General features: G+C 43.9%; 1 protein-coding gene across 3 annotated transcripts; it reads right to left on the bottom strand.

The window, feature by feature from the left end:
- Window positions 1-60,697: 60,697 nt before the first annotated feature.
- Window positions 60,698-242,261, bottom strand: NRG1 (neuregulin 1; the record flags this gene model as incomplete). Of its 3 annotated transcripts, XM_082335557.1 has the most annotated exons (12): window positions 60,698-61,349; window positions 65,458-65,661; window positions 66,746-66,876; window positions 68,597-68,723; window positions 72,096-72,198; window positions 83,836-83,903; window positions 90,061-90,190; window positions 192,680-192,730; window positions 195,672-195,722; window positions 203,558-203,682; window positions 209,701-209,878; window positions 242,153-242,261. In XM_082335557.1, the coding sequence occupies 12 exons, from the start codon at window positions 242,259-242,261 to the stop codon at window positions 60,698-60,700; spliced, it is 1,929 nt and encodes a 642-aa protein (XP_082191683.1). The 3 variants fall into 3 exon arrangements, with proteins under 3 accessions (XP_082191683.1, XP_082191681.1, XP_082191682.1); XM_082335555.1 differs by lacking the exons at window positions 192,680-192,730; window positions 195,672-195,722; window positions 203,558-203,682; window positions 209,701-209,878; window positions 242,153-242,261 and adding exons at window positions 76,808-76,831; window positions 163,682-164,309; XM_082335556.1 differs by lacking the exons at window positions 83,836-83,903; window positions 192,680-192,730; window positions 195,672-195,722; ... (1 more) ...; window positions 209,701-209,878; window positions 242,153-242,261 and adding exons at window positions 76,808-76,831; window positions 83,123-83,181; window positions 163,682-164,309.
- Window positions 242,262-288,358: the final 46,097 nt, after the last annotated feature.

Raw genomic sequence — 288,358 nt, 5'->3', positions numbered from 1 at the left:
TGCCGACAAAGAACAAATGTTTGTCTGCAATGGAACATTAATTTGGTTAATGTTATGGGGTTAACATAAAGCAAAAGAGTGATTTGTGGTTCACTCCCTATGCATGAGCCATTCTCATGCTGGCCTAAGTATACTAATTTAATCTAATCTGCTCTGGAGCAAGCATTGTCATGGAGTGGACGATCAGGAGTAGCTGTTCCAGAACAAATCCTGGTGTAGAAAAGTGCTGAGTGCTGCAGAAAAATCCGTTCCAAACCGCCACTCCAAATTTAATTTCTTAATGTGTTGAATGGCAGTCCTTTGTTACCTTTGCAACTCAATAGCACAGAAAATTGATACCTGCTTCTTCTGGCCACTTTAACACCATTACCTCTTTTTTTTTTTTTTTTTTTTTTTTTTTTTTAAAAAAAAGTGCTCAGACTTGAAAAAGATAAGAAAAAAAAGTAAGGCAGTGATTTAAATTCCAAAGCAGTGTTAGGAATGCATTTCAGGCTAACTGTGATATATGTAATTGAAAATCTATAAATACATCAGGCTGATGCTGGCTAAATCAAAGCCAGGTTTACTTCTATTCCTGGTAATCTTTGGAGTGGTCTTGTTCTTTCTCTCCACTTCCACCCCCAATCCCTTGTGACAGAAAATTGCACATTCCTTTTAATGCAATTATAGCTGCAAATACCACTACGTGTATAATTTTAGTAACACTAATTCTTTAAATTAAATCCAGAGTAGTACACTAAACAAACTGAATGAGAAATTGCACAACTAGACATAACCATGAAGCTGAAGAGAGAGAGATGGACCCATTCTGCTTTCTTAAGAGCAGAGAGATGTTTTCAGACTGGTATCCTCAGAAAATGGAGCTTATGCAGTAATTCTGTGTGTGTCCCAGCAGCCTCAACATGTTTTGAGTCTGTTGGCCAGTTCCAACCCAGTTTGACAGAGGAGGAGAGATCTCAGTGATACTTGCATTCCCCCGTTGTACGAGGGGGATGGAGAAGTCTCTGCTCACTCTTCTGCTAAGGAGAGGGCTTGTGTTAGTCGTAACTGAATGCACACAGGAGACACACTGGAAAATGCACTTTGTTATTTCCATTGCTCAAGGAACGGCTTGGTTTTCCAGAAGCAGACAACCAGACATCCCCAGATTTGTCCAGGTTGTGGGAGAACACAGAAGTATTGCCTGTCAGTGATGGTTTCCAGTCAGTCTCCGCTTCTCCTCCACCAGGAAAGACATCAGCTCTTTTCCTGGCACAGCTCACTGCTTCTTCCACCCTGGCGGAAGAGGGGTTGGCCAGGGACAAGGAACCAAGGCACCAGGCAGCTGCAGAAAACCTGCATTTTACTGTCCTCAGGGGAGAAAATTATCCCCTGCCCTGGGAGTCTCAAAATGTAGTGCTGTGGTGGCAACAGGTTGGGATGGGACAGCAGGGTGGGAGCTCTGTGGCAGTGTGCTGAGGGGAATGGATGCTGTGGAGAGCTGGTAGGGGTTTGGAAGGCACATCAACATTTAGCAACCAATATCCCATGGCAAGGAGGTCTGCAGCTTGCCCACTCTCAACTAAGTCAATCTCTTAGCTGCAGACACCAACCTGCCCTTCTGGCCCCCTGTGTATCCCCAGAGCAAGCTGCTGAGCATACTGCGTGCTCTGCAAGCTCAGTGCAAAGCACGAGTTGCCTCCAGAAACTGAAGGGTATGAGCAACACCAATTTGCATAGAAGTGCTGTTTCATTCTGGAGCTTTTCTGCCCCTTTTTGGCTTTTGTGCAGCTGATGAATTATTTAGTAAACAACTGACTGTCTTAAGAAAACTGCTTTGACTGCATGTGTCCACTAAGATGCTCTGGTGACATTCAAGAACAAAAGCAATTTAGAGAGGGAGAAATACCAGAATAGGCTCTTAGTAAGTCTAGGAATATTCGCAGTGCAGGCCTTGCATTGAGAACAGAACATTGCACAATGAATAAATTGTGGCTGACATTTGATCAATGACTCATTGCCCAAGTATTTGGAAAGGAAGTATTGATCCCAGTGTGCTGGAAAGCCCCAAAAGCTTTGATAAAAAAATGCCTATTTTAATGTAGCCTTTGGGGGAAAAAAATAAAGAAAAACAAAACACTTAGGATCTTTTTGTTATGGCTGCTGGGAGTTTCTTGACATTCATTCTGGACTCTCATTCCAAGCTTGCAAATATTTTCCCCTTTTTCTTGTTTTCTCATTCTTTTCCCTATAGAAAAGCAAACTGTCAGACTACAGAGATATTCCTTTTTTTTGGCTGACAGTGGCACTGTTGCTTGAAATTTACTTATATGTAAACAGATTTGGAGCAGATGACTGAGACTGCCCTTGAAGTTAAATACCATTTAAGTACGTAAGAATAATAACGGGGTGTGAAATCACAGAGATTATAATAAAGCAGCTTATTATAAAAAAGGTATTATATTATTGTCTTTCAGAGAAATTGATGCCTGCCAGAAAGGCAAGGTATCTTTGAAATTAAAAAGCAGCTTTGGACCCTGTCAGATGCCCTTACTTACACTGTCCTCATGCAGATTGGTGCCGTTCTGGATGCACTGTAGTGCTGATAAATCAAGCACGGGATTATACTGTGAGTGATAAGCCATGTTCCTACTCATGGGTAAGGTCAGGTTTCCTTCTCTGCCTCCCCCACTATGAGAGTCAAAAGCAACCTGGTCCCTCAGGGCGATGTGGAACGTAATGATCCCTACTTCAGATTTTTGGGGAGTCTTTTTTTTCTCCTCTGAGCACCCTGTCACTATTGTTCTGGAGGAGAAAGCCCACCTCCCTGCTGTCTGCACTACAAGGGAACTCAGATGAGATTCCCCTGTTTTCTGCCTCCCTTTGGAAAGGTGAGGCAGGAGAAGGAATTTGGGCTGGATGTTGGTGGCGTCGATGTCCAGGTACTTACCACACATGCTGCATTTCTTGGAGCCATGGTCTGGCTGATCAGGTATTCAGTCTCCACTGGCACATAGTCCTGGTCTGTGGGCTTCTTCCACTGTCCAATCTGTCATGTTCACCTTTCAGTGGAAAGTCCTCATGTTCTTTGTAGGGGACCGTGAGAGGTCCAAGCTGGGTTTTGTAGAGCAACCGTTGCTTTTTTGTCTGCATCAGACGTACCCCTTCATGTTCATCTCATGCCACAGAGAAGGCTTTTGAACGGATAGCCCTTCGTACCTGGCTTCTGATGCTATCCTACTGTATTTCTGTGATTACAGAGGAAAATCTTGAAGTCAGGAAGGTCATCAGGAAACTTTGTAGCTTTGGGAAGCAATGAAGCAATGACATTTAATAATATGCAGACAAAGCTAGTACTGAGTTAATGGAGGTGAGGGTAAGACAAGTGACATGCTTTTTCTTCCTTCAGCCAGGTATGTCAAAACTTTGCACACCACAGCAAACCTTTGTCACTCCTTGACTTTGACATGACTGCTGTCTGTACTATGCCACTGGATGAGGCTGCTTGATGGCTGATGATGCATGATTGAGGGATGCTGCACTAATGTGGAGCCCTACAGGATGGACCTTCAGCGTGCACTATCCAGAACACCATCGCCCTTCTCTTATCCAAGTAGCGTTACAAAAAGCTCTATGTTTTGTGCAGGTCTTAAAGCTGAAACAATGCATTGATTTTATTGTTTCATAGATTAACATTAGAAGTCACCAGGTGAATCACTCAAAACAGGCCCTAAACCAACAAGGAGTCTTCGGGGGAATATGGTTCTGCACTGGTCACAGGTGGTTTTTCTGACCAATAAGTTTTTTTCTACTTGCCATTTTAGTACTTGCAATTACTTTAAAACCACCTCTCAGCTGGCAGATCCTTTTCCTCATTTGGCAAGGAAGGGAAATCTTGGCATTTCAGAAGGAGAGCTGAGGAATGTGAATAGATTGGAATTACACAACAGTGCTGTCTGCCAGAGTGCCACGGCATTTAATCAGCCAAGAAGTGCTGTGTGCTTTATTGGAGAAATTAATATAAGAAATTAAATGTCTCTCTCCTCTTCTAAAAGAGAGAAAGAAGAATGTTTAATTTAAAGAGTGAGGCTTCAGTGCCTACATCTTGTCCAGAAATGCCTACATCTTGTCACCAGCTTGGAGGTGAATAAAATACATGTTGAGATCAAAGGTCTGTGATGAGGCAGCAGGTTGCTCCTGTTCAGAGTATTATGTCGCATTTCCTTTGATGCACGTTGTAGCAAGTCAGGCTGCCAGGGCCAGGCAGGGAACAGCCAGACTCACTGGGTCTGAGTCCCCAGTAGTCAGGCAACTCTGCACACACAGGCAGCTTTTCACTGCTGTGGTGAATGACTGCACCATGCCCTCCAAATCCAGATGGGAGCTGGTGGCTGTGGAGAATTCAGCAGGAAGGTGGTGGGGAGGTTTGAGTGTTTGGCACCAGCTCTGCTTAGGTGTCTGGTAGATTTTTAGTCTTTTTGGCTCAAGCATTGCCTGCTTTATGCCATTCTCTTTTAGTGTAACACTTCAGCTAGACTGCTTTGTTCTGCCTTGGTTTCTGCTCCCAAAGTGAGTCAAGGTATGCCAGGGGCTAACGGCCCCAGCTAGTTGTCACTGTATGCACAGGTGGCTGCATCGCTGGGACACCACAGCAATGGGGGATGGTAGAGCAATAGCTCAGAATATGAGATCCAGCCTTGCTCTTTCTCCCCTCTCCCAAGCTGGGCAGTTGAGGAGAGGTGGGATAACAGCCATTGTGCCAACTATTTTGCCAGCTGCAGGGAGTTTTCTGTAGGCTAGACTGTGCCAAGGCGAGGGCAGAGCACAAAGGCGCCTCAGTGTGCCGGAGGCATGGGCTGCTTGGGTGCAGGATCCCAAGTCCCCAACTCCAGGACGTGTAGGAAGAACATGCATGGATGTCTTGCCGTGTAGGGAGGTCTGGCTCTTTGCCTAGCAATCGTCTCTTCTTTCAGGAAGATGGTCACACACCAGGGCAGAAATGCTGAGGCATGGACTCATATAGCCCCATGGAAAGGAAGTGCTTTTGCGGGTGGGCAGTGAATTTTCACAGCCGACATCATTAGGATAAAGGCTTTGTGTGAGAGTGCATTACCCAGCCCCCTTCCAGCAGGACAAAGGCTGGCATTTTAATGCACAACCATTTCTCCTTGGCTCCTTTTCAATGCTTTTCAGACTGGGGAACATCATTCAGCAAGTTTAGAGTATTGCTGGGACAGTAAAAAAAAATCTCCATGACGCTGAAAGTGAGAAACAGGGAGGAAACAAGGAGTTAATCTAAAGTAAGTCCAGCCCAAAACATCCAGCGCGAGAACAAACAAAAAGGATGACCTGTCCAAAAAAGTCCTCTCTCCAGTCCATAACTCTGAAAAAGAAACCATTCACTTGGCCAGGACACCACTACAATAATTTCATGGAAAATACACTCTTCCCATTCTCTTGCACACTTTCTTGATATTTTGTTTCTCTCTCCTTTTATTATAACTCAGTCAAAGGTTGTGATATCCAGAAAAACATATTCCATGCTAATTGACCAGTCTTCAGATCCATCTCTGAATTAGCCACAGCTTTGGCAAGAATGTAGCCTATACACTATTTTTCTCCCAAAAAGCTAGAATTACGCTTTTTCTCCTATTTTATTTTGCCAAATCTGACTTTATTTTGCTTGGTTGACATTCCCACTGGAGAGAGCCAGAGTGACCTTTCTGACCCAAAGGATGGATAAACACAAGTAGTTTAATGTGAAGCAGTGTGCGATTTGATGAGGATGATACTCACTTGAGAGTAAAGATGCCTTGCTTTTCTCCTCCCTTTGCCACTTACCTTCTGTAGGAGCTCAGGGAGCCACTTTGCCTCTTTGTGCTTTTCTGTCTTGCCCAATTAGGCCATTTGGAAAGATTCAGATCTGTCTGTCTGCAGGGTGTGTGCCACATTGGGACCCCAATTCCAGCAGCAAACCCATGGCATTACTGTCATGCAACGCATAGACAGGTTCTACAGGACCTACCACCGAGGCAGGCAGCTCTCTTCACATTAACAACCAAAATATAAATCAACCAGTTTGAGTGCTGTCTCCAAATAGCCTGCACTGTTGAGGAGAGAGAAGGACCTCCAATACAGTCCACTCATCTTAGTCACCTGTCTTTGATGAACTGCAGACTGGAAGTGCCCTACCAAGTAGACAGGAGTCAGATGTCTCGGCTGGACTAGACATAAGGCTACAGGTGGTTGAAGTGAGAAACAGGGACTCCTGCCCCATAAAACAACCTAGTTCTGGGTTCAGAGAAGGAGAGGGAACTAGTAGACATGTAGAGATGAAACTGACAAAATGCAGCTCTAACGAGAAAGAAACACTAATTCAGTAAATGAAATTCTTGTTGCCAGTGTTGTGTTATTTCCTGCTGATGGTGCATATTTATGGAGTAACAGAACTTCTTCCTTATTGTTAATGAAATATAAGCAAATCCTTTAAGCCCTTTTAAAGTCCTAGCCTTGCTTAGGTGAGGAAATACTGGGCATCAGAATGTACTCCTCTGTGCCTGGGCTGCTTTCCTGGGAAACCTAATGTGATAAATGAGCTTGCTGGGTAAAGGTTAATTGCTACCCGCGGAGCACTAAGATATTATACTGATGAAATTGTACACGAGCAAATCTGGAGTGAGCACAGTACACCAGAGCTGAACATTTTACAATATTATTATGTTCTGACTTTCTTGTTCTCTTTCAATTTAAGGTGGAGACATTTTAGACATGTGAAAGATACAAGAGAATTCTCTGCTAGTTCACCAATCAATGACACAGCGTTTGCCTACACAAAAACAAGTCTATCACAATGGGAAAACTTTGCAGAAATATCTTGATGTACCTGTATCACTGCAAACAGGCCACACTAGCCCACCAGCTTCATGGTTTCACCATGAGTTAATATTTCCACACGTGGTTCAATGTTAGCATCTTCTTAGTCTTCCACATCACTCCTGCAAAATGGTCATTGTGGAGATGTTTCTGTGAATGGAGTTTGCTCCTGAAATTCCATTTAATTTCCACCGTGGGTGTGTCATGCTCACCAGGTCTCATCCTGATTTGCTACTGCAAGTGTTTTAAAAGCAGTAATGGCAATTGCAGCTGATCATTCTGTATTTGCTGTTTGCTCAGGCTGTGGAGTGGTGAAAGATAGCTTGCTGCAAATGCAGAAATCACATCCTATCTCACTGAGGGAGCACTATGAGACACATGGCTCTGCCAGTCTATGTGATTTGATAAACTTTGATACAAAAATTATTTGATAGCATTCCAAAAGAGATGTTTCTGAGAAAGTTTTCCAGTTTCTCACAATTAAAAATAACATGACTTTTTTTTTTTTTTTTTTTGAAGACTGCCAGCACAGTGCTGTTCAGTAAGCACATAGCTATCAAGAGGCTGTGAAATCTCCTTCTGAATCTGGCTCATGCAAGACGTAGATGATGGTGGAAAAGCCCAAATGTGGAGAATACCCAGGAAAGAGGTGCAGCTGGTGCATTATGGTCCCAGCACTTGCTCTGAGTAACAGCAGTACACAGGACTGCTCTGAGATGTGCTCAGAGAGCATAAAAAGGATCAAGACTGTTGACAGCACCTGCCTGTGAGTGTTTCCTATCCTCAATGCCATCCAGTGAACCTCCAGTGTCCTCCCTGAAACGTGGCTCAGTGTTAGAAAGACATATAAAAATCCTGCTAGCACAGATGATGACATTTCTGCAGTTTCCCTGTCCTTCCATGCATCAGAGGATATATTCTTTCCCTTCAGGGCAGTGATGCCCAATGCTGTGCCAGGGTTTCCATGCCCCATCCTCCTTTGGGATGCTGCTGCACAGCTCCCAGATGTGAGTGGGGTCCTCAAGCCCTTTGCATTGGACCACAGTGGGAGCCAGCTGGGGGCTGACGTGGGCCCAGCCGTATGAGAAGCAGATGGGCACAGACTGGGAGAAAGCTCTCTCAAGCAGCATCCAAGCATAGGCATACCAAGGCAACAGTACCTCATCCTTGCATCAGCAAAAGAACTAGCACTTGCAGGACTTGATTCATCTGGACTTCTCTGTGGTTCAGTTCTGTGCAACAAGGCAAGAGAAGCACAGGAGTACCACTGCCCAGTACTTTTCTCTCTGTGTTAGGCATATCACAGAGCCAACACAGAAATTATTAACTTTGCTGCATATGAGAAAAGCACCCACGTGAATTACCAGCTATCCACTGTGCACTTTGTTGGTTTCATTTCAGGTTCTCTGCAGCTTTCCAGTTTTTCCCAGTGCTGCTGTCAGATACATACAGAGCAGCATTTAACTATTGCTGTGTTCTCCCCACCATTATGTTAGAAAGAAAAACTGTTTTCCATCCTTGGCTTTAAAATGTGTAAATGTATTTTAGATGAATTAAGGCCTCCTACAACTGTAGCTAAGAATCACTTGGAATTCCCAAGGTGATTTGCTGACGCTGAATTTAGCACAAGCTCAGGTCTAAGCAGTTTGCTTTACCTAGCATTTTGGAATGTGTCAATTAGCTTGAACAAGTTAAAATCACATGTCTAAATCCTAGACTAGATGTGGCCTTTGCCTTATGTTGCTCAGAAAGGGCTTGATCCCAGCTGGTGGACGTGGGCAGAACAATAATAGTATCCAGCTTTATGGCAGCTGAGAATAATATACAGCCCTTTTGTTCTGGACACACCACCAAGCAGCAGGCCTGGCCCATAGGCAGTTTAACTGCAGCAATACTGACAGCAAGATACTGAAAGACAGAGCTAATAATATCTAAAAATTTATTAAGAGAAGTCTTGCAATATGTTCAGAAAAATGTCCACTTATGCCACATGCCTTGGTCATTTTTCTGCACACAGAGTCCTACTCTGACTCTGCAAACTGATTCAAAATGGGACTAAGGATAATTGAATTGTTACATACTTACAGGATCAGGATCCTTTGATCCTGCTTGTACAAGAAAAAAAGAAGTAAAAGATAATAGAGCGTTAGGATGGCTAAGTCCAGGGTTGTTCCTAGTCTCCTGTTGTCATTTTCATGTTGCTGGTTTATATGACTGTGTATGAGGAAGTTGTGCAAGTCTTCTGGCCAGTAGTGCAGTGATGTTCAAAACCCTGGCCCCACCAGTGAAAGACTTTTTCCCAGTATAAACTGATGTTCCAAGAGCATGATTTAAATAAAAGAAGAAAGACTAAACTAGTATCAAATGCAGTAATATATTGTTTGGGATCCTCTGGAAGTTTCTGTCTCCTTCCTGCACATCTCTAGTCTTACTACTTTTCACAATTTTGTCTCTCCTCCCTGTCTCTTTGAGATCAGCATGTGTTAAGTTATTCCTGCTGAAAATCTGAATCTTGGCTTTGAAGACTGCTGACTGCAAGACAGAGGAAACATTTTTTCCCACTTCTTCTTGAAATCACAGATTTCTAATTTGAAGTACAACCATTGCAGACCCAAAAGCAGGAGGTAGTGCTGAGAAAACCTTGGTGATTTTGTATGTCCCATTTCCTGTCTCTCACACGTAAAGAGACTCCTCTCCCCATACTTTATGCCTTGGATCTTACTGCAGAGGGAGGAATAAAAGGCTGCTCCCCTCAGGTCTAGTTTTGATAGATAGATATATTTTTTTTTCTCAGAGGGGCTAAAGAGAACTGAAGAAGGGAATTGCCTTGTGACTGACGTGATTGCTGTGTGCAACGGGAGAGGAACCTGGCTGGGAGGCAGGAAGAAAATTTTGTGGCATCCTCCAAAATGGTAAAAGCCTTGTTTAGCTAGGAAAAGATTGGCCTGAACCTGGTCTTCTTGAGCAGACTTTGCATGTGCTTGAGCAATGGGCAGGCCATGGCACATGAAAACCAGCTATAGAGATGGCAGTAGTGCACCTTACCTGTCTGAGTGTGTTGGCAGTTATTTCCATATCTGCCCAGCCTAGACAGGTCCTTAATTACCTTAATTATTTTGTCACTTCATGCTTGAGTCAGAGAAATTCAATATTAGGTGGTTTGTACCCAACAAATTCTGCTGAAGAAGTTCTTTGTTATTACATTACAGATCCAGTCCTGCAACACAGTCCCCTCAATACAGTGTCAACAAATAGATATCCCATCTAGCTTCACCTGGGATTTATATACCTGGCCATGCACTGGAATGGCAATATGACTTGAAAAGGATATATACACATATATGTGTGTATCATGTATACATGCATGATGACTGCAGTCCCAGACAAACTCCAGGTAGGAGATCACTCTAAGTAAAGGCTTTTGCACAGTAATCTTCTTTTTTTCCATCCTTTCCAGTGTACTCAAGCTGTTAGGAAGTGCTTCCTATGGCACATCTGACAATCTCCAGCTTTTAGCAATAGCTATGCTTAGTGATCACCAAAAGGAATGTGTTGTAGAATGATAAAGTGCAATACAAAGTAGAAGTGAAAGACCAGCTCCTCAGAAGGTCTCTTTTCTAGTTAAGTGTTGCCTCTGAAAAGGGTAAGAGCTCAGGCATTTGGAAAATCTCTTTACATCATTAGAAGATCCTATGGGGACCAAATCTCTGTCCTCCTTCCTCACTCAACTTCCCCAAGCAACTCCTGTATTTTTACTAAGTCCCAAAATAAAGTGCAAGGCAATGGAATTTATTAATGTGAGAGACAGGTATCCTGGTTTACATGAGTCAATGTGCAGCAGACTTTCCAAGAGGTAGAAGTACAAAACCATTATTGACCAGTTTTGAAAATCTGACAGTACAGCTTATGATCCCAGTCCATAAGGCACTGCTTTGCTGGTGCAGATCATACTGGGGAAAAAAAAAAAAAGCTTGGCTGACAGCTGAGGTGAAGCACCACACAAGAGAGCTTACCTAGCCACACCGTTGCACAGTACATTTTCAGGAGGTAGAGCTGTGATGCCGGCCTCCATCATGTGGTTATAATTATGATACCAGCATACCTTTTGTACAGGAGGAACTTGTCATTAGGACAGTCTAAGGTGTTTTAAAAAGAGTTATTATTTTCTGATTTTTTACAGGTGAGGAAACTGAGACAAAGTGAATCAAATTGCCCAAGATCAAGCAGAAGTTTAGTGACAGAGCCTAAATCAGACATTGGGCTGACTGGTGGTTCAGCACCAGGTTAATCAGGTATTTATAAAGCCGTATTATTTCCTAATCTAAATGTGTCCACGCTAGAGGGTGCTGCACTGCTTTTCTAATGTAATTCCCTTTATTTCATTTATTTAAGCAAGTGCTGAACTCAAGTAAGGTTTCTTTATGCTTGACAGTGAGTCTAAAGAGCAGGAGCTGTTCTTGAGTAACTGCATGTGGCCATGCACTTTTTTTTTTTTTTGAGAATTAAGCTCATAAGGAGGAAAAGAAACTTGTTTAGATGAATGCATTTGCAAGTGCATTTTCCAAGGAAGCACTGTACACATACATAACTATACATATAGATAAGATCTTTTTTTCATTAAGCCAATGACAAAAATTACAAAGAAAAATACAGAATTATAACAGAGCTGGTGGAACAGAGTTTTTAGGTGTTTTTTAAAAACAGTTTCAATCAAAATGTTAACAGTCAAAATTTTATGGACAAATATATAGACATTATAGATTGTTTTACCAAACTCAAATTTACCAGAAACAGTCCAACTGACTTTTAAATATCTTTCAAAAGCATACATGCAGATTTTTCAAAAACTCCCTCATTTTCCAGTAAATTTAAGAAAATTAAGTTTAATTAAATTAACAAAAGCCTCTTAATCTGAAAATTGGGATGACTTTGTGTAGCTCAGGGACTGTGAGCACAGACTAGCTATGACATCAGGAGGAATGACATTTCTGATCAGTCAAGGGATTGGGTGAGATTCTGCTCCCTCTTACAAGGCAATAAATCCAGAGAAACATTGTTGAGGTTCACGATGGCATTAATTTGAGATTATAGCATCAGCATCATGCTACCAGAGGTGTGAGCTCCTGTCCTTAACAAGCAACATGTATACACATGCATGCACAGATGTGCATGTGTATACATACAGACAGCGTGAACATCAGCACGTCTCAGATACATTCTTGGAATGATTTTTTTGGCCTGAGAGTGGGAAATCAATTTTGCTGCTGGGAATGCAAGAGCTCAGAATAGCTATTATTGAAGCAGTTAAAGGATAGTTTTCTCAATGGGCAACTCAACAGGTCCTAAATCAAACACCAGTTAGCGAATCCATACCATGTGGAATTGAAATGGACATAAATTACATTGCTTTTTTTCCTAAGCTCTCTTCTGTACTACAATTACCTTATGTTAGCTTTAGCCAAATTAGGGCATCTATTATATTTGTAGATATCAGACTGCAGGTACTTGTGAGAATTAAGACATTACCTGCATGCAGATCCGAGAAATGCACAATTCTGAGCTGCTCTCATCAACCTGTGTCTTCTTTCTGATCTTAGGTCCATAATGTGTGCAGGCATATTCTCTGAAAGTCTGTGTTCAGGAATGTGATTTGCATAACATCTTTCATGAAGATTGTGGGAATACTGGATTACTCTGGTGAAAAATTTATGACTGAGATGAAAAGGAAGGTTGTCAATAATTCAATTAAGCTGCTACTAGTCACTTTTCAATATATTCCCCTGTAGTCACTGTTATATGTCCTTTTAAAATGACTGCATGGCAGTGGAACTTGTTATGTGTGAAATTGAAAAGGCAATATGGCTAGAAAAGTATGGTATGCATTGATTAATGCTGAAAGAAATAACTCCCAGCTTCCCTCAGAAAGGCAACTGCTAGAATTGGAAGGAAAAGACTTGCAAACTAAAAAGCTCTCCCCACAGCAGCCAGCCAGCGCTGCACTTGGCTATACCCATTTCGGAGCTTTCCACTGACTGTCCCCAGCTTCTGTGTTGAATTCCCACCTCTCCACAACTTCAAACCTGTGTGGCACTGCTGGTTTCCTTGTTCCCTGACATTGGGAGGAGTCCCACTCCACCTGCTTTGTGGCACGATTTGATACAGCAAAAACTCTACCCTCATACATCTGCTCCTTGTGGTGTTTTATAGCTGCCATAAAAACAATTGGTTTCATGTTTGGATGGAAGCAGCAAGCAAACTTATTAAAGCCAGAGGTGATAGCTTTATCAGAAACCCTGGTAAATTCTTCTGAAATTCAGAGCAGGCTGTTTGGATAGGGGAGATAATTCCAGGTGCATGAACAAGGTGTCATCTGCTTTTGTCCTCCAACTTTGCCTGTCTGATGTGTTACTCCAGGTGGCTGCTCAGTGGACCATAACAACCCCGTACCATGCTGAATTCCTGTTCAGCAGCAGTCACTTCAGAAAACACGTTCTGAATGCTTTTTCCACTGGTGTACTCTGCACATGCCATGGCTCAGAGGGCAAGGCCAATAAGGGCTGCAGCAGAACAGAGATATCTAGCCTGGGGAAGGTGGGGAAGGTGCTCTCTCTGCAAAGAGGAGCTGGGCAAGGCAGATCACAGTGGCCTGTTCCTGAGCCCTGCTCTCTGGGCACCATCACATTTGGGAAGCAGAGCATGTCTGGTCAGGGGTCTGAGGTGCCCCTGCCATTTCAGCATCTTTGCATGGTGGAGATAGTTCGTCCTACAGAATACAGGCGAATCCAGCCAGGGACAAAACATGGTGTATCCTTCCATTTCAACAGCATAAAATGCACTGGATATTCATTTATCACTGTTCCCTCTGCACCTTCCCCTCCAGCTCATTGCGTGTACATTTCATTGATGTCAGAGAACATTGCAGAACCACGTTTGAAATCCAGGCACGCAAACTGTCAGTCATGATTTACATTCAAAGGATCGTCGTTGACTGAAGAAGGTAATGCTGGCATTTCATTGCATTTGCTTACAGCCAGCCAACTCTGCATATCGTGAGCCCTGTGAGAGTGAGATGCTCAGGTCCTGGGAGAACTGCTCCACACCAGGGAAGTCAGAGGGTCAATGCTCTTGTTGCTGCCTTCCTCTCCACTGGCACTTGCAAGGTGGTGCCTGAAGGCTAGGCTAGCCTGAGATCCAGCCTGCTAGCAGTCCAGTTGACTGGTATCTGGCACTGAAGCAGTGAGAAGATGGCTGTATATTTCCACTTTCCTGAAGCAGGGTGCAGAAGTCTGAGCCACAGCCTTGTTGCCCCCTCTACCCTTATTGAAAAAGTATTGTTGGACACGGGAAAGGCAGGCAGAGAGTGCAAAGCCCCAAGGAAACACTTTCTGTTTCATTCTGAGGAACCTTTAATCATCATTAAACGGCTTCAATTTCTTTGAAGGTCTCCAGTAACATTTGTCTGAAGGTCAGTAGGAAATTCACCGTGAGGTTGAGGAAATATTCATGTTCTTCTCTGGCTCTTCTACTCACCTGATTTTCATGCTACTCTGAGTGTGCTCTGTGTTTTTCTGCAGGACACAAAGAGGAGGGTTTTTTCTCTTTTTTGACCCTTCTGCCTTCAGACAAGGTGCTTTAACTGGTACCCATGCCATCCCACATTTACTCTCCCTGTGAGAGGTGCTCTTCCTGTGTTCCTTACCACATTAGTTATAGGCAGTGAAGAATCATCCTCCTAACTAGAAGACAAGAGTCTGCTCACATCTTTTACCACAGAGGAGGAACAGACTCATTTGTGGGGCGGGGGGAGCATGACGCAGGGCGAGATCTCACTCGTGCTTTCTCAGGCTCATTTTCAAGCCAGATCTCCTAAAACTGCGCATTTAAGTGGGCATAAAACACACACTTCCTCTCCCACATTGTTTGAATTACCATTCAGTGTGGTGCCTCTCTTCTCCAAGGCTTGTCCGCAGAGCACAGAGCAGCTAGCTGGTGACATTAGACCTTTAACCCGGGGAACAGCAATGTCTGGTGATGCTTGTATTTCAAAACCTGGTGGACCACGTGGGTGGGCTGTTTTATTTGCACGTGGCACTATTTATATTTTCTTGTGTTAAAAACCTAGGAAACTGCATAGAAATATATATATAAATTGCACCACTTGTTGCCAAGAGAACATTAGAGCTAAAAGTTGAGTACTTGGGAGTTAGGTAATGCCAAAAACACTTGAACTCCCTCCTGTGTGCACATTATGAGACAGTCTCGAGTTACAGGATCACGTTACTCCTGTTTCCACAGGACAGACAATACTAGGGGCTGTAAGCTGGAGGAAAGCTTGATTCCACGTCTCTCCTGCTACCGTGACAAAAATTAGGGGCTAAAATGCAAAACAGCAAATTGTGAGGAAAAGGGTAGGGTCTGGAAACAGGTGTAAGCAGGAAAACCAGCCGGTTAAGATGCAACGTCTTCAAAGTGTGCAGTGGTGTTTGGCATAAACATCCTGATAGTAGGTTGCATCTGCCTTCATACTATTCCTGTGTGCTCCAGGCTGCCCTGGGGACTTTATGCTGAAAATTGTAATTATGACAGGCAATAAGATTCACCAGCACGGGAGAAAGAGAAGGGAAGGGGAAAGAGTTGTAGAGACAAAACATGTTTTACTTTCTGCTTGATACTGGTGTTCCAGAGGTGTGGGAAAGGGAAGGGGTTTCATAATACTAAATTGCAGAGTTACGTGACAGGTCAGCAGTTCTGCTAGGTTTTTCCTCCACATTGGTGTGGAGTATCAAACTCCGTGCATTCAGGCACTTTGCAAGTTTTTTATTTTTTATTCCAGGGAGCACAGTAAACCTACTGTCCCCAGGCATGTGTAGCAGTCTGCTACATAGTAACACTTTGTTGTTATAGTAAAGAAAAAATCTTTATCCAAAAAAAGAAAAAAATGAAGAAAATGAAAGGGGAAAAAAAGGCTATTGTAAACATAGCCTGGAAGTATCTTCGCTTTGCCAAAGCTTCATTCATAACAGTAAGAATGTGTTTATTAATATTAAATTAACTTCAAACAAACACCGAGGACTGAGGTAAAATGGGTGTCAACTAGAAAAATGGCATAGGAACAGAATAGATGAAAAGTGTCCTCAAGGTCAGCTTTAGGACATCTGTTGTTCATAACATGTGTCTATATATAAATATAAAATTACTTGGATGAGGGTGTTGAAAATCTAGGCAATCTCCAGCTCTGGTTTCCGTTTGTTCACTCTGGAGTAATTCCACAGACTTTAGTGGAGAAGGTCCAGATTTACCCTGGTTAAAAAATGGAGAGCAGAATCTGACTGGAGAGCTCCAAGTTTACAGATGATGCAGAAACTGGAGGATGAGCAAATAACAAGAAACAGTGTAACCAGATTCCAAGGGATTTGGATTATATTGAGATTTGGAGCCAGCAGATGGCAAATGCAGTTCACTGTCAAAATGATAAAATAATGAGGCTGAATTCAAGGAGACAATCTAGGGAATAACTGCTACATACAGCAAACGTCTCATCATAACTCGAAAAGAGATTATGGAAAAATGATTGAAGCCTCCAGCCTGTTACACAGCTACAGTAAATAAAAAGACCTGTGAGGTACTGTGGTTAAGTGCTGTAGTAGAGGGAAAGAATATTAAAGAAGATGCACAATAGCCATACTAAGGCACTTGCTAGGCAATTGTCTCTGGTTCTTATTATCAGTGTACAGGAAAGCTATCCGATCATTTTCCTCACCTCTGAGAAGGTGATCTGGGCAATGGAAGTTGGGAGAAAGGACACCTTGCTGTGGCCTTGTCTCCATCCTCTCTTGCAGTACAGCTGCTGGATGCCAGTTGATCAGATGGAGATGGAGAACATCTCAGTGACACACAACCATTGTACACCCCTGCAGGAGAGACCGCAAACCCCAAGGTTCCCCCATAGAAGAGTGCTTTAGGCAGCATGTCAGAAAATCGTATCTGTCTAGGACCTTCTGTGGTGATACTATTGATTTTGACTAAACGAGCAAGAGAGAGAGGCTGAAGTTTTGATTTTACTTTTAGCTTTGTTCTCCCAAAATCAACCTCCCTGGTGAAAAACACCTGCATGTTTCAGTGTACTTGACTTTTCTAATTTGATCGTGATTTGTTCTGTCTCCTTTGAAATTTCCTGTGTGAGGGCAATTCTGTGTTGTACAGGACACTGCTGGTTATAGCTTCTCCAGCCCTTTCCTAGCCAGCAGTTGCCTCATTCTCACTTTGGCAAGCAGGAGAGCAGGGCTGAACACTGCACCACCTGCACAACCCTCTGGCAAGGGCAAGGAGTGGCTTTGATCCCAGCAAAAGAGTAGGTGGGGAAAAGTGCGTGAGATAGATAGCAGTGCACACAGCGACACTTGCTGTGGATCAGCTGGTGTGTGCCAGCCACGTGTCTAAGCCCTTGTATAGAGAGGTCTCTTTGCTCTCACTGCACTGACACCCTCTCTGGCAAAAAATTTCCTGCCAACGTTTTGCAAAAATCACAGCAGACATCCAACATCCAGAAACTGCAAAAGGATCTGAAAGTTACTTCTGAAGAAAAAAAAACACACCAAAAGGAGTTTTTAACCCTAAAAAAGGAGCAGGGGAGTGGAGGAGAAGATCAGAGACATTCTATGAACTTATTTAAGGATGCCCCTATTGCATTTACTTCTGTGTGAAAATGCATGGATTCTGTGTTGTGGACCAGTCTAAAACCAAATGGGAGAGATTTCTATCAGAGAAGCCCATGATCAAGCTGTTTAACAGTCAGCATTTCATAGATTTAAAGGTCAGCAGGGACCATTAGCTCATTTAGGCCGACATCCGGTAAAGCACACAGGCTGTAGGACTTCATCCAATTACCTCTGCATCAAGTCTATAGCTTTTATATGCCTGTAGCACATCTTACTCTGAAGAAGTGGGTTCCCCTGGTCAGTCAGTTTCACCACTGAAAGCATGTGCTTTCCTAGCTGTTTGGATGCATAAATGCTGGAAATGCAGCAGTTCACAGCCAGTGACACCACGTCTGAGACTGTAGCACAAAAGAGGGACGTGCAAATCACACAACTCCGGGATGCACACAGTAGTGAGGGCTGAGGGAAGAGGGAACAGTGACAAGTGGGAGGTGACTCTGTTTTTCATGGCTGACACTGGGATGAGGCTCACCTGGGCACACAGCTGTGTCTCCAGGAAGACGACAACACCTGAGTTATGAATTACAAGTGGTAATTTTGCCTTTTTAGTGGTATTTTCAGATCTTTGACAAGTTGCATGTCTTTGTGTCAGACAAAAAATGCCTATCAGAGAGCTAACAGGTTTCTAAATGAAGGATGTGCTAGTCCGTCAATTATTTCTTTTATCTAGCAAGGTTTCTTCCAATATTTCCATGTTTAAGAAAAGGTACGGTTGTGCTTTCCAATTTAAAGGGTTATTGTCAATCTGGAAACTCAACTAAGAAATAAATATATGTTTAAAAAATCTTTTGAAACAGAGATGGGCAGAATTTCTTGCAAATTTTGTCCTTTCTCTGCTTGCAAGGTGGTCAAGAACAAAATTTTATTTTCCAAGAACATTACTCGTTAATGATAAATTGTTATTAGTGGTTAATTCTTTCTAAGCGCGGTGGTACTTTAATTTCCTGTATATATTGTTGCATTTTTTTAAAAAAAGAAGAATGAATAGAAGAATTTATGAGTACTTTTATATATGCAAAAAAAGTCTGCTTCATTTATATTGAAATACAAGTCTTTCTTTGTACATAGAGGTGATGATTCCTCAGGTAATGTTAACAATGAAAAATCCTCTGCATAAACCAAGCAATTAGCAGAAATCAGGAATATGACGAATGTCCCATCTGGCTGCAGGAGTAGGACTGAGTATATTACACAGGCATTCATACCCAGCTCTAGAAAAAACGTGCTTGGTCCAGGGATCACACTAAGGAAGAATCATGCAAAGTACATACACAGATTACGGGTTTGAATGCATGTCTCCTTCCCTACCTACAAATTCCCTGTGAACATACCTGAGCATAGCTACTCATCTCTAGAGGTACCTACGTAAAACCTGCCTAAGCCTTATCTTGTCTTCAACATACCACTCTGCTGCCAAGGACTTTCTGTTTCAGGAATTCAGCCCCTCCTGGTCTGTCAGAGTTCTCCGAGGTGTTTTGTGGCTAAGAAATCACCGGTTGCTGCATGCTAACGCTCCTCAGGAAAGGTGCCAGGCTCTGGGCCAGCTCTACTGGCAGGATCAGAAAAAAATGTGGAAAAGGTGGTGAAATGGACAAGTACACAGTAAGGAGTTTAGAGGGAGGCTGTGACCCAGGGATGAAGTTTAGGCTGCAGAAAGGAGTGGAGAAATGAGTGGTGGAGGAAAGAGGTGACAAACAGCATTAAACAGCTGGACATGCAGCTGTGCCCAAACTGAAAACCCCAACCCCCCTCTGCCCCATGCACCTAGAGAACAATGGTCCTGAGCGCTCAGCGCTCATTGGGGCTGTGCCTTCAGAAGGATAGAAGGTGAGGCAGATGTAGCCTGGTCTCCCACCCCAGGGTGTGGCCAGTGCTGCAAGGAAAACCTTGCAAACACTATCCCATGAGCAACAAAAGGGGCTTCTACTTGCTGAAGCATCTGCATTGCCCAGTGATCACAGTTTGGTACCTCACTCCAGCAACGTGTGCTGGAGCAGCCCTTTTCCGACGCATTCATGTTTTCGCTCAATCATTCTCCAGAGGCTGGTGGTCTTCTGTGGCTCTGCTTATGGGAGCTGTGAGTTGGATGAGCTCACACCATTCATGCCTGCTAAGCTTCAGCAGTAAGTAAGTGTAGCTCCTGCAGTCATTCAACACGTACATCCTCTCTGCACTTTCCTCTTGGAAGGCGAGTCCGGCCTTGTTAAGCTCCGCTCTCCCACGCCAGCCTCCTTGTTTACATCAGAGTAGCAAATCTACTGAGGAGGCCAATTAATTGAATTGCGTCTGTGGCCAGTTTGATGCATTGAGCTAAATTCTTAATAAAGAATAATAGGAGATGGTGCTGGCCACAGAGATTATTTGGTTTCCAGGAAACAGCCTGCGACTGGGAAACCAATATGTTCAGCACTGGGTGCCAAATTGCCAACACAATCCTCCTGTTTCGTCCTGCAGGCAGCTAGCGATTGGCCTCTGGTGAGCTCGGCCGGCCTGAAAAGTGATGGGAGGAGCTGCCGTGAGCTCCCCTACCTTGTCAGATTTCCAGTAATATGTCAGAGCAGTTGACCCCTGGATGACTCAGCCACATCTCAGAAGGAGAATGCCTGGCAAGAAGATCATGCTGGAGGAAAGGTTTTAACAGCTGGGAGAAGCAGCACTGTCATTGCGGCAGAAGAGGAAAGGAAGAAGGGGAAGAATGAGTAAGACAGCATGATCTGGCCTACTTGGAGACCGGCATGTGAAGCTCAGGAGACAATGGATGTCCCTGTTAATGGTGGATGGGGGTTTTCACAAATCAAGGCCATCACAAGAGCCAGAGGGATCAAGTTCTGGACAAGCTACTCTATAAGATGAAAAGTGTTGTATCCTTACTCACATGTTTTCTTACAAAACTCAGTTAGACTGTGATTTCAGAAATCATTGGCCAGGTTCACCAATAAGCTCTGTCTGTTTTGCTGCTGCTCCAGGGGCTGAAACAAGACATCAAACAGTGCCTTGTCTGATGAGAGCATGTGTGTGCTGCTTTATGCAGCCAGAGTAGCAAGAAAGAAGATGAAACATGCCAGGGACTCCGACCCCCGAATATCTTCTCCTAGGTGGGACATGTGCTCTATCAGAGATAAACAGCCAGCACTGTGAGGAGAATTACTGCCATTACACACAGGCTGTTCATGGACCACTGTGGCTATGGAGCCTATGTTCCCATGGCTTCGTGTCCCATAGCTAAAGCATACCCCCCCGCCCCCGTGCTGAAGTCTTCTGCACCACTCATTTGACACAGTATCCCCAACACTTTCCTATCTCTTACACAGATATCCTCTACCTTCAGGTGTCTCTGTGGCCCTTTTATGTACTTGAATATTTGGCTTGCAAAACCAACTTGAGAGCTGAGCAGAGACCAGAACAATGACTATCCCAGTTGTGAGCAGTGACACACTCAGCAAACACATGAGCTTTGCATTACATGTACGTATCCCTTTCCAAAGATCTCAGTCCTCTGGGCCATCTCCAGTGCCCTTTGGGCACAGCTTGACTTGCTGAAGTTTTCACAGAGTAAATAAAGATACTAGCCAAAGACATCACTAGGTGCGGACCACCTGAGAAAAACCAAAAGTCCCAAAGTCTCTGAAAGGACAAGTACCATGTCAATGGCAGTGGCAGTCTTTTCAAAGAATAAGCCATGGTGGTTTAAACATCTCTGATATTTATTGCTTACATATGCTCTCTCTTTTATGTCTCTCTTAAAACTCCTCAGGTGGGAGGAAATTCTCCTATCCTGAAATGTAAGTCACTTAGATAGGGATACTGACACCAGGATCCTACAAAGGCAACAAGCATAACAAAACTTCTCTCTTTATATTTGGATTTCAGTAACCCAGAAAAATATCCTATGATCTGTCTGGAGCTGGTTGGAGGTTTTCTAATGTCTCTGAGTACAAAACCAGGAGCCTTTAACCATGGTGCAGGTGTGCTCCAAGCCAAGGTCTTCCACCCTCCCAGCTGGCACTGAGTGAGCATTCAAGGTCTGTCCATTTCTCTGGGCAGCTGCATGATTTGGTAGCCATCAGATAGTCTATATCTGACTTTTAGGGTGGAGCTTTGGTCTGATCGGGACTTGATCTAAAGAAAAGAAATCAAGAATACAGAAATGAAAAAGCCATTTCATTAATCCTGGCCATTTACTTCTTCAGGAATTAACGATAAAGAGTTCCAAAAAGACTTATACCTGCGTTTAATATTATGATCAGGAATAATTGCACTGAGATTAATGGGACTATTCACAAGATTCTGCTTACAAATGCATATAACTGGAGAATCAGTACCATGAACTGCATAATCACCAGAGGTGCAATACACATATGCTGTAAATCTGTGCATCTGCCTTCCTCATCCCAGATATACAAACCTAAGTGTCATTGTTTGCTCAGGCAAGGAAATCTTGCATTTCCTTGTGCAGAAGTAAGTTCAGGCAATATAAAAGGCTACCTTAATCCTCTTGATCTTCTCTAGAATTTCCCCTGTGACTGACTCCATCCTTCTGAAAAGTTTGCAGTTCAGTCCCAAATGTTATTTCTGTCACTCTTCTGGGATGAAACATTTCCTTTTACCTTTCACTTCAGTCATGGCTTATAGAGTGGGTGGCCCATAAAGGCTGTTTCTCTCTTCACAGTGTTTGAAGCTTTTATTTTCTATTTGAAATTGATATTTTCTCCCCCAGTTGAAAGAGAGAAGCCATTGTCACTTTGCAAGCACTTGAGCCTCCACTGCCACACGAGAAAGGTACATTGCTCAGCACAAGCAGCACTAAACTGGTACCCAGGAGCCTCATGTTTCCCAAAGGTTCATCCACGCATCTCATGTTTGTTGCTCATGAGAGAACAGAGTGGCTGTGGTTCTCACTTGCTCAGTTTCCTTGACTCTGAGCAGATTTCCACCAGCAGAGCACACAGCCCTGTGCATGCCTATTCTGCTCTGTAATGAAGTTTTTCCCTTGTATTTTAATATTTTTTTGTAATATCGTAAGCTTAGTTATATTTCCTTGTATTTCTTCCCAACAACAGACTGGGTAACAGAAAGCTGCATTAATACTGCAGTGCTTCATAATGCTCTGACTTTGCTCTTTGCAGAGCATAATCACCTGCCTTATCACACCAAGGTAATGTAATGCAGGGGCATCAGAAATGCTCCAGAGATACAAACTGATGGTCAGTCTAGTCCAGGGACTGCATACAGTAGTGGCTGGCAACCAAATATTTTGGAGGAAGCAATAAAATGTGCATAATATTCCTTTCGTTGCAAGACCCCTCAGCACAGGGAACTCCTGTCCCAAATGCAGCTGCAGATCAGTTTATTCCCCAAACAACAAGGCTAAGTACCCCACAGAAATGTTATCCCAAGCAGTGTAATTACAAATGCATATTGTCTCAATTTAAGGCACCTAATCCCTTTTTGGAAGTCTTACTGACAAGTCTGCTTCTCTGCATGGCAGCCCAAATTTAATTAGGCTTTGTGCAAGGGGAATTCCCCATCAGCCCATGCTTGCCTGCCTTTTAATTCCATCACCTGCCCTCCTCTCCCAGGGTGCACAGATAAATACCCAGGGATGCATGACTTGCTTTTTCCCTTGCAAGATGAGCCTCAAGGGTTTCATCCTGGGGCTGCACACTCAGTGCCTGCTCCCCACAGGACCTGTGTCCCAGCATGCTCTGCAGCATGTTCAAACTCTCCACCATGCCTTTCAATAGTTCCGGCAGAAAAGGGACTGTTCAGCGTTTGCCTGCCTTCTCCTCTCCCCAGAGTCAACTCTTCCTGGGCATCTGTTTGTCATTGAGGTCTTTCCCTGAATTCCCCTTTGCGAAAAGCAGACCTGGGATGGGCCCTTAGCAGGAACTGAGAAGACATCTGTAACACAACGAGTCTCAAGGAGAGGTTTCTTGCTGGAAGGAAGGGAGGTTGCCCAGTGGGACGGATGGGGAGCATGGCTGAACTGGGCTGCCGGTGTGGGAAGGGTGCGTGGCAGGCTGTGTTTGAAGAGCAAGCTGCCCAGAATCTGGAGCTTTTTAAAGACAGGCAGCTTGAAAGCATAAAGTGTTTTTTGATGAGCCTTGCTTTTGACATTTCCTTGCAAAGCTGTCCCCTGCACCCTTCCTCCCTTTAAAACTAATTTTGAAAATATAATAAAAATAATTTTATCAAAATGCAACATCTCAGTAAAGGCTGCAATTCTTCACTTAAGCGTTGCCATTTTGCCCATCATAATGCCATGCAAGTGTGCCAAATTCATCATACCAAAAGCTCCAGCTTGGCAGAAATAAAACACTTTGATAATTCTCATCGAAATTGGCATGTTCTTGTGGAATGTTTCGATCTAATCAAAAGGGCATTTTCTGTCAGACAGCTGTTCAGTCAGAACACTTTCAATGAGCTCTAATCAGACATTTAGCTAGTAGTTTCCAAATGCACCCAAGAGACTTAGGCATTCAAGGCCCAGTGCAAGGTTGACGAGTTTCTTGTTCCTAAAACACTTGGTGCTGGTTTGTGTTGTCACACTTCTTCCACTTAACATTCAGTAAGACCAAGCGGTGACAACAGAGAAGCAGAAAGTAATCCAGAAATTGAGGCAAAAGGTCTGAAATATCATCAAGGACCAAAGCTGTGGTGGAACTCCATCTGAAGCATTGCTGGCTGCTGTAACAAATAGATTTGGCCACATGCCCACAAGGGCACAAGGGAAGAAAATGAGACTCAGGAGAGAACAGAGCATCAAAGAGGGATCATGGGTATTAGTAGTTATACTGCCTGGGAAAGTCCCACCAAACTGAGCTCTTTTACTGGCCAGAAAACTTTCCTAAAAGGTGTTGGAATGAGAAAACCACACCCAGCTGTCAAGACCTTGCCAAAGGCCTGTAACTTTGAGCAATCTCCTTCTAAACTGACATCCTCGGTGCAACGGACCCAGAAGCCACCGAGCTGAATGAGCAAGGGAACGACGACTCGTGCCTGAGACCATGCGTCTGGTGCAGTTTATGGCATTTCTTCTCATCTTGTTCTATTCCTGTACCCTTGCTATCTTATTTCTTTTTCCTTTTCCCCATCTTGAAGATTGTGCCTTACAGAACTGAGAACTAAATGCATTCAAAAACATGTAGGTAATTGCCTGTAAGACCTTTGACAGCTTTAATCAACATATGGAATTTAAATATATACTGCTCTTCCCGTATGGATTAGTAACACTTTTAAATCCGCCTTGAAATCAATATTTTGCATCAGTGACTAAAGAAAATTAGCAGTGGGCTGGGACTGAAATTGAAACCTGCAGCTATCCTCATCACATTCGCACAGCTCCGTCCCTCTAGGAGGCTGTGCCATCTGGTACATTGTGACCAGGACACTTGTCAGGCAACAAAATCGAGTCAAGGAGCTTTGGGGGCTAGGAGCTCTCCAGTTCAGACTCTTACTGAGATTAGGAACAGACCTCTCACTTTAATAATCACTGTGAGCTATAAGTACTAAACCTCTCATGCATTCCCTTTCCCACATCAGAGGTGCTCAGAGACCCCATTCCTGAATCCACCTCTCCAAAATGAAGTTTTCCCACTGGTGGCTGCTAAAGTCAACTGAAAGTAGCACCTGAAATAAATTTCCCCAATGTGACCTTTCTGCAGGCCACAGGCCACAGAGCTGAGGCCCCTGAAGCATCTTAATTCTCAGTCACCAAGATGCTATATATATCCCTGGCATGTCTACATCCTCATTTGATCTGCTGTGAGCCATGTGTGGCTCAGGAAGCCAAACCTTTCCTCTTCAGGAAGGTGCGCAGCTTTCAATGAAAAAAGAATCCACCACTTAGATTCCAGCAATTACTCTATCTGCTAAATATTTCCATCCTCTTTTGTCTTTGCAGCTCCTGAATTTAGAAGATTGTTTTTTAAATTTTCTCTCTCTGTATCTTACCTTCCTATGTTTTGTTATTTGCAAACCACTCTTTATAAGACCTTAAAATTTACATATTCCTTAGCATTTTCCCATGCAAAAGCTGATTCCCGTCCAGCAAATTTTAAACTTCCAATTGTGCTTAGTTCTCTTGTATGGTCCCTTGTCAGTGCGTCAGTAACAACAGGATGAAAACCACTGCTTTTAGAGTGAGCAACCTCTCATCCTTCTCTCTCTAAATAAATCAAGGTTCTTGAAGCCTGTTACTTCAAGGCAGCATTTTCAGACCTTGCATCACTTTTATATATCTGTTTTCTGAGCCACTTTCCCATTTTATGCTACCTCCCTTTGCCTCTTCTGGCATCCTCTCCATACCACTGGCACCAAGCTGGACACAGCAGGCTAGGAATGGTGTCACCACAGCTAGAGCCAGCAGTCTGTGACTCCTGGTCCCTGCTGCTTGTTCACAGCCTCTGTACAGGAAGACTGTGTTAACCCTTTCAGCTGCAGCCTCTCACTCAAAAAGAACATTAAGTTACCCTGCCAGAGGCACTGCTTTCCAGAACTGTCTCCCTCATCATCACAGACTGCTTCTTACTAATTTTCACTATTAGCCAAATACAAAGCCATACACACTGGGCACTACACAGCTTAGCAATCTGGATTTCCCTGAGGAACTCTTCCTTAACCATTCATTATTGTATGCACTCCTGTTTCATCTGCAAATTTTATCAGCAATGATTTTCATGTTTCCTTCCAGATTATTGATTAAAATATTGAACAGCCCTTGGACTGAAATCCATCCTCAGGGATACAACTAAAATCATCTGCATTCACAGACTGGTCCACTTGAACAATTACCTTTTGAGATCTATTTTTTGGTCCATTTTTAATCCATTTAACAGGCCTTATTGATTCCTAGATCATGCTTATTTTAAGGAAGGGGTACTTTAGAACACAATGGAAAGCTTATTCATTTGGGAAAGTGCATTCATTCTGCTCCTGGCAGCCTAGGGAATTGATGTCGACTTCGGTCCTCACAACATAGCATTTATTTGTGTTTTTCTACTATTTCCTACCACAGTTGGTTGCTGTCCAAGCAATAAGAAGTACAAAACCTACTACCGTTATTTCAGAGATCCTGTGCTTTATGCTCTTCCTCACCACCCTTTTTTACAAAAGGGCTTGCCTTCTTAGTGGTAGTAGTTGTTAATTACCACTAGGGGCCAGCGTTTTATACCTGGTGTCCAGAGTTACTGCTTGAAAGTTTCAGGACCATTCCCAAACACTTTGTTTTAAAAAGATGGAAGGAAGAAAATGTCTTACTCTCCAATTTAATGCTTTCAAGATCATCTAGGCTTCCTTTACTGGGAGAATCATTATGAATGCCAAGTATGAAAGAAAAAATCACATGCTGCCCTCCCCCGCCCTGCCACTTTGACATTATGAAAATGGCAGGCTGGTGGAGCCCTTAAAAACAAATTATGTCTTTAGCTGCACCTAACTCTGTGTATGCTGTTCATGCAGGCCGAATTTGCTTTATTGTGCTGTGGAAAGGTCCTTTTCAGATATATGGCTTTTGAAACTGATCCTTTAAAGTGTGCTGAGGATCCAGGGAAGGCTTTCAGTCATTAATTTGACTAAACAGTTCTGAAAAAACATTATCTGAAGCAGTACTGCTTTTAAGACTCCAGGCATATAGAGCTGATGTGTGTAGGTTTTTGTAGTGTGCGTAAGCAAGACAAACCCCAACATCGAGCCAGCAGTATAACAGAGAGTCTGTCCTGACTCCCACAGAGAAACCAATGCCACATGGAAGCCAAGTAGCCTGTCTAAACTGAGGAATAAATTAATGCAATCAATCACCCCAAACAATAGTAGCAAGGGAATTTCATTCTCCCCTCCAGGAAAGCCTACAAGGCACAGGAGCACAGGAGACGTTCCCGTTCACGGCACATGTGTCATTGCTTGCCAGGCAGGTGGATCAAAGACCAGCTCCCATGCACAGACCACTCACCCCAGAGACTGGTCTGGAAAAACTCAGTGAGAAAGAGGAGTTTATCATGACATTTCTTGGACATTGCAGGGCAGTCCAACTCAGCTTTAGCAGTGCAGTGCAGCTGAGAAAAGAATAAATCTAATAGCCAGCTAACCAAAAAAGTGAGAAATGAGCCGCACAGTGGGCACATATATTGCCTTGCATGAAGGATAATAGGTATCCCAACAGAGAGGAAGATGCAGGCTATTACAGTGCCTGTATATAAATATCATGTGTATAAGTATCTGCTTAGGATATTGGAGAAGATTGCATGGAGACTTGCTTGGCAGATGGTGTAAAGGCAGTAAATCCCTCCATGTGTCTAGACAGGCTCTTAGGGAGTGCTGGAAAGGAGGTGATAGTGATGGACAATCAGTTATGGTTGAAAAAGGGATGGGTAAGAAGGAAGATTCTGTATAAAAAATTTATGGCTTTAGACAATATCATCTTTGGAAGTCCTTCCAGGAGCATGTTCAGAGCCAGTCAGAGATGTGGAAAAGCAAAGCCTTTATGTATAGCTAAGTAAATGACATAGGGAAGGTGTGAGGGGGAAATCTTCAGTTTCATCAAGAACTCCCAAGGGACTGATTTCTAGAGTGGAAGGGTTTCAGCTAAGCCAGCATGGAAGAAAGCTGCAGCTAAAACAATTAAATAGCAAATCAGAAAATAAAAAAGAAGGAAAAGCAATGAAGTACAGCGAAACACATTGTTTGAAATAATGCATTTGTAGGGGTGAAATGAGAGAAACTGCACCCTAAAAAAAAGGGTAGAGTAGAAGCTCATGGAAAAGAAAAGGAAAAGAGCAGTTTGAAGATATAAAAATTCTCATTTAAGCAGAACACATACAATAGGAAATCAAATCATAATATATACATACATACCTACATATACATACATACCCACATATACATACTTCTTGGCAAATATTGGATGTCTTAGAAATAATGTGTGGGAACAGATGACATAGTTTTAAATGAAACTATTAATAAACTGGTTGTAGCAGAAACTTAGTGGAAGAGTGATAATTAATAGAGCACTGAAATGTCACACCAGGTGAATACTTTGCCCTGAGCAATGTGCAAAGCCTGGTTCAAAAGAGAAAGGCTGACATGATTAAACAGCAGGGTAAAAGATGCTACTAGGAGGAGGAAAAAAAATTCCAAGTGAGACCAGATGAGGACAATAGGAATCTTTCTAGTTAAGTCACAGTTATGACCAGGCAGGTCAAAAACCTTGGAGGAGCAACTTGCCAAGGGCATGTCTTTCTTCCCTACTCACCAGGAGAAGGATGCCCTTCACAGGCTGTGGAAAAGGTGTGGGTGGTCGCAGAGGTCAAGGTGAAAAGATAAGGCCATAGCAGAAACCTAACACATTCTTCACATCTGTGTTCACTTGAAAAGAGCTCTCCGAGGTTCACAGTTCACTTTCTCTTGGGATATGCTGGAGGATCCATGTCTGAATAAACCTATAGAACAACTTCATAAAACAAAGAGCGAAAAAGTCACCATGAACAATGACATTCATCCAAAACTTCAAAAGGAGCCCAAGTATGAAATTCCCACATCAGTTACTGAGGTGTGAGAGCTGTCACTTAAAACAACCCCAGTGCAGGAACAGTGGGTGGCCAATAATATATCAGTTTTAAAAGAGCTGTGGAGAGGGGTGTTGAGGGCAGTACAGGTTACTAATTCTGATATCCATGCTAAGAAATACCAGATAAAATTTACAGATACAACAAAAACAATCAAGAAGAGTCCTCAGGTTTTGTAGTGGGAAGTCATGTTTCACCAATCTATAAGGGTCATTTTGAGGAACGCCTGGACATGTTTGTGAGGAAGATCCAGTTGTTTAGGTATTATGTGGATTTCTAAAAAAGCTTTTGACAGGATGATCCCTACAGGTTTTTGGAGAAGCTAAGCTCCAGTGGGCTAAAAGAGGAAGGTATTGCACAGGTAAAGAACAAATTAAAATAAGGAAGTAATGAGTGACTAAGAAGTCAGATATTTACAATGAAGACAGGTTTCTAATGAAGTGGATCTATACATAAGTGCATGTTGCACATCCTGTTTACAAATGATTGGTAGAAAGGGCACTTGCCGAATGAGGCAACCAACTTTGGCAAGCACACAAAGTTGGAGTAGTAAAACAACAGGTGCTGAGAAGGGTTGCAGAAAACCCTCAAGATGTAAAATAACACAAGAAAAGGTTGTAGATGAAACTCCGTGCTATTTAATACAAAGCAGTGCCCATATGGAAACAGCAGTGTCAACAGGGCATACAAAGTGATGAATTGTGAATTTCACAGTTTCACTAAAACCCAGATTTTTATATTACTGTGGGTTGGTCTGCAAAAACATTAGTTCAATGAACAGTAAAAATACAAAAAGCAACTAATGTTAAAAATTAGTAGATGGGACGAGAACAGAACAGACTATACTACTATGTTAATCCATACATGCCTAGGATATCCACATCTTGAATACCAGCTGCAATTCATTCGTCACAGAAGAATTTTGTGCAGCCCGAGGAGCACCATGGGGATGACTGGTGTGTGGAGAGGCTCCAGCATGAAAAGTGATTAAATATAAGTAGGACACTTCTTCCTGAGAAGAGGTGGCTGAGAAGAAATATGCTAGAGTTCATGCTAACAATGACGTGTCATGTCCAAACCCCAGGGAACCTGGGTTTGTAGTGCTGCAGCAGTGGGAATGGATCCCATGAGAAGGAAATGCATTTGGGATTTCTGAGCTGTCAGAACTCACTTTGAATTTGAACTTTGTGTGTTCTTGTTGCTGCAGAAGTTTAAGTTATTTGGCTCTATATGCATCCAATGCTCTCTATATGGAGAGCAGGGATGAGGGCAAAGAAAGGTGAGTGAAAGAAGTTTCTAAGAAGGGACTTGTCTGCAGCTGCTGCGGACACACTGTTCCCTGAAGACCAACATGAAGTGTTGTAGGGACACGCTCATTTCTCAGGAGACACACTTCTGAGACCGACACGTTCTTCAGCAGAGTTTTCTTATAAATTTTTCTTTACTTCTAAACAAGCACCAGGAGTGGCATACAAAGGCCTTGAACAGGGTGTGCTGAGCTGGCAGATCTCACACTTACTATTGTCTGTGCAGCAGCATCTAGAAATGGCCCCTCACTGTGCCAGATGCTGTACAAATATGGAAGAGAAATGCACTGTTCCATTGCTCTACAGAAACTTTTCCTTTTTGTGGGTATTAAGCAGGCCAACAGGGGCCAAGGTGCTAAGCATGAGGCTGACATTAAGGAAAGGAACAGCGGACAGTGAAGGAGGCCATTTACTATGTGAAAATCGCAAGCCCTCAGGTTTTTAAGTTTAGGAAATACTTGACAATAAAAGATGCTAACACAGCCCACAAAATTTTTTTAGACTCCCCCCGCCGTGATTTTATTCTTTTTGAGTGATCCACGACAACTGAATGATCTTTCCTCTTTGCAGCATGGTGGTCCTCATCCACATCATCCTAACTCTTCCACATCACCTGTCTTCCACACCATCCATCTCTGTTCCATGATGCTATGTCTATGCTGCCAAGTCCCCTGGATTGCCAGGTATCCTAGCTGAAAGCCATTCTATTCAGTGGTGCCTGCAATTCATGACTTCACTATATTACCTCTGGATCTTCCATCTTAGCACTCCTCAGTTTCACCTTTCTTTAACCACATCTCTTGACGTCTGCACTCCTTTCCCATCACAAAAGCACCACACTGATTATATGAATCAATTTGGCTTTTGAAAGTAGAACCAGAATTTCTATAGGTGACTTACCGTGTATGTGAAAAATCCATAACATGAAATAGGAAGGCCCTTCTTTATCGTGGTGTGAGGAAAAAGCAGAAGAGCAAAGGTCAGGACAAAAAGTTGTAGAGTAGGAAATTATTAAAAATTTTGAAAATCTAGAATAAAGCCCCTAAAAATGAAACCCACCAACTTGCTCAAAACAGCTTTGTGCTAGCACAGGTTGGGGCTAGTGATGTTTGTGGGGCTGGTTTCATTGCTGGACATAGGAAAGGCTGTTAGGAGGGCCTTCCTGAGACTCATATAAACTTGCAGGACTGTCACTGCTGGCTGGAGCTGGTCTGAATATACAAATGATGACAATTTTCAGTAGATGGACCATCATCACTTCAGTAGCACCTTGGTCTGCCTTTAAATAGCCAAGCCTTGTATTTTGTTCACTCTGCAAAACAGAGGGAGGCAGTACACAAACTGCGGCAGGGAAGGTTTAACCTTCAAGACAATCTCAGCAAACTGGAGATGCTGTTCAGCGGGGACAAGCCCAAGGTACTATATGAGGAAGCAATACTCAGCTGCACAAAGAGAGGATGGGCAAATCCTGCCTCAAGACCAGCTCTGCAGAAGGGATCTGTAGTTAAACGCAGGCTGTGTTGCAAAGACTGACACCTTAATAAACACTAACTCACTTTAAAAACGAGTCTCCAAGACTGGAGGTCTTAAAGAGCTGCTTAGATTGGCACCTGTCAGGGTATAACAGGGCTACAGCCGCCTTTGCTCTGGGATATCTGGTGACCTTGCTGGGTGGGCCTACTGCGTGTCCATGGTCTCTGAGGGGCCAGACTTACTGATAACACAAATTCTTAGAGCATGATCATAACCACTAAGGCTCAGGACAAAATGGCCGGAAAAATCCTCATTTGGAGCCTTGGGCTTGTGTTTTCTAAGTATTTACATACAGAAAGTGGGATAGTGACTAAGGACTAAGTTGGAATTAATACTGTTTCCCGAACGCCTTCTCTCCATCCATAAACAGACTGAAATAAAGAAGGTATCAGAGGAAACCTGGAGAGATAAGAGCTATTTTCCCTGGACTCTGGTTGTTTTCATCAGACTATGTAAAACTAGCCATGCAGTGTGGGTGTTTTTCTCTTAGCTTTGGTCCTTTTATGGGCTGTGACCCCTGCAAATACAGGACCTCACCTTCCGTCCCTTGGAAGCCAAAATTGTAACTAACTCCTCTCTTGGGACCACAACTTCCAACATCTTCAGTCTCTCCATAGCCCTATTTTTATGGACAGCACCCCATCCAGCCTGTGATCTCCCTTGCCACAGGTGGGGAAGAGGCTAGGAGACAGTGGTCTCCAAGGAAGAAGAGGTAAAGCAAAAGTATGGGGTCAAAGAAGAAGAGGTAAAGCAAAGTATGTGATGCTCTGGAGAGGAGAAAAGAAAGGGAAGGCATGAGACAAAGGCAGTTTTCTTGCTGTGCCTTTCTTAGCCATTGGATGTGGGGGATTGGCCAGGTCCCTTGTAAACAAGATACACAAAGTCAGAGTTCAAGCTGCTGTGAAACCTCTGTTCTCATAAATGATTTTCAGGTATTTTATTTAGCAGGTGCCACTAAATTCAGGAAGTCTGAATTGGCACCTTTCCAGAGAGACTGATAGGATGGGAAAGGCATAGGGAAAAGGTACTGAATCTCTGAGAAAAACATGGCAAAACAAATTCATGAAGCAAGAAAAGGAAGACTGACATGTATAACCAGTAATACTCCAGTGACCTGGCCATGTTGTCCATATCACCAGAATGAAGAGGTTTAATTCCTCCACAGATAATCTGGAAATGCAAGTATAGCACAAAAATCCATGGGTTGAAGCCTCTATAGTTTCTCTGTGCAAAACTTCTCATTTCATTTAGAGCTATGACCACACACTGTAAATTAGCTGAATGAGAGGCAGTTCACACACCAGTCTCAGAATGGGGTTTGGAGAGGAAAAATGAGATAAGAAATCCACTGCATTTGAATTAAGTGGAGTAAACTGTCATCTAGCAACAAATACACCAGATAAATATGAATGTTACCATCTCCTGTGATAGCCTAGATTTTACATACACCTCTAGCTCCAGGAGTGATAGGCATGGTAGAATATAATCTCCTTAAAAATGCAACAACAACAAAAAAAGACATCTGCTGGCCATCATGTCTACAACTTAGCAACTTGAGTATAACAAATGTAATTGAGAGGTCCAACCAGGAGACGAAGGAAAAATCCAATATCCAGTCATGGCAGTGGTTGCTTTGGAGGGTGCCCAATGTGCAGGCCAAAGTTCTCTGCCCTGACTATTGAAGACAATTAGCGCTGCAGCAACCCTTTTTCCAGTCTAATCTGAAGTGAACTGTGTCACTGCTGAATATACCCTAGGAAAGGAGTAGGGCAGCCTTTGCCTCTTCATATCAGCTAGGAGAGACTTTAAGGCTACCTAAACTTTCCCTCACCCTTCCATCCAGTAGGTCCTTAAGGTGTTGGCACAACCGGCCTTATAGCAGAGAGCTAGCCCAGATATGCCTTGTCCCCTTTTGGCCCATGAAACACTGCCTGCAGAAACTGATATTTGCTGCAGAGTTGTTATGTATGGGCTAAGGTCATGCGATCTCTCATGGACCTTGAGGCAGGCTGCCTGATGAAACAAATAGCCAGCAGGCACTTTTAAATCAAATCTGGATAGTGGATTGGCATTCTAGGACTTTAGCATCCTCAGCAAGCCCTTTGACACACTTAGAAGCAAACCTGAAAACAAATTCATGTTACCTGTCCACATGGCACAGAGCCTGCTGAGAGTTACAGGTTGATTCATGTCACTAGACTGTTAAGTAAACTGTATCAAGGCCATATGATTTTGTGTAAGACCAAAACTGTGGGCCAGTGGATGTTCTTCCAGCTCTGTGGCATGTGTGAATGCTGCAGCCAGGCAAATCTTTGTTATGGTACCTGTATAAGATTTCACGTGACCAAAGGCAGGATGCACAACATGGCTAATCCCATGGAAATCCACTAGGCCAAGCCTAGCCTTTCCAAAAGAAGGCTTGGTTATTTGCACATGAAGACTTGATACACATAGGACCTCTCCTGTGCCTCACTGGACCATATCCCCCTGAGACTGCCAGGAAACTTTTTCTCTTACTCCAGCTGCTAGGAGCTGCTGCCATTAAAAGGAATCCTTAAGTAGCAGACAGGGCACTGGAGATTTTGGTTTTAAATAGCATTTTCCACCAGCTCTTGGCATTCAGGGCCAAGAATAAACTTCTTTTTTTTCTGTATGGCCCAGCACAGTGGATCTCACCTCTGCAGAAAGACCAGTGCCATTGGCCAAGATATACATATGCCAATGCAGGTGGCCACCTGGAGTGAAAGTCCAAGTGACTCTTTGAAAGTCCAGTTGTGCCAAGCCATAAAGGCACTTCAGATAGCAAACCTGAAAGCAAAACTTTGGGCAGGGCCTGTTCCTGGGGTAATGTCATTGTGCAGAGCCCTGAACAGCATGGTAACTCCCAGCCTATTAGCAGCAGGGTCTGCTGAGGAAAGGGGCTGTCTGCAGCTCAGTTGATGCTGCTTACAACCCAACTCACCTGTACATTGAGGGAACCAGGGTGGTTACTCCTGCTGTGGCAGCAGCAAAGACCAGGATCAAGGAAGGTCTTACAAATCCTTAAATTGCTGTAGCTGACTCACCGTAATTCACCTGTCAGAGCCCTAAAAGTATGTTTAAAAGCTCCCTCAGAGAAGATGGCTTATCCTGGGTTAACTTTCATGGATACATTTAGATGTGCAACCACAGCAGTTAGTTAAATCACTGAAAGTGTTTTTACAGCAGGGCTTGCAAAAAGGGCCCATTTATTTAAATTAGCCCAATGGCTGCATGGAGAAAAGGTCAAAGAACCAAACGAGAAGCGTCAGAACTTATACATAAACCAAGGTATTTCTTTCATTCTGTTAACACACACAAGTAATTGCACTTGCAAGGTACTGTGGAGTCCAGAAAGAATCTAATTGCATCCATGCAAGGACAGCTGTATTCCATGAAAGCTATAACGAGCAGTTACAATAGCCTCCTAATATTTTTAACTGGGGATGCAGGTATCAATGAAAGACCTTTTAAAATGAGTCTCTCAGCATTCTGATGGAAGTTGTAGCATGGCATGATCCCTCTTTGTTTTCCTAACAACCCACAGCTCTGCTATCGCAGATCACAACCTGGCTTGGGGAACCTCCTGAGAAGTGGTGGAGCTTCAGACCACCACTGGCTATGGACAAAGTCCATCGGAGAGTGATGAGAAGGCATCTCAGCTTGATAGTCAAGGCAGCAACGTGTCATACACAACTGGATCAACCTGGGTCTGATTTCAGCTTTAGTGGAGAGCAAGACTCAGATTTCACATAATTTGATCCTTTTAGGGATCTAGATGACTTAGCTGCTCTTCCATCACACTCTGCTAGTGGTCAGAGCAAAAAAGGTAGTGTGCCTTGAAGATTTGTGTCTTTAGCATGTTATTCCTCAAGTTCTCAAGAGGAAAATGAAGCACAGGCTGTGATATTGGTAGGACCTCATAATTCCTTTCTCAGCTGAAATATGTTTTTCGGCTCTTGTCCCCAGTGCCTGTTTCAAGGTGACACCTTTACTGCCCGCCAAGAGAGCTGCAGATGCCTCCTTGGTCTTGGGACCACAAAGGCAATGGAAACAGTTGGATTTCTGCATTTGTTCACTCAGAGCAGTAACAAGTTAGAGGAAAAGGCAATTTGTCGACTTGTTTTCTCATTTTGGAGCAGTGAATAGGGAGGTGGGTATTTAATTCCTCTCAGAAAGTTTATCAAACTAGCAGAAGCACTAACAAAGACAGTTTTCTCATAATTCCAGCTCATTCTCCAAAGAAGATTTTACAAGATTTCACTCTAAGCAGCACTGCTGTTGTTCCCCACTTTGTCCTATCCACTGTTTCACCCCTCCAACTGGTCCTTAACTGCTGGCTGGACATGAGCCATAAGTTAACGAGGCAGCCCACAGGCCAAAGAAAACACCTGGTGAACTCCAGTCACAGTCCCTTTTACAGTGGATCTCCTACCTAAGTTTCAGCTTCCACAAAACTTGTGGAAATTTAATTCTCTGAGATATTGGTGAATGCCTTCAACAACTATTACAGGATAGAGTTACTGATGGCAAGCAGACAGCATATTTATACAACCTGATTCCTGATGAAAATCAGACCAGGGTTTTTTATTGAGAAAGAAGTTCTTCCTTGAAGTATGCATTTCCTGATATTTAGGGATTTTGACAAGTGAAAATATTTAAGACAAGGAAGGAAACAAGCAAAAGTAAATTTCGGTGCCCTCAAAGGGCTCATGTTCACATTCTAACAAATGCCGTAAGTATGGATAGTGAATGTAGAAATTTCTGACTAAGGGTTTCTATTTTTATTCTCACCCACACTACTTTATGGTTGGAACAAATCAATTTTCTGACCCACTCTGCAAATAACCTCTCCTGCCTGCTGTCATCTTCTTTTGCCCTCCAAACTACAGAACTAGCTAGAAGTCTGCAGAGTTGCCAGCAGCAAGAATGCATTACTTCTTAGTACTTGATTATTGCAAAGGTGAGCTCTTTCTATAAAGAGCTCTGCTCCAGGTGACATTTGTCATTTGTCACTGTCAGCTTATTACAGGTGGAGAGCACTGGAAAGAGGACAGTTGCCTGGTCCCTGATGAGAAAAGGCTCCTGGATGCTGTTGGAGGCCAGTCAAGATGTTATTCTTCATGGGTGATGGCTCCCTTATCACCTCTTCACTTGTACTTGAGGAAAGCTGATACTGGATGGACAGACTGGTATACTAGAAAACCACTGGCAATTATAGACAACAGAGTTCCTTTCCAGAGGAAATGGTTTTCTCCACCACCACCTGAGCACCTTAGATGATTCCAAGGCATTAACAACCTGCAAGTCCTGTAGCACACCTTCATTTACTTTGCAAATGGATCTATACCACACACTCTTGCAATACTTATGGTCTTAGAGCAGGGCAGGGAAGTCTGCCTGCCCAAGGCACTGAGTTATTGCTCTCCTCTTTTCTCCCTGAGAAAGTCCTAGGCCTGTGCCTATCCAGGTATACTGCTATTAATAATATCACACCTGGGGTCTGAAATCTACTCCTGAAAAGAGCATGTAAACTGCCATTTCTGATAGCAAATGTCAAACCACTCAGTGTTTCTTTTGTAGTATCCTCTAGGGTGGAAGTGTTTTTTTAGCAGAGATGGCAAATGCATTGCACACCTTAATTTCAGGACTGTCATTCAGAGATACAAGCAACAGACAGGAACTGAGAACAAAGCTCCCCTTTCATATCCCCAGTGGGCACACTGTTCTGCACAGCATGCTTTTCTGGCCACTAAAGGAGCGCTGCCAGCTGGTTTATGCTGCAGGCTTGACTTGGTACTGTGGAACAGCTCAGGTGTTTCAGGTATCTTTGCTCACACCTTCGCTTTGGTGTAAGGAAATCAATCATCCCATGGTGCAACACAGGCAAACTTCACAAGTTCAGACTGGAGGGCCAAGAGAGGAGGATGGGGCATGAGGGAGGCAATAGCAGGGCTTGTGCCCTTTAAGAGAGGCAGCTGCACAGTGTATCTCTCCCATTACATGATCCCCACCTAATGCTTTAATAAGTTTTTCTGGGACCTTGACAAGTCAGAGGAGTACCAATCTCCATTCACTTTGGCATCTGACTGGTATGCCTGAGCAGTAACTAATGGAGACAATTGCCTGCCACACAAACTCTTCATATACCAAGGTTTTAAAACATATTAAAACCCCTCTCAGTTCCCTCCTGTCCTCATTGCAACCTGATGGATCAACAAAGGAGGTGTCAGTGGCCTCTGGCATAGGATGCAAAGAAGACATGATAGTAAAACTTATCAAGACAGCAGCATGTGTAGAAGATAGAAGTACTATGGAAAGGTGGAAGCCTTTTCTGGTTTTCCATGAGTTTCTACCAGCATGTTCAGTCTCCAGTTTGGAAGAGCACTGTGGTGTACCAGAGAAAGGTTCCCTATGACTGCCCTGGCAGAGCATGAAAGACAGGAGGCCATCAGGACCAACACCTCTGTGGATGCTGGTTTTGTTCCAAAGACATCTGAAGTACGCATAACACTCATTGCCACTTTCCTGGCCAGGGCCAGATCTCTGTCGCACTTGGCTGTCCAGAGGGCTCTTAGGGCACCAGATATGAAGCATGGTTTCCTCTGGCTGCTGAAACGGCAACACAACTCCTCTGCAGCTCCTGGTGCCAGTCCTCTAAAGCATGTCCGGCAACAAGTGAGCTCATATGACTTGAAAATCAGGATGAAATACCTCATCAATTTGAAATCCATTCTTCTGGGGTGCTTGTCTGGATTTTTTTTTTAAACTTTGTTTTTTTAAATCATTGACCTCAGACAAACCAGTGGATAAATTATATTTTTTCCTATGTCAACTGTTTGTTATCAGAGGAAATGTCCTCAGAGTCAGGACTTGCTGTTTTTTGTGTTTTATCTGTGCAGCAAATTCCATTAAGTGAAATTTAATGCCAAAGCTCTAAGATCTGCATTCCTGGGGAATGACTGTTTGGGGGGCATTGTCTTTGAATTGGGAGCAAACACAAGCTGATAAAACACTTGTTGGATTATTTAGTCATGCCATCTTTTGCTGGATAGCTAACACACACATACAAATCGCTATAGGCAAAAATATTTCCTAAGTGGAACATTGATGATTCCTGAAAGAAACAGCAATGGTTTTAGGCAAGTAAGCAACCCTACTGGCGATTAAGCTGTTTCTGACATACATAACAGCCTGAACAAGATCTCCCTCTGCCCCCTCAGAGTGACAAATCTTGTTTGTATCTGGCGATGTTGTGGAGCAACGCACACAGGGAAAGAAAACATCACCCTATTTCATCTTCTCAAAAACATAACTGTGGCTGATTCTTCATTGCTTTGCACCATGTAATTTAGTAGCAGCTAGAAGAAGCCTAAGAGTCATCTTCTCATCCCCATCTGTAGAAAGAGGGGCAGAGCAAGCTGGGGCAGAACAGCTGCTTGCTCTGCTCAGGGGCCGAGGGTCTGACAGCATTGCCAAGCCTCCGAGAGACTGCCATTTCATTAGGGAGGCACCGCACTGCTTCTCCCCCTCAGCCACCATAGCTTGCCATACTTCTCCAACTGGAAACTCGCCTATGGCACATCAGTGACCAGAAATGGAGGACTTGTCTCTTTCTCCTCACGGCCCCCTCCTGTACCCGGTTATTTTCAGGACAGAAGAGAATACATAGATGTATCAAAGAAGTATCATAGAAGTATCAAAACTACTACTCACCTGGTAGCAAGACTCTGTCAAGACCCTCCTACAGCACTGCTGCTCATAACAGGCATGAAGGTTTTGTTGAAGCACCTTTAACTTAAGGTTGATGTGCTTATGAAAATCAGCCTTGATCTCAGACCTAATGGTGTTTAGGTTACTTGATTGGTACCTATATGATCTAGATCCAATTTGGAGACCATGAGCAAGCTGTTAGTTAAATTGAGCAAGCCACTAATCAGTTAACCAAACCTTGTGCACAGAGGCAGCAGAAAGACTTTTTCGAGAATGGGGATAAACCACTTTATGCTTCTCAATTCCAGCTCAGGCCAAGCCCAGTCTTCTTCAGCAGTCTCCCTTACTGAGATACCTGAGGTCACAATCAGCCACAGCAAACTGCTCTTTGCTTTCTTTCACAAAGAAACCGTACATTCACAGACTACCTTCTCAGAGCTGCCAGTGCTAAACCTGATTTGTATAGGGGGAGACAGAAAACCACAGGTTGCAACAGCATTTTAGTCTACAACATCCATTAATTGACTACTCTTTCCTGAAGGTCCCAATTTTCACTGAACAATGGCTCAAGTGTTATCACCTGGCTAAGGACATCTCTGTGCAGTGGAGTGATTGCCCAGCTCTGCAGAAACAGCTGAGGAATATGCCTCTGACTGTCCTCTGTCTTCAGACTAGATGCAGAGACTTTTCAAAGCAACGCTTAGGGAGATTTTAGTGCCTGAGGAAAGAGGATGAGCCTACACCTGTCTAGATCTGACACAAGTGAGCTGCAGAGGACGAGAGCAGAGCAGGAAGAGGTAACCTCTCCCAGGATCCCTGGCATAAACACTTCTCCAGCTCCTAAACTGAGTGCTCCTGCCTCTGCACATGAGAACACAGCCCTGCACAGAGCAGCCATAGCCACATGGTAGCGATTGCCTGATGGAGATGAGGGAGAGAGCAGCTCAGATCCTTGCACTGATGGGTCCATAGTAGGTATGGGGCAGGAACTTTAGCCTTCCTTTCTCAAAGTGAAAAACACGCATTAGCTTACTGACTACCCTAATGTAGGGTTCCTGCACGCTTCCCTGCTGGAGCTGCTTGTTGCAAGGTGCTGTAGGTGCCTTAGCTTTTGTAATGCCAAAGGCTTTTGCAAATAGGTTTGCTGGAAGTAGAAACTTGCAACTTGCAGCCTGCCTTCTACTTGCAGCTCAGCACTTTTTCACCTGAGATGCTGTGGCTGTGTTTTCCAGACCATCTGCTGGAGTGTTCTCCCTTCGTTGTTTTGCTACTGTTCTCATGGTCTTGCACCTGTGACCCTGCCAGTGTTGCTGTGATGGGCTCCCATGGGAAGCGACTGACACTGACATGAGAACTCTGCCTGATTTCCCCCTTCTCCCTGCCTTTGGTTGTTTTGGTTTATATTTGGGAGCCCCATTACATGTATGCACAAAGCTTAACAATGAGTCAGCATGCAGCACTTACACCTAAGCAAAGGGTGCATTAGTGTGTACAGCATCTCATAAGCAGGGAGAACCCGGAGGGAGTCTGTGTGCCTAATGAAAAACTTTATGATTGCTATAGGGAAGTATTATGGGGGCATCATCTGCTGCACTGGGAATGAAATCAGGAAGACTACACTTGTCTGGGAACCTCCATTGCTTCTCTCCCCACCTGCTGCCAGACAGTTTTTTTTCCTTTCCCTTTTTTTCTTTTTCTCATTTAATTTTTATTTTCCCCCAAAAGTAACTTCCACCATTACAGTCAATGCATGCCATCAGCTACAGACCCTGCTAATAAACAGTTGTGCATTTGTCTCAACATGCTTTTTGCAGCATGTTCCATGCTGTATAAATGACAAAGCCACAGAAATAATAGTCCTTGGGTAAGGACTTATCCAGGAGCCCCTGCACCCATTGTTAAGGATGGGTATGAGTTCAGTTTCAGCTCCTGGATTCCTCTATGCTGCCTCCAGGGGAGCAAGCGTAGTCTGGAGGGCAGTTGGGGACCCTGCTGGAGCTCCCACTTCGTGACCAGTCACTGCTGGAAACCTCAGTGCCTTAGATCAGCTAGATTTGGGTGCCTGAATGTCCTTAGGAAATTGTATGTGTGTAGCAACCCAGCTGAGTGTGCTGGGTCCCTGGCCTGGCTGAAGGAGTACCAAGCTGATGGCCAGAAGTGCTGCCCATGTAGCAGTAGCTGGTGTGGGTTGCTACTGCAGCTGCAGTAACACAGATGAGTTGTGATTGCTTTTCAACTATGGCCAGCTAAATTTGCTAGAAAATCATTGATCAACCTGACAAAGTTCATTAACTACAACAGGTCCACAAAATGCTGCTGTTCCCTCTGCTGTGTAGGGGCACCAGTTTCCCCCCTGTAAGGAAGGCTTGCCTTCAATGGGACATGTTTGGGAATATGAGTTTCCAGCTGGAAAGAGTGAGAGCTGCTGGGCAATAGCTACTTCGCCTGATTGAAAGAATACAACTGTTTTGCTGAGCTCTGTTCCCAGTGTTACTATGATTATGAATTCAGTTGTTCATATTTTGTCATAGGCATTTTTCATGGATTAGGCATTCGGTTTCCACACTGTCATTAAAACCATGCTCTGGCTCCAGGGCACTCCGTCCCTCTGCTGACCCGTTGGCTTGCTGAGCCTACGGGGGTAAGGTACTCAAAGGGAAGTGATTTTGGAAAAAATAGGCAGCTCATTCCACAGCAGGTAGGAACCATCTGACACTTCATAGGTGTCAGATAAACATAGCAGACAGATGATGTCAGCTCTGTGGTAATGAGACAAAAAGGACTTACCTCTGCTAAGAAATTCTCAGGGCCAGCTTCCGACACCCTCTGACCCTTCTGACTGCCTTACCTCTGTATGCGTGGACCTAGAGAAGACACTGGCAGTATCTGCATCAGGAGGAACTCCTGTGAGGAGGGAGTGAAGTGATCTGGCCCAACTGCTACTGAAGTGCTAATGCTCCGGAAGTCCCAGGAGCCAGCATTGTCTAAAGGATTAGTACAGTGATTAAAAGGCTCTCTAAACACCTCTGAGTTTCCAGAAGTTTAGCTTTAATGACCTCACCTCGGAGGTCGAGGTTTCCTGGCTAGACTACAGCCAGTAAAGGTTATTTGAACTTTATGCAGTTCAGCTAGGGAGTATAATGATTTCAAAAATAGGAGTTTTCCCCATCAGAGCATTACAGCACAGGGTAAGTCTCTGCGTGTTCCAGTGTGTATCTGCACTTTGTTACTGAGGCCAGGCTGGATTTCCAAGGATCTAGAAAAGCACCAGGTTAACTTCAGGAGTCCAGTTATGCAGGCACTGCCACTGGGACATGCAGTTGGACTTCAGGAAGTCTCAGGGTTCAATGCAACTTGTGCAACTGTGGCTTTTCCTGACCACCCAAGTCTTGCCTCTTTGCTCCACACCACACCTCTCCCTGGCATCATGGCAGGTCCATGACCCATTGCGGGGGAGTCTTTTATCCCTCTCCCTGCAAATTGCCCAAGCAGCAGTGTGGCGATGAGGCCACCTCAGGGTTAATGCTGGGTGACCACAGCTCTCCTTGATAGGGTGGTGGATGCCAGCTGAATCATGGCCCTGAAACTTGCCACTGAGCAACCCTTGCCAGCTCCCTATGGCAGGCAGCAGGTGGGCTGTCATCACCCTGTGCTCCCCTGGCTGTCATGAGGGGATGTTGGACCTGCTGCAGCACTGCCAGCCACCCCCTCTCAGGCAGAAAACCATGTAATCATAGGTCAGGCACCACTTCGTTTTGGGTCTTATAGTAGAGATGTTGCCCCTGTGCTGAGCAGGACAGGTAGCATTGCTAATGCTCCTGCAGGGCTTGGGGTTGCCCCTGCTTGCTGCCTGAGGGAGTCCTGCAGCCCTCCCCAGGAGCAGTCAGTCCCGATCCCCCTCTAACCCCTTTACCCGTTCATTGGTGGCTGTCCAGACCATATTGGCCAGGCATGTCCTGCACTCTGTTTCACCCTTCCTGGCCTTTTTTCTGCCCCTTCCCAAACTGGCTGGGCTGCAGCAAGCAACATGCACAGCAGCACTCAGAGCTGGGGTGGCAAGCAGATCTGAGCCCAGCCCAGCCCAGCTTTCTGGTTGTTGACAGAGAGTGCATGGGCAGAAGGTCTGCACTGCACTGCCGAGTGGTTTCCACACTGCCCTGTCCTGTCCAGCTCCAGGTGCCATCTCTGCTCCAATCCATCCACAGGTGATGGTGTCCAGGAAGATCGCAACTGGTCTGGGGGTAAAGCAGCCTCACCCTGACTCCACAGCCTTCTCCTCTCTGCCTTTTTCTCTCTCTGCTCTCCTGCTTTCTCCCAGATCATCTCTCCAGGATGCCCTGCCCCTGCTTTCCCCACCTAAGTGGCCCTGGGGCAGGCTGGAGGAGCCCACAGGGAGAGGCAAGGAGCCTGCCAGCTCCTCCAGGTGCTGCCCTTCTGTCCCACTGTTGGGGGCTGCCAGGAGGACAGCTGGTACCCTCAGCCGTACAAAGCAGCCCGAGATACTTAGCTCAGAGTCTGTCATCTTGTGCCTGAGGGTGAATGTGAGGAGAGCGAAGGGGAGGGAATACCTCTCCCCACTGTGCACCGCTTAGAAAGAAACACGGTTTGTTATGATGCCAGAGCATCAAGCATGTTATTGCTTAATTTGCCTTGCAGGCCTTTTGCATGGCTTACATCATAGCATTTCAGCTCAGACCCATATGTTATCAGCTGCTAAAAGGACTAATCTGAAAAATATCTGACACTGTATGCAACTCTCCTAGCTGCTGAAATAGTTTAAACAGATACGCTGTGCTTCTGTTAACACTCTCTTAGACACCCATAAAAACGCTAGTCACACAAGCAGATAGATGCTTTTGTACCCCTGAAACCAAAGATGATGCCCAGTTTTGGGAGAGGTCTCATCCTGAAAGAAGGAATTAAAGATAGGTTTGTTGAAGAATAAGAACAGCTAAAAATTTCCATTGCAACTCATTCGAATTTGTCTCCCTCGCCTACGTGATCATGTATTCCATCTGATACTCTGGGCTGCAGAAAGTGGCCAATGTTTGATTAATGCCTTGCATGCAAGCACAAGTCCAACCCTTCAGTGTGCGAGGTATTCACAGCTAATCCAAAGGCAGGGTAAAACTAGCTGGATTTTGTGACCCAGTCAGACTCCACTCCTACCAATCCTGCTGTTGTGGTGGACAAGATGTCTGCATCTTTCCTCTTTCTTTGCCCTTCTGGTTTGTCAGCATGACAAAAGACTTTTTGATCTTTATTTATGGGTTTGTGTCTTCCGTCTGGCCAGTACACTTATCTTTTCACTTCTTCACTGTACACTCTCCATCCCAGAGCCCATTTGGGTGGTGTCACCAGGCTTGCCCGTTGTATTTGTCTCCCACACATCAGCTCAGGACATTAGTGTGATTGATCCAAAGGGTGAGCTTGAATTTAGCTCTCTGAGGTTAAAAGGAACCCCTCTGCTAGCAGTCCCTCATAAAACACGGCAGCTTGGGAGCCAGCTGACATAGCGTTGTCATCTATAAACTGGTGGCCCAGTCCTGGAAGAGAAGTGTAGCTGGCCATAGTCAGTCTGCCTTGAATAGACCTGGGAAGCACCAGGAAGCCAGGAAGTACCACTTGAAGTGCCTCATCCTGAAGTCCCTCAGAGAGAGGGCAAGTATTGGCAGATGCGAAACAGCACAGTGCAATGCAGCTGGATAAAGCAGATCCATCCCTCCTTATATTTGTTTGAAGAAGACAACTGAATTCAACCCTTCGAGCTAGATCATAGAGGAGATGCCTTGGCCAAAGGTGAGTCAGTGTCCTTAAACCAATTTTTCTTGCCTGCTGTAGAACAGCCTGAGAAAGCTAATGTGACTAAATGGACTAGCAGCTACTTTCACAGTCTCTCTGCCTCCTTTTAGCACGTCCTTTTTTTATGAGACCTTGCAGCAGGCAAACCTTTGATAACAGCCTAAGCATAACCGGGTTGAGTACTGAATCAATTGCGCAGCCTATGTCTCCATATGTGTGCTGCCTGCATTTATGCAGTCAGGACAATGCCACTTGAAGAATACACGCACGAAAACATTTATTATAGCTGGTAACTAGGTAAAACACTGGAGATATCACAGATTTTTTTCCCAGATCCCTTTAATTTCAAAATTAATCATGTGACACTGGTCAAAGACTGGGTACCTCCCTGCATAAGACAGAATCCAGGGGCTATAGGGACTTCGTTGCCCTAGGGAAACTAAGACTATACCCCGGTTTCCCTTTTATTTTGTACATAACTCCTGGAAACCCTTTCCTATTGCATTCATTTAGCCTTCAGTGCTCTTAATCTGAAACTGACTTTGCCTGCACCCTACCAGGGCTTTTTTAATGCACAAATAGCATTGGATAGGATAGATCAGCATTAAAGTGAGACCAGAAATCTGCTCAAATTTCTGGCTTACTCTTGTTGCCTACAGCAACACAATCTACACATCCAGAAAATTATTTTCTGAGGGGCTGCACTTCAATGCACAAGTTGACTCAAAAAAATATTAATTAACCTTCTTGACTTTTACCTTGCTTAGGCTATTTCCCACTTCCACAAGTGTCTTTTATTTCTCTTCCAATTGCATAGAAACCAGAATATAATTCAGCACCATCAACTAAAAAAGAAGCCAGACAATGCATTTCAACATTATTAAGCCCTTTATATTTTCTTTCTCTAAGTGCAGTTTCAAGTGACAAACTCTTAGAATTGCAAGTATGTCTTTAAGAGATCTTTTTAATCAAAAAGTTATAACAGGGAACAAGGGACTTTTGGCTCCATTTGGTGCAGAGTAAGGTAGGGAAGCAATAGAATGCCAATGCTGTAGGGTACCCTCCCCCAGCTTGTGACCTTACGTGGGTCAGATTGTTAATGGAGATACAGTTTTTAGTAATTATAGCTATTACAACTAGTATCAGACATAAATGCTGCTGGGCACCTTCTTGTGAGAAGGGACTTGTTCACTACCTGGTGGGACACAGGAAATGTAGCCTATTAACTGTGAAAACAAGAGACAGCCAAGAGGGAAGGTGGGCCACTGAAGAACATGTCTACCTTGGTCCATCCTCTCCTTTCACAGTGCCTGTCCCTGAAACACACAGGTCCTGCTCAGGTGGAGCACTCCTTTCCTTGTGGCTAGCATAAGAGGTCTTCTCTGTCAGTATACACCAATTTGTTTTCCACTTAGGAATAGCTGTAGTGAAATGACGGTCCATGAGAGCCTAGCTGACCCTCTGGGCTCAGGCATGACAGATCCTACAGACTGTGGCAACTGAAGAAGTGACAAAACTGGCAATGCCAAAGTGCAACCTGGTAATTAGTGGCAATCTTTGCAAGAAGTCCACAGCACACCTCAGAGAAACCCAGCTTACCAACCCCCATGGTCCTGTGGGGTGGTGGCAAGAAAATGTTACCCGATCTGCTGCTAACCCCTCTGCAGAAACAAAATTCTCAGTCCTCTGCAAGTGAAAAGCTGCGTCAGCTGGATGAAGCGTGGCAAGACTGGAACAATGTCGTTATGGGAAGGTGCCCTGGCTGCAACCACCCAGGAGTTAAGCTGTGATCTTGGAGAAGAAGAATTAGATGGGCAAAAGACCAAAAGGCAAAACTTTGTCCCCATTTGGGTGTAAGAAACAAGAGTTTTGTTTTCTAGCAGTTTGTGTTTTCGTTCTCTGAGGCCAGGGTAGAATTAGACACACAGTAACCAGGACAAACATCAGACTGAGGAGTAGGCTCAGCACTTATGTCCTGTTTTGGAAGACGGGTGTGTTTCTACTCAGAAGTGTGGAAAAGTCAGAGCAGCAAGGACACAAGAATGCTCTAATGAGCATAATTCAGACATCACACAGGCCTGCTAATTGGCACAGTGCCTGGGATTTGTTAGTGGACGACCATACAAACATGCCCCAGCCAATCAGTTAAGCCACTCTTCCTCCATCCTTAGAGTAAATGAGGAAAGGCTTCAGTTTCTGGAAGCGTACTGCTGGTAATTGCAGAAATCCATTGTCATTTTGTTTCTGCCAGGGAGGGCCTCAGCTTGCCAGGAGGCAAGCAGACCTCTCCCCGCCATGTGGCAGACTCCCTTGCTGACTGAACAGCACTATTTGCTTCACATTTTTTTTCCTCTAGTCCTGCTTGCATAGGGGTAACTTCTAGTGGGCTGTTGCTAGCAACTTGTGCGCAGTTGTTTGCAACAGAGAAGCAAGTACTGTCTGCTTCTCAAAAACAGCCTGTGACCTTATGGAGCCAGATAATTCTGTAGTCCCATTGGTTTCCTTCCTCCTCTTAGTAGTTGCTCTTGATGACGAGGCAGGTGTTTCTGTTAACTTCGGAGACACAAGAAAGATGACTGCTGTGCACAGACTCTCTAGAATAAGCTTTCTGTGAACTAATCAAAGTGCTTGTCCTGTCTCTGGCCATTGCACTCTGGCCGGAGCATGTAGGTGTTAGGGGACCTCACATGGGCTCAAAGCAGAGCTGCAACTGCCAGCTATTCAGCCCAAAGGCCTGTGTTGCTGCCCCTAACAGGGGTGTGGCGTTCCTAAGTGGTATAGCTATGCTGCATTCTTACTCACTCTCATTAGGAATAAATTTATGCCACTCCTTTCCAGTTATGCCCTCTGGACTGTTCCTGCTCTCCTTCCCCAAAGGTCCTAAATACTCACTGCTGGTCAACTTCTTGCCTCACTCCACATGGAGATGTCCAAGCAGACTTAGTAAGCAGTCCATAGGAAATGGGAGTAGCAGAGAGATGCTCCTTTCTTCCTGTCTTTGAAGCTGGTCATGGCTTATTTCACATGCACCCTAAAAATCATTTTCTGAGCACCAGCCATTATGGAACAAGACCAAACGATATTACTGAGCACTCCAAACAGCTTTGTTGTGTTTCAGCTGCCAGCAGGGGCCTTGATGCACCAGGCTCAGATACATTTTTTTTTCGGGGTCCTTCCAAGAACAGGGGCATTGCATGGGATTGGCATTTCATACTCCAAACATATGCCATTTGCAGCTGAAACTTCCTCAAAATTAGCTGAGAACCCAGAAGTATGTTAGTGGTAACAAACTTCAGCTATAACAAGGTTACGTACTATACAGCACTGTGACATTATCACTGTCACTTACATTAATAGCCTTAGCAATCCTATTTTTAATCCCAGTCATTGCATTAGTGATTGCTATTAGCAAAGCAGTTATTCATGCCTTTGCCAAACCTTTGCAGCTTTGTGAATGAAGGCAGGAACATTCGTTATCTTTTGAGAAGCTGCAGAGTGCACAACCAAACTATGGGATACTGAGGCTGATCAGCACATGCAAATGAGGACTACAATCACTGCAGAAGGTTTTCTCCTCCAGGGCAAGTCATTACTCACAAAGACCAAGAAAAGCACCAACGTTTCTCCTGGGAAGGGTAGGGGTGAAGGATCTTGCATTTAACCCAGTTATCTTCATTTCTATGTTAAAAATGAGCAACGTCTTCTGTGGGGAGGCACGAAAGCATTAATGATTCATAAGCAGTATTTTCTTTGCCCAACTACTTTAGAGCTTTGGCACTTCCCCAAGCCCCTCCTAGAGAATCTGACCTCAGGCGTTGCTCATGTTTAATGCAATAGTGGAAAAGGCTGTTCCAGGGAGGTGGGATCAGCACACACGACATGGGTCATTTTGTACTTGAACTGCATTACTCATATATCTTGGGGAGAGGGATGGTGGGTAATTTAGTACTCTGAGTACAAGAGCAGGAGTTAGGACCAGCATGTTTAGCCATAGGGATAGCTCAGCAATTCCTGGAAATGTCAACTGTTGAACACACAGCCAAGCTGGTAGGTCAATGTTAACTACCACAGCAGAGAGCCTGATCTGCACTTCAAAATCTTTACAGAAGCCTAGCTAAGTAGCCATGTGGCCTAGTGCTGTCGCTGCTACTTTGCTATCACCAGCAAAGGGGATATTCTTTCCCGCCAGAGGGATTCCAGCTTGCAAAGTCTTGGGGACTCTCACAGAGAGAGGAGACCTTTTAGAGTTACTAAGTGAGTCCTCTGCGAGAGTTTACATTTGGATGAGTGCAGTTACATGCTTTAAGCAAAATAAACACCTTGCATGGGCAGTGGCTAACATCCAGCAAATTCTTGCCATGTAGGTACAATGTTTATCTGCAGGTGGATGGGACAGCTGGTTACAGAACTACAGTCACTGGATAATCATGTCACTGCTTGGATGTACAAGGATGGTTGTGACCTTGTTGTCTCAACCCTACCCAGCAAGCAACAACACAGCTTAAACCAGACACCCTCCTCTTCTGAAGAGCCTGCAGTGCATTCCACCAGGAGCAAGCGGAGGTTGCATGTTGGTAGTGGGTGAGAGCATCTACTGTCAAATTGCTGTCTGTGCCTGCAGGCTCTGGAGGACTCTAACCCAGCCTGCAGGCTGAAAGTTTATGTTGCACTTGATCATCTCAGCTCCCACCCACCACCCCTCCAAGAAATCAGGGAAAACATTTGTTCTTTGGTGCAAGAGATTGTTCAGCTTCTAAGTCATCGGATGCCTGTGTTCTGAAGTAATTCTCCCTACCATAGCTGTCATAGCAGAGTATTAACACGGTGTCTGGTTTCAGGCCAACATACAGAAAGTCAAGCTGTGCATTTGTTTCCTCCTTCTCTGGGCTGGAAGGAGCACTGCTGAGATCCTGGGTCTCCTCACTGGTCTCCTCTTTCACAAGAAGAAAGCCCTGGATAGGTGTCTTCAAGAAGAAAGCCCTGGATAGTTGTCTTCAAGCCAAAGAGCTTCCCTGCCAGTCTGGGAGCACTTAACAGCCCTGAAAGCAAGCTCAGCCAAGAATTGCTGACCTTTGAAACCTCCACACATGCCTAGGGCATGACACACTGCAATGCACTCAGATGGCCACCTTATTAGAGCAGTGCTCTGAATACTTTTGGAGCTCCCAGGTCAGCCAGGTCTCTGGGTGCCAATCCTTAACTGCAAGGGGTTTTGAGCCTCTGCTCTCAAGTTCAGCATCACCGTATTCCTCAGGCAGTATGGCATATTTCCCATCACCTCAGTTTGTGATGAATAATACCTTGCTCGGTGAGTGTAACAAAGCTAAATATGGGCTCGATGGCAAAGCTGTTTATCTTTTACTCCTGAGACAGAAACTCATCACATCCCCTTTGTTCTGCTCCTCCCTGAAAGCTCTTTCAGTTTCCTTAAATCTGAAAGATGTGGTGTGTGCATGTGGGAAGGTGGTGGGAAACAGACAAACTCAGCCCTTTTAGATCTTCAACCAAAAATATTTCCAAAGATCATCCTGGAACTATGTGCTGACATTGATGATGTGATCCTGGTGAAATATCAAAGAAGGAGTAGCAAGCATGCTGTTCTCCTGCAGCTGAGAACCTATTGCAATCACCGAGGGACCAAGCTGAGAGCTGTTCTGCTGCTGAGCCAGTAGAGCGCTTGTCAGTCAAATGAAGTTGTAAGGCAGCAAGTGAAGTTTACTAAAAATACCATGATTGCCACATCTGAAGTCCTAGAATGGCAATTTTAACTAATTATAGGAGGCAAAGAAATATTCAGATAGGCTCTGGACTCTATTGGGCAGCCAAATAAAGGAAAGAGCTGAGGGTAGAATTACCATGAAGACAATCCTGTTACCTGGACTTCAGGTTACCTGGACTTCTAGTCTGTTACCTAGACTTCAGTAATCACAGTTTCCTCTTTGGATTTGATAAAGCTGTTTGTAACAGGCCATGTAAGTCCTATTTGAAGGAAGCTGGTACTTGGAAATGAAAGTAATAGGGACTAAAGTATGAGAGTTCCTTTCTGTTGTTTTATTGATATGACCCAGAATGCATGATTTAGTACCATGACAACTGAGCTACTGATTATAAAACAGACACAAGATAGCTGTGGTCTGCCAGTTCTTATTTGGAGTTTTATTACTTTGAGCTTTATTTCATAATCATTAGCCATCAGATAAATATTGCATGTTTTAGTTGAATATGGTAAGATGGTGTGTGCAAATGCTAAGATGTCAGAATTACAGGGCTTTTTTTAAATTATTAAAATGGTTCATGTATCACTAGGATGGTATTATTTTGTTTTCTAGAGCTTTTACTAGGGGATGATTTTAAAACTGGATGCTGAATTGCAGATTCCTGAATTTATACTGTGGCATTCATGTAAGTGGCCTTTATTTCATATAGTTTTGGATTACTGCTTTCACAGTCCTGGTAGTTCCCATTGCTTTTTCCAGGAACGATGCTGCAGGTATCTCAGTCTCCTCATACACAATCAGCAGATTATTGTCTGTTTCTGTCGAGGATCTGACTCACATCACCCTCAGCGTTGGGGCCTTTAAGGTGCGAAGGTGGAGCACAAGATCAGAACCTCGCAAGAGCCAGAACTCGCGACGAGAACTGCTCTTTGCAGATTCTCTCTCTTTGCCACATACAGAGGGCCCAGGACCCATCACTTGGGCATCTTCAGTGACTCTCTTTCTGTTTGGGATGAATCCTTTGTGTCTAGGGGTGTTTCAATGAAATGAGAGACACACTGCCACCCTTGACCCTAGTCTAAGTCTCCTCAGTCCTCCACCGCACAGTCCCTTCTCAGTTGTGGCCCTGTGAAGGCTCCTCTGCAAGCTGTGATCCAGCCTGTCCAACTGGGGAAGCAAGGGGCATTCCCTTTCCATCTTTTCACAGCCCTACAAGTCAAAAACCGCCCTCATTTTTTCCTCTCTGCTGTGCAAAAGGTGTTTCCTCTTGGATGCAGGCAATTTTGCAGCTGCTGAATGGCCTTGTTGAGGCCTTTTTCCTTTCCTGTCACTGAGCATGCTTTGAACATCAGGAAATCATTACAGCAAATTGGGAGACTGTATGTGTGTGTACACACATAGTGAACATATCACCCAATTGTCTGCAGTAATGTGCAGGGTAAGTTAAAATACCTCCCACACAATATTTGGCTTCTGAAGCTTGGTTACAAATTGGCCATTACCAGAGTAATGATTTAATCAGTTATTAACTATCACTGTACTCCCTACCAACTGATGAGCCTGTAACCTTGCAATGACTCCCTCACCACGTCCTCTGTTGCTGTCATCAGAAGAGCTGGCCTTACTTCGGGTGGTTTCTATGCACTGCTGATGGGGTTCCTCTCTTCTGAGTTCCCAGGGGATCGCATCCAGTGCAGGGAAATCTCTTGCTATCCCCAAGGGGAAGAAACAAAACAGAAACCTCAGCAGCTGTCATATATGTTAAAAGTCCAGCTTCCAACTCAAGTTGGTGCTAGGTTGCCTCCACCTTATTGCTCTCTACAACTGCCTAAAAGGAGGTTGTAGCGAGGTGGAGGTTGGTCTCTTCTCCCAAGTAACAAGTGATAGGACGAGAGGAAACGGCTTCAAGCTGCGCCAGGGGAAGTTTAGGTTGGATATTAGGAAAAACTTCTTCACCGAATCCCTGAGGGTATTTAAAAGATGGGTAGATGTGGTGCTTGAGGACATGGCTTAGTGGTGGACTTGGCAGTGCTAGGTTAATGGTTGGACTTGATGACCTTAAGGGTCTCTTCCAACCTTAACGATTCTATGATTCTATGATTCTATAAAGGCCTAGAGAGTGAGGTCTAGCTGTCAAGGGGAATCCATTCTGTTCATACTGATGGCTTTGTCTTAGGCTCAGACAATCTGTGCAATGCTTAGGAAGTGCAGAGCTCTAAATACTCCCTGATGGAGAGAGCCATACTGTCCTCAACTCCATTGACAGGGCAGCCTTCCTACATGTCCATGGCCCTGATCATGTTCCACCTTTTCCTTGCTAGAAGATGTGGAATTTTCCTGAAGCCCTTGTCTTGATGGGTGGAAATGGGGACATCAAGAACATACCAGTGGTTTGTGATGTTTGTCCTGCCACACTTAGTCTGGAGACATGGGAAATAATTTTGCTATCAGTAGAACTTTTCTAACAAGGGTTACTTTGTAATGACTCCAGCAAAAGGTTATAGCATCAGGTAGAAGGAACCCTTTGGGATCAGAAATCCCCAAGGCTCTGTGTCTTTCTTCTGAATGGTAAAATGTGATTTAGCCCTGAAGGGTTTCCAGTGCCATTGTTAAGGGTCTGTTGTCACTAAAGAGTAGTTTTGAGGCTCATAACCTCAGCACAGTCCATGTTGCTTTGCTTGGGCTACATCAGCGACTAGCTGCAACATTTCAAGGCATTTGAAATAGTTTTCTTCCCATCAACTGTAGCTGAGACAGAGAGAACTATCTTGGGGAATGCGTCATCCAGATCATGGGCTCATAACTGGGTGGAGTTGGCATGCTAAGACCATACCCAGCTGTGGGCTGCAGAAATGAGGAGAAGGGTTTGCTTTCTTTTCCTGTAGTGTTCCCTGAAGCCATCGGCTTCCAGACCTTAAGGAGAAGTGCAGAGGCAAGAGCTTGGCAAAGAGAGACAATAGGAGAAAGACAGCATGGAGTGACAAACAATGTTTTTGCAAGGACAGCCATTTGGGACACACAAGGATGTGTTCCCTAAAGCATTCTGGTCTGTGTAAAATGTGATGCGAGGTCCTCAGTCCTGTTGACTCTGAGTGGTTCTTATGGTACTTAATTGCTTCAGAAATCCTCTACGTTCCTCTCCCACCCAAGAAAGGCCAGTGGGGGTGCCTGAAGAGGAGAGTGGCTTCTTAGAGCTACCTATTCCCGTTTCAACAGCCTGCCGTGGAAGATAAGAGGGTCATCTTCCTTTCCTCAATAGTAATACTGTGCAATGGGATGCTGGCTTGGGCTTGCTCTGAGGTGACAAGGCTCTACCCAACTAAGATATTCAGGTGAGGTGAATAGCCTGAACACCCAGACTCCCAGCTACAGGATCCCTCTAGATGCAATGGCAAGAGAGGAAAGTTGTCAGAAGGGAACTGAACCTGTCCTGAGGTCTGACTGGCCCGTCAAGTCTTCACTCTCTGTGTTGAGAATGGGGAAGGGAGGGTGACAGAAAACCCATGCCCATCCTTCCCTCCCTTCCTTCCTCCCTTCCTCCTCGCCTCTCTCTGTCCCTCCATTCCGCCATCCCTCCATTCTTCTATCCTTCCATTTCTCCATCTCTCCATTCCTCCATCCCTCCTCAGTTTGGCATCTCATTCAGTACCTATAGGTAGGTGGAAGGAACCTGACCTATGTGTTTCTACCAGGTCTGGGAATAAATGGATGTGAAACACATCCAAGATGTTTTTGCTGCATTCCTCGCTCCTTTGCTCACTCCCAGCTTTCCTCCTCTTATTTAACGCTTGTCAATAGCACACGACTTTACATACTAATATCGTGTAAGGACACCCAGATCAGATATCTGCCCTGCCCTCTCTCCAAGAGTGGCAGATAGGTGAGGCAGGGTTAGAGCAGGGCAAATATTTCTACCTTATACAACCTCCACATGTTTTCAGTTCAGATATTTCCCACATCTGATGTGGTTTCCATGGATTTAGTAATTCTATTGGATTACTGTCTAAGATCTGGCCCCCCTTTGAACCCATGGAAACTTTGATGATCCACAACCTCTTGCAGCTAGAACTCTTCCAAGTTCCCCACACCTCATATGAAAAGCCACATCTTTCTGAATATCGTGCCCAGCAGTTTTGATTGACAACTCAGTTTCTTGTATTGGAAGAGGTACTGGCCAGTCAGTCCTTTCCTACACTCTACAAGATAATTATGTTTCCATAGACCTTTGTGGTATCTCCCCTCAGCTGTCTTTTCTTCCAGACAAATGAGTCCCAGTCTACTCAGTGCTCCCTGGACCTCACTGGCTTCAGGTATTTTTTCACCCATGTTGCCCTCCAGACCCTTCCCCATTTCTATTTCTGTTCTGAGACAAGACCAGGACTGCTCATTGTATTTAAGGTCTGCACAAATCATGAATTTATACAGTGGCATGGTGATGTCATCTAATAATTCCTAGTATCTGATTTGCTTTATTGACTGTTACTGAGCAGTGAGGTGACATTTTTATAGAGCAGGCTTGCAGAGCCCCAAGACTGTGTTGCTTCTGCCCCCTCCCCCACCCCCAACCCCCCATCCACCTTGAGTAGTACTGGTCATGGTAAAGTTAATAATTCTAATTTAAGAAACTAAAAATGTTGTACCTAGGAACAAGGGTGTCTGCCAGAGACCTCCATAGGGACGAGCCAGAAAACTCAGGGAACAGTGGCCCACAAAGACAGAAAAAGACCTTTACAACAACGTTTGGACCCAGAAAGATGGTGGCTAGTGACCTGACACAGTCTGCTGAGCAGCTGGGCCAGTAGAACACATAAACAATTTAATCCAGCACCTCTTTTACTGAAAATGAATAACAAAACCTTAATAAATCAACAATTACTTATTGCTGTATTTGGGATAATAAATTCTTTAGTTTATCAGTAGCTTGTGGCTTCCATAGCATGTTCTTTGAACAGTTTGCCTTTCAGTTACATCCCCTTTCTCTCCTGAACAATAAATTAGCATTCATTTTTCTTTTAAAGGAAAAGAGGGGAAAAAGAGGATATATTACAATTTTTTCAAAGCAAAAAGAAAAATGCAACGTATTTTTGACATATATCTTAAAATAATATGAGGATAACTTTCTCCGCATGTTAGATGCCTATGCATAAATAATAAAGGACGTTATGTTATTTACAGTGTTACACAATAAACGAAGAGAGTCTCATTTAACACATAATCCATAAAGACAGTAAATGATGAAAACATCCAAGTATGTACAAGATGTATTTACAATAGAATAGAGAATTACAAATGATGATAATTGGCCATGTTCTTTGTCTGCCCTTCTCTGCAGCATTTCATAGGTGCTTTTTTGTTTCTTACTAGAAGTAAGTCCCAGCTGATCGTAAGTAGCCACACTGCAGGGCCAAGAAGTGTTCAACAGGCTGAGAAGTGTGTCCTTTGAGGGGACACAAGTTTGCTATCCTGGATGCTCAGGAGACTGCTTGCAATGTGTGTGAGAGAAGCAGGGAGATGCATTGTTGTTGTTTTGGAGGACTGGAAAGAGAAGGAGCTTTCCTGTTTCCCTGATAAAGGCAGTGATTGATCTCTTAAACCTGGGGCTGTTGGGGTGGCTCAAGTGAGGAATGGAATAGCTGGGCCAAGAGGAGGGAGTAGGTTTTTCTCTGTTACATGAGAACCTCTGTGGAGCTGTAATGATTTACACCAGCTGAACAGGCAGGCTGTACCAGGTTGTGCACAACATATTCCAGGTATACATCCCTGAAGGAAGCCTTTTATCCTGGAATAATTCCTGCATATAAACACATACACAGGGAAAACTCACAGCTCAAGTTAAATGACATGGAAAGAAACCAGGACAATCTGAGCAACTCTGCCACTACTGGAATATTTCCCCCCTCTTCAAAGTATGTTTCTGCTTGCCATGACTTTCAGCCAGAAGTTGGCAAGGGTTACACAGTGATGGCCCAAGGGTGTTGGGACTGCCTAGCTCAGAGGTCCGGGTAATGAAGCGAATATCCCCAACAGGGGAGCTAGCCTTTCCCGTAGGCACTTGCTGGCTCTGCTCCATGCTGCTGCAGTCTCCAGCCCCTTGGCCAGCAGGAGCTGGCTGCAGCCTGCCAGCAGAACCTGTGGCCCTATAGACTTGCTAACTTCGGGGTGTGGACTTGACTGGCACGGAGGACCCTCACAGTGTGCTAAAAGCAAGTCCAGAGGTGAGGGGCCGCGTCCTACTCCCACTTCTGTGAGTGCCAAGCCAGGGCAACTCCCATAACTCACTGTTGCATGAATTGTGCTGTAAGGCTGGGTTCTCCCCAAAGACCTAAGGGCTTAGGCAGCCATATCCCCAATTGTATTTTCTTGTTCTTAGGTCCATGTGAAGTCCCCAGCCTAATTTCATGCTTACCCTATAACACACCACTATATGTACGAGGGGGAGGAGGAGCAGGGACTACACACCACTTTGACTTTGAGGCACTGCAACAGAAGAGATGTGACATTTTCCCCTAAACCCACACTGAATAAATCTCACATGTATAGCTCCCAAGCATGCAATTGCTCCTTTGTTTTATACTGGCCCTCTATAATAACAACGTTAGAAGTCAAATAATTTACTCCACTTCAAGGCAAGTTCCCTTTCCATCCTGATTAATCTGTCTGGGCTATCACAGACACTTCAATGAGAGCTGGCCTTGTGTGTGATCTATACTGGTGGAGATTACAGAAGACCTGTGTTATAATCTCTATTCTGCCACTAAGATGGGTGATTTTGGGGCAAATCTCTTGTTCCTCTGTCATCCTTTTCCTGTCTTGTCTGTCCTGTAAGATCTTTGCAGTATCAGAGACCTTACTGAAAGGACAGATTTTCAAGTGCCTCTGGAAACTCAACAGTGCAAATCCTTTGGAAACTGGTGGTCTGCATCAGGAAAGCCCACCTGGCCCTCTGTACTACTGAGTTGCAGAGTTACTGGGGAGGTGGATGTTCTGCTGCATGGGATTGCAGATAAATAGGCATGACTAAAGGGATGAAAATGAGTGTATGGTATCTAGAATTTGTAGAGAGCTTTTGTTTTGGTCTGCAAAGGCAAAGTGTGTTCAAGTACATGCCAGCTAGGGAAAAAAACGGCAAAGGGGACGTAAGTCCAGACAGTATGTATTTGCCAAACTTTGCCATCTCCCATAGACTTCTCAAATAAGCAGTGCTATTTCAGCCACCACGTAGCCCAAAGCTGTGCTAGTTTCCTAGCCTTTTGCTTCTACCACCAACATCCTAGTGTACAACTTTGTCATCATCTTCTTCCTATACTAAGGGTTTTTTGTTCTTTTCTGCTGAATCTGGTGGTCAGGTAGACTCATCCACGTTCTTACTAATGTGATGTGGTTATTTATACAGTGAGCAACTCACTGATTTTCATCATCCTGATAATCAATCAACTTCATTTACTAGACTTTGCCTTCAGGTCTCAAATCCATAGGATACCTTATTCAGCAAAACTCTTAAGCGCATGCTTAACTTTATGCATGCGCTGGATGCATCAATGGGAGTTTAGCACATGCTGAAGATAACTTTTGCTGGGATTAGCATAAGCATATGCTTGAACAATTTACTGAGTCGGGACTTTAGTTCCTTGGGTTTACATCTCACAAAATTTCCTTGACTTATTTCTCTTCATTTAATGGGACCAGGATGTGGCCCAAAGGATGAATGTAGTTTGGCTGAAATTCTTTTTCTCTTGACATGGCTCTTATTTAGAGTCCAGTAATACCTGTAGAACATATGTTCTCATTTTCAGAATCCCCGGAGTCTAGGAAAAACATTTGTTTTCCACATCAATCCTGAGTCTATGCTGTGCCAACTGAACACACAACAAAAATCAAAAGAAGAGGCAGAGTGACCCTGACTAAACTGATAGGAATTCAGTGCAAAAGAGGCCATTTGCTTCTGTCTGAACGGATGCAACTGCTCCAGCACTGACAGCATCCTTGTTCATTAGTAGTCAAAGACTTCAAGGCCATCCCTGGCTATATAAACACTGATATCAAATAGCCACGCACACTATGGCTGTAACCCAGATGGTGTGCTTGCCTTCATAAATGGGCTTTGCATCAGCCTTGCCTCTCTCACCCCAAATAATGGAGTCAATAAAGGCGAGTAGAAATGAACTCCATACTTCTGCTATGTCCTTCCTACTTGCCTATACTTCTTAACCATTCAGCGAATCAGTTCTTCCCTGAAAGTCATTTCTGTGTCCAAGAGTAACCCTTACTCCAACAGCAACTCTAACAAGGTATTGCTAGAAGCTTGTCAGTGTTCTTTCTGAGGAGAAGAAAGGGGAGAACGTTGAGGGGAAAGAAAAGGATAAATCATCTATTAGAAATCAACATTAAAAAATAGAGGTGAAAACTGATTGCACTTTTATTAGTGGCATTTGTTTTCCAGCTAGATCTCTTCCTTGCTTGGTTACAGATATCTGCTATTATATTTGCCCCATTAACTTAAACTAATATAAATCTTTTTTTTTTTTCTTTTTTCTTTTTTTTCTTTTTTTTTTCCTTTTTTTAATAGAGTATTGGGTTCAAAGCCTCAGCTAACCTAAACCCATTTTCTAAGGGATAACTAGAACAATTAATATCTGGAAAATAATGAAATGGCAGCTCCTAGTGATTACAAGCTGACCTCTGATTAATAATATATTTGGTTTAAAATCACAGTATTACTTTCTTTCTATAAGTAACATTACTTAATGCAGGTTGGCTTTTTTTGTTTGTTTTTTTTTTTTTTTTGTTTGTTTCTTTTTTTTTTTTTGTTATCCTGTTGTAATTAATAGTAGCATGCTGTTAGATCTACTATTATCCCAGTGCTCAAAGAAGCAAACCTTTTGGCTGGCAGAGAGCAGACAAAACTCATTTCATATACAGAAAGCAAATAAAACTTCTTATAGAAGAAATTTTTTTTGTTGTTTTTTTCAGCTTTTTTTTTTTTTCTCTTTTTTTTCTCTGTGTGTGTGTGTGTTTGTGTTTCTGGTGGGGTGGGTAGCATGGGAGTGCCATTACAGGGCTTTTTGATCTGGGGATTCTACAACAAGCGACCAGAGGGAGTTCTGCAATTCTTGCAAATCATACATCCAGTCATTATAATGCAGTGCACAAAAAAGCCAGAACAACTGAGGGCTAGTAGGTTTTGCAAAATACTATGGGACAGCAATCATTGTAACTGTACAAAACTTGCTCTCAACGTAACATAACATAAAGGCACCATTGATATCTTTCCCCATTTTTGAAATACTGTAAAAAATTGCTACATATGGCACATAACACATTTGTACATACGTATATTTAATTTATAAAAGTTTTTTTTTTCCTCTCCTGTTTTCTATCAGCGGAATTGCTAAAATAAAATAAATTGTTTAATTTAAAGGTGGAATACTTCATTATATAAAATAAAGTTTTACATGTGAATCTATGTGTTTTATGTTTTATACAGCAATAGGGTCTTGGTTAGCTATCACACTGGACAACCTTGCTTGCAACTCTTCCGGTGTGGAGAAGCGATTTGCCGGGTTAGTCCTGCTGTCAGCCAGCCGGTAGGCAGCGGCTGGCTCCAGACTGGTTGCCACGGGGTTTGGTATGCTCAGGAACGGTGTATCCTCACCTATTCTTTCGTCTTCGGTTTCGGTCTCAGAGCTGCTGCTCTCAGAGCTTGTGTCAGAGTCCACTTCCACCCTGCTGGAAATGTGGCCATTGGGCTTTGTTCTTTTGACCCTCCGGCTGTTGGTGAGTTTCTTTGGAGGCTCCTGTGCTGGTTCATACTCCTGCGTGGTCTCGTACTCCTCATCCTCCACTATCCGCAGAGGACTTGGTGGCAGGCTGTTGCTCTCGTGGGCAGGATTGTGGTGGAAAGAGTTGAACTGCTGAAGGTGGTTGTCGTACTTCTCACGTAGCCGTGGAGGCGTCACCAGAAGCAGTGGTCGCTCCTCTTCTATGAAGGGACTCACCGCCACTGAAGGGACGGAGACGGTCAAGCTGGAAGCCGGGGGTGACATTTTGGAGGGGGGGGACTTGGGAGAAGTCGGAGTGTGGAAATCGACAGGTGACATGCGAGCTGGTGTGGTCATAGCTGAGACATACCTGAAGAAAAGAGATGGGGAAAGGTTGCGAGCACAGGAGTGATAGTGACGTGAACACAGCTGCTCACGTGGGCTGGGAGGGAAAAGGCAGGGATCCCTTAAGATCCCCAGCATCCTCACACAGGGCTACCAGGGAAACTTTCCTGTTGCTATTAATCCTATAAAACCACTGACTTCTGGGACTCTGGGCAAAAACATTTGAGAGCAGGAGGAGCACAGCAAAGCCCTCAGGTCTGTTTGGCTCAGAAGAGCCATGGAGATGCTGTAAATTATTTGCCAGAATAACTTCCTGGAATGCATCCAGGAATGGGATTCAGTGACTGGGGGACTGCCAGAAACAAAATGCATTTGCAAGTATTTTCTCAAAAGGAAGACGGCTGCTGCACTTCTGGCAGGATTTGACCAGAACCTGGGGTGCATGCAAACAGACAGGAGGAGAGAGAGGACAGTAACCGAGGGACAGTCCTCTTGGGGCTTCACCCTCTTCTGGAAACCAGACTGTCTCAGGCTAAGGAGGAAAGCAAAGTTTGGACAAAGTCTAGAGCCAGATTCTGCTAATTTTAGTCACTGGGGGTAGTCAGAGGAGGATTTGCAGCACCGTCCCAGCAGCTTTGTGCTGCTCTATTCCTCAGGTGCTAGTTACCCTGGCTGGTAAGTCTATCTGCAAAGAAACATGGAGCATTTTTTGTCCTCATGTGGGAAGAAATGCTGACAGAGAGGACCTAGTGTTCTGGCCTAGTGTTCATGATTGCTCTGCAAAATTTGCCCCTATTCCTTCATAAGTTTCTGTGGGAAGGGTAGTTGGTCAAAGGTGATTTCTGAAAATGAAGCTCAGGTGCCAGTACAGAGCCTGTCCCAAAGGAATAAGACAGAAAATGTGAGACTCTCAGCTGGTTTGAATCAGCGGAGCTCCATGAGATGCTATGAGGTCATGCAGATTCATGCCAGGTGAGAATCTGCCTGAAACCTCTTGATCAAACGCACAGTGCCCAGCATGACATTTTGCATAGTTTGGCTTTGCTTTTGTTCTTATCCTAAGTTCACCTGCCTGAACTTCATCTGTGTCCAAATTTAAAATCTTTCTGAGTTCCATCTCTTATGCAGGCCCATTGAGTCAAGTTATATGGCTATGACTGATGAAGTTATTTAGTTTTTCATTAGTGATTTATTTATCTGAGTCTGAAATTACTAAAATAAATTTGAATCCAACTTTCTTATCCAATCTATGACTCAGTTGCACATATTAGACTTGATTAAAACAGAGTTATTGGATAAAACAGAAACTGGGACAGATCCTGAACTGATGTGTATTAGAGTAAATTGGTTTCAGTAGAGGCACATTGATTTACATCAACTGAAGAACAGGAGAAAGAAAAACAAAACTGGAGTTATGCATGAGAATTAATCAAGTTGGCTGCTAGTGAGAGCAGAGGGCAATTAATAGGCCTGTGCATTGGATGAATGAAGTCATTCTTTATTTTTCCTTCCATGAGTGAGCTTTTCATCCCCTTCACATTTTTACATAGGCATTGTCTGAAAAACTGAAGCCTTTCTACTTCCCCAGCTGGTACAGTGTTGGACATATATCTTCTTGACACACTGGATTTTAGCTAAACTGGTTCAGTTAACGCATTAAGTTAGTTAAATGTGTTCAGCGTACTGTGCACGCTTCCATCAGTGTCAGGTTACTCGTACTGGGGTGCTGTGCATTCACACATTTCTGGTGTATTCCCCCACACCATAATGGGGCAGTGCTAACAAGCTGCGGTCCACGAGCTGAGGCACAGGAGCCGAACATATGCAGCTCTAGCCCATCCCAAAAATAAGGTTAAAGGGCAATAGATTTATCCAGCTTCACAGCCAACAAGAGGTAAACCATGCTGGCTCAGTGAAAGGGGATCAGAGTGTATCCACAGCCAGCCAACAAGCATTAACTAGTTACATGCTGCCTACTTCATCATATAGTCCAGCCTTTCGTGCAGAGGTGGTGTTTTTTGATCTTCTCTCCTGTAAGATGTCTAAGGACTTTCTAAAATATAGGTGCTTGGGTCCTCTGCTCTTGTAAATGGGTGTCAGGGCATTGGGTCCAACAAAGGGATGGGGTAATGCAAAAGAACTCCACGTAATGTCCGTTCTATTTCATTTCAAAATTGTGAATGAGCTGGGGGACTGGAGGGTGGAGGGAGCACAGCCTTGATCTACCAATTCACAGCACAGCAACATTTGATGGCTTCAGGAAGTAATTTGTCAGCTCGTACATTCCTTTATGTTTCAGAGTAATTTTTAGTTGCAAATAACTCTCATTTTCCCCCTTATATACACACACATACACGCAATCCATCACAGAAATAATCTGCCATGTATTTCCTGCTTGCTAAAAACAGATGAGGCCTAATTTAATGCCCAGGGAACTATCTTCTGCATTCCAAATTCACGGTCGTTGCAGGCACAGGCTAGGCCATCAATGCCTCATGAATGATCACAGAAATATTGCTGCTTTTCACCTTTTTCATCTTCAAGAAACACAATAATTGACAAAATGCATTCTTTCTTCTCATCGAAACAGAAAGGCACATGCTCCTTTCCCCCCCCCTAAAATCTGAACAGCTCATATCAGAATCATGTTCCAGGTGTCCCAGGCAATGCGGGAAGACAGCACAAATGATCTTTGCTTCTCACACGCAGATGCCCAAATATACTAAGCTGTAGTACTCGCTGTTGGCGGGCATGTGGCCGTGCGTCCTGTATGGTTCCCAGGCAGGAGACAACGCAGTATTTACTGCTATAGGTCCTGATCCAGCAAAGCACTTAAGCACAAACTGAGCTCTACCCGCATGAGTAATCCTGCTGATTTCAACGGGGCTACTTGCATGATTAAAAGTTAATCTTGTTGAAGTGCTCTGCTGGATTGGGGCCATGGCTGTTTATGTCATGTGAGCCACATATCCTGAAATTAAATTCCATGGTAAATAACAGAAAACTTTGTTATCAGGAGCAAGCCAGTTCACTATCCTTAGTGGTCCTACAGGCCTTATTCAGAGAGCCCGCAGCCGTGGTGCCTTATCCTGCTGCTAAGCAGTTGCTCTTTGTGTAGTAGAGGGAGTACCACAGAAACAGCTTTTGCTGTACTTGCACATTCATTTTTCTGGAAACCACAATTTGTCTCCTACACAACTTGGTCTCCTTGGGGATTGCCTGGCTGCATTTCTGACATCATGGACAGCCCACGAGATCAAATCCCTTGTGATTTCACAATGCTCAGAGAATTGGTCCAGTAACCCTTTGTTTTCCTTTTCTTCTGCCTCTGATTGTTGGGAGCAAAGCTCTCTTTAAAGGTCTTGTTTCTTCTCAGTCTTTCTTTTGCTACTCTGGGGCCATCCCATGCTCTTGAGATAAAATCCTAGCTTAAAGCTGAGAAGACTTTTTCAGTAAAAATTTTCTTGCAACTGATGCACTTCAAGGCAGACCTTAGATATTGATGAACCAGCCTTTTCAGAGAAAAAAATTACTTTGTTGGAAATATCCTCGCCAGCTTTATTTCTAACTACTCGTGATTTAATAATGACCTGGGTTCTTCTGGCTTGCACTTTGTGTTCCTTGCTTTTATTTAATAAAATGTCAAGGGGAATTTTCAAAGGAGATAACAGGTTTAGGAGCTGGAATCCCCCAGAAAGTAGGTAGTGGCAGAATTCCTATACTGCTTAGGAGTCCTTAGTGCCCTTCTCCTACGGATCAATACATCGCTTTCTCCAAACCTTTTGCGTCTCACAAAATCCCTCAGTTTTCTCACTAGCTTCTTCGAAGAAACTGATAATTAGGCAAAGATCCATTTTTACTTTACCATGGAAATTTCTGAGAAAGTACTTCAGTGAAGCTTATCCAAATGTGAACTGCTGGCTATTAGGATTAAATCCAGCAGAGGCAAGAACGGAAGAAATGCTTTTGGTAGACTTTATACTACTACCTAGCTCTCCACCTTTATGAATGAGGAGATGTATGTCCCACATGAACAGCTGCACTGTTGCATTTCCTCCTGTGCTCCCAAGCTTTGAAACCAGCTGGGAACACCAGGCCTTGCCAGCTGAAAGCAATGAGGTGGTGTGCCCTACCTTTCACTGTGAGGAGAGTCTCGGTAGGAGTCAGGGGTCTCTCTTGCATGCCGGAGGAAGCTGTTGCCTTCCCGTGGCCCACCAATGCCATTGAGGCGGCCCCGCGGCCCCGCTGGGCTTGTGTGCCTGCTGTTCTCCATGGAAGAGCTGACGAGCACGGAGTGGCTTTCAGAGAGGATGCTTTCGGTGTGGCCATTACTCCAGCTGGAGAGCAGCAACCAGGAAAGGAGAAGAAGGGAGGGAAACGTGAGAGGGTGCTTTGGCAGCAAATGCAGATGAGCAGAAGTTTAGGCAGGGTTAAAGAAAGGGCTCGGTTGCTGCTTGGGATGTGCAGTGTAACCTTGGGGTTGGTAACTGGGGCTTCAGAGTTTGTGAATTGTATGAATCATAGAATCATAGAATGCTTTGGGATGGAAGGGACCTTTAAAGGTCATCTAGTCCAACCCCCCTGCAATGGACAGGGACATCTTCAACTAGATCAGGTTGCTCAGAGCCCCATCCAGCCTGTCCTTGAATGTTTCCAAGGATGGGGCATCTACCACCTCTCTGGGCAACCTGTTCCTGTGTTTCACCACCCTCATCATGAAAATTTTTTTCCTTGTGTTTAGTCTAAATCTATTGAAAGGCTGCAATAAGGTCTCCCTGCAGCCTTCTCTCCTCCAGGCTGAACAACCCCAGCTCTTTCAGCCTTTCCCCATAGCAGAGGTGTTCCAGCCCTCTGATCATTTTTGTGGCCCTCCTCTGGACCCTCTCCAACAGGTCCATGTCCTTCCTGTGCTGAGGACCCCAGAGCTGGATGCAGCACTCCAGGTGGGGTCTTACCAGAGCAGAGCAGAGGGGCAGAATCCCCTCCCTCGACCTGCTGGCCATGCTTCTTTTGATGCAGCCCAGGATATGGCTGGCTTTCTGGGCTGCGAGAGCACATTGCCATATGCATTACATCCACATGCATCAATCCACATGCATCAAGATGATTTTGCATGTGTGGATAAAAGGAGAGGGAAAGAGGGCTTTCCAGTCACCAGGACTGTCACTGATTTAGCAATTTGCATATACTAAAATTCACTGTAACAGTATTGGAATGCCATTCAGTCAATAAATCTCTTTGTAAATTCCTGGAAAGATAATTAGTTAGGTGACATGACATCAAATATTGTTAGTCTTAAAATGAAAACACTGTGAAGGCAGCATAGATTTTTCTGGGTTTGTTTTTTTTACACATCTTTTCGGTTTTGCAAAAGCAACAGATCAGCTATTACAGGTGCTGTTTGCCTTCCCCCTCCAGTACCTGTGGCTGGGTGTCTGGGTGACTGTCACGGAGTGATGTGTTGTTGAGGTGTAGTGGCTCGTAGAAAATGAGGTCTCTGTTTCTCGCTCAATGACATGCTCGCTGGAGATTACGTTTTTTGAAACGTACTGCTGAAAAAAGCCAGACAAACCTCAGGTTTACAAACTGTAATTCACAGCACATTTGCAGACATAATTTCCAATCCCTCCACCCTCCCCCCCCCCCAAGTCACGGTTTTTTACATGTGCCAAAGCACAAACTTTGTCACTTAAATAGAGGCAGAAACCACACTGACACACTTGAGCATATGCATGTACACCTCTGCATACATACCCCATCTAAACTCAAAGTAGGGGGAAACAAATGAGGAAATCAGAAAAGGTCTGCATCCCAATCAGGCTATAACCCACAGACAGGAGGAAAAGATTCTTCACTGAGAGGGTGGTCAGTCACTGGAACAGGCTTCCCCCAGGACCAAGCCTGTCAGAGTTCAAGGAGCATCTAGGGGATACTCTTAGTCATATGGCTTAGTTTTAGGTAGTTCTGCGAGGAGCAGAGAGTCGGACTTGATGATCCTTATGGGTTCCTTCCAACTTGAGATATTCTATGATTCTATACGTATTTAATAAGGGAATGAGAAGCCCTCATGGATACAGACCTGGAAAGGTAACCCACCCTTTACTACCAGATGATACATCAAAAATACTATTCTCTGATGGAGAAGACAAGAGTAGTTAGCAGTAGCAATTGTTCACTTCAGGATAAGAATCTGGGCAGGCAATGGCTATTTTCAGTGCCCATGGATGCAGCACCAGGGCAGACCTATTCATCAGGGGATGATCTGCAGAACGGGCCAAAGCATCCTGAGATGGGGCTGGAGGTGTGCAGTGCCCAACCTCCCGCACAGCTTTCATCTGGAGCCCTCCCCCGCCCAGTGCTGTTGCTGATAGGACTCTCTGTTCTCCTCAGTGGGGCCTTCTGGTTTCCCCTCTCTTAATAATCTGACCATGGATTTAAGTCTTTTGAGGGGAAATATTGGAAGCTGAGCTCTTCTGACAAGGTGTCTTGGCCTTAACCAAGGTCATTGGGAGTGCTGCCATTGACTTAGCAGAGCCAGGGCTCATCCCTGCACATGAGCTGTCATGAATATGTACAGTGATGGTGGAGCAGGAGAGCAGGGATGGCTCGAAGTGGCAGGAAGCCAACGATCCCTCTGGGCACCAGGCTTCCTGGGAAAGGGAGGAGAGGAGGAAGCACCTACAGGCAACACAAGCCCTGGCCTCTAAGGCCAAGGGCCTTGGCCAAGGAGTTAGTTGAAGAGCAACTCTCTGCTGCACTCTGACAAATGGCTGGGGGATGCCGGTGGAGTATCTGCCCCAGCCCTGTCTCCCCAGCCACTGCTACTGTCCAGGTGAGATCTTCATTCAGATTTTTACCCCTTAGCTCATAAATGTCACATTCCGGATCCAAGAGGGCTGTCCCTACTCACCAATCATTAGGCCAGGGACAGTAGGAAGAGCAAGACATGTGTGTTTGAAGAAATTAATCCCTACAGCACCTAGCCCTGCTGTAGAGCTGTTAGTATTTTTTTCTGAGGTGTTTTTCTTGCTTTTGGTGTCCTAGATCCACAGGCACAGCTGCAGCACTGCGGCATGCCCCAGTAAACTGGCTGCCTGCAGAAACATATCTCATTTTACTGCATATTTTTTGCAAAGTCCCTAATTTTTTCTGGGTGGAGAAAGTCAAGAGAATTCAGTCACCAGCCTGCAGCAGGTAGAAGTTTAAAAGCTGCAGGGCGAGCTTTGCTGTGGCACTGGCAGCTTAGGCTGAAACACGGGCAGTAAAACCTACATTCACCAGCTGGACGTTATCCGGTGGCGGGTTGGGGTGGTGTGGCCCGTTGGCCATGTTCATCACATTGTTCCTTTCCGAGCGCAGGCTCTGCCGAAGGCGGTCGTGCAACTTTTTCCTCTGCTTCCTGTGCACGAAACACGGAAATGATTTTAATAGACAAAGGGAAAGCAGCTGTAGCTTTCAGCATGTTGATGATGATGATAATAATAAAACATCACTTTTTTTGCCAGCACTTTCCCCACCACTGCACCATCTCAGATTAACTCTGAAGACCACAGGTCTAATTGCAGCTGGAGCTGTGGGGACCTGCAGAGGGGGAAGGATGCGTGGGAACCCTTCCAGGAGTCAGCAGGCCACAGAGGGATGGGAAAAAGTGCGAGGAAAAGGGAAGCCATTTCTAAGCCATGCTCCGTCTCAGGAGGAGCTCTTTTCTGCGCTCAGAAAGGAGGGGGGAGGGATCCACCTTGACACCCTCACCACAGCCACAGCCAGGTTTCTGACAGCCCACTGGGTTATGCTTCTCCATTCACCACACGGAGCGGAGGGGGCCTCACCTCAGGGCTTGCTTTGAGGCCATTGGAAAACAAGGTGTGTGCCACAATCTTTGTGATGTGGCAGCTACACAGTTTTTTGTGGGATTCATCCCCTACCTCGACAGTGCACTCCAAATACATAAATGTGTTAAAGAAGTGACAGGTGCAGGGGAAGCTCCAGAAATCCAAAGTGAGTGAGTGTGTGAGGTATGCCTGAGCTTGCAGCCATCCTGGCAGCTCTGGAAGGTTTTGTTACAGCAACATCAGATTAACTCTGGAACCTAATGATTACCAGGAGGATGCCAGGGCTGCTAATGCATTCAGTAGAACCATCCATCAACCACATGTACTAATGATATGGTGTCTGGCTGACTTGGATGCTTCTACTGTGCCCTGTCCTTAGCTGCTCCTTCCCCAGTTGCTAATTCTTCCAGCTCTCCTCAAAAGAACTTTTCAGGAGATCATTACAAGCTGTCAGTAACAAAACTTGCATCATAGTAAAACGTGGTGCTGTGAAGGCCATGCAGAACGCACTAAATAGAACGTGAAAATAAATAACCGGGGAAAGAGCTATTCTATTTCAGACTTAATTTATTCATATTCCCCAGTTTTGTCTGATTATACTGGAGAACCTCCACCATCCTGCCACAGAATCCAGGGAAATGAAGGGAGGATGCAGGCTCCAATGCACTGCAGAGCGCATATGACCTTGGCTGTGGCAAGAGCTAAAATACACACAATTCCCTAAGCCATACGCAGAAGTGCAGACAGTTTTGGCAGGGCAGGACAGTGTAAGATATAACCATTTTCAATCCTGTTTTGAACTCAAGGGGATTATTCCAAGCTTTCCAAAAAGGAGCAAGGAGGGAAAATAATAAATATGTTGAAGCTTGATAGCCAGGGAAGCTTAAAGACAAAGAAAACATGACTTGACACACTGCATTTTACATGTTTTCTCTGTGTGTATGTGGCTGGATAGTGGAAGATGTTTAATTTATGTCACTCCACATGAATGGTATAAGCAGACACGGCTGCCTTGGAAATGCTCCTGTTTCAGCAGGACACAGTCCCCGATCCATGGGGGCTTTGTGTTTGGAGGATAATCAGGCATCATCTTTGGACACACAGGTGATTAAGGTGGATGGAGAGTATAGTGCCAGCGGGTATCTGGGCAGCTACCCTACCTGCCTGGGCTGAGAAGCAGCACAGACAAGGGTCTAACTTGATTTCACAGCACCCCTTCATGAGACCTTGGAGACCTTGGGAGCTGAAGACAACGTGAGTCCCCTGACATGGTAGAGAAAGTGGGTTCTAGAGGGAGTTTGAGTTCATCATCTATGGGTCTGATATCCTGGCACATATTGCCTGGGAATCTGGCCCTATGAAACCGCATTACTTTCCACCGTCAGTAATCAATGTATTTGTATTGTGCATGCTTCCATTTCTGCCATTTGTCCTCTAGTAAAAGGACATTAACTAAAAAAAGAAATTACTCCAGGAAACTGAGAAGAAAGAATAATGGGAAAGCTAATGTGTACTCCACTTATTCTGAGAAGCCTTTCCCTTAATGTAAATGGCTTGCAAATAAAGCACCTCTGAATTAAGACTCAGTGTCAGAAGATACGGCCTTAGCATTTGACCAGCAGTATCTCTTGCAAGGAGACCAACAAAATCTAAGCCATTACATTTTATTTAGGGTGTTCTCCTAACACCATTCCAGGATTTTCCCCAGTTTCTGGTTTTTCCCCTATTAGCAGGAAAGAGCATGCGGGTAACATTTCACAGATAGCAGTTTGGCATCACTGCTGCATTTGGAGGGCCATGAACTGGCAGCTCACTTTCACTCTCATCAGCTGTGTTTGAAAACATTTCACATTTGGCTGGCAGTAATCACTGACATCTGGGACAAACTGTGACACAGCATCCAGACCCCTGATGGATTCTGGGGCTCTTTATATAGAAAACGGTACTTCAGGATCCTGACTAAATGTTTGTTGAAATTCATGGGGATGTCTTGGCTGATTTCAATGAACTTTGGACCAGGAAAGATATCATTTAGCTGCCCTAGCTTGCCAGTTGTAATTTCTAAAAGCAGTAATTGATCTGATTCTTTATTACTGTTCCAGTCATTCCCCACTAACCACTGGCACAAGGTTGTGGGTGGGAGCAGCGTGTGTGTGTGGCTGGATTCTCACTGAGGGGGGCAAATGATTCCCCTCCTCCCCCCCTTTTAACCCATCCATTATTGGTGGGGCTTACAGGGAAAACCAACAACCCAACTGCCAATCAAGCCTTGCAACAGTAAATCAGGTTTATACAAATGTGGAAGATTTATGATAAGGGTTTTCTGTGTTTTGGTGGGGAGATTTATAAGAGCAGCCAGAAGTTCTGGCAGCCCAAATCCTGCTGATGTTCAGTGTAATTTATGGTCCAGAGCATCTCATGCGTGTTTGAGAGTCACTCCCAGTAATTTACAGACTCACAGAATGCATTTAAGTAAGTGTCTACTTTTGCATTGGGAGCACTTTTGCGTTCAGTTCTTTGGCCTTTGGTGTTTAGTAACTTTTAGGACTGTTAATCTTGCCTCAAGTACAAACAAACTAGACTGATATGTAAAATTTACTGCTGGAGAGCAACGTGATTCCAGTGTTGGGGTTTGTTCCTTTCCAGCTGGGGAAACCAGCTGGAATGGGTGACAGACGAAGAATTGCAAATCAGTGAAATTCGCTCAAGTTACATTTGAAGGGTGAGAAACCTTCCAGATACCCATCTTATTTTTGCACTGCTGAGGGACATGGAGACCTGCGCCCCTCTCACTTGGACCAGAGCACCCTGGCCACAGGTTTGTCTCTTCAGCTCAGCTCTGGAGAAACCCAGATACAGTCTTATGCTCAGAGGAGTAGAAGCTATGGGGAAGGCCCTGACCAACAACCACAGATAAAAAAAAGAAGAGAAAAGTTTACTTGGTTTTGCAGTAGGCCACCACACACATGATGCCAACTACTAGAAGAGCAATGCAAATGCCAGTTATGGTCAGCATCCGTTTCTGATACAGTTCCTCAGCTTCTAGAAAGGGACAAAAATAGAGAAGGTCACAAAATGGAGGATCGCTAGGCAAGGAGCACACAGTCAACAGCTGGCATGCTACAAACCACTGCACAGATTCACACAGCCACACCGAAACACACTTCAGGCAGACTCATTACTGACTGCAAGGAGAACAGGACTACACCATAAGCTCTTAACACAGTACTAGGGACGAGCGGTCATCCGTACATTTACAGTCAAAAGTAATATTTTTTTGTTCAACAAGAATAATATCTAAGAAACAACTTCACAATTGACAAACACTCAGCATTCGCTGGAAATAAAAATGCAATGCACTAAGGTAATAACATGAATTTGCAAATGCTTTGGAAGTTTTACTCTGCAAAGACAGCTGGAATGAAGGCAAATTTTATGGGCCTTAAGAGAAATTTATTTTCTTATTATCTTTTTTGGATTGTTTTCATATCCAATGTCCCTCTGCCCGTATGTCAATTTATATCTCAGTTGTCTTTACAGGAGAGATTTCAAAATATCCTTCTACATTTGAGACATGAGCTTAGCTTGTAATTATATCACCAATGAAAATTAAGGCAGGTTTTGAGCTCTGGTCATAAAATTCAGACCCTTTCTCCAGTGCTCGTCCAAAAACACAGCACTATCAACAACCAGCAGTGCCTTGTATCAGAGAAATGCTGGATTTCTATTTGTGTGTCTTTTGTCGAACAAAGGAACTGCTTTATCTAGAGTGGCAGCTTTCTCAGTGATGACAACTTGTTACTGATCTCGTTCACCAGAGATATTTCACTATTATAAAGACATTAGTAGCACTGGTAATGTTTGGGTTGGAGCTACCCATGCATTCCAGCCTTGCTCATGCTTGGCAGAGAGCATTGCTGCGTGCTGTGCTGGGGAAACATTATGTAAGGAGCGCTGAAACAGAGGCGCATTCTGTGTTGATGCTTTACGGATGCGGATTTGCATTCCTGCTTTTAGGACAAAAATGGGTGTCTAGCTTTTCTCAAGTCTTATTTTTGATTAAGCAGACAGTCCAGAAGACTTGCTCTGGAGGATCCAGACCGGAGGGTGGCCTTAGGTCAGACTGCAATATTGACCACAGTCAGAATACCAGCAGGTGATTAAAAATAAATGAACAAAAATGAAAATATTTAAAAATAAAAGCTGCATTGCTCTGCATTACCTTTGGGATAAATGTCAGCTTTATTCCTGCTGCAAGGGACTTACATGAACGTAAAAGGTCTGTGGGGCAATTCACCAGGAGGCACAGGGATGCACGACATTCCCTCACATGGGCCATGAGTCTTTGTCCAAGCTCAGGCACGTAAATGATGTGCTGTCATAAATGCCACACCAGTTCAGGAGAAAATGCTCCTTACTGAAGAGGGAGCAGTCATTCCTCCAATCTGTTTCCCAGGCTTATCTAGTTCAGTTTTGAAGTTGCTGTGGGCAAATGGCAAATATGCCACGCAACAAACCACAAAGCAAAAAGAAATCTTAATTTCTCTGATACAATGCACCTTACCATGGAATGAATTTGTCCTACAAGCCAAACCCACTGTAAACCAAAACACCAGCAAACAGGTCATGAGCACTGTCAGACAAAATTAATAGCACCGATTATTAACAAGGGGAGAGGAGGAGGGGAAGAAGTGAGTTTGGTAAAACTAGGATGCTGCAAAAATGTATTAAAGAAAACAAAAATATAACTCCAAGAACAGAAAGTCAAAAAAGGGAAGGAAGAAAGGGCTGAAACTCCAAACCAAACCAAAACAGGACAAAGAGAAAAAGACGAAGGTGAAATATAGGGAAAGACAAGGTTACAGGGTTGAGAAGTCAACTGCAGGCCTGGCACAGCATGCTTGATACTGGAAAAAACAGAGTGAAGAAATGCTTGGGGACAAAAAAAAAGGCTGAAGCAGAGTGTGAAGGGATTTCTCATACAGCATAACTCCTCACCTAGGCTAGTTAGTGGCACTTGATCCCCTTCCCATTTTTGCCCCTTCTGAAAGCGCTTATTAGTTAGCCATGGAAATGGTGTATTATGAGGATGTCACAGGAAACAGAATTGCGCTAAGCAATTTAGGGGCAAATTTGAAATGCTTTGATTTTTTTTTTTTTTTTTTTTTTTTGGGCATGCTGTCAGCTGTTAGCTTGTGAAAGCAAAATGAATAAGGACATATCAACCCATTTTTCTTGGAAGGGAAAGGAGAGGAGGAAGAAGATTAATTAACACTGGAAACTCTGCTTGGTTGTTTATACCCAGGGAAAAATTGCACTAACTCCAGGAGGTTTACCCAGGCTGAGGCTGTTGCAAATGAGCTGGGCGGCTGGCCGGTGATGGCCTTGCTAAGGCTGCCACTGGGCTGACGCTTGTCACTTGTGTGTTGCACGCTCCTGGGCTCTCACCCAGTGCAGGGGAGGGGGGTGCAGTGAGGGAGCAGGGCTGTGGGTGCAGCCCTGAGCAACACTCCTTGCACTGGCACGTCTGCTGGAACTGTAGGTCTCGAGGGGCACGGAGAGGTAAACCCCTGGGTCGGCTTTCATTGCCTTAATTCCCTCCCCCGCACTGTGAAACAAGGCCCTTAGGACAATCCAGCTTGACACGTGTGCATGAATAGCGGTGTGGCCATGCCCCCCCCAAACCATGTCGGGGAATGGCTGCCTGGGAAGGCACATGTGGCCAGGCGTGTCTTGCCGTGCAAACCAGCAAGCTCCCATGTAAACCTGACCGTGCTCCTGGCTGACAGGGTCTCCCTGCCTGGGAGAGCAGGGCCTAACTGGGGGGATGCCTGGGTGTCCTGTGGGGGCCCCTGCGGGCGGCAGGGGATGCTGGTGGCCAGGCTGGGCTGGGGATCCTGGCCACGGCTCTGCAGGCGGCATGGTGCCTCGTGGTGCCACCTTGGGCTCTCTGTTAAAAAGCAGAAGAGTTTTGCGAAGCAGGGACCAAACTCCTGCAGGGCACGTGCGGTTATACAGGGTCTTGCCCCAAAACTGCCCTCTCTCTCTGACAGGTGTTAACATTTACAGGGCCAGTTAATGACATCCAGCCAAATAACACGTGCTGTGTTTGCAGTGCTCATCAAACTAGCTTGAAAAAAATTAATAGCAGCCTTGGGGAAAAGTCCGTAGAGAAATGTATGTGCAGTGAGAATTTAGAAAAGGTTTTATCCTGTTAAGTATTAAAAATCACCTGAATACATTTTTTCCCCCCCGCAGAATGCTAGGAAAATCAAATCAACATGAGACTTAAGTCAAGATATTAAATCCCTCTATGTACAGACTTTTGAACATGCACATTATGCAATTAATTTCACATCACCCTAATTTATACATAATTGATGATATATATGGTCTTAAATTTGCTCTGTTCTAAAGTTTTTCTTCTTACAGGTCTCTGGGGATTTTTAAAAGAATTTCATTCCAAGAGGTGGTTCCGCTGATGTAATTTCATATATAAAACAAAATTTGCAAGTCAGTTTTTTAAAGGATTTTAATTTAATTCCTCATATGTTAATGTAGCCATATATCTTCTACTATAATCTAGTACTTATGAGTGAGAATTAACGTTATCTTGTGATAATAATAATAACAACAATAAGCTGGGTTGTGAGAGATTTTTAAAGTTTGTACTCGTAATGGGTTTTCCACAGTTCACAGCTTAAGCTAATGACATTTTGTGGGGGCATTTTTAATAAGAACATGAACTAAAACTGTGTGAAAAGCATTACTGGCTGGTTCTTCTCATTTGCTGACAATTTTAGGAGATTCCAAACTAAAACTGACCTGAATTCCAAGTTAGCCTATTCAAAAGATGCATTATTTGTACCCCTGATTACTAAATGTTAGTCAGATAAGTACAGTCTATTCATGAAGAGGACTTATAAGATTTATTTATATTACATTTAAGCTGAAGTGTAAAAATAGTACCCACTGCCAATGTTCTTGGTTGGGTGCAACATGAGTTTGGTATTAGAAATTTTGAATATATTTGTTGACTTGAGGATCTGGAGTCTAGCTGTAAACCTCTACTTAAGTTCCTAAATAACTTTCAGTTCACTTCTAATTTACAGACCTAGAAATGAATTGTATATATGCATATCATTTACACATATGTATATGCATCTGATTTACATACCTAGCTGTGGGTTTAGACATAAAACTTTACTTGGAAACCAGAGCTCAAAACTGTAAATTTGCAGAATTTTAAGTGGCTATAACAGCTTATCTTTTTTTATAGACTAGTTAGTCATTTTGCTTAATGCTTACAGTGTTTCCAAAATCCAGCAACCCCAGAAGAACTTAGCAAAAGCAAATGTCAAAACTAGTCAAAATTACACAGCAGAAAAATGAATGTACACTCTGATATCATTACTTCAGTAATTCCTAGAACTCCCTTAGGCCTGGAATATCCTATCACTATTACCATTTTAGTGACGTGATCTCCACTAACATTTTGATAAAGGTTGTTGTTATAGCTGTATGATCCCTTCTAAAGCATAAAGAAATTGGTTAGGAATTGAAAAGGGGAGGTGGAGAAAAAAAAAAAAAAGGGGGGGTTTATCTCTCAGGCTCTAAAATCTGCAGGCTAAAAGGAATGATTGGTCCATACCCATAAATTCAATCCCAAGATGCTCTGCCAATGCAGAAAGTTGACAAAAAAAAGAAAGAAAAAGGAAAAAGTTTCAGAAAAGAGCAATACACTGTACTCAAAAATAAATCACATATGAGAATTACAGCTATTCTGTGTCTGCACATGAAACAGGACAAAGGTGTGTATGCTTATGTGGGCAGTGCTCAAGTGTGCCTCTGTAAGCTACATGACCGGACCTTCTGCAAGGGTTACACACCAGAATACGTATGGGGATCTGAACAGCCACAGTGCAGGGAATGCAGCAGGAACCATTAACCCTTAAAGATCTTACTAAGATGAAGGGGGCTACGGCCTGAGGACACCATGTGAAATGGCTGATGGGACCATGAGAGCACAGGGATGCTTTACAAGGGGCAGCATCCCCCTGCAAATGGGTCGTGGATTGCCCCCCCTTCTGGCCCTGCTTGTGTCCCTGGTATGCGGCTCCTTGCTCTTGTGGGTTGCGACCTGGAAGTGGCCAGCACTGTCTGCTCGGCAGTCGGATCCCTTCTCAGCTTTGCAAACTCACTGCAGCAGCGCTCTCGTTTCTGGAAAATGAGGAGCCAATCTCTTTTCCCCTGCCTTTGGGCTGTGCTGCCTCGGCAGAACCACCCGCTGTCTGGCTGGATGCACCCTGGGGTGCAGGGGCTGATGCCATTTACATGGACCACATGCCTAAATTAGCACTCCCAGGCCCCAGCAGCAGGGGATGAGGAGGAACACAGGTTTCCCCCCCGGCAGGTACCCTAGGAGACCCTTCTCATGGGGCCAACACCATAACCGTGCTGGCTCTCCCTTTCGTTGTCCTTGTGTGCTGTGAAATTTAAATCCAGTCCTCATTTTCTGATCAAATGCATTTTTTATGTAGTTTGTACATACGGGGAATGCCAATTCTTTCCTGCCAATCAGTAACATTTTAAGGGTTAAGTAAGTTGGAATCCATCCAGGTCTCTTCCTAAAGAGCCAGAATTACATGCCTACATGAACACTGCTAACGATATACATTAGTTGCATAGAAAGCTTGGTTAAGTCTTCAACAAAATGAATTACATGCCCATGCATATATATTGCTGTGTTTATGCTTGCTTATAGGTAAGACACCTAGCCTGGATGTAATTTAATTTTAGGGGAAGTCATTCATATCATGCAGTTTCTATTTCAAATAATTCAATAGGAAGTTGGTACTTAAAATGGGAATATATTCTGGCTGAAAGTCCTAACAAGAAAACATGCTGAAGAACCATGCATTGCTTATTCAAAACTAAATGTCATGTAGCTCTTATTTATCTTTGGTATTCCTAGCTACATTCCCTAGACCTGACTAAAAGAAAGCAGAATATCCCAACACTTCTCATTTTATAAACAGGTCGTTATTTTTGATCTTTTCCTATCTAACTACTATCAAGCTAGTATCATTGCATACTTTTTACATGCAATGTGGTTTCTATTGAATATTTGTCCAGGTGCTCTAAGAAGAAATACAATTAATTATTTTTTAACAACTCAGTTTTCATTCTGGATGTGATTTTTGTGGGGGCAGTATTGAAAGCAAAAATGCTTAGGATGCAGATTTTTTTCCAAAAAAAGTGACTTACATCTACAACTCATGGGATATATTGCAGCATGCTGGGGTCCAGGGTCTACAGAGTAAGAGCTGATGAGTTGATGATGCCTGGAAATGCTAGAACAAGTCCTCCAGGACTGCATACTCTGTTCGTGAGTGGTGTGGCACAGCTGCTGGGCACCCAAGATTTTGGTGTGGCTACTCTGTAGAGTTAGGTGGGTGGGTAGCCTGGGGACACAGTGCTGCCCAGTGAGGGGTGAGAACAGTTGCAGGTTTGTGTGGAGACCTTGCACCTGACAAGGCTGACCCACTTGAATCAACTGCATGCAGCAGCAGAGAGGTCCAGGGAGACCAAATTCACCTCAGAAGCATCCAGGTGCCATGTTTCTTAAGTCATTGTTTAGTTTTCTTATTAAATGTGTTCTGTGGGTAATAAGAAATTCTAAAAAAGTTTCTTTTTCATGTAACTTGAATTGAAAACAAACTAAAATCCCCCAAACCATCACAAGCCAGAACCCCTACATGTCAGTCAATTCTGCTTGAGGCACTGGCACGCTGTGTCTCTTTGTGAGGTTTAGGATCCACTTTGGATCCTAAATCTTTGTTCATTTGAGTGGTACTCGGGCTGCAAAATCAATGTTGAACTTGGGTTGTTAAGTCCTATGGCTCCTGTAAAAGTGTTATCCTACAACTGATTCAAGTCTCACAAGTATAGAAATGTCTTATCTTAATTAGAGTATTCTATCATAGCAATTTTAGCATTTAATGAGCAGTAACTGAGCAGTTTATAGTGAAAAACTGTCTTCTTTAACCTTGAGCAGAAGACGGACAATGGCATTTTTCAAATCTGTTTGTATCATTCAGGAGTCTTGGTCTCAGCACATAAAGAGTACAATTTCGGGTGCTGAAAGGTTTTAGAAAATGAAAATTTCAGGTAAGATTGTCTAGTACCCTCATACAGATGTGACCACTTGAGAAATGTATAGAAATTGAGAAATACTGAGCTAGTAGAATTGCTGAAAAATGGACTTTTGAAGATTTGTAGTTTATGTGGAAAGACTGAAAAATCAAGGCCATTACAGAGCAACAGCAGTTTTGGTCATCCCTCTAGAATATCATAACTTTACTCAACTCTTGCCCCCTTTTGTTTCTCAGCCAGGCTCATCTTGACAATATGAGGCAGGGTCTGTCATCTAAACAGAAATTTCCCTCTGCCTCCCTTGATACTGTCCGTCTTGCTCACTAAAGGTGGTAGAGCTGAAATGGACACAGTTTAAACTGGTGCCCCATGCCTTCAGGAAGGCAGAGACCACGTTCACTTCATGCCTGAGACAGCTCACAGCATCCCCCACAAGTTGTTCTATATTCACAATACGTATATAACTGTTAGCTAGTGAAGTAAGCAAGTCAATTGGCCCTTGGGGTGGGGTTGTTGGCCCATCTGGGGCGTTTGGGAGGACAAAGAGTTTACCTGTGATTACGCTCTAGAGAAGTTTCCTCAGCCTTCTATTAATCCGAGGCTCCACCAGTGTTTCTTATCCCAAGGATCATTCTGCACAGTGTTGCTATAAGAGTTCTCATGCATAGCTACATAAAAATTAGTCAAAATTTTTAATGTTAATTCATTACTTTCGTTTTCCTCCATTTGCCTTGCTTCCTTGACTTCAAGGGAGTGAGATGTGTGAACATTCAAATACAGCAAATATATCTGCATGGAACAGATGTATTTTTGCAACACTTTTGTGGACCACCTTCTGGTGTCTTACGGACCAATGGTGGACCATGAGCCTCAAAGTCAAAACTGCCACAGCAAAAAGCCAGGGTATTGGGGAAAACACCTGGTAGCAGCTGTGACTGCTGTGCTCAAGGAAAGGACATTACAGGGTCTGCCAGCCAGACTCCAGAGACAAGCAAAACTAGCACAGTTTGTTCTTTAGTTTCCCTTGGTCTGCAGTGGCGGTAAGCACCAGTTGAAGGGGGAAAACTGCGTAGCTGCAGTGCTGGAGGTAACTGGCAGTGGGGAATCTAACAAGCCATCACCTCTCAGCCACAACAGGTTGCCCTATGGTTTGGTGTGTTTGCAAAGCTGGAAGCCAAGGGACAGTCAGCTTAAACATGTGCTTTACAGTAGTATCCCTCACATCTGTTCCCAGTTATGCTCACGTTTCCACTGACAGAAAGGAAAGACATTTCTATGGAAGAACTTTTTTTAAAATGGAGATCCACGTAATTTCCTGTGTCCCTTTTCAACCTGTTTCTAGTGCACCATGATAACTGAATCCTCCAGTGCTAACCAAACCACTGCCAAGATAAGCCAGTTAGTTAGCCTTGCACTCTGTTGGTACAGAGGATTTCCAGAATGCTCAGCATTCACCTTGTTTTAATCTTGCAAAAGGCCCTAAGTAAAGCTCGTAACTTCAGGACTTACAAATACCAACTCTAGGGTAGATTTCTGAAGCTAACTTTTTCTCAACAGCCAAATACAGAGCCTTAAGATAGTAACAGCTCATCAGTAGGCACACTTGGCGTGGAACCCCACTGACCCTTTCTTTCCAAATAAAGACAGACCATTCTGAAAGCAAGTAAAATTAGATAGCACTGTGTAGTGCACATGTACACTTTTGTTTCCTACTGGCAGTTATGTTGTTTCACATCCAGATTTGCTCTGTACTTTGCAAAAGCTGCATCTACAGGGCTAAGTTAATCACCTGCAACACTTGGTACAAAATATGAGCTTGGCTTTAAGCCCCAAAAGCAACATTTGCCTGAAGATAACTCTCATTCTAAGTCTCCTTTTTAATTGTATGTTCTGGTCGGTGTTGAGTGTAATAATAAAAAGTCATATAAATGCTTCTTCATTGATTTTTTTAGTTAAATATAAATGTACCCTCACTGGACCCTTTCCAAAAGTGTCATTTTAAGATTTGTAGCAGTTAAAGAAACCTGATGTTATACTGCAGATGCAGGGTAGGTAGAAGTGCCAGCATCTCACAGCCATTGCCTGGGGCTCTTAGAGTAGCCTGAGGTAGGTAGTGGTGTGCTTTCCTGCCAGTGCATTTCAAGGAGAGAAGGGCCGGACTAGCTGAAGTACTTAGAGCTGAGCATAACTCTTGCAGCAAGGCAAGGGCATCTATGCCTTTTCCACAGAGGCAACTTCAGAAAACCTCAGCCTGGTGTCTGCTGCCCAAAGATTCCTTTAAAAATCCCAACCAGAGTTAGGAAAATGAAAAACTAATGAAGGAAAACCCACCTAAACCTCTTTTTTTTTTTTTTTTTTTTTTCCTGGGTAGGAAAATGAATTTATGATCAACATACAATTCTTGCATAGTTTTCAGGGTAAATTCAGCACAATACACAGAAAAGGCCATTTAAATCCAACATTTGGTAAACTTAAACACTGTAACAGCACAAAAATTTTCAAATCCATAGTTACCAGAGGCATTTTAAAAATAACTCACACTAATAAAGCTTTTAAAACAGGGCATAAAATACACACTTGAATGCTGGAAGGTCTGGTCTCCAGTCAGCACCCTTGGGATTTACATGGGTAGCTTCCATGATGGGCACTATGAATTATGTATGGACATTTTTCATCCATCAATATAAGAGAAAACCTATGCATCTCTTCAGGCTCCAAAATGTCCAGCACATGCTAACAGCTTTTTGTCTTATATACTAATGGAAATTAAATTAAGCTAGCCTATAGTCTCTGAAATCTTTCTGTGCTGGCAAGTAATCCATCAAAAAAATAGTTCCTATAATACTGCTCTTAGATCATAGTACATTCTGATGCCAGCGACAATTAATTATGAATAGTACACATGCATTAAAATATAAGATCTAAGCAATTTTCTTATATGTTACCTTTGACTTTGCTATAGCCAATGAGAGAAAATAAATATACAGTGTACTTTCTGTTTCGTCCCTGACAAGTAATAATAATTAACCTGACCTCTGTGGGAGAGCTTATGAGATGTGTGACTGCAGTGCTGAATCTACCAGCAGTCTGACATAGACAGAGTCCTCTGTGTGTGTGCGCGCGTGTATGTGTGTGCGTATCTGTCTGGTACATTTCTTTGGCCAATTAATCTGGCTCTGAAATACTTGGTCTCTTGCACCTGTTACCCACAAATAAATATGTCAGACCCCATTGTTTATGCTGCCTCTCCCCCTTTTCTTTCTCTTTCTGTGCTCTTTCCCCTGAAACTTGGACAATGAGGAGGAAGAATTCTTTGATCCTGTTTGGCATGTGCACATTAGAAACGATGTAAGCATGTCAATTACCTTTAACTTGTAGGTCCGAATACAAATCTCATATGCAAGTAAAGGATTAGGTACCTGTCCCTTTGTTGGGCTACTGCCCTGTATAGAGACTCATAAGCTTTTTGTGGCAAATAAAACATGAGCCTTTCAAAATGTCATTTTTTGCACTTTTACTGCTTGATGTCAGTGGGGAGTCCATATCACACAATTCAGTGTTAATTTCACAGCGTTCCTAAGTCTTGCATTTCCCCATAACCTCAATGCCAAACAATCCAGGAGAGTATTGCAATTGCTTTTTGTTATCATTTTCATGCAACAGGCAGAGACAATCAATATTAGGCCTTAGGCAACAAATCTAGTTACAGATTAAAAAAAAAAAAAAATTGGAGGAAAGATGCAGCGACAAGAAAGCAGCACCGACTGAGCATGCTTCTACTGCGGCACAGACAGAAAGGTAGTGGACGTACTGTAGAAGCTGGCCATTACGTAGTTTTGGCAGCGATCACCAGTAAATTCATTTGGGCACCTGAGAGGAAAAACAAACAAAAAAAAATGGTAGAGAAAAAACAGAGAAAAGAGAAGAGGTGAATATATGCTAAGAAAGAAGCTCCTTCAGTGTGAACTGATATGACTTGGTGAGTTCACTTTCAGAAACTGAATCTCGGTTTAGCATGTCAAAATGGCTCAAGATGTTGAGAGCAACTCATTTGCTCTGTGGAAATGAAAAGAAATCCCGCCCCTGAAAAACCAGCCAAAACCAAAACAATCCAGATCAAAGTGTGTTTCGAGATATGAGACAGAAATTCACCATTCCAAATTCCCAAATTGCTTTTAGGATGCACTTTCCACAAGGCAGCGAGGACACAAGATCTGTACATCACTCATCTCCATGAGTTTGCTCTTTTAGGGTTGCACTTTACAGCAGTCTCCCAAACAAGGAAGCTGCCAATATGTGTAATACAAATGCATCTGTGAACGGATGGAAAGATCAAAAATCACACAAATGAGAAACATTTTGGAGGTCAATAATGCCATGGTGCACAGATTTTACTTTAGAGAATCAGGTCATAAATTAGTGTGTAAAGAGGCCGGTTCCAGCTGAACTGTGAAAACACCAAGTACTATTGATTTTGTTGCTGTAGTTGGGGAAGAAAGCAAAGTTCAGATTATTTTAACATACTTTCTTGGTTTTGGATTTTCATGGGCAGAGTTTCAGTACATCTTGCTCCAGTGAATCCAGGTTGGCACCTAAAGGGCAAAAACGTGATAAGCAATAGTACACCAAAACCACTGCACTAACAGACTGACATCTGCTGGCCTATGGAGACTGGAGTGCATTAAGTGACCTCCTGGTTAGGTGTTAGTGAAAAATCATCACAAAATGGGCTAGAAAGTGTAACCTTTCCAGATAACACTTTGCAAAATTTACAGCAAAAATGCACCAGAGAAAAAATCTAGGAAGTATTTTTGCTTGTCTGTTTTGAAAAAGAAAGAAGAATCAGGGCTAGCAAAAATGTATATCAGCTCATTGCTTATTCCACCTCATGAAGGGACCAGATTGAGTTTTTTTAAATTTGCAATGCAGTGTATAACAGCAATTTACACTGTTGCTTTCACCAGTCACATAAAATCTGTGAAAATACCATGATTTCCCTATTTCTGTAATGGCATATTGCATCTTCCAGTAATTTCCTTTGAAGGGGAATAGTTAAAACAGCAATCACAGAAAAGCCAAAAACATTCCAAAAAGTGAGAAGGCAAACTCAAACCCAAAGGCAGGAAGTATATTCAACATGGCTGACAAATGGAAAAATAGTCAGTCCAGTCAATAAGTAAGATGACAGGGCAGAGGTACTCTCAAAATTTGAAGCCCCACATGTGTCTTTCCTTTCAGTTCGTAAGCTCTTCTGCGGAAAACTTCAGTGCAGTTTTCCCCTTGGTCATACTGAAGGAATTTCTCTTCTGTGCTTTGCCTGTCTTCTATTCTGCTGCTGGCTGTCAATTCTTCCTTCACCTTTATTCTCCATTTTGGGGTAGAGCTCAGGCGTATGCTCCCAAAATATCATCATAGCAATGCAGGCTCCTGTGCTTCAGATGTAAGTGTGAATGACTGTCCACCACACTAAACATCTGTAGATCTTTCACAGATATATATTCGTATGTATATTCATATATAGATCATCTTCTTTCCTTCTCTTTCTTCTATCCACTCTTACTCAGTCTGTAACCTGAAATTACCTGATATCTGCTTCCTTGAATGCATCTCACTTGCATTGCTTGTCTTTCTAATGCTCTCCATAAGTTTGCCGTGGTGCAAGAATATCCTCCTCTTTTTCTTCTGCTGCTGATTTGATGCTAGCCTCCTTTTCAAACTTCTTCATCAATTACTTGCCAGGGTCCAAAGAGCCTTCTTATTTGCAAATGCATGTTGTTCAGAACAATCCTCCACCTCTTCTATCCATTTGAGTTTCAGGTGCATTGAAAGCTGTCCTGATTTTTTGAATTCCACTCTTCCACAATTGCCTCTAGCCCTATGGGTCAGGGATGCTGCCCTTGTACAAGTGGGACTTCCAGAAAAGCACTCTGGCAGAGGACCAGTGTCAGGCATAAACACCAGTATCTTGTTCAAATAAACCATGCAGGAAAGATTTTTGTATAACAAAGGTATATTTTGAGGATCTGCAGGTGATTCTTTGGAGCTGATTTGCTGCAATGATATATTTGTTTATTAAGGAAGGGCATTTATGTTCTTCAGAGCCAAGGTCACATCGTTTGATAAGTACTCAGTGTGGAGAGATCCCAGTCTCCACAGATATATTCAGTTGAGAAAAATGCAACAAGGATAACTCTGTTATGAAAAGGTGATATTGCTGGGCATGATAGAAGACTTTTTGTGCCTTTGATAGAAGGCAAGATGCCTTTGATAGAAGGCATTTTGATCTGTGTTACTGAATGAGAGTAAAAATGTTTTACCCCTGTGATTTCAATTTTATTTTGCACTATGGCGATCTTGTTAAATACCTGTCCCTGGAAAGCTGGCATTCATACATGCATTGGCTTTCATTTCACAGGGATCTCTACATGTTGTTCATCAGGCTCAACCCTACACAATCCCAATGAACATGCTGCTGATTAAAAGCCTCAGGCTTTGCTTCTGCCGCTGGCCGGTGGTGGTTGCTTGCTCCGTCTGTGCTTGTTGGTGCAGCTGTGTAAGTGACGAAAACAACTCAAGCACTGGTGCAGACAATGCTGAAATCGCTTCCAGACCGAGCAGGGTCAGCCCTGCTGAGATGGCGCTGAAAACAGCTTGGGTGTGTTTATACTTGCTCTGAAACCATTGTCAGCAAATGGACTGCAGCACCTGCTGCTGAGAACAGGTCCAGGGTGGGCCAGCCGAGATGAGAGCCGAGATGAGCCTGTCCGCTTATGATTATGTGTGAATGCTAAAGGCATTTTATTGCTCAGATATGCAGTGCAGCACCATTTCCAGTCCTGTTTGGCAGGTTGTTTACTGTAGACTGTGCTTTTACAAACAGCTTGTGATGGTGTCATTTTCAAAATGCCTTGTCCTACTCAAAGTTTCCAAACGTTTTTTCTTGTGTCTTTCTTTTCTAGTTCATTACCCATGTACCATTTTCTTTTATGACACTAGCAAAAGCTGGAGTCAAGCAACTCAGGGCAACAAGTAGACACTTGTGCTGTGAAAGCCTTATAATTTCCTTTCTGCCTAAAAAAAGGCTACTCAGACGATTTATTTATTGTATTAACTGGGTGAAACCACAATACTAAACTACATATACTAAAATAATTGCTTTTTTCTTCTACACACAGTAGTTGCAAAGAGCAGTATTTGCATGCATTCAGAAGGCACTTCTCAGAACATCAAACGCATATCATCAAAATGTTTCTGGGCAGGAGAGGAATGGCTGAATGGATCAGGACCTCACATTTCCATTTCATCCACTGCCTATAAACAAATGCATTGTGGGAGAATGTTTTTTTTCATGAGAAGTACAGTACACTTTCATATTTAGTACTTCATTTCATAGCCTAGGTCAAAATTAGCATTTCTATCCTGCCTGTTCAATGAATATCTCTGGAACTTTTGCTAGCATCATGGAAACAAATTTTCTCTTTTTGCTGTTTTCAAGAACCTTCTGTCAATTTCTGTTCCACCAAGGGCTTTACATGAAGACAGATACAGAAAATGGCTATATCATTAAAAAATATATAATTCACTCTTCTGCTGTTAAGAAAAGAAGCGGCATCCTTCTGTTAGAGAGAAGCATTATTTTAATCCAGTTAAATTCAGATGTAAATTCACTTCTTCAGTAACAACAAAAGCACTAGAAATGATGATCTCTGCGAGTAAGGAATCAATTAGTCAAACCAACAAGGCCTTCATGGTAGGATACTTCAAAAGAACACTCTAAAAGTGTAACATAGTATATTCATATAGATTTTTCTTCAAGTAAGAAGCAAACACTAGGAATTCTGGTCTTTTAATTTTTTATTTACTGAAGAAGCTATCGATTTTTTGTCTTCAGTGAACTTGGGGACACATTTCCAACTGAAGAGAAATGACTTAGGAACCTCAGTCTCATAGGAAGCCAGTAACGTCCAGGCTTCCAAAGTCTATGATGTTTTCAAAATATGACTTATATTCCTGTGAAACTTCTGAAAATTTTATACACTAGTTTATTTAAGTAGTCTCAAAACTTCCTTTTTCATCTTTCATATTTTGAGATTGTTTTGTTCGGTCTGGGGCCATAATTAAAATACATATAGGGAAAGTACATGCTACCATAGATGTAGCTGTACAATGCATTACAAAGTCTTGCACATTTCTTGACTATTTCACATGGTTACCTCTTGAAAGCAGGGAATTTTCTCAAAGTTCACACCAGTATCCATGAGAGCAAGATCTGACTCAGTCTGGATCATTATACTATGTATTTTACAAAACTTTTTTTTTTTTTTAAAAATACATAGCTAGATTTTAAGAGAAGATGGTTTTAGGAGCTCCTTTTTTATAATAGAATAGGGGGTTTACAAAACCAGAGATATCACTTGGAAAATTCCATGGTTGTTGTGAATCTGAGTCATGTTTTTTTGGTTAGGGATAAAACCAATTTAGAATGATATGGCTCATGCTTTAGAAATTTTGTTTTTGCTCTCAACAGATGGACCATATGGAAAAATGTGAACTTGCTACTGAGGCAGAAATATGAAGAGCAAGTACCATATTTCAAGCATTCTGTTTCCACAGGCATGTTCTGGGGGAAGATTTATTTTCTCAGAACAATGAAGGCAATGTGTACTGGTTAGATACTTATTTTAATTAACACCGGAATACTAGAATTAAAAGTAGACATCTGTATTTTTAATGAAATAAGAAGAGAACTGTATTTTGCCTCTTCAGTTTCCCACTCCACCCACTTTCAAGTACTCACACTTTTATTTCTTACGTGGCTGTATTGCGTCCTGTTTTGCTACACAACATAAAGTTTCAGTTCTGGCAAGTATTACAGGGCATAGCAAAAGGCCCTGCAAAATAGCAGTGGCCCTGACTGTCCTCAGGATAAGAATCCTTTTCCACTGCCTTACTGTAAATGAGATTCACCCTCTCTGATTTTACAGCTCTGATGCTTTTTCCAAATAGGTCTTGGGCCACCCAGAGAGAGGCATGTCTGCCAAATTTGGGAATTGCCTTTTCTTTCAACTCCAGCCCCAGAATTAAAGGTTATTTATTGTCTAGAAGAGGGAAAAAAATACTCACTTCATTCAAATGTCTCCGAGACATTTAGTTTAAAAATTAGCCAATCTATAACACCAAAGAACAAACACACTCGGATCTCTGAATTTAAAAAACCCTCCCTACACCAGTGAAAATGGGATACCTCTGAAACTGACAAGACAATGCTAATTATTAGCAAGTCTGCTAGATGCTCAGCTCTGCTGCCCTGGATTTTTCTGAGCAGCGTTTGGATAGGAAGTTGAAACAGGCAGGTAGGCTCGTACATGCCCTGGAGAGTCATAGCAAACTGCTCATCTTGTACTGCAGGCTTATAATGATCATGTAAATTTAACACAAATCTTTCTCTCTCTCCTTCTCAAAAAAGAATCCAACCCACCAGAGCCAGTAACTTTTCCATATTCACTTTAGCTAAAAATGATTCTAAAATCAATGAAATATTCATCACTTTCAGCAACAGAGCAATCTGTGAAAAACCAAAGCAAAACAGAGCTCATAAAGTGCAGGTAACATGCTTATACAAAAAAAGAAAACTCACAAGTAAAGCAGAACATTGTGGGGTTTGGTGTTTGTGGGGTTTTTTGGGTGTTTCTTTCTTTTTTTTTCTTTTTTTTTTTTTAAATTAAAAACAGACACAAGCAGTCTATGCCTTCTTGGCCCAATGAAAGCATCATAGACCTTCACCTAACTCACCCACCAGAGTCATCTTTACAGTTAGTGTCATTTGAGTTTTAGTCCCAGAAGACTGAAAATCTATACAGTTACAGCAGCTGACCTTTACTGACAACTGTCTCTTGTCTGTCTGAAAAACAGCAAGATCCTCACCAAAGTGCTGCCTTTCTGCTCAGTCCTGCTAGACCAAGCAAGGACGTTTCGCAAGGTTTAAAGGCTGAGTTCCCTCTCAAGGCTGAGAGAAGTAGTAACTCACAATGACTAGTTCGGCTCCAGAGGTAAATGCTACATGGTACACTACCAGGCAGGAGATGAACTCCAGTGCTGTAGCTCTTCATGGATGTTCTCCAACATAATGGACTATCGCAACAGCCTGATACAGCACAGGCCAGGACTTGAGAAAGGTGCACAAGCACACCCTTAAAACTAAACTCATGACTCCCTGAATCAAGATCTGGCACGAAATAGTAACCTCCACCAATTACAATAATGTTCATTGCTTTTTATGCAATTAAACACAACAGCAAAAACTCCAGTTGTGAATCTGGTCTCGTCAGAAAGTGTTCCGTTACTACAGCAGACAATAAAAATAACCAGTTTGTCCTGTATAAAGGGTACTTATCCAATGCAGTTATCCACACAACGTTTTTTGCTACTCGCAGTGTATTTAGTTCACAGTATCTGTTTCATTATTTCTAACATAAGGCTCAAATTGTGTTACTTCATACCATGTAAACATCAATGGGGCTTGCTGTGCCAGTATCACGTGGGAAGATTTCCTGGTTAACCTCTGTTATGCCTTATATATAGAACACAGAGGTCATTCTTGGTAGGTTATTTTCACATCCATATACTTAAAAATAAAGAAATATCTAATGCTGCAAGTACAGAAGAAGAAATTGTTCAGGTGCTCCTTTAAAGAAAAAGCATTTCTGGAATGTGGTGGCGCCACGAAAGTAAGCAAATAGGATTTCTTACCTGCACAGGTATCTTGGGGGGTTTGGGAGGTCTTTAACCATGTAACACTCTCCCCCATTTACACAGAAGGCTTTCTGCTTTATGTCACATTTCGTGAGATGACTTGTCCCAGTTGTAGATGTGGAAGTGGCTGGAAAAGACAAGAGTGAAAATATGGATCAGAATGGCTTGGTTTTTCTTCCTGACTGGTACGTGAGGGAAGAAGTAAGGCCAGGGAAGATCTGGCAAGTCCTCTGAGCTCTTTATCTGCTGCTACCACAAGCACTAATTACCTGACCCTGTATTTTGTTGATCGACACAGGGAGTAGAGTTTAAATGCATACCTCAGAGATACACTACCCCACACCCAGCCTGGGAGGAAGAGATGATTTCACTAGCTCTGTCCATCAAGCAACGTTAAATTTCTGCAACTCGTGTATTTCATTAAAAATGTGTAATTTATGTTCAGTTAGTTATATTGGATTAATTGCATTCAAGTGATTTTGGGTTGTGAGAGTCATTACAAACTGTGGATATAGTGTCCAATAAAATGATGCCCTGGATGAGGTTTCTTCCTGGCATTGCCTTGAAGTACGTGTTTTTCAGTGGAGCTTAACTAGAGACCCCGTGCTGATTGAGTCCCTCAGGACTGAACCCCTTGGTCCAGCCACTGCCTTCTTCCCTGGGTAGAGGGTGACCAGCTGAATGCTGAATGCCTCTTCCCCTGCTCATAAATGAGACCTGTGGCTCTGGTTAGCTGTGGCTCATAAACAAGAGCTGTAGCTCTGGTTAGACTCTGTAGGGAGGGAGAGGACAGGGGGGTTGGAGCCATTGTCCCTTCCTGTGCATATACGATTGCCACCATTGTGTCCACAGGAGTCTTTGATCTAGAGGCCAACCTTGCATCTCCTGCAGATGGGCTCATCTGCATGAAGTATTAACAGTTTTGGGCCATCGATGCTGCTAGGCACCATTAGGTGTCTAAATTGCTATTAAATGGAAGTACCACTGTGCCTGCAGTGTTTCTTAGCTTCCTCCCTCCTGCGTTTAGGGTATACCTGGAGAAGGCAGAAGCAGGGTTTAGTTAGCAACCCTTGAAGAGGCTGCCAGGGTAGGATGAGAAATTCCAGCCTTAGGACTTGCCTATGCAGTGTCTGTCAAGGAAATGATAGTGCCCTGACCAAAGGAAACAGTACCGTAGGAGAGACAGTGTTCAAAAAGTCCCCACTGCAGTCATTGCTGTAACACTAGTGTAACGTGAATCTACCTGAGGTTGCCCTAAACTAGCTAACAGCAACAGGGATGATGGGGAGGCCATATTATGTCCTCAGCTCCTCATGCTGCTCTGTGCCTGCAAACCACCTCCGTAAGCTGAGTTAAACCTAAGTTGGGCATGTACCTGTTAGGCTACAGCTGCAGACCCAAACTACAATCTCTGGTTGCCCCCTAGTTTGGATAAGTTTTGCTCTACATTCTGTCAAAACACAGTAGGCATGCTTGAAGCCTGGACACCAGACAGTACCCAGCTCAGGAACCATGCCACTGATGGGCTATGCGACCTCTGGCAAGTTATTCAGATTATTCATTTCACTTGATTTTATCTGCCTAAAACTGAATCATTTAGTTGTAAGGCGCTCTCCACTGCTCACAGAAAGCACCTCAACTTATCCCCACAATGGGTGGGATAAACAGCCCCTGTGATGGTGTCTGTCTCCCTACACTGACTGCAGAGCAAGCTTAAGCTCTTGAGAATATGCCCTAATTTTTAAATGGCTAAAACTAACTGAAGTGACTATCTGTCATCTGTAAAAACTGGGGAAGACTCCTGCATGTTTTTTCTTTAGCCATCTCCATACATACAGAAGTGAGAAATTTTGTTACAGTGCTGAACAAATCCCAATATTTTTGTTTCTGAAAGATAGCTTCTACCCTGAGGTGGAACAATGCTTTTATCTACTGACTGATTCCACTGGAGTTGACTAGAAAGCTGCAAGCACCCACACAAAAGTTGTCTGATATTCAAAGCCTTTACTAACATGAAGGCACCCAAGGGGCATGTTTACAGTAGGCAATGCGTGACGTTCTACCATTTGCTGCACACATTGAACCCAAAGAAAACATGCTTTTAGCAGACAGGCTATCAACAAATACCACTTATACATTTCGAGTACTTCTTTCTGAGAATAAGGATGAAGTAGTCCCTGTCACATTTGATTTTCATGTGTTTCCCATCATCTTCCAAGTAAAACTGCATTTTTAGCACTCAGCACTTGGGAGAATGGGTCACCTTGGCTGGCACCATGTTCAGAGTGCTTTTAGCTATCTTGTTTCAATGAGAGATGAGATAGTGACTGGGATATTAAAGTCCCTCCTTTTACTCCATCAAAATCCTATCTGCCTGTACAGCTAATGTCTCTCATACCCCCTTGTTGCTTTGCCATTAATCACCAGCATTCCAGCTTCTTTCTCATTCTTCCATGATGCCTTGCTTGAATGGGGTACACTCCTCCGATGGACGAGGAAAAGCCTTCCTATGACCTCTTCCAAAACTCAAGCTCCCTCCTGCTTCTCGCTGTTGCACCCACCCATTGTGTCACATCTCCCCAGATCCTGATCTTGACTGGGGCCTCTAAGTGCTAATGAAATGCAAATGTGGAGTACTAATTCCTCATAATAACACATTCCTTTCTCCCAGCCCCTCAAAGCACGATTTATAACCTCTCAGACCAGGATAAATTTATGCCTTGTCTAGAGGCAGGAAAAGGGGTCATGTTTTAAGAGTAGTCTGACACTCTTTCAGCTAGCGCTGGTTCAAACAGGACTTTGCATCCAATGTTGACAAAAGGCTGGCCAACAGATTGCCATCAGCTCAGTGGTGAAGGGTCGTCTATGCTTGATGTCAGTGGGTTGACCACCATGCTTGACATGAATCTTAGGATGGGGAGATTTGCCTCATGGAAGAGCCTTTCCTTCTCCACTCGCTTGAAAGAAGCCTAGATTATTAGCCCAAAAGAGATGCCTGACGTGATAGGCTACGGCATATCAAGACCTAAGATGTGACAAACATGGGTGAGTGAATCCTGTCTACACAGTAATGCACATTTTGAAGCCTTTGTGAGTCTTAACAGCTAAACTCAGCTTATCCCTGCTAATAGCCTATCCACCATTGTGTCCTTTTACCTCATTAAAAGACTTCAACCTGCACGTGAGACAAGCACTCTGAGGATGTCCTCGAGCTCAGAAAGCTAATGCATTAATTTGGAAGGGGAAAAAAAAGCAATACTGTCCGTAGCGTTTCTGACAAAAAAAAACCCCATTTTGCTACCTTGCTGGCTAATGGAATGTTTTAAATTGAATTATAAAGGTAGATATAGTAGCAAGTGGGCTTGTAGCCACCTGTAATTATTTTCATGATATTGATTACTGCTTTTTCTTTAAGCAGCAGCTCAATCAAAGGCAGAGCACTGTGGAGTTTCAAAGTAAGAGTTTTTTCCCAGCTGATATAAGTGAGCTTTGGATAGCAGCAGTTGCTCTGAACTGATTACTAGAGATGGGAATAATCTGCAGCTCTCAGAGAAATCTCATGATACAAGGGCTTTACACATATTTGTGAGGAGTGCCTCTACCCACGTTTTTGGCATTGCATGTTCAAAACTGTTGTATAAAAGTGCGAGAATTTTTTCTGCATTACTGATCCACTGGCGCTGTAGTCCCAATCTGCCTGAGGTTTGTAACTCCATGGGGTGAGGGGAGGAAAAATGTCTCCAGTGAGTTAATTTTGATATTAATTTTTCTTTGCAAAGGATGCATAGTTTTTATGGCATATGGCCAGTACTCAGTGCATGCACTGTAAGTCTATTTTGCAAATTAAATACAAGAAACACTAACTATGGTTTTGGGTTTCACTTAAAGCCATGTAACGGAAGAAATGTGGTGTTTGGGAGCAGGTGTTCATCAGAGCCCATTTCATACAGCCCATAACTAGCCCCAACACACTGCCTTTCCATACATCTCTAGCAGACATGGGCCTGGAGGATGTACAGTGGGAATGACCGGCAGTGGTGAGGTAAAGCACAGCTGTAGACCACATATCTGTGTGTCATTCTTTATTCACCTAGTCAAAATTCATACCTCCTTTCTTTTCTGTAATGTTTTCTTCAGCTATACAAGCACAAGCTAGAAAAGCTGGTTTGTTCTGCAGTGCTATACCAAACCCCCAGCTTACTGAAAGGACTAAATTACATGCTGTAATGAAATTTGAAAATATCATGCATGAGATAACATCTGAAAACACTGCATACTCTACCTTTTTTTTTCCTTCCCTGAATGCAGAAACACCACACTTACTTAAAAAAGCAACTGTAGGCAGTATGAACAAAGTCCCCACTAATGCAATTATTCACATGGCACTGAAAAACAATGAGATCTGTTCCCATCTACAGAACTCCCTAAAGCCATTAACAAGAAGAAATATAGGAGCTATTGCATCTTTCAAAAACTGCTCTCTAAAATGTGAATTACTGCTGTAAGATTATCTTAGGATCATTTCATATCAAGCAGATGCAACTTCATGTAATTCTGAGCTTACCTGGGGAATCTCTGACCCTTTTTTGTCCTGAAACAGAAAAATGCATTCTCTTTCTCTCTCTTGCTTTCCAAAAAACCCTCTGAAGTTCAGTGGCTACAGCAGCAGGACTCCCAGGTCCTGCACAGGTGAGGCAGTCTGCTGAGAAGAGCCCTAAGGGACCTCTGAGTACAGACTGAGAGGGAAGGGCTTTGCAACCTAAACAGAATAGTATCCATGCCTGTTTGAACTGAGTTTCTGCACAGCTAGTGTAAAATCAGAGGACACGCTCAAAGTCATGTAAGGTGACTAGTGAGATGCATATGACTCAATGGAGACAAAGTCAAGTGGCAGCTGCAGCACAAAGGAAGGTTTGCCATTCTCACTGGAAGGCCACTTGCAGGATGTAAAAATGTCTCCTTGTTGAACTGCAGGTGGAGACCTTTCCAGTATCCTTTTGTGAACAAAACCAGTAAATTACTGGGGAGGAACAGAAAAAATACTTCTGCCTATCACTGTTTTCTGAGACTAAGGCTTGAGCAAAGCCTACCTGCAGCTGGTGCTAATGGAAGAGGACGGGACCTGCATAGAGTGAGAGAGGGACAGGGGGAGAGAGAGTGCACACAAGTGAGCTTTCGGGTGACGAAGTGTGTGCCCCCAGAAGAAAGTCAGCTTTACCAACTCACATTCCCTGACTTGAAGCTCATTCGTTTCTTTAAAAGCACAATCCAATTCCCCCTTGACTTACTGATGGGCAGTTTAAAGATGGCCAGCCCTGATCTGCAGGGTAGATTGATTTCCCATGTAACCTTGGCTGTAGCACTTAATCTCTCTGTCTCAGATAAACGATCTACATTTTCTTCCCACTGAGTACTGAACCTCTTCAACTCACTCTGACTTCCCTGATGAGCCCAACTTGCGAAGTACTTGCGACTGCAGAAAACCTTGGCATTTCTGTACTGCACTGAATGAGGAAAACTGCTGGTTCCAGCATAACTGTGGACAGCAAAAGCTATATGGGTACCTTCAAGGAGAACAGAAGCCAAAACCTGAGAGCAATCAAAAACTAGCCCCTCTCTGAACAGACATGAATTTCCATTTTACTAGGTGTGTAGAAGGACATGTTTCATGTCCTTCACACTTAATTGTTCCAGAGCCAAAACTGCATCCATGTAGCTCTGAACACACCAAAGGTTTAAAAAAACCACCAATACCAACAAATAAACCTCACAGAAAAAAAAAATCTCAACTTTCTATAGGAGGCATTTACGGTCCATTTCATGGGGCTGCTCAGAATTTTCCACGTTGCTTTGGTGATGTAATATGCTAAACTGGCTCTTCAATCTAGTTATAAATTTTTTTCAGCCTCTGTCTTCACAAATAACATGCAGAGTAACAGATTCCTGGGACCTTCATAGGAGATCATTTAAGGAGCCTGCTGTTTTGCCAGCAGCTGGAATTAAGTGCTTACAAGTTAGTGGAATTACTCTCTGGCCCTAAGACAATGCTTTCTCACTTTGGCACTATCTCTATGGAGATCAGGGCCAGCAAGAAGGAAACAGGAAATTGCTGGGTCTGCAAGATAGAAACTTCAGGAAAGACTGAGAGCACATAAACTCTTGCTGAACCAAGGCAGCGTGTCCCTCTTCCCCCTACGACATGGACTCAGTGGCAGTTTCCCCTCACAAATCCAACCTTAGCAAAGCAAAGGAAAGCAAAAAAAAAAAAAAAGAAAAACAAAAACATAAGACAGACGCTTCAGCTCGCTGCACCACCCGATCGCTTCCTCCCTGATAGGCCAACAGACTGACCCAGTTGGCAGGCGCACGACTGTGAGACCTGCACAGCATCTGGCTCACCAGCGAGGGTCGAGAGGTGACACATGCTAAAGACGGCCTGACCAGGAACAATTTTTGTTTGCTTCATTTAACTTTGAGATGGGAGAAAAGGTGGGCAGAGACACACACAGCTCACGGGCTGTTAGCGAGGAAATGCAATTACTGCTTGCAAACACTAGAGTTTGCAGAGGGGTAAAAAAAAAAAAAAAAAAAAAAGAGGGGTAACATGGGTTGTGGAAGAGTGCAAGGGTGCACGGAGAGACCTGGTTAAAACTGGGCTTTGAGAAAAGGCATACTTTCCCATTGCCACGAAAGATGTCAGCTTTCACTTTAGGGTGACGTGATAAGCGTCTGCAAAAGGTCTTTAGTGCCTTTAGAAAACATTCCCCACCCGGTGAGAGAAGACGTGAATGGCAAAACACAAGGCAGTGACAGGCCAGAAGGTCCCAACAGGAAAATTGTGTGTGTGGTGGGGAAGGGCAGCAAAAAAAGAAAAGAAAGGGGGTGCAGAGGAAATATGCATAGACGGAACCAGTGTGGGAAAAGCAGGTCTAAACCCAGGAACGTTAAACAGACAGCAAGATAGAGAAGTGCCTTTACTATTGAGGGACTCTCAATTAACCTTGAAAATGCCAGGAATGGGTGGGAGGGTCTGAAAACTTACAAGCCTTAGATTAAAGCAGACAGCAGATAAGGAGTTGAATGCGACTGCCGTGATAAAGTGAACTTTATCCAATGTGGAGTCCTTTGCTGCACTGGAGAACATCCCACCATGTGGAAAAGCCTGGGTGGCCAAATAAACTGTAGGCAAGGATTCCTGGCCCACCTTGCTTCAGAGGCGGCACCCTGCTCTTTTACACGCTTGTGGTGCAGCAAGGTAAGGTAAATAACTCACTGGGCTAGAAATTTGTAACAGGGGCAGAGCCCATGCGAAACAACCCATAATACACTTGGTAAGATGCGCTCTGTCACAGGGGACCTTAATCCTGTGTATCTCACAGCTCCTCCACAGAGCTCTGAAAGGTCTCTTCATGCTGCTGGGGAAGGACCATCAGTGCAGATGCAGAGCAGGCCCTTCAAACTGTAAAGGAGACTTAAAAGAGGAGGTGAAGCTTCACGACACAAGAGCTGCCCAGGGAGTCCAGTTCCTCCTCCAGCACACAGCTAGGGAAGCCAATGCAAAAACAAGAGAAATCAGCTGTTGGACAGGTGAAAACCCATCTTCTTCTGCATGCCAGGGTGTAGATACCACCTCCAGGAGAACTGATGGCACCAAACCACTGGGCAGGTCAGGTTTTCCCATTGGTGTCATGACTTTGCCTAATCAATGAGAAAGGGCCTATTGCACCATCCGCAGTTGCATTATAGCCTGGAGAGGTGACTGATGGGACCTAGCTGGAAACTTCTCTCCTGGCAGGAGGATCAGACTTAAGCTAGTAAAGTGGAGAACTTGGGCTCTTTTCTCAAGTCTCAAATGCTCTGGTTCTGCAAGGCAGCGTGGGGAGCACCCTAATGCAAACAGCATCATTTCTGCATATAGCAAACAACCGTGCTCAATGGTTTTAACTCAAAAAGACTTTTAATTTAAAAAAAGGGGAAAAAAGAACCTTGACAGAACCAAAAGGACAAACACACAAAGATTATGAAGACAGATCGCTGTCGTTCAAGGAACTGTCCAGAGAGAAATCCTTACACTATCCTGGGGGCCTGCTAGCTGCCCAAATCCAACTGCAGGTTTGGCATGGCAGTAAATTCCCTGAGGCAGCAAGTACAGCTGTGCTTACAGTGCTCTCCCTGCCTCGGGATGCAAAATCTGGATTTTTTCCCTTCTCCAGTCCAAGTCTGATGCTTTCTGTGAGGGCTGATCGTGTAGTTCACCACTGCTGTAACCCACATTCAATTACTAAAATAAATAATAATAAAAAATCTAACTCTTATTAGCTACAGTTAGTCTCAGCTCAGGTAGCAGGGCTGTCTTACTGCTCCCAAAAGCTATTGTGGCAGAAGATTGTTTTACAGGTGCCACCTGGTACCATCAAGTTTGCCTTGATGGGTACATAGTGATACTGACATAACTATTTCCTTATCACATTGAGTATTGAAATACTTCCATCCTGTTATAACATGGTCAGTCAAAATCTGTTCTTACTCCTCTTTCCTCTGAAGGATTTTTCTTATTAATTTCAAGTATCCAATTATATTTCTGCAGATAAGTGCAAAATCTCTTCACTTCTTTAGTGCTATCTGCTCACAGAGATGCAAGGATAGTAAAGACTATTCAGCAGCTTATGAAAGGAAGCATGCAAGCTTTCTATTACAAATGATGTTTCATATAAAGTCAACATGATAATCCTTATCAGGAACCCTACTTCAGGAAAGCATTTCAGCAAGAACATACTTAAAACTGAGTGAATAAGCCCACACAAATTCAAGATAGCACTCAAGTACCTGCTTAATTTATAGTCACATTCAATTACATGTTTTTCTTTGGTGTCTTTAAAAAGTTTCTCTGAAGTAGAATGGATTTCAGCATGGTGCCTTTTTAGCCTTGTTGAAAGCAAAGCTTGCCCACTGAAATATCCCACATTAAATAAGTTTGCAAGAGGAAGCTGTGTCTGCAACCTTCCCTTGAATAATTCTCTAAATGTCCAGTCCAGGATTCCTGGGCATGCATTAATCTGTCTCTATTGCATACTCTGCAGTGAAAAAAACATTTACTAGTTTACTAATTCCACAAGGAAACAAGCTTCATTGATTTTGAATCACATCTTCAAAGTCATTAAGGGCTTGTCCCCTCCCCATCCCCAAAGCACAGAGGACTATCTGTTTCTTTCCCAGTGGCCTTCTGCTTCATGGGAGTGGCCATGAGAACAAGCCATTGGAAACTTGAGGCATGAAAGGCATGTGCTGGCCCTGAGGCAATTACAGCTCAGTCTCTTTAAAGAGACTGAGGTCCCTGGGTGGTGAGGAAAAGCAGAGTAGCAGAGATTGGCTCTTCCCATGTAATGGTAGCTCTTAGGACACCCTTTGAAACACAGACTAGTACAGAAATATACGTCCATTTCTGAGTCAAAAATATGGCAAAGGCAACTTTTCTCAGAAAACACAAAGGGCTGCTCACAGGTTGCCAAGTATCTCCTTGATATCTATGATAAGAAAGCATTACAAGGACGGACCCCCAATAAGACTGGCAGATATGGGAGATGAGATAAGTAAAGAAAAAGAATGTTTATGAAAGACAGCTTCCTTCCTAATGCACTGAAGCTCAAATGGATTTGTCAGTTTACTTTGATATTTGTATTCCAGCAGAGATTTCCAAGGCCTCGGATTTTTAGTTTTTTTTAAAGGTGACTTACAAGTCAAAACAAGTTTTGAGATACAACCGGTAGAAAAGAAGAAAGACTTACTCTCTCGCTGTTAAAACTTATTCCTTACATTTGAAATGGACTGTTTCCCTTGGAAAAAGGTACAAGAAACTGTTAGACAGAGCTTCTGGGTCTCTTATGCAGGCTCTACTAGGCGATCCAGCCTCCTGGCCTCTTTTGGAGTGGCTCACTGAGACCAAGGAGAACAATCTTCTGCGGGTGAGTGCACAGGGAAATTTCCACTCTGCTATACATGAGCACAGCCACAGGACCTGCCTTTTCTGAAAAACACAGACTTACCACTTCCCTGCTTGGAATTTCTCTCTCCAGAGGAGAGTGGTGGAGAGAGACATTATTAGGTGCTTTGCTTGTAGCGAGATCCTTCGGGCTCTGTAAGCAGGGTCCTTTTATAGCAAACTGTCAAAGCACTTGAAATTCCTATCAAAGAAAGTGTTTTCTGCAGTAAGGGAGCCTTTTCTCATTTCCCTGCTTAATTTCCAGCCTGGAGGTATGAAACTGTCACTGTTTGTAGTGCTGTTTGAAAATAAGTTGTATGAAATGGTACTCAGGGAAAACATATTCGTGTCGGTAAAAAGGCAAACAAGAATGGCCCAGAAAACATGACTAGTGGGGCAAAACCGAAAGATTTCAGGTTGCCTAGCCTGAAAGGTTTTTTTCAAACTTTGGGCTGTCGTTCTGCTGGGACTGACTCCAACAGGCTTCAAAGGATGGTGCGACATGTCAGGAGCAGGCGCATTAGCGGGCCCCAGCTCAGTGTGTCCCCAGTGAAACCTTCCTGTGACTACTGCTGTCCCTGCCTAGGAGCTCCGTGAACTGCTGCGGATGGCAGCCGTGAGTGCAGAGGAGCAAGTGCTTACACCCAGAGCCCGTTCTGCCAGCCTTCTCTCCCTCCTCTGCCCTCACTCTGCAGCTTCTGCCAACATCCGCATTAAAAGGCATGCAGTACTTCACCTTGGGCTCACCGGCAAAGCTCCGTGGCAAAGCTTCAGGTTACTGCAAAGGGAATGGGATGCTGTCCTTAATTAATATCTGCTATCAACTCGGTTTTGTAAAAATGAGCAATAGAATACTTGTTGCAATAGGAAGGACTACCTTCCATCTATCAATGGCACTGTTTGTTCTGGCACTTTATTTTATTTACCTGCTAACCTTATTTTATTCAGCTGCTATTTCTTCAGTGAAGTTGTATTTTAATGTGCTGATACAGTAACTGTCATTTAATCAGTACCTGTTCTCAAGAAACATCAGAGAGAACTATGCAATAAACATGTGTCACTGTGCCAGACAGTTTTTAAATGTTTATGAAAAGGTTGGAGTTTTTTTTCACTTTAAAAGAAGTACATTAAAACAAGCATAACATTATTTTTCTAGCCTCTAAAAAAAGTCTGGTAAGAAAAAATACAGCCATGTAGAAAAATAAAATGTGTTCATGTTGAGACTAAATGGCACATTTCCTCCAGCAGTTAATTTCTACAGTCTGGTTATAAATCTGTCAAAAATCAGATTTATAATGAAATGCTAACAGATTCCAAGCAATTGCTGTGTTAATGGAGTAACTGTCATACTCATGTATTTGTGCAGACACAGACTTGCAAAATGGATGGATCCATAGAAATGAGAAAAGGGTTTAACAGCCTGAGCAGAGTGTGTGTCTTTGCAAGAGGCAGTCTGAGAGTGAAGGAGAACATACAGTCCAGATGAACATTGTACTTGCAACAGAAAGCCGAGATCTTTGTCCAGTTAAGGGAGGAGATGTGGTAACAGTGCATGCACAGTCACATGAGGGAAAACTTGTGACCAAAAAAAAAAAAAAAAGCCCTGTTCACACAAGGCAGCTGCCTTTCTAACGTAAACCATTTTTGCTAAGGCAGTGCTATCCTTGGTCCCTGCTCTTCAGCTTAGAACATGCTCTTTGCTAGTATTTATTATTTCTGTCACTGTAAACAGAGCTGGGATGCTGTTGTGAACCAAGATGAAGGAGAACACCAGCCAGAAATGCAGAGTTCACAGGGCATGTAAAGGCAAGAAACAGGTACACAGAGATGGGGATACAAGAAAACATCAAGAAACTCTTCAGATTTTTTGTAGGTTCTTCCACAAAAGAGAATATTCCAAGTAAAATGAAGATGCGTGGCTTACAGAAACCCCCTCCAAGCAGGGGGCGACATTTGAAGTGGTTGTTTGAACAAGTGTTTTATGGAAAGCAGCGCCCAATTGCTGCCTGGAGGTGGGAACTGAACCGGCACCTATAGGATGAGTGGGAGAGAAGAGGGGATAAGCTGTAACGGGGCTGGCGTGCAATGAGATGAGAAACCACTGGAAGGATGCAGAAGGAAAGAACTGGTGACACTGGAAAAGCCTGGTGGTGTGGAGGTCCTAAGCATGTGGGTAAGAGCAGAAAGCTATGCTTTAGTCGTGTCATGCACAAGGAGCCCTCCAGACACAGAGAGTCAAGCTGGGCATCCACAGAGCCTACATCTTTTCAACCTCTTCATTTTAAAGCATTACATGGGGTGAAAGGGTCACCTTTCTCCTGTAGACTGGGCCTAATCTTTTGGGTTCATTGCAGAAAACTTAGTGCATGTGGTACCATACCAATGACCTTCCGAGCACTCCATTTGTTCCTAACACTTTTGAGACCCTTTGCATCAAAATGAAAGCACAGTTTCATTAGTAAATGTTTTAGAGGGTTTGCTTTTCCATCTTCTTGCAGTCTACAAACTGGATCGTTATGGTTTCTCAACTGCTGCACCCCTTTTATGGTTCCATGGTGTGTACCTTCAAGCAAAAAATCTGTGCTAATGAGAACCTTGAGAGTCAATGTGTCACTGCCTCCTGCAGGTGACTGAGTAAACTGCCATCCACCACCCCACAGGAGAGACCCTGGGGATTGCCGTTGTCATTTTGCTTGTCTGATAGCATTATTTCCTGGATTTCAGCCAATAATTTAAGAAAGTCCCAAAGACAACCCAAAGGCTGGAAGAGAACTGTACACCCAAGCCCAGTGAAGATAGGTGTGGTTTTCACCAAAAACCAGAATGTGATTCACAGGCCACAATTATTGGGCAGATGTATCAATCTTTTCCATGCTTGTTCTAGGGTTAGGAACAAAGAGAAATTCCTGAAGGCCTCCAGGACAGGACAGCAATTTGGCACAAACTGGCAAAAGGGGAAGCTACCAAGTGCTCAGGGCCAATGTTTTAGGCGAACATTTGACAGTGGCAGCAGTGGAGCTCTCCTGAAGTTATGGAAGACGTAGGCCTAGCATTTATTTATTTAAAAATATTGTCTTGTAGTTTGAGCTAAAACAAGACGATCGATAGTCTGAGACATTTAAAAACCCTGAATCAAGCCTTCAAAATCCTGAGATTAGTTTAGAAGGAGAACAGCAGATATAAAAAAAATCATTCGCTCAGTGTTTTTATTGTTTTGTTGCTTTTTAGCCTTTGAGCCTATCTGGTATTGCAACACAAAAAGTTAGGCTTTCCTTTTTTCCTTTCAAGTGAAAGCTAAAATGTAGCTTAAAGAAAGAAACCGAATGCTGCAGGGATTCTGCCTACTTTGTGTGCTGGTAGCACTGCAACAGCATTTTACCATAGCCTGAGAAACAACGCAATCCACTGCAAAACTGCCTCTAAATGTTGCTTTCAAAGGATCCTTGGCTGCTGTACCCAGAGTGAACTGCAAGGAGCAAATTACCAGCCTGGGAGGTTATGAGAGTTTTAGCAACGACCAATGTTTTTGACTCTTAGGAATATTGTCGACAAGGTTGAGTTTTTTCACAGGACAAAAGTAGTCACTGGCTGATTTTCTCCAGGGCTGAGGAGTGCATGGGGGAAAGGACTCGGATGCCAGCCTGGCGCACGTGGTGGCCTTGTGGCTGTGCCCAGGCAGCGTCGCATCTCTGTGCTGCCAGAGCTGACCCCGTTGGCGTGAGGCTGCACCCAAAAGCTGTGGGGGCTGCTCGGGGATAGTGCTGCCTCTGCACTTTCTGCCGTCAGCCCCCTCCTGCAGCCTCCCTTACCAATTTGCACCTCCAGAAACTCAGTAAGGTTCCTGGCACAAAGACCCGGGTGAATATAAAGTAAGAACAGTAATTCTAGCCTAAACCCATCCTGCCTTTCACAGGATGCATTTCCTCACTGGAAAATACTTCAAGGTCAATGAAGGCAAGACAATGTTTGAGTATCTCAGGGCAAAACAGAACGATTTTTTTTCTTTCTTTGGGTATTCTCTTACAGTCATGCAAAGCTGACTTCATGTCTTTTTCAACTTTCCTGTTGAATCAGAGACCTATGTCAGCCATCTGCCTTATTTAACCTTGGTCAGCAGGACACAAACCCTAAATGATAGATAGTGCTGTGCAGACACTGTTGTCTTCCTCCATTTACCCAACATGGCTTGCTTCATTCCATCAAAGCCACATATTTTGTTACCAGCAGCAGTAATATCATGGCAGCAATGAAAGTCTTGTGTTGGTAGTACGCCAGCGATGAGCTATGTTACAGTGTCTGTGCAATCTTTTACTCTCCCAGTACTGTAGAGATGACCTCTGTGTGCCATTAATTTCCATGGCCTTTATGAAACTCACTGAGTGAGATGAAATTGCATTTTACTGTGCAAGGAGCCTGCTTTGAGACAAAAGGGCAAACAGGCCAGGAGGATTTATCTGCCAGAGTCACTTATGACTTGACTGAAATGAGAAACTGATCCCAGAGAGAGGGGGGTGTGTGTGTGTGTGTCCGTCTCCTGTCTGACATTTTTGCACGATTTATCTGCTTTTATTTACATGCACCAATGAAGAGTGGTCCTTTGAGCACAGTTTTCTTTAATGCTTCTAAGGCTAAGAGCATCTATTTGAATTAAAAACTTTGAGACACTGCCCACATGAAAATGAGTGAATTTGAGCATCTAGATAAAAATTTTCCTTTTTAGCGAGGGATGAAAACAAAAACTAGCTTAAACCACTCATATGTGGGGAAAGATAAAAGTCTAAAGCAGTGGAAGATAGCTCTGATTAAAGAGTTGACTAATGGAAAAATGACTGCATGGATAATAAAATCAAACTAAGTATAATATGAAATACATTTGCTTAACTTCTAGCAGTAAGTCTTTTTTTCTTGTTTTGGTCTGTTAGTTTTGTGTGGTCTTTCAGAAATTGGCTGTGGAAAAGGATCTTCCCTTCATTACTCATGCTGATCAGAAAAAATGTGGATATCAAAGAGATATCCATTAACAGATGACACTAGAAAAAAATAAAATAAAAAAATCTTTCATGCATTTTGCAAAGCTAGAAACAAGTTCAAGCAGCCCAATGAACATATTAAACAATTTTGTGCTTCCAAAAGCACGAGGAACATTTTTCACTTCCTAAGTTTTATTTCCTAACTAGTCATCAAAACTAGAGAAAAACTTCAAGAAGTCAGTAGATAGCAGTTAAGAACAATGTGTAATATTTTTAGAAGGGTTTGAAAGTAAACGAATTGGAAAAACAGGTGGGTCACCATTTAGCATATATTTCTCTGCTTCCCTGGAAAAGAATGGGAAGTCAGTTTTCCCTGCAAGGAAACAATCACTGTCTTAATTTAATTTATGGTTTGCTCTAAATTGTGATGAAATACGCTACATGAAAATTGGTAAAAAAGAAAAAAATAAAGCTTTGAACTGAATAATTATCAAAATCTTTTAGGTATATTGTCAACACATACAGTTCTTGTCTGGTGTATATCCTGTGCATGTCTATCAGACTGGTGCAGTATGTGCTGTCTTGTGCCATGGACATCCATTAGGGTAGCAGAAAATTACCTACGTCTGAAAAGTAATAATACTGATTTTTCAAGAAATTCTACCAAAAAATCCTTTCTTTTTTACTCATTTAGTGCTCAGTAGTTGGGATAGCCACAAAGTGGTTCCTCTAAAATAAAAGATAGAAGCATTTTGCTATAGCATACTGCTGGTTTTGTTTGGACCAGCTCTAGACCTCTTGAGCTGGCCGGCTTTTCAGACAAGCTGGAGTCATCCTACCTTGAAGCTGCCTTGAATTAGGGAGTCCAGAAATGGAAGTACCCAAAAAATTATCAGTCTGTCTCTAAAATTTGAGTTTCAATGCAACAGTATGAACTGCTAGTAGAATTACCCTGGGTCTGTCTTGAAACTGAGATCAGTGTTTGGCCCAAAGTCAATAGCAGACACATTTTACAAATGAGTGAGAACAGGATGCCATTCATTACCTCCCATCTTTCACACATATTCTGTGTGATCTGGTGGAGTGTGTCCCATTGGAAAAATAAATGGAAGAGGTTATCACTTGGAGATAAAATGGGAAAAAACAAGTTTCAGGGATTTCATCTTTGACCTTATTATAGCCTGAAATTTGCCAACTACAGTGTGTTTCCAGAGGCTGAAAAAGAATTATGGCTGCCTAAAATGATACTTCTCCTGACTCTGTGCAGAGCTGAAGTCCAAGCCTGGCTCTCATTGTTGTAGTAGTGGACCTACCAAGCACAACGTTTACCCCTTTCTGTTTTCAGATCCTTTTACCCTCCCTCCGACAGTTTATTTTAGGCTATGCCAGACCAGCAGTCCAGTCTGTCTGTCTGAGTCTTTGTTTCTCATCACATTCCTTCCCTCTAGTCCTCCTCACAGCCCTCCTGCTTCACCAGTTGAAGACATTTCAGTTTCTTCTCCCTACCCCACTTACGTGCCCTTACAGCGTTGTCCCTGCAAGATGTTAGGACAGCAGGGATATTTTGGGGCTACAGAAGCACCAGACCTTGACAAATGCTGCTCTGCTCTGCTGCGGGCTAGTGAGGCACGCAGCAGCAAGTGACATGCTGGGCTGGCAAAGATGCAGCTTTCTTGCAACTAGCTTGAACAGAGCTGTCCTCTTTCCTTACCTCCAGGTATGAGTTTCTCTGGAGGGCAGGAGAAGTGTGTAATCCGGTTGAGTAAGAGAGGCAGGGAGGGTTCTTGCACAGGAGCAGGCTCAACACAGTAACCAGACCCATCAGTAATTGCATCCCCTGCATATTCTGGTGTGCCTGGCTCCTCTCCTAGACTGAGTGCTCTCTGGAGACAGGTCTGGTTATATCTTGATACAGAACATGCCCTTGGTGTTAAATAAAGGGTCACAAAGAAAAGCCTCAGCTCAGCTACTTGCTCTGACAAAAAAGGCCTTTTAAAGTGTTTTTGAAGTGGTCCATTTTGCTAGGACTTCAGCAGCCTATTTATTATATAGAGCTTACTGCTTTGCATTTGAAATTGGAGATTCAGCTTTTCTGTGGGTTTCTTTTCCGTAGCCCTTACCTAGGCCTTTCTGGATTTTTAGTAGAGAGTGAATTAGGAATAAGTGACAGGCACATTATGAGAGGTAATTACCAAGTGATACAGGGCAAGAAAAGTGAGGCAATTATCTGACTCAATTCCAGCCAATGAGATACGGAAGCTGAAGAAAGAATCCCACCTTCTTAGTCTGTTAAATAATAAAGTTAATTAACCTTTGGGCTTCAACTTTATGCAAATCCTAGCCCAGACAGCCTACTTAAAGCACTACCTTGATGCAACATGCACGTATACCATTCCCAAGGGGTACAAAGCATGTCCACTGGGAGATGCTGGGCCTGGGTCTCAATCACACAGCCCTTGAAAAGCCCTGCCTGGAGTCACGCTTTGGTGAGCAGCTCTGGAAGAGCTCAGGTCACCTGGTCCTGCTGTATTCAGTGCCAAGCTATGGTCAGCAGACCTGCAGGAGAATCCTCCGACTGTACACTAATGCCAGCCCTGCTCACCGAGGGCAGAAACTTTCTGGATGTGCCAATCCTTCCTGTCCCTCCTGCAAAAACCCACCCAGCTCAGTGCTGCATTTTATGCTCTGCTCCAGCAATGCTCCAGCCACCTGTGGAGCTGGTTTAACTGCCTGATCAAATGATGTGTTGGATCAGCCTGTGCTTTCACACATTGCAGCCTACACATTGCAGCCTAGTAATACTGCTTCAGTCCACCCCTTTATGATACATGTATTTTTTGAGGAGATCATATCTTTTCTTTGGCAAAGTTCTTTCCAACATACAGTAAAAGTAATACTTAGAGCAAACAATCATGGATGCAGATCATGATTGTCAGCCATGATCATTTTATAGTGACCTCAGAGAAGGTAGGATTTTAAAGAGTCAAGTCAAAAGAATCAAGTGAAATTTTGGAGTTGGTGGCATGCTTTCTGGCAATGCTCTGTTGCAGGACGAAGAGAGTCCAAAGTAAACGAAATACTTCAAGAAATTATTTGCTGACAGAATTATATAAAAGATGCTTATTCATGTAACAAAGGAAGAATAAGTACAAGGTATATCTCTGGCCATTTACAGCATGTCCACAATTCTGTTTTTTTACTTCCTAAGGAGCATGTTCAGCCATTAATCTTACAACCAATATGTAAAACAGACTGCAGTGTTCTAAGTACTTCTGTTCTGAAGGGTCAGCAAACCCTGAAAAGGAAAAGATGTGTGGGAAAGACAAAAATGTGTATGGATCCCAGGACTTACAGATCTTTAGATCCTTTGCATATGACTGTTATTTTTGTCCCTTGGAGCACTTAAACTAAAATGCTTGGTCTCCTGCCTACTAAATATAATGCCTGCAAAACTTTTATTAAAATGAAAGATCACACTTCCAGGTGGACATTTAACCATGTGGAATCACACATCACATGCAATTCCCAGTTCCCTGCTCATGAGTCTGGATCAATCCCATCATTCCTTAGAATCAGAACACTACCACAAAAAAAATAGTTTGGCAAGATTTCATAGCTGATGTGAATCTTCCAGAATTCGGCATTGCCCTTGACTCTGGCTGTACTTAAATATTTCTTCGATTAAACCATGATCTCATACAGTACATTTTTCATAGGTGCTGAGTATGAGCAGCTTTCACTGAAACCAAAGGGACTGGCAGGTGCTTATTACTTCTGTTTAATTAATCTGCTACATTTTTTCCGACGTTCATGAACAACAGAGATCTCTCATGGTAGTAGGAGTAGGTGGCAGTTATCAGTGAAAGAACAGTCATTTATGAGATGGGGAAATCTGATGGCACATTGCCAAAGGCTTTCAGGCCCTTGACGTCAAGCCCTGGTTTTGGATATCTGAGCTGATCAATGAATTTGGACAACTGAGCATTTGGACTAGCTGAGACTGCCCTGATCAGCCCTTTATGAAAATCAGGCTGCACTAGAAGTTGCAGTGAGAAGCATCTTAACAGCTCTTATATTCTTTCTCTTCTGATTCGCATGCAGCTTCAGCTCACTGAGGTGACACTAAAGGTACACGGAGGTAAAAGAGACAAAGGACACTTTATAGCTACAGCACATCCAGACTCTCTGAAACATTGGAAAAAGGAGCTTTTCTAAGGTTCCCATGAGGATCCGGAGGCTTATGCTGTGATTGCTATCAGGGTTTCTTCTTCCAACATGTTAACAGGCCCAGAAAAATCCCTCCTTGTAACTGCATGCACCTATTTCAGATTAGATCAAATCTGCGCTTGATCTCTTCTACTGCAGAAAATGCTGGGCTGCATGCTGTCTTTGAAGGTACTGGAGTCTGAAGGGAAGGAGGAAATTTTCCTGCCATATGCAACAGGTGTGATACTGCTAAAGCCAGATGAAAAAGTGGCTGGGAAGAAAAAACCTCATTCCTCTTGGGAAGCAGCAGAAGCAGATGAAACTGCATCTTTCTTCCACCTGCCCTCTTATTTGTGTATGCCTCTGTGGAGGTGCCCCTAAAGTGCTGAACAAATGTGGACAAGGCTGTGGTGGAAGGGAAATTCAAATAGAGCAAAACCTTATTCCTTCACACACAAAGAACATCCACTGCTGGTCCCAGGCCCTATTGGGAGGGAATCAGACTTACGACATAGCTCTGGAGCCGTCCACCTCCTCCTCCTTTCCCTCCTCCTCCCCTTCCTCCTCCTCCTCTTACTGACCTGTTTCTCCAGCCTTGCCAGACCTCTCAACCTGACTGACAAATATCTCAGAAGACGACTCAGGTGGGAGATGATACCCTCTCTGGCCATGGGCACCTTTGCATGAATAGCTAAGGCCCCTCATCAGGAGCAAGATGGAAAGGACAGCCAGTTCTGGCATGAAAGATGGTAGACCTTTGTGCAAGGATGCTGCCATAGAAACACCTATGCGCCTGTGCCTGATATTGCTTCTTGGAAGGTGAGTCAACAGGCAGAGCAGCAACAGATGGCTCAGGCAGATAGGGCCATATACAGGGAAGGACTAGTGGCACTCTGGTGTGCTTTCCACAGCCCCTGTAAATCACATTCCAGGTATGTCTCCACCAGCTACAAGGAGTGCTGAAACCAACTGGCTTCTTCATTAGAGTGCTGGGAGTTAAGGTTGAATAAACACACACTCTTCTGCCCTTTCACCTCTAAACCAGGAAAGTAACTTTTCAGGCCTCCTATAAAGGGCTTCTAAGAGAACAAACCATCTTATTTCAGGGGCTTCAGTCTGTCCGAAATGTGATGTGCAAAACAACTGAAAGAGAGCAAGCTGGGTAACATCAGCTGGGCAGGAGCCCAGTGCCCAGTGCTCCAGGCTTCTCTGAGCACCCCAGCCATGCAGAAATACAGGCAAAAATGACTACAGTCCAAAACCTTGTTGGCTCAAATGTCTTTTGTTCCTGAGATCCTAGCAAACCGAGTTCAGCTGCAGGTAACCATCAGCTCATGGACAGATGGACATCACTCTCTAGTTGCCAAGCGAGAGGAAGATCTCAGCACAGGCAGCATCACATCAACTAACAGGGAGCCCAATCACAGCCAAAGCATGAATGGGACAAACAGCTGGTCTCTGGTATCGGTCCCAAAACAATGAAGCAAAGTAGTGTCTGTGGGAGGTCTTATTCACTGATTGTTTTATTTTTACAAGCCTCTGAATAGCAAAAACCTGGGGAAGCTGAAAACCTAGGGTGAGAGTCAGGGTGGATAAAGAAAGCAGAAGCTTTCTTTCATTTAGGTGTGAATTCTGCTGCTGATACAGAGTGTCACGGACTGGCACCAGGGTGGTTTGAATGTTCTCCTAGTTCCTCTGGCTGCCGGAGGCAGAAACTATCTCCTTCAGCGTATGCAAGTCTCTGTGCAATCACTGGCTTTTTTTACAAGAGTACAGATATATTATTAAAGGAAAAAATCCCGGAAAGGGCCAATGAATTTCAAGGCTATGGGGAAGGCAGACCATAAATCACAAATGTACATTAGGATTGCTCTGGGGGTGTGTGTCTTAACAAGAACTAAAATGTTACTGATTTCATTGTGATATTTACTCTGTTTTTTATTAGTGTTGGGAAAAATAAAAAATGCAATTGATTTTGCTTACTTCAGAAAACTGGACCTGATTAGTTAGAAGACTTCCCGTGTCCTTCACAGTCTCCCTGCTTCACTTTTTGAGATCATACATTCTCTATGTTAACAAAACATACAGGAAGTTTTCTCCTCTGATCTGACAGATCATTTAAACACCACAAGCAACAAGAGCATGATATTAAAAGAAAAGAAATCTCTTGTTACAGCATCCAAAATGGTCTGTTTCATATGGGCTACAGATAGTCTCTGTCCAGTAGAGTAAAAAGGGAATGATGTGAAAACCTAATACTATTCTATTCAAACCTAGATGCCTGAAACAACTGGGCAAGAATGCCTCATTTTTCTGTCATCAACACTTACTAGCATCCAGAGAAATAGTATTTTTAATTCAAATCCACCTGTAAAGAGTCAGGTTTCAAGCTTTAACATGCTGCCTGTTTCTTTTTTTTTTTTTTTTTTTTTTTTTTTTTTTTTGAGAACAAAAGTCTAGCTACATCTGTTCCTAGCCTAGATCCACACAGAACCTGTTGATGGGAGCAAACCCATTCATTTTTATCATGGGTTTTATATGGGGCCAGGATGTAATCTTCTAGAGAGAATTGTGTTTCCTGCAGAGAAGACCTGCATGGTGAGAGGAGAGTGGAGTAATGGAAAGCAAACTCCGGTCTGCTCTCTGGAAGTCAAGGGATGTTCATCTGCAGTGATACAGCTCCCGCAACCTGGAGTGAGTTATCAGCTCAGCCTGTGTGTCAGCTGGAGGCCCTCTGCTCACCCCTAGCTGCGTTGTTCCTGCCCCCTTACTTTGGTTATTCAGTCACAAGGAGGGAGGCTGGAAACGGAGGAAGGCAAGCCTGTGAAGCTCGAGCATCACTTGGCAGCAAAAGATGGACCCAGGAGAAAGACCTGTATGGAGGACTGGTGCTACATCTGCTGTTGTTACTCACCTCTGCAGTATCCTTCTCTTGTTCAGTGGGTTGCTCTACAAGTTCAGAATACCCTCTGCTCTGTGGGGGGCTGACAAGCCCTATACCAACTGGAGCCAGAAGGTCCTCCTACCCGTGTGTTATGGGACTGAAGGTGAAAGAGGTCTACGCTATTGTGGTGCATTCCTCTCTGTCTGGAAGCAGCTGGCCAGCTGCCATTGGAAAGCTGCCATTTTTGCCTCGTGATGCTGTCGAGTGGCCTGAAGGACCCCAGCAAGCTCAGTTTCTGATAACCAGATAGATTAGCCAGAGACTTCATCCACTCCTTAGCTAAAGCGTTTCCTTCTGCTGACCACTCTCATCTGCATTGTTTCCTGGACTGAGCCAGGGCAATCTCCCTCTTCACCTAACCATCGCCTTGGCCCACATTCCTGTTTTGGTGCAGAATTTGAAGTTGGCCAGATACTGCCACTTGTACCATTACCACAAAAATAGTTCCAAGAAGAAAAATCAGGGCCTCTGATGGTTTCCACTGAGCAGTTCCAGTGCTTTCCTGACAATCCCATGCACAGAAATCTAATCCACCAAAACATCGTTCTGGTTTCAGCCTAATGATTTCCTGTAGCAACAAGGTCCACACTTTGGCTTCATGTAGTATAAAGCAAGATTGCTTTTGCTCAGCTTTTTAGTCCATCAGGCAGTGGGATTGAGCACATTCTTGCTTTTGTACCAGTGGACAAAGAGAGCACAATCTCCTGTCTACCCTCTCAAGGCCGTTTTTAAAATCACCCAGCCTCCCCATTATGTCCACCTAATCTTTCAGCTCCAGTCTCCTCACATAGGAAGAACCCTGAGGGTTTTTCCAAGCTCTCTGCTATTCCTTTAACTCTTTGCTGGATCCCTTTCTACTCTGCTATTCCACCTGTGAAATGAAGCAGCAGGCAGCACTCCAGACAAAAGTACATCACCAATTCGTACGAAGGCATTGCAACATTTTCCCTGTAGTTTTCCCATTCCAATTCGTATGTTTCCTAACATCTACTTGGGTCTTTGACCACAGTGGTGTAGGCAGAAGAGCTCTTCATTTGGATTTAAAATCAAAAAAATTACTGAACTATAGCTATGCTGAGGCAGTGGTGGAATAAGCTGTATCTATTTCAGAAATATCTGTAACTCAAGTGAAGACCCACCCCCTAAGGTGCTTACAACCCAAAGTGACTGGACAGATAAAAGATAAGAGGTGATGTGCTGGAAGATAGACAGAGGGTCTGTAGCAGAGGCAGGGAAAACGATTGGTTGTCCTGAGCAAAGGCCACGACTGTGGGTGAGTAGCTTGGTTCTGGCTTTGCCTTTGGGAAACCGACAGTTGGGCTAGTCACACTCCTGTCCTGTGTCAGCTCAAACAATCTAACAATGTGGGAAGGAAACCATCATAAAGGACTGTTAGGAACAGGTCTGTCTCCTATAGTTTGTCTTCCTGCATCCAGGGGCCTACCTTTCTCACTGTCCCCACAAGGCTCTCTTCTTCTCCCCCCGCTCCTGCTCCATATCATGTATTATTTGCCAGTTCTGTTGAATATGAATCATGAGAAATAACTCTGTTCCACGAGCTCTGCTCCAACAGATCTGCACAGATATGGTCACCCAAGAGACAACAAAACTTTGACTGACCTACTTGTAGCCAAAGTTTAACTTTCCACACGGAAATAAGCAATGCCTTTGATCCAAAGGTTTCAAGGAGGAAAACAGGAGAAAACCAAAGATAAAAGTCAGCCAGTTATCCCTGAAAGACATAATACACTCCACAATAAATTTTTCAGGGTAGAGGGGAAGGAGGAAATGGGGAGCTCTTAATTCTCGTTCCTCATTCCAGCTATCTCAGGGGTCCTTTGAGCCTTACAGCTGGTCTGAGTTATAAATAGGTATATCCTTCGCTTTTTATTTCTTGTCTCTTTGTCATTTTCTCATTGGCACATCTGGTCCAAGAGCCGCCACTAGACAGGAAACTATTGCAGATGCTTTAGTGAACTTTCTTACTGAAGTGACAATTTTCCAGTAACCAGACTCATGTTGTTGAGCCCATATGAGGCTAAGTGAAGAAGAGACCCTCTATTTCCTTCCTCCCACATTTCCAACATTGATTTTCTAATCTATTTCCAGCTGTATGCCTCATTTCAGAATAGAAAAATTTCCAGTATTGATATCATCCTCTCTCTAGGTTTAACAAGAGATTGCTTTGCATTTTGGAAGCAGAGAAGTTGAACAAAACAGGAGAAAATTAGCTCAGCTTTGACATTCAGAGGAAACCAAATGTTGCAGCAATAAAGAATAACTTAATAAAGTGCAGCAGACTTTTCCAAAGACTTAAAAGCAGTCCGCTTCTACTACCAGGACCTGATTTTCATATGTAGTCCATCTCCCACTGTCGCTTTCTATGGAGACTGTTGTCTGTCAGAGGTAACAGTGAACGCTGCCCACAGTGAAGTTTTCAAAACTGATTAGTACCTCTCTTGCCGGCTCCTTTGATCAAGGTCTCTGCTAACAGATTTAACTGGGGGCCGAGGCTGCATCATGGGTGCTGAGCGCATCCCAGAAACAGGCCCTTGATGCACAGAGGGAAGGTCTGAGGTTGCCTAGGTCTGCTGCCACATCGCTGCTTGTAACTCTGGGGAAAAGGCTGTCCCACAGGAAAGAAACATGCTGGTTTGGGTTGGACAAGAACAATATCAGTAGGAAAGAGGGGAAGCAGGCAGGCAGGATTGATGGACAGACAGAAGGCAGTTATACTGCTCTCTGAGGACTTTTTTCTGCCCCAGAAATACAGAATTCAACCCAAGTCTTGGGTGACTGGGAGTTCTTCTGTTAAGCAGACATGCTTTCTTTGTACAAGCCTATTCACTAGAAAAAGATGCATCTGAACAATTGGTTGAACTCTACCTTTTTTGGGGGGGCCAGCCTCCTCTTTGCCTATCTCCCTGTCTTACCCCAATTCTTCTTTTCCTCTCTCCCTGTCCTCCCCATCCCATTGCTGCAGTCTTACCCTGCCTGGATATCTGAAACATGGGAACCCTTCCCTTCCTCACCGCTGGGAGCTGACAAGTGCCTTGGTACAAACATGCTGTTCTTTCACAGGGGCTGCAGCTTTGTGAGATTTTTCTGGAAGGTCCTGGGAGAAACCTAGTCTTGGCAAACCCCCTACTACATTAGCAGAACTGCCACACCTCCTGTCCTGCATAGAAGGTCCTATTGAGATTACTTTAAAAATTAAAAAGTAGCATTAAAAATAGAAAAGGTTTCTGACTGGCCCCAGTGTTACAGTGGAAGAGGATGATGTGGCCTCTCAGATTCATACTGATGTTCAGACTTAAAGATGTGTGTGGTTACGTCTCGCTGAACTCAATAGATTGCGTCAACATATGAGGCTAGGTTTTAGGTTTCCTGCTTTTGACTGGGGATAGGCTAACTTCTGTTTTTTTGCTCACAGAACCTGAAATGAGAAAACTTGTTCTGCTTTCCCAAAACTTTTGCTTTGTTTCTATTTTAATTCTGAATCTGCATTTAACTAACGAAAATTGGTTTTGCCAGACTTTGTCTGGCTTGGGGCCCAGTCACTCACTGTCCCCTCTCTGACAGTGGCCAGCACCAGATGCTTCAGAGGAACGTGCAAGGTATTCTGCTAATGCTCCGTTATGGAATAAGCAGGCCCTAGGGAAAATTTCTTCCTAAGCCCTGTTAGCTAGACCTTGGCTTCTGTCCTGATGCCCAAGGATTTATATTCCTTCCAAAATTTCTCATTTATTTTTCAGTATTAACTGTTATGACTCTGGCTAACATCGCTCTACATATTATGCCTAATCCTCTTTCGAACAGACCTGCAGTCTTTGACTTCAGTTATATCCTTTGGCAGTGTGTTCCATAAGCTAATTGTGTATTGTGTGAAAAAGTATTTCCTTCTATTAGTTTTCACTTTTTTGTCTTAATAAAAATGATTTTGCTATTTTATCCCTCCCTCCCCTTTTCCTGTTTTCCTCACAAATAGATATCCAGCCCAGAGCTGGAGCTGAAGGGACAGACATGTATTATTGATGTAAGTTGTGCCAATGATTCAAAGGCAGGCAATGGGTTGGAAGGCATCACCTAACCAACTCCAACCAGTCTGCACTGTGATGTGCCAGCACCCCAAAAGCAGAGCTTCTGTAAATAGCTTTTAGAGTCATAGATATGTCTAGAACAAAAATCTGTTTTTTTTTTTTTAAACTTTATTGTAATAAGTTCTAATTTTAGATATTTTAGTTCAGCTGTTTTATTTATTTATTTGTGTCATATATTCACTGCTTTGTTACAGATCAGTGGCCTTTAGGGCCAGAATTGGCAAATGCAAGGGTAAAATTTGCTATTAGTTGCCAGCCAGCATTCCTCCTTATTCACTAGAGATACTTCCCTGGAAAGGAGACAGATGGCAGTGCCAGTGACATCCTTCTTTGGAGATTTTCCAATGAGGAAAACTTCCTTAAATTAAAAGCTGAGCTTTCTGAGAAACCAAGTAGAAAAGTCTGCGTAAGTAACTTCGGACTTGATCTTGCAAGGATCTTCACATCTCTTAGTCTATGGTAGGTGAAAATTGCTTTCCAACATTGCCTGTCCACCATGAAGGCTCTCTGCTGGAGGAGCAAAACTGCCTGGTTACCAGTGGCAGCCACTTACATGGTCTCAGGCTGAATGGGCTCAGCTGGCCTCCATCGAGCTATAAAGATCTATGACCCAGAGACATGAGTTTGCATTTACTACAAGAATGCATCTTTCATGGCTGACTCTGCAGCAATACAAGATTGCTCCTCATGCTCTTTGTAGCATTAAGTCCATTTTTGGACTTAAAATTCCAGTATTGCATTACATTTAAAATCTGCTCTGGTCACCATTCTCATAATTAGATGTGCGCCACAGCCTGCCCTTCATAGAGGTTATCTATCTATCATCTTCTCTATCTTCTAGAAAAAACAGATTTCAGTCCTGCAGCCACATTAATCACCAACCAAGCAAGCTGTTTAACTAATCAAAATCCATGTATTACAACTGATTCAATTTAATGAATCAATTTCAGTGCCATTGTGGGCATACTGGGCCACTCCACCATTGCCACCTACTGAACTGGAGGAAGTGAAACTGCTTCATTTTCAGTAACTACTTACTTAAAGGCAGAGTAGAAGTGGCATCGCAGTTTCATTCATGGATAGCCTCTCATCAGGAGATTTGAGGAAGCCAGCTGAATAGAAAGTGGGGGTGATTGCTGGGCGAGGCATTCTAGCTAATGAATGTGATCTCAGGAGGTCTGGGAGAGGTCTGCTTGTACCCAAGCAAAGGTACAGGCAAGGTACAGTGCTGACCTCAAGACTACCACAGTACCTCAAAGAACAAGATGCTTAGCAAATGACTACAAAAACAACTCAATGAAAGCCTACATGTAAATAGCAAATGTGATAACAGTGAGCTTGCCACACTGCACTTTTCCTTTGCAGTTGCTCTGCATACTTGAGCATTGCCATGTGTCAAAGAACCGTTGCCTCACAGCCCTTTGTCTTAATTGATCTCGCAATAAAGTCATTGCTCAAGATGTCTGGAGTCATGGTGCCATGACAACAGGCTGTGAGAGCATAAACAGGTGTATGACCTCACTGCAAGACTGGGCAAAAGAGAGGCAGATATTTATCCAGTAGTGGGTGTTACTAAGCAGCAAAGATGAAAAACAACACAAACACAAGTAAAAGGAAAGGCAGTGAAGAAGACAGGTCTTGCACAGGTCCTTATTCACAGTTAAGGGCAGCCACAAATTGTAGTAAAGGAAGAATGCCTTCTGCACAACTCACCTTTCTCAAACAGTGTGTGTGAGCAATAAACAGAGTTCTCCTTACAAAGCCTGTAGAACTGTCTGCATTTGGGATCCTGTACAGCCATAATGCTTTCTTGCAACCTTATTTTTACCTTAGCAGTGGTATACAAGAGGACATGGGTCCTCAGTGATGGCCCCTTGCTTGACATCCATCAACCTAGCTTTACTTGTTCAAGAAATGCCACCTCACTCTGACCTTTGTGTTGCAAATGTTTCTGTGCAAGAACAGAGCCTGTGCATATGATGGACTCTATATTCAGTGCTGCTTACAGAAGCAGAGGCTTGTCTTTTGCAACCAGTGCCATGGGAGGCATCTCCCTACCCTCTGAGCTGTGTGCTGTCTCACTAGCCTGTGTACCTGCACCTTGAGAACTCAAAAGCCAGAGGACAAGTTCACACAAGAATCCAAGTCCCCACACATTTCTGTGGGAGTCACAATGCTTAAATAGGGATTAAGAATCTAAATACATTTGTAATAGTCCCCCCAAGAGACAAGAAGATAGTCAAGGATCTCCTAATTTCCACTGACATTCAAACAGTGCACTGACAGATAATCACTCCAAATGTTCTGTACCAAGAGACATAGATCCTAGTAAGTGCATCTTGTGCTGCTTACTGCAGATCCCAAGCAAAGATAGGCACAGCATGCACATCTATTCCCTGCAATGCTATTTTTCTAAGCTGAGTGCTTCAGAGAAGTTAGGAACACAAGGATCTGCTGCTTCAGTTTTCCTAACCTCTCCCATATTCCACCAGTTCCCTGAATGCTACATAAAATCCCATTGTAATATAGAGAGAAGGAAGTCCTTTCCCGATGAGTTGTCTCATTCCTGATTGCTGTTTCTTTGCTACCTCTATTCTGAACAGACCATCTTGCGCACAAGGAAACATTTTGAGTCTTGGATATACTGTCTCTTGTGAGTCAAGGAGCAAGGGCAGAGTGCAGAAGGAACTGCATTTAGCAAACTGGAAAAGCCTGCAAGCCCTTTACTCTTCTGAGCAGTCCCCCGGCTTTTTCCAGTGTGCATGCTGCTGCTCTGTCTCCATTTCCTCTCTTCTGGGGTGTTTGAAGGGGAGAAGAAAATGATGCAGAGCTAATTTGTGATCAAAGGTGAAGCCTGCTTTCCGCATAGGCGTAGACAGACCTAACCCAGGATGCCTGGCATGCCATTAGCGATATATGGGTGATTTCATAGGTGGGACAGGCTAGGGCACTTCCTCTGGTTTCCAACCCTTTTCAAGAACCATCCAGGGACTTATTTTTAGCCTCAGAGACAGATCATGGTGGCTCTCATTAGCTGGGCAAGGACTGCAAAGAACATCCCGTAGAACCCATCTGACCCAGACATTTGAAATACCTGTGAGAAAGCTATGCATACACATGTGGCCCCAAAGTATGGCACCTAGTCACAGCTAGGGACCTGCCTGCTTGTGTGATACTGCCTCCCTCTCTGTGTTACCAGCTGTTAAACTGCACAAAAGGACAGCTCCAAACTCTTTAAACACTTTCTGCCTCTCCTGCTTTTCCATTCACATAAGTGCCTCCGGGATGGGGTATGGGCATGGAGCGGATGGGAGGTGGCAGTGAGAGAGGGCAGCGTGCAACAGTCAGTCTCTGAGTAACACAACATGAATGATAGCAGTAAAATCTGCAGAGGACATTAAAGGTTACATGGTTGCAACCAGACAGAGATGAACAAACTCCTATCTGCTGGCTGCAGGTCCCTGCAAGCAGTTCCTGAACCCCCCATATTCACAGCCAAACTTCACTCATTTCAGCTCTGGACACTCGAGGTTTTAGCTGTCATAGTAAACAGGATGGGTTTCCATCTGCTGCTGCATTGAAAGATCCAAGACATCCGAAAACTTCCATGGGGAAAAATGCAGCAAGGAAGACTGCTGTTGGGATTCATTTTATTGCCATCAGAAAGACCTACATTTGGAAAAGCATGGAAGAACTTGTGATTTCCTGAGTGCACGCACAGTATCATGGGCACCCTGGGGACACAACTGGGTACAGAGTAATCTTGCCTATATTGTACTTCGTATGTAACGATGAACCACAGGAACAATCTGGAGAGAAAAGCTAATGCCAGCTGATTTGGGCAGGAAGAAGTAACACGATGCAGCAGCGCTGTAGGTGCAGCCAAGCCGCTTGGACTGAAAATGAACTGAGGCCTCACTCTAAACTGGGAAGACTTAGCAACTGTCTTAGCAAATGTCCCTAGCAGTTATTATGACAGGCCCATGCAAAGTCCCTCAGCTATCCTGCCAGGTCCTCATGCCGCCCAACGTTTTTTGCATATTGAGCACAGAAAGAAAGAGGATGTCTGGCCTTTTGGATTAACAGATGAAATGCTGCTGCATAATTAAAAGAGGTAGTGCTTTGATATGGATTGATGCCTGCTTGTGCTGACATGCTTACAAAGGTAATCACCCTCATTCCAACACTGCCTGGACTACTAACAAATTAAGAAGTCTGAAGCTGGAAGCAGCCACATCTTGCTAGTGACACAACACAGGATGCCAAAAAAAGAAGGAATGTTAAGACAATTATAAAACTGTAAATCAACCTCTATTAATATGCAATGCAGAGCGATCTGGACAGGCTGGAGTGGTGGGCCTGTGTGAACCTCATGAAGCTCAACAAGGACAAGTGCACGGTCCTGCACTTGGGTCAGGGCAATCCCCCATACCAATACAGGCTGGGGGATGAAGGGATTGTGTGCAGCCCTGCCGAGAAGGACTTGGGGGTACTGATAGCCAAAAAGCTGGACATGAGCCGGCAATGTGCTCTTGCAGCCCAGAAGGCCAGCTGTATCCTGGGCTGCATCAAAAGAAGTGTGGCCAGCAGGTCAAGGGAGGTGATTCTGCCCCTCTACTCTGCTCTGGTGAGACCCCACCTGGAGTGCTGCGTCCAGCTCTGGGGTCCTCAGTACAAGGACATGGACCTGTTGGAGAGGGTCCAGAGAAGGGCCACAAAAATGATCAGAGGGATAGAGCACCTCTCTTATGAGGAAAGGCTGAAAGAGCTGGGGTTGTACAACCTGAAGGCTGTGGGGTGACCTAATTGCAGCCTTTCAGTACTTAAAGGGGGCTTATAAGAAAGAGGGGGACAGACTTTTTAGCAGGGCCAGTAGTGACAGGACAAGGGGTAATGGTTTTCAACTAAAAGAGGGTAGATTCAGACCGGATATAAGGAAGAAATTTTTTACAATGAGGGTGGTGAAACACTGGAACTGGTTGCCCAGAGAGGTGGTAGATGCCCTATCCTTGGAAACATGTCCCTGCCAATTGCAGGGGGGATGGACTAGATGACCTTTAAAGGTCCCTTCCATCCCAAAGCATTCTATGATTCTGTGATTCTATGAATATGTAGCAAGGTTGCTGCAATTTTTCATTCTCCTGTCTTAGAGAAGATCTATTTTCATGTAACTACAAAACCCAAGCCAGAAATTTGGAAGAGTTTATTTGGTTTATCCATTCCTCTAGGGTTACTATGCCTCACTCTTTACACAGACCAGTGCATTGGCTTTCAGTTAAGACAACAGAAAAACATAAATCTAGGTTTCTTGCTGGAGTTGTTTCTGTACAACATCCTCCCTCTCTATCCCATCCAGTAGCCACCAGAGACATGCAAAAATGGTAATATTGAGTTTTTATGTTTGACAACCTTCCTCCTCTCTCCCATTCCATTATCCTTGACTTTCTGAAGCTATTAGTCCCTAGAAAGAACTACATGTACATCACAGATGGACCAATTTCATTTGACTGCAGTAGATGAAAAGATTAATCCCAGGCTTAACAAGGAAAGCTAATCACAGCCTTAGCTACAGAGAGACCACCAGCTCTTCTTTTTTTTGAAATAGCAAAGCCTGCTTTTTATAGTGGCAGTGTCTGCAGCTCACAGATTTTGAAAGCATGGTGGTGGGGAAAAGAATTGCTTGCATGAGTGTGGTGTTAAAATGGGTTTTTGACACCGCTGGCATTTCTGAAATGCTACTTCTTTAAGTGCTTGGACACTTGTTCTGTACCAAGGCAGGGTAATAGTACATACAAGGGCTTTGTTGTCATGATGCATAACACTGAAAAGGAATCTGAGGGGTGTGTGGAGGTAGAGAGGAAAAACAGAAAATGAGGGCTTTTTGGGAGAAGAGCCCTACAGTTTTTTATCGGAAGGCAAAATGTAAAAGCATTACAATAAACTATTGCACTGTGACTTGATGAGGTGTCTCTAATGGGACAGGGCACAAAGAAAATCACCACCTCTGCTCTGAGTTCTTAACTGTGCTTAAAGGTTTTTCACTATAGAAGAAAATGCACTTAAAGTAAAAATGTGATGTGGGAATCTGAGACCATCACATACAATCTTCTTCCTGAAATGCTGCAGGGTTACCAAAACCTAACCACCATCTTAGAGCATCCTTCTAAGCTCTCTCTTTCTTATGTACAGGAAGTGCAAAACCCAAGAAATATCAAGAACAACTACGAAGTTAGCTAATCTGCACAAGATTTCCAAAGAGCAAGCCAGGGCCAAGGTCCAGGGTCACGGGAGACTCTGTTTCATATCAGGAGATGTTGGAACACCTCAGCACCTTGGTGGACAGGGATGCTGCTCTCACCGGTTGACTGCCAACAGGACACTTCATTCCCCGTTCCTGCTTGTGGAAAATCCGTTCTCAGCTGAGGAGCATACACAAAGTCCCAGGCTAGAACATCTTTTGAAATTTGTGATTCCCAGATCTCAACAGCTTTCCGCTCCCAGACTGGCTGTTTGTTCCCAAAGCCGTTCTTTCTGCTAGGGCCTGTCATCCCTGGCACGAGCCTGCTGCTAACTCCTGCTTGCACCGTGCCTCTGGCGGTTGGCAGCTCAGGCAGCCTCTGTAACTACCCAGTGCACGATGCCCTGACACTCCCTTCTCTGCTGCTTTCAGGCTAATGGTGATGCACCACAGCACTGCAACCAGTACCTGACCATGCAGGGCTGCTGCTCCATGGCCAGTGCGGGCTTTGCAAAGCTGCTCTAGCTAAGGTGCCTGTACATTTGCAGGTTTAGAGGCACTGTTTGACCAAAGAAGTTGAGTCTTCCAGGTGCAGTGGAAGGGTTACTGTCTCTCAGCTCCACAGAGGTTGTGAGAAATGGTAAAAGTCCTCTCTCACTGATGGATCTACACAGGGAGCTCCGAGATCCAGTGCTGAGGCTCCAGGCTGCTGGGGATTGACATGGCAGGCAGATGCAGGATACGCAGGCAGCCTGTGGTGGACACGACGAGCTGGGCAAGTCCTGAACAAAAGCTCTGGGAGCTCCCTAAGAGCAGTTGCAGAGAGACTAGCAAATGGTGCATTCTCCTTTTCATGGACCCTTACATGCCACACTGTTTTTGTCATTTTGAACGCAACTTACACAACAGTCACGATGCAACTAATGAATCAAACACATCCCAGTTCAGATGAAATACAAGTTCAAGCTGTTAATCACAACCCAACAGGAGTCATCAGTTATGGCAGGTAAAAAGAGTAACAAAGAAAATTAGCCAACCAATGACCAAAACCACACATGCATGCCCATGCACACGCACAGAGAGGCATGCACACACACTCACTCTTGGACACAAAAGGCTAAACAACAGAATCTCATCCAATGCCGGAAATATTGTATGCTCGTTAAAATACTGGCCAGACTGCTTTATGATTACTATCCCAGGATTTTAAATGATGACTGAGTTTGAGATGAGGCTTTCAGAACAAAAACTGCTGATGAATAGAGGAGGGAAGTGGAGATGAAGAGACTGAAAGGGATTTAGACATATAGGAGAGACTTTTCTCCTAGAGCAGCCAGAATTAGTTTGACAAGTAGCCACTGTTTCTAAGCCAACGTTCGTTCTTTCTGTCTGTTGGGGCATTATCTTAGATGACCAAGAAATTATGGAAATGAATGGGAGAAGCATAGCAACATAAGCTATTTAACATTACTCACAGCCTCTCATAGCAAATCAAAGGGGAAAATAGAAATGTGGCCTGTGCTACATCCTCTCAATGCAATTGGAAGGATCACTGATCATGCCAGCTCTTATCCTTGACTGTGGTTTTTTTTGCTATTGTTAATTTTTAATTGGCTCTCCATTTACAGTTTAAGACTGCAGCAAGTGAATCAGCTAGTCTGTATCTTTCAGCTAAACGTAAACCAGATCATTCATAAAATGAAAGAAAAAAAAAAGTAAGGACACGAGCAATAAAAAAAAATCATGCTTCAGGGCAATGTGGTCTTCTGTCACAATCCCAGATAGTTATTCTTCCAGAAGATAAGTAACACCCTGCAAACTCCTCTCAACATAGCCTACAATGCTGACTCACTCCAGGAGGCAGATCACCTTTGTTTTCCCTTAATGGTAAACCAGGCAGCTGTGCCAAAAGTGAAGTAAGAGCTGCTCCTCTCTTCTTGGGAATCCTGCAACTAGCGTGTATACATTTTCTCTTTGAAATGTCCCCTTCTCTCTCCCCCCACCTCTTTTTGGGAGAACAAGGTTACCATGGTGAACATAATATCTCTCTTTTCCTAGCAGGAACTCACTAAATCAAATCAATCCGCTGCTGACATCTCTGTCCTCCCATTAACTCCCTGTTGCCTCCCCTTTCTGGCATTTGTGATCCACAGAGGCAGAGATATTTTGGACACCTTGGTCACAACAGCAACAGGTTAGCATTCCACATGGATGCAAACTGGGTGCCACTGGAAAAAAATGGCTGTGTGAAGAGGCTGAATGAAGCAGATGGGCTGATGAGCCATTAGGGAGCTGGCAGGAGTCCAGAGGGACAGCAAATTGCTACCCAGGGCAGACCTTCAGGGCTGCTGCCAGAGACCAAGCCTGTAACGCAGACTGGGCTGGCAGTTTTGCACCATGTGTAGATCCTACCCAATTCAGACAAGGTTTCAAAACCGATAGGCAGGAAAGTAGAAAGCAGAGGCAGATGTGAGTTAATGCCCACACTGAGGTCTGGGAAGGAGCAGCTTGTACATGGGTATACAAAATGCAGGACACTGTACTAGTTAGCTGCCAACATACTCTGTCTCCCCCAAACATTAGCAAGGCTGTTACCTTTCTGACAAGCACACCAACAATGTAAACGAAACATTATGCTGAATATGTGTGTTTTATAGTGGTATCCCTGCAGCCACATGACTCCATATCTAAAGAGTCACCTGCGTGAGCACATCCATTAGGTACTCATGAGCTATTCTTTAGCATGGGCAAATCTGTTCTGCAAAAACTTTCCTAATCTTGCTCTCAGAATAACAGAAAATACTTTTTCATTGAAACTTTCCAAACAATGTTCTACCTACAGCATGAGGCAGGGAAAATTTCCATTTGAATAGTCTGTCAAAGTTGTAAATGACTGACAACATGGGCTTATCATGGAAAATGCCATACAACCTTTGCTACAAGGCATTGGCTACTACAATTTAAATATTAAATGTTTAAAAGAAAGTAATTTGTTTGTTGTGCAAGATTTCTACGCAGTTGTTTTCTGTTTCTGCTCAGCACTGGATGGCCTCCTTTACGCTTAACACAGTGTAAGAGAGTGGCAATGATGTCATTCACTGCTGCAGAGGAAATAAAAAGCTCTCAGCTTAGGTCTTGGCAGGAAAAAACAGTTTTGCACTTAATCTCTAAACAAGTGTTTAAATAAAGTTTGTTTTGCTTGAATGCTAGTCAGGGTCTGACAGGAAGTTGGTAAGCTTTCCCCAGGCACCCAGTCTCCAGACAGATGAGAAGTCAAGGCAGAGCAGAGGGACTGAAATCACCAGGGTGCTGTCAGCCCCATAACTGGGTTAGCAGCTAAACCTCTGATACCCTCACCTCCTCCCCAGGACCTGTGCCTTTCCCAGGGCATGTTAAAAGAGGTGAACATCTCTGCAGCAGTAGCTCCTCAATTTTTGCATGATCTTCATTTAGAGGTTTCTTAAGGGACCTCAAACTGCCATGCACTCAGGTCCTCCTGCTCAGCCCCCTCCTCTGAACCTCAGCTCCACTGGTGGTGCCCCAAAACACTCACTGCTTTGGAGAATTTGGGCCAGAAACCCTAGTTTGTAACCGGCAAAGCCAGCGACAGAGCTGAAGGTCACAGCTGTAGTACGAGACTTACCAAAGCAAAAGGACAAGACGGGATTGTCTGTGTGACTGGTCATGAGGTGCCTGAGATCTGAAACTTAAACACTGCCTCATGGGCGTGAGGCTGTGGCTGTGTTACTTCACACCTGAGACAGTGACAGCGCCAAGCTTAGGTAAAAAATCCTTATGTAAAAGATATCCCCGGAGGCAATCTGGGAACCACAACATGCAGAAGTAATTTGCGTGCCTGTAGCACAGCTAAAGGCAAACACAAAGCAGCAGGAAATCCTGATTTCTTGTTTAGGGTTGTTTTTTTCCCTTTTAAGTGACATAGCTAACAAAGACCCATAATGTAATTAAATCTTAAATTTGGGGAATGACAGAGTTGAAGGAAGAGTGCATCTCACTGTGATCACAATTCAGCTTTATTTTATATTCTAATACTGCTTAGTTTATGTGATGAAAACTCATCTGCCCTCCCATAAAGGAGAGCACAGAGACAACGGCAGATGGGGGGACTCAAATCATACCCTGCCTGGCCCCTCCCAGGCCCATCACAGGAGCCAGCCACACATCGGGGGATGAACCCCACGACTGTGATTCAACTGGAAAATCTTTCTGGAGCAGCTTGCAGACAGAGGGGTATTGCTGCCTATGGGCGTCTGGGATTCATTATGGCATGCAAGGGAAGTGCATTTTGGTGCATTTTGGTGCATTTTGGGAAGTGTGTTTTGGTAGGGGAGGAATCAAAGGAAAGGGAGGGATCTAGGTGGTTTTGGGGGGAACATGCATAGGAAAACAGCACCTGATCAGTGCAGTCTGCCCAGTCTTCTCATTAAACTCAATTTCTAAGTCTTTTCCTGGGTGAGGGATGCGCACGTGTGTACAGATCACGTGTGTATGTACACGTGTCTGTGTGCACGCCTGCTGGGAACGCATGCCCAGCCTCACTGCTGCCTGGACCTGGGGCATGGAGGTGCCACAGCCTCACCTCAGTGGTGCTACCAGATTTGTCCCCTTCCTAGCAAATACAATATATTGTCTTCAGAAGTACAAAACGTGGTCAGCATAGGACAGAACAGTACTAATTAATTACAAAAAACACACTTCTTTGTATCGCAGACAACAAAAAAACATTCATTCTACTTCCAGTCCGACAAGGCTGTGGGTGTTGTAACTACTCTTCATGTTAGGTACAGATAAATGCAATGTACATCTCCTTGAGCTGAGGTGATTAAGGGAAAAGATGAACATGTTCATCCTTTTTTCTTCCTATAAAAAGTTTTCAATTCAAAAACTGACATAGTACCTGCTTGAGAAAGGGAGACTTTTAAACAATTTGGGGAATTAAGACAATCTTGTCACATAGAGAAATATTTTTAAAACAAGGTTGTTTGGTGGAAAACACAACACTATCACTTTAGAAACAGTATGTTCAATTTTTCTGGTCTATTGTAAGGCTGTCTGTGCAGATGTTTTTAGTAATATCAGGTCTCTCCGTGTATACAAGATGCTATCTTTTTTTTTTTTTTGGCTGCAAAATGCTTTCTTGGAAGACATCAGGGACACAAAGCACATGTTGTGTTTCAGACTGGGGTGTTATAACTCAGGGATGCTGACTGCAACTTGAAGGCAATAAACTTTAAGTGAAATAAAAGGTAACGGAGTTTTCCTTTGGAGATGCTCAGCTGATAAACAGACAGCCTGTAATGTTTATACACACCTCAGGTTAGGTTGCAATGAAGAAAAGAACCTTTGGAGCACAGGAGGATAACAGTTATTTTTAGGGGACCAAAATTCAAGGAAACATAGCACCAAGCAGGTCACTCAGCACAGCATCTTGTTACAGAATTATCCAGGGTAATGCCCCAGGTGCCTATAACTCAAGTCACCTCTGGCAATTTCCTCACAGTCTGCCCTCTAACCCGTCTTCACTTCCTAGGTGTTTCTCTAAAGCCCTGAGATGTGGTTGTTTGGGTTGGTGGAAGATGAGGACGCCTTGACGACAGATTGCTGAGCACACAGCTGAACCCTGGCCCATAGCCTCCACAGCTAGACGGTGCAGAGGCTATTCACTGCTGCTGCAGGCTATCCTCAGGAGAAACAGGACAAGGAGGGACTGATGGGGGTGGCAAATCCACGGAAAGGAAACCCATTGCAGCATTGGAGCTGCAGCATTCTTTGCCTTCTTGCTCGTCTCTGCCACACCCCCCAGAGAGCTGCTCCAGAGCACAGCTGCTCTGACCCATAGGGATTTTCTTCTGCTTTCCAGCTGAAGTTCACGTTCTCTTCCTCCCTCTCACTAGTGCTTGTCCTTTTTTCTGTCTTAGGAGATGGCCCAAAGTCCAGCAGTCATCATATCAGCTACAGCAGGCCCTTTTTCTCCTTTCCAGTTTGTCAGTGTCTTCCGAATTGGCTTTGCCCTCTCACCCCACCTCCTAAACAGGAGCTGAGGCTGTCTGGTACTTGATGGGTACATTCAGCTGTGCATCCCCAGTCCTCAGGTAGTGCCAGCCTAGATCGTGACTGCAGCTTTGGCAAAACATTCACCATGCACATGGGTGACAACAAGCAAAACAGCTTTTAGTTGTCCAAGTTGCAATGCACACAGGTGCCTTGGCATGACCTCTTGTGGGGCTACTGAGACTGTCCTTCATCCCTGGGTGGGAGAGAGGCCTGGGGAGGGGGAAGAAGGGGAGGTACTGCCCAGCTGGCTGCTCTTCCCTGGCAGACAAACCCAGACATCTGGCAGATCTCCACTAGCCACTTGCCTGACTAGGGAATGGTCTACTGTTCTTCTCCTTTCCTCCCATTTATAATGACTCCTAGCCATTTGGCCTTTGCTAAATATGGGCCAGGTGTAGACAGGGTCCCTCCTTCAATAGGTTTTGTGGTATTTTGGACTTTTTTCCCTCCCTGGTTGCCTGTAAACAATCAGTGACTGCTGGAGAGGACCTCCTCCACCTCTGGTTTTTGTCTCACGAGATTTTCTGCTCTGACGTTGTCACCATGAACACACGCTACCATCACGCTCAGCAGTGTGGATTATCCTCTCTGTGCCTTCTCATGGAGATGGACACCTACGCTGTTTCACCGGAGTGCTCAACAAAGGACAAAATGTTGAATCTGCTTTTTTTCTACACGAGCCTAATTTCGATGAAATTTGCCTTTGCCTGAACATGAGGTATCCAGCTTCTTACAAAAAGCATTAATAACTAAACTGTGTATCTGGTTCCTCACCTTTCTTGGCTCTGTATGTTCTTTCTCTGTTCTTTATGGTTTGCCCTGTTATTGAGATTATCTGTCTCGTGAAAACAGTGTACTATAGACATTGTTCCGCAGGGCTTTCAGATTGGGTCACTAATGAAAAAACAGCAGATACAGCCTGGTCTGGTTTTTTCCATTGTATTGTGGCCATTGCTTAGATCTTCATAAAGAAGATCTTGGGCACAGTTTCTTCCTCATCTGAAGATATGTGCATGTCTTTCAGGGCTATTTGTTACTCTGTGCTTTGGATGGCTCTGGAATAGTACTCAACTGACTGTTTGAAGCTCTGTCTTCCATTCAGAGGAAAGCTTTGATGCTTTCCTTAGCATCTTAAAACAGAGGAGGCATTTTTTTTTTTAACCTGTTGATGGACCTGAAATCTTTTTTGATGATCCATTTTAAGCATGCACTGCTAAATATAGTGGCTGCTTGCAATGCTTTTGCTGATGGCGGGAGATTCCCATGTCAGACCACTGAAGATTTAATTACGTTTTTTGCAGTAACATAGGTAAGCAGGCAGAAGAACCTTCTTCATAACTCGTACACACCTTAACTTTTAAATGAGGTAAGGTCTGTATTGGGAGGCAGTATCTTTTGGTAGACTGACGGATTGAGTTGGAAAAAGATAGGTGAGCTTTTAAGCCTACCAATGTCTCTTCAGGCCTCTGCAGTTTCAACAAATTCATCTAATCCCACAATGTTCTTATACTCCATAAGCATCACTTTCTGCTGGTGTTCTAGGGGTTTAACTTCACAGAGGTCACTGTGCCTCCTTACATCTGTGGTGGATTTGGCTGGATGTATATATGTACTGAATATATTAGTGAACATCTCTTAGTGAGATCAACTGAGCTGACTTAGCTGTGGTCCCAACCCCATGGCTGCTGGGTTAGTAGTTGCAGGTATTCTGCTTGAACACAGTATCACGTGTTCTCTAAGATTGCTCCCAACATTGTCCAGACCACTTGCCACCTGTCTTAATTTATCCGTGTTGCAACTGAACCAAGAATTTTTTTGAGGGCCTTACTATTGTGTCCCATATATCACTGCTCATAAGCCAAGCAATTCTGCTGCCAGTGCTCAGCAAGCTGGGTACACCCAGTAAGAGGTTTGTGAATTACTGGCCTGTCTCATATGTACCTTGTTTCCCTCCAGCCCACAGACAACTTGATCATCCTCTTTATTCAGAGGCATTTATTCAGAGTCAGGATCAGCCTACTCCCTGCAACATGGATGCTAATTAATAGCTTCCAAGGTGTGTGTAGGTATGAAAGATCCCAGTTCAGTAATGCTTACAGCTCTGCTTCATTCTTCGAGCTCTTTGCATGCAGTCTCTCTCCTTTCCTTCCACTACTGCCAAGGGTCGCAGCAGTTGGTAGAAACAGGACACCCTGGGAAACCATACCCTGTTTTCTCTTTCTGGTCTCTTTCTGTGTGCTGGAATGGGAGGAACTACAGCCGCAGTGCCTTCAGGCACTGCCCCGGGTGACTTCTGTGCACATCTCACAGCCTAGAGATCCACCCTGGGACAGTCAGGAGGGTAAGGAGCCTCATCCATGTGAATGGCTTTCCCAGTGAGTCCAACATAACAAGCCTTAAAATCTAGCTGAGGCCCCCAGGGCTGGATCCCATCCAGGTTCAGCAATGTGATTGTACATCACTGGCTTTTCTCCCTGGCTGACCGGGGCAGTGAGGATCTGCTGGGTCACTCCAGCTTCTCTGGTACGGTTCCTCACTTTCCTGTGCAGTGCCTGCTACACCGTCCCTCCATGTTTTATGCAGCTTGTGTTGGGTTGGAAATACAGACAGGCACAGTGCTTAGGAAAATACCTAATTGCCCTTAGTCAGCATGTTTCAGCTGTGAAGTAACTCAAGCCATATTCTCCAGTTCTCGTAGCCTGACCTCTTCTCATTTCCTGATGCTTTCCCTAAACACTTCCATGCAGAAACAGCTCTCAGCCCCTCTGGGATCCTTGCAGAAGGCTCTGTGTATCTGCCTGCTGGGGTCCGAGCAGCGAGGCAATGCTCATAAAAGAGGTGTCAGAGAAAGTCCTTGAACAACAAACAAAGCGAGCAAATAAGAACAAAACCAACCACAGCATGTGGACTTTCTCTCCAGCCTGGGCTGCCTCTTACCCATCCAGCAGTGACTGCACTCCCCTCCTAATGTGATTTTTTTTCTGGGCAGCTGTTCTGCAAGCCCCAAGCGAAAGGTCTGCCTAGGAGAGGCAGCTTTGCCTGGACACTCTGTCAAAAGCAGCTGCCCATACCAAGCACACTATTTGTAATGTTTCACCTTTGAGGAAGATGCTCATGACTGATGTCTGCTGACAATAAGAGAATTGAGATGAGGGTTTTCCTTTTCCTTACCTAGCACTTACTTTGGCAGGAAGAGGAAAGCATGCATATACCTCTCAAAAGCAAACTGCTTACCCTTGCCTGTGTGGAGCTAAGCCACTGGAGACAGAAGAGGGCAGAGCTCTCAGGGAGGCATTGCCACTGGGCACGGGGAAGAAGTACAACCAGGGACACTACAGGGAATAGGCAGTGCTGGCCTTGCTGAGAGTCACATGAGGCCTGGGAACCGCCTGGTTCTTGGCTTCAGTTACTGAGCAGCAGGACTGCACTTCAGAGACCACTTATCACTGCAATAAATCTTGCTTCTCACTAAGCACATGTGGAAGCTGAGACATCTGACAGTGAGGAGGGCTCATGTAGGCAGGGGTTGGCAGCGCAGGCAATGCAGCAGTTTATACAGAGCTATACACTATTGCCAGTAATGTGACAGAAGCAATACTCTGTGACTAAAGCTGCTTTTTACGTGTATTTTCTTGGGGGCTGGGGTGGGCAGTGGGAAGAAGGGGATTTGGATGAAGAAATCTCTTTTTAAGCAAAGAACAGAAAAAAAAATTTAAACCAAATCCATAGCCTCACAGCTTCTGTACGACCCCCTCATGGTTTCTGCACCAGGCTGCTGGCAGGGCAAGCCTTTCCTTTAGGGTGAGGAGCAGGTCCTGCCATACTCCCATTTTTACCGCTGCATTTGCTGCAGAAAGCATGAGATGTCAGTGCCTTCTCAGACCATATCCGCACCCGGCTGCTGCACCCAGCAGTGAGTCAGCACCAGATGCTTGCAGGCTTGGGAGTCTCAGCTTCATCAACTGTAAATCCCTGCAGCTCCACTGGCTACAAGAGCTCCTCAGAGCAACGCCAGCTGGAAATCTGCCCCTGTAAATCTCTGGAGATCAGCTGCCCGAGCAGCTCCGCCTCAAGCTGGCCCCGCATAAGGGTCTCATTCTTCCTGGTTCCCGAGCCCATTTCCACTCCTCCCAAAGCATAAAGGGATTTGGTGGAAGTGGGAGCCAGGGCCCTTTATTCAGACTGAGCATGCAGGGTTTGCTTCATCCCTAGTCTAAACAAAAGTCTAAATGAGTGTAAATGAGTGTAAATGAGAATCAAGAGTTTGTGTGCCTGTGTGTAGGGGAGGCGGTAGGGCTGCAGCCTGCTTCTGGCCTCCTGGGAAGAAAACAGGCATTTGTAAAACCTGCACACACCTAGTTTGGAGACAGACTGAATATCCATTATGTATACACCAGCAGGAGTCTATTTTTAGCCACTAGGCAACGATAGGGTATCTGTCAGCGCAGTGTTCAAACCTCATCCCGTGCCTGTCATTTTTGCTTCCCCCTCTCTTCATGTCTTCACCATCCCTCCCCCAAACTTTCCCCTTCTTATGGAAACTGGGAGACATTTCATGAAGTTGGTAATGAGATTCCATCTCCACACACAGACAATGAATCATCCAAGGAGTTTTTCCCTCCTTCCCCTGTGACTTTTCACAACAAGCAAATCCACTGATGATTCTATGATCACATAACAGCAACACCAATGTCTTATCATCCTGGGGGTGCTGCTAAAAGTGATACCTGATTTTCTTTCTTTCTTTTTTTCTTTTCTTTTCTTTTTTTTTTTTTTTTTTTTTTTTTAAGCCAGAGAAGAATCTTTTTTGCATTGCTGGCCTGTATATTGAGAAGAGCAGGGTTTGAAGCATAACCTGAAGAGAGCATCCTTATGTGCTATGTGTCATGTGATACTTAGCCATATGAAAACCTGAAACATTGACACTATTTTATTACCATAATGACTTTGCAAGTGCATGTGTCTCATGGTATCCTAAGTCAAAATGAGATCATGGAACAAGAGGGGTTAACAAGAGTGACATAGACCTTACATGCGTTGCTAGAGCCAGGGATGACAGAAGCAGCACACAATCTGCTAAGTGAAGGGGCTCTGCTAAAGGCCTTAGTGCTCAAAGTGTTGACATACAGGCACAGGCACAATAAATCTTTATTCTGCTTTGTTTTATGGCACGTCATATCCAAAGATATACCTCAAATGGTCTGAGGTGCCAGAAAGCAATGAAAAGATCAGCAAACCAATGCAAAAATGGATAGTGTTGCACTTCCAAACAAAATCAGGGAAACTTAGGAATTCCAAACAACTGCAGAAAATAGGACTCTACATGGCTACTGCCCAGAAATGTTCAGCTACACAGGGCTATTATTTTAACAGCCTTATACATAGCCTCTAAATCAGAACTATTTTTTCATTCCAAGCTCTCTAAAACTAATATCTAAGAGAATTCCCTTATTTCCCCTCACTTAAGAATTCCCTTATCTCCCCTTACATCAGGATGGAGTCAGCAGGACTACTTCTAACATGACTCCATTAGAGCAAAGGTATTTTGTCACTGATCTATATAGAGTTACTCCAAATGAGCGCTGTAACTTCAGAAGTGTAGCTCAACTGTGACTCCAGAAGACTGGCAGTAAAGAACGGCCAGGGGCAGTAACTGCCTCACCTGCTCCAGCTCTGTCCTCAAAATACACAAGACTGCACCCTCCCTGTGACTTAGGAATAGGCAGGTCTGAGTAGGCAAAAGTTGTTCATGCTATACTAATGGAGAACTGAAAATACGCAACAGTTGGGAGTCTCCCCAGTCATTTATCTCTGAATTTCAATGACTATTTGATCACTAAATCATGCTCTTCTCAAGCTAATTTACAACCTCTTTTTGTCTCTGTAATAATACTCTGAAAACTTGTGAACAGGGTAGCAGTTTTCCAAGGCTAGTTCACATGTTGTGCCACCTAAAAAACTGCCAATAACCATCCTGTTCTTGGCTTGCAAGAAACACACAAGAGCTCCAGTGATGGAACAGTCTTTCAGGGTGTCCTGCACTCAGTAAGTGATCAGAGGTACTGAATGGCTGAAGGGGCATGGAAAATGAGGGTGTTAAAACAGCCTCTGTAGCCCATGGGCAGAGGAAGGTTACATCATAATGCTCAAAACATTTCAAATGAGATTGCTGCGCTCCACCACCTCCTGAGAAGCCAGCTTCTCCACTTTTGCTGCATGGTGAGCTAGCAGAAACTGATGTGTTAACTGAGAGATGTCTTATAAATTACAGCCTGGAAATGCTACTGACTAAAAGCAAGCCTGCCTATTTGTTTGCTATTGTAGGCTGTGCAGAAATGGAGATTTTCTCTCATCTTTTTTGCAGATCTCACAATAGGAGTTGTGTGTACCCAGAGGGCACCACCTGCCACCCTCCCTCCTGCTTCAGACAGCTGCCATTGGAAATTTCCACGTGTCATTCCTCACGTCTGGGGTAGGTATTTCTGCATGGATCAGTTTTCATCCAAAAACCCAACACCCTAAAACCAAAGATAACCCCCAAAGCAGTGCTGTAGAAGCAGCAGGTTTGTACACCAGGAAGAGGACATCGGACAGCTGATGGGGTGTTACAAAGTCTATTTCTGCTATAAATCTGTTTTTGACTTGCTGGGCCTTTTAATAGTCATGCAACATTTCTTCCTTCACATTGTGAAGTAAATTACTGTTTTTCAAAGCACAGTGCCACAGACTCTGCCTAAGGGAGGGAAGCGCAAGAAAATCTGGGTTTGTCTGTGTGGCATTACAGTTTGTTTGTTTGCTTATTTAATGAGAGCTTTGCTGCTTGCCTTTCCTCCTTGATTTCTAGGAAAGAAGCCTGTGCCAGCTGTGGTGAAGAATACTAACCCCTTCCTAAAACAGGCGCTTTGCAGCAAAGGCTCTGAGGCTTTCCATAGCAGAGCTGCTGGGCAGCAGGAATCAGGAACAGCCCCTGGCAGAGCAGCCTAAATGCTTGCAACACACTGCTCAGGCTCCACTCTGCATCCCTAAGCTGACAGAGGCAGAGTGGGATGACACTGCATGTCTGGTTTAGTGCTTAACCCGGTCACTGCTACATTTCTTTAGGGATGTGGAGCCACCCACCGTGGCACCTCCTGTGCTCCTGCTCCACTGCCCACAAATGGCCCCTCCTGCCTGCACCCTCACAGAGGCAGGCACATATGTGTAGAAGGAAAAAGGAGGGATGGAGAGATATGGTGGGGAACAAACTTCTGTACAAGTGTTCGTACGCTGGTATCCAGACCAGTTTCAAGGCAGGTGTGCCCAGCACAGAGCTGGGTGATGCTCTTACTAATGGTGATACTCACCACCAGCACTGACACCCAAGGATAGCAACTTGAAAAACTCAGAGAGGAGGAAACTACCAGCTCAGCATTGTGCTGAAGCAATGAAACAGGACCTGATTCCTTTTGAATGACTGCGGCTCGGTTAGCTCACTCACACCGTTGTCCTAGCATTGTAATGGAAAGAAATGCACTGCAGAACAGTCCAAGAGCAGTTCCTGCCAGACTGCGTGCTAGAGGCAGAGCAGGCTGCTTATTTCTGAAGTGATCTCCTTTGCTGCATGGTTTTGGTCCAGGACATTTCCCAAGTATTCACATCACCTCCTGAGACCACACACACACATCCCTGCTTGTGGGTCCTGTTTCTATCCACTGCCAGGAAACATTACACAGAGTTGTCTGCATGAAACCACAAGCCTTAAGATGAGGCACAAAAGACATGAAAAATATATACCTATATTGCTTTGCTTGAATGAGATGACCAGGAATGAAGCTTAAAAACTAAAGAAACAAAACTCAAACTGTGGAAAACAAGGAAACCGGGATCCCATCCATTCCAGCGTGGGGTCAGGCAGATGTGCGAGAGAGGCATGAGCAGGAGGAGAGGGCGTGAGATCTCTGCTGCTCCCCCAGCTACAAAGCAAGCTGCTCCCTCCTTTCTGCCACACTTCCCTTTTTCAGAATAAGAGCTGCTAAGAACTACTGTACTTGTTATACCTTCCTCCCAAATCCTGCTACTGCTTCACATATCACTTTCCCTGTATCTGCAGCTACTCTTATTTCTCCCTGTAAATCTCTGGAGCACCTTTGTTTCTTGCGGTCTCCTCTGGGTGCCTTCCACCCTGGCTTGGCAAGTCAGTCCCTGCATTTCCCATGCATTTGCTGCTCAGCTTTGTTCATCCCTTGCTCACTTTCTCTGACTGTGTGTAGAGCTTGCTCCACCTGAGCTTCAGTTTTGGCTTGAAGGCCCTGTGTGGGGAAGCAGGATCAGCCTCAGCATCAGGAAGAGCAAGACACCAACAAGTCACAGGCCTGAGGGAGAGTGAGACACAACTGTGCATGTCCTGTCAATGTCATCTGCTCAGCTGGAAAATCCCAGAGAGTGCAGATTAGTGTGAGTGAGAGCTGAGGTGGGGTATTCTTTGCAGTGAAAAGTCTTTCAGGAAGCACTGACCTGTGGCAACCAGAGCGTTTCTGCAAATGTCTGCATTTCGATGAAGCTTTCAGTGGGAACACAGCTTGGGGTAGCAGCCTTTGGAACAAGAGAAGGCTGGTGTGCTTAGCCAGGCTGTAAAAGATCTGATATCAAGCCCCTTGTCCCCTGAAGTGGGAATGAATCTGCGTCCCAGGTACTGTGAGGGATTATGTTCACTATGGAGCTGTTGGTGCTCAGTGCGGGGAAGGACTGGAAAAGACTGGGTTTCCTTCTGGTGCCCAACACCTCAGCCAGAGTCCTAAGCAACCCAACAGCACATCTGCGTCTTCTTATCGCTTATATTCACAGGGACTGCCTGTACCCTCAGAGAGTGGAGGTGTGAAGACTGTATTCCCTGGAGGATGTCTGTGGGCGCTGCAGGAGCACAGCAAGCCCATTTCTAACCCAGGAGCAGGGGGCCTGGCCACTAATAACCTCCTTTCTCAATCCTCTTCCAAGTTTCATTCCTCACCACATGACTCCAGGAGCCACACTCTTGAAACCCAGGGCAGGCAAGCCTGCTGAGTGATGGCGCACTGAGGACAAGAGCAATCTTGGTTCATTCTTCTCACATGTAAAACCAGCACAACTGTTCCCCAAAAATTGCAGGGGAGTCTTTGCAGATGCAGCACAGGACTTCTCAGAGGACAAGCTAAAGGTAACTGTGTGGAGCTGCTCTGCAAAAGCACTTTAATTGCTTTTGACACTGCAGACTAACTTCATTAAGCCCCAGGCAGATGACTCACAGTAGCAGGCTGTACTGGTGAAGGGAACACAAGGGGAGGTGGGGAGGAAGGCAGCGTTTCCACAGTAATTAGAAAATTTCTCTGTTGTGAGTGGAACTGCCTCACATCTTGCCCTCAGCTGGACTTTAATAGTAGGTGATCAGAGATGTCCTCAAGGACCAAAAGATGCTTAGCAGTGCCCGGTATACCTGGCTTGTGTTGAAAAGAATAAAGTAATGGTTTTCCTTGAACAGCCTAAGACCATCCAAAGCTAGACACTCGCCTTATTTTACAGCAAATAGAAGACTCTTTCATCAGCCCGAGTACTCCACCATCTACATCCACTGCCTTCATCCAGTTAGATCTCGTTAAGCTGGCAGATCAACATCAGTATGTGTAGGGGAAGGGAATGTCCTTGCTGCATGACTGAATCTGGAAGGCAAAACCTGAAACATTGACAACCCATCTGGCAGCAAAAAGGACACAGCACACTTTCCACCATCATTTCGCCAGGCTCAGGTCCAAGCTCCCTTGCTGTGGATGCTGTTACCCACAGTAACTAATGTAGGTGTGGGTCCTGTTCCTGAGAAGCTGGTGTGACCCCCACTTGCATGTCCAGAAATGCACCTCAGACAGACTCTTTCTTTGCAGCAGTAGTCACCATGTCCCACAAAAGCTCAGGTCTTGCTAAAACCATGCAGGCAAGAGGACTTCGAAGCAATCCCATGGCTATGAATTTGGGAATTTCCAGCTCCTGAGTATCTGCAGTTATTATTGTTACCTGCAAAATGATAGAGCTGTGATGGTGATGCTCCTGGTGAGACCACACTGGGTGAGCTGCTTCATCAGCCACATGCACAAGGGCAATGTGAGCTGATGGAAAGGACCCCTTCAGCTCCTCCACCCCACTGCAGTCAGTGTGGATCCAGCACCGTATAGACTCCGACTGCAAGAGTCAGTCCCCTCAGTGTACAGAGGTGGGAAGACATGCTGCCTTCCAAAAGGGGCAGCTAATTACAGGAGCTGCAAGGTTTTGTGCTTTTTTCCTTTTTTTTTTTTTTTTTTTTTTAATGTAGTATCTAGCTCTCAGGTGAGTCCAGCTCATTTCTAGGCATACTTGTGCTACAAAGTATTCATATTCATCAACTGATCTTCTAGGACTCTATTACTTCCACTTTCATATGAGCATGTAACAAACAAATACTGTGAAGCCAAGAGCAAAAAATCAGTGAGTGCAGCGGAATTAGGAAAGCTTTTCCCCTGAAAAAATAAATTATCTTAATGATATTGCAACACTGAACACTAATGAGAATGTCTTCTTTTATTTCTTGTCCCCTCACTGTGAAATAAGTAGCTATGTCCTGAAAATTATCAGGCCCTGAAAAGTTATCAAATATTTGCCTGAATGACAGAATTTTCATGACAGAACATTGTCCTGAGAACAGTTATTATGCAATATGTTTGCAGATAACTTTGCCAACAAACTGAAAAAGCTTTCTAATTTAGTGCTTATGATTAATTGCCAATGCTTATAGAAAAATTTTGAGCAGCGTGGTCATGGCACTTTATTCTTTCTTACATCTTTAAGCACTTCATTAAAATAACTATAAAAACTAATGAATGCAAAGCAGTCTATAGTGGCTGTTGCTGTGCAGATCTAGTGGTAACTGCAGAAGGGGGCAGCTTTTTCAGAACCTGATTTTTTATTAGAGTTTTTTACTTTTTGCTGCAGAGATTATGTAGGAGCAGCTGCAGCTCTCCACACTTGAGATGTCTTTGTGCAAATTTATTTGGTTTCTGAAGGACTAAAATATGCTTTTCCTCCCTTTTTTGGGGTGGGGAGGTGGAGTGGAGACGGACTTTCAGCTATGTGTTTCTGTGCCCAGACTGATCCTGGTGAAGCCTAGGTCAGAAGCTCTCCTCGACAACCCCTGAATGTCTAACCATGATAAATAACAACTCCCATGATAAACTTGGGAAGGAGGGCAGATGTCAAATTTTGCTGACTCAGTCTAAGCTATCTATTCTCCCCCATCCAGGGCCTGATCCCATTATAATGTTTGATTCTTGAGGCTGGTGCAAGTGAGAATTACAAGAGCAAATATGGCAAGGGATTTCCAGGTAATCAGACAGACATCTTTGCGCTTTTTCAAAACCTTTTTACACTTCCCTTTCTGGTGACTTTGAGTTAGTTCTCACTGCTCGTTTATTCTCACAATCAATACATTTATGGAATGAGGGCACTGTGGTAACAGCTTTCTAAAAACTACACAAAAAACCCCATTGCTTTTCTGCAGCATCCCATGAAAAGCAATGTTCACCAAGGCTCCCTCATTTTAATTGCAAATCTTAAATGTGGCAAGTTTTTAGAATGGGTGTGAGATTGCACATTTAAATGTGTGCTGGGTTAAAGCTGCTATAAAACTGGTACTATTACCCTCCCAATGCATTCACTGGATTTGTGTTGGTGTTGTGGGGGAGGGTGAAAGACTCCTTTTTTGTGGGGCTCCCAGACTCCACCACCATCATTTATAATTGCACGTCTCCCAGGCCAGCAATGCCAGTGGTGTCTTTTCCCTCTGGGTCAGAGATGCCTTGCTAACTCTATCCCTGCCACAGGATGCATGCCTTATTTTTCTGGCACTGTTCTCCTTTCTACCAGCTAACTCCATCACCACTGCTGAAGAAGCGGTACGGATGGAGGAAGCGCTCATACAATTAAGGTTTTGTGCTGTGCCGGAAGGGGACTAAAGCTTTATCCTTGGCTCTGCCACATGCTTCCACTGCAGCGTAAGCAAGCGAGGATGTTCTCAGACATGGCCGCTAATCTCGTTTCACTCATTTTTCTGACAGCTGGGGCCTGATCTTTCCAAAACATGGTGCCTTCTGACGTGCTGCCGGCAGGGACAGAATGGGGAAGAGAGAAGTCCCAATGCTTAAGCCCCAAGTGCCTAAGGGAGAGGCTTTAGAAGATCGTAGCACATTTACAAATGGTTAGACCTGGTCCAGCTTCTGTGGGAAGGGGCAGGAGCACCTGCAGGGTTACAGAAGAGGACAGACATAACAGCTAAGTCAGTGGGATGGTGTCTCCTCTTCTGGCCACCGTCTCTCTCTTGCAGGTATGAACAGAGATTCCCAGCTGAGATCCTCTGCCTCAGCCGTCAGATAATTTGGCCACAGCCATGAGATAACTTGGCCACAGAACCCATTTTTCATATCACATATAAACAAGTGAGTGACACAAACCAGCTTATGTGACTCATGCTCTCTGAAAAAGCACTCTGTAAACAGTTTTTATGGTTAAAAACGATTATAATCTGTCAATTACAGCACGCTATGCAACGGGGCACAAGTGTTCCACATTTCTGTCATTTGTCACACATTGCTCTGGCCTGTGTCACACACTGGCAAAACTGTAAAGGTTGAGAAGTTCGGTTATGGTCTTGAGAGTATGAATGCATAGCAGGCAGTCTCTTCATGAAAAGGGATTTTGAAAAACAGGAGAAAGATGCTGCTCAGTGGGAACAAATAAGGAGAATGAATCAACTACATACACACAGGTGGGGATGAATGACTCTAGGAAAGGACATCTGAGTCGTTACAGATAACAAATGGTGAGAAACAACAAAGCCACAGAACAGGCACCTCCCGTGCTGTGCTGCATCAGTAAGCCTCCCCTGCAAGACTTGAGCCTGCTCTTTGAAATATGATGTGGACAAACCAGGGAGAGTCCAGAGAATAGCAACAATTACCCTAAATACAAACTGTTATAAAGGAGTGAATAACTTCAAGATCAGAAATGCTTAAACAGGGCCACAGAAATTATATGCATTTAAACTTTAGATCATTACTCTGGCTTTAGCAGTACAATAGTGTAATGCTACTGCTGCAACAGATCACTCTGTGCCAAACTCTGATTTTGCCAGGATATGGAGTTTCCCTACCAACGTGAGACACATGCCTTTTGGATTTACCCTTTCACAGTTCAAATTCAAATGCAGCTCAGTGCACAGGACAGGCTAGCCCTCCAGCAGGCTATCCTTTTTCATTTTTAAGGAAGGTTGTTCAGACAGACAACCTGCTGTATGCTTCTTCTGGTACAAGGATATTAATTAAATGAGCATTGAGTCAATTGCCCTCTTTAACCTTTAAACTCTTATGTTAAGAGCACTAACACTAGACAATAGATCAAAAGGAGTTTAGTTTTCAGAGTGTGCTTATAAGCGTGGCTCAGTTTTTAGCAAAAATTACCAGTCTGCTTGGGGCAGCTGATAAAACCATTTGGTTGGCTCAGATCTACTTTACAGACTCTGCAGAGGGAGGGTTGTTATATTTCATGAATATGACCTTCTGTGCAACACAGGACATGCAGCTCTTGAGATGGTAGAGGAATCAGTGAGGAGAGAAAAAGATCCTGATGCTGCATTTGCCAAAATGTTCTGTGTTTGGATCGTGGAGTGTGTGTGTGCGCATGTACATGTGCATACGAGCATGTGAAATTTTGTATGGGGATGAGGGGAAAAGAATATTCACAATTCATCAGCTTAGTGTCATTTGGAAGATGCCGGATGTTTATTGCTGGGGATAGAATAGTAATTTCCTGTGGGAAAAGACTATTAGTGGAGTAATTCCAGAAAGTTTCAAAAATTACCCTACGTGTTTCTGAAACATTCTAGAGGTTTTTGGACGTTTTTAACATCATCCAGATCTTCCATCAATAACATGTATGAGCCTGTTTACATTTTATTCAGCCAAACTGGAGACTTTGTAGAACAAGGACAGTTATTTAAAGAAAAAGTCATCCAGAAATCTGGCCAGAAGAGCTTGCCATAAAATAAAATGAATTAAAATATGTCTTATTGTAACTAAAAAAAAAAAAAAAGTTCTATTAAAATCTATATTCCTGAAGATGCCAAGATTTGAAGCCTGTGTTCCCAGTAAAAGGTTATACAGTCTGTCTTGCCAATCCTAAGTGTTCAAAAATCACAAAATTGGCATGAAAATGAAAATATCTCTTAAAATGACACATTAGTTTTTGCCCTCTGGATTTGTAAACCTTATCTGCCCAGATTTTCAAGCTTATTTTTGCAATCATCACAATTAGAAATTAATGAAAAAATAAAATTGCAGAGGAAGGAAGTACAGATTTTCAAGTAGTATCGGGACTGAATGGGCTGATACTTTGTCAAGGAAGCTTTGAGTACTATGGGCCTCGTGGTAACAGCCTAAGCGTTGGTCCCTGCAGAACAGCGGGTGTCTGTATATGGATGGATTTTACAAGCCACTCTCCATGGCTTATCTTTTAAGTAAGTAAGTGCTGCATTGGTGGAATATTATCACTTGGCTACAAACAACTTCTAAGACAATTGGTCTGACCATCTATGTTTCTGAGGTGCTTTTTATTACAAAGCAGCTATCTCCAAAGAACAGCTATGTTAATTAATGTTTGCAGATCTTTAGTCAACAGTCATTAGTATTTTTTGACAACAGCTGACCAAATCAGGGCCATGATCCAACTGACAGCTCACACCCTCTACACTGGTTGAATTCACAAAAGCAGGGGCTTTTATTGCCAACCTAGGTAAATAATGGCTGAACAGATGCTGTGGGAAAAATGTGCTACTGCAGCAAGAGCCATGGCCCTTATCACCTCCCTTTTGCAGGCAGGAAGGCAGTGAAAAGCAATGCTCGATTTCATTTTTGACTTGCTTGCTATTCTTCCTGAATAGAGAGAGGTTTAATGGGAACCAGTGGACCCAGGCTGCACCTGCAGAATTTGTTTTTCAGGGGCAGTGCAACCTTTCTCTAATGCACAGACAGATTTTCAGATGGATTTAAATACATAAGTAAGGTGGTTGACACCTAAGGAGATTTGCTAAAAGTGTCTAACTCCCCCCTGGAGTAAAATGCATCCATTCTTCCTTCCCTGCCTCCATCTCATACAGCTTTTAGGGGAAAAAAGAGAGAGGAGAGAGAACACATTTGTCATGTGTTGGCCACACATGACACACGATTCCTTCTGCATAGGGCCATTTCTACAACTTCATTTGCTACCAGCAGGTCCCAAAAATTTGCCACAGAAGGAGCATCCATCAGTAATAGGTGATCATGTATCTTCCACGGCTTTTAATGTCAGCCTCAGTGCTGTTCCCTCAATGCCTTTCACTGCGCCGTGTGTGTGTGTGCGCACGCGTGTGTGTATTTGTCCCAGGGGAGGGGATTTCACACCTGAGTATAGAGACGTTAATTTGCTACACTCCTCTGCAGGTGTAGCTGTGGGTCTGGAGTATGTGCAATATCTGAACTTGCATAATCAAAGAAGAAGGTAGCCCTAATCCTGACCATATCCAGGTGGGTAATACGAAGCAGACCGAAGCCTGTGCCATGAGGGATTTCACTCCTTTCCATTCATGCAAAATCTGCCCTGATATGTTCCTTATCTGGAGCGAGGGGGCAGGTTTTGAGCTTGGAGATGCATCTGGTGGTGGGGAGGGAGGCAGGAGGAAGGAGGGACACAGTGGTCTTGGCGCAGAGCAGTTCTCACATTACACAGCATTAACTAAGGGCTGCCACACAAAATGGACCAGCAGCTGCGCCTTTGTTTTTGTAGGGGTTTTGTGCACAATTAGAGCCCGAAGCAGCAGGCGTTACAGACTGAGCCAGGCTGTTGTGGCCGTGGGACAGCCTTCTGCTCTCCCTTCGCACGTGCCCATAAGGGGTAGTCACAAATTCAGCCCTTAGCTGGGCTGCGTAAGGGATGTCCAGCCTGCTTGGGAAGTGGGTAGTTGTTGGCCAGGCATCGGGGTCAGTGCACACTGCTTCTGCTGCGGCTCAAACCTGCGGCTTTCTGTCCTGCACCTCCGAATCACTCTACTGGCCTTTGGTCCAAAGCAAAGCTAAGTCCTTTCAGAGCTGCTACGTGACAACTACTGCTCGTTACGCTTTCCCTTAAGAGTTTGCACTGAATTTCTTAATTTCCAGCACCACAACAAGATGCGCAAATATCTGGTTTACTCATTACTTGTTGTGTAGTGGTCTTCTGCTGGCCATAGAGGGTCAGGCAGTACCTGGACGGCACAAAAGCCTGCCTGTACAATCAGTTTTGGAACAAATTTGAACCAGCAGAGTTGATTTCAGATCACAGTACTTGGCAGCATCTGGATGAGGTATGTTTGTCCCAGTACTAGGTCCTCCCAAAGCCCGTTGTCTGTCAAATAACAGCCTCCCAACATGCTATTCAAAGGCAGGGAGCTGTCTGAGCGTGTATGGGAGGTGACCAGCTTTGGCTGTGTAAGCAATAGCTTCGGTAAATCGCTGCCGCTCCAGCAGCAGGAGCTGGGAAAAGGTAGCGTTAGCAGAGAAGACCTGACCCAGCAGCCTTAGATTCAGCCCCTTGTCCTGCTTTTGACTCGCATCATGAGTTAGGTCACACTGCTTTCCCCTTCAGCCCTTCGTCTGCCTTGGCTCTGTGCTGTATGACACCTTAACAGAAGGGCTCTGCCTCTTATCTCAATTTGTTGGCATAGCAGACCTCAAGACATACCTTATAATGCTAGTAATAATAAACACGCATTAGCAAGCTATTAACAGGATCTGAAATGTTATGCTGACCTACAACAGAAGCCCAAAGGAGCCACATCTATGTGCATAATATCCAGTTCTGGTCCTGCTGAAGTCTGTCTTTTTGGAGTCTTTAAAAAGAGTACAGCTAGGGTCAGAGCAGAGGAAAGAGCTGCCTCACCCTGGAGGGTGCAATGTCCAAGTCCCCCAGTGCTGAATCTCCCTTCAGCAGCGTCCTTCAGCACTTTGAGAGAGCCTGCATTCACCAATCAAAAGACTGGGAAGGAGATTATCCTATGCCAGGTTGTAGATGCAATTTAACCCTCGTTTCCTGCTGATCCCTGCTGGTCGTGACCTACAGCAGAGGCTGCTACATCTATTCTAGCTCATCCAGCAGGCAGTGATGGGATCTGAGCATTATATCTCTCCCAGTTGGCCAGGCAGAGCAGTATGACTTGGCACACATTGGAAAGCCTGGGCAACATGCTGCAATTAGCTGGCCACATCCACGATGCTAAAAGGGTGAACATGAAGAGATGCTGCCATGCCAGCCCTGAGAAAACAGACCCTGTTGCCCATGTTGCACAGGGCACTGCGTCCCTCAAAACAGTACTGTTGTGCTTGTGAAATGGGCTAATTAGTTCTGCCCCCCATTCTGGTCAAGTTCAGCCCCTGTGGGAGCACATATTCCATTTGTGGTACCTAAGTAGCTCAGTCAATATGTGGCTTGGAAGAGGCCTGCCCCGGGCAACTATTGCACAATGCAATACCCTTTTGTGACAATCCAGGCCCTGACGGGATTTCAGCACCATTCCCTGTTGCTGCATGCTCCTGAGCTTGCAAGAGCTCTGTTTGTTAGTGCCAGTGAGACCCTGCACTGCAGGAATGACAAAGCAGGAGTTACGCGGACAAATGCATTTTATGAGAAGCAATTATGAAGCTGAGCAGATCCATGTGAGAGGAACTGAGTAAAACATTACTAGGAAAGGTCTGCTGTAACTGTTGTTCCGAGAGAAACGGTATGGCTTCGGCCCCTGCCAGATTGTTTAATTTTCCCTAAAATTGGCAACACACTGGGAAGGGGAGTGGGAGGCTGTACGAGAATCCTCATTTACTAGAGAGCTCTCCATCTATCTCTGGAGATTTATGAAACCTTGTAGCTTGTTCTCTGTTAATGTCTTATACTCCTGAAAAGCCCTTTTTGGTTAGAATAAGTGATGGCCTCCCCCGCCATGCCAAGAACAGAATGTCGTATAGTTCTCCAAAAGGACCTGACTGAATTGCACCACAAAAGATGAAACAGCATGACATTTCTTTTGAAGCAAAAGTAAAACTAGTTACGGTCTGTGTCTATGGTCTTTCATTTAGCGGAAGAAAGAGAGATGAATAATAGATGGTCCCCCGGAAATATTGTTCCACCAGCTCTTAGTTGGAATCAGGCAATGCTAATACACTAAGAGCATTCAAGATTATTCTATTTAATCTCCATAACGATATAGTAATTTTAGCCTAGTGAGAAGCAATGGCAACTCCCCTTTTCCCCAATAAAGACCTTGAATCTGTTAGTGAAAGGAGGTCTTAGCCATGTCCCAAGGCAATAGATAAAGAGCCTTTAGCTTCCCTGTCATTCTGTAGAAATGTCAGATAACCAGGACATGATATAAGGCATTGCAATTAGGAAACAATATACCACTGAAATGTTTCAGGTTGCAAGGAACCTCTTAAAAAAAGTGCCTGGGAAATACAAAGTAGATGAGGGTAGTTGAGAGACAGACAGTTAATCACAAATATCAGTGACAGCAGTAGGACAATAAACCTTGTTTACTACAGATGTTTTTGGTTTTGGGTTGTCAAATCTCTAAGGAAGGGTGAAAGGACAGGGCCATACCATATAAGGCCACCACCCACAACATCCTGAATCCATGTTTCTCAATTATCTCCAGATATTAAGATTTAATACCTATAAAAGTCCACACCAGCCCCAGAAATCATCCCAACAAAGTAAATGAAAACAGGTGCTTGGATGTTCCAGAGTGTTTGGTAAAAGCTTAGCAGCCAGGCCTAAAACTACAGTTTCATTAAACAGGCACTAACTCACACATGCACTCTACTGTAGAAGTAGCTATGAAAAATAGATATGTTTCCTCCTTCCTAATTTTGATGCTCATGACAGATCAGCCCACTACCATACCCACCAATTCATCTGAAACGTTTAAAATAGCCTACAGTGTGTTTCCTTTCTGCCTGATCTGAATCCAAAACAGATGTCTTGTGTGGCAGAGCATCACTTTGGCTGCTGGTAGTTTGTGAGCCAAACGGTTCTTTATTGTTTGGTGTCCATATGCAACCTTGCCCAGTAACAGAAGATACTGAGAAGTCTCAGAGCTGGTGTTTCCCTGCCTTACAGTTGACTACTCCTCTTGCATTTACCTAAAAGTACTTGGGGTGCAGGAGGGATGTAGTTTGTGACCTGAGAAGGTGCAAAGGCCATGAAAACATGTAAAAAGTGTACAAAACTAGCACATCCTGACCCAGAGAACTTAACTACATTGGTACAGCCAGACTGTGAAGAAGGATTAGGACATCCTCACAGCCTGCAGTCCTAACAACAGCCAACCAAGTGTACAGCGCTGTACTGGTACCCTAGCACCAGTCTTCACCTAAGGGGCAGCCTGTCAGTTGCTGTTCAAGTGTCACGAGGTTACTGTGTGAATTCACCATTCCCCGCCCCTCAGCAATGTCCACCCTGGAAGATGGGTTAACGTCAAAGCGGTGCCACAAATGAGAAGCTGTGCAGCACGTGGAGGCTGAGGACAAAGGAACATGAGGCAAAGCTCTGTGCAGCACTCTTTAGCGATAGGTCATGGACTAGCAGCACTCTCCGTCTTGAGGCACCCCTCCGAACCATACGTTCCACACCAGCTCTGTGAAAATCTCCATTCTGGTTGTGAGTAGCCCCATGCCAGCCACGGTGTTTATAAGTGGGAGGCTACACTGATTATACTGGAACACTCAGAAACTGAACTCTAAGGCTGGGCTCTTGGAGATAAGACAGATGGAAAAGACACTTTGTTCATTTGCACATCCATCCCCCGAGAGCCAAGAACCACAGTCTCACCTGGGGAAAACGCTGGCTTCATATGGCTGGTAAGGCCAGTTTCCTCTCTGCCCAGTGGACCACTAGGGAAGAGCATCACAGAGCAAGGGCAGAGCAGAACTTGATCTCCCAGCTCTAGAGCCATGCCAAAATCCCTTAACCTCTCCACCATCACTGATGCTGGGCCAGTGGAGCAGAGAGACTTGACTGCCAGGCAGCAGAGGGCTGCTGCCTTTTGGATATTGTGCGTTGTCCCAAAAAAGAGGCAGGATCCCTCCCTCTTGCAGTGCACAAGGACCATGCAGATGCTCTTGCCCCTGCAGTAGGCATCATGTGCTGTGCTCTGCTTCCAGTAATTACCCTGCAGTTTCAAACTAGACAATTTCCAGAAGACTTGTTCCATTTTAAAGTGGGATTTAAAGTGTTGGCTTGGTGTCCTGCCCTCACCATGAATCAGCACAATAAGTTGGGCCGTGGCTGAAGACATGTTTGAATCTTCTGTAAATGGCATCATGGCAGAGCTGAACTCAAATGTAAAGAAGATGCAGCTCCCTGGGGTGGCCCAGCAATTGGTCACATGGTAAGCTTGGTATAGGAGATAGCATCACATGAAAACCTTCATTTGACCTCCCTCTTCAGATAGAAATCTGGCAGTGACCCAATCCCATGCATTTGTGCTCTGTACCAAGCCGTCTATCCGTAACAAACCCTGTATTAACATTGGCATTTTCCACTCTGAAGCAATGGCATTAACCTATTCAGGAGCTGATTTCATGCAGGACACTGAGAATAAAGCACATCTAATGTAATCAATCTTGCATTTCTAGCTGAGGCAGTGCTTAGGTTGCTTTTTGCTAACAGCAGCAGCTATACAGAACTGGTATGTATAGTATCCCTGCTGCAGAGAAAAGCAAACTGGCAGAAGAAGAAAGGATTGTTCCTGGCATCGTTTCCCCACCTACACAGCAGAAGGCAGAGCTGTTTCAAGCCAAGCAATTATCCTCAATTTATTACAGTAACGACAATAGTGAAGGGCAAAGCTAAAAAATCTTTCTGGACAGGGCTGACCAGCAAGGAGGGGCGTTTCTGCCAAAGAGATTGCACTCAGACCTACGAGTCCCCCATGGGTGTTCAGAGAGTGCTTACGTCCCTTCTTCTCCTACCTCAAGGATTTGCCTTTTTGCCTGGTGAGCTGGAGCCATCCCTGCACTGTCTACCCGTTGGACGTCTGCACGCTCCCCGAGCAGCGTTGTGGGGACTGCCCTCCCTCCTAGCCACAGGGCTGGCACCCTGCCACTGCCACAGTGATGGAGCAGCAGACCCTTCACAGCTCCTCTTCCTCCCCATCGCCGTGCTCCTCTGTCCAGCAGAGCATGGGCTCCTTCCTCCCCTGGCCCAAGCAGAAGAGCCATGTGGTGACGGCCGCCCAGGAAGAAATCCCCTGGCCAGAGACATAGGAGGTGATGGTGCAAAGGTCATTCCTGCAGCCTTGCTTTGTGCAAGTCAAGGTTGCTAAATTTAATGGGGCTCTGTGAGTGGCTGAGGAACTGAGGTCTGGACCCATGCTGTACATGGGACAGTGAAAAAACAGCCGTGGAAGCAGACAGTGTTCAAAATGACCAGCTGATTTTGCATATTTATGCACAAAATTGAAACTAGCAAAGATTTGGAAAGAAGCAATCAATCTCTATTGAAAACAAAAACAAAACCCCAAACCAGAAAACAGAAACAAACACAAACAAACAAACAGGCCCTGCAGCTGGTTGAGGTTCAGCCAAAGGGTGAACAACAAGTCTTCAACATTCAAAGCTCTCAACTTTGGGAAATGTGATCCCTAGACTTCGGCTAAATTGTCAATTGTCAAATGTCAATGAAGTGCAATGTTGCTTTTTTTTTTTTTTTTTGAAGGAAGCCGTTAGCTAACAGTCTATTATGTTCAATGAAGCAATGACAGAAGAAAAGTCTAACTTGAAATGTCAGGATCTGATTCTGTTTACATTTATTTCATCCATTTTTAGCAGTAAATGCCAGAAAGGAATGTCTTTTAACAGTGAAGACATACTGTCTTCCTATGTATTTTAAACAATACTTCTTACCGCAAACTAAAAAAAAAAGCCTCTGGAATTGAAGGATTCTGGAATGATTTTTGTTTTGTTATATCTGTGCAACCATACTTACTAGCCTTTATTTGTGACGTTTCTCCCCTTTCTTCCCGGATTTTCATTAGTACGTGCTACCCTTTAGAGAGAGGACAGCTGCCTCTCAGGCTGTGGGACTTCATTCTTGGTGCTGCCACAGGTTTCCTCTGTGATACCGGATAAATCACAGAGGCCTCTGTAAGAGGAGCTGTTGGCACTCAGAGACTGTTAATTCACCCAAGCAAGACAAAACATTTGTAAACTGTCACCTACAATGTTATTATTGACTCCCGCTCTGTAGAACGGGGCTGGCAAGAATACTTCCTTAGTTCTCTCCCAGGCTTGTAATGGATATGAGTGAAAATGAGCGTTGGGGGGTGTTAGTGGAAGAGCACTCTGTTACAGTTCTCTTTGCCTCATGCCATGCAAACTGGGGTCCTAGCTGGTCTTGCAGTGCGCTTTGCCGATGCCAGCAGCGATATTGCAAACCTCACAGCACCAGCCCTATAGCAATGCAGGCTAACAGTGCCAATAAAATTGTCGTTATCTGCAGCAACATCCTTCTCCACTTGCAGGTAGATATTCCCATATCTGCCCCGCTGATGGTTTCAAAGGAGAAGGTGAAGTGCCCCCCCATAGCACAGCTTTGTGTGGTCCAGCTCAGGAATATCTCCCCCCATCTTGAAACCTGAACAACCTCCCCAGGATCGCAGTACTGTTCAGCACGCAGCCCAAGGGGCTGGCATGCACCGCAGTGACATTTCAATCAGAGTCGCCATTTCCCCTTCAGACTGAAGCCCATTAGCTGCTAAACTAGGCTACTTCCCGGTGCTCAGCTGAAGGAAGCACTTTGTTGGGAGTACAATCAATCTTACCACAAAACTCTAGCTGGTACTCTCGCAGGTGATTAAACAGTCACATGGGAGAAAAATGACACAATTCAAGGGTTGCTCTTAACTGAGCTAGGACATGAAAAATGAAAAGTGTCACTATATTACTTTGGCTCCCTTACATCACCACTCCCAAAAAGGAGCCATGAAGTGCAGCCCCTCTGTGATGGACTTATGCATAATTCAAAGCACGAGCTGCCTTCAGGAGCAGATCTCTGGGTCCAAGTCTGCCGAGAATGCCAAGCAGCACGAGCTTGAAGGCTTCTCAAGCAATGAAAAGGGCAGATCACTAACAGTGCGAGAAAATGAAGCACAGGAAAGACTGAGGTTGAGATCACACATGGGAAGTCACAAATTGACAACTTTAAAAGCTCTGTTAGCAAGTGAACATCCCCAGAAGCTCTCATAGTTTTACAGATATCTCTAGATTTGTGGTCCTTCTGCTACATAGTCTTCTTACACTTTATGAATATTCACTGTATGGGCTCCTCACAAGAATGGAACATAATGCTCTTTAAATTAGCAGAATTTAAAGCAGAATTAGTGTTAGATTTCAAATGGTCATTCCAAGGTTTCTTCTATTTTTACATGCAAGCCCAGAGAGGTCAACTGCAACTGGTAGAGAGCATTTTCAATCTTGAACTCACCACAAGGCAAAACAAAGGCCAGTGTAGCTGAACTGCCCATTAGTTTTCAGTGAAAACTAGAGTCAGCGTGTAGGTAAAGAGTTGTTTCAAGTAATTATTGTAAACATGGAGAAATTTGCATTCACCCAAAGTCACCAGAGGGTGGGATTTGAATTTGCTAAAGCTTCTTTCTTGATGAGACTGGGATATGAATCAGTCATCTTGGGGTAGCAAGCTACTGTGGTGCAATTGGTGACATTACTGTTTGGGACATGCGTTCTTCTCGGGCAGTTGCTGGAGGTCAGTTAACCGCCAAAGTAAGAATTCCAGCAGTTGAACAGGCTTATTCTTAAAAAATCTGTCGTTAACTTCTAGCTTGAATAATCTATTTTCAGTTCGCTCTCACATGATGCAGTGTTTCCTTGCCAGATCTGAACACCTCAGATTTTCTTTAGTGACCTGTCATAACACAAAAGTCATGGTCAAGTCATTTGTCTGATCTTTCTCTATTGACTGACATTTTTAAGTCTTCCTCTGCAGGGGCAGTATTTACATGACTTGAACAACATTTGCAAGCTGTTTTTTTTTAAAAAACTTTGTCAGTGTTTCTGGTAAGTCATCATTTTGGATTAATTATCAGGAATATTTTGTCATTATGCCATCACCATTTGTAAAACAGAGTAACGTATGAAAATTAGTATATGAATGAAATGTAAGTTAACATCAGACAGTAGCGCTGGTATACCCATTTGTTAAAACCAATTTGTATTAGCATCCTGAAAGTATCAGTAACAGCCCTGAGAAGACATTACAGATAATCTGCAAAAGCAAAAGCAGATCATAATCGCATAGTACTCTGCAACTTGGGGACCCTGCTAGATATCTGCTAGGGGCAAGTCAATTTAGATACCGAATTACTCCTTGAATGCTGGCATACTGACATGCCGTGCTTGCTGGATCTCAGTCCTGTTCAGGAAGCATCAGAATATTTTTCTGTTTTGTCTTCAGCCCCCTCCCCTGACAGCTTCTGCCCAGCTAAGTGGCTTGAGGGAACTGATACTTCCTCTGATTCACAGCTAGTAAATCTGCTTCCTGGGCTTGTAGCGGTTATCTGAATACACTTACAGAACATGTCTTTTTAATCCTTCCTCCAAATTTGGAGAAGGAAAAACTGCACACACTAAACAGTCGATTAGCAACAATTAGGAAAATTACAGGGTTGCTTAAAAAGCTACTTATCTGAGAGATCTCCATTAATTTCTACAGCATGGTAAATTCAAATGCTTGGAGCTAGCAAGCAACAGAGATGTTGCAAGCCATTTTCTTGAACCTTCACATGTTAAAAAAACAGTGTATTTGTTGGCTTTACTGGCCAGATACCATTTTATAAAGCAACAGGAGAATTTTGAGGTATCTTTCTGTTAACTGACTTTGAAGAAAAGACTCTGTGTGCTAATGCATTTATTGGCTTTTTGATCCTGAAACACAGCCTTTCTTTGTTCACAAACAGAATACATACACAGCCGTATGTCACGAAAATTACATAGCTGGAGGAGTTTACAAAAATTGTTACTGATAACCTTCAAATTCTATTAAGGCTATCACTAAATCAAAGTCTCCAAAAAGTAGGGTGGGCTAACTGACCTCCATGAGGCAATGGCTGGAGTGCACCGAGGGCTTTTGAACAAAGTGATGGAAGGTAATTCAATGATAGAGACAATTTGCAGTGTTTGCTGCACAGGCAGAGCAGAGTGGCTCCAGCACTCAGGGAGGCTGGGGAAAGCAGGGTGTGAAGGGATCCTTGGATCTCAGCATCAGTGAGGAGCCCGTACTCAGCACGGCTGGACGGCAAGAGGATCTGCCCTGCAGAGGTTCCCTTAGAAATGCAGCATGGCCAAAGAAAGGATGATTGCATTCATAGTCCAGCCCCTCAGCAGGGGGAAAAGCTGCTTTGAGATTTCCTGCAAGTCCCAGGCAGACTGCAGGTATCTGTGGCATTGGGCAACAGATCCTTCCTGCTTTCTTCCAGCCAAGAAAGAATCAGACCTCTCCTACTCTCCTGTGCTTGGCAGATATAACCACTTCTTCCCAGTTTCCTGGCACTTTCCTGGCTACTGAATGATGTTCCTCTCTTGTAAGTATGAGCTCAAGCCTCTTGAAGCCCCTGTGTCAACACAGCAGGAAGCCTTTTGTCATCCTTCTTATCCTGTACTCTTTAATTCCTAAAACCCTAACAACACAATCACTAATTTGTTTCCTGACCAGCTCAGACTAGATACAGAAATGATCATTCTTCCATTCCCCTACAGTTTTTTTTCTCACCCTGATAGACTTCATTTCCCTTGCTAAGGCAGTATTACCTTCACAGTGCTAACTGTCCTGCTGAGCATACCAGAAAGAAAAAGAAAAGCTATCTTGAAAATATAAAAATATCTTGAAAGTCCCAGCTATCTTGAAATTATTAGCTTTTTTGATATGATCATGCTCCTTAATTCCCATGTCCTGTGATGATAAAAGATGCTTGGACATTATGCAACCCTATCAGGCTGAGTCCATGCAGCAGACCCACTGTAGGACAGAAACACAAGAGAATCCATCACATCAGCCAAGTGTCTTCAAGCTGGATAGACAGGAGCAGTGCACAAACACCAAAATCCTTTCCTCCCACAAATCCATGCTCTAGGGGCTGTGTCTGCTTTTGGAAGGAAGAATCAAATGTTGGAGGAGCTGAGACAATAAACTGAATGAAGGGCAAACTGATGCAGTGGTCCTTGGGCCAACAATGGGAGAAGTGTCTGTCAGCAGGGGACAGTGGGAGAAATCTTTGAAAGTGTAAGCAGAATCAAGTGAATAGGGGAGCTTGCACAGTTAAAACCATTGAGCTGACCTTGTGTTCACCCAAGAAGCCTTGCTGAGGGCACCCTTCAGAGCAGAACAGAACCAGCTGGGGAATAAGAGAGCTGAAACTCCTTCTAAAATGCACACAGCATTGCCAAGGATGGGCGATATTTGTCTTTTCTTCCCTTGACTGGCTCTTAGGATTGTTGTTCCACCTCAGTAAGAAGCAGCATGTGACCTTGGGGGTCAAGAAGCAGGACAGTGAGGGCGCTTGCATCTGTGAGACATGGGTCTTGCACTCTGACTGGACTGACTTACTGCTTAAAATATTAAACAGACAGTGGTGCTACTTCATGCATCTTGGGTGTTTCTGAACAGTGACCAAGACACTGAACAGATTTCATTGTCCTTCATTGGGATTTTGGACTAGCCTATGTATAAGTATCATATAAAAATTATAGCTCTATTTATCTGAAAACTAAGAACGCATGAAGGGGGATGAAATAATTCAAGGACTGAAAACAATTCCCTCCATGGCGAGAATTATAGAGCTCAGCCTGCCTGTCCTGTCAAAAAAGCTTATCCAAAGCTGAGCTGATTACAGTGTATATGCACCTTTGTGAGGGGAAAATACATGGCACAGAAGAGTTTTTTAATCTAGGAGAGAAAGGTGTAAATACCCAGAATACAAACACATACTTGCAAAGTCAAAATAGGCAGTTCTGTTTAAAAGCGAAGCTAGAATAAGGGAACGGCAGACACTGTCGTGCTCTCAGTCTTCACACCACACCTGGTGGGGGTCTGGAAGAAACCTTAGTCAGGAAGATACTCTGTCACGTAGGTCATGCACCAGAGCATCTCAATGCTTCGCTAGTTCTTACAGGGCTATGTACCTGAGAACCTTCATGCCAGTGAAAATTCAGGCCATTTTGTTCAAGCTGGAAAACTAAATTAATTATCCAGATTTATTTAGTATAGTGAAAAGCATAAGCTTCTCTTCTTGAGATCCAGTTCCAGCAGCTTTACACTGGCTTCCAGTTACCACCTTAGAAGTTTCAAGTCATCTTTTATGAGCTCGGAGTCTTTTCTTTTCTTGCATAAGAGAAAGGCTTTTGAACAAGCTTGATACTCTTTTTTCTCCTTTGATCTGTCTAATCACATGAATTAATTGACTGTTAAAAATTGTAAAATTCAAATCTCTTTCAGGAATTCCATAGAAATACTGAACTATGTCACAAATCATGTTTAAGATCATAGCTTCATATACTTTCCCCTGTGCCACGTGACTACCAACCCAGTATTGATTTCCTTTCATCTCAAAAACTGAAGCAATATTCATTGCCAAAATAAAAAGCTGTCTGAGTTATGAGAGTGCACTGCCAGCAAGTTCCAGGATGAAGCATAGATATAAAAAAGAAAAAGTGGGGGAGGGGGTAGTGAAAGCATATGTGAAAAAGCTGAATATACTCTGTGAGAAGATACGTATTAAAATAAGACTTTCATAATAAAACAATACAGGAGCAAAGGTAATAGACATATGCCACAATACCACTGTATTGTGGTAGTCCAGAGCTGTATGGACCTTGCTGCTGGTTTAGCTTAGAGCAGCCCTGAGTGGCGGCCAGCCACGTCATGTCCCACTGGACTTGGTCCTGCCCATTTTTCCCCAGCTAAAACCTTTCCTTTCATCTCAGTGACTAAGACTACACTGGGGATGGGAGGGGGGACAGGGATGAGAGACAGGATGAGACAGGACAGGCTGTAAATAAGCAGATATTACATTGCCCAAAAATAATGCATAGGTATTTCTCCCTTGCTGCTTTCAAGAGCTTTCTAATTGCCAAACAACAGTCATGCTCAGGCTCTTGAGTTTAATGTGTACCTCCTACTGAGTCTGGTACTTCACATAACATTTTAACATGAAAGATCAAGATGTGATTCACAGTGCTCACTCTCCAGGAAACTGGGATCCCTGCAGTATAAATAGTAAAGGTAGCCAGCGTGCCTACTATAAAGCAATCCACAAAAAGGCAGTGCCTGCTCCTCTCCACAGTCTGCCTGGGGAACAAGAGGGCAGAAGCCCTTAACAGTAGATGATACTCTAAAACCACCTACCTGTCTCCAAAGTTACACACAGTGACTCAGTCCTTCCTTGATTTTATGTGGCCCGAACATGACCTGAAGCACAAAGACTCCTGTCTTTGTTTAACTTAGTACCTTGTAGCAAAAAAGACATCTTTGGGTCCAAACAGATCTGAATTCCTCAAAGGAAACAATTCTCTTCCCTCAGTCAGAGAACGCCTAACACTGCTCCATCCTAGGTGAAGCAGACTTTTTCCTTTCAGAAGTCTTTCATCACCTGCTGTGACATCTTCTAGGGCTGTCTGCCCTTTTCTGACAGAGCCAGAGCAGTCTCTGCCCAGGTACTGTCTGCAGTAGATTGGCATCACATGTGCTTTCCCTGAACCAGCTGCCTCATTGCATTGCTATTGATTCTGAGTTGGATTTCTGCAGCAAATCTATTGCATTTCCATTAGCGAGACTGCAAATGATGAAAACGCTCATTTATATCATTCCAGCTCTGCATCACAATTAACCTGCTACTTAGCCTCCGGCAAGCCAAATTCTGCCTTGTCATCTGATGCTGAGAAAGTTCCCCAAGGTTTCTCTGCACCCAAAAGTTAGGCACTGCAAATCTGAGGTGAGCTGCTGTATGCATTTGCAGTGCATGAATAGGAAATAAAACATTTCACTCAAAAGTACAATAGATACTAAAGGATGATAATTTCACTCCCTTGCAGTGGAAATCCAAACCCTGGGATTTGTTATGACATCAATTTTTAATCAGTTTTGCTTAGAAACTTATGATGCAGTACAGTCCCAGATGTCATTTTTAATAAAGAAATAATGGCCATATACTCCATATACCTATTGTATTTTCTATATTCACATATGCATATGTGTATATATATATATGTAAGAGGAGGGAGACCATGCAGAATGTTCCATACAGCATGAATACATAACTTAGTGGAGTTTACAAAGTAAAATGCAGCTTTTAAAAAGAAATACAAGTGCAGACTACTATTTTACACTGAGAAATTCAGACTGTTATTAACAGAAAATACTTCAGGAAATATTGCTTTTTCTCCATCATGTTCTGTGCATGATGCATGGTGCATGAAAGAAAAACCACACCCATGAGGTAGTTTTGAAAGCCGTGAATTTGGGGTGCTTGTCCAAGAGAAAGAAACACAGGACTGATCAGTTCAGTCCTCTGCATGTTAAATAGCAGAACTGTTTCTATGCAAGCAATGAATGTTAAAAAGGGGGATGGTAGAGATATACAAAAAGAAACAAAACAATAAATTTGTCTGAACAAACTGTGTGCTTGTTGAGGGCATTTTAAAGACAGTGTAACTAACTGGGCTGGGGAGAGGAAGTCTCAGTTATCACTTTAGAAGGCTTAATGGACCTGAACTCCCTAACAATTGCAGTGTCTTGTGCATCTCACCCCATCAGTTTCAATCCCACTTTACTCTGAGTGTTCCTGCCACAAGCATATACATCTGTAAGCCACCATGACCTTTGGGAAAGCAGAGAAAGAAGGGTTTCAGGGAAATACAGACTGGCTGGCTCAGTACAGTGGCACTTGCTTTATTGCTGCTTGTTAATGGAGGCCCAGTTGTGTCTCCAGGGCTTACTGAGATCAGCATCTCTTTATTATGCTCTTGAGTTAGGCTCAGAACTTGTCTGGTATCTTAACCATGATTAATTATAACTTCCCTGTGACAAGACATTGTTAATTCACAGGACACGTCAAAGAAAAGTCATGGCTTTCAAAACGAGTCTTCACATTGTGTAGCAGACACTTAACTTTTAGAAACTGAATTGCAAGGTTAGTCTCCCTATACACTCATTGGAGAAAGAGAGTTACTCCTGCTAGACTCATACTGGGAATTGCCTGGGGGAAGTCTCATCCTTTATGCTGAATAGGATGCTGAAGGCCACCTAGCTTCCTAATGTAGGCATGTAAGTCAGGTGTCTGAAGCTAATCAGCACCAATACTGTATCAGAAATAGAGCAGCATCTGCTTTAAGGTGCTCTCCTCCTGCATCTTCAAGCTTTGGGGAAAAAGCAATCATCTCCCTTGTGGTGCTGCCCTGCATAATAACAGTGAGTGTAGAAAAGGCTGGTATATAGCCTGTGCTGTATCATCTGCTCTCCCCTCCTGTGAGGTACAGTCCCCTGTGGCTCTCCAAGGCATCCCTGACCTTGACAGTTTCAGAGGCTGCCAGGCAAGGACTCAACGTTACGGCGTTGCGATGGGGATTTGAACTGCAGAGCATGGGTCAGAATTAGACTGTTTCAAGAAAAAGAACAAACACTGAGTGAAGCTGCTATGAACAAACCCTCGCTGTCCATAAATCAAAGCCTTCAGCTGGGCTGCAGCACCTATAACTGGAGGGAAAGGCTCCCTCCAGCCTGCCACAGAGGTAAAATACAGACTTTCACAAATCACTGTATATAGGAGAAAGGACATCAAATGCAGAGCTGAGAAAGAACAGGAGGAGGTGAAAGAGGCAGGGAGAAATTGCAAGGAATATTTACAGTATGATACCAAAACAAGGGACAGGCTAGTTTTCTTTCCATTTTCCCTGTCCCTAGCTCTAAAAAGACACAAGAAATTCAGTCATTGTGCCTGGGTAACTTTGGAGGACAGCTGAGACCATTTCCTAGGGAAATACCCACTACCAGTCCTCAGAGGCACTCTTCTAACACTTTTTCCACCAAGGATGTGAAAGCAACAGCCTTTGAAGCTGGCCCAGCACACCTGAAGTGGCAGCAGAGATCAGAAACACAAGAAGGGAGCAGTCGCAGTCAGGGGTGGCTGACAGCAGTGCACAGCCCTTTCTCCACTTTGCCACATTTTCCAGGCGAGGCCCGGCACCGGTGAGGTAGGAGGGAGCCCTGCCTGCCCCCGAGGGGCATGCACAGGTCCGGTGCTGCACCCACCCACCCACCTCTGAGTGTTATGGCCAGCACAACTCGGTGGGTGCAGAGGTAGGGAGATGCAGATGTGCCTGTTGGTCACTTGCTGGCCACCAGCGTGGTGTGAGGCATGCAGCTGGCCCATCAGCGCCCAGCACCCGAGGTGTCCAGGGAAGCCAAAAGCAGAAAGGACACAGGGGCAGCGTAGCTGTGCCGCAGTGGAGGCGCATCCTCTGGACCCTAATCTCTGCCAGGCCTTTTGCTCTGCTCACAGGGAAACCCACTCCAGCAAAGTCCTCGTGCTGTGGTCTGTCTCCTGCCCTGCCTCCTGTGTGACCCCTGGCACCTCACCAGGTCAGGAGGGTTGTGATTCCAAAGCCAAGGGCTCCGGCACCTCCGCTTTCGGGGCAGTGCCAAAACGCTGGAGCGCTGCATCCTTTGGCAGAGCTGTCACCCCAAAAAGGCAACCCCACACGGACTGCGGTGGGTGGTTTTGGGGGCAATCTGCTTAAATGGAAAGAGAAGGCAGTGGGAAGACCTGTAAAGAGGGAAGTGGCCGGTTTGCAGATGTATAGATGCAGTTATTACAGAGCAACAGTTTTGACAGTACTACAGAGCCGCGTCTATTACCAGCCTGGGTAAAGGGTGGAATTGTATTCAAAGGTGATGGTGTAGGAAGAAGTAAAATTTAGCCCCCGAACTGTGGTAGCACTTTTACAATCTGCATGTCTTCTCAGAGGGAGGGAGGTTGTAGGTTAGTGTGTAATATTATATCCTGCTTGTAATGAAATCTTCTCTGGTATAATTATGCTAAGATTGACACTCTCCCTAAGTATGGGAATGCTTTAAAACATTCACCTTTCCTTTCTGTTTCAGCAAAGGAGAAATGATATTACAATATAAAACGTAAACCAAACAGAAAGGAAGAGATTATTTCTGTATTGATAAAGGGCAAAGTGTAATAACAGGAATGAGACCAATCTTGAATCTAATGCACCAGACACAATTACTAGGATTGTCTCTCTTATGCCTTCTCTTCCAGGCTCCAGGAGAAAGAAGAATCAATTAGCTCTCTGCAGACTATGACCTTGAAGGATACAGCTTTAAGGGGAATATGCTGAGTAAGACAGAAAAGAGAGGAGAAGAAGAGAAAAGGATTTGGAAACTCATGGAAGGGCTTGGTTCAGAAAAAATACATCAGCCACAGAATATGAGATGTGTCAGGTTTTTTTTATTTCTGCACTGGAAAAAAAAATTATCGACACAAAAGGGGCTTTCTGGGAACAAGTTACCTCACTCTGCTTGAAATGGAAAAAAGGACACTGAGAGGCAAAAGAAGGGACAATCCAATTTGCAGATGCAACTTTCCAAATTCTCTGAGAATTTTATAGCTGTCAAAGGCATTCATAAAAAAAAAGTTATCACTGATGCAATCTGTCAACCTCTCCAACAAATCTTGCTCTACATAAAACACAATGATGTGTTTGAAATGCAGCTGTTTCAAAAACCCCGAGACAGTGCTTTTAGAGCTGTCCAAAAAGTTCTTTTCATGCCTCTTTGAATTCTTAGGCAGATCTTCTGCACTGTACTTTTCCAGCTATATTTTCTTATTTTTCTTTGCAGGGAATTGCAGCCCCTTGCCACAGTCAGAATTATGTGCCACAGTTAGGATAAATACTGTCTACACAACCTTCTCCCTCAGAGCAACCCAAACTTGACCTGCTGCCAGTTCTCCCTCTCCTTTCAGTCTGTATCTATCTAGAAGTCTATGATGCCTTACAACACATTTATCTTAAGAAAATGAAGGCAACAGTAAAAAAATCAACTCAACCCAATCACCTAATTTCTGGACAACCATTTATTTCCCAGATATAAGCAGATATGAATGCAGATAATGACTTTTTGTCAGTGACTGCTCCTAAGAATCTCTTTTTTTCCCCACTTTCATTTACTTCAGAGGTGAAGTTAGCATGTTATTGATAAAGGCTTGCCTCATGTGTGGAAATTCAAGAGGATGAGGGTTGTCCTGGCATAACTAGCTTTTGGTTGCTTCTCCCTCTCTCACAAAAGAGGCCATTTTGACTGGATGGTGGTTGCTGGTCACTGTATGAAGTAAAAAGTGCTGTCATATCTTTAATGTCACTTACGATATTTGCACTACAAAAAAAGATTTTCCGCATCAGCAATAAAAAAAAAAAAAAATTAGTACAGTTCTATATGACTGCAAAGGTGGTTAAGTGTCCCAATAATTCAAGTAACGTCTTACCTACCACAGACAAAGCCCCCTGTCATTTAACTGCACAGCAATATCTCCCTATTAGACTGTTTCCATCAGACAAATTTTTTTAATCCAAAGGCTAGTTGTCACCCATTATCTAAGCAAAAGGCAGCAGGGCTTCTACAGGAATACTTAAAGTTTTCTTTCAGTGATTCTGGAATTGCTGTTCAAGACTGACTCTCAGCTGAAAGGACCTCCACTGAAATCACCGTAGTTATGCTAATTTTCACTGGCAAGGTGATTGGCCCAAAATGTTACATCTAATCCAATTGCCACATATCTATAGTGAGTCTGGTCCTGGTGGTGCTAAACTCAGTAGCGAACTTCGGTTGACTTCAGGGCTCCAGGGTGAAGTCCAGTATGTACCACCTACAAGGTGGCCATCCTGCAGCATTACAGGGAAGGCACAAGGGAGAATAAATGAGATGGGGTCCTGCAAGGCAATCTGCAAAGAACACAGTTGCTAATTCTGATCACTGCAGCTTTCTAAAGGAAACCTCAGACCTGTGCTCTCAGCACAACGGCATGCTGCCTTTTCTTTTACTAGAGTTGCACAATTTTACACAGCTCAGGAATTGCTGGCTTGATCTGCTCCGGATTTGAGGGGTTAAAATGATGAATGTCAAAGAAATTACACTTCAGCAATGCAGTATTTTGATGCTTTATGATCGCTACTGAGGAAATAATCCAGGTACCCTGGATATTTTTTGCTTTAAGGATGAGCAAAGACTAATTTGGAAACTGACCCCTCCTGCATCGACAAGAATGCTTTCCTGAAATGCCCCACAAAAGTCAATGAGGCAATGTCTAAGAAACAGGTTCAACAAGAATCAGCTCCTGGAGGAGAGGAAAGATGCAGAGAAATGTGTGCTATGCTCTTAAGAGAAGGGGAAAGATCATAAGCTAACTGCTAAATTAATAATTCCCAGTCTCTAACTGCTTCAAATACGCTGTCGCTCTTTCCCACTGTTCTCCCTGAGTGTTTCAGAAGGATGACAGGGATGTTTGCCAGCAACAGACTTCAGGAAGGAGGTAGCAGAAGTGCTCTGCAGGCACAGCAAAGAAAATGAACACACATGGAAGACCCAGCACAGGATGCAAATCAAATTTATAAGAAAAATATGCTGATAGAACATGTGGAATAGCTATCAGATATACCCTTGAAGTAAATCACATACTTCCCTACAAGTGGACGCAGAGAAAAGGGCGGTACTGGTGCTTTACAAAGGTCCCAAATGAAGCCCTCTTCATTGCCATGCACACCTCAGAACTAGGTTCAGAGGCCCCTAGGTGCTCGCCTTGGAAGGTAACCCATACTATACTCATCTTAGCACATTTAAGCGTTGCATGCCAATCACATGTCCTCCCCGAGGACAGCTGCAGAACAGTTAAGTGCCTTTTTTTTTTTTGTGGAAGGAAAAACAAAGAAACACATAGCTTCTACTTACAAAGTTTTGGAGCAGTTTGGAGATTGGTTTCTGTTGCTTGTGCCTGAGACGCTGTGGTAGGCTCCAGGGCGGGTGGTGACAGCGAAGGTGCGGCAGAGGACAACAGCCCAACATCTAGGATGCGGTTATACAGAGAAGGCTGGAGGAATGGTTTGGAGGGCACGAGCGAGCTGTCACTTTGCACTGTCACTTCAGCCTTGCTCTTGGGGCTAGGTACAGGGAAGGGTGAGGCATACACCTCCGAAGGCACCCAGGCAGACAGAGCTGTAGGATCCACAGCGCTCTTTGGGTCTTGTCCTATCCTCCCAGGGTCAAGGTGGGTAGGAGAGTCATACTCAAAAATCTTGTCCACAAAGACCCACTTGAGGCCAGCAATGCAGAGGCAAAGGCTGAGCAGGCAAGCCAGGATAGGAACGATGCAGATCTTTTCAGAGTTGAGGCAGCCCTTCAGTCGCTCTGCCTCCAGGCACACACAGCAGGTCGCAGCAAGGCCTGCTATCCCCTGGACCCTCCTGTCCTCTCTTTGGGTCCCCGGCATGTTCTCCTCAGCCGGGAGCCCGTTGAGGGACGCATCAGGGCTCAGCTGAGCTGAGGGGCTGGGGAAAGTGTCGGCAGCTACTTCAGACATGTTTAAGCATCAAACAGCTCACCTCCAAAAGGCCTTAACTCTATCACAGTCCATTACTGTGAGACACAGACAAAAAGAGATGGTAGTAATAGTCACAGTGCTCTGCAAAAATCACAGAGTGGGAGTCAACAAAAGGTCCGAGCTCAGCAACATCATCCAAACTGGGAGAGGAGTAATGCACAGGAAAAATGAGACCCCCCCCCCCCCCGTCCCTCCCTGCCCCCGAGCCCTCTGTCGCTCTCTCTGCCTCTCTGAAGCAAGAGTACCTTCGCAATTACTGAGCTCCTGTTTGCTGGCCACTTTTATAATTCCTTAAATGCCTCTCAAGCAATTCCAGCTCTTCTCCGGGAGGGAAGAAACATCCCCCCAAAAGCAAGCACAACAAAACAAAACGGGGGAAGGAGGGTGACAAGAGAAAGAAAACCACGAACACGGAACAAATTGACTGGATTAAGTGAACCAATAGCCCAGAGCAAAAGGCAAGACTCTCACCTTGAGCATCTGAGGCTGGTATCTGCTTAGACGAGGAAAACAATTGTCATGCGGTAGAAGGAGCAAAAGCAAAATCTGTAACAACAGCGGCAGCGGCAGAAGTGACAGTAGCAGCAGCATCCTGTCGTGTTACAGCGGCGGCTGAAAGAGGCTGAATCATTACAGAGCAGCAGGTGCTCGCTGTCTGAGCATCACTGCAAACAATATCATTACACAGAGGTTTGAAAGGAAGAGCGATGCCAAGACGGTGGTAACTCCCTTTCTCTCCCCTCCCTCTTTGTCCTTCTTGAGCGCTCATTCACTTTCCTCCTTCCCCCCCGCCCCGCTCCCCCAGCCCCCTCGCAGCCTGTTTCCCTGATGTACAGACTCGCTCCTTCCTCCCCTACCCCACCCCCCGCCCTCTGCAGGGCTGGTCTGAGGCAAATCAGTACACCCAGCAACGCAGGACTGTCAGTGACTTCCTATTTTATCCAATTAGGAGGAATAAAGGCCATCAAATCAAAGGGAGGGAGCGGGCAGGAGTTGCGCGCCCGCCCGCTCCGCCCGCTCCCTCTCCCAGCCGGAGCACGGCCGCAGGCGGCGGCCATCGATGACACGGTCCTCTGGCGAGCACCGCGTGTCGGTGGGAGCTCTTTGGGCTGGACTGGGCTCGCACAGTCTGATACCCGATCTCTCCCAGGGGGAAGACGGCTTTCCAGCAGCAGTTTCTCCCTGCCTGACACCTAGAAACAGCTTTTCTTTCCAAGCCCCTGAATAAGTTTCGTTCCCTAGGAATAGTGCTGGGATGCATCTTAGGTCAAGCAAAGGGGGAAAAAAACCCAAACAGAACGTTCCCGCCTCTGACAAATTTGCATTTAAGTTATTACAAAGAGGTTTGCATTTTTTTTTTTTTTTTTTGTACTCCATTTTCCAACCTCCTTTCCAAAACCCTCCAAAACCAAAAAAGCAAAGAATTCACACTAAAGCCAGCTCCTGAACATACTTTTCAAGAGCTGGCATGCTGCTAGCATGTATCCTCACTCTCCTTAAGAAAAAAAAAAAAAAATCAAATAATTTTATTATTAACAAGGTTTGCACTTTGTTCTTAAATTTGCCTGTCATTCCTCACCTCTACCAATACCTAGCACTAACCCCCATTTCCACCAGCGCAGTGTAATGCAGGGGTAAATCAACAGTCCAGTTGGCATAATGAAAGTAAGATTAGAATCAGCTCTATTCCCAGTCTCTTTTGTCTCCCACAGAAAAGGACACCTCTGTAGCAATACAGACGTGTATAAAAGGACAGGGGCTTTTAACACAATTTCCAGTTCCTTGGACTTTGTGAAAACATTTGCATTGAAGATCTGGCAGCATGAATCCCCCTTTCTCCTTAGTATAAATGGCTGCAGGATGCATAAAGAAACAAAGAATTAAGTGCTACAAATTGCCCTCAACTCATTTTTGCTGGTACCTTAGTCAGGCATCCAAAAGGTCATTTCTTTTGTAGTTACCTATTTTTGGTAGTGACAAAAAAGATGTCTGTCTCTACCCATCTCCTCTCTCTGCCTCCAACTCCCCTCCCCGCCCCGCCCCCCCCCCCCCCTCGACTTCCATGGGAACATTAGTAACATTCACATTAAAAAGGTTTGTCAAAATCTCAATGAATCCCATAGTGTTTTCACAGACTCTCATGTCAAGGACTAATTGATGGATGTCTGATCACAAAGCTTCCTGTGAGGCTGTAGTAGCCAAATGAAGTAATCACGATGCTACTATATTCAAGTGCCTGGAGAATTTACCTTAAAGCGCAGCCAGTGATAACACTCTCTGGAAGAATGTAAAAAGATAAATCATCACACAATCTAGTCTACATTACCACTGAAGTGTCTGGTCCTCAGGTTAATGATGTGATCAGTAACCTCAGACAGAACGAACAGCTTGCATTGCATATTTACATACATGGCTCCTCTTATTACAAAGCACATGTGCTCCTTAGCTGGTAATATTCTGCGTGAGTGCAACCTCTTTCAAGTATCTCAAAACCTATTTCAAACAGCAGTAATAACACAGCCACTGCAGAAAGGGTAACATCACAGCATCATTGCTGTGACAGCTGTGGTGGTCTGTGGGTACAAGTAAGCAAGGTTTCTAGGGAAAGGATGTATCTTTTATTAGATTAACTGATAAATCTGGGAAAACCAGGCATACTTCGCACACACAAGTTGCTCCTCAGGTATGATGCTGAAGCATCACTCTTCAAAGCAGAGCACAAGCTGAGAACCAGTTGGGAATGTTCTCTTCATTGCACAGATGAGATACTACACCATCTGAGTGCTTGGCACAAATTTTTAAAAATGTCTGTCCTTCTTTATCCATGTCTAATATTTCAACCTTCCTATTTCCAGTAAGACAATTTTCCCTGCTGACACTGCTCTGAGCTTGTGTTTAATCGACTGCCCTGTCCACATCTTCCGTGTACTGGCCTTCCAGGCAAACTACGTGTGTTCAATCTTCCCCTGTAATCTTCACTACTCTCCAGCCTATCCACATTTAACCGCTCTCCTTGAAATTATGCTTCTGCTTTGCTCACATCTTTCTGGTGCTGAGGTGAACAGAAATGCACGTGGAGATCTTGCACCTTCCTTACAAGGGTTGCCATGAAGTTAAAGTAATCATGCACAATGCTACATAGCTGGACAGGGAGACGGATTATTACTGGTTCAGACCACAGGCTGCCACCTCTGCGTGCACAGTGCCCCATGAAACCTCAGAGCCTCTTGTCCCAGGAGCCCGGTGGGGACACTTTCAGGGCTCCCCTGCATGTGGGTGCATTGCCCCCCTCCTTACCCTGCTGCCGGAGGGGTGGTGAGCTCACAGGGACCAGGGAAGGGCTCTCCCAAAGGGGTCTCGCCTGCCTCCCTTGAGCCTTCTGGCTAAAGGGAGCCAGGATAGCTTCTGCTACCTCCCTTGCTTTTTCACGCTCTCCTCCATCAGCCAGGGCCCAGCCTGCCTGCACCATCTCCTCCCGGCACACAGCCACCTCCAGCCCCTCCCGCCGCCTCCGCGGCCGCAGCATCTCCGTGGGGCCTGGCTCCCTTCCAGGCTGCAGTACCCTCCTCTGCTGCAGGTCCCTTCCCCCGCGGCACCTCCAGACCTGGCGTGCAGGCTGCCTGCTTCAGCATCGCTTCAGCCAGCTCTGCTCAGACCTCCTCCTCCTCCTCACATCCCCCTTCCCAGGGAAGCCTGCAGAGCCGCTTTACCCTCCCACCCCACTGGAGCTGCAGGGTGCTGGGGCTTGTGGCGGGAAGAGCAGGGCGGCACCCTGCCTTTGGAAGTGCCTGGCAGCTCCCATTATTCCCCAGCCAACACGGGAGAAAGGCAATGCTGAATCATCGGCCAGGCTGCTTCCCTGGCCCCGCTTCACACTGGCCAAAGCCAGGGCCAGGACAGAGCCTGCCCAGGATGCTCCAACCCAATACTACACAGGGCTGGCTCCTCTTGGGAACTTTTGGACAAAAAATGCAACCCCACACTCTTTACCACATCTGGGTTGGTAAGGGAGCATGCTGCCTTTTGTGCCAGCTTTCACAGCTGCAGTGAAAGCTCATGGTCTCTCACTTTGTATCTGAAGATAGAACTGTAAACTGAAGGTACAGTTTGGTCGTTTTGGGGGTCCTTTCTGCTCCCCTTCCTCCCCAAAGTAATGCAGAAATACCTTCCTGCAGCTGCAGTTTTGAGCCTTTTGCATTTCTGTAGTGACATGCTAGCACTGGCATGCTGTCCCTAAACATGGGTTCTGGCCCAGGCTGGAGGAGATGAATGCCTTGGAGAAGAGCCAGCAATTGGTTAATAGAAAGGGAGACCCTGGAAGAAAACAAGAGGGAGCATGACCTTGGAGGTAACAAAGTTTACTAGGGTAGCCATTGGTGGGCAACAGAGAAGGACAGGAAGGAAACTACTTGCTTGTTTGTAATTAGATTAGGTCCTTGTGCAAAGATTTATTTCTGATTACTACGTGGCTTGGGTCTCTTTGGCTTAGAGGAAGAAGTAGTGTGATTCTACACTAATGAAGCTAATTTGTGACTGAGATTTGGACTCTTGCCATATGTAAGCGACAGGTTGAAACTCAGAGGCTTACAAAACTGTAATTTTATTTTGTGGAGTGCTTTTGCAAAGAATCAAGTGTTATTTTGCTAAATTCCACTCCCAAAAGACTCAAGGAAAGATGCAAAGCCAAAGTCAGCATTAACCTCCAGCCTGTGATGAGGATGAACAAGCTGTATCTGTTGCACCAGTTTTATGGGTCCTAGAAGGAGGTTGATTTCGTATTACCAAACCGCAGAGGACCATTCTCCCTGGCCAGCCACAATGAAGCTTAAATAGATACGTGATCATAGCTGACAACATCCTGCAAGTTAGACCAGCAAGTACCGTTTAACTCAGCTGACCCTTCAGTCATGCTATAATCAGACCCAAACCTGCTGAAGGTTTTGGAAATTAGGCTTGGTGAGTCATTCTCATGGAAACGATCAGGTTTCAAATATCCATCTGCTTTAAATAAAGTCCCAGTAGTCCACAAAAAGATCCTCTAAGAATTATCTACTTTCTTGAGACTACTGGGACATTAAGAAAGTAAAGTATGTCTTCACAAGTGGTTATTCATGGCTCTGCTGGATCACAGCTTAAGAAAGGATGTTCAGAGGACCACACATCAGTGCAAGGCAGGTGATCTCCCTCCAGACCACTGCTTTCCTTTAAGAACATGTCAGTTCTTCAGAAAGAAGGAAGCAGCAATATGTGGCATCAGCTTCTCCATCATGTGTTTGATTGCACTCCCTTTTTTTCCATACATTGAGAAATTAAAAGCATTGTAACCAAGAAGCTGAAAAGAAAAAAAAGTGCATGTTCATTAACAAGAGATTGATGAGGAAGATAAAAGGATCTCTTTTTATTGATTGCAGGCACTTTCTTCAAATTAAATAAGTGCACTATTTAAAGATGGGGGGGTGACCCAAAGCAAGTGAGCAGGCCCAATAAGCAGCATCACTGCCAGCAGTCATGGTGTGGGAAGAGTGGGCTCTCACACATGGTGCAAACGTTTCATTTATTCCTCCTTTCAGTGCTTCACCAACCTCCCCTCCTTAATCCATCTCCCTTGGATTGATGCCAGCACTCTCTCCCTTTGAGTCCTTGCAAAAGCCTTCACTAAAAACCTCATCTCTCAGCTCAAATGGCACAAGCAGAAGACTTCATTTTGCTTCTATACTGGTCCTGTCACTGGAACTGCAAATGTTAAAATGGGGCAGGCTGTCACTTGTGCACATGTACATCCCATTTTTCACCTGATGGAAAGCAAACAGGATACATGTGCTAGCGCTGGTTGTATGTCTCTCCCCATTCCCACCACTTTTTTCCCATTTATTTTTTTTAAACCTTCTGGCCATTTGCAGTCATATGTGACTGAAGGGAAGAAACATCAAGCCCGTAAGAAAATGCAGGAAAACATGAGCAGTAAAAATACGAACCCTTAAGCATTCAGCCTTAGACATGAGGGTAAGTACGTCAATGTCAGCAGAATCATTAGTGTGCTTAATTCATTTGGCATAAGAGGGCTGCTGTGGGAAGACCCCCTACCCTCAAACAACACAGGAGATAGGGACATGAAGAGGCTGTATCCAAACCATCTCTCTATCCTCAAGCCAAAACAACTATACTGGAATTATTGCACTGCCCACGTAGGTGTGTCAGAACCAGGTCCTCACACTAGCACATTTCTTGGAAATGTCTGGAGCACAGAATACAAACTTCAGTGCTTGTGAAAACATTTGGGAGAGCTCACATTGCCTCTGTGGCAGCATTTTCTGTATTGACATCACGTGCACATTTACACCACGCATTTATAGCAGGAACACGCTTTCTGTAAGTCCAATAGCTGTGGCTTGCAGAAACAGTGATTTGAAAAAACAACACAACTACAATGGCCGTTTCAAGAGATGTTTATACTTTAAATAGCTACAGCCAGTAACTGAAACTGAAAACTGCCATAAAATGGGCTGTTATTTCAGGGGAACCAAAAGGTTTTCTGAGTCTTTTCATCTTCAAGTGAAATGTGAGATACTGAGTTTCTTTCATCCTAATCAAAAGCAGAGCTAGTGGCACTACACGAGAAACAGAAATCTAACATCAAACCATGAATGTCAGGGGTTTTCATCAATGGCACTGACTCATCCCCCCAGCCTCTGCTCAGTCACAAAACTGGGATGAGCCCTGCCACTGTTCAGGCTAATGATAATTAGCTCTGCCATGTGGTAAAGGAGCATTTAAGAGATGCAAAGACATGTAATGCGCTCAGCTAGGCTCTTCTGCCTGAGGGCAGAAGCAGCAGAAGAAAGAACATGTGCAGTTTTCTGTTTTGGTTGTGGTTTTTGTTTTTTTTTCCAGATCTGGCACCACCTTCACCCTGTCACAGGAATCTCCAGCAGACCTGATGGGGCAGCTGCGATTATTTATTTTCACAGTGAGGCAGTGAGCTGGGGCAGCATTGTAGTCACGGGGCCCAGGCTTGCTCATTAACTGCCACCCACCTTAGTGCTCAAATGTATCTGCGCGCCTGCATTTCAGCCAGTCTATTCAGATGGAAGAAATTCCTCGTGGGTGTTCATGGGACAGTGGCAATACTGCTACTTTGCACAGGCATAGCTATGCAGGATTTTGTGCTGGCCAGTCTTCATATCCGCAGTGCCGCTGCTGCTGGGGGAGTCACTGGACACTGAAAATTTGAGTTAAGGTCCCAAAAGCCCTGAATCAAGGAATTATCCCTCCCCCATTGACCCCTGGTTAATAAAGTACTTAAGCATGCATGGAGTTAAACAAGTGGTGAAATGCCTTCCTGATTAGAGATGTGCTACTTCATATATCTAAGTGCCTTTTTGAATCAGAGCCTAATTCAGGAACTGAAAAGGTATTTTGGAGTGTTGTGCTGTGGTTTCATGATAAACAGTTTGGCATCAATATCATCCTTTTTCCTGTCTCTCCTTTTTTTTTCTCCCTCTATTCTGTCACCTGCACTGATTCAGTCACATTGTTCATGCGGCCAGGCACTCAAATGGATGAGAGAACTGATTTTTGACTTAAAAATAATTTCTTTGAAGATTCTTCTTTTCATGGGTAAGCTTACCAACTAATTCCCAGCCTGGCCCCATAAACATATATGGGCTGGAAGAATGGGGACAGGACCATGCTCCAGAAGTTTCTTGGCCTTGTCTTCTCTCCAAAGACTTTGCATAGTGAAACCATGACCCAAGGCCCTTCCTGAATCTTGGCTTAACTTAGGCAGAAGCTCCTAGAAGATCCCAACAAGATACCTGTTATTCTGAAAAATCTTGACTCTACTTACTACAACCTTTCATTTTTTTGTACAGATAGATAGAATTATTTTTGTACCTGCACATATTCCCAGCTGCTGCTGTTTAAAACTTAAGGCATCAAACTTTACTTCACTTTAAAGTGTCATTTTCAAAATTTCAACTACACATGGACTTTTTCATAGAGTAACACTCTAGTGTATGTATATTCAATAGTTTTGCTATTAGACAAACAAAAAGAAAGAAGTCAAAGACATGGAGCCAGCCTATTGCATGGAAGAATTTCTGTATCATTAAATAAACAGGTATTAATGGTAGGCCATTGACATAGTACTGGCTTAGATTTGTAAAGTATGTCTTATAGTACAGTTATACATTCAGAATCTGCAAACTTCAGAATTTTGCTTGCAGAAAATGTTACAATTTCAGCTCAGAAGCTAGTTTGCTTAGCAGCTTCCTGCAAATACCTCCAAATAACAAATTTAATCTACTTTACCCTAAATCAAGATATTAATTCAATTACACTGGTTGGTTCAGCTCTGGTCATGTCCATATGTAGCCTGATTATGCTTAAGTTAGCAGAATTGAGATGTTCACTGTTTAAAGCAGATAAGCAACACTATTTATAATGGCAAAAATTCCAAGAATAACAAAAGTGACAGATCTCATCATGCCTCAGGATCCTAGCATCATCAAGGACATTTAGTATTTAATATTTAATATTCTTTCTTAGTGCATTCAGAAAGCCATAGAAGGCATGAATCACTCCTTTGGCATTGGCTGGAAAACTTTGTCAATTTCCAGCAAATAATTAAGAAGAATTCAAATAAGTATGACAAAGGAGATTTTATGTCTAGTCATGAGTTTTCAGTAGTCTAATCAAATATGGTTTTATTACATAGCTATGTTTCGAATGCAAACCTCAGCCTGGGTTTTTAGATGTCTTGTCACATCTTTCTCACCCCTGCACCCAGGCTCTCTTTGTGCTATATATGGTCTGGCACAAAAGCAAAACTCTCACCTTTTAGAAATCAAAATTTGAATTGAAATAAGGTAGTTAACTCTTCTCATACACAGGAATTTAATGTTCCTGCATCAGGCTGGGTCTTGCAAGAGCAAGAGAGGAAAACAGCAAAGAGAAAACTCTGAAACCTTAAAGAAATCTATCTATCTATCTGCTGTACTCTCATTTCATTGATGCAGTTCAAAGGACAGAGCAGACTCTGTGCTGCTCCAGACACCGAGCAGACCCTTACACCCGGGTAAAATGGGTTCATTATAACTTTTTTGCATTTAACACATGGGCATGCATGGCACAGGGCAATGTGGGCCATTGCTGCTGGATGGTGTAAGAGCAGTAGTGCAGCTTTGGAAACAGCCCCTTCTGCAAGACATTGGACAACCTAGAAATGGAGCATAGAAGGCAGTGACAGAGCATAAAATATGTCTTTAAAGCCTGCAACAGGACAGAGGAAGGCAGGTAAATGAAGCCTTTGCTACAGAACCCAGATAGATACTTCTCATCACCGCTACTGACAACAACAGTATGTGACAGAGTGTTTACACACTCATACATATATATGTATCAGAATGAGTTCACAGCAATCATCATTTCATTTGATGGATGCATTATTCATGCAGCATTTCCTGCATTCAAACTGCAGGTCATGTCCATCGGGGCTGCCTTATGTCTGCCTGTGTCTCACCACATAGGCTGTGGAGTGGCAATGGGACTACAAAAACGGGGTGGAGGGGACAAACTGTCTTTTTCCTTCTTCTTGAGGGTGGCTAAGGAATAAATGCATTTACTCTGAGTATTGGAAAGGGAGGGCCATACAGGCAGGGCTGAGGTCACCCTGTATCCTATGTTCCCAGCCAAGCTCATCCAAATCACCATACAGAGAAAAAGTCAAATAAAATAGAGCTGTCCTCATGTACACCACTGTAGGTATGCTATGCCTGTGGTGGGAAGGGTGGCCATGATGGTGGGGAAGGGAAACAAGCACCTGCAGACTGCAAGGAGAAAGACGCACTTAGCAACCTTGGCTTGTACACACATGGACAAGGTGAATTGTGTCCTTAAATCCCTTTCTGATCAGGGCCATAGTTTGAAGCCAGACCCTATAAAAATCTACTATTCCTTCAGACATTGACTGCTGCAAAGATGGGGCCAAATTACTTGCCAGTGTGGGCAAGATTTCAGCCTGCTCAGCCACAGCAATAGCGGCTTTCACTTGAGGGATGCCTTGCTCTTGTTCAAAAATTACCTGCATACTGCTTAACTGCCGCTTAACTCCAATTAAATTAAAAGCTGTCAAAGGGCAACAAACCCTTTTTGTGTTTCTAATTTCACACTAAATCCTGTGTCCTTCCTTCAGGGTTTTCAATAAAGGAACTGTATTTTAACAACTTTGCAAATGCTGGAGGAGAAAACAAGGATGTGACCAAAATAGATCTGATTGTAAAGGCACAAGCTGCACAGGGCCAAAGCCCAAGCTCCGCAGGGCAGACCAGGCTGACACACATACTCATGGTCATAACATTGTTTATACTTATTCCAGAAGCCTGAAGCTCAGCTAAGGAAGGAAAAGGCAGGGTGTCTTGAATTTTGAACTCCTTTCACCCCAAAGAGCGAAGATGGTGCTCCTGCCTCACTGATCAACTTGAAATGATTCCCTGGAAGCCTTGTTAATAACACTTGAAAAATATGTGGAATTCTGTATATTACATTCCTTTCCTTCATTAGGCATCAGTTCACGGTTTCATCAGGAAAGCAGCCCTGCTCAGCTGCACAGAAATCACTCTCTGAGGCTGCCTTGAAGGACACAAAATGACTAAAATTTAACCAAATGAACTGAAAAATAAAAAAGGGTAAAGTTTTGGCCTGTGTTGCTGAGTATGTGCTAGTAACACTACACAGTGCAGGTGTGAGCAGACAATACATTTCCCCTTCTAAACTAGCCTGCTTAAGAAGTGCTAGTATTATCCCAACAGTGACTATTAGGGTTAGACATGGGCTAATTAAAAACCTATGCAGCTGAGGTCTAGTCAGCATTAATAATTAGTTGTAGCTGTTTCTACCACCTTCCACCCTCCACCTGCATCTCCTTTCTTCCTCTTACCAAAAAAAAAAAAAATCTCTGTGCATGTATGTGATTACAGGAAACGTAATGCATTATTAATGTAGCCGCAGCAGACAGAAAGTTCAGGTTTACTGCTCACCAGCGTAGAGGTAAGTTGTAGCTACTGGCAACAGTCAGCTTGCTGGTGCATTAGGTAATGAGAGAGTTTCCAAGAGTGCCAACTAAAGTGGCTAAATAATACCAGCTATTTGGAAAAGCACAGAAGCTGGGAGGAATGACGGGTCTGAATCTATCACTGCAACAACCAACTGTGGACAACCTGTAGGAATTATTCCAGGAATAATTAACTCGCGACAATAAGGTGGTGCATTTTCTTTGATCCACGAATGTGATTATGTTCAAACGCAATTACGCAAGTCGGAAGTCTCCAGAGGATGGGCAGAGAGGAAACAGGTACAGACAGCAGCATGAGACAAAGCACCCCAAATAAAGGTCTTTACCAAGCCCTTTCCCCATTGAAAGAACACAGTGTTCACAGTGAGCTGTAAAAATCCCCCCACACGTCCTGTGATTTCAAGGAATATCAGAGAAGTCAGGCCAGAAGCGCTCATTTCCTGGCACATCGAACAATGATCTATCATTACAGACATGTATCTGTCAAGCTGGTATCTGCACACACATGCTGTAGAAATGCCTTTCAGATTTCATTTTCCAGTTATCCTGGACAACATATTATGCTGCCTACAAATAGAGATACATAGCCAGAACCCCTGAAATGAAGGCTTAGAACAGCAGAAAAATACGGTGTGACTTGAACAAGTAATACAGTTATGGATTAGATACATGGATTACAGTCACAGAAATTAATTCAGACCTGCTCCCCCAGCAGGATGCCTTTATGTAGTCTCAAACTGAGTCACCTTTTGTTTTTTCCCCTCCCAAAGGGGTTCCTTTTTTTGTACAAAATTTGTAACTCCTCGATACAGTGCCTAAAATGTAAAAATCGTAAAAAAACAGCAAGGAGCTGTCCTAAAGCTGAAGAGTCAGAAGCTTCTCCCACATACCGTTGACGTGTCTCATGGATTTCAGGGACCTGCCAAAGAAGCAAGCAGACTTCCTTCCTAACAGGCCAGAGGGGAGGACCCTGGTCTGCAGTCAGAGCCAAAGGGCTAGCATGAAATTTGGCATACGCAATGTTAAAGCTTTGTTGTCCCAGATTACTGGTACGTTACTGAACAAGAGCTGCAAGAGGGTTGTCACAACCCCTACCATTCAGGTTGTGGCCCCTCACTTCACCCTGCTGACCATGAGCCCTCTGTAGTAGCTTCTCGACGACAAGGAGCTACTGTTTCTTCCTCTTACCAGTTGGGCACGATGGGAATTAGGGTAAAAACCACTGTGGTCCTGCCTTTGAAGATGTCTTTCTCTGGTTTGAGTGGCAACAGTTAACTATAACCTTTTCAGCTACCCACGGCCATTGACTATTTCCCTACTGCAGACAGGCTTTTTAATACCGCTGTGGGGAACTGTACTCAGATGACACAGAGAAATCCTTTGGTAATTATTCGAGCTAATCCTATTAGGAAAGAAAGGCTTTCAATTGCTAAAGCAACAAAAAAACCTTTCAGAGAAGGAACCCACCACTTCAAATTAAATCAACGCCCCCTTCCAGCCCAGGATAACCTGATTATTATTGCATATAAGACAAGTTGTGTTAACTGAAATCAAGAACTGTTTAACATTTTAAGTTTTATTTAAAAATTTGAAAAACTTATTTGAAATGCCTACAGATTCAAAAGACACCACTCTGCTTTCCTGCACATATTTTATTTTCACTTTACTAGTCCACAGTTCTACTTGTGTATTTTCCAAGTAAGAGACAGATTTTACAGAATGTGCATAGGTTTTTAAGGATTTTACCTATGATTCAAATTTATGCTTCAAGAGAAGATAAAATTTATGTTCCCCAAATTTGCTGTTATTTTAATGCTGTGGTAACATGACAGTGGTAAAGTTAATTCTTTCATGTGCTCATCAGAAATTCAGCTAGAGTGTTTAAAATGACAGTAACTTGATTTATTGAGCAATAAGAGGAATTATTCCTCTATGGCCACCAGCCAAACAAGTAATCTTTTAATAAGGCATGTGAAGCCACTGCATTTCCTTTATCAGAAAAAAAAAAAAAAAAGCCAGTTAAAAAAAATGTGCCTAGGCACCTAAAATGGGCCTAACTTGGTATATAGGCACACCCAGCCATGTGGCCTTAGCACCTCACTTCCCTTCTCACACCTGCATCTGCTCATGACTCAAGGCTCTCCTTCATTCCTTGGAGGGTGCTGATGAACCAAGACTGCTCTTCAGATCTTTTTACCATAGTAGACTTCACCCAAGATGTTAATAGCAGCTTTTGGGTTTTTTTTAAAATAACCTGATATGACTACCCCTTTTCTCCCCCTTGGGAGTTTTCCTTCTCTCCCGAGAGCACATTTTCAATGCTGGCATGACAGGCTGTTTTAGGGGGAACTTCCATGTTCCTCTTGCTGAAGTAAGTCTCCAGCTTTGCAGAAAATGATGAAACTTTCTACACTATAGAGACAAATGTCACTGAAGTTTTTTTCTAAGACTTTGTCAACAGAGGAAAGACATGGCGAACACTCTCTTCACAGGCAAATAGTAGGTGCATTTATTTGATGGTGGTTTAATGCTTCCCCCTCCCCCTTTTTTTTGGCCTCTTTACACCTCTGAGGAAGTGTTGAGAATCTAGGAGATGGGCAGAACTGGAGACAACTGCCCCATCTTAATCTTCTCCAACATGCTTGTTGTCTGCCTGACTCCCCACTCAGCACATGAGTGTGAACAACCCTTAGTAATTGTTTGGACTAATCCCCGTAGGAAATATTTTTAGTTTTGAGGCATCTAAAGTCTGAGTATTCACTGGGGTGCCTGCACATAGAGGTTCATGGGTTGATCTCTCAGGAGCCAAGTGTTGGTCTGGGATTCCCAGCCTGCAACCCACATTCATACTAGTCCTAAGAGATATGCTCAGGGTTGCTCAGGAAACCTTCCCTTTGATCAGTGTCTTGCTAACATCCAATTGCTGGACTGTCTGTCTTTCTTGAGCATTCAAGAATGTGTCCTTATGATCGTTGTCCCTGTGATACATTTCTGCATTTGCAGACGTACAACCTCACTCAAGTAAAGGATTTATAAAAATGTAAGCAGGATTGCATATCTGTTAGAGACTCTGGGAAACAGAGAGAGAGTGTTTGATGCCTGACCAGCAGCACTGAGTTGTGTTCACCCTGAGCAGTAGTGTGAAAACACAGGAGAGATACGGAGATGCTTTGTGGGACCTCTCTCCTTCATTTGTTTAGCAAACACAAGTAACTGCAAGACCTCTTTAGAGCCTCTCGTCTAACAAAAACACAGGGAAATATTTTCATAAGTGGTAAGAGAATGCGAGAATATCTATTAAAAACTACAGTCATCTCAGAAACACGTTGCTGTTGTCAGTAATTAAAGCATGAGTTATAAAACTCAAGCAACTAACTTTGAGCCTGTTTTCTCTTGTACAGCTGTCTTTCTAGCTGAGATCAAAGATATTGTTTAATGAATTGATCCCTTTCCCCTTCCCCACAAGCATTCCTATTTGAACACCTACATTTTCTCGTAGTAACATTATGCATCATGTCTAAAATCGACATGATCACGGAAATTCCCAAAGGAACCTGGAGCATGGCTCATGTTGCTTTTGCTGCACAGGAAATGCAACCATTCTTACTCATCCTTCCTCTATAATGAAGCGTCAGATTCATTGCCTTGCTGGGCTGAGGAGGAAATTGCTGCATAATCTCCTTTCACAGCTAGACAATCCCCTCTTTCCAAAGCAGGCTAAGCATGCAAATTCTCCAGACGTATTTGATGAATTTCTAACAACAGTGGGTGAAATGACAGGGCAAAGGCGAGTGTCAGTGACAGAAGCTTTGTGCTGACTCCTTGCTGAAGACATTGTTTTCCTGGTATGTTCACCCACATATTAATTATGGGTGATACATATTAATTGTATCTATCTGCTCTGGGACAAATAAACCATAATCAGGTCAAACTGTGGCCAGTCTTAAGGTCAGTTAGAAGTCTTGAAAAGACTAACACGTGCATCCTTCTCAGCACTTCACATGGGCTGCAGAATAAGACCCCCAAGGTCTTCCAGTTTATGATCTTACATCACCAGCGTAGTGAAGGGAGTGCCTTCTGCCAGTCAGGATGTTCCCCTCCATCTCTCAAGCTAAGAGACGGACCCCCGCAGGCTGCAAGCAGCAGGCCAAGTTATGCTTCTCCAGCCTGCCAGGTGATTTTATAGCCCTCTGTAGTTAGATTTTCCTGTATGGGGAATAGACACATTTATTTTTTCCATGTGGGAACAGAAAAGAGAAAAAAATATCTGCCATTGAGAAACACTTAATTGCTTAGGCCCCCTTCAGGTCAAGTTCTTAAGAAAATTTTGAGAAAAGATTTGATAGTTGTATGGAAAACAGGAACATACATTCCCTTGCTGCACTAACAAAAACAAATGCTTCTTATGCAAGGGCTAGTAAGCCTAATGCTTTACCATGTAAGTCAATCGTTAATCACAAGAGCGCAAGAATGACATTTTCTAGGTAATAAAACAAGGCCACAGTTTTCCATGAAGACTATTTTTGCACCTTCCTCTCCCTTTTTGGCCTTGCTCACAGTTAGAGACAGTAATCAGTAAAGCACTGACATATTCTGGTGCTCTGTATTCCCACATCAATCATGTGTGACACTATTCAAGGTGTCTGAAATGGCATGTGACTCCAGCCACAATATTTGATTATGCGGCTTGCTGCTGTAATTGTTTCTAGTCGCTGTAGATAAGGGATGAGGAGAGGCAGCAGACCAGGAGAAGATTATACTCCACTTAGTAGCTTAGAGTTTAATCATCTGTCATCCCTGACTGCCCTGGGTCTATAAGGTGGGAAAAGCTCCCTTCCAAAGTCACAGGGCATTGGTGGCCTTACGGTGAGGAACCTGATCCAAGGCATAATGGGGTGGTGGTTGCTACGGAAGAGCGGGAGGGAGCTGGAGCCAACAACCAAACAAGATTACAGAAGAGACAAGACTCTTCGCAGATCTAATGAGAGGAAAAACAGGAGTCAGAAAGGTTGAGTTACCTCTCATGGTCACGGCTTAGGAGGAAACTCATTTAGCAGAGGCATCATCTTTCTGCTGTGTCTTTCCCTCACCAGTCCCTGAGGCATCAATTGCTGCCTGCTGCCTGAGACAGGACATGGGGCTCGGCGGGCACTGGGGCTGGCCAGCCTGCCTGCTGTTCCGTGTCTCTGGCTAGTCTGCTTCCCCATCATCTGTGAGCTTGGGCTGTCAGCAGAAATTCTGCCCTGCAGCGAACACTGTTTTCCAGAAGGTCAGCTTCCCTTTCTTCCCTAGCCAGGTAGAGGAGGTACAGCAGCATGACTGCTTCACACGTGGTCAGTTTGACTGGTTGACAGCTGGGACTCTTGTTCAAGAGCCAGTGGTATTTCAATTTTGACAGGTGGTATTGTGTGCAGAGATCGCGCTGAAAATTAATTGGAATGACTATTTTCTGCAGAGCTGCTGAAGGCCAAGACACAATGATGACTAGCCCAGAGGAAGAAACAGCCCTCAGAGATCAGAAAAGTATGTAGAGCTCCTTAAAGACTCACTGGACCCTTATTAGTCAGTGTTTCTTATAAATGCTGTAATGTACTTTGTCACGCTGACAATTTCCTGCGATAACAAAAGGGGAGATGCCAAGAATATGGCAGTATCCAAGAAATAAGCAGTGAGATCTGGTTGAGACAAAGGCTCAGCAGAAATGCCAGCTCATACACACATACTCTTCTCTCCTTTCTGCTTAGACTAGCCTTTCCTGTGCTTCACCACCCCTTTAATACCAGGATACAGAAGATGAACTTGACAGCAGCAAGTCTAAACAAGTGATAACCAATACACTGCCTGCCTCCCATTCTAAAGAATTAGCTGATGCCCATTTCTTCTTAAATAGCTTTTTTAAGAATTCTCTTTTCCTTAAGGAAGTTTCAAAATTTTCAGCAATCCTATGCCAATTCATCAACTATAGCTAATGTGTTTCTATTACAGCTACCTGCTCCACATCTTGTTCTGCAAATTTGATAATAGTCAGTATACTTGGCTCACTCTTTTTGATTATTTTTTCCCCATCCAGAGAAAATTCTCCATCCAGTACTTCACACATGCTGCTTTGGGGTTGTTATGAATGGCAATCTCTATTTTACAAGATATTTACAGATAATAAAAGCTATTCCTCAGGATGAAACATCATCCAGAGGAACAGATTCTTATTGAATTAAAAGGAAAGGCTCCCTCCCCTGTATCCAGCCTTCCTTGCTGGCCATCTGCTAATAGCACCCATGTGTGTATAAAATTCATTTGCACATTTAAATTGAAAAGCTCCATTTGCTCAGCCTGTCTATAACTGTGCTCTCTTGCTGGGGTGAATATTAGGTCTCTGATGCATGCATATTATCGAGTGAACGTATAATTGCAAATGCAATCCACATCCAATTATCTGGAGTTTTACTGCATATTTTCTACACATAACTCTAGCAGTAAGTACAACAATACATTAGCTCTCCAGGTGTCCATTTGGCTGGAAGAATTAGTAAGGTGCTGGCATTTAGCTCCTGTCCTCTAAAGTGTAATTCACTCACGGCATTGTTGCCAACATGAGATACACTTGGTGCAGGATACAGACATTGCGGGGAAGACACCGAGAATCCTCTGCATCTGACAGAAACATGTAACTGGACAGGTTAAGTTAAACAGTCCCTAAGCCATGGCTAATTTCCTCTCCTCTGCCTCCAGGAAGGCATTTCACTGATGAAATGCCAGCCCAAATATGCTGGTTGAACACACGCGGAGAGTATTGCAGACTTGTGTTACCTCCCATGAAGCTGGGGATTGATTCACTGCTCTTAGGGATCACAGCTACATTGGCTCGACTACTAGTCAGTCTACCAAAAAAAAATATGGAATCCATATTCACAGCATTCCTTCCGTGGACCTATTCTAACCTCCTCCTCCCTCCAAAGTGACAAATATATAAAGGAGTTACAAGCATCTACTCTGCAGATGTAGCTTGCCTAGTAACCAGGGACCGCATCTGATTCAGAGCTCATTACACCAGAGAACTGAAACACCAGTTCTGCATCGAGACAGACAGACAGACAGACAGACACACATTTGAATGGGCTGCATTGCTGCTCAAGGCAATTCTTCACCCTTCCTGCAAAATCAGTGTTTAAGATTCTTCTGGCCTCTCACAGACTCTGAGACAACTGTTATCCTACTGTCTGTCAAGTATTAGTTGCCATTGTGGCAGCTAATGGGTTTTGTGTAGATCATTAAAATATTCAAGAACTATGCATAGCCTGCAGCTTGTTTTAAGCCAAAGATTTCCCCAGTGGGAAATGGAAGGAAAGAGCCGTTCCAGGGAAATAATAAAAGTCATACTAACAGTATAACAAGTACAGTGCAAGATTAGACTCCAATCCTATTTCAGTGTGTGTCCTGTGGAGTCAGTGGAATCACTCCATGTTTGCATTGCTTTAAATAACATAAAATATTAAGAAATTCAAAACAATCAGTGCTAGTTTTAGGCTTTCTTAGAACTGAAAAAAGCAGGGGGGGGTGGCATTTAATCAGGCGAAAGTACCAGACATTTAAACCTACTGTTCTCTCAGAACAATAACTAAACTGTTGAACTAATGCCCCATGGCATTGGACTCCAGTACTTAAAAGCATACAACAGAATTTTAGCTACAACTGAAAGTACATCCTCAGTTACTATATATAAAAACACAGACATTTCAAACAAATAAAAGCATCAGATGTGGTTAGCTCACTTCTAATTTCAGAAGACTAGAAAAAAGCTTTCTGCCACTGACAATTTGTGCCACAACTGGCAGCAGTAGATCTAATGGGTAGCTTTCCACAATGTAGGTAGCTGTGGCTTTCACAGTTAGATATCTGCCTGCAAAATAGACATTATTGAAAAAATGCCCTCATATTTCTTTCCTGGAGTATGGCTTCTCTTTTTCTTTTAAAAAAAAAACATTGCAGTAATACTCCACAGCGAACCTGCTGACATTTTGGAAAGCTCATCTAAATACCTGTCAGACGCTTGACTGTGTTATTAAGAATCATGTCTTGGATGATTGTGAATATTACCAGAAAAATATCAGTAATAAAGTTCAGATTCCACTTTACAAACCTCAGAAAAATAATGACTGTATTAACTTCTGAAAGGCTATTACCTCCCCATGTATAAAGGCTAAACTTTAAGATAAGTTCAGTGGCACACGGTGTTTGTAAAAGCTTCAGGCTGCAGAGCTGTGTCCAGTCAAATCCCTCCTGACTCAACATCAATTCTGAACATTTATAGCCCTGGAGCAAGGAGCTTTTCTGTGCTGAATAAACAAAACAGAAACAAATGAACAAACAAAAAAGCCAAATGCTCAGGGCTGGAAAAACAGTTGTCTCCTCTGTTGGCTTGGGACTGGAGTGTGGTGGTGTCTGATCTCTCTGTTCAAGAGCAGTGGCTGTGGTTGCTAAACTCAGGAGGGCTGTGGTGTAACGCCAGCTGCTCTGTGCCCCACAAGTACACCATGGTTGGGAAGGCTGAGGTGGAATAGGCAGCCTGACTGCTCAGATGTGCCTACACTGCTCAGTAGCAAAGGGGATGGATTACGCTCTCAGTCCAAGGGCAAGTGTTGTGGCCGGGCTACACCTGTCACACACCGCTTCACTGTGGCTCTGCCCTTCGTTAAAAATAATTTACGTGTGTGCTTTTTTCAGTTCCTAGTGTGTAAATTGTGTGAAGGCTGTGTCTTAGCCCACCCAGGTGGTGTTTTTATGGCATAAATATGGCTTTGTGATTATTTCCCCCTGGTATGGTATAAAGGCACCTGGAAGTGTTTGGGAGTTGCGATGTCTGTTGGGATGATGTGGGAGGACTGCTTAGAGTGAAGGCAGCCAAGCTGGTAGGGTGGTACCCACACTGCCTCCTGGGAAAGGTCTCGATGCACTTAATCCTTCATATTGTGCTTTGGTGTTTTGAAAAGCAGTAGTTGATGTGAGCCAGAATGACACAAGAAAGCATGTTGATGATGAAATGGGCAAACACTGCTCCAGCACTCCAGCTCACTCCTCAGCCTCACTCCACTTAGCACCCTAGGTTTAGCCTTTATGATCATCCATCATAAATTAGAAACGCCCCATGCTCTTTTAGCTTGCAACAGGATTGATGCAGTTTGGAAATCAGAGGGCTGTGAAAAGTTTCCTCCCTTTTAAAAAGCAGATCCCTGTAGAAGGGGAAATTTGGAATTTTGCCAAAAGATCTCAGACAGCTGGATACTGTGATGAAAATAAAATGCTAATAAGGCCTATGAGCTCTGTACATCCATAACAAAGTTGAAATGACTAGCATGAAGAGTGGGCAGTCAGAAGAAGAAAATCTTGTGAAGAAATGCAAGAGCCTTTATGTACATGTATAGTCACTGAAAGAAAATACTGACATCCATCAGACACGATTCATAAAGGACAATTGCTCCAGGGCATAGCTTTCTTTTCAAAAAACCAGAGTGGGTGTTTTGTGATCCCTGCCATGCATTTCCATGCTATTGCAGATGGAACTCAAAATTACTGACTAGCTGACTGCTGCTAAATATTTAGGAAGATGCACACCTAGAAGGCAGATCACACTGTAAAAGGCTACTTTTTAATTGTTGCAGTGACTACAGCGATTCCTTCTCCTCTCTGTACAGGGGTAGAATGTCAAGAACAGCAGAAGCCATTAGGACCCTGCAGGAACATTTTGATAATGAAAGTCACAGGACATACAACTTTCCCACTTTGCATCCAATTAGGAGAGGTTACGAAAAGGCAATTTAGAAAAGATGTGGACATGAAGGATGGGATGGTAATTTCTTCCCGAGGGTTTAGCTTGGGTCCCACTGCACTGTTAGAATACTGCTAGAATAGGAACGTGAAAGAAGAATATTGCTTTTAATTTACCTGGTAGGAACTACTACAGGGTAAATTGAGCCTCAGCTGTAGCGTGCCACTATGTTTGTGCAGAAGCTAATGAGGGGGCACAGTGATGGCTTTTCAAAGCCATGCATCTATGAAAAGATCACATTTATGTATACAGTGCTCTGCTTATGGCTTTTGAAATATAACTTCTGTCATGCAGTTTGCATTTTTTAATAAGTAAAAAGTAATTTATCAAGGCATTATTCTTAAGCAAATGGAAACTTATTCAAAGCCATACACTTTACAAGTTATTCTAAAGATAATAGGGTACTTTTCTGTTCATCTTTTATCTATTGCTGTGTTATCCTCTGCTCTCATCTTCTCAAAAATGACATGGAAGAGGAAAGATTTTGAGAAGGCTGATCTAATACCACAAAGTATGTTCGTAATTGCTACCCAGAAAGGGTATAGCCAGCAGGGGACGGGAGTCCTTGAGCACCTGTTTTTGTCACAGTGACAGCACCAGGGACTTCCTCCCATGGAGGACACAGCGACTGAAACACCAAGGTCAGACCACCAACACAGCCCTGTGCTACAAGCTCACATCCTCCAGTATAGCATCGGCTGTGCTGGCAAATCAGAAAGATGCTGATGTTGGTCTCAGGTGAGCACACAGTACATGTCACTTCAGCACAGTGGAGAGAAAAAGTCAGAAAGGCATAAACTAATGCTCTGTCAGGAAAGGTTTTGCCATGATTAGACCCTCTGGAAGCCCTTCAAAGAAACCAGGCTTTACCAGCAGCCCTTGAAGCTGAATTCCCATTACAGGGTCTCAGAAACAGAGGTCCTGATGTACTCAGGGATCTTGAGGAAAGATAGGAATGGAGCGCACAGTCTCTCATCTCTGAGACCCAGCTAAGGGAGCAATTAACAATGTGGCTTTTGGCCAGCTACCCTGTTGTAAGGGTGTCCCCAATCCACCAGGGAGGACACATTCAGTTTTTAAAAAAATTTAACTACTGATGCCTTTTGCTGAATGATGGGAAGAGTTTCTGTTAGGACCTTGGAGAGAAGGAGATAATCCACAACATGTTAAAGGCAATGGGAGGTGGGTCTGTGAAATTCTTTCGGAAATATTACAAGCAACGGAAATATTTGAAGTAGCTTTTGTGACATGTATGCCAGCAGAGTAGACTGCTGCACATTTGGTAGTGCTTTTCATGGTGTAATCCATGACCTCAGGAAAGCACAGCCTGAAACAAACAGATCCAAACCATTGCATTCACACTTACATGTATATACTTTATAAACCTATATATGTATGTATACAAATGCTGATGCAAGTGCTAGCCTTATAGATTTATTCTTACATGCACAAATATACAGATAGCTAAAACCAATGTCCTTAAAACCCTTCCACCCTGGCAGCTGTATTTAAGCTATATAAACTGTTGCACTTATTCCTTTGTGACTGTTATGTCAGCTTCTTCCAATTTTAATACTGCTTATACCCATCATTGCCTTTTACCTCTCTACCTCCTTGCAGGAAAAAAAAACAAGAAACCCCAGCACAGAAGATAATTGACTCTATACTAGTGGTGTTATCTCAGAAGTTTGACATGTACAAACCTCCCAGTGGAGTTGCCTAACCCAGCTCAGGTCCTCAGTGCCAACTCAAGCTCTCCCTCAGAGGAAGCCTGGGAGACCAAGAGTGCAACTACAGAAAACCCTGAAAGATTAAGTGGTATGGAAGCAGACATTTAATGTCACACCACCCTTAAACTGGGAATCACACAAAAGGTTGAAAGCTGTGTCTCTGGGAAATGTTATCTACTCACATGAGTTTGCCCTATCTGTGAAATTTAAACACAGGAAACAGGATTTGTCATGCCAGATCAAATCATAAGGGTACTGAGATTACCACTGCATTGCCCACTGTGATTAGTGACCACTATGGAGAAAGAAACTGGAAAATACCACAGACTGTGCTATGTTTTAACAGGGGATTGACACGTTTTCATCTCTGCTCTTTCAGTAGTATGTCACTAACCAGGAGGTTTAAACTCATTTATATTAAACAAGAGCTAGTTATCTGACCCTGCCCTTGCTCACTCCCTGTGTCCTTAGAACAAAGCAAAGTGTTTTCTCCCGAGATGATTATTCAGAAAAATAAACCCACTGAAATAATACAGCAAAATGCATGAAGTGGTATAGTGTTTTCCTCTGACCCACTGTCCCACTAAGGCATCAGGTATATGGCTTTCCTGGAGAAGCAGCCTTTCAGTCCCTGGAATGGATGAGGTAAATGCTGACAGTTGAAGACATCAGACTAACTTATTACAAGAGCAGGAATTGGGAGTCCTGCTGTGCTAGCATAACTGCAACCTGAGTAATTGCCTTCACCATCTGAATTCCTTCTGCTTTCTCAGTTGGTTACAGTATTCTCTTCCCATCCTGCCCCAAGTGACTCTGCCCTGTTACTAGGCTCTCCTAAAACAATTCTGCTCTTTCACCCAAAGATAGCTGCATTTCAGAAGTCACTGAGCTGCTACCAGTGTATTTAGGTTTCATGACAAAACAGTGGAGCTTTTTTGGGATGAAGGAAGTTCAACACATATTCAATGGTTAGGCAATGTCCCCTGATTTTTTTCTGATCCTTACACTGCTGCAGCACTGCCCATTGTGCTGTCATCTTCTTTGCCTCTCAGTTGTAGAGGGAATATTAGAAATTAACATCTGTCAAACTCAGAATAAAATGAAGCCAAGCAGAACAGAGTAAACCGAATTAATTGAGAAACTCCATATGTACTATATTCCACTATGCTGCAAGATATCTGTTCACCAAGTCACAACGTATCTTAAAAGAATTGCAATTCACGTGGACCTCAGAAAGTAGGAAAGACTGCAGAGTGGAGTTTCACTCTTCACCTGCCTTTTCTTGATTCCATAAGTTTTGGCCATACATCAAAGACAAGCACACTCCTGTAGGTACCTGTGCATGAGTACTAGTAAAAAAATAAAATAAAGAAATCTAACCAAAACTCCAAACATCAGATAGCAGGACAACTTGAGTGGTCTAAGGACTTGTTACAAATCGGGATGACCCTTTAAACAATTGCTTGAAATAGCAACAAAATCAGAAGGTCTTTAGAGGTTTGGATAAGTATCCCAAAGGCAAAAGAAACAGCCACATAAAACCTATACCATTGGGGGCCCAAGCTTTGTTTTCTAGAATTGCTGATTCAGGTTTGTGTGATTCTTAGACAAAATTCATGTTTTTTGAAAGTGGTCTCCTGTCAGGTACTACATAAATAAATACAGGGGAGGAGGACTGGGTTCACTTTAGGAGATGAAGGAAAGCAGAAACTAGCAGAAACTTAGCTTGCTTGTTAAGATTTTAGGACACAGATGATTTACTGGCTAGGCTGCTTGCCTCGTATATGCAAAAATGTTCCTGTTAAAAATACTCTATAAACCAAGGACCCTAACACCATGTCATAGAAGGTTTTACTGCTCAGCATAGAACATTTTTACCAAAGCAGCTTAGTATTGTACTTGAGAAAATGTGACACGCAAAAAGTCTTTGCATGCCTCCTTTCTACGTGCTGTATCTGCTCTCCATTTAATATGCAGGTTGGAATCTATTATTGCACCATGAGAAGACGAAGTGCTAGAAAGGTGCCTTGCTGTGCCAAGCTTGGAGCTTGCAAGTTAATTTCCAGACAGAAGAGATGAGTAGTCCAAACTGACACATTTCTTCTCCAACTAATCTCTTTTGTAAATTTCTGCACAGGTTTTAGAGGCCAGCATGAAAGTCTATGGGAAAATGAGATTAAAGTAATCCATGGGGTAGATGACCAACACTGAGTCTTTCCCTCTAGCCAAAAGCTAAACAAACTTGCTCTGTAGTCCTCTGAAAAAGAAGCCACAAGCAAGGTGGGATCAGCCTCCCACCTGCTCTTCATCCATACTCCTGCCTCCAGCTGGGCATCATACTAACCTGCTAGATAGTGGACAGGAGAATATATGCTGCAGAGAATATGCTCCAAGCACATCCAATACCATGGCTGCTGGCTCACCATCTTGCACAAGCAGACACATCTGAACTGGGAATCCCAGTGTAAGACAATCAGGTCTGAAACATGCAGAGTGCACAGTATGCCCTGCCTCTCAGCTGGAGGAAGTGCCTCCTCAGACATTTTAGGAAGCAGCCCTTAGTGGGCAGCATAAACAAGGGCATGAAGGTAATGCAGCAAGGTGCAACTAAGCAAATGTGTCTGTCTATGATGAAGAGCCTGAAATATACTCCCACAGGCTCTGGCTCTGTCCAACTTCTTCATTTCCTACTGCTATAAATGCTCTGCTTTTGATCCAGTTTAGCCCTCAGAGCACAGGTTTCCAGACTGTTACTGACCTTAGAAACAGTAAGATAAGGTGCCATGTCACTGCTGGTCTGTACACCCATACTGTACTGTAGATAGTTCCCACACCAACAGGAGCTGTGGTCACTGTAAAGAGCCTGTATCCCACCACTTCCCTTCTCCCCTCTTGCACCATACAAATGTTCCTGCAGAACACCTCCACCAGGAGGCTGTGTGCAGCACTGATGATTTTAACCTAGGAAACCTGATTGTTTTTGAATTTTTTCCCAGGTATGTTGTAACTTACAAACAAGAATGCAAGTTTTGGGATCACTTTTCTAAAGGAAAGGAAGACTGCCATATATATGATATTTTGGCTGTCAGGGTGAGAAGCCAAGACTACTTTGACAAGTCCCAGAAGAGTAAAAAGACCACCACATTTTCATTCTCTAGTCTTGAATACGTAGTTGACTGAACCCATAAAACCAAGGCACTAGGGTTAAGTCTCAGATTTACTTTTTCCACTGCAAATCCTGAGCAGAAGAAAGTCACAGGGTCATAAGACACTTGTTTCAGAGCACTGTAGTCCTGGAAACAAGGGGAGGAAAAATGCCTTCCATCCCCAAATTGTTCCAATGTGCTTAAGAATGGCCTCTGCAGTCCTTGGTAGTGAGAGCACACAGGGCTCCAATTGCTGTTGGTTTGTTCACTTCATTCACCAGGAAAAAACATATCAGAGGGCTCCATCGTCAAGGAAAATGACAGATGTAAATTAGGTTTCAATATCATGCAGTACAAAATAAATATATATGGAACAATCCCTATGGTTGGGGTAGAAGAGAAGGCGGGAAGCATTTCTACCTGCCAGGGGCATCCTTAATGATCAGTGACACAAAGTCTCGCACTATGAAATAGGACACGAAAGCATTAATTTCTTCCTTGTCCCTTGGATTACTGACCTCCCAACCCACTCACCAGCCCTTTATGTGAAACTGGGAATACATCACAGTCTTTCCCTTCTCCTTTACTTAAGAATGGAGACTCACGCTCTCAGAACGGGCTGGATTTTGAGGAGTGTAGGTACATGTGCACATAAAAGGGTAGGGGGACCTTCAGTTTTGGGATGTCAGTTGTTGAGTGTCTTACAGAGATGGGATTTTTTTAAACTTTTAGCTCCCTGAATATCTGTCTGTCACTGGAACTCCAAAAAAGCAAAGCATGACACATGTCTGTTCACTTGTGAAAGCCCGGGGGAGAGAGCCTACTCAATCACTCTGCTGTTCTCAGGTCTTTCCCAGCGTCTGGCCAACAGTGACAGTGCTGGCATGTTCTCTGAAACATCTGCTATTGTCTGAGAAGTGGAAGGAAACAGTTTATTTTATCTCCTGTAGCTGTAGCAAGATTGACAGTCACAAGTGTGAAATGGACATGTCCCACTGAAATTCAGAAAAGAAAAGCCCTAAGCAACTTTAGAATAAGTACGTGGACTCAATTCCCTCATTGCTCTGTAGTGTGAGTAGACACTCACATCTGTTAGCAATAAACATTGACTTCCTCCTGCTTTGTAGTACTTTTCCTACCCAGCATAGGCAGCAATATCCAATACTGCTGTGTCTTCTCCATTACTTATTTTACTGACTTGAATAGTGCTCCCGATTTGCACCAATGCAACTGAGAACAGAACAGAAAGAAATGACTGTTTTATATTGCTCCAGGAATTATTCCTGCCTACCCTGCTGCTATGCATCAGAGAAAAAAGAAGGCCAAAAACATTAACTCTTCTCACCTTGCTGGCAGAAAGCTTTTTGGTCTTTTTAAGTAACCTACCAGATTTCTGAAATTCCCTCAACACACACGTAAAACACTAATCAGTCTAATAGCTGAGAAGAAAATCTACAAAAATAAATCTTTTGTATCTCATATGAATTATGAAAAATGTTCAGAATACTGTGTCCAGAGATATGGCTTTGACCATTCCCCCTTGTGCTGCTATAGTAGCTATTAGCTGTCAGTTAAGGGCATCTATGTATAGTTTGCTATAGAGTACACACAGTATTTCATAGCAACACTGGAACTGCCTGGGTGGATTGGATCGCTGATCTATCTCACCTGCCATCCTGTTCCTGGCAGCCAGCAATACTTACTGCTTTAGAAGAAGGTCAATACACTACCTCCTGCAACCCTGCTGATTTTTACTGTGTGAAGTGTCCTTCCAGACTGCTCAAAACCAGCCTGAGTAGATGGTGGATCTGAGTCTAGTAAAGAGCTGGAAAGCTCTACATGGTGGTTCTCAAGGGTGAAAGTGCACAGGATTGTGGCTGTAAAGCATGCTTCCCTGGGAAGCATCACTAGAGAGGAAGAAAAGAGTCACCTTCCTCACTGATACTCCCATAGCTCCCAGTGTGCTCCCACGATGAGCAGAGAGACAATCTCTCTTCCCCAGGAAGGGGAACCATTTCTGGTTCTCTGTCCCAGCTGAGGCAAGACACACAAAAAGATGTCCTCACCTTCCTCATCCTCTTCCCAGAGGCAGCAGGGCACAGGAGAAAGAACGTGAGGAGCTCTAACATGCACCAGCTGGCATGGGGATGAAGGGAAATGCACTGCAGCTGGGGATGGCTGGACCTGAGGATATTCCAGCTACCCTAGGGCCGCCCCTGGCGTGGAGGCAGATGCAACAGCATTTGAAGACTTACATTGCCTGGGGAGGGCAGGGAAAGGAATTCCAGGTAGGAAACACTGGAGCAGTTTCCTCCTCCTTTGTCCTGCCCTAACGTGTGCTTTGACCTTCCTGAAGGAAGGTGTTTAGCCATCAATCCACAGAGGACATGGCACTGAGAGTTACACTCATAATAGATATAACAAATAACAACTGCATCTGTAGTGCAGGAATCCTACCCAGTCACTCCTGACCCCTTATTGCACGTTTAGATAGAAGCACATTTTTTTCTGAGCTAGGGAGTGAGAAAAGTACCTGAGGGTCTTGCCAGCAATAATTTAAACAACTTGTATATACTTACAGGAGGAAGTGTTTGTTCCTTCTGTTGAAGCTTGTATCCTAAGCATGGGTTCTGCAACACACAGAAGTAACAACAAAGTTGTAAGAATACAGCCACAGCTACACTGTTATACTGGAGGAGCCTGAACATCTTCCCCCAGTAGAGCTTTCTTTTTTTCCTTTTTTTTTTTTTTTTTCAGTAATCAGAAACCCGCCAAAGCAGAGAAAAAAATGAGATAGCTCAAAAAAGCAAAGGACTTCAAAGTCGGTACAGCATGTCCTAGGCACACTGTGAATAATCAATTACAGCAAAAATGCTCCATGGTCCTGGGAGGGAAGGCCAGGAGAAAACTGGCAAAGACACTGCAAAGTTTTCAGCTGTTTGTGACAACATCAGAGGAAAGTGGAAAGCAGTGGGTCTTGAAGCTCCACATGCTGACCCAGGAAACGCTAGCTTCTTCTTCTCCTCACATAACTCCAAATGGACAGTCAGGCCTCCAGGTCTACCATAAATATGGCTAAGGACCTCTGTGGCTTGAAAGAGAGCAGGGTCCATGAGTGCCACCACCTCTGCAGAGAGCTGTAGCTGGAAGGGAGAGCAGGACACGGTCCAGACCAAAACAGGACACAGCACCAGCCCCAAAGTGATTACAAAGAAAGGAAAAAGAAGCAGCATTCTTAAGATGGCAAATAATCTTGTAGCACAGCTGAAGGAAATGGACCTCAACACGCATCACCCAAAGGAAGCACTCAGAAAAGTTAATGGAAGAAGCAAGCTAGCCTGAAGCTAGGGCTGAACCTCCTGAGCTGCAGGAACCAGAACCACACAGCAAACCAGAGCCATGCATTTGGGTGGCTGCATGGGCTTTCACTGTCTTAGACCCCAGCAAAACATACAGTGTCATGCATGAATAAAGAATTCGAGAGTGTGCTTGAGGAGTACTATCAGCTGGAAGGAAGAGTTTGCAGAGAGAGCACTTCGCCTAAGGCAGCAATGTGACATGCCACTGTGGAGAGGGCTGACGGATGTCAGGGTGGCTAGCAACCAGCCTGTGCATCCTAGGGAGCAGGTCAGGCATACTGCATGCTCTGTAGAAATATTTAACAACATGTCATGTTTGGCAGAAAAGATGAATCTGTCACCTAATAGAGTCAGCTTTTAGGCAGAGTAAAACCACACTTAAAATCTAAGACTGCTGTGTAAGTCATCCTATCACCAAAAAGTAACTGTAGCAATACTTCAAGAGACCTCGCTTCTGGTAATTTAAACACCAGCATCTCACAATAGCCTATCTCCAATTAAAGAAGCAACACACTAATAACTTACTTGCCTTTGCAAGGCCTGGAAAAATTCAGCAGTGCCCAAACCCCAGACTCTATTGATCAGCAGGAGACTTCTGTAGTGGCAGAGAAAGCTGATATGGTCTGGACCCAGGGCTGGGTGAGAACAGTGGGAAAAATGGCACCTGGCTGGGTTTGGGACTGAGCAGGTCTCTGCTCCAGCCACATAGCAAAGACCTACTCAGAGCTCCATGAGAAGACCTCAACAAGCAGCCACTGAATGTATTGCTTTATGCTCTTCTTCAGGACAACAGTGTGATGTGCCACTTGGCATGAAATCTGCCAGTGAAGCGATTCATCAGGAATGCAGCCAGCCTTTCGAATATCCCAGCCTCCTCCTCTCCAGCGGCACAATAGCAGTAAAGAGAAGAACAGTACTGTAACAGCAGGCACTGGAAGGGACATAAGCAGGGAAAAAGACCACTCAAGAACAAGAAATTTAGTTCATGGGAAAGAAGGGAGCAAAGTGCAGGGACTGCATTCTTGCTGCACAAGGGAGAAGGCAAGGCGAGCCCAGTGGAGTCAGTGACCAGCGTGTCACCTCCTTTGAACAAAAATGGTTCCAACGGTTACAGGACACTTGCTATTAGCTATGTGGTCTCATACATACCCAGTGAAGCACCAGTGACAGGCTCCACTGAGAACATGAAAGAATATGGGTACATCCAATGGCTCTTCTGTCAGGAAGCACTGCCAAGATTTCAGAAGTAGGTCGCCACACACGCAGATGCATCAAAGGAAAGGCTGCAGGCATGCTAAATGCAAAATCTGGCAATCACACTGTTTTCCTTGATCTAGCCTACAAACACTGTCATCTCACACTAAAACCTGTCTCTGCCAGACATAGCTTTCTCAAAAAAGCTAGCAGGACTCCAGCCTCTTTGCCAACCAGGATATGTGCATCTTGTAAATCCTTGGGATGCTCGGCTTACACATGCCTACCCACAGTTCCCTCAGCCAAACTCAGCGGTAGAGACAACTGCTTGTATTGTGGCCATATATAAAGTAGCTCTAATAGTTAAAATAATGAAAGTGACTTCTCACTGGGGTCAGTTCCAGGAGTAACTCTGGAGGCGTGCAATCTGTAACTGCAGGCGGGATGCTGAAAGCAAAATTGCACCAGCCTGAAAGGAAACCATGTGGAGAAGGCTCCTAGTATGCCAAGGCAGCTTCAAAAGTGGTTAAACTACTGACAGTAGTTACCTGTCTACATTCACAGACCTTGCAGAGCTGTCAGGAACTGTATGTAGAGCCCTGAGGAAGAGAGCAGTCTAGGCAATTGGTTTCTGGAGGAAACATCGATATCTCAATACACTCTGCAAATTCATATGCAACTACTAGGATTTACAGAAACAGGAGCAACAAGTGCTTTTTCGAAACACAGTTCCTAACAACTGAAATGCTTTTTCACTTGGGCTGCTGCAGGCTGACAACTGCAGGCCAAGTTAGTATCCTCAGTACAGCTCCAGGTTATTAAAAAGTATGCTTAACCCTTCTTCATTCATTTCTCAGTTCCTGAAGTAGCTCCAACATTCAAGGTGATATGCAGGTACTGAGGCACTGGATGCAGGTGAATTGTTCTCTGCTAAGAGGGAGCAGTTTCAGAGCTGCAGAAGCAGTTTCAAGAAGAAATAAAGAGCAAGAGACAGAAAGACTCTGTTAATTCAACTTACGTGAAGAAGTTTTTGTCCCTTCTGTTGATACTGGTATCTTGCTGGTGCTCTCTGGAAAACACAAGAGGCAACAAGAAGTTATAATATGGAGTCAGACGATCCTCTAACAGCATTCAACTCCAAGAATGGACAAGGTAAAGGAGAAAAAGGAGCTCAAAGAAGCAAGCTTAAATTCTGCTTCAGTGGGCAGAGGCTGCAATCAGACACCAACTTGCAAAAGTTTTCTTTTAGGAAAAAATGAAAAATGGTGGTGTCTACTAGTAGGACTGAAGAAAAAAGCCTGTTTCTTCTGAAAGAAGCCAGTTGTTCAATCTCTCATTCTCCTCTGGGAATAACTGATCAGTGGCAACAGGAGAAATCATGCAGATGGCTCTGCTTCTGGAAGGCGTCAGTGTGAGTATTCACTCCTTATGCTTCTAGGCAGTTAAATCTTGCAAAGACATGTTCCTGTTCATATCACTTGAATTGCTGCTAAGTACATCCAATAATGTCACTTGCCACTTCAGGGAAATCTTCTAAGTCACACATGCAAACCCAGTCCCCCATGGAATGACTGCTGGGGGCTCTGTGATGGAAATCAAACAGTTGCTTTGCTGAAGAGATGAGAAAAGTTGTTCTTCCATACTGGTCCTACAGAGATACGCTATTGCTAGTGACATACATACTGCCATGGATTTCTCGCATCCACTTGTTGAACTGGCTGATGGCTATGGGGGTTGATGGTGCCATGCTCAGATCCCTGCTAATGCCTTGCAGAATGCAGATGGGAGAAAGCAGAAAGTAGAAAGTCTTCATTTAGGCTTCACAGACTTGTACAGAGACCTTGTTCCAATGACACCATTCATCTGTCTGTGCGCTGCTGAGCCCACAAGCCACAACTGTGTGCAATTTCCTAGGTGTGAACAAATTGCCCTTCGGTTGTATGCATCAACAATCTTGGCCGCCTCCAAGTTCTCAAAACCCTTTTCAGCCTCATAGTGGTGCAGTTCGATACAGCTGCACAAGTTTCAACTCCACAGCTGGAGAAGGGCCACAGGTGCCAGGAAAGAAGTCTTGCCTTGAATCCTCAAGCCATACCAAGAATCATCTGGTAAGCCGAACAAAAAGCATTTAGAAAAAGCCTCATAAGAGATTTAGGAAAAGGCAATTTAGGAATGTTTTTACTCTGTTCTGTGATTCTAGCTCAGGCAGTCCTCTGCCCACTGTCTTCAGAGTCCACAGAAACTTGATCAGAGACAAAACTCAGTCCAACTCTTCCTTTCAACACCGCTCTCATTAAACCTCAATGTTGAGCCTATATTCTAATTTCTTACTTGCTAGCTCTTCTTTTGAATATTTTTTCCGTTTTGGTCCAGCTTTCTTTGGCAAATACCGTGTTTGCCTGGGCAATATGTTCCAGTTTCATTTCACTAATGTGAGAGAACGTTTTATGCAGCATTTTCCTGATAGCCAGTGATGTGTGGCATCGAAATGAGTACCATAAGTAAAATTTTTAAGGTCAAAGCCTTTGCACCAGGTCTTGGAACACAGTGGCCTGTAGCCAGGCAGCTTTCAGGACCGTTTTTTGGGTATGGAGGCAGTTTGCTGTTGTGCAGCTGGGTTGTCTGAGCAATTAACCTTTCTTAGTCACAACAGGAGACAGAACAGGTCTGACAGCTGTGTAGGTCAGCATCTGGCACAACTGGAGCAAATTTTTCTTTCACCATTAAAGAAACCATGTTCCATTTAGTGCCTGGGCTGAGCCTGATGGAGCATTTCTTACTGCCACATCCCCAGCCCAGCTGTGTCAGTATGAGTGCCACCGAGAAGCTTCCCTGCCAGTGGAAAATATAGCCACAGCCTCCCATACCTGAAACGTGCCGAGAAACACATTTGGAAAACATGTGGCAAAGTCACACATTACCAAGCCCTGCTCGTAACGTTCGTGTTAGCAAGACTAACGGTGGATGCCAACTTTTGGAAGATGCAAAATTTGTGTGTATTGCTTACTGAGGACAGTAGACCACAATGGTAAGAAAGAGAGGCATTTTACTCCACCCAAGAAGGTCAGCACGGATCCACACAAGCCATCTGAACACAAGAAGCAGAGAGAAAAGAGGCTGCTTGTAGGAGGCCATCAATACTTGCCTGAGGTGGAAGAGCTGGAAGCATTCTTCAGTCATGATACTTGCAGTTGCTGCTGCAGTCTGCTAAGGTATGAAGACAGCAGCCTGCAGCCCTATCTTTATCATCATCTTTAAGTCCCCATGAGGAGCAGCTACCTCAGATGCTCCATCCACTTCTGTCCCCTGACATTTCTAGAAGCACTTAGTTTTGGTGAAATGCCATGTTTGTGCTTTGTTATGTAAAAATATTGACGGATGGACAAGAGATCCTTGTCTGGGTATGCTTTAAGGGAGAGATCCCTGCAGCCTCTCAGTCTCATTTTCTCTGGCCAGCTCCATCTCCTGCTGTCTCCTCTGGCAGGACAGAGAAGAACCCCCTCAACCCCCATAGGACTCACAGCAACCCACCACCTTGCTGGGCTTGGTATCTTGATCCATCCTTCCAGGTAGGGAGCTTTGTTTGGGCTGCTGAGAGGAGACAACTCAGTACCTGAGTCAGACCCTGACAGGGACAACAACGTGGGCTCTAAGGAAGATTCAAACACCATGAACATCACAGGTAGTTAGAGCTGCAAACAAGCTTTCTGTCATCCTGAGGTTTACTTTCTGGCAATGATATAAGACTTAAGCCTTTTGCATTGATTGTGCCATTCAGATGACACATTCTGAATTACACAAAGAATGACACAAGCTAGCACACATCTTGAGAAAAGGGGAGTATCTGAGACCTCTGTTACTCGGTCTACAGATGGCAGAGTAGGGAGTAGGTGTGTAGAAGGTGAGTAAGGCCATAGTCTGAGACTTCAGAGGCATGCAGGCACATGCGGCCAAGGACACAGGGAGATTCAAGGGATAAACTGACTTTTTGTTCCTTAAAACTACTGTGCTTTTTACCTTTTTCCTGGTCCTCCAAGAAACTACCTCCCTGAATTGGATTAAATGAGCACCACCCTCAATTCAAATATGTCAAATAGCAAGGGAAGGTTCAAAGCTGCTCTTAGGGGAATTGCTATGCCATACTGAGTGACGGCCACATATCTTTCTATGTGGAGGCCCAAATCAGTGATGTTGGTCCAGGCATGCTGATTTGCACCAGCTGAGAATCTGACCCATTACGCTAGCCAGTGAAAAACAAACTATGGCCCTGGTGACCTGTGACTATGCTACAGAGAGACAAGATACACTGATCTTCTGCTTTAATCAAGTCTCAGACAGATTAATGTATGAGTAGAAGGGACTTTTCTTTCATTTGAAGTATTTAATAGTTGGCCACATCTCTATGGGTACTAGATACAAGATGTTGGTTTTATTTACTTATTTCTCTGCCATCTTCTTGAAGATAAGCTACTGGCTACCTTCAGAAGAGGAACAGCAAACTATAGCTTAATGAATGATGAATATCAGATTCTTATTGACTACTGTACAACTCAGAGCTGTTAGTACCACTGCAAGTCCTATGGATGCAAAACTAGAAGCTTGCACGGGCCACTGACTGGGTAACTAACGAATTTACGAAGTCTTACTTCTGCCTACAGTTGAGTTACATGAACAGGTCACCCAAGCACTTCTTGTTCCCTCCAATTCAGGCAAAGTTGTCCCAGCCACCCCCACTGATGACTCAAACTACATCAACTCACTTTACACAGATGTCTAGGATGAATGCTCACACAATACCCTGCACACAATCTAGCAGTTATCTAGCAGCATAGACTGCTAACTTCTGAAATCTCTCTGCAGGAATCCACCCTTTTGCACCCTGAGTCATGCTGGGCACAGCAAACATCCTTAGAGAGGCAAAAGATTTAGGTCAACAGGTTTTAATGGAAAAGACTGACACCTTATTCAGCTGGAGCTGTGGCGTGCTCAACACTTTAGAAAACAAAAGTCACTTACCTAGTTGTCTAAATAAGGGGTTTTGTAAGCAAGTTTTCAAACATGAAATTGAAAGCTTTAGCTGTGGTATGAAGTACCCCCTCAGTGTTATTTATTAAGCATAGTAAGGTCTTATGTTCACGAGAAAGTCCATGAAAAAATTCACTGCAAGAATTTTGCCTGGCTAAAGTGACAAATTAGGATGCAAAAAAAGCCATTACTGTTGCTTTAGCAAACCTGTGCACTATTTATACAACTCCAGGAGAACTTCATGTCTCTATTCTGACCTCAATTACAATCTTTCTTAGGGGAGCATACATGAATAGGAGTGAATGAAAATGAGAAGGCAGCTCATATCCTGTGGGCAAGTTATACTCATTATAAATTTAAAAGAGAACAGAATTGCTCCCACTGCTTGCTATTATGACTGGTAAAAAATAGTGTTTGTCTACCTGTTTTTATATTTGTTGCATTTGTAATCCACACATATGGCTCTATAGACAAGGCTTTAAATTCCTTTCAGTAAAAATGAGAAAATTTCAAAGTCTGTGTAGATTAACACAGCTTGTGTGTGTTGTGTGTGTTTATGTGTAGCAAAAACTTGCACAAGAGCAAACTTGGCAGTTTTAAGTAAAACAGCAATGTTACTAATAACAGTAACAGCAACAAGGATAGGAGTTACTATTGCATTGGGTATTACTGTTTAAGACAGAAGATTTTACCATTTCTGGGAATGAGATCAGGGAAAAATAAAGCTCTTTGCTCACTGAAAACAACACAGAAATTTTTACAGTTGTTCTATTGAGAAATATGCATTTTTCTGTGCTTTGGAGCTGTGAATTGAAATTAACAATTTTCAGACATGTGACCTGAGTGGTAAAGGTGTGTCTTTTTCTATTCTTGTGGAAAAAAACCCAACATATTTGCCTTGTCCTTCTTGTGTTTTTTCCTAATGCCCATTGCTAGTTGATGTTAGAGACAAGGCATCATGCTAGATAGATAGACCTTTGGTCTGGCATTACAGTTCTCTTTTGTGGTATACAGCGGCAAAAAAAATTTCAACTAAAATAGTTAAAGTTTGACAAAACTCTACGGAATTAAACCCAAGATTTTTATACGCAAAAGCACTAACCTTTTAGTGGAAAGAAAAATAACCCCATGCCCAGAAATGCCATCAACTCATCCACCCCTGGTCTTAAAGCACCAAGCATAAAGGGAAAGGAGGATCTAGTTTGCAGATAGCAGGGCACACATAACAAACATGTCCAGGTGAGGTCATTAAATTAAAGGTCATAATTAAAGTTGTGGTCCATACAGCAGAGCAGGTCAGTACAACCACAAGAAAGTCAGGCCCTCTGACGCATCTTTCTTTACCCCAGTGTCACCCTATCTGCTGGCGGTGTAAAGAAGCAACTTCTTTGCCTATCCTGAGAGGTTCAGTCCTCTCAGATGTCCACCCACTAGTTTTCTACAGGGGCTCCTGGGCTGCACTGGACCCCAAGGTCTTCTCCAAAAGCCCCTTGGCAGGAAATAACAAATAAGAGCTAAATACGCTGTTGGCTTTTTTTTTTTTAAACTTTTCCTTTCTTATGAATAGTGCAGGACCACACAGATATATAGGACCTGAGTAATGACTGCCCTTCAGGGCTCATTAATGAGTTTGGATCCCAAATCTGTCATTAAGCTAGCAAGGGCAAGAGGTCAGGGAATGCAGGGGAAGGAAGGGTGAGGAGGTCACCCGCACAGGGGGTCTGTCCCTGTTTGCAAAGCAGATGTTGCCCTCTGAGGCCTGAGGGATCCATTGCTCTTAAGTCACCAGATGTTGCCCATGCTGCTCCTTAAATCCAGGTGGAAAATTCCATCATTAGGAGGAAAACTAGGAACAATTTTACTGGTAATTTATAAGCAACAATAAGCAGAGGGGGCTCAGATGTATGTGTGGCAACCAAATATGCACGATTGATTTATTCATCCAACGAATGCTGCCAAGCCTGATTCTAGATTATCAAATATCACTGAGATGTTCCAGTTCAGATACCACTGAGTTTCCAGTTCAGATCTTTACAGACAAAAGCCAGCTGCCAGGTTTAGATTGGATCCAAGTTTGCTCACATTCAAGGGAGTTTGCGTGCACAGCTGTATTTTAAACAACTTGTGTTTCACAACAAGATTAGACAGATTGTAACATATCAGTTATAAATGCACATGACAGGGCTTGCCTGCAAACATTTTCATTCAAAACCAAGCTCCCATGTCCCTGCAGCAGGAGTGTTTTGCTGTCATTCAGCACAGTCCAAAGGAAGTTGAAAAATCCATGTCATGAAGCACAGGAATGAGGTCCCACATGCGCTCCCCGTTCACATCACCATTCCTTGTCTGAGAAAGTAATAGAGGATGCCCAAGCATTTTTTTTTGCATTTATCTGTATCATTGCCCAGGCACAGTGCCTACAGCTGAGTTTTGGAAACTCCAGTGTCTTGGAAACAGTATAGGAGCTTTTCATGTAAGCAGCTAATGAGCAACCAAAATTTGTATTCATGGAATCCAAGAGCATTTACAAAGCTACACAGAAACACCTACCCATTTTTCCTCCTAATAACATTCTGGTAAATAGCACTTGATCTCTTATATCAGTCTCCTGACATTTGATCATGATTATAATACCATACAGGTACTAGCAAATCTTAACACTTGAGATTCTTTAGTTGATGAAATAGAATAGTAAATACACAAAGTGAATACAGTCAAGCAATTGCTGCGTGACCACAAAACAGCAGATAGCCAAAGACAAATCCCACTGTCAAAGGTTTACGTTTGTTTTTCTATTTATTCAAATGCCTATCTCCTGTTTCACGAGATACATGTTCCACACAATGTGGAACAGAAAAGCATCCCTGGTAAATTCCCATTGCATCTTTAAACCCATCTCAGATACAGACAGAACTTCTGCTTTGTTTGCTAATGAGGGCACGTTCCTTTGGTACTTCACAACCGCCTGGACACTGGAGTTTGAATTAACAGATCCGAATTAGTCAATGTCATACATAAGAAACAAGATTTCAGCTGAACTGCAGCCTCCAATGCACTCGCAAGGAGAAACAGGACTGTTAAAACATTTGTGTACAATGGAAACACCCATGAAATTCCATCAGAAGCAACTGGAACTTCCTGTAAATTAAATAGAAAGGAGCCCTGCAAAAATAGCAATCTATAATAATTTTAAATCATTTGGGTAATTCTGAATGCTATCTGCCTCATGAGAAGCTCTGCTCCTCAAGAAATAAGTTTAAATCACAGTACGTGACTTAAAATACCTGAATTACATTCATGCCTTTGAATAATATGCCTTCAAATACATTTATGCCTTTGTCTTTATTATTTTAGAAATCAAAAGCAAAACCTATCACCATTTGTGAAAGTAAAAATGGTGGCAATCAAAGCCATACAAATATTACTTAAAGACAAAGAGAAGAGTGCTGGTTTAGAAGTTCAGACTAGGACATGTTTTAGGTTAAATGAAAGCTTCCCCACAGGCCTATACTGTCTCTGCTACTCATGTGTACTATGGGAATTACAATAATATTCCCTTCCCTTCATCCTGTTCTTATCTTGACTATTTAGACTGTGTCTTAGACTTGGTGTTGGAAAGTGTCTCACAGAAAATGCTGATCTCTCCTGACATCCGTAGGAGGCATCCCATTCATCTGGGTAAGGAAAACCAAACATCTCAACTACATAGCAAGCAAGTCAGGCCTAATTAATTTTCTTAGCACACCTAATAGATTTCAGTGTTTCCACTTCCACTTCACTTGCAAAGCTTTCTCCTCCTCCAAACCCTTTTTTTTGTGGTGGCAGCTTTAATATAGGGTCTTTCTGAACGTGATAGTAAAATAAAGAGTCAAGCCTTACCATTGGTGTCCGTGATGATAACACTGGCTTTAGTACTGTCATTCCCTAGTTTGCTGCTCACTCTGCATGCATATTCCCCAGCGTCGGCCAACGTGGCTCTGTAAATGTGAAGCTCAGAGTATTTCCTGTGAAATCAGAAAAAACATGTGAGCATCCTGTACTGGAGTAACAGTCACCGCATCAACTAATGCACTCTTTTTTTTCCTCTCAACAAAAAGTCTTGTCTTCCATTCTTACTGACAGATTAACACTATCCAGGTTTGAAAGAAGGGAGGAGAATAAAAAAATATCTCTCTTACAGGCTGCTGGAAAACAGGCATATTAATGAACTCAAACGAAGATACTTGTTTATGCTTTTCTGCTTGAGAGGAGTCTTTGTTCTTAAAGGAAATCTGAAAAACAACCTTCTTCTCTCAGCTGAATTGTTGACTATCCAGATGCCACAGAGATGCGTGTAATATTGAAATAGATTACCCTTTCCTACAGGTTCATATTGCCAGTAGCAGAGTTCTGGGTAAGTACTGCAGTTTCCAACATCTGACTAAATAATCATGAGATTAGGACACACCACTCTCTTTAACAACCTCTGAAACCCCAATAGTAAATCATTCTCCAGCGCTAACAAAAAATTATGGGCAAGAGCACAATTTGCATGAAGCTACATTTTGTTCCTGGCTCAGAGATGTAATTTAATCAGTCTCCAAGGTTTTAAGATTAGATTTTAAAATGCAGAACTCCTGCCTACCCATTAATTTGGTAGGAACATGTTCTGGTGTCATTCAAGGGGTCCCCAACTCATGTGATGGCAATAATCCCATTACCTAGACTGTGGAGAATGACTAGCTTGGGGAAAATACACACATTATTGCTGTTCCTAGATTCTGTTTAAAAGGAGTGCTTTGGGGAAGTTTTTGCCTGTAGCAAAGCCTGCTCATTTGTCTACAGAATAGTCACTTAGTAGAGTGCATAAACTTTGGCTTCCCTAAGTTGGCCTACCCCAACATGAAGGATTGATCCCCAGGAGGCAGGGATTCTTCACTCTAAAAGCTCATACTCACCAGCATGTCTAGTGATGAGTGCTGAGCTAAGCAATGTTTGAAGAGTTGCTTTGCTTCAGCACAGCCGTGTCTCCTAACTCTCCATGCAGAAATCACAACTGGTTACCCCTTCTGGGAACCACTGAGCAGGGCTGTCAGACCAGAAACAAGACTTGTAGCAGGGGGGCTTCTGGAGCAACCAAAATGTTCAATGCCACTTTCCAACATATCCTCGTGAGCCATCCCTCCCTCCAGCACAGTAAACTATGCCATCTGCTATCCAACAGCTGCTTATCAGCAGCTCAGCCTTCCCTGCCTCTACATGAAGGTCCTGCCGCTGAGGAGTCAGCACTGTGGCCCTCACGGGATGAGAGCAGTGTGCTAGGTGGACTCCAGCTCTGGTAGAAACCCACATTACAAGAATTTTCCCTCATGTCATGAAAGAGGGCTGCTTTCTTGAGGCTGCTGGGCTTGTAAGAAGGCAGAGCAACCAAGCCAGGGTTAGCAATTTGCTCAGGTTTGCTCAAACGGTAACTAACTGAATGGTTGACTACTAAGGTTCCCTTCTCAGGCAACAAGCCCAGTTCCCAGTGCTGAATTAATTAACTGGGCTGCATTTCAGATGGCATACAAGACTCTAACTGGTGGCAACCATGAATATATGAGAAAAATGTGGTTGAGACACTGGCAGAAGTGTCCAGAAGGTGAAAGCTATTGTCTCTTTGGGTGGGAATTTTGCACCTGACTAGCAGCTATACTTATACCACAGTAAAAATGGCCTGCTCTTTAATCTTCCTGCCAGCCATCTACACACCTGCCTTTGCAACAGCTTGTTGAGGGACTGTCCGGGAACGTCTGGCAGTAGTCTACACTACCTAACAGCTTGTGCGGACATGCAATATTTCCTATATCCCACAGGCCATCTTTCAGCCATGCTTGCAGACTAGATGTAGATTATATTAAAATAGGTGAAGCAACCATATTCTTAAAAATCTACTTCTAACAAGCCAAATTTACTCTTGTTTTTAGAAAAACTCTATAAGGAGTTTTCTCTCTGAGAGCAGGAGAAATTTTATGAATACTTATAGCCTTAAGAATATTATTGAGACATATCAGGACAGAATTCAAAACAGTCAGAGCAGAAGATGACTCATTAATGGGTGTAAATGAAGCAGCTCCCTAGCAATACAGTACTCCAACAGTACTCACTTAAAGCCCCTGATAACGGATTTTGTATTCAAATGCTTGTTCTTTTCTCAATCTACACCATGCTACACCAAAAAATGCCTTCTCTATAAGATTTGCTTCTGCTGTATCCTTAGCTCATCACCACAATGACACTGCTGAGCTTGTACTCATACATGAAAGGGAAAGAAATACATCCGCAGAATGCAGTCCCAGCCCACCTTATCTGACTGCTTGAATTCATTTTACTTCCAGCCTCCATCTGTCATCCAGAATTGCCTGTCTGCGGGCAAATATCCAGGCTAAGCTTGGATGAAGCCCAAGGTACAGGGCACTTACACACAAAGTTTTGTCATGCACTATTGAATCCAAAGCCATCAACTAGGTGAAGTGGCAAACACCTTCCCTCTGCCCAAAAAAACCCAATCCTGATAAAGAAGTCTCTCTTCATGTAATGAAGAGAGTCTGACTCTATACAGCACACTACCCAAACCAAAAATGTGCAGGCTTCACAGGGGTTTGAAATCAGAGCCAGAATATGAAATGTTACCAGTACAAAAGGACAGGCACGGGAAAGTTAGCTAGCAGGTGAAAAGCCCTTGTCTGGTGCCTGATTTTTTAAGTATGTCCATTGACACAAAGGAAAAGCTTAGAGCTTGGACATACAAATCAATCAATTGTGGCATCATGAATCATCAGCAATCATAAGAGCAGCAGAAACTCACAGACTGCATGCTCTTACTCCATGACAAATTTGAGGTAAAAAGTGGGTGCTTTAAATGCCTTTCCTTAAAATTTAAACTCATTCAGTTCCTCTTGGCTTTCCAGTGTAATGAGAAGCAGCACAGTCATTTAGTGTGATTCACCTGCTGTACTGTCATGTCATTGTATGTCGGGGCTCTGCGCCCTCTGAATCAACCACCCTGAAATCATCCCAGAGAGCGTAGAGGAGTGATCCCCCGAGTTCAGTTTACATGTAAGGCAGCCTTCAGAAGGCTAAGCTTTGAGGAAGCCTGCATTGCCACAGAGTCTTCTAAACTCTTAAAAATATAGGAAATCACAGTCAGAATCTGCCTCACTTCTGCATTCACACTGGCCAAATGCACCCAATAAACACCAAGCTGCAGTATTATCTTTTCAATGCCTACTCCAGGTATCAAGCTAAGGTCTTCATTTTCAATTTCTGAGGTAGACACTTCATCATTCTGCCAGATATTTTTGAAATTTATTAAAAAAACTAAAGCTATATAGCCAGAACTCAGAAACATTTATTTTTCTCCCAACAACAAACAGGTTTTATTTTGCCATCACACAACAAGAACCGTGATTTCTTGGAAAATATGACATTACCAAAAGTCACTTCTGGCCATTGGGCACTACTTACAAACTTTGTGAGATTTTTATAAATATGTAGAAAGTGTTATTATCAAGTGCTTGGATTGAAGGAGTCAACAAGACTGTAGTACCCTGCACGTTAATGGTTCTTCAGAAACACAGTCTACTTTTTATGTAGCCATTTGACCTTTAACATAGACATTAATCCCAGAGAACTCAACAACTACTCTAGCCTTCCTAGTTCATATTTCCCACATTTGGTAATACTAAAAAATTCACACTAAAATGCTTGTTGTAACAATATGGCAGCATACAAAGATGACAATCATTTATCAATGTGCTATCATGAAAAAACACAGAAAATAAGTGGGGAAAAAACTCCTTGATCATTGATATTCCTTTCATTTGTGATGGGATCTTTTTAATGTGGCTTTGTGTACTGTAATCTCCATGTCTTTTTATGCGTTCATTTGCGCTGCATTTTTCCACGTTTTCCTTTAGTTTTAGGACACATGCCTGTCCCACTTCCTATCAAAGTAAAATCTCTCTCCTCTTAAGCTGTTCACATCTACTCAGTCTTGGAAGCACACATGAACAGCAAAAAAAAGAAATGGCAAAGCATTCATGTGTCCCCAGACTAAAATCTCAAAAGTATAAAGGCAAGGAAAATCCTTCAGATGTCAGCAGACATCCCTTGTCTTTCCCCTTTTTGTACTTTACATCTAGTGACTTTCACATCTCTGACTGGAAGGGCTTCTCTGTTCCACACTGACATTTCTGTTTTGAAACAGAAAATAGAGGAGAGAAATTCCAACGATGAGTGATACCCTCATGACTGGAGTAGCACACAGAAGTGTGAAACGCAGGTCAAAGCCTGTGCTCTGCCCACTTATGGTGGGGGAACAGCACTTCAGACTTCCATTTTCCAGAAAAAGGCCCAATTTAAATTTTTTTCATTTTGTATCTTTTGGGTAATTTTAAACATGTTTTGGCACATCAACCTGAAAAATAGTCTTACACGTTCCACATGCATGCTCTAATCAATAGCTACTAGCTAGTTTCCCTTCTGCCAGCTCCTCAAAGTTTTGTGGGGAAAAAAAAAAAAAAAGAGAAAGAAGGGAGCTGGCAGAAGGCGGTTACTGATTCAGTGCTGAACTGACAAAGCCCAGCCCCAGAAGGTGAAATCCTGGCTCCAGTGAGTTTGGTCAATCAGCATCAGCCAAAATGTAAGAGGAGAAAATACTGTTTGCCCCTCACAGGCAGCACTGTGTTGCTGGGGAAGCTGAGGGCCAGGCTCTGACCTGAACATTTTCTTTACAGAATAGACTGAAAATACAACTCTGACAGAGACATATGGCCCTGCAAATGGGTCCAGACAATTTGCAAGGCTATCTGCCACCTGGAACAGCTCTATTTTGCAAATGCTGGAACGAGACATCACAGGTTCCTTCTTACTGTCTGTGCGACCGTGGCACAGGTGCTGCAATGCTGCTGCTCTGCACCCCTCCTTGTTTTACCTTGTGCCCCAGGCTGGGGTGCAAGAAACTGCAATGGAGGGCAGGACGTCTGGTTTTCAACCTGAATAACTCTGAAAGGTCAAGCACCTGTTTGATTTTGGCTACCGTTTTGCCTAATGAGATGAAACCTGACAAGAAGAATGGGGGCACTTGATACCCTGGAAGGAACGATCTCTTGCAGAACCCACCCCAAATCCTCTGTGTCTTGTACAAAGGGAAGGCATGGCCCAGTGCAGCATATAGCAGCCCTGCCTACTGAGGGCAGAAGTGAGAGTTGAAGGGCTGTGTTGAAACAGATTTTCATAGCTACCTTTGACAATGAGGGGCCCCAATTGAAACTTTTTATCCTAAACAAGGTAGAGACCAAATGGCAAAAGCCTTTTTCTGACTCAATGCAGCAAACGCATTGTGTAGCTTCTTCTCCTTCCCTGCAGAAACAAGGCACCAGACCATCTTTTGGCACGGATCATCAGTCACATGTAGGGGACACTTTCCCCGAGCCAGGAGGATGAGATTTGCAGGCTTTGCTTTTCATTTGACATATGCTAGACCAGTGCCTTGTTCTGCTTGTGGGGGAATGCCTCTGGTAAAGGACTACGGCAAGCTTGCATAAGGCATTTGAAGCTAATGCAGGCAGCATTCAGCCTTTCTTAAGGACTACATTGCTTGCAAAGCAAATCTCAAAAATATTTCCAAATCTACATTGCTTTGATGATTTTAAAAGCTCTTGGATTTTAGACAATAAACATAAGGTACCTCTGTTCTTGTCAGTAGTTTAAAATGGCCTGTCTCCAAGGTTTACTGGTTAAAATTATAGCCTTTGGCTATCAGAAAATAAATAGAAATTGAAAAGGGAAAGTTATTTATAAAATATTTATACCATACTACCACTTAATCCATACATTCAAGAAAAATAACGTCAGTGCCTATTTCCTTAAATTTTCTTCCTCTGTAACTCACAGCTTTTAGCTTTCTGATACCGCGATTAACAGCCTCAAAGCTTGTGTTCTGGTGAACAGCTCTCCCCATCCCTCCCAGCCCCACTTGTGAGAAATGTCTCTGTACTTACTTTTGTTTTTTGGGGATCTTGATATTTTCCGGTCTGTTTTTTTTGGTTATTTCCTTTCCATTCTTTAACCATTTGAATCTGAGCGCAGGGTACTCTGAAGTGGTTTCACACCTTAGCACTAGCTTCTGACCCACAGCAGCCTCTTGGTTTTTCATTTCCTTCAATTTGGGAGGCACCGCTAAAGAAATAAAAGAACGTGCTGGTGATTAGGCTATCCTCAGAAGGGAAAAAAGTGCTAAGTCAAGTTGAGCTAGGCAAGCCACAGAGAGCAAAACCCCAACCAGACTAGCAACGCTTCTACACCAAAACCTGAAAAATAAGGATCATTTGTGTTATGTGTATCATCCTTAAAGCATACGGGCACATTTAATGACAGCCTAGTTTGGCCCTTTGGAGTCCTCCTGCATGGGTCTTGCAAGTTGCAAGCCATACATAGCCATGAGAACTAAAGTGCTGCGTCAGAACACAGTATGAGGCACTAACAACACTTAATTGATCGTGTGCACCTAGACACAAGACAGTAAGCTGCAGCAGGCAGCCTTGGTAAGGTAATACAGAAAGGGAAAGGGAGGGTGTCTTGCTGCTTTATTTATTTCGACTGCTATGACTCAGTGGCTATCCAAAGGCTCCAGGTGCAACTGATGTGACAGGAAGCTAAAACCATAAATATAAGCTCGACAGCTTCCCTAATCTGAGGGAAAGGTTTTTGCTCCAGCCAAACATTATAACCCACATTATACACCTACCTCAAACCTCAGCTTGGCCATATCCTTTCCCTGAGGCAAGAGACAATGGGCTTGGAAGCCCATCAACAGAATCAATATCAATTAAGGGTATTTTGGACCCAGAAGGGGACACTGCATTGAAAATGTTCAGCCAATGGCTCCCACACACTGAAGGGCTCCAGCAGATGCATCTTAATTTCTACTGTGTTTCTTGTATGGGTAAATCTCAAACCATTCAGGGCTTTCTAAGTTAAAGACCTCCTAATATTTCACAACCAGTACCAATGTTTGAGCACATGCTTCACAAGAAGATGCAGTCCCTCTGTGAGACACCACGCTTCATTTGATCCCATGGGTTAGCTGTAAACCAGCCTCTACTGTGCTCCAGTATTGAGATAAAAATCCTAGTTTAATCTTACTTCCCCTGGGACTTAAGATAACACCTTTACCACACAAGCGGGGAGGGCTAATACGGGGAGCTACAGCTGGTCAGCTGATGGGCGATAGCTTGGGAGTCCATCCCAGCTCAGCTGTGCCCCGTTGTTGGTCTGTACCTCCAGGGAGCCAGTATTCCCATGCAGCATCTCTAGCTGCAGTGTGGTTTGTTTCTTGAACAGCTGTAATATTGTCTAAGGAAACAAATGGCCAGCACGGCCGCATGATTCTCCATAACATGCAGATTAGGAGCGTTCATCAAGACACCAACCAGTCTCCAATATGGTCCTGTACATGAAAATGTTTAACAACCTGGAACATGCTTGATTACATTTTGATATCTGTTGCTTGTGTGTTTGTGGGGACTTGTTGACGTCAATTGCTTTTAATTATTATTCCAACCAGACAAAAAACAAGCAGCACCATCATGGCCGTAATTATGAGAAGAGTGTATAAAGAACTGGATACACACATGTCCGATAAGCAGCAGACATGTTGCAGACAGCAGCATGGCCTATCCCACATGTGAGGCAACCTTCCTGATCCCAGGAAAGCCCAGGGAAAACAGGGAAAGCCTGATTTTCCTGGAAACTGAGCTGGAGCAGAGCAGCATAAACAACAGTGGTTGGGAAAATGTGGTCTGCAGTGAAAGAGAAAATGAGGTGGCACCTGCTGGGCCACCAGCAGACAGGATAGCGACAGAGCAGCCTTCAGTAATTAAAAAACTTCTGATTAAGAGTAAGGTGACAACTTTTTCTGTGCATCTCTGCTTGTGTGGAAAACAAGTCCCTGGCAGGAAGTCTTAGGCTAGACATTGGCAAAATGCCTGAGAGGGAGACCTTCTCTGGGGAGGGCATCCATGGGTGTTTTACACACCAGGTACGCACATGTATCAGGGTGGCACTAGCATGGATCAGGTAAGGCCCAGGATTTCATGACCAGAAAGAAATCTCCCCCAGAATGTCTTCTCATATGTTGGTTTCCATTTTCCACCCCCCTAGGATAATTTTGGAAATTCCAACATGTTCCCAAAACGCTACCAAAACAATTTTTGCTTTCTGAAAAACAAATGCCCACACACCATTCTGAAATGAATATGTTTAAATATATAATTTCATGAGTGTGTGTGTGTATTTATATATATACATACATTTACATAAGCACACGTGTAAATATCCAGGCATTTACCCAAAAGAGAGAAAGAATTTTCAAAAAATACTGATCTTTAAATTTTCCAACAAAAATAATTAGCATTAATTAACAGCCTTACTGCTGATGTATGTCCTTATAGTTTCATTCTGTCATTAAAGAGTTAAGGTTATAGCCTTTTGTCACTATGTAAGAAAAAGAGTTGCAGAGGTGTGAAATAAAAAGGCAACATTCCTTATTTTACCATATTTCACTTATTGTAGTCCAAGTCCATATCTTGCATAAACTAAGAGAATAACCACAATTGCAAGGATCAAAATTTTTGTGCTTAAGACTTCAACTGATTATTGATTTTCCTGTCAACATAGCACTGAGAAACTGGGAATAAAAGGGAGAAGCCATTTTGTTCCTGAATTTTATTTTAATTCAATATTATCTGTTCAAAATGACTTGCAGATTTTTTCCTCCATCAGAACTGTCAATGAAAAAAAAAGTGTTAAATTAATATGCTCAACTCTTGCCATAATTCAGGAGTTACCAGGAAACATAAAAGCAGATTTAATCAATGGCAGTGACCCTCACTAATTCACAGTAACTCGCTGTCCAAGCATGCAGACTCTCCAGGGAAAGCAGTAAAAGCTGTTCACAGACATGACAGAAAAGAGATTGTTTCTTCTTTTTTTTTTCTTCTCCTTTTCATTTACACTATGTTTGTTTCCTTTCAGCTGCAGTTTTGCAAAAGTTAATCGGACCTGCCAGGCATATGAGAAAGCTCGTGCTGATAAAACTACAGCATTGTGTGCTTGGATCGAGATCAGCTACAGTTTCCACTCTTGCAATAAGTAGCTGACTTTCATCACAGTCTGTGCCAATTTCTCTGGTGCTGGTAAGACAGGACCTTGTCTGAGGGGTAAAAATGCTTTTAAAGGAGGCAAGGTTGCTTATAATGATAACTAGACATTGCTCCCCCTGACACCTCCTTCCCCTCGTCTCTCTACCCCTTCCCTCTTTGTCTGCAGAGCATCTCCTGCCAGCTTGGCTCCTTTCCACCTCCTTGCTGCGCCTGTCACACAGCACTGCTCCCGCCGCTGGCGAGGCTTCTGCCCACCGCTCTGGGTGAGGCTTGCTGCTGCGGGCAGGCACGAGGCAGAAAGGGCAAGGAGAACGCTTTCTGCATCTCCCACACATGGATAGAGACTGAGGTGCCATCCGGGACAGGATGACTTGGTCAAAACGTACTGTGAAGATGGAAGGGAGCCTCGCAGCATTTCCTGCGGGTCACATTTTGGGCAGTGCCGTTGCGAGCAGCTCCAGTACAGCGGAGGCAGAGCACTTACACGTGCCATCCATCACAGAATGACAAGGGCCAGGTAGCAAACAAAACAGACAAATCCCAAAGAGAAACAGCGGAAACTAAGTGTGGAAGCACCTCAAAAGTGGTGCTGCTTGAATGAAAGCTGTGCTGGGATCCACTTGTATTCTTTGTGCCAAAACCTGGGAGGACATCATATTTTAAGAGTCAATTAGACACACAGAAATGCACCCATGTTTAACCCCAAGCTTTTGACACTCCACGGTCAGGACCTCTCTCTGTGACCCATGGACCTCCCCTGGTTTGACAGACTTCCTAAGAAAGCAACAGGGGCAGTAACAGCGAGAAAGGGCTGTCACGCTGTGACGAGCCCTCACAAAGCGGCGGAGCACTTGTGTCAGCAAAAGTCCCACACTGTTGGAAGAGTTTAACAGGCAAAAGCATGCAAGGTGTTAGATCTCTGCTTATTAAGATGCCTTGAATATCTGTCATTTTGTTAGCAATTTTTTTCAGAAATGTATGTCTGCTGGCCTGCATAATATCATTGCAGATAAGGAACACACATTTCCATATTCTCTCTGCAAAAGACTCACTGATAATGTATGACTGGAGATAATTTCTTCTCTCTGGACTTTGGTGAGTTTGGCAAAGCACAGCAATCTCCTCACCCTCAGTGTTTGATTGTATAGTTAATCTGCATGGAAGCTCAACACATTGAACAAATTAAACAGGAAACCTGCAAAATATTATCACACAACTACACGCTTTCAGCTGAAATTCCATGAGTGGCTGTTTTTTTTTTCCCTTTCTTTTCTTTTCCTAGGAAGGCACAAAGCCTTTTAAGAGTCTGAGCACAGGAATGTATTAGGCATGCTTGCCAGTAGGCACATGTGCACATTTTGCTGTGCAAAATTCTGACCAACAGCTTGGTGAGTGGTAATAGAAGCCACAAGAATAACACCCATTGCCTTGGCCTCAGACTTGCTTTTTTGCGGCATAATGCTCAAGGCAGGGCAGTAATGCAAGACAAATTATATTATTTCCAAAAAGCCTTCTCCCCTTGCATATGAGATGGTAATCAAGCTCAGGTTTATCATCAGCAGGCCAGATTTTCTAAAACCTTTGGTATAAGCCATATAAGCTACACTTTAAAATGTATACTCTTCCTCCTTAGACAACTAGAAAAAAACCCCAAAAGTTTTGTTGTTTTCTGTTGGTTTTAATCCTCTTATTATTCTCTCAGACAGCATTTGGATTCTGAACACTTTCCAAAATCTGACTATTTCCTTCCAGCATGCTGAGTCTCTGTGCAGATTATCTACACGATAAACCACTGCGGGTAATGATAGGAGATAATCCCACACAACCAGCTCTCCGAAATACCAGAGTAACTGAACACAAGCTGAGAGACTGGAAAACCAGACAAACCATTTACCTACTTAAATGAGAATTTCTCAGTTCTGAACTCTTTGGAAAATACTGCCAGATACATTTCAGCTTCCGGGTCTTGGTATGATTTGAATACTTATGTCTGTGTAGAAGAGCAAAAGGAAAAATGCAAACCTGACATTTATCTTGAGCACTACATGTAAAACCAAGATCCACAGAACCTCATTCTTTCTAGTGATGTTAAAAGGAAATTTTTGCAGGAAGTTTAGATGTTGTAAAGGCCAAAAGAAAGGGGAATGCCACAGGAATGGCTAGCAACGTGGTCAGGAGCCAAGAAACAGAGCGATAGGGAGGGATCTAGCACTACACCCATGTTCTTTGAAGACTGGACCAGCGAGGAACCACCAAATGAAACTATAAATCAGCATAACTACTAAAGCCAACTGCAACTCTGATTACCCTGACCAGGAAATGTTCATCTCATGCTGTGGAGCGTTTGAGTCTAAACTCAGTGAGCCTGAGAGGTTTAGGTATGACAGTGCTGAAGTCTCACTTGGTCCTTTCAAAGTAATGGCACACCCAACAAGCTCATAAATCTCCACCTAAAGTATTTGTTTATTCAGGGTGAGATGCTTTCAAGGACATCGTATGTCAGGCCAGTGTTCATGGATATTTACCCTAGCCATGAAGCTGCTCTCTGAGCTTGCATTAATCTTCTTTTCGTTCTCCCTGTCAGAAGCCCAGTAAACCCTTCCAATAAGAGCATCATAGGCCAACTCATAACATAACTTTGGGAAGGCAGGATTTTCAACAGGACATTGAAAATGGACATATGGAAGAAGCACTGTGCAAATGGAGAAGGTCTCACTACCCCCCACTCCACTCTACAAGTAAAAAGCATCTCCAGTGGAGCCAAAGAAATGATGGTAGTGACAAACCAGCATGTCTAGAAGTAGCACGTCCACGAGCGAAAGCCTGAGAGCGCCCATTTATTCAGTGTAACAAGATAATGCCAGGCTGTCCAGCCTCCTGCAGTCACTCAAGATATCAGTTTCTGAGCTTAGACCTCCTCAGAGACAGGGAACTGCGTTCAAAGATAGCAAAATGTAGGTTTCACAAGGGAAGCTGGGTGTGAGCAAATGTCTAACCTAAAGATTACAATTTAAGGTCAACACTTAATTTATTTACTGATGATCATGTCTGCATGTCTGCAGGAACACACCGCCTGAGTGCATTAAATACTCTCTCCTCTGGTTCACAGTGCTTCAGCTGACTCCAACTGGCTGCATCCCTGATAAACTTTCATGATTCTATTAGACATTGTCAATACAAAAACCTGATCATACAGACTGAAAATGTGGGGACAGCGTAAAATAAATATACTTGATATCCAATAAGCAATTCAAGGACAACTGCTCATAAAGTCGATACAAAAATCTGCAGGTCCATATTTTACATACCTAAGTGCATAAAGGTAGACTCCAGAATCTTTATTTGAGCACTAAAATTAAAGCAATCCAATGCACAGAAATGCTATGCAGGCATAAATCCCATGGACTTCAAGGGGACTTGCAAGTACTCAGTGTTTTTTTTTACATGAAGCCACTTTTGATTTAGGAGCTGAATATCAGGACTGCACAGTAAAAAGGTTGATCTCAAATTGTGTGCCTTGAAGTCAGATGAGGGGAGTAAGCGTGGCTTGCTGCATCATACATATGTCTCTTTCTCTTCTTTGCTCTCCAGTGTAAGTATTTTCATCACTAACCTCTATGCTTGAAAAAGGCATGAAGTAAGTCACCAGAGGCTGGGGCAGCTGAGAGAACCACCTAAAAACAAAGGCTGTGACTGCACTGCTAACTTGCCTGGGTCTCAGACTATGCCTTATGGCCAGACTTGGAAGGTTCACCAGATCACTGGGCTGAGAGGCAAGCAAAACTTAAACTTTGTCTGTCAGCTGTGGTACGTGTATAGCCATGTTGGTGTGCCCTAAGGTCATGTCAGGAAGAATAAAAACAAATGGAGGAAAAAAAGGCAAGGAAGGAAAGATGTGCAATGCAATGACAAGAAATAGACTTTTTTTTTATAGCTTCCTTAGAGCTTTAGCCTTTCAATCTGAGGGCTCAAAAGTGCTACAGCCATCTCCTTCTCTGCCTCTCACATTTCGTATTCTCTGGCACACTCTTTGTATTTGCCATCATCAGAAAACAGAGACTTCTGTGTGTCGAATCCTGTAAGCTTTTCAAATCCTATGCACTATCGTATATTTTATAACTCTTGTTTCCATCTCCTCTGATCTCAGTTGCTTCTCCACCCGCTCAGCATTTCTCCGTCATGGTCTTTCCCTTCACACTGTTCCAAGAAAGCTGGGATGCTCACATACAAAGGACATGAGTGATTGCTTTCCCTTGATCCTAATCACAGAGAGGCCCATTTTTTCTTCTGGCTTACACTGTTTTCTTGGCTTTGTAGCATTTTCTAATTCTGTAGTAGTTCCACTTCACAGACAGAAGTGTACCATGTATCAGGCAATAAATTGCTCAGTGCAGACCTATCCATGGTAGGTCTTCATACTCCTCAAATCTTCCTCATCCTCTTGAGGCTGTGGAAGCCTTAAAAGAAAGAATAACAACACATATCCAGCGACATAGCCAGCACACTTCTAGGTGCCTGGTCAGAGGTCTTCCTAATTAAGCATGCCAAATTGTCCCTACTCCCAGTGAGAGTTCAGTCATATATGTACAGAAGCAACAGTCTGCCACATTAGTGCATGATGCAGAACTTAAATAACATCAGACAACGTTGTAGTCACAGGATTCACATAAATTTCCCCAGTATTAAAACAATTCTTCATGTTGAACAAGAAAACCAAAATGACCTGCTGCCCACATGGACAACTTATTAACAAGTGATAAAACACAAGGAACAGGGAGTGCCATAACAAGTGAAATTCAGTGGAAATGGTGGTCAGAAGGTGATTCCCAGATTGTGGGATGTAGGGTACCTCAACAAGTGACCACTAGCCACCTCATCCTACATGGGTTCACAGAGTTAGAGTCCCTGCCACCACCACCAAGGATACCTGAGTAATCTGAGTTTGGGGATATAAACACTGAAAAGAATAATTAGTGAGTACACAGAAAGACCCAAAACAGGATTTACCAAAACAACTGCATCCCCAAAAATCCCAAAAAATCTCCTTCTCACAAAGTTCACACAGAAGCCACAACTTTTCACAAAGTAGATGAGAAAATTTCTGGGCATCCCCAGGCACAACTGGCAGTTTAGGGGGTTCATTTGTCTGCTAATGTTCCTCCCCCAAAGAACCACTCATCCATGTTGAAATTTTGGGGTGGGAAGGTGGAAAACCTGAACTGAAACCTGTGTGATGGCTTGTTTGACATGAACAGAAACTAAATCAAAACATAGAAATTAATTTGGAGAAATCAAGATTAACTGGAGCACCAGAAGGAAGAAGATGCTGTTGCATTACAGTCTGCATGAAGTATTTGCAGCAGTGTGAAGAACTTCAAAACTTTCAAGACATTGATTTGCTAATGCACAAGTCAAACAACACTATGGGTACTGGCTCCTCATTTGCCACTTTCCTTCCCCTCCTCTCCTTTAAATCCTTTGTCATCTACTGTCTTTCTGGGATTTATGTGGGTGTTCAGCACAAGCTGTGGAAGAATGTAGGCCTACAAAACCAGCTGTGTGCTCAAAGACTGCATGGAGGAAACCTGTGGAAGGCAAGAGCACCCCTCCACTGCAACCCCAAAGTGGGGTCTGTCCCCACCCAGACTTAACCACAGTTGCCTCTAAAGTTTTTCTTAGTCATTTCCTTCTGGTGCTGAACACAGATGGAGCAGAGCATGTGCCAGCCCCATCCTAGCTGCATAACACCTGAAAGAGCAATCCCCCTGACCCTGCCTGCTGAAATCTCCACCAGGTAGAACATGTCAGAGCAATCTCTGGCGGAGCATGCTGTGCCTCCACTCCTAAGTCAATTTGGAAGATGACTGCTTTCATACCTATATGCTAAGGGGAAAATCAACATGGTCTGACGGTGCCAGAAAGGTGCCACTCCCACAGCAAAAGGATGTGCCCTTCCCCAGGGACACAGCACAACTAATCCTGGCCCCTTCAGTTGACTGAGGTGGCTGTCACTTGGAAACATCTGTTAGCAAAATCTTCCCTTTTGTTACCAGAAGGTGTGCAAACAGTTTAGCCAATGATATTGAAAGCCACTTGACTCATTTCAGGAATGGAGGATCTGGATACACCTGGGCATTGCACACAAATCATCAGCTCAAACCCAGCTCAGCAAAAATCTAAACATGGCACTTAACATTATGGGCTTGCACAGTATGCAGAGAGGATCTCATTGTATACCCTCCAGTATAATTTACCTCCAGCATATACTGCCTTCGGCTGGGGCTGCACGGCTAGAAGGTGCGTCCCCTGGGTGGTGGATAGGGGATCCCTCTCTGGAGGGTGCACCGGATAAAATTGAAGAAGGTGCCGCGAACCAACGCAGCCTAAGGGAAGGCCACCCTGACAGAAAAACCACTGGCCCTCCAAGTCATGGGGGTTGGGCAGGAGGCCAACTACCTCCTCCCGGAAAAAAAAATAAAAAGTTGCAGAAACGACGAGCATCAACTTTCAAAAAAACCGAAATGGCGGAGATGGAGAAAATCAGTAATGAAGTGAGGAGGAGGAGATGAAACTGGATCGGTCATGTCCTGAGGAAAAAACCAACAGAAGACTGCGCTGTGGCCCTTGGGACTCCAGAGCACGCAGCCGCAGACCGATCGAAGTGGAAGAACGATGTTCACGCCTTGTGTGCCTCCTGGCACTCAGAGAAAAAAAGAAAAGCATATACTGAACCCCACACTTATACTCTGCAGCTATGGCAAAACAGAAAAGGAAACGGCAGTGAAAAGGAAACGTTTATGTCACACCTGTTTGAAAATGTGCGTGGGCTATCTTTGGACAAATGAAAAATTAAACAAAATTCTTAAGAATAAATATTGCTAAATACCTGCAATCAGGAACAGCTTGCAAAAAGATCTAATTAGAAGCATCTCCCCTGGTTAAATTATTATACAAGATTAGACATCCTTTTAAAGGTCAACTTCCAAAAAATCCATAACCACATGATCAGTAAAGCGTGCAGAAACATGCCACAGTCCAGCAATCACTGGAGGAGGGACAGGAACACTTTATGCAACTCTGAAATGGTTTCTGGACTGTAGGCAAAAGTTCAAAAATTATGTAGGAAAAATTACAAGGCTTTTTAAAAATAGACCCCAGATCAACCATAAGTGGTGGAATTGCATACCAGGAAACCTGTGTGAATGCTAAGTAGTGGGCCACACAGGAGTGGGATCATCACACAAATACAGAAAACTGTGAAATAGATCTCCAGGCCATCAATTCCAGCCTGGAGCTCCTGGTCCGTAACGATCAAGCCCATCCTGCCAGGTGTTTATGTAACCTTTTGTCAAAATCCCTCAATGGCCTTAAAATCTATGACTATGTGAAAAAGACTATAACATGCATTAAACAGTAATTATTTTACATCTTACGTATCTAACCCTTGTGATCGTGGCCACCAGTATCTATTGCTGGGGAGGAATTATGGCTTTTATTGTAGGAAGGTGATATTCTTTATGTAGAAGCCACAGGCAGACTTTCTAGAGCCACTCAAATATATGAAGTGTGGTAAGTAACGTGCATAATTTATCAAATCTTATGGTAATCTAGACTCTCCATTAACAGAACAGAGATTATATCATAAAGTTTAGCTAAAAAGGAGTTGGAGAATGAACTCCACATAAATTCTGAGCAGGCTGCCAGTAAAATGAATAAAGACATGGTAAATCAAGTAAACCTCCCTTCCCCCACTTTTTCTTTTAAACTTACAAATGGTTTTCATGTGTCACAGTTTTGGAAAAAATCACAGCCTGAAAATTGATTATATCAAGTGTGCAAGTATCCAGGGCTTTATTTGCTATATGATAAGAACTGAAGGCCCATCACAGTACTAAGGTAAAATTCAGGCCCTGTGAAAATGAAATGCTTTGTCATTGATTTGATACAGCTAGACTTTCACCCCAGAAGATGGAGAAATGTGCTACAGTCTTTCAAAGGGGAAAAAATAAAGTATAGACCTTCTGTATACCCAAATATGCAGATTTCTAAGTAAACCATAAATCAGTTTTATTTAAACCAGTGCAAAGCCTCAGTGTGAACACAAACTGATTTAAAGCTGATTTATGATTAAATTCACATTAAAATCAATTCCTTAACAAATTAAGTTGAATCAATAAACTTCTGGATTAAATTAGTCCTAACAGGTCTTTCTAGAGGCAATGCTCTCTCTGCTTCAATTGAATTGATTTAAGAAACCTCACTTTAATGACAGTGACTTTGTGTGTTAACACTCATACATGTTAATGTGCATTCATCATTCACAGTAGAAAGACATCAATGTGATTATAAACCTCTGCACAAAAGGACTAATCAGACCATGTCCCATCCCTTTCCTAGTCTCCTTTTTGTTTCGTTCTCAAGGATAATAGCCTTGTGAACAACAGCTTCATTTTGCTGCTACTGAGCTGGAGATTTTTGCCTGTCACCTCCTGTGATCTATCTGTTCCACATAATTTCTAGGAAAAGTTTCAGTTTGTTGTTATTTCTGCAACAGGAAACCCTTCCTTTGCTTTTAATTCCCAGGCAGGACACTGACTTCAATCATGAATCAACTGGACTGTATACACATAGCATTCAGCATAAAATGTGCTTTACTGCTACTGAGAAATTATTGAAGAGCATTAACAGAATGACTGCAAGCCAATCTGCAGCAAAGCTGTTTCCACCACAGGGTCCACTAGACTTTAAACCATCTCTGTTCAGGTTTGGACAGATGACCTGCAAGGAAGACAGCAATCTACACACTCCTTACTGTGCCAACAGGGTCAAAATCTCATGCGGGAGTACCCTGGGATAACTCCCAGAAAAAAGCCCACATAAGGAAAAGCAAGGAGGTTCCCACATGCTGGTGTTGATATCACGCTGCAGCAGCCCAGCAGATTGCTTATCTATTTCTTGCAGAGCCAGAATTAAAATAAAGGCTCCAGCCTCATCACATGTAGCTACTGTGCCTCTCTGAACCTATCTGAAATAAATGACTGCAAAACCTGTTAGAAGAGGCTGCTGCTCCTTGACAGACACAGGACGGATGTTTCCTCAAGGAATAACATGAGATTGAAGTATCAAACCAGAACGAAATCTCCCTTTAGAGAGCATCTGCATAGTGTTCAGACTAATTCTTACGTGTTGCTACTTTTTCTTTCTTCTAGTAGTCTTCAGAAAAACCAAGTCTTTCATGAACCAAACAAAACCACATTATCCTAAAAAGATGATATCATGTCAAGTTCCAATCTGGATTTTCATTGAAAATAGCATGTAACAGGCAGAATGCGTAACTTTCTCCCCAACTGTGCTCAACCCTAGGGGGTTGCCAGTCATCTCTTTTGTCCAGATTTTCTAGAAAACATGAGAAAGAAACTCATATTACATGAATAAATCAAAGATAAAAGCTTGATTCTAAAAAGGTTTGGGAAAATGGGGGTTTACAATGGAAACTGTTGGGTAAGCCCAGCAGCAGAACTGGCAGGTGTTATCAGGTTTCCTGTAAGACTCAGTCCTGCAAGGTGGCATGTGTACAGAGAACAAGGCTGTCTCACAAGAAGTCCAGTGGCACGCAGGATTCACTTCCTGGTGATGAGCAAAAAAGACGAGTCTGCTATTTACCTAAAATGATGTATCCACACCATCTGGTTTTCTACCTTTTTTTTACCTCTGGCTTTTCTCTCACAGATTATTTCACTGCTGCTGCCATCATGAAGCAACATGCATATCTCTGCTTAGGAATGTCCATTTATTTTCTTTTGTCATGAGCTAGGCGATGGTCTGAAGTCCATGCAGCAGACCAAGGACCCTCTCTTGGACCTCACAACACTCCCCTGTGTTTGGGTGTCACAACCACCAAAATATTCCCGTATTAATTACAGTCTGGGATTCTGCCTACACTGGGGAGAAGATATAACTGTGGGGAGACCCAGTAATACAGTGGTTGAAAACCCCTGTGAGAAATAGACAAAAGATATACCAAAGCCTCTTCCTGATGGACTGGAACCTGGTTCCAGCCATGTGTCCTAGCATTTCAGTACTTCATTCTGCAAAATTCGTCTTACATTGGTAAGGACATAATAACGAAAGCTGTGCAAATGAAAGCCATGAAGATTGATGGGGGAAGGCAAGAAAGAACCGCAACAGTACCAGAAATGGGTGTTCAGAAGAAAGAACATAAGGGATGATTTCCCGGCATCTGCTGAAATTTAATATCCTGAGTCCCCCTTCTGGCTGCAAAGGGAATTTTATGTAGGAAGCAACCAAGCAGGACACCATTATTGCTAAGAGAAATGGAAACAATGAAGACAGAAAAGTGCTCTGTAGGTGACAAGCATATTGTTTTCAGTGTTACCTTATTCTGAATCTCTGTTTGTCTACTGAGAGATGTCATAAAATCCAACATGGCTGAAAAATGTAATAATTAAACCCAACAGTATCATTATATTGAATGTCTACTGTACTTTTCCTTTTTACTTATCGCTTCTGGAAAGAATTTAAGACATGCTTTGGACTTTGGAAGTCATTATTTCCAGGTGTGATCTTCTTTTTGTAGAGTGTTTTATCTCATGAGCTTCATGAATTTCCAGGAGTACCTGAAAAGACCAAGGATTAAGGAAACACGGTATCAAAATAGCATTTTCCTGGAGCCTCCAGACAATCAAGCTATTTGTGATGGAGGGAGAGGAAGTAAGCACACACTGTGTGTTCAGGGAGGTGTGAAAGGGCCCAAAAGCCATTCTCATTAATAGCTCTGACATGGGTTGAGAGTGCATAGAGGAGGGTCAAAATCCAGCAAAACAACAACAAAGTGATCATCTCTGCTGGCAGCGCGTGGCACCTCCATCTGCAGCCTTCACAGACCTGTCCAGGGTTGACTGAACACACACCAAACACAGTGTCTAATCATGGAAGTCCAGGTTTCCATGCCAAGAAAGGCAAAAAGCTCCAGGGCCAGGTGCCCTCTTTCTCACAGTATCTTCATCCTTATCTTTCTGAGTAGATAAAAAAAATGTGAAGATTTTTGTTTCTCAGTATTTCTCAGTGCTCATGAGATGGAATTGTTTTGATAGTAGTGAGAGGTTTGACAGCTGTTAATCCCCACAGCTTGCTTCCCCAATCTTAAACATAATTTAAATAATCAGAGAAAGCACTGACCTAAACAGCAGGTTTTAGCAATCTTTTTCATTTTTGTGCCCCATTCTTTTCCCAAAAAGAAAAAAAAGACAAAGATTCTCACTGTTTGCCTACTACTATGACACTCTTATTTGTTATTAAGCATAGCCCTTATTCTCCATTTGATAACTCGGTTTTCCAAGCTCTGTGGATATGCTATCTCTGCTCTCCATTTATTTAGACAATTGTAAAACTGAACATACACATAATCGCCCTATAAATTCTTAGATTTTTTTTATGCTGGAAAATAATGTACTATCTGATGTATTTGTTATCTGGCTGATTATTCTGCAGAGGGATAAAGATTAAAATACAGAAAAAGAGAATTTTGACAGGACTTGCATTAGCCGAATCTGCTAGACACATGGGAGAGGAGAGAGGCAGAAATTTTATTAAAACATGTTTTGAATTCACAATCAACAGGCTCATGAAACAAAGAAGTACTAGAAGTGACTTTATGAGTCACATTTGAGTATGGTCACCACGTCCTTAAAAAAAGGAGAGACACCTCAGTTTTAGGCGTAGACTGGGAGAAAAAAATGCAGGTTTTTGCTGGTTTAACTCTTATTCAGCAACTTCACTTTGAAACAATTCGTCATCACACTGAAATAGACGAAAAACATTAAAAAACCCAACTCTTCTTAATCAGCAAACCAGGTGAGTCTAGCACTCAAAAAAGATCTCAGACAAGTGACATTTCTATACTTCAGGCTTTCCATGTGAGGAAGCTAGTTCATGGGATGGGATGTGAATTTACAGAGCTTTGGTTATTTTACACTCACTCACCTCAGGCATTTAATTCATATTGACTGGAGTGGCTTACTGCATTTTAAACTGGAGTATCATGTTAGAAACCACTAAAATGAATGGTTCTTCACCCATGAAAATGAGTCCAAGTGAATCAGAGAGAGGTACAGAGAGCCATCAACATCACACAGGAAGTCTGCCTAGCAGAGTACTTGTACCGTATCCCTTCTTACGAGGCGTGATGTGGAATATTGTAAAACTGGATGGCTAGGCAGGGAGCTGTCCATCGGGGCTAAAATTAAAGAAAATCACTCTGAGGCAGGTGCACAGGATGTGGGAGGACAATAACGCTCAGAAAGAAAAGACATCCCCCTTAATAGAAGACACAGTAGACTTGTGATGGGATAGCTGCACAGGGAGTGTTTGGGGTAGAAATGGAGAACAAGGAAGGAAAACTCGACAGAAACTCTCAAAATCAGTATAGTTACTATAGTTTTCTCTCCAACCCCCAAAATTCACTTCTATGCAGACCCAAAAGCCATATCAAGACATGACAAGTGCTGCGTAATGTGACTACTCAACTCTCCTTCATGCCCCAGGTATCCTGAGCAAAAGGGTTCTCAGCAGAAGTAAACTGGTGCATCCAGGTGAGGACTCCATTTTTGGCCATATTCCTTGCAAGCTGTTGCTTACTTTCAGCAACATTTTCACACAGCCTAGCTTAAAGCACTCCTCTTCCACTCCTGACATAAAGGGCTAGTCTCTGTACACCCAGTGTTGAGGGGTCCAGATAAGCCCCTTTGTACTCCAAGTGCCCACACAGTGGGTGAGTGTGGCACAGTGCAGAGTGATGCACGGGGAGCGGGGGCAGGCAGGGGACATGTGTGAGGAGTTAATCAGGACTCACTGAAGGTGTGCATTTCTCCTGCATTAGTTAAATCCAATAAAACATCAAAGTGAACGTGTTCCTTCTGAATTTGGGTAGCTTTGGTTTAATTCACTCCGAAAGCAGATTCAACTCCAATTCACTCAGAACAGTTCATCTCTGAACAGGAATGTCCGCTCCAGGGCTTCCCGCACTTGAACTCATTCACTTTAAATGTTAATATTTTGAGTGCCTCGCCTGGACCAGCTGTAGGACTTGATCACCTGGAGGCTTTGTGCAGAGCAACCATTGGGCTGTAAATTCACAGTTTAGCTGACTAATTTACTCTTGTAGACAAGCCATTGTTTTGACATAAAACCCTGATCAACTAAATCCCCCCCTTAAATGCTTATTCAAAGTTGCTGTGGTTCTGCTGTGGCCCATGACATACCGCAAGGGTTCTGGCTTCGAGCTCTAAAACAATTAGTCTGGGGAAATTAAACGGTGCTTGCTGCGCACCTGTGACTGGCTGCGCTCCCGTGCCTGACAGCAGTGCCTCTCCCACACCAACGCACACCGGCTGCTAGCACGGCTCCCAGGGCTGCCGTGCCCAGGCTGCCCCCTCCCAAAAAGCTGTCGGGGGGACGGTGCTGTTTCTCATGGAGCCAAATGGAACCACTGGTTTGGCAAAGAAGCTGCTCATGAGGGTCTCTGCTTAGAAGATTTATATTTTAAACAGACAACAGCTAATATCAAGGGGGAACAGATACATTACCAGCAAGTAATTTCCAAGCAGCTAATAACTGTTTCCCTACCCACCAGATCCTAGGATGCATTTTCAGGTTTAAACATAACGTATACATTGTAAATAGCGGAAACATCTGGGGTTTATTATAACACCACTTTGCTAGCCTTGGGCATTGTACAACTCCCGCAGGCCATGGTTCACCCTTGACCTGCCAAACACGATTACTGTACTCAGGCAACTTCCCCTGCTCCACAGCTGCTCGCCTTTCCCTCCTCTCCGTCAATACTCATTACCGCTATCATTACAGCTACCATCCTAGAGCAGCCAGTCAAAAACTTGGGTTGCCATGGTCACTGCATGGGAACAGCATGGCTGTGCAGACGGGAAAAGATGATGAGGATGGCCAGTGAAGTCATTTTGCCTTCTGACCCTGAGGAAAGTAAGGCTGCACAACACCATCTGCATCGGCAGCCTTTTGCCTCCTGCCGCAAGGCCACCTTCCTTCTCTGTCCCACTCATCCCACCCTTGTTGCAGGTTTGTCATGCCTCAGTTTCCCTCCTTTCCCAATCTGCAGTCTCCCACTGAGCCAAATGTGACTCTGTCCCTCTCCCCGGCTCCTCCTGCACCCTCATCTCCCAGCTACATCTTGCTTCCCAAGTTGCCACCCTCCTCCCTCCTTTTCTTGCTCTCCACTAAGGACCTATCTTCACTTACTCGTTTCCCACTGCTTGATGTCCAGCCCCACAAATCCCAGTCCTATCCCACCTCGCTTTTCCACCACTTCTCCCCTCCTCTTGAACATGGTCACAGGCTGACTTCTCCCTGACTTTGTGTAACACCACATGTGTAACACCACAGCAGCACTGTGGGCTGGGGCTCTACTGCTTCCCCTGGAGACTCAGCTGGGACTAGAGACTTAGCCCAGGCTAAGCAGCAAGGGGGAGGCATTTTAGGGCTGTTGGCAAAAGGGAAGACCGCAAAACTTTATCTGAACTAACTCAGAGTGTGAATCTAAAGTACTTCAGTTACACTATGGTGGGGGGACACCTTCAGAAATAAAGTGATCTTAATTCTGTCTGGTTTAGAGCTAGGTAAAAAAAAAATAAATGCAAGTGGTGATCCAATATGGCTTAATGTATGCACTTTAAAAGCTCATTTGGATGAGCTTTCCAGGTGTCCCTGCATAAACAGGCCGCTGACCACAGGCTCTTGCCTTCCAAGCATTCATAAACAGTGCTGTTACTGCCTCCAGCTGATCCTCCCTGCTGAATGCCTGAACAAGTGGGTTGGAGACCAGCGCTCAACACTGCTGTTCAGAAACACAGCAGAAAGAAACTATAACCTGTGTTTCCAGCAGCTCCGTCTACCTGAGAACCAGGATCAGACCATCAGCCTCCCAGCCAAGTCACGACCAGCCGCACCCCTGCTTACAGCTCACAGGACTGTAATGCCTTTCCTACGAACCTTCTGTTACAAGAAGCCTCCAAGAGAGGTAACAACCATTCCAGCAGCAGGACGTCCATTTGCAGAGCGCTATCAAAGCTCCTCTGCCACCCCTCCTTGATTAAAGCCCATTGATCGATGCTATATCCACCCTGGCCCTGGAACACAGAGTTCAACTGCTGATTACAGTACTGGAGCAGTACCCCTACTCTCTCCCTTCCCTGCAAAGTAACGGCAAATTTCTGAAAATAAATATCTGAAATGTATTGCCTTTTTAAAGTTTTATTACTCAGTAGCCTGAGTTAATCCTCTGTGTTAGGAAAAATGATATATAGCATTGTCTTTCTTTTTAATTTTTTAATTTGTTAAGTTCAATCTACTGATCAATTTAAACATCATCCTGGAATTATGCTATGGTAAAACAAATGCACATTTAGAGAATAAATGGAATTGATTCTCTTCTGGAGTAAAAGCCCTTACTAAATGAGGTATTTAAATATAACCCCCAATCCCTCTCTGAAGAAGCACCTGGTAATTCACTTTTTGGATCAAGTTGCAACTCCACAAAAACTTTATGACCTCATGTGGTCTTTTCACCCCCACATTCCTCCCTAGAAACGTTATATACAGCATGCTCCAGGCAAGAGGGTTTGTTAGAAATGCGGATGGTGGTGCTGGCAAAAGAGATGTGGCAGGCACCAGGACAGCAGCAGAGCACTGAGAACATAAGAAATGGGCAGCTGCTTAAGGAAGGACTCTGAGAGATGCTGATACATTCATTGCTGGTCGAGTGCCTGTCTTCCACTCCTGCTTGAAAAATCCTCCACACCCAATATTTTCCCTTGTCAAACAGGCCCACATGCCCATCCTTCACTCCATCATCAAGCACGTTTCAGCACTCATCCTGGTCAGACAAAAATCTTGTCTAGCCTAGAATCCCATCTCCAGCTGCGACTGATGGTGGGTGACAGGGAAAAGAGACAAGAAAAAAGGCAACCATAAATCATTGGCTGTGATGCCCATGGTGAAGTCCTCCGGGTCAGCAAGCTGCAGAGGAAGGAGGTACCGCTGGGTCAGGTGAGATGCTTGGGAACCTTTGTGGTGTGAAGCAGATGCACAAGCTGCCTCTCACTCCTCTGGCGGGGCTTGGAGGTGGTGGGAAACCTTGGCTGGCTCCAGGGAAGGACCTGGCTCCGGTGAGGTGGGACTTTCCACTGGAGCAGAGATGGCAACCCTCAGGCAGTGTTACTGCACCCATGGGTACCCTGCTGATGGTCAGGAGAAGGATGTGCAAACACTGTGAGGGTAATCCTGTCTTACATTTTTTATCTTACTACTCCCTTGTTATAGAGCCAGCAGTTGCCACAGTTTTGTGGATGGAAACAGCCTCACAGACTCCAGTTCTAAATACTCAAGTTGTTCCTTATCCCTCATCTTCAAAGCAACTTATAGCTTTTTATCTGTGCCTGGATTCTTTGGCATTGCTCTGAAATGGACTGGGTTTTGCCATGAAACTGATAGCAAGAAACATCATGAAACGTGCCATGAAACAAGGAGATCCTGAGGCTGCTTGGTATTTCTTTAATTTGTCAAGGGAGTTGTTCACCAACTGCAGCTTTAAAAAAAAAAAAAAATTAAAGGGAAGTCACTATTCTGGACATTTCAACGTTTCTCTGCTGTGAGCCATGGTGGGGAGATTTCTGCTTTTCCCTGAAGAGCTTGCTTCCCAACACTACCAAAAGAATATGCATTTGTTCCTCTCTAAAACATTAATACAGAATTATAAGGGTTATTTTGGAAAGTGCACTGCTTTCTCACAGTGGCTTTCAGTTCTGTTCTTTAAGGACAGCAGTGTTTTCCAAATTTGTGCCATCCAGCTGTTGGCATATTTCACAGGACCACTCCCCAAGGGGGTCTCTCCAGGAGCTCCAGCATTTTTATGGAACTACGAGTTAAAAATGGCTTAGAAAAGAAGCCTTTTCTTTTCTTGACACTTCCCCAGTGGAGAAATTCTCTGATGTAATGTAACTCTAGGAGGTCTCGAACACTTCAAAATTAACTCCTGTCTTGCTGTAGTTGTGATGGATCAGAGTGTATGTGTGCACAGGTCTGCATGTGTGTCTGCACATGCACTGATATTGCTTTAGCATGACTCTACAGAAAAAAAAAAAAGTTGGCCTTCTCTTTGCAAAAGCTAAGTAGATGGGAGTAGAATGAGAAACAGCTATCATTTTGCTGATGTAAAGAGGATAAGATGAAAAAGATGCCCAAACACCTCCAAATGTACAAGCATCTGATTTCAAAGGTCAGCTGAGTTAACCATTAACCTCAGCAAACATTAGGTATTTAATTTAATGATCTTTCTCTCCCTGCCATCTCCAGGCCAGCAGACATGATGCAGTGCATCATTTCAATTTCTTCCAAATGCTGTTTTTGCAGCACAGAAGTCCATTTGTTATTCTCAGTTTAAATAATTTGCACTGTCATTATTTGCATTTTCACTTGGCTCTCTTGGGACTCGCCAAAGGACACCCCAGATGGCCTGCTCACAGTTTATAATACATGGGTACCCATGTAGGCTGAGAGAAGAGGAAACCTAACCTAGGCATGATATCTTCACCTTGTATGCAACCCCAGCTAGTTCCATTTACCAGAGTGTTTGGGCAAGTGCTTAAGTCTGCAAATAGTCCCAGTGACGTTCAAGGAGTTTCATGCATTCCTGGCAGGTCAACTTGCTTGTAAGTGAGCTGGAAGATCAGTTTCCTTCCAGGGCCTAACTGTGCACAGGACAGGGAGATACACAGATACGGTGGCCCCAGAACTGCCTGTAATGGGAAGGAGGAATTAGATCCACTCTTCTGTCTATGAGCTAAGGTCCTCTCTCAACTGCACAGGTGATTTTGCTACCGCTAGCATCCGGTCTTTGTCTTGCTCATGGCTTTTTTCTCCCAAGTCTGTGACGAAAGCTTTTCTTCCTCTGGAGATTCATCTCAAAATCACCAGCAGCAACTTTTATTCTTCCCTGTCCTGTGCATGCAGGTTCCTGGGACACTTTTAGGGAAAACTGCCTACACTGAAGCAAGTTAGCATCACAGTCCGTTCTTTGCTACTTATGCACACAGTATAAGGGCCCTCCAAAATAGACTTGGTTTTTTACAGCTCAGAAATAGACGGAAACACTGACAGTGGGCTGCCTCAAGATCCTCCTTCTGATGCCCCTGGACAGCACAAAGTGTCTAAACCTCCTGGCACTGTGGGAAGGAAAGCGGCACTTCAAACTAAATGATGATATAAATCAGAGCAATTTCTGGGCTACTTCATTTCATGGTGGAGATGGCAGAGCATGAGCAGCCTCCCTCCAAAGCACTGAGCAGCCTTTGGTACTGGAGAGAGTCTGGTAAAAATTTATGGTTTGGCATCCCCAGGTATAAGCTATTTTGGATAAGTATGCAGAAGCTGTACACTGGGACAGAAGACAAGGCTCCCAAACACTTTTTGTTTATGCAAGCATTTGAAGACCTTGCAAAATGAAGTATTTTCACATGTCCTCCTGCCATTTCACCTCATTGACATGCTGTTTCCCTCTTTCCAGTGCCATGGAGGTACCTTCAGGCAAGCTCGCTGTGGCAGCCAGCACCCAGCACAACTCATCACGAGCAGAGTATGACTTTTTGGGAAACAAAAGGGAAACAGACACCAAAGACTCAAACTACAGACCCTGGACAAAAAAAGAGTGATCTAGACTTGGCAGCTTACTTCAGCTTTGATGACACTTGCATACAAAGTCAACTTGAGGGAAAGCCATGAAAGCCTAGAGTGAACCACGAGAAGCATGTAAAAATCCACCCTGGGACTAAGTTATCCTCAGCTGTCTTCAGTGTCCTGGGAATCTCTCTTCAGCACCTCCCCTCAAGAGGAAGTAATGTCACTGGCAGCAGCTGTGCAATTATTTCCATACCTTTAAAATAAAATGCCTAGATGAAGATACTGCTCCCTCAACAGCTCTCAGAAATTATATTCCCTCTCTTGCTCTTTCTTGTGGACAGCAGTAAAGACGACATCACCTTCACACCAAGCTCTGCCTTCATCCTGCTGTTACATACAACTCACACTGTAGCCAAAGAACCGGTTCCCCTCATGCACCCTGCCTGGAAACTAGAGGCAGCCTGGTTATTGCCAACAGCTTCTACCAGTCAGGTGTGAGATGGAGAAGAGATAAGGGCAAACGGCTCTTTGGGGATGGGAGCAAGGACACCAGCAGCTGAGAACAGTGGGTTCTGGCATTTGTAGAGCTGACATGAACCTCAAGAGCGACCTTGTAGCTCTGATAAGTGCTGACCATTTTGTGATATAATGGGCCCTAACCCTACAAAGAGGCTTCTCACCCAGGTGGTCTTCACTGTAAGAGTGAGGACAGAATGGGGTGAGAGACAGCCTCACTTAATAGCAATGCCAAATAACGTAGGAGTGGGCCTATGTTAAAAGGATAGTTATTTATTTTAAATTCACCTCTCCGACCTTATTTTAAAATCCTCCCCCCCCCCCCCCCCCCCGATTATTGCTCTGAAATAGTTTTCCAATTTCTGGCCTTGCTGGCACTTGACAGAACCAGGAAAACCTGTGCCCAACATCAGTTTCACTTTCATTGGCAATCAGTTTCTTTTCCCCACAGTTCATTTTGTCATCCACCATTTGCACTTAGCCTTTCGGACATTTGCAGCACTTTCTCACATGCCATGTGCAACATGCTTAAGAAAAAATGATATTTAAATCAAAATGTATCAACAGAAAAAAAGATGAAGCCAGGACTGCTGGAATCTACAATGTTAAGTCTGGCAATAACTTGCTCAGAAGGTCGGACTAGAAGCCTGACACACAGAAAAAACCTCACCCAGTAATTTCTGCATTCATCCCATAGCTTTTGGTTGAACTATAGCATATCTTTCAAAAAAGATACTAATCCTTGCCTCAGATGCTGTGAGTGACAGAAATCCTCCACGTGCCCAGGCAAGTCCAAGTCCTTCCTCCACGTAACTGCCTTTACTTTTAAAATCAGTGCCTTTTAACTAACCCCACCAGTGCACTGGCAGCTCCATTCATCCTCTAGAACTCCCATGGAGAATACACTTTTTACAGTGTGCCTTATAACTCTGCATTTCCAGTCCACCCTTTCCAAGAACAGGTCCGACTAGCAGCTTTCATGTTTTCAGGTTCACTTTTCAAAAGCTTAGCTAATTTCGCCATAAGTAACTTCTCTTTAGATAATCAGGACACTGCTGCAAAGCTGGTATGGTTCACTGCAGAAGTACAGTAGAGGGCAGAAATAAGAAGGGGGTGCTGGCTACCCTGGGACACAGTTTTTACAGGTCATAGTGCTCCCTCCCGCTGGAGGGGAAAAGCTCTGAATGGGAAGTTTCACTTCTGTTCTTGCAATGGGACAAGCTGCCCTTGGAATCAGCCTTCCAGAAAGTTTTTCTAATACCACTTTCTTTCTGAGGGTCTCTCAAGTCCTACCAGTGACACTCTCTGAACATGCAGATCTGGCACAGTGGCACAACTGACATCTTCCCTGATGCACTTCATCCCCATATCCTCCCTGTGGAAACGGCTCCTGCCACAGAGCTGGCTGCACAGGACCAGTGGGACAGCAGTGTGCATGCTACCTAAAAAGATCCCCCCATCTCTTTGTCCCCTCTGCAATAGACATGTCAACAATGCACAGTGCTCTCCAGGAAACCCATTTTCACAGGGGGAAAGGAATCTTTTTGCACATCAAAAAACAGGGCAAGAGACAGGCTTGCGTTACCTGTATGTTATTCTTATCTCTAGAATGGCCATAGAGCAGGAAACAGGGATGGTTTGAAGAAAGAGGATAGACTGAGAGTCAGGAGACTTGATTTCTGTGCTGGGATCAGACTCTGATCTGGTGTGACCTTGGACGTGCATAGACTGTAGTCTCCTAGGCAAGAGGAGCTTGCTCTCAGACTGGGCTTCCACAGAGGGGAATGTGAAGGATACAGATTTCAGCTAGACCTCGAAGGGCTATGATGACACAAACAATACCAGTTTATTTGGTGCAATTCAAGGCCACATGCAAAAATGTATTCACAGAATAACGGGCCCTGTTTCATTTACTGGCATCTGTTCCAAACATAATGCAATAACTCAGAACCGTTTTCAGTGCTGTTCATATACAGGTGCAATACAGCATTGAAAGAACAGCCCCTTTTTTCTCCTTTCAAAGTCCAGTGGACTTCCCCAAAGGAAAAGTAAAGAGTCTGTCACTGTAGAAGCCAACAACCCTGCTAAAATATCACATCCACACACACACATCCACACACACACCCAGAGTCTCCCAATATTGGATTTAAAATTTAACTCTTCTGGCAGTAACAGCAGTGGGAACAACCTCTATCAATCACCTCTGCAACTGGATGTTACCAGGACTCTGTTTAGTCATCTCAACTATGCATTCATGCTTCCGTAACTGTCTTCAAAGGGATTAACCATTAGCCATAGGACATGGCAGGTGGTTGACTCAGGGGTGAAATGAAAGCTGTTAACGCAGGAGAAAGGCATTGAGCAAGGCTCAGCCTGAGTCCAGGTCTGAATGCCAAGCCCAAACTGCCTGACCTGGATTCCCTCTGTTTACAGAGGTGGAAGGACCATCAGCTCATAAAACCTGAGAAAGCGATGCACAGAGGGAATGAGGAAAGGCTCCCAGGCGAACTCTCACAAATGGATTAACATCTCTCTCTTCCTCCCTGACCTGTGAAGCCTGTGGACTCCTTGTCAGAGCTAGGAGGAGTCAAATGGCCCATAGTGAACAAAGTACATAACATGGTCGATTTCTTCCCGAATCTAATGCTCCCACAGAAAATTACACAACCAGAAATGCAAAACCAGACACGAGTAGTATTCTGTGCACAAATATAACATTAGCAGTTACTCCAGACAGGACGTTATGTTAAAGATCTCTATCTGTCCCTTATGAAATACCTTGCTTTATTTTCTGTTTATTGTTTTTTCTCCATGAAGAGAAATGGAGCAGATGGGAAGGACAGGAGGAAGGACAGATGGATGGGAAGGAGGAAGAGGAAAAAAGGAGGAAAAGGAGGGAGGGAGAAAGGGAGAGAAAGAGGCAAGGGTGGAGAAAAGAAGGGAGGGAGGAAGAAAAGGAGGGAGGAAGAAAAGGAGGGAGGAAGAAAAGGAGGGAGAAGGAGGCATAAAAGAAGGACAGCAAGACAAATGGATGGAAAAGAGGAAGGGAGGAAAGAAGGGAGGGAGAAAAGAAGAAGGAAAGGAGGAAGGAAGGGAAGAAGAAAGGGAGGGAGGGAGTGTGGGAGGAAAGGAAGAAAGGAAAGAGCAAAGGAAAAGAGGAGAAAAGCATGGTCATGAACATCCCTGTGACCTCACACTGGACGATTTCACAATTGTATCGCATGAGATCAGAGCAGTGTGTTTGCCAGGACCTAAGTCTCACTCACAGCTTCTCTACCAGTTTACCTGCACATTCACTGAGCTTCAGCACAGCTAAACAGCCCCCCACCTCCCCTTTCGTTTTCCGGAGACTGCTTTCCAAGTTGCCGTCCTCGCATCACCCCCTGATATCGGTGGAGCACCCACAGAGCCAAAGGACTGGAAAACATCCTCATCACTCTCCCACACGGCTCGGCCCAAAGCCCCGCAGCTCCGGGGCACCGGGCAGCCGCCCGCTCGCCGCCCCCACCGCGGGGCCCGAGGCGGGAAGGGCGCGGGGGGCCGGGACCCCGCTCCGGGACCCCGCTCCGGGACCCGCCGCGGGGCCGCGGGCAGCAGCGCGCTCCCGCCGCTCCCTCTCGCGGCCGCCGCCGGCAGCGGCACCGGCGGCGGCACCGGCGGCGGCACCGGCACCGCCACCCCTACTCACGCCCCTCTTCCCTTCCCCTCAGGTCACCGACGGATATTTTTCTCCTTTCATTACTATTTTCACTATTTTTAAAGCAGCACTTCCACAGGCGCCTCCCTGAGCATCGCATGCGAGCAGCGCAGCCCTGACATGTTTCCTCTCGCCGTTGTGGCTCTGCTGCACGCCGCCTGTAGCCCCGGCACTGACACCGTAACTCTTCAAATGCCAGCCCTGCACTCTAAATTTTCTCGGGCTGGAAGAAGACCTCCTCCCCGCCCCCCCCCCCCCCCCCCCCCCGCTGACCCCAGGGCTCCGCGTATTTGAGGAAGCAACTGAGGGTTAACCGAAACACTTCAAGCACATTCAAGCAGTTCTTTGTACAGCTAGAATGACTCACACAAAATATTGACACTTGGTTTGTTTTCTTGTATCATAACGGAACATGATAAACTATCAGTACTGTTAAAGACACATTCACTCTTGTTACTTTTGGAATGTTAACAAAACACTGATTCGGTAAGAATTCATAGCATTTCCAGAGCTTCTGACACCCTGCGACACGACTGTTGTTCACTGTTTTGCTCTTGGTTCTAAGTACCTGCCTCAAAGGACTATCAGATGCTTATAGACAGATTAAAAGGGGGAGGCGGGGGAAGGGAGATGCTTGGAAGAAAGTTTGCCACAGTTCAGCACTTAGCTTGCCTTACTTTCAGAATAACAAATTGCCACTTAGGGTGCGTAAAGTAGAATCTGTCGTCAAAGATGCTCAGTAGCTGCTCTGTGATTTTTGTGGCTAGACATTAATGAACTGAGCATGAGGAAAGTTTTCTCGAAAACCCAGTGACTTTGATTCAGTAGATTTGAGCTGCCTCAAATAGTGAGTGCTGAAGTCTTCTGAAAAATCAGCCGCATAGGATCCTTTTTTTTTTTATTATTTATGAGAGCTGTTTCAAACTGTTTCACTCAACTCTTTCTTTGCTTTTTCTGTTAGTGCCTTCCCAGAAATCCAAGAAGAGAAGCCCACAATTGCAAACAGACAAACTCGGATTTGAGTGTCAGCTCACAAGCTTTGCCAGGGATTAATGTTTTAAAATCCTTGCATAGCTTAGCAGATCTTGGCATTTCTATACCCAAGATAAAAATTTTGTTCAGCCTTCCCCAGCTATCAATATTTGCACAAAGTCCAGAACAGTTTCTGGATTTATTTCACAGAGGGAATGTATTTCTATACACATGCAGTATTTACTAGATAACTGTACTGGTATGTCCTCACAGTTTTATTTGCATTCCCATGGCTACAGTCAAGTAGTACTTGTAGTGTTAAGTCAAAAAAGGTTGAATCATGACTAATCTCATTTATTCACAAAACATGAACACACTCGCATGCTTTTTAAAGGATTCATTCTCAAAATTGCTCTGAAGATTGTATGGAATGTTTGGAGCATTCAGGCATTGCACAGAGGTGGAGAGGCTTTCGTCCCAGAAAAATGTACAGGCATACCAGCAGCGCATAAATATTTTGGCCTGGAAACATCAGAAGAAGTTGTCATCCTTTCTAAGCAATGGTTTTCCTCTAGAATTGGACAAGTTTTACCAGAAATCACAGCTCTTATTCCATCTCCAAGGCTCTTGTCTGCAATTCATGCTAAAATATTGACCTGCCTTCTGATCTCTCTTTATGAATACGGAGTATCAATTTAAACTTAGCAAGCCTCAGACTGAGCTCTAATCCTCCCAATCAAGCCCTGACCTGCAACTTGGTCTTTAATATGATCAAAACCATTTCTTCCTCTGTCAACCAAGCCTGCTACTAGGATGCAGTCAAAGGTGATGCTCAGTCACACTCACCTCATCTGAACTTTGTGCTGTTTATTTTGCCATGTAGTCCCAAAGCTCTGGCATTTTATCTATGTCTAAATTAAATTTATCGCCAGGAGGCACTTATTTTCTGTGTCAATGACTGCAGCCTCCCTCCTCTGGGCTCTGCAAGTGCAGATGTGTTCAGAACATTGCTGCTGAGGTCACCTCACTGCAATGATGATTGGGACCCGTCTTTGCTGCTCTTCCATCTTCACCCACCAACTTTGTCTTTCTGCACCAGATTCTTGCACAGCCTTGCTCTTCCTGCCACTGCTACTGAACTAGAGAGTGGCTGACATAACCCATAGCCACAGAGTTCACTGCTCTGATAGCACAGTCAGTCTTTGCAGCCATCAAAGTGTTTTTCTCAGAAATACTTCATGTCTCCTCACACATTGTCATTTCAAGCCCAGCAGCCTCTCCCTCATCTTCTCTGCTAAGCAGAAACCACCTGAAAACTCACATTCCTTGAGATATCTGCAAACACTTGACAAAGGGACTGGGCAGCTGATGCACTGGTGCACCGCCTTATTTACCAAAACACAGCTCTTTCACAGAGCAATTTTTCCTGGGCTGATTCCTGTCTCTCACTTCACTAGCACCACCTCATGCGGTTCAACACTAAGGTTGTGCTGGCGGAAAGTTCAAGGGCTGACACAGTGGGCGCAGTCCCAGCCTCCCTGCTCCTGCTATAACAGCACCCTGAGTCAGGAGCAGTGCCTCTGTGAGAGGAAGGTCTGGAGACCTTGATTCACAACCTCAGCTTCCCTGCATTAGGTTTCTCTGCCCAGGCTGGATGTACTTTCAGTGTGCTGGTGATGCCCTAGGAAGCCCTGCTGGCAGATCTGTTGAGCCTGTCTGCGCACTCCATTGGCATAGCAGTTCAGTGAAATCACTCAGAGAAAAGCTGTAAGCTTCTGTCCATTTGTAATACTCTCTCCTCAGTTTTCCACCCCCTGTATTTATCATGGCTCAGAGTGCCCTGCTGAAGGAAGACAATCGCTCTGGACTTGACACAAGCCAGACAGAATCAGTTTGATTCAAGACCACTTGAAGCAAGGGGGGGAAATGTTCTTCTACATAACTGTAGTGACAAAGAAACCATAGCAACATGGAACCCCCCCAAACTTTCATAGCAGAGCCCAGATTTCACCTGGGCAATGGAAAACATGAAGATTTTTTTTTCTGTGTTACCACTGGGCAGCTGAGCAGAGGAGGCCAAACCTGCTCAGGTTTTTTTTCAGTAATTCTCTAACTTTCTTCTACAACAGTAATTATGGAGTTCCCAGATAAGTTAGGACAGAATGTAGTAAAGACACATTTTCTCATAGGCTTTTTTTCCAAATAATAAAGCTGATTCTCAACCTGGTGACAAGTTACCAGAAAGACAATACTTCCAGACCCAAGATTGAAGGGATATGTGATACACTTTGACAACCAAAAGCAAACTAAGCTGAGAGAAGCTATGATCAGAAAAAACAGCACTAAACAAAAAACTCAAGATCTGCTAAGGACTTCGGTGCTAGTGCACAGATCTTAAAAATGATGACTGGCAGCAAGCTGCTGTTTTTCATATGGAAGGAAGACCATGAGCAGATGCAAACTACTGGCAGAGGAGAAGACAGCAGAGAAGATGACAATTCCTGACATAATTCGATTCAAGAAAGCAGGTAACTAAAAAGCAAAACTGTTTCATGACCTCTCAGACTACATATCCTAAACACACCAACTGATCATCAGGTACGGCTGCAAAACTGTATTAGTGAAAAGGAGAAATCGCGGTCCCACCAAAGTCAGAAGGCCTTCATATCATCCCTAGTAAGTACTGTTAACCAATATGTGTAGCCCAATCATTAATTCAAGCTCTAATATGCTTGAACAGAGAGAATAAAAGCCCATTGCATGAAATGTAAAACTGCTCTCTTGCTACATTTTACATTGACCAATCTTTCTGCTCTTTCTCTTCTAAAATACCAGTTCTTGTTCTAAGTGCCCCCCCAAACAGAAAATATCCTTAAGTAACACATGAGATAAAATTTACAAACATAACATTGCTAGTACGACATTATTTGAATGAGTCAAGTGTACAGTGATGTACATACCTGCAAACACTACACGGATTAACTGCACATGTGAATTAGTCTGCCACATACACTCATCTTGGAAGGAGTGGGATTTTAATTACATAAGATAGAAGAATGCACTGTTCTTGCCCACACAGGAAACTTTGGACTAGTAATGTCAGGTATGGATGAAGGCGGTACTCTTTCATACTGACAAAAACAAACTGGCATTTTGGGGAACTGAGATAAGCACTTGACAGAAAAATGGACTTTTTCTGGTTCAAACACTGACATATTTTGGCTTAGTAGGGACCTGAGCCCCCCAGGAGCTTTAGCAAAGCCTTAGGAGGAGCCATGATCTGAACCGTGCCTTGGTGAACCTCCATCTGCACTTGCCACCTTTCAGATTTTCAGATAAAACTCTTGCCATGGCAGACATGATCAGACCGCAGCACCCGAAGTGGGAATTAAATACACAAGGATACCTAAACATTAGGTGATATATACCTGCGTGGATCCTCCAGACTGTTGTTCTGGCTCTCCCCACCGGAGAAAAAAGACCATCTTCCCAAAAATCTCTGCCTAGTTCACAGTCAATATTTGGTTGGGTTACTCGAAAATTATCCCATCTGGTTCACAGCTCCTTTCCCTGCTCCCTCAGCACTGGCACAAGTGCCCAGCCCAAGGCATGTGGAGGCTCCCGCGGCCTGCGCAGAGCTGGCCCCAGCTTCCTAAGACTGTCCCAGCTCCTCCAGTGCAGCAGCCCTGCTCCCCTGGAGATGGAAAACTGTCCACAGAGCAAGAAAAAGAAAGCTCTCTTACAAGAATGGGATGGGATGCTACGGGACTCGGAGTTGTACACAGTCAGAAAATGTGTGTCTCCTTTACGCTTCCTCGACAGAGCTTTCCTGTCACAAATCCTCCAACATGTCACTGTCCTCTTGTTTTCTATGTCAACCACAAAAACAAACAAAAAAACCCCAAACACTTCAAGCAGCCCAGCTGTCATGGGTAAGTTTGCCAGAGGTTTTAATATTCCAAGAGGCAGTTAGTTTTAGCAGGAGATGCTCCCGACGCTTGCATAGTGTAACGGCAAGCAGCGTTATAAAAACCCAATAGAGTGAGAGAGAGAAAGAAGGTCAAAAGAAGACTTTGTCCCTAGCTTGGTGTAACAAGGCAAACCTTCCCTGCTGTACCTGAAACTCATTTACACCCACTGCTGAGCAGAAGCTGGGTGAGCTGTGTCTCCAAGGGACATAGAGAAAAAGAGGATGCATTGGGCAGTGCAAGTTTGTAAAGATGATTAGCCCAAAGGGATACCTGCTGCTGCTGAATCACACACACCCTCCCTGAGGGCTGATGATTAAAGTCTAGAGCAGCATCATGTTGGCCATGATGCACTAAGCAAAATTAGCGTAGGTTTATTTAGAAAGTTTTATCCTTCTGGGCTTTCTGTTTATTTGGCTGTTTAGGGGAGAAAAAAAAAAAAAAACGAAAGCAAAAAAGAAGCCCAAATCAGGCAACTGACTCTGCTTTTCATATGCTTCTTTTAAAACGATTTCCCACAAACAACAAAGAATTCAAATAGGTAAACTAACCAATAACTCCAGGTACACATTGCTGCTGCAAAAAGCTAAGTGCATCTGTAGGTACCGCGAGGCTTTCGGCTAAACTAGGTGGCATTACACGAGCTGTCTAGGAAAAGCATCATGTGCTCCTCTGGGTTTGTACGGCACCGAGTCTTGACCGTGATTGGGGCGTTTGGCTGATAGAAATAAGTAACTACAGCGAGTGAGGCAGCATGCTCAGCTGCGACCCTACTTTTGGGTCGATCCACAGAGTCCTGCCTCGGTGGACACCTACAAAGGACGAGGGCATCACTGGCACGAACCCTTGCGCTTCATACTGGGGAGGCATAAGAGAAACCACACGTGCCGCTAAGCGAGCGAAAGGTCCGCTCTTGATCATCCCTGAGTAAATAGCTGCAGGTTTAGACAAAATACCCCACATGAAAGTTTGCTATCTGTTCGACTCAGCTAAGTGATTTCTGGGGAAAGGACGGGACAGAAAACGTGGTTTGGAATAGGAGCGCGAGCCCCACGCCCTGCAGAAATGGGGGGGGGGAAGAAAGGCAAAAAGCAGCAGCTGGCCGAGAGCCGCTCAGGGTTCCGGGGCCGGTGGGAGGGGGCGGCAGACCGCCCGGCGGCCGGACAGCCCGGGGCGGCCGGACAGCCCGGGGCTCCCGGCAGCGCCGCCGCCTCCGCCGCTCGCCGGGGCCGGGGCAGGCGGGCGAGCAGCCGCCGCCGCCGCCGCCGCGGGGCGCGCGGGGCCGGGCCGGGCCGCGCGGGCGGCGGCGGGGGCGGGCGGCGGGGATGCGCCCGCTGCGGGCGGCCCCGCGGTGCGGGCGGAGCGCGGTGGGGCCGCGCAGGGCGGCTCCCGCACCTGCCGACCGGCTTACCTGTGGCGGACCCGGGCGCCTCGCCCTCCTCCGGCGGAGCGGGCTTCTTGCCGGGCCCTTTGCCTTTCCTCCCCTTCCTGCCGTTGCCGTCCTTTTTCTTCTCGGCCATCCCGGCTCCGGCCGCCACCGCGCTCCCCGCCGCCGCCATCCCCGCGGCCGCCCCCTCCGCCGCCGCTGTCGGCTCCCGCAGCGCCCGAGGCTCCAGCATCGCTCTTGCCCGCCGCCGCCGCCTGGTACTTGGAGCAGCGAGTTCCTTGGAAGTTTTTGGAAACTCCTCTTCGGGCCTTTTTTTTTTTCCTTCACCCCCCTCCCTCCTCCTCCACCCCCTTTTTTTTTTTTTTTTCCCCTTTTCCCTTTCTTTCCTAATAATAATAATAATAAACTCCAGCCCACATACACACCCCCTCGGCACACGCCTTACTAATGCCCGCCCCGGGCACCGCACGCTTGCTCTCGGGAGGAGCCTGCACGGCCCCAGGGTGTGGGGCGGCCCCGGCCCCGGCCCCGGCCCCAGCCCCGGGGAGGGCGCAGGCACCGCGGCCCCGGCGGGGCGGGGCGGGGCAGGACAGGACAGGACGGGGCGGGTGTTGCAGCCCGGTGCCGCCCCGCCGATCGGCAGAGCCCGCGGCTCGTCGCGGGCGCGGGTGGCTCGGCCGCTGGGCGACCTGCGGGCACGCCGCGGGGGAGGGCCGCGGGGTCTGTCCCGGGGGCCGCGGGTGGCCCCGGCGCGGGGCCGGGGGCGGAGAACGGGAGAGGCGGGTGCGGCTGCGGTGGCTCCTCGGGTGCTTGCGGGCTCCCCGCTTACGCACCTGCTCAAGCTGCGGCGTCCGGCGGGGGTCACCCGCGGTGCCGCGCCCCCGGCGGCGGCGGGCGCTCGAGGGAGGGGGGTTTGCAAGGCTGCGCTCCCGCAGCCGGTGCTTTGGGAGGGGATGCCGCCCCCGGGGAGATCGCACGCACAGTCCGCGTCCTCCGTGTGGGTCCGTTCGTGCTTTTGTACCCTCTCACGGGGCTGATCCCAGAGCCACCCGTTCTCACGACTGAGACTTGGTCAGGTAAAGCCTTGCTGCAGTTCATAGGTGAAACTGCACCCGATACAGCCATACCCGAGGCAGCTTTAAAGTAACCGGTAACAGTGTAAATACACCAAACTGAACGCCACTGTCATGCGGAAAAGTTCAAGAACCTGGCTATGCACTTGCTCAGCTAACCTGAGCCATGTTCCCTGCTGGTGCAGATAACCATTATCTGTAGGAGAGGCACTTACACCATTCAGTAGGAAACACAATACTCGGAGAATTTACAGAAAAGATCTGCACAAACTACTTGAAATCTCACAATGGAAGGTTTTCCCTGTATGCTTGGAAAGGTGGTGTAACATGGAAAACCAGAGAGTCAGAGCCTAAAACTAGGATTGCTACTTAGGAGTTCTTAGGGATTCCTCCTTCTCTTGAGGAGACTGTTCTGCATGCCCCTTAGGCTTCAGAAACTTTTACAATGATCACCATGCACAAAAGATGCTATAGAATTGTTTTTCAGTGTTCAGTATTCAGTATTGTTTGATTGGAAACATTCAAAAAATCTTCCTGAGTCAGGCCCGAAAAAGACAAAACACTCCAAATCCAACATATACTGAGTTCCTCATCTTCTGTGGCTGAAAGTTTTGGGGCTCAATTTTAGGGTTCAATTTTTTTCAAGATACTCTCCTGGAGCAAGAAGTTGTTGAAGAAAGCAGTGGTTAACCAGTGAAACTGGGTTTTCAGCGCTTGGACTTTGAAACAAACAGAAAAAACCCAATGCTCATGTAAGTTCTCTCTCTATGTTAAAATAAGAGGAGTGAACAACATCGACTGCAAAACAATAAAGCAAAAAAATAGACTTCCTCAGCGGCCTGGCGATCCCGCATCAGAGAACAAATCAAACCACGGGGAAAGCAAAAAAAGACATGGGTACAATTCTTGGCACACAAAGTTACAGAAGATGCCTGCTGCACGACGCATTTGAGCGACATTTTGGATTTCTTGATACACGGCGTTATGACATCCTTTCTCAAATCTGCCGAACCGAAAGTGGGGGAATAAGCCCCAGGCAGGGCGGGGAGAGAAAGCAGATCCCGCCGAAGAACAGCTGGCGATGGGGAGGTATTCCTGGCGGCAGTAGCCCGGTTTTTCCTTAAGGGGTCACTACTCAGCAAGGAGGGAGCCTACACCGGCAAAATGTTAGGGACTCTGTTGGGCGACAAAGTGTACTTTTAAATAATCTCGATATGACCTGGTTTTCTGTACTCTGCGCAATCTAAATGCTCAAGGTAAACATTACCTTCACGCCATGTTCATCGGTATTAGACCGTCATTCCAGGGAGTTATCAGCATCGAGGCGCCGTGAGCAGGACACAGGACAGACACCCACCAGAGACTTTCTTTTCAAGGATGTGACACTGTGAGAAGACCCCAGGAGCCCGAGGGGGCATTCAAAATGAAAGCCTAAACACGGAATGTCACATTCCTGACTCCCTAGCACCTTCTCTGTCAGAAATGGGAAGTTTCTTGGGAAAACGTACCAGAAATCTGCCCCAGAAATCAGCCTATTATTCCCAGAAAGAAGCCAATCATTCATTTTAGACGATGTGTCATACATCTGCGGCAGAAGGGTGCAATTTACTCCTGTATGCACTGATGAGAAAGAAGCAGGTATCGCTTATAGCATGTAAGGATGTCTCTCCTCCTTTGTGTTCACCAGCTGTGAGACTTCCAACAGAGTGGGTAGCAGCCAATTTAACACCATGGTAAACCAGCTGTTCCCCCCCGCCCCCAGTTGCAGTACTGTGGTAGAGAGTGGGCTTGCCAGAGACTGGTCAGAAAATGCACAATGTACAACAATCTTTTGAGATGCTACAGCACAGTCCAATCTACTGATCTCAAAGCACTTTATCAGTTCCCGGATCCAAAGGCCACTTTGGACTTCTTGAAATAGAGGGATGCAAGCATTTACATCATTTCAGTGGAGTGGAAAGCATAGCTCAGACATGTTGCACAATCTCATAAAAATTACACAGCTATTCAGGGAAAAGAATAGGTTTCGTGTGCATCACTTCATTGTAGGACGGGTAGAGAAGAGCCGCCTGTCACTAACACACAGGTAGAGACTGTGTATGGAGCTCTTACTCATTCACCTCCTTGCTCTCTCCATGTCAACTTCTTCAGTATAAAAGTTAAGCTCTGCTTATGCCCAAGCGCATCTGGTAGTCTGGCTACTCTGGACCTCTGCACTTTGTGCAATTATTTACATCACGCAAAGTGAATGCAGAATGCTCCTGAGTTTAATTTTTCACTCATATAAACATCTCTGTAAAATGCAATGCAGGGCAAAAGAGACAGATGAGTAAACAAAAATAAATAAAGAGTGCTCCAGAGTAACAAACAATTGAATAAAACTTCAACAATCTGATTTTCTTTTGCTTCTATGTTAATTTTTACAAATAAACTGGCCATACAAACGGGGCTTAATTACAACTACTTTGAGACTCCAATGCCTTACCAAGAGAGTGTAAAGTGTTTTAAGACCTTTTATTTTTTCCTTACAGAAAATGTACTCATTTAATGAAATCAGTTCCTGAATTAATAAAGTTCATGGTTTAACCCTATTCTCAGTCTTCCCTTAAACTGAGGACTGCCAATTTATCTTTTTCTCCGTTTGGTGTTCCTTTAAAACACATGAAGACAAGTGGGAAGGCAATCTGCATAAACATCAAAACTGCTTGGCAAGAAAAGAATAAGAAACATCAGCATAAATAGAATTACATGGTAAAGATGTATCCTAACCATAACTGTGAATAAAACACATTCTTATCCTAAATTGGACTTGAAATTTTGTTAGCAGCTAAGCCCCAAGTCTTTGACATCTACTCAGCTGAGTTAGGACAACAGTAGCTTTTGTTCTACTGACATTTTGAAGATGCAAATCTTGATTACACAGAAGTGTCCTAACAGCGGTTTAAAGGTCGAGCTGACAGACCAACCTCTTTGGCAACAGCAGAAATCGTGACAGGTGATGACGTCCCATTAACGTCTCTTTTCAGGAAACGGCACATTTCAGAGTTGTTTGTACATGCGTCTGTATATGTATGTTGCTACAAACAAGACCTGATAGCCTCCAATTTACCAACAGTTTTTACGGACTCAATTCATGAAAGTTCAGGAAACTGTCACAGCAAGAAAAATGGATACTTTAACATTTACTGTTTCAGAACTTTCTAGATCATCTAGTCCCGACTGCTAGCCCCATTAATGTGCAAGACATTGATGCTGTTCAGCGTGGAATGAATGAAAAGATATTTTTTGTGGTAAATGGGCATGAGCTTTATCTTCCTCAAAATCATATCAGGCCAAAGTTTCTACAGGCTACTACACTCCTGAAAAACACCACTAGTTATAACCAAGGATATGGCCTCTGAAAATAAACTAAGTGAAAAGGCACAGAAGGCAAAAATCTATTAAGAGGAATAATTTTGGCAGCCCCTGTTTGAATCCAAACTCCTCCAGTGCAGACAGTACTGACAGCTCTCTCACTTCACCAGTGTGACCTCACTGACCACTGTTCAGTCCACATATTGTGCTCTCATGGAAATGAATCCAAATTAATTTTTTAAGTGTATACTGAAACCTCATTCAATTTCTGGGTGGATATTCTCATTCAAGACTAAACAATTTTGAAATTAAGTTCAGACCAATTCACTTGGTAAGGTAAAGAAGTCTAATCACATTAAAAGCACCTTTGATTAAAAACGCCAAAACAGATCTTTAACGTGGTTTAACAAATTCACATTAAATGCAGATCTGTTTTGGATCCAGATTGATTTTCCTCGCTGTGGGCAAGACTTTAGTGGCCAAGCATGATAATCCCCATCGTCCTAGTGCACTCGCAAGGGACCAAGAGGCCTTCCAAATGAGACTGGCACACTCTGGGTGTAAATCTATCGTTAATCTGTGCCCCATCACAGCCAGGACACATTCCTTACCTCTGTGGTGACACATCTCAGAGGGGATGTTGGTCACGACCGCTTCCAAGCCTGCACCCACATAGTCAGCAGTCTCAAACTCCACTCTGCCTGGTGGGTTTGGTAAAACTATTTCTGTCTCTGAGCCATTGAGCTGCACAGGTATGTCTATCTCTCATGTGGTCTTCTCCATCTTGAAAGTGGCGGAGTTGTGGCCTCTCTGCTTCCCTATGACCCTCCTCCTCTGCAATAACAAGCTGGCCTGTCCTGCAGTAAGACGACTGACAGAGAACACAGGCACCAGCCTGCATCCCTGCCCTATTGCAGGAGCAAAAATGATGCTCCTGGCAGGGTGCAATTAACCAAGGTGCATTATTATCCCAGTGTCCCTGACTAAATCACTTGGCTAGTTTGATGGGTCCCCAAAGGCTCCACTTCATGCTGCCTTTGCTCCACAGGTTCTGTGAAAAAAACAGATCCCTTTTTGAGTCAATCAGTGCAGCACGAGCACGCTGGAGTGTGTTTTGCCTGCACTGCTACACAAGGTTGTTACAGCCTTCTTTATGATATTATCTCAATGGCATGCAATGTCCAGTATATCTCCACTTCAAAACACCCCTGTGGCTGCGTGGCAAAGCTACTAGACTCTTTCTTTACAGAAAGCGGAAAAGGACTTAGAACTGAGAGGCGTTTAGACCCAGCAGCTCTCAGCTTTGTAGCTCCAAACTCTTAGTGATCTGGTCATCAAAACAGCATCCTGAATTAGGCACACAGGCTCCACATTCACGGCCTGAGGAGCGTTCAGTGCCCGATGGTGGGATTCACAACTGCCATGTCTGCTAAGCAAGAAACTTCCCAACTGTTAACAATAAAACAAGATGTCTCATTGAAGCTTAGGAGGCTTTCAACTCCATGCTGCAGGGAGGTGCATTCACAGCCCCAAAGTGAAACAAAAACACTAGAAAAAAAGGAGCTGCCATTTGAAAATGATTGCAACAAGGACAGACTCCCTCCCTCCTGCCTGTGCTAACAGCGCAGTGTTGGAAAACATCCTCTCCCCAAGCAGGAGAAACCTGAGCTCGATTCCTTCATCTGTCTCAAGAGATGCAAGTGCACAACTCTCAGGAGTTAGCCAGGCTCTGAGGCATATCGGCCAAAAATTTTGAACTGGTGAAATACTTAGGAGAGCATGAACTGGAATTGAGACCACCCTTTCTTTCACATAAGTGCTCAGATCGCTACCATGTTTTCTTTGTCTCTGGCCCAGTATGTGGTAAGACAACGTCAACTGGACCAACTGAGGGTATTCCCTCTTGTCTCAGCATGCCAACAGGCCTAGCCCCATAGACCAGACATGCAGGTGTACGTTTTTTGTGTGGATTTCACTGAGAGCTCAGCTAAATGGCCTGCTGTTAAATGCAGAAATTGTTTGGATCCATTTTGTCATTAATATACAAAATGAAGGATGAGACTTCCCCCAAGCACATACCTCCCCGCGTGTGTACACACGCACGCACGCACGCACGCACGCATGCATGCCCACAGCTAATTCAGAACTGCTGTGGTTCAACTGGAGCTTTTGCTGCGCGTGAAAATCAGTTAGATTAGCAGCAGTAAATAAAAATATATTGCATGTGGGAAGAGGAGTCTCTTTGTGTGGGCTTTGTCTTCTCCATAACTCTTCTTATTTAAATCCTAAGTAAAAATTAATAAATACAGTGTTAGAGAGGATGTACAGTCGCTCCAGCTTTGTCTTAAGGTCTTTCATCCAGCAAGATAATTAAGATGTGTCTAATTAAAGCCTGAACTAGTGGTAAGATTCCCTGCTGTGCCTTATCTGTGTAAGAAATATATATCTATAGCTAGCAAGTCTTGACTGTTTATCTCAGGCTGTAAAAATTTGTGTGATTAATTACAGTGTCCCTGGTTAAATCTCTGATTTAGTAGGCAACATATTAAGCACAGTAGTATTTCTATGGCAACTGCTTTGCAAAAAGCCAGGCACAGACTTAGGTACCTTTCAGAAATGGGGTTTGGGAAAGATTGTTCTTTCAGAAAGTTTTCATGCCCTTTCCTTTCTAAATAAGTGAAACTTCACGTAAAATGTGTCTGATATGCCATTCCTCCTATCAAAGTTTCTCAGCTGCAACCTTCACTGAGAATTTTCTATGAGTAATACGTTGTTTTCACTGAGTTGTTTCAGAAAGTTGCATGCACTTCCCATCACATCCAAGCAGAAGATAATTTTGGTAGGCTTGCCTCAAAAAGAGAAATATGGTGTGCAGGGGTATCATTTCATGCTGTGAAATAAGGATTGAAGCGAAAGGTTAAATAAGAAACTAGTCAAGTGGTAAATTAAAGCCCAGGGAAATCCAGTTATTTCAAGCCTCAAAAAATAATGTTTTGAAATTGCATTAAACGCGGTGCAGTGGTGGGAGGGGTGGAGGTGGGGTGTTACCTGCAGACAGGCAAAAACTGTATATTTGGCTGTTTTGAGCCCTGCCAATCATTGGGGAGGAAAAATGCACCCCAAATACACCTGGGCGCTCTCTAGTTATCCTAAGAACAGGGTACCAGACTGACAGACAGGAGCTGGGAGCATAAATCTGGAAAATTGCTCTCTACATGCCCAGTTCTTGCAATCTGCTTTAGGAGCCTGCTCCTGGCCGTTGTTAGAAAATGGATATTAAGCTGGATGGGACTTTAGTTTGACCCAATATGACCAGTTCTGTGTTCTTCTGCTTTGCATGCAATTTAACAAGTGCCTAAGGTTTCAGGTTAGCATGGGACTTCATCGTATTTCTAAAAGCAAGTGGTAACTTCAGTGATCTGTAAGTGAGCTCTGTTTCAGAGCTGTTTATAGGAACTTGTTCCTTCTGTCCGGACTAATTACTTTCCATTTTTTCCACAACTGTAGAGGCGTGGTGTGAAGTCCTGTTGCCCTATCCTGCCACAGTTAGGGTGACCAGACCCCCATGGTCACTCTCTCCTACTTCTTCATTTTGGGGCATCAGAAATTACCAAACTACCCACTTAGAAGATTGCCAAGGGGAAGTTAAAACTACAGTTTAAAAAGATCTTAATTTTTCTTTTGATGGCTTTGTAAAATCATGGATGAAGGTATGATGGGTTGCTTGGTGGTGGTGGTAAAATTGAATTCAGCATAAAATAGCATACAAAGGGCTAAATATTACTTTGTTTGGCAAAAGGCATGGTAAGGAAGGTAGTGAACGTAGTGTGAAAGTTGAAGAAAAATCCAGAGGTCAGATCTCTGAGGGTGGAAAATTAGCATGGCTCCTTTGAAGCCCATGGAAATAGTGATTTGCATGCTTGAAAATTTGGCCCTAACACATCATGACTATTTCCAGATGAGCCCTAGGTTAAAGCATATAGACAGCAAATATCTTTGCTGATTGCTTACTAATTCTTTCCTTTTTAAAGGATGTCTGAATAGTGAAGTCAAGCTGGAGACCCTCAGCACTGTAAGTGCGTGCTCTGATGTAATCAGGCTGGTGTGACTTCCTCTGTGGATAAAACTTTTTGTGAAATACTTTTTAGACAGAATTCTCTCCAGATCCCAGTCATACACACACACATGCGCGCACACACACATGCACAAAATACAACTCAGGAGGTGCTGTGGAGCCATGCAGATCCCAGTAAACACAGTACTTTAGCACACTTGAAGACCTAAATTAATGAATATTTAGGGTTCTTTTGGATCACTGAAGAATTCCTACAGACTGTGCCCTGGCTGCCAAGTTTCAGTGCTTAAAAATACAAATAACTGGGATCTAGGTACTTCCCTTTGGGGCAAAGTTTTTTGAAAAACTTCATTAATCCTAACATAAGGAAAAAAAGGCAGAACTCAGTTGTCAGGGAATAAAATGTGTGGTGCCTGTGTCACTAAATTCTTTCAAGTGGTTTTAATTGACTCATAAAATATCCCAAACTGAGCCAAGACAGGAATCCTATTACCCTAAGTGTACTAGTCCTATACAGCTTGCTAGTAAAGCACTGAAAGTTGTGGGATCACCTCACCAAGCAGAGAAAGAATGTATTTTAACGGCAATTCCTCCTGCAAGCTTATTCATGAGTTAAAATCAACAATGTATGTGCTATTCTGCAAGCTCAGACCTTTCTCTGTTCATGATTAACCCACCCGCAGATATGTCAGTCATAAGGACAAATATGAAAGTGCTATTTGATAATATGATTGCTATGTGTAGCTCTATGCTGGCCTATTAAGCAAACCCATTTAATCCTGTAGTTTGCTCCTGAACTATTCACAGCAGCTACTGCTGCAAACTTGGTAATCTAGAGTCATCATCTCAGCTATGTGGCTAGTCACCTAAATCACAAAATTTATGTTCCGAGATGGAAAGGTAACATTTATAACCAAAATCAGGGTCTGAACCTAATAATGGGACTGACAACAGCCACTGTTTCCAGTACATACCAACCTCTATTCTCTGTCAAGGGGTATTAACTACTCCTTCTTTTGCCACATTTCTTTCTGCATCAGGTAAATGATGGGCAGCCTCCTATTAGCATTCCTTAACGTCTGTCACTTTAATCACACAGTATCTCCAGAGAAAAAGACTCTACAGCAAAAGCAAAGAGAATACAGTTGACCAAATCCTCATGCTTTGGTAAGAAACTGTCAGTGAAACCTGGGAGGGGTCAAAAGTGCCATGAAATACTAGAATTATAGAATCATTTAGGTTGGAAAAGACCTTTAAGATTATCAAGTCCCACCATTAACATAGCACTGCCATAAGGTCTCCCCTCAGCCTCCTCTTCTCCAGGCTAAACAACCCCAGTTTCCTCAGCCACTCCTCATAAGACTTGTGCTCCAGACCCCTCAGCAGCTTTGTTGCTCTTATTTGGACACGCTCCAGCACCTCAATGTCTTTCTTGCAGTGAGGGACTCAAAACTGAACACAGTACTCGAGGTGCAGCCTCACCAGTGCTGAGTACAGGGGGACGATCATTTCCCTAGTCCTGCTGGCCACACTATTTCTGATACAAAATTCTGATATTCTGGGGTGCATCAGTAACTGATGTGTTCACATTGGGTGGTTGTACAACAGCACTAGTGGTAACAACATATTGTACAGAGAAAACAAGGAGAAGACATTTTTGTCAAGTTTCTTCACAAGCTATCAGTTGCTCAGGGACACTGACCAAAAAAAAAAACTCCAGATGACCCTGTGAGACTGAACAAGTCAGTTATCCAAGAAAAGTATCCCTGGGGAATGCACACTTCCAATATGATGCATTAAGACTTACCAAAACAAGACTTGCAGTTGCCTTCGTTCAGGCTACAGCAAATAACAGAAGCCTTCTCTTTCAATATTGCCAATATATTGTTATTGCCGATATTGTCAATACCCTGTTAGCAGGCAGTGAACCAACATCCAAAATGAAACTAATGCCACATCACAGAGACTGAACACAGGGTAAAGAAATTCAAGAAGATGATTGACTTACTTGCAAACACTAAACTCAGCTGTATGGTTTTCAGTGATGCAGGGTCATGTATGCAACAAAACAAACCAGAGGCATTCTACTCACAGCCCATGTTGCAAGGGAATTGGAAAAGAAAATATTGCTGTGAATGCAAAGCTGGGAGCGTGATGGAAAGCTGGATATTTTGCTGGATTGCCTAATAAACCTGCAGAACAACTCCTCAACACGCTGACTTGTGACAGGAAAAAAGAAATAAATAAAAAAAACAAGAGTAACAAAAATTTATGTAAATGTCAGGTGATTACAGCAAGGCTTTTTAGCGTTGTAAATGTCAGGTGATTACAGCAAGGCTTTTTAGTGTTGTTCCATAAATATGAGCAACAAATGGAACATGAGACAAAGGCAGAGAACAGGCAAGAAAATTGGCAGGAAAGGGACAATAGATCCAGCACTTCCCCACTCTGTGCTAGAGTCCTGAAAAGCTAGGCTGGCCGGTGCCACTGCGCTGTCTCAGACTTCCCATTTCCCTGGGAGCAGGATGAACAGCACTCAGCATGCCACGCTGCCCTGCTGGTTTCCCCACATGCTCCTTTCAACTTCTGGAGACAGAACTGGAGTCCTTGAGAGTTAATGGCAGGAAAAAAATCAGGTTTTGCCTGTGCTTCTGAAACACCTTGGGCTGGTCCTGGTCTGAAACCTCACTAGAGCCTCTCTGTACAGACAGATACCATTTAACAGAGTGCAAAGTAATGGATAAAGAAATCTCTTGTGTGCGTGGGTTGAATTGCAGTCTGCAATGGCAGATGGTCCAGCAGGTGCATGACTTGTCTACAGCAACAGGATGCAAAAGATATTAAAGAATCTGATGAAGTGTCTGATGGTCAGGGACACCTCAAGAAAATAATAAGTCATGTTGATACGGATTCCAGTGTTCTGGCAAAAATAAGTAAGTGAGTGACTGTCCCGAGTAAAGTGCTGAGAGCTAGAGGATAAGCTGAACTAGTTTGGAGAGAATAATTAGCTATCAAGAGTTGCTGTAGTAAAATTAAAATAGTTAAGGATCAGCAAAGCAATCAAATGCAAATGTGGCTCCCTGTGAACAACTGGGGAAGGCAGGCCTAGTTTTGAAATGGCATTTTTCCAAACTTACCATAGTTTTTCAAGTAAGCTTTGGCAGGCTGAAATGTGACACACAGAAAGAAACTCTGTGCTGCGACCTCCCTTGGGGCAGCAAAGTGAGTGCCCTAGCACCCAGGCTGACCCCACACACCGCAGCCCGAGCTGTCTGAGGATCTGGATGGGGTGGATGCAACGAGGAGACTGAACAAGGACAAACATACCAACAACCCTGGAGTCGGTACACTACCAGCAACGGGCACACAGATGCCCTCTATCTAACACCAGTGTTTGTCTCTGCCTGTCTGGTGGCATGTGATTAGGTCAGACACATCTGCATTTTTGCGTTGTTAAAAGGTGCTGGTGGGTGGTGGTTCAGCATTTCTTGGTGTCGGAAATGTTTGGGGAGAAAGGTTCAGTCTCCTGTGGCTCCAGTGTACCTCTGAACAAATGCAAAATTTGTGCAAGAGGGGAGAGCTTTCCTATTTCCATGTGTTTATTGTTGTCCATTCATTTGTTTAGGGCGATATTTTCAAAACTTTTAATTGCCTGCATTTTGGACTGAAGGCCATGGTTAAACCTCTCTTTTGCCCCACCTCCCCTATGTTCTTTAAGAGCCTGAATATTCCTCCAGCAAATGTCCACCCTTCCATGTCCATTTCTTCCAGTTTGTCAGCTTGCTCCCTTGGCCTTAAGACAGCTGTTTTGCTCTTCCTCATTTTGCAGAAAACCCCATTTATCTTTCAGAGAGGAAATGCTCACGGCTTGGAAACTGCTGAGCCAACCTCTCAACCCCAGTCTGGAAGCTGCACCCACTCACAACAGGAAATCTGACCCATCCTTCAGACGTTGCATGTTATGTTTACAGGTTGTGGTTACATTTAAAGCAGTTTATCTTTGTTCTTACCAAACGAAAATGTGAAGAATTTACAGACAAGTTTAAACAAAGAGGTAGGATCTGAGTCAGCTTCTTCAGTCATCGGTGGTTTTACGTGGTCAATTAATTACTATTAGCTCTAACATCCATGAATGGCTTCTGGTAACCATCAAGCAAGTGACAGTGTTCACCTCCAAGAAATGTCATCAGTTCTTGAAACGATTATCAGCAGCACCAGTCCCTTGGCTTAATTGGAATAATTCCTAGTTTTTAGGGGGTCCCTATAATGACTTCCTATTGAACAGAGGTGGAAACTCAAGCATGATGCAATGAAGCAATTTGTTCAGCAAAGCACATCAAAGCTGTGGCAGAACCATAAAGATGCCAGATCTTCAAAATGTTGTTCCAGCAATCTGCATAACACCATCTTATCTGAGATCTTTACTCAGGACACAAGATGTTGTCTGTTTGTCCCTTTCAGGCTGTGTTGCTGGCAAAGTCAGGTGGTCCCAGTCTGAGAGGATGCAGGACACACTTGACCAGCTCTGGCCTTTTTGTCAGGCTGTGCAGGCAGGGTGCCCCACCAAGTGACCCTACACATAACATAACATGCCACAGGCCACAATCTTTTTGAGGAAGGATGGCCACACCAGTTTAACGCTAATGGGCCAGATTGATTGCTCACAGAGATCAGTGAGAGAATATTATTAGGGGCATTGCACCAGCAACAGAAAAAGTCATTGATAGGAAGAAAAAAAAAATGGAGTAGGGGTTTTATACTGTGCTGGACTAATCACATGTCACTTTTAGAAAAGTTAGTGGTCCCTGGGATAGGTGAAACAGTGAACACAGGTTTTGTTCCCTTTTCATGGACATTGATTCAAGACAGCAGCGATTTGACCTAAATGGTACTGAACTCCCAGTAGTGCTCAGAGGGCCAGATTCTGCCCTGGGATGGCACCAGGTGACCCCCAGTGTAACAGCAACGCCAATGTATGGACTCAGCTTGTGCTGTAGCCATTTTACGGTCTCTGAAACAGTGCCTGTGGAGGTTGCCCGCCACCATAATGCAGGCTATAGATGACTGCATGCACAGTGGGGATGTCTTGCCCCCTCTTTCCTGTTCTTCGCATACAGTCTCTCTCCCACAGCCCTTCGATGCCTCTTGCCTTTCCTGGGGCTGTGGATGTGCTGAAGGAAGTTACTCCAAAAGCTGAAGTTTGGGTGTTTGGGGTAAATATGAGGCCCAAAGCAATCAGTAGGGCTGCAGAAAGAAAGGCATACAGAGATGCCATAAAACTTTCAGTCCAATAGAAAAAACAAAAAAGCATTTTATTGAGGCATGGTCCTTATGCTATCACTATGTCATGGACAAAGAGAGGCATGACTGAAAGGACATGAGAGCAGAAATGAACTACCCCAATGGAGTATTCCTGGAAGCCAGCTTAGCTTAGCAGACAGGACACTGGAGTGGAGGTAAAGGAGTTGGAAGATTACAGAGGAAAAACTCTCCCTGACCTTTACCAGTGCAGGGACAGGGTTTCAGTGGGTTATCCCCACTCAGGATGAGATCCTGAGTTTCAAATAGATAGTTCTACACACACCGCAGGGCTGGGGCTCCACTGAAACAGCTAATGCCATGCTATGAACTTTTGGGAAGGGAAAAGAGAAGAATACAGAGAACATCTCTCTGCCAAGCTTGTTTTGCAGCCACATTTTTTAAAAAACTGTGCAGTCCTTGTCCCTGCTTCTGCTCTGGGTAAAGTACAGAGAAGAGCAAGACAGATGGTTGAAGGCATGCAGTCTGGTGGATGTGGTGAAGTCCCATGCGTTCCATGTAAGTGGAACAGAGAAGGTGATTAGGGAATTATTGAAGTAAGGAGCATCAGTAAAACCAGAAAGTGGTAGTTTTGAACACAACTCCTATTATTTTCAAACATGAAAAAGAGTACTTTTTTACACAACATTTAGCTAATTACATTGTGGAACTCCTTACCACAGGACATTGTGGATGGTAAAGGTTTCCATGGAGTTCAAAAACAATCTGATAAACTCATGGACAAAAGGTGATTCAGGAGCTATTAAACCTAAACTCATCACCCATGACACTCAAGTTCTTGGAAGCTGGGAAATCGTTCCCAAAAATCCCCCTCTGCATACCTCCCATGTCCTTACACTCTTCTACTGCTATGGGCTGTTGGCTAGTCTCAGGGGCAGGATAGTGGGCTAGATGGTGTTCTGGTCTCAGCTAAGCAACCTAAGCTTAGGCTAGCCATGTTCTCTGTGTCCTTGTTTTTCCTGTGTTCCAGCTTGTCTTTTATTTTTTTTAGTTTGTAAGTTCTACAGGGCAGATGGATTTGTACAGGGGAGAGGGGTGATCCCCTCAGCTCAGGGCCCATCGGGCCTCATCCAGGCACTACGTCCTGTTTGGGACCCCAGAGAGGAGAGACAACGGCAAAACAGAGGGGCTCCAGGAGGCCACTGGGTTGGTGGGACTGGTGCAGTGTCCTTTGAGGAGGGGCTGGTTCGACCTGGAGCAGAGAGAGCTTTGGGGCATCTGACAGCAACCTGGCAGTGCCTGGTGGGAAGGGGAGCGACAATGGGCATAAGCTGAAGCTAGAGAGGTTCAGGCTGGAGATAGACATATTTCTTCCCCATGATGACAACCACGCAGTGCAACAGGATGCCCAAAGAGGCTGAGCCTTCTCCATCCTTGGAGGTTTTCAAGACCATTTAAAAAGCCCTTATAAAGCCGTGGGTAAAGTTCCTTGTGCAGAAGACTCTCCATTTCCATTGAGCCCTCTGGGCCTAAAGATAATGAAAATGCTAATGAAATGCCATCAGTTCAGTGTGTAATTTCTCTTTGCTTCTGAAATGTATGTATGCAGGCCTTGGCATTTATATTCATGCAAAAACAGAGATCAACTTACTGCATAGCAATAATTACCATTAGGCTGCTCTGTCCCCCTCCTAAGAAAGGAAAGTACATTAATTCATGCAAAAGCAGAGAAGAGGTTTGCAGCTGATGTAAATCAGCACAGCTTCACTAAAGCCAACAGGCTGTGCTGAGTTGCACCCGCTGAAAGTCCGCCCCTACACACTTTGAATGTTGGTCCTTCACCTTCCCCTCTGCTTATATCAGTGGTCAGGAAGGCCACCCAGGTGTAGCACATCAGTAGGCTGCTTGCAATAGATGGTGGGCAGGGAAACTGCTTTGCCTGCACACAAGAGTGTGCTTGTGCTCCCATTGAGCGGAGAGGACGCGCAGGTTGCACAATCTCGTTCATGCCAGCAGGGAGACTAGCCAGACCTCTCACACCCATGCACGGGGGAGGAGGAGAAGGGGGCTGCTGCATTTTCCTCTTGCAGAGCTGACAGGGCCTCCTTTTCCTTCCAAGAGTGCTGCTGGATGGGCAGTAGGATGCAGGCATGGCTCTATCAGCTGCCGTGTTGCAGGATCCTAAACAGCACACTACAGAGCTGTCTTCAAAGTGACAATGGGGCGCTGCCGTGGCCACACAGCTTCCCTTTCCTAGGGTGCTTTCTGCCCACAGAAATATGCTTTTTAAAAAGGAATGGCCCTTGCCTGGGATTGCTAACTCCAAAGATCCATCCTGCTTTGTCCTGGAACAGCCAAGAGTAACAGGCTGGATTAATGCCTCCATTGCCACAGGGGCAGTATAATGGCAAATTTATCTGTTACATAGTAATAGCAAAAATCCTACAAGCAGGTTAGGCATTAAACTAGCTTTGGTCTCCCCTGTGGGCTTAAATGATCCTTGTGCTTACTTTAGACCTTATCAGCATCACTTTGCTTGTGAACTCTGCTTGCTATCCATATCCAAAACAAAGCATCACCTGTTTTGCTTTCTCTCTTTTCCCAAAACAAAGTGAGGACACGGACAATGCACGCGATGGAGCATTTTATTTGTGTTCTCTACATCCTGGCTGGCAGCAACAGCTGTGCTCAGATGAAGAGCTGGAGCCTGCCCTCCATCAACATGGTTGCAATGGTGAACAGGTTTTTGAGTCTTCAAACCAAATTCCTCCCAGCAGAAAAGAGGTCCCAGCTGTAACACATCACCACTGCCACCCAGCAAAGCAATGTCATGCAGTGTGATTTCTTAGGGACCCTGTTTCTCTGTCCAGCTTTGTGATGCAGTTTCTCCCTCTGCCCCTTCCAAAAATCCCATTTAAAAATGCAGATATTGACCAATAGGCACTGCAAGGTAATGAGAGACATTTTCCCTCGTTCTCAGCATAGACTCAAACCGGGCAGGACGCGTTGCCACAGAGGGACCTGTGAACACATGCACTGGCTGCTCATGCTGCTCAGGAACCGGGTGCACACACTCAGCAGAGAAGAATTTCCGTACACCTTTTAGTTTTCCACCTGTGTTCAACCTCTTAACTGCCATGCACATTACTTACTTGAGTCATCCCATTTAAGTCAGTGGGACTACCCACTAAAACGCTACTCATCAGGAGAAAGGGTTCTCCAGGCAGGCCACAAATACCTGATCATGCTTAAATTTGTGCATGCCTGCTCCAGGCATATTTTAAACAGCCTCATGTGATCCCTTTAACAGCCACAAGCCTTTGGAAAGTCAGAGGAATGCAGGATTGACTGGGTGTTGTAAGGGAAAAGCATAGGCCAGGCAAACAAAGAGTACACAATCATTGCAAAGAAGGAAGAGCAAAGAAACAGGAAAGTAAAAAAACGTGCAATACATGGAAGTTTTCTGAGCTGGTCCATCACTACAAGAGGGAATATTCCATTTTTTTTATGTAATGGACTGTTTCAAAAAGTGTAGAAAATTATGTTAGGTCACTCCATACCCTGTGTGCCTCGCCTGCCATACGCGTAAAATTGTTACTAAATGGGACATATACCACTGTTTTTATTACACTGGAGGACAGGAAACTGGCGAGAAGAGGTGTTGTTAGCTACCTGATTTGAAGAGCAAAGCTCTCAGACAGAGGCTGCATGTCACCAATGCCGTTCTTTTGAATAATCTAGATTACAGATCTTATGGAACGACATGTGAAGAGAGTTGTAAAATATTACACTAATGTTTACTGTCTTCTTTGTCTTTGTAGTGTATTATATGTCCACCTTATTCCTGTTTTATAGTCTTGCTAGGTATCTTTCTAGTGGATAATGACAACAGTATATGGTCACTGTTCAAGCGTCACAGAAATACGCAAATCGTACAAAGGTGTTTCAAGTTTCAGCAGAGTTGACTTATCCCCTGCTGCCAAAGAAGAGGGAGGCTATGCAGTTTGGCTCGATCAGATGGGATGCTGTTCATCCAAGCCTGGCAGTCACTCCACAGGCAATAAATATCCCATGTCATTTCTTGGAAGCGCCAGCATTTCCTGCTGGAACTCCTTTCACCCCAAACAAGCGCACACCCTTTCTGTATGGCACACTGTGGGACGCATGCTGGGGCCAGTTGGCGCCTTGCAGCGATGTGTCACCAGGCACAGGAGTTACCTGGATCATACTACTTTCCAAGAGGCTCCTGGGCCAGGTAGTTTTTAATACTTTTAATACTTTGTGAAGACCAAAGAGCATCTTCCCTACATTGGGAGTAGCTTTTTCTATTGCCTCCATATGCTTTGCAGCATGTGTGCAAATCCACTGATTCAGCTCAGGGGCACTCTCCTGGCTGGACCAGCCGGACGAGGAAATTGAAAAGTAAGGGACCAGCCACAAACCAGTTGTGAGCCCAAGCACCAGGTGAGGAAGGCTTCCGAGTCACGATCACCAAAACCCAAGTCTTCCCTTGACCTCGTGGAGGAGGAATTTTGCACAGAGCTCTGGGCCAGCTGAGGGGATTTACCAAAGATCTCACTAATTTTTCAGTTCCCCTTGGAAGACTTCCTTTCAACAGCATGGGATCCTGCTGCTATCTGCCAGCTCTGCTGAGGAAGCCTTCGTGGTGCTTAGTAGCACTACATCAAGCAACCTGAACAGAAAGCAGTAGACTAACTGAATCATGGAAAACATTTGCCCGATGCATGGCTAGGAAGAAGAAATTTTTTTTCCTGGACAGATGTGTGTTTTGAAGAGAAAAAGAGGCATTTAGGTAAGCAAACTTCCAGCTCTTCAAGGAGTTAATTAACAGGATCCCCTGGGAAATGGCCCTCAGGGACAAGGGAGCACAACAGAGCTGGCAAGTCTTCAAGAATGCTTTCCATAGGGCGCAAGAGCTCTGGATCCCCAGGTGCAGGAAATCAGGCAAGGAAGGGAAGAGGCTGGCATGGCTGAGCCACGACCTGTGGGTCAAACTAAAGGGCAAGAAGAGAATGCACAGGCAGTGAAAGACGGGACTGGTATCTTGGGAAGAGTACAGGGACACTGTCCAGCTGTGTAAGGATGGGATCAGGAAGGCCAAGGCTCGGCTGGAGCTGAACCTGGCGTGGGATGCAAATAATAAGAAGGGCTTCTACAGGTACGTCAACCAGAAAAGGAAGGTTAAAGAAAACGTACCCCCTCTGATGAGCATAAGCAGCAAGCTGGTAACAACAGATGAGGAGAAGGCTGAGGTACCCAACAACTTCTTTGCCTCAGTCTTCACTGGCAACCTCTCTTCTCACACCTCCCGAGTCAAAGGGCCATTTGACGGGGATGAGGGGGGCAGAGGTCTTCCCACTGTAAGAGAAGATCAGGTTCGCCACCACCTGAGGAACCTGAACGTACATGGTCTGTGGGTCCCAGTGAGATGCCTCCCAGAGTCCTGAGGGAATTGGCTGATGTAGTTGCCAAGCCACTCTCCATGATATTTGAAAAGTCATGGCAGTCAGGTGAAGTCCCTGGTGACTGGAAAAAGGGAAATATTGCACCCATTTTTAAAAAGGGTAAAAAGGAGGACCCTGGGAACTACTGACCTGTCAGCCTCACCTCTGTGCCTGGGAAGATCATGGAACAGATCCTCCTAGAAGCTATGCTAAGGCACATGGAGGACAGGGAGGTGATTCAAGACAGCCAGCATGACTTCACCAAGGGCAAGTCCTGCCTCACTAACCTAGTGGCCTTCTATGATGGAGTGACTACATCAGTGGACAAGGGAAGACCTATGGATGTCATCTATCCGGACTTCTATAAGGCCTTTGACACAGTCCCCCACAATATCCTTCTCTCTAAATTGGAAGGGTATGGATTGGATGGGCCAACTGTTCAGTGGATAAGGAATTGCCTGGATGGTTTTATCCAGAGGGTAGTGGTCAATGGCTTGATGTCCAGATGGAGATCAGTGACAAGTGGTGTCCCTTGGGGGTCCGTACTGGGGCCAGTGCTGTTCAATATCTTCATCAATGACATATAGACAGCAGGATCGAGTGCACCCTCAGCAAGTTACCAGATGACACCAAGCTGAGTGGTGCAGTTGAGACGCCTGAGGGACGGGATGCTATCCAGAGGGACCTGGACAGGCTGGAGAAATGGGCCTGTGTGATCCTCATGAGGTTCAACAAGGACAAGTGCAGGGTCCTGCACTTGGGTCAGGGCAATCCCTGGTATCAATACAGGCTGGGGGATGAAGGGATTGTGTGCAGCCCTGCTGAGAAGGACTTGGGGGTACTGATAGACAAAAAGCTGGACATGAGCTGGCAATATGCTCTTGCAGCCCAGAAAGCCAACTGTATCCTGGGCTGCATCAAAAGAAGCATGGCCAGCAGGTCGAGGGAGGGGATTCTGCCCCTCTACTCTGCTCTGGTGAGATCCCACCTGGAGTGCTGCGTCCAGCTCTGGGGTCCTCAGCACAGGAGAGACAGGGACCTGTTGGAGCGGGTCCAGAGAAGGGCCACAAAAATGATCAGAGGGCTGGAACACCGCTGCTATGAGGAAAGGCTGAAAGAGCTGCAGTTGTTCAGCCTGGAGAAGAGAAGGCTGCGGGGAGACCTTATTGCAGCCTTTCAATACTTAAAGGGGGCTTATAAGAAAGAGGGGGTCAGACTTTTTAGCAGCGCCAATAGCGACAGGACAAGGGGTGACGTTTTTAAACTAAAAGAGGGTAGATTCAGACTAGATATAAGGAAGAAATTTTTTACACCGAGGGTGGTGAAACACTGGAACAGGTTGCCCAGAGAGGTGGTAGATGCCCCATCCTTGGAAACATTCAAGGACAGGTTGGATGGGGCAATGAGCAACCTGATCTAGTTGAAGATGTCCCTGCCCATTGCAGGGGGTATGGATTAGATGACCTTTAAAGGTCCCTTCCATCCCAAAGCATTCTATGATTCTATGACTTTGGCCACTTTTCTACAACCCAGGCTCTTCCTGCATAGACCCGCTTCAACCAGCACCACATGCCTGGGCCCTAATCTTCTGTCTTTGCAGATGCTAAGCTGATGAGGCTTGAGTTTAGCTTAAGTCACACACCGTCCTTCCCCTTTACCATCCTCCTTTATAAACCACTGAGAAACCTTCCTTCTGATTTTTTTTTTACATAGGGGGGACGACCAAGGATTTTAAACTGCAATTCCTTAAGAAAAAACTGTTAATACTGCTGCTGAAGTTGTGTTCCAGATCTGTGAAACCGTGCTTTTCAAATCTGCTTTTTCTCCCTGCTTGTGTGAAAGAGGGTGGCTAGAGATATCTGCCTGGCTGTCTCTCATAGCAGAAAAACCCAGGAAAACTGAACTCAAGCCCTGCTAAATCCTGATGACAAACAGCCACACAGAGGGTGCTGGGACTCTCAAGCACTGGCCCAGGCTGTCTTCTGTAGCATCCATTTTGGCTTCAGAGGCAGAGAGCTGGCAAGCAGTTTTGTCTGGCCTTGGGAAACAGAAGAGAAGAGTGAAAGCCATACACATACTCATTTTCAGAACAAAGGCAAAACATCCGATGATCAGCTTCATGATTGCCTAGTTACACACAACCTTTAAGCCTTTGTTCTTAATTTACCCCAGAGAGGGATTTTTCTTTTTCTTTACTTTTCTGTGTCAGCCAGCCGATATTTGTTCAGGGTGGAAAATCACTGTTTAGATCTACTTTGAAGGAAAATAAATACACATATGAAAGAGAATACCCTCTCAGTTGGCTGCGCATGCCCCCCGCATAAGGCATTTTTCCTGTGCGTGTTCACTCTGTAATTGTAGTCCAGTAGGATGTAGGCGCTCATAGTGGGGGCATTACTCGATTTCTTTTGACAGCCTGGGAGCAGATAGGAAGGACAGGGTCCCCACTCCCTGCCCTAGCAGAGCCAGCCCTGTGTGCTAGCTGAGACCCCACCACAGGCAGGCGAATTTGCAGTGGGTGAATGGCACAACTGGCACAGCTTCCCTGCCCACCCACCCACCCTTGCCCTAGAGAAGAAGAAAACAAGAGGAGCCCTTTAGGGTTAGGATCAAAAGTATCTGTGTTTCACCAGTTCTCAGTGACTGTGTGGTTTCACAGAGGCTCCTGGCAGCTGCAGTCATTTAAAGCAGCTCTGGGCTGCTCTGACTTACATGCACAGGTTAAGCAGGGACAAACACCTTCTGAAGCTCAGTGCAAATACTTGGGCCAATAGTCTCTACGAGTATGAAAAATAACAGTACTTCTTTCTCTTTTAACATATTTTTGGTGTTATTTTGAAAAGTCTGATTAAACCCAAACTAGCCACTTCTGAATTACCTGACAATATCTTATGTATAATATATGAATTCATACCACTCTCTACCCATTTTGTGTGATTGTTTACAGGCATAGCTGAAAATCCACTGATATGAGTGAAAGATGGCACCTAGAACCAGGCTCAAGATGTCATTTTGTATTCCTGCTTCTGCAGCCAACCAACGGTAGAAGTATTTTTAATGTCTTTAATGAATTTATAACCAGTGAAATTCACTCCTTCTGCGCCATAGGAAAAAACACTATCCCCATAGCTGCAGAAGCCTCTGAGCCCTGAGGAAAACAACACACATCTTGAAATGTGTCTGACTAAAATCCGCACTAAAACTTAGATGAGTATTTTGAAGAAAGAAGTAGAATAGGAATTAAAAGCAAGATTGTGCCAAATCCAGTTTTTTAAGCTCTGGCCACACTGTAGAGAACACAATCCATTCAATTGCCTTTTACACAGCGTTCCCTACCTTCCGTTAAGCGGTCTCCAACTCACTACTGCTTCACCTTTGATGTTAAGAATGGACATTTCTGTTTACTTCAGGGGATGGAAAACTTGCCTAGTGCTTTAAGCAACATCCACCAAGCTAAGCCAGTATCTGATACTCCAAGTATCAATGTATCAAAAAAATTGTCTAAGGCAATTTTTGATACTTAAAGTCTCTTACAAATGAGGTTTAATTTCCTCCCACCAGGGAGCAGGGTCAGACTTTTGAAGAGACTCTAGGTCTCTGGCACTAGGATGAAGCTGTGAAATTCTTTGCAAAGAAAGCATCAGCAAATTCTTGAGGTGTAGATGTCTAAAGGTGAACACTTGATCCTACCTAAGCAGCCTAAAAGTCAAGAGCTGTACGGAATGAAGAAGTCACAAGGGAACAAAAGTGTGATTTCTGAGTGTACCATGAAGGCCACACTCTAGGAAGCTGAATTTGGTGTGTACACACAGGTTATATTCATGGAGGTACTTCCTAATTTTTGACTTTATAATCTTAAAGTTCCTTCAACACATTTTTTTATGTAAGGTCATAAAATAATAATTAAAAAAAAAGCTAGTTCACATCACAACCAGAAGTTGCAGATCATGTCAGGAAATACTTCTGGGCACCAGATGGAGAAATGGGTAGGATTGTGTCGTAACTGTGATGATTTAGGGATAGAAGCGGGTCAAGGCTTGAAGGGAGAGGTAATATCTCTTAATTGAAACAACTGATACAGTTAGAAAAACCTAATGAGCTGAAGAATTGTGTGCTAAAAGTTTAACTGTATTTCTCATGTATCAGCTGCTCTAATTAAAGATTTGACTTCTCCATACAAACTGTATGTCAATTAAATAGACTGAGGAATTGCTTTCTAGACTGATTTTGAAAATTGTCTGGGACCACCATACTAAACTGTGGGACCCATTATCAAGACTCTTTGTGTCATGACTGCACGCCCTAGGTGCAAGTCACTAATTCATAAAGGTCACAGAGATGCTTTTAAACCAGACCAGCATTGTTATCTGAATAAAACCTGTTGGAGGAGCAAACAGCCATAGCAGTCACATTTTTCCCTGATCTGAATGATTGCTGCATTTATTCATAAAGCAGATGGCCAAGATAGGTCTTGAAGAACTGAATTAAAATAACAGGTACAGTTTTATCAGTAACTGAAAACTCATGGAAATCAGAAGCCTATGTTGGTCACAGTGACATCTCAGTTTGGTGGCTTTTTAGAGGCAGCATCACTTACTTATTTCCCCGCAAAACACAAAAAGCCCAACCTGAGCAACAGAATAAGGTCCCACACACCAAGCATGTAATGGAGCTGCACGGCTGAATGATGACGTTGAAATGAGCTTTCCCTTTCCTGTGGACAGGACCTCACTTGGGTAATAATATATGCAGAGCTTAATCTGTCCGCAGAGTTTTCAATGGCACAGGCATGTCCTCTGCCGTGTCCCCACCAGACACTGAGTGAAAATGCAAGAGAAGGGGTGGTACACCAATAATTGTGTATTTGACTCTTCTCAGCTGAAATGGGTGGAACTCTTTGGTGAAACAAAGCATGAGCATGTGTTTGCTCAGCTCTTCTGTCAGTGCACATCAATAAAACTCTGTTGATTTCCCACATATTTCAATCACACAGATCTTGCAAATATTGTTCAACCTATTGTCCATGACTACAACTTACAGATATTTCCAGTAAACTCCTGTCTTTCCTTGGACACCTTGATGAACTGAATTGCTTGTCTGCAACTCTGCCTCTCAGTATACTGAAAAATCTGACAGTGTCTAATAGCAGCCATTTCTGGATGCAACTGTTGTAAAAAAATTCTGGGGACAAGAAAAAATTAGAAGCTTCCAAAGATGATCAGTGTACAGTGATAGCAAAGCTAAGTATTTTCACCAATATTTAAAATAGGCAGTCAGTCAAAATATTTAATGAACACAAAGTCAAAGATTTCATTTCAATAAAGGCATTTAACAACTCATTTTTTACCATCTTGCTTAGACTTTTGTAAGTAATATCAGGTCAAAACAATAAAAGTCAAAACAATGTTTTATTTTGTTAAACATTCTAGGAATTTCAGTTTTTGTCTCAATTCGGGATTAAATTAGTTTTGCTTGCATCACATCATTCCATTTTTATTTGAATCAAAAGATGCATTGTTTTTGTTGCAGGATAAGGAAAGATTATTTTCCTAAATAAGTTTTGCTAAATAGTACTACATGAAGGTTTAGTATTACCTAATTAAAAAAATCCCTATTTCTTTAGTTACAGGATGAATTCGAAGAGGTAAAATACACAAATACTTGTAGCTGCAACAGTTACATGCTATTTATGAGTGGTGGGCAAATTTGTCAGTGCCTCCAAGAGTGAGAAGCAAATGTCTCATCGGTAGCGTATGTGGGTTTTAAAACCCCTACAATTATGCAGCTAGCTGAGTAATGAAGAGAGTGAAGTTAGACCAAGAGGAGTTGTTTCTAATCTATATTTAGAAATGTGTCAATAAGGTGTATGGGGAGCCCAAACGGGCCAGTGAGGTAGAGAGGTGTGCTGGCAGGAAGAAATAGGGCTTTAGAGAAAGAGAGAGGCTGAAGCTGGGAGGTATGGATGTGACTGGAGGGAGTCTGAAGGAAGGGAGAAGGAAGGAGGTAAATGAATGGTGCTTGAAGATGGCAGGGAGGTTTCGGGCAATTCTGTATAATGCCACAGGTGCCTCTTTCTCTTGCCTCCTCAGTACCATGCACCTTATCAGCTGACCAAATGGTTTTGTAAGACCTTCTCTCTGTCTTCACAGCAGAGTAGCCCAGTCCTTCCTGAGTCTCTGGTGTGTGAGCAGGCTGGGGACTGAGTGAGGCAGAGGGAGACCAGAGCAGCACTGAAGCTTGCTGCTCCTCCTTTTTGCAAGAATGCAGAGATCTCTCACTAGGAGAGGAGATGGAGAAGGGAAACAGCAGTGTCCCATGTCCCTCACACCCCTGCTCAGCTTCCAGTGCCACCTGCAAGGCCGGCTCTGTGCAGGTCTCTGCATGCAAGAGATGGAGATCACCTTTTTGGGTAGTATGTACTGCTCAAACAGATGTGTCTCCCTTTCCCCTAAAGAAAGCAAAGGAAACACAGGTGGCCTCAGTGGGGCCATCTTCTACCACTAGCTGTCAGTGAACCTAGGTTACTGTCTGATTTTCTCTACCTAAAGTCAATCTCACAGAAAAGTTTTTGTGCTTAGGTCTTGATCCTTTGGTGTAACAACTACAAATGGTGCTGTTGAGCTAAGTGAATATATTAAGAGACACAAAAAATAAAATAAAAAAAAAAACAAAAAACAAAAAACAAAAAGCCTGCCAAGTGCCTGAAAAGCAATGGATATATAAAAAAATCTTGGCTGACTTAGAGGTGATGTTGGAAAAAAAAATCAAATGGAGACGTATTGCTTTATTCTAGCTAGGTTTATGTTAGTATGAGACATCTGGTAACTCTTCTGAGACCACATCCTAACATTAGGTCCACCAGAAACAACTGCGTCAGAAAGAGGTGAAGAGCTCTTTGGGCACTGGTGTCCTTGCTGATCTGGTTGTGGTTGGAAGTGATAACCACACAGTCCAGAAAGGCACTTTTCCTCCTCCCTGTGAGGATTTGTTTTCAAGATGGCAGTTGTTGCTGAATGGAGGCTGACAGCTTAAGAAATGAAACCTAAAAACAACAGACTTGAGAAGTGCCTTGACTGCTGAAGGTGCACCAGGGACAGCTTTTTCATGTTGGTGCTTCATTTTACCAAAAGTGTTGCCAAAGACATCATAAAGATTAAGCAAGCAGTGTACATGGACCAGGCCATCCTAAAGCTTTATTTGTGTTACGCTTTTTCTCTGCCCATGTGACTGTTGAAATCCATCTGCTGTCTTGTCTTCCAGGCTGCAGGTTCAGGTACTGGAGTTTTGTTCGTCACAAGCTGCAACATTAGGATCAGTCATACATCTTATAGTCAATGAAGTGGAGGGATGCATTTCTGCAACATTCTCCTGTACATGTTCTAAAGGCTAGAGCATAACAGCACAGGTGTTGATAGGCTTTGAGAACTGTCATACTATAGATGTATAAGTAATACAGATAAAATAACCATGTTGAGGAAGTTACATTGGAAAAGTTAAGATATTTGAAAGCCATTAGCCAGCCTAACTTATCTGGCATTATAGTGGAAGACTCCAACACCTATTATAACTCTTACATGTATTTAATCTTAACATGCAGTGTGAACTACCATGCACAGTGAAGAAATGCAGCTGGAGGAATGAGACAATCACGTATGCATCCCACTGATTTTTCCTAGTGTGAAGCTTACTTTTCTTCCTCCTGGATTTCCTTTCCTCTCAGGCAAAGATTATGTTGACTGCAAGCAGCAGTGCTGGAGGTTATGGAAACACGTAGCCATATTGTCTGCTTTCTCTTCCACACACCTCACTCTGCTAAGTCTGTCTCTTAAAAAGATAACACCTTTGTTACAGAAACATATGGAGGGAACTTGCAGGTGACTTCCCTCATGTTCAAGCAAGTGGGAGAAGGAGCCACAGATGTCATTGTGCTGACACTGCTCAAAGCTGAAGGAAACTCTCCCAGCACTGAAAATCAGCATGTTCAGACAAGCAGTGAAGGGGTGATACTTCGCTCCAGCAAGCATCTCTCTGTATTAGCAGATGCAAGTGAGGTAGTTTCAGCATGTGGGCGTCAAACGAAACCTAAAGTATACGGTGGATTTAGTGACTTTCAATTTGTTAGCTTTACAGACCTGAGTTTGCAAACAGTTTGGATAATTCTGTGACCCAAAAGAGAAGCCAGCTGTTCCCAGGCTTCACTTTCAATCACTTACTCCTACTCTCTTAAAACGAGAAGGGGGAAAAAGCACATATGAAGAAAAAAAATCCCGCTTCCTGTCATCAGAGACTCCAACTGTCACTCTGTTTTGCTTGAAAAGGGCAGTGACCTTTTTCCCCAGGGATCAACAGGCAAATGGCTACTGCCCAGCAGGGAGGGCTGCATGCTGCAGCAGAGATATGTGGTGTGATGTCCCAAAGATTCAAGGGGCTTCCCCTTTCCAGCTTTTCTCCAGAGCCTGCCCACCACTCCCACTGGGAATATCAGGTAAAGTTCCCACTGATCTGCCTTAACAGGAGAACTGTCATCAGCTACGATGGGGAATAAGGCTGAAGCAGTCCAACATCTAAACATTTACAAGTGGTTACGAACAAAACAACTCTGCAAGTAGCATTGTTTTTGTTTTTCTACTCTGGATCTCAAAGCTCTTTACAAGTTGTCCTACCCATGTGTCTCTGAGACAGGTAAAGGCCTCTTCTTCCATGCCATGTCTCCTGAGTTGAAGATTAGACTAAATAATTAAAGAAAGCGTGCTGCATGTAAAAGGTAGTGCTGTCAGGGTCTTGTGGACCTGATACCATCATAGCACATATTAAAATGAAAGCAGAGAAAAGAGCCAGCAGGCTGAATTTTGAAACAGTATCTAAAAGGGTATCTTCTGTTTGAACATACCTTCTCTTTCATGTTCGTCTTCCCAGCAAAGCAGCACCTAAGTGAATAGACCTCACCCCTTCTTTTTGCTATTGCAATGGGATGGAAGCTTCTTGCTGTATGAATCTCAACTAAGAAATCATGGCACTAGAAACGTGTTTGAGCCATTCAGTGGGCAAACCAGGCACAGGACAGAAGTAAGGTCTGATGTGGGACCCGGACTATTGTATCTGGATTTCCACTGAGCTTATTTCTGAATGCTAAATCACCTTCAGCCAAAAAGAAATGCAGCTCAGCATGGTTTATAATCCTTTGGCCCTATTGCTACTGTATGGACAGTAATGAAGTCTCAAGGCAGCCATTTATTCTGCTAAGAGACCCTTTCACATCACTCTGGCAGCATATTATAGCTTTATATTGGCTGCAAATTATATTTACACCCACTTAGCACTCCTGCAACAATGCAAAGAGAACTTACATAAACGAGAACCTGCATGTTCTTCATACTGAAGGGATGTAATATTCATTATAAACTTCTACTCCAGCTCAATGTTAACCACATAGAAAGCTGGTTTGCTTCTGGATACACATTTTAAAAGTCTTCAAGGGACGTGTATCTTTCCACCATTCATTGTCGTAGGTATGCTTTGCTCTTCTGTAGGTGCCAAATGCCAATGTGCTCAGCCACAGATGTGCTCAGGCACAGAGGATCTCTTGACCTTCAAAGGTCAATCTCTAGCTGCCCCTTGGGTGTCCATTTCCAATCTGATGTCTGTATGGATAATCAGTCTTGGTATCAGCTCCCCAAAAACCAACCAAGATGTATCCAGGGAAACTTGCAAGGACAAGGTCAGTTATGAATATGGTGCTCCAAGCACATGGGAAGACCTTTTGCCTTCTTGGAAACACTGGTGACTGATTTCCTAAGCTCCACAGATGGGTGACACTCCTATCCTCTCAAACATTATGTGAGTGGGAAGCTGCAGGAACACAAAGGGCTGTGGATGGTCTGCCTGCCTGCCAAAATGAGAGCTCAACCCGATTCACAGCCATCTATCCTCCAGCCTTTATTCAGTTTTCCACCATATGAACTCTTTGTCCCGTTTGCTCTGATCTGCACCCATTGACTGCAAAAGGCCCATTTTTCCTGCCTCAAAGGTGAAATCATGTAACTAAAAGGCTACATCAGACCTCAGTGTTTCCACAACAACAAAAGAGACACCTGTACGCTTCACTTCATCAGGAAAGAAAGGGAAAATCATCAATCAGATGGGATACTGGAGTGGTCAATTGACTACTAGGTCAGCTGTCCAATTGATTATCCACTTGAAGTAGTCAACCACTTCTGTAGAAAGAGGACTATATGCATTTCCTTCTGACATCAAGCTGGTAGATACTTATAAAAGCTTCAAGACACTCTGTGGCAAACAACGCAGCCTTTTCAAATGCAGCTTGAAAGCACGGCAAATCTGTGGAGAATTGATTTTAAGTTTTTGTTCAAAAAGTGAAGGGAGGAAATGCACCAGATATTTGACAACTTTTAAAGAAAATATATCCGATTCAATTTTGTCTTGTAATTTAGGAATATTTGAAACAGTCCTCGGTTTTCCTCCAGATTCTTTCAACAGCCTCACATGAGGTGGGTATGAATTCCCTGCACAACTGGAGCAGCTTCAGTCACTGTGTAACTGGTTTTCTTTGTGAATCTATAAAGCTGAGCATATTTCTAAATGGACCTGGAATCTCCTTTGCACTGAGGCCCAGTAGTACTGCTCCTGTAATTATATAAAGCCTTGAAGGCCATTTCATACTACCTGTGTGGTGAGATTGGGATATGAGGAGTTTGAGTCATGAACCCTGGTGGTTTTTTCTGCTGTAGGTTAAGGTGTAACCACCCTCTGCCTTTCCACCCACCCCTGATTAGCACTCTGAGGTAATACACTGGGCTGTGGTGGAGGCATGTGTGCTTATCTCACCCCACCATGGGAGTAGCATCTTCTGGCAGAGAAGCAGAGTGGACAGCTGGGAGCAGTAATAGTTTGATCTGCCACAGACAAAGATGTCAGAGCTCATGACTGAGTGTAAGTCAGAATCAGCCCTATTCATCATTCAGCTCCAGGTTTTGTGCCCGATGCTTTTATGCCACGCTATTCAAGGGCCAAGAGCCCTACAGAGTGACTGGACAAAAGAAAAGCCAATGATCTCTTTACAGAGATGCTACTCAGGTGATTTTGTGAATATTAGAAAGACTGAAAGGTGCTGTGGAGCCAGTTGTATTCCACTACATTGTAGTTCAGTACCTGCTCTAAGCTACCACTTTTACATTGCAGTTCCATTATAGCAGCAAATATTATCAAGAGGGCAGAAAAAAAATCAATATAAAGTTTTCAAGAAATCAAATCAGTCTTCAAGGTTAGAGAAGTTATTTTCTTAAATAAAAAGACACCAAATAGAATTTGGGCAGAAGTCAGAGCAGGCCACTGATGAGTCACACTGTCTAAAGACAGTTGTGTACTGAAGCTGAATAGATAGCCATATATCAGGATCTTAGCTTCCCACAGAGCAGGAACAACGGGTTCACAACCCAAGGACCTAGCAGCGCTCCCCAGTCTGTGGGACACCAGCTGGCCAGGCATCCTGGGAGTGTTGCTCTGCAAATGCGTGGTGGGCAGATTACGTGGGACTCCATGTGCACCTGCAGCAGAAGGCTGGCAGTGGTGGCTAATTCAGCGGTGTATGGATCTGCCCCCTGCCTGGGAAAGAAATGGTCTCTCGATCCATATGGAAACTGGCTGCCTTTCACATCAAGCCTGGAATACATGAGGTCTTAGAGTAACAGAGCTGACAATGGAAATTTAGCCGTTGGGGAAACATCACTTTCTTTTAAATCATGAATGCAGAAAACCTTTGTCCTGTTTGATTCCTATTGAGAATGGGACCGTTTTCCATGACTTTTTGATCTACAAGGGAAGATCTCTGTGCAGTCCCAAGTCCATAGAGGTGGCTGTATATGAACACCTGGAAAAAAGGCTATTGAGACAGAAGATGAATGATAGCTGAAGCTACAATTTTGTAAATTTTAGTGGGTGGATGATCTCTAGTAGCCAAATAGTTTCTGATCTACCAGTCTTTTGTTTTCTGGCTGTATTTTGCTTTCATGTTACATTACTGGAAATTACAGAATGGGTTATGCTGCCTGACTTTCACTGAAACTGGTATTTTGCCTGGTGCCAGTGAAAACTCTGCATTTATTGTATTTTGGCAGTTTTGAATTTCCCAGCCCTGAACTCTGAGAATTGCACCAAAATAGGCACACTTCTCTTTTAACTTTAGCTTTAAATAATCATTAAAAATCACAAAGAAATCATACACAAATTTTGGAGGCAGGTGGGGATGAAAATCAAAATCACCACCACTCAGTCCATGCACTGGCCTAAAACTGCAGGTACAGCTTTGTGCAGGCTGTTTTAAAGTGTGTCCTGATGCACACTAACTCTGTTCCTCTAACTAGCCTTCCTGCAGAGACATTCCCATATCATCTACAGATTTCTGTGCTCTGCACAGTGAATGTGCTGGCCTGACAGACTGTGAAGTCCAACCATGCTCTGTCAGTGTCTTGTAGACACAGTCTGTCAAATCTCTTGGACAAAACTTTTCCTCATGGTATGAACAGCAATTAGTATTATGAGGGAGGGAGCCTGGCGTGTCAGGGATGCGGAAAGCTGCTACTACAAAGCTCCTGGGAAACTTAGCTGCCCTATGAGCAGAAAAGCATATCATAGCCCCTGAAACCTGAAAAGGCTTCACTGTAGTTTCTGAATGTTTATAAAGAAAGACATAAGATCAGCAGAAACAAAGCTGAAATAAAGGAAGGCTCTCCCTTGTCTCAAGAGAGTTTTCATTTTATTTACACTTTCTTAGCTGTCATATTATAGATTACTTTCTTTCTGGTTCCCCTTCAACATTTTTAGGGTGCCAGTTTTGCTTGCAGGTTTTTCCAATTTGGAGCTTTAAGGCCAGGTGCAGGCAAGTCATTACAGTAAGTGTGGTGGTGCTGGTGCTATGTCTTACAGCTACAGACAGATTCTGACGCTGCATTGAGCTAAGCCAGATGATGATGTTATGATCCCCAAGGTGCTCATCACCACCTCAGGGAAAACCAGCCAGTTTGGTTTACACGCTTAAACTACATGGCTTGGGTTTGTGTTATGCCAGCTGTTTTTGCCTACAGCGTCTTGGGGAACCACTCTGCCAGCAAAATTGCACAGGTGGCAGCTTCCATTGGGGTGATGCTGACACCTTCACCTGCACAGATGGCTCAAAAGAGGGTGCCTAAACCAAACAAATGATTACAGAGTGTAAAGTCCAGATCCACTATTCAAGCACATAATTCACAATGACAAATATCTCTGTGGATCTAAGCCTAAAGTTTCTTGCAGAGGATGACACTATTTAATTCCGTTATTAAATTGAAAAAAAAAAAAAACAACTTTTGGATATGCTCACATACGGATAGTCTTGAAACTGAGAAAAAGATTTCTCCAAGGGTAACTGTCCCAAGGTCTTGTCCTATGCCTAGGTTCTGTTCCCAGATCTTCATAATGCACAGAGAGGAGTTCCCAGATCTTTATACTCTACACATATTTTGCATGTCTAAAAACTTAGCATTTAGGCTAATTCTCATGCTCTGAAAGATGGGACTGAATTGTCTTTCTTCTGTTCCATTCACTTCCCAGGTTTGTCTTGTGTTTCCATATCATTCCCTTTAGGCTGCATAGATGTTTCAGAGAAACAGTGCAGAAAGAAGGCAAAGGAAGGGACTAATTTTGACAAGACTTCTCCTATGAAGACAGATCACTGACTCATTTCAATTAATTTCTTAAGGCTTTACCCCACTAAAGGACCAGTATCTCAAGAGATGGAAGCCAACTGAGCTGTGCCGGGTGACTCCCATAGAGCAGAGTGTGACCAATGCCACACACCTGCAGTAAGGCTGTTCTGTACCATTTACCACCTCCTGTGTTGATTCTTACAGACCATAAATCTTTGTCTCTCTTTTTTGATCTCTCTTTCAGGTTATCATCATTCCTCAGAAAGAGTGGAACCTTCTAACAATTGCATGTGGGGACCGAGCTAGGATATAAAAAGGATCCATTACAACCTAGGTTTAGAAAGCAGATACTTTGATGTTTATAGGACTTAAATTAACCAGTATTTTTACAGTCTTGATCACATAACACATTTCTCTCTAACTTGATTTCCTTTGCCCACTCCAGACCTTTGCCTAAACAGCCTTTTGAATAAATTCTGCCTTTGGATGTGGGGTTGATACCATTTTTCCTAAATGAACCTTGTTTCAGTGCTTTTTCATCTCTCTTATGACCCAGCTGTATAAGTACCATTCCTTATCTATTTGCCCAAATCCCTTTCTGTTCATGAATTAATTTATATGTAGTTTACTCCCTCTTCTGTAAAAGCAGCCTAACAGGAATATTGCTAGATCCAAATCAGAGATTTGGTCTCCAGAGTCAATCCAGTCCTTTGTTGTTGGTTTTTAGCATCTAATAAAATGTTTAAAAAATGTCCAATTACAATTCTGGATGACACAGAAAACAATGCCTTAACAAAAGCCATTTACCAGATTCCTTCCCATTCGCAGTTTATACCTCTGCTTTATTTAGCAGAACAGAAACATCAAGATTTCTGGTGAAAACTACTTGTTTATTACAAATGAGTGAATAATTTACAATGAGTAACTTATTCCATGAGTTTTAACCACTCTGAACAGAGTGTCTGCTGGCACAACATGATTTCCACAAATGCACTTTATATTTTAATATATTTGATTATTCATGGCTGGTTGACCCATGACTAGTTTTGTATTTCTGATGAACTTCTATGATTAACCTGAACAGAAACTGAGGTGAGAGGCTGTGATGAGACTATAAACTGTTATTAATGGATTCAGCAAAGCACTTACAGACACACATGCTTAACTCCGAGGACTTGCATTAATTCCTTAGAAATCAAGAAGAGTCAGGAAATGTTAAACGTCTCCCTGAATCAGGATTCCGGTGTCCAAGTATGAACTGATATTTTGAAACATGGCCGGCTAGGTTTTAGTGCTTGTCCATGATGCATGCTAAATACTAAGAAACTGAAGACCATATTATGAAGATTCCCACATGCAACGTAAGCTTGGAGAAAAGCTGTGCTGAGTCATTCTTCATTACTGAGGCAAGACGGTAGAGTGATTACACTACAGAAATTCACCAGAAGCTCAACCTGACCAACCTCATACATCCTCCATAGGCTTATGCCTCAGTGTCTGACTCTATTCCAAAATATTGTACACGATTGTTCCTTTAGAAATGATCCAAGAGTTCTTCTGCTTTCCTGCTGTGACCCATAGTCTGAAACACACTCAGAGCCCTCTTTCCTTTTCCCACCCTTGGCATAGGCTCACCTGCAGCTTCAATGAAGTGCTGCTGATGCAACTTTCTTTTCGCAGGCTGTATTGCAAGACAATGAAGAGAGCTCCTCTCCAGGAGTGAAATCTCCTCATGAAGAGCGTGAGACCACTGCAATGGCTCATTCACAAACCAAAAAGTCTGCTTGTCCATCCTTCCGCTAATCTACCTCTGTCCTGTGATAAAGAGAGCATTGTTGCCAGATGAATGTCAGTAAGAAAATCCATCATGCAATTTCTCTCAGAGGATGGCTATTACGGATATCAGGGTGGTAGTGCAGATGTATGGGGGGGGGGGGGTGTATATATAAAATATATATATGTATATATATGTGTGTATATACACACACATGTATTTGTATATACATATAAATACATGTATAAATTGATACATATCTGTATAGGAAGTATGAATGTATAAACTAGAATATGTTTTTCATCAACACAACTGAATATATAAATGCCTGGTCAAATGGATTTTTTTTCCTCTTCTGATCTTTGAGAGAAGGCAAGGGAAATAATAGCAGGATTAATGGTTCCAAGCGATTTCCACAGAGAAAAATAAAACCCAAATTTCTTAGCAGTTTCAGATCTGGAGTTAGCAAATAATAAACTATCTCTCCCTCCAGGAAGGAGCAAAGGCCATTAGACACACACAGCTATCGTGTATACCAGAGATAATTAACTTGGCCTTCTGCTGTACAAAGAAGCATACTGTAATCCTGCTAACTGAGCCTGTCAGTCTGTAATGAATTGTCTTTTCCTTGCAAGCATATTGCTATGGGCCTGCCTATGATCTCAGTGGAGTCTACAGGCCAGCATGAGCAATCTGTATTCTAGGTAGATGCTAGCTATATGTTTATAACTGGTTGCACTGATAGATCTTTAGTTCTTCCTCATCAGCTCATCAGCTAAACAAAGCATGGCAATCTAAATACCCATCCCACATTTACAGCAGCTTGAAAACACTCTGTGTTACTATGGCCCCTTAGCTGGGCTGGAGACAGTAAAAAAAGTAAAATCTGACTGCTCAAGATAAATACCAGCCCAGGTAGCATGCTTTTGAAGGGTTACTTCTAAATCAAACTCATTTAGAAAGACTAGACAAGCACCAAAGAATACTCCTCCCATATGATGGGACTAAACCACATTTTCCATCCAAGATATTCCCCATGTAGCAAGCTCAGGGTTATTCAGAAGACCCTTATTTGGCAGGCCCTCTAAATCTGAGAGGAATTCCTCCAGGAACTTGGCAGAGGTTGTATCTACCTCAGATCCTTTGCACTGAAGGCATCTTCCCCTGCAGCTCACTAACGACATTTTCCTCATTCCACTTTCCATGGGAGCTGCTTCATTTGAGGGAGGAGGTTTTCATGCATATTACTTCAGTAGCAGAGCACTTGCAATACTGAGGAGGTTCAATGGGTTGGGTGCTGGTCAAAAGTTTGGGAGATACCTCCCTAAAACGTGTATGAGGCACAAGGACAAAGGGAGGATAAACCCAGGGAAGGCTGCAGACTCCAGTAGTGCAACCCAGAAAGACCTTGGCTGACAAAGGTCACAAATACAGCGAGAGCACAACAAAACACTAGCTGGTACAGGCTGACTTCAGGGCAGCATGAAAGAGGCTACACCCACCTGCAAAGGAAAAGTCACACAGAATGACATGGTCTCTTTGGAGTGGCACATGCAGAAGACAGCTTAGTTTGTTGTCATCAGATCTGAGTGTGTGAAGAAGACAGGGTTAAAGGGCAAAACCAATGACACGGGGTAAGGATGCTTGTCTTCTCTTTCATATTTGGTCTTTCCTATCTAAGTTATAGCTTCCTCAAGGATGCATGCCATTTGTTGCCAGCTCAGTGCTCTACAGAGTCCGCCATGGTCAGGCAGCTTTCTTGGTACCACCCTAACAAAAAACCAATCGGCTAACGATGTTAATAAGGGAAACAGAGAGCTCTCAGGTGAAGACAGCAATGTTGTTTACATCTCTTCTTGTGTATTTGTTGCTAATGAGTACTGATGTCAGCCTGAAATCCACTGTCAGAGCACTCACCTTGACAAAGTAGCAAAAAACTTTTTTGTTGCTTTTAACTTCAGGCTGCCATGGTCACACCTATGGCAAGCTACATATTTGCCCTTTTCCTCTGGCTGGTCCCAAGATCAAAACTCCTCCTCAGGTAACACTGGGCTACTGTGAACTGCTGCTGAGTGGAGTTCGGCCAGAGCTGCATAGAGTGCTTTCACCAAGGTGAGGGACGTTCTCCTTCTGACATCCTTCCCCACCTGTACTGGCAGCAATAGCTAGGTTTCTTACTTGCCAATGCCACGTGTTTACAAATCCTGAGTCAGGGCGCCAAACCTCACAGGATGTTTAGAAAGACCTTGGAACAGCGGCTGGAACTGAGGGCTTTGCTGTCCCATCCTAGCGCTGTATGATCCGGTTAGAGAGCTACACTCTCTTCCACTTAATTTCTTGTTTCGTCTGCAGGATAAAACAGCTTTAACAGGATAGAAAATATCTTCAAACCAGAACACTTTTCTAGTCTCTTGGAGAAGCTCTTGATGATGGGAAAAGGTGGTTTGACCTCTCTCACACAGAGGAAGAATTTGAGCCACGGACTCCAAGCTCCCCAGCACAGAGGGCAGCTGCCAGACCAGGCCTCCTGGCAGATATGTGGGAGGTGAGGTGTCCAGTTCGCAACCCCCAAGACAACAGCACCCACCTCTCCCAAGCTTTTAGCCAGTGGTTTAGCTAGTGGAAAACCCCAATCAATGTTTTACTGGTCACCATGAAAACTGACACCTTCACCTACCACCATGCATCCAGGACCTAGGGCTTTACTGAAAGCCATTTAAGTCTGCATCTTAACAACTACAGTAAAAACAGTAGGAACAGGGGGGGCTTTGCATTGTTATTTTACGTGGACAACTCTGAATTAGCTCTGTTTGAGGACATAGTGATGAGGAGGAGTCCAGATGTTGCCTCCCAGCTTCTAATACACCTCATTTCTGGAGTTACCATAAATGCATAAATGTTTTAGGCTGGCGTCACAGCACAGTATCAACAGCAATGTTTTAAATGACAAACCACGGCTGCAAAGTGACCACGTTTCTCTGAATTTTAAGGCAAACACTTTATCTCAGTTAAACCCTTAGTAGCCATGTGGTTTTGCCCATCTCCTCAGGAACATTTAAAGTACTCTTCTTCTTATAAACAGTTTAAAGTCATAACGGTAAACATACAGGCCTAAAACTAAACTTCCATTCCTTACACTTGTGTTGGTTATTTGCAACAATACCAGAAATGTTTACCAAACTACCAATACAGTTTACACTGAAATCCCCCACTCATTTACCTCTTGTGCCATGATTAATTGTTGGCTTAAACCAAGGAAAAGAAAGAAAAGGATACAGCTTGCGCACCAACTCAGAACTTTTGCTGACTGAACTGCAGTTTTAAAATGTGATTCAAAAAACCAACTGAAGACTCAGTGTTGTAGGTTTCTGCTGGATTTTTCAGTAATTTGCAGTGCTTTCACTAAGCCTCTCAACAACCACTGAAACCCAGAGAAGACATAGTGGAGGAGCTGAATGCTTTGTGAGTGACAGCTCTTTCTGGACAAATAAAGCAGGTGAGATGCTGGGCGGCAGATTTCAACAACAGCACTGTGGTACCTCCTAGAGCCTCCTCCCTGTTGACGTTTACTGTGTGCTTCTGGGACTAAGTTGAAGTCCATTATGCATCAGAACAGCTAACATCAAGATGCACTCCAAAGGACATAATGGGCTGTGAGACCCTGGAGATTATGGAAAGATGCTACACCAACCTAAGAAAACTGTCTGCGCAAGATTCCTCTTGCCTTCTTGCATAGGATTTTGGGTCTTTAACTTTCCAAATCATGCTTTCCAGCACTAAGTAGCAAATACAAATGGAGTATAAAACAAGAGTCAGCTTAGCATATCATTAAGATTCACCAAATAGCAAGGATGATGGATAACCAGATCAACACTTTAGACAAAACTGGCATACTTATCAACAGCAGGGCAATCCTGCAACAAAGATAAAAGGAAATCGCTGAGCACTGCAAAAAAACTCCAACTGCAGAACAGAAGCACACAAGTTTCTCATTTTAATTTAAACACTCTATCTTTGTCTAGTTTTTCCAGCAGCCTTGGCAAAAAGATGGGCCTTGCTACAGACCCTAGCGATCAACAGGCTGGAGATATTTCACAGCAGGGTCACAGCCTTCAAGGTTTTTCTTTGAGTCCTCAAAACAGAACATGACACAAAGAAGGGATTCCTGCAGTTGATCTGGATGAAGAAGTATCTCTGAAAAACTACCATTCAACACCATTTTCACAGAGTTTCTACTGCAAGATGATGAGTGTAACTAGAGTAAGAAACATGGATTTCAGAGGAAATCTGGTCAGGTACACTGTCTGACAGAGATCTGACCGTGTTTCCAGTAAGACAAATGTTATAATCTCAGCTAAGATGACACCAAGCAATGCACAGATGTCTGCAGCAAAAAGACATCTCTCTACCATGGGTCCACTGGAGTTGGCAATGGGCTCTAGAGCTATCTTTTTACAATTTCCCTATCATTTATATAACTTAGATTACTATAATGAGAAACTGCAACTTAAGTTTACTGGCTGCTATATCTGTCCATTAGATACACAATTATTTCCTAAGCTCTCATTTGACAGATGGGTAAAAATGGAAATAGCATTATGGACCGATCCATGAAAACAGGCCACTTCATAATGACTGATAAGCAGTGTGGTGGAATATTTTGGGTTTAGCCTTCGGTGATTTCCTTTAGTTTAGGTTTGCAGATTGTGATTGCAAAGAGTGCACATAACAGAGACAGAAATCAAGACATTTTTCCTTATGCCTTGAACAGAAGCCAGATTACAAAAGCTCCTGTTTTTTCTTTAAAAAAAAAAGGAAATCTCTTTCCATTTTCCAAGTGTCTACAATTAGACCAGCTGCTCGTATTTTCCGGGACCTTTTGTTTTTTTGGGTTTTTCAAATATATCTATTTTTCCAGAACCCACACACAGGAGTTCCACAATCTCATCACTGACCTTTAAGGCCATTATCACCTCTTTCCAAAATGCCTCTGTCCTAGAGCACTCCCAAGACACATCCTGGAGAGTTTATTTCCTCACGTGTCACACACATCTTTTTGTCCTTGTGGGAATGGATTTCGAGCTCTAAACTAGATTTCTGATAGAAAACAGGTGACCTTCATTCTTCTCCCCCTCTTTTGTAGTCTCTTTGCTTACCTCCTAGAGCCTAACTCACTTTTTCTCTAACTTACTTTATTGCTGCTCTATTATTTTATATTTTTTCTATTATATACTTACTATGTGTTTCATAAAGTCCCCTTAGAAGATTTGCAGGGAGAAATGTAAAAGTGCTGGAAAACCTTTGCCTTGCCTTTAGCAGTGCTCCCATGTTTGGAAATAATGTTGGTGCTGATACTGAGCTCTGTAACAGGGATCTAGGTAGAGAGCAGGGTCACATGCAGGCATCTTCTGGTGGATAACCATGGTAGTATTAGTGCCCAGACTCCACTTTTTGGGGGGAAGCATACAAAAGGCAAACTAGGCTTCATGAAATGGGCACAGCTACATCTAGCGATTTGTACAACAGTAGTTGTCAGCCTCATAAGCAAGAGAAAATATCACCTTTAAGAGACACAGCAAAGTTCTCCGAGCTAAACTTTCATTATTAAATTATGTAACATATGGTCAGTATGGGAACAAGCACAACCTACACTCCTGACATGTAAATAAGATAGAATCAAGATTTAGGCCAAGGGACTTCCTTAGCATGTAGCAAGCTGTTTGGATGAAAGATACACAAACCTGAGAAAGGGAGAGAAAAACAAGCAAGAAAGATTAACTGTGTTTGCAGCAGCATCCAGTTTAAGATAAAGCACTGATCTGAGTATAGCACACATTTTGTGGTCATCCGTGCTGCTATAGCAAATATGCAGCCATTGCTTATGGGGGGATTATACTTAAGGATGGAATATGCTTAATGGTACCAACATGCTTAGAAGTCACCTCGCCTGCACTCTGATCCATGTGAAGTCATAATCACATGCACATATACACAAAAATACATACTGGAAAAATGTGAAGCCAAAACCCCAAAAAACATATTTAATCTACACTTGCAATTAATTTGCACATTATTGTGGGGTTTTTAATATATTAAAAGTAGTCCAAGCCCATGCAGACAATTACAGATCACTGGGAATTAAATAAATTTAAAAAAGACAGGATGTCTCTTCTCCAGGGCATTAAAAAAACCCCAGGTAGTCTTCACATTGAACACTATCTCAACTCACAGAGACATAACAGTTACCTGCAGTAAGGCAGACCTCAAAGAAGAAAATAGTTTTTTCAGTAAAAATTCCTCTTTGATAAGGTCTCTGGTGACAAAATTCTGAGTGACTAGGATAGGGTCCTGAAAGCATGTACCTCAGTGGAGTCATGGGGGGATCCCTATGGAGCAAACCAGAATCTCACTTGGATTTCTCCCATGCTAGATAGGGCATCAGGCAGTTTGAGCAGGGAGCTACCCCAGACTAATCTGTCTGAGGAACAAGCTGGTACTTGGATAGGGCTGACTCTCGTTGTAGTTTGCACTTTCTCACCACTTTCCCTCAAGCCAGGAGCACACTCTTCCTTTTGCAGAAAGGGGAAAATGGTACATCCATTTCCCAGGAGAGACTCCACACACCGTGGAGCAATACCAAAGCCACTCATCCTCCCATTCCTGTTCTCTCCATTTCCTCATGAGAGGATTTGGGTAGTTTCCCAGTGAGTACTGTCTTCTAAGCTCCTTCTCATGCATTTTTCATGTACCTCATTTCTCATGTTCCTAATGTATGTGATTTGTGTGTATAAAACAAGAAAGTTATCTCTACTGCATGAAAATACACAAATCTATGTCCTGATATGTCACTTAAGTAGAGCTCTCAGATTTTTCAAGATAAACTGGGAATATTCCTCATATTCCCATCCAGTTAGTCCTTAAAGAAAAATTACCCTAGTCCCACTGGTCTACATGGGTCCATGCTCCTTTCTAAAGTCCATATAGTATCATAGAATCATAGAATCATAGAACCATTTAGGTTGGAAAAACCTTTAAGATCATCAAGTCCAACCATTAACCTAACACTGCCAAATATCTACACAAGCAGTCTATTGCAAGCTTTCTCATAATCTGGTCTGAGGAATGCTGCTGGCCCATCAAATGTTTTCAGTCTTTCTTTCCCGTGCTTACCACTTTCTGCGGACAAATTTCTTAGAAGACACCTAAAACAGGCTTGGGACTTCTTGAATGTCACACTTCCCTAGAATAAGGTCACAGTGTTGCCAGGGAGAGTGTTATGCAATGCCTGATGAAGGAAAGGTGGATACAGTGACCTTGGTCAAGGTGAGAAGCTGGAGAAGAAGTTGTGAACAGGTGTAGAAGGTGTTGCTGACATGCAGTCTCTGTGAAGGAGACATCTCTTATCACGAAGAGTGCCTGGGCCTTCTCTATCTTGCAATGTGCCATGCCCATAGGGAGTATGCTTAGTGTTGCATAATCCCAACCAGGAAAAAATAACCATCCAAAAAACAAAGCAGAAACAATCCCTCCTCAAGACAAAGCAAGATAAGCAGCTCCTGCCCAACGTAATCTTCCCAGGAAAGAGAAACCACAGGTCTTTCAGAAAACCCCCATGGCCCAGGCTAGCCTCAATGTGTTGCAGAGCATACTGTGGTCTGAGCCACCCTGAGAAGCAAAGAGATCCCACAGAGACTCAATGGGTGCCGTTGAGCCCCCAAGCCGTTTTTTAACTTACACTTTCATTAGGAGTAAGCTGATCATCGACTTTTGCCAGACATCTTCAATGTAAATCTCTATGAGGCTTAGACAGAGACACAAGCACCACATCCTGATGCACAGTTTGGTGTACTTATATGTGGGGTGGAGGTGATGAGTCCTCAGGGCACACGATGTGCCTGAATGAGGTTGTACTGCAGAGGGGAGGCAGTGGAAACCAGGAACAGTGGTAATATGGGAAGGTGAGAGGTTGCACCAAGTTCACATGTAATTTGCTCTGTTTTCTGAAGTAAAAAGGGGATCACACCAATCTGATAACTCCTTAGTTTTATTTATCCATATGAAATAATGTCTTGTGTTTCTGCACTACTGTAGCACTTGCAAGGACTAGCAAAGTTTCTTAAGCACTGCACAGATGCTTTGCAGAAATACAATACCTGAGTAAAGAAGCTTCTAACCACAGTGGCTTTCTGTTTACTTTGGGACTGAACCTGTTTACCTCAACATTTCCATCATCTTCTGACATGGAAGAACATATTTCAGTGAACCACAAAGGCACTTAGGATTTTCAGATCTAGTTAACTATTATTCCTGTTGTCCGCTTTACTGCTTTTACTGTATTATACGGTATATGCAAGTAACAAGAGAGACATCTTGCTGCAAGAAGCAGTACAGTGATCTAACAGGTAATGATACTCCAGGGTTAGGGAGCAGAGAATCTCACCTTTTCCAGAGGTTTCAAGGAAGATGCAAACTTGATTTTGAACTAAGAGCTGAATTAATGCCATGAAGTGAAAATGAAACTCTACCTTTGCTCCACTAATAAAATCTAAAACACTTGCCACAAATTGTATCGAGTGGCGATTTGCGTGGATGGGTGTGTTTTCTTAGCACAGCACTGCCTGTACTTCATGGAGAGCTGTGGGGGAAGGCTACCTCAAAGAGCAGAAAAGAAACTGGGCCCATATGGCAAAGTTGCTGTAGTGACTTCCTTGAAATAATTAACGGTTAGGAGGAGGCTGCCTGCTGTTCCACATGTGGAACAACAACAGATGGGCAGTGTTATATTTCTCTGATAATAAAATGACCTAATGCTCTATTTAGAAAACTAGAAATGCTTCCCCCTGACTGTTTACAGATTTTAGAAATATCATGATAAGCAAACCCAGAGAGTTCAAAGCAATGATATAAAGGACAAGTGGATAAATAATGACCCAACTTTGTTACGAAACATAGTGGAACTGTTGTATTGTTAATGTAAACACAGATGACCTTTATTTTTGCTCATTTTTTGTCCCTAGAACAGGAAACAGCAGATAATCTTTATCAGCCAGTAGAATCTTCCACTTTGCTTCTACTTTGGAGCTGTGGGGCAGATTATTGTGCTGTGTTTAGGAGTATGACAATTCTACTATCTTTTCCAAGCACATGCTGAAAAAATGATACAGGTTTGAGACGACAGACATACAGCTTTGGATAACCCAAGGACTGCACTAACCACAGCAATAAGCACCCACGCCCATTGCTCAAAAGGAGGGCCTAAAACCAAAACCACAGCAACCAATTCACACATATGGGGTTTCTGTATAAAAATACCTAAGGAAAGCAAATGGATTTTCTATATCAGGAATTATTTATCCCCCTTGGCATGAACGAATTTAAAGTTATTCTACTTGTGAAGGTTATGACTGATATACAGCAGTCTACTCCCTAAAGAGGTTGTCTTGCCCTTCTGCTCTTGTTCTTGTTCTCTTTCTTGTGTTGGCAACCAGGGACAAGGGAAATCTTATGACAGAAGCCTAACCCTGGAAAATTATGCCATGAGACAATAAGTTGTTATTTTTAAGGCAGATTGGCTCCCTTATCTGGCTGGTCATATGTACATAGGCACTAGACCTGGTATAAGGTGCCAATGCACAGCTGGGGATGGGGAGGTAAGGGTGAAGGGCACAGGATCACACCTTTATTTTCTGTATGGACCTTTACTGGCTTGAAGCAATTCTGCAACTTGACATCAATGACTCATTTCTTTGCACTACTACAAATGTGAGGCCTTGGCCAAAAATTAAGTTCCAATAATGCTGGGAGCTGTTTAAAACCAAAGCAAGAGTCAATCTGTGCTCTGAAATGCTGGCAAAAAAAAGTGACTAGAAGAGACAAAAAGTTAGCTCCATTTTCAGATGGAAGACAGTAGTTGGGAGATCTGTATTGCTTCATAAATCTCTTTTCAAATACTTGATTACAGTTACCAAAGTACACTAGCAGAGACCCAGGATTTAACCGAATTTTCCACTATGTGAGCCCAGTACTTTAATATGCAATTTAGTCAGCAAGATGTAAAGAAGGAGCATGTTTCTCTGGCAGTACTTTTCTCAGGCTTTCACTGTGCCAGTGAAGCTCTTCTCCCAGGACTGAAGCCCTCCAACATAAGGATGTAATAAGCCATTTTGCTTCCCAGTTTGACAGGACCATGCACTAGGCAGGGCAATCCCCCTTTGGGTGCCCTTCAGGAATCCTAAAGCACAATGAAACAGAGACAATGGACTCGCTGTATACTCCAGTACAGACCTCCCACCAGTTCCTCTCTCCCACCAGGCAGGCCAGCAGGGGTAAAACAATCCTGCCCTTTCTAGAGATGCCAGGTATCTCAGAGACACTCATGCTATCTGAGAAAAAGTGGACACAAGGGAATGTACAGGCAGTGGGTGGAAAGCAGATCTGTGTGTGGGACTGTGAATCAGAGTCCAAGGAAAGAAGCTGTTTTCTATATGACACAGTCAACAGCTGACACCTGTGACCTCTTTCCTGGGTCTCAGTTCAGTAAAACATGTATCATCTACTGCATTTGGGGGGATCTAGTGAAACTTGGCCTTCAGGGTTGTATTGCCTGCATATTATTAGAAATGGCATCTTCTTGGCCTGCTAGGGCCAGACAAAATGCAAGGGATGGGCACTGCATGCCCATCTCAGCTCTGCACAGGACCGAAACTAATTCTGTCCCTGGGGGTAGTGGTAGCCTTTCCCGTAAGTAGGAGGAAGTGGATCCAGAAAGAGCAGGTATTGCCTTTGTCCTGATATGAGCTGCATTGTATTGATATCTCATCCTACAAGTGCTGCACAGAGCCATCCTTCTTCATCCGTGATTGAACAGAGCTGGTTTCAAACTTGCCTGTGGGTCTAATAGGGCTTCTTTGGCAAGTTGGTGCAACTTTTATGAGAAAAAGGTGAATTATGAGAAGGTTAATACTGTCCTGCAGTTGTTACCAACAAAGTAATTTCAACTATCCACATGGGATACCAACGAATCCCGGCTGGAACACGGCAGAGTGTTGATGGGGAAAGCATAGGTCCAACAGAGTGGGGATTTACTAAGACATGAAGTGGATGTAACTTTAAAGTGGAGGAAGCATTTTAAAATGTTTTTAAAATTAGCAAATTTCCAGAAAAATAAACACAAACAGCTCAGAGATAAACAAGTTGTTGATGGAACGGAAAACAACCCCCCATCGTTTGACTGTATCAGCCATAGTGACGTGTGTCCTTACAGTCATACCAAGCAACCAGAACTGCTGCCAGGACAGCAAAAAACCCCAAACAGGAATTTTTGCCAGTGAGGATTCTGCTTTTCACAGGCAGAAAGTGTGCCTCTCTTACCATTTTCTGTATCACTAGGTAATGGGAAGCACAGAGATGACAAAAATCCCATCCGAGTCTACAGGAAAATACATTTCTTCATATATCCCACAGTGTTCAATTCTCATTTAATTGTTTAAAACCAAAGTGTTCAGATTCATTCCCTGTATCTAGCAAAACA

Source organism: Platalea leucorodia, assembly GCF_965183815.1.
Source record: "Platalea leucorodia genome assembly, chromosome: Z".
NCBI lineage: Eukaryota > Metazoa > Chordata > Aves > Pelecaniformes > Threskiornithidae > Platalea > Platalea leucorodia.
The sequence above is the reverse complement of the archived record's forward strand: the minus strand, read 5'-3'. Positions and strand labels throughout refer to the sequence as shown.